The sequence below is a fragment of the Ammospiza caudacuta genome, chromosome 3, assembly GCF_027887145.1.
Source record: "Ammospiza caudacuta isolate bAmmCau1 chromosome 3, bAmmCau1.pri, whole genome shotgun sequence".
Taxonomy (NCBI): Eukaryota; Metazoa; Chordata; class Aves; order Passeriformes; family Passerellidae; genus Ammospiza; species Ammospiza caudacuta.
Genome location: NC_080595.1, coordinates 55,334,717 through 55,583,029, shown reverse-complemented (window position 1 = coordinate 55,583,029; position 248,313 = coordinate 55,334,717). Strand labels below are relative to the sequence as shown.

General features: G+C 38.2%; 4 protein-coding genes across 10 annotated transcripts; 1 reads left to right on the top strand and 3 right to left on the bottom strand.

Moving 5' to 3' along the window:
- Positions 1-25,890: 25,890 nt before the first annotated feature.
- ADGRG6 (adhesion G protein-coupled receptor G6) lies at positions 25,891-136,409 on the bottom strand. Of its 4 annotated transcripts, XM_058801320.1 has the most exons (26): positions 136,288-136,409; positions 130,657-130,757; positions 93,294-93,635; positions 88,020-88,640; positions 83,256-83,324; positions 80,122-80,205; positions 72,883-72,968; positions 71,471-71,523; positions 71,337-71,390; positions 61,844-61,986; positions 61,042-61,156; positions 57,985-58,046; positions 56,388-56,595; positions 55,759-55,924; positions 52,376-52,516; positions 49,200-49,316; positions 48,055-48,100; positions 46,281-46,387; positions 43,493-43,620; positions 41,928-42,196; positions 40,238-40,352; positions 38,919-39,202; positions 34,948-35,049; positions 32,851-33,003; positions 30,814-30,860; positions 25,891-28,767 (listed from the first exon to the last, which is right to left on the bottom strand). In XM_058801320.1, coding segments are annotated over exons 1-25 (3,582 nt in total). In that variant the 5' UTR covers positions 136,290-136,409; the 3' UTR covers positions 25,891-28,767; positions 30,814-30,846. The 4 variants fall into 4 exon arrangements, with proteins under 4 accessions (XP_058657303.1, XP_058657301.1, XP_058657302.1 ...); XM_058801318.1 differs by lacking the exon at positions 30,814-30,860; XM_058801321.1 differs by lacking the exons at positions 25,891-28,767; positions 30,814-30,860 and adding an exon at positions 31,869-32,579.
- Positions 136,410-169,281: 32,872 nt separating this feature from the next.
- VTA1 (vesicle trafficking 1) lies at positions 169,282-210,175 on the bottom strand. 4 transcript variants are annotated; one of them, XM_058801029.1, is made up of 8 exons: positions 210,008-210,175; positions 195,872-195,966; positions 192,775-192,902; positions 192,052-192,127; positions 188,576-188,687; positions 181,883-182,059; positions 180,909-180,989; positions 169,282-173,153 (listed from the first exon to the last, which is right to left on the bottom strand). In XM_058801029.1, the coding sequence occupies exons 1-8, from the start codon at positions 210,114-210,116 to the stop codon at positions 173,008-173,010; spliced, it is 924 nt and encodes a 307-aa protein (XP_058657012.1). In that variant the 5' UTR covers positions 210,117-210,175; the 3' UTR covers positions 169,282-173,007. The 4 variants fall into 4 exon arrangements, with proteins under 4 accessions (XP_058657012.1, XP_058657013.1, XP_058657009.1 ...); XM_058801030.1 differs by having other exon boundaries at positions 181,883-182,056; XM_058801026.1 differs by lacking the exon at positions 210,008-210,175 and adding an exon at positions 198,993-199,190.
- A 4,428-nt stretch (positions 210,176-214,603) lies between these two features.
- GJE1 (gap junction protein epsilon 1) lies at positions 214,604-216,866 on the bottom strand. Its single transcript, XM_058802718.1, has 3 exons — positions 216,759-216,866; positions 215,984-216,166; positions 214,604-215,540 (listed from the first exon to the last, which is right to left on the bottom strand). Exons 1-3 carry the CDS (start codon positions 216,795-216,797, stop codon positions 215,145-215,147), a joined length of 618 nt encoding a protein of 205 aa, XP_058658701.1. The 5' UTR covers positions 216,798-216,866; the 3' UTR covers positions 214,604-215,144.
- Positions 216,867-223,583: 6,717 nt separating this feature from the next.
- Positions 223,584-241,033, top strand: NMBR (neuromedin B receptor). Its single transcript, XM_058802512.1, has 3 exons — positions 223,584-223,999; positions 237,954-238,302; positions 240,632-241,033. The coding sequence occupies exons 1-3, from the start codon at positions 223,584-223,586 to the stop codon at positions 241,031-241,033; spliced, it is 1,167 nt and encodes a 388-aa protein (XP_058658495.1).
- Positions 241,034-248,313: the final 7,280 nt, after the last annotated feature.

Genomic DNA, 248,313 nt, shown 5'->3' with positions numbered 1-248,313 from the left:
CCAAGCTTGTTGTTATTCACCTATTGTCCTTTATTTTTTAGCATCAGCGCTCAGCCTTGACAGAGAGCTTTACAGAGACACTTTGCAGTCAGCTGGAATCCATTGGGCACAAATAATTGCCTTGTGAATGTGTGGCATTTTCTGGCCCCTTTCAGTTCAACACTGTAAATCAGAGCATCTGCACAGTGACCTGCTGTGTGTATTACTGTGGGTCAGGTCAAAATTCTGCATTAGTAGCTTGGTTTTATGCAGTTCTGTTTGCTAGTGCACTTTTTCAACTGGCTATGCAAAGATGGTAAAAACTTACTTTAGCAAGCAATAATGTAGGATGCACTTTCAATAAAAATGAAAGAATTTTTAAATGCAAATATTTTCCCTGGGCATAAAAAAAGAAGGAGCAACCAACTCAGATCAACCCAAAAAAGGCAAACTCAGCAGAAATCCAAACATCACTTTCAGGAAAAAAATCACAGTTACTTTGAAGTGAAGGTTATAACTTTGGTTGCATTTGATAGACAGAATTCTACCACTAGTATCTACATTTATGCAATGAATTTATTGGGAAGCTTGCCTGGAGTAAAGACAACAGAAATGTGTGGCAGGTGAACACAAGAAATTGCTTGAGAACAGTTTGTTTTCTTCCAGCTCAAAACATGTTACTTGGTGCAGTGGCTGTTTAAGACCCACATCAACTGCCCATTGCAGAAATTCTCATCATGTTGAGTAATTTAATGATTTAGGCTGCCAGTCTAACTTATTGCAGATGAGGCAGCAGAAAATGCATTTCTATTTTCTTTTCTCTGACTTAACATTCCACATTTACATCTGCTGGAAGACCAAAGAATCACCTGTTACTTAGATTTCACTTGCTTTTGACAGATATTAAAACCCAGCTGTATTTTCTAATCATCCCTTGGTCTGCATTATGTTATCTCAGGGCAATTTCCACTTCCTTCTGGTGTTGTTTTTTCTTTGGTGTTTTTTTTTTGTTGTTTTACAGTGCTCAGTGAGACACAGCAATCAATAATCTCATGAAAATTGCTCAGGAGATTAAAATGCTAAACAATTTTTCATACACAATCCCCTTCTGGAACAAACATCTTAAACCACAAAATTATCTCTCTGAAGCACCATGCCAGTAGGCTCAGATGGCTTCTCCTAGCATTTACATTTTTTAAAATCTGCAGTAACTCCAGGGAAATCAGAAGAGGCACTTTGCAGTGAGTAGGATTTTACACAGTGAAATTAGACAGGAAGCTCTGGTATCCGGAGATACTCTTTGGTACAGTACACCTGGAGAGGTTCAGCCAGGGGAAGTTCCCACCATCCAGGTTTTTCATTGGCAGTGGCAAGTGTTTTTCTGGAAACCCGTGCTCAGTTTTTTTACATTCTCTTCCACTGAGCCAGCTCGCTCAGAAAGTTGTTTGGAGGGAAATTGCAGCAGTACATGGTTGTTAAATATTATTTTATCACATTTATGTGTCCCATATGGCTTCTATGACTGTGTCATCATTTGATAGTGCTATTGCTGGCTAATAAATAATTTTCATATCACTCCTTACCAGTCTCTTAATTTCTGAGAAGAAAAGAGAGATACGCAAATCCATCGTCTTGAGAGTCTTAGATTTACTAAAGAATTTTCAAAACATCTCCTCCAAATAGACACTGATGTCTTGATACAAACACTTCAAAATACCCCAAAGAAACCAAGATCACCCCAAAACCACTGAATCACACACTTAGTTATTTATCAAATCAATTTTCCTCAAACACATCAGGAATCACACGGCAGATTGTGATATAGAGGACCAAATTCATGGACAGGTAAAGATGTAATATCATACTTTCTAAGTTTGAGGGGATGGATCAAATTTGTTTTTATGGGTCTTTAGGCCTGGTCCTTTTCACTCATTCTGCTAAAACTTTATTTCTCTAGGAAGAAATTTCCTCTAGAAAACTTTCTCTTGTGGCTCATCATTATTTTAAGTAGTTGGTCAAAAGGAGAGGGTTGTTTTTTTTTCCAAATGTGGATTTTTTTCAGCTAGGGAAACTCTGTGGACTTGCAAGTACCTATCTCCATGGCAGAATGCCTGAGGGCCCTGGCACTGCTGGTGATCCCAGTGACACAGGCCCTGGAAATTCTCTTTGCTTTCCCATCAGGTCCAGCTGTGGGACAGCATAATATGATGACTATCATTAGTGTCTTTCTGGAAAGAGATCTTTGGAAGTGAGGTCAAATAAATGTTCTGTGCACAAACACACAAGTGGCTTTTGGTACTGGTAAATTGGTCTGTGTAGTAAAGTGACCATTCAAACTGATAATAACTAAAATTATTCCAAACAGATAAAAATCAATTTACATTATGTGTGAGCTTGCAAACCAGAAAAGGTCCAAGATTTTATTATTTGGCAACTTTGCATCCAATTTTTCAATCTGTCTACAGTCTTTTCAGCAGAGTGGGCATTTCCCTTTCTTTTAACATACTTATGCAACCATAACTCCGAATCGATCCAAAATTGTAATGTCAATGTTCAAAATGTGATAGACATTTGCTCTTGAAGTAGAAAATTACTTATAACTCTTTCTCTCAATTTTTGCAATCAGATATTTGACTCCAGTTCAGACAGTGAGATTCTGTATTGTTTATTCTTTTAATATTGATTAATATATTTCTAGTAGTTTGAAATTTTCAAGTGAAAAGAATTATAGGAAGCTAATATGATGTGAAAATATGATGCAAAAGCAAATATTTATTAATAGCATTTTCCTATTTTAATATTTTAAAAATCCCAGCAGAACCAAATTATTGTACCCTTTTAAATCCTCAGTCTGTTATTTTTCAGTTGAATGAAGTCTTAGCTCTGAGGACCTCTATGACACACTTAAAGCTGAACCAACCTCCTATGCAGTCAGTGGAGGAACATCAACTCTGGATCAGTTTCCAAAAACATTTACTTGGAAAAATACTGAACGCTAAATTCCTCTCTTGTACCTTGGACCCTTTATGTCAGTAGGACATTTCAGAATAAAACTTTATTATTTTTCCAACAGGGTTGGAAATCTATCATGGCCTATACTATAAAGTAGCACCTATGGTTATATTGAACTAAGTAGAAGCTCAAATCATTGACCAGAAAATTACTCATCTTCCTTGACTTCAGTTTAAGAATTATGTAATTTTAAGGATTTTATCTTTAAATTGTCCTTGTTTGAAGGTTACTTTTAAGGATTACTTTGGTGTAGATTTATGAGATTTTTTACTGCATATTAGACCCATTGAATCAGACATATTCCATGGCAAACATAATTTCTAGAAACATCCCCGCCCCTTGCTTTTATTATCCAATTAATGTTAATTAATCAGTAGATTATGAAGGACAATGCATACAAAACCACACTGTTTGCTAGATAAAATTTAATACACAAGTCACTGGAAGATTTCTCTGTTTAGTGGTGATACATATGACAACTAATAATTTAAAAAGACAATATTCTAAAATAGAACATTTTCTTATAGAAACTGGCATGGATTCCTGTGTCTATTGATTCTTTAGACATTTACATAGAAAAGAGTATGTTGAGACAAACCAAGTCTAATTATGATATGACATTTTGTGACACTGTGACACTTCACAGTCAACTAAGATTGTGACTCAGAAATGAATGTTTCTGTGTAACTCAAAGTCTGGCATTCAGGAATTCCAGAGTTGTGCAATCATAAATGGAGATTTAGTTTATGACTGGAGGTACAAATTCCTTTGATTTAGAATTAGTTTTCAATGTGCAATGCCTGGAACTGACAAGCCCACCCTAGGTCAGAGATGTCTTCAACCCATGCTCATTTTAGAACAGAAGTTCCAGGACTATTTATTGAATCAGTAGGTCTTGTACTTTTTTAATCTGAGATACTTCTAATTATTTAAATCATGAAAACCTGCCATTTTATAAAAGCATCATCAAATAAAACAAACTGCAAGTTGTTATTTTCATAAATAATTCTGGTTTCTTATTATGCACTATTTATCATATAACTTATGGCTGTCTAAAGTGGTCCAGATTCTCCAGGCCTAAATAGCATCCAAACAGTTTAAACTTTGGCACATCAGGACTATCTGATTTTAAAGCTTATCCTATCTAAGACATTGCATAGGCTGTTTGAGTGAATGTCTGCATCTTATCTCTGGAAACTTACCAAAAGTTCTGTTTCTGCTTCACTGGAGAAGGCAAGCTGCAGGCTGTAAGCACTCCAGGTCAAGAGATATCCATGCAATTCATACTTCCATATTTCCAACCTCTAACAGCACTGTGCAGGGTCAGTGTCATCTATCCATTTGGTGCAGTGAAGGATTGTTTCTCTCTTTAGCTAAAATCATAGCATTTATTTAATACTTTTGTTTTTGCAATATTTTTGTTTTGTAATTCCTTTAAGAAGGAAAGAAATTACTCTTCATTACATGTGTGCTAAGCCTAGCAATAAAAACGATAACCCAAAATTTCTAACAAGTACCTATCATTATAATGATCATTAGGGTTGCATAGTTATGCACTGATAGCAATAAGTATTTTTGTGGCTTTCCAGGAACTTGCTCCTCATGCAAGTGTTTTGCCATATGTTAGTGCACCATGCTTAGTGATGTCTGGAACAATGAAGCACAGTGCAGTACAATAATAATGCTAAGTTCTCTTACAGATCAACCTCACATTAATTTTAAAAGAAACTTTAGCCATTTAGGGACTGCAGAATTAAGCTAACTATTTAATGAGCTTTGTTCCAAAGTCTGTCCTGATATCATCAGCAATTCTGGTTTATGGTTGAGGATGCAAATAAATACAAAGGAAATATTTTTCCAGAGCCATTAAAAATAGTAAGTAAGAATAAAAAATACAGCTGCGGGGAAATAAGGTGATTTTTTACAAAGTATATTTTATCAGATTTTCTCAGCTTTCATGGTACTGCAATGATCATGAAGTTATATGAATTACTTAAAAATGTCATTTTGAAAGCTAACTTAACTTCAGTAGTACATTGCTTACCAATTTTTTTCCTCATTATAAGGCATTACATTTGCTGCTGTCCATTGCAATGGTAATCATCGCTGCTTGTGATTAAACATATATTGTAAGTAAGTCATTGAAACATAAGCCTTAGGTAAGACATTCTGGAATACTGTAAATATTGTATTAAGTGTATGAATTCACTCTCCAATGCCTTGGTGGACAATTTAAGAAGTGAGGCGGGGAATTTAATTTCATTTATAAAAGTACAAACAATGTGCAAGAAATCGTCATTGTGTTCTCATGACCCAAGTGGTGCTTACATTTTTGTGGGGGATGCAAAAGGAATTAATCAAATGTAAAACCCAGTCAGGATACGAGTGCTGAATAAATATAGACCATGGAAGTGGGGGTATGACATCATTGCTAGTGACATCTTGCATCACAAAAACTGAAGTCTAAATAGGAACAGCAATTTCTCATCTTGCTTTCAGATGACATCAAAGGTCCATGGAAAATTTGTTTTCATGAACATGTTCTTCGCTGATGGCAGTAGTAAAAACATTTCTTTGTCTAGAAAAGGCAAATAAGCATTTTTTTAAAGTACTGAATATCCTTGAGTTTTTTTAATTTAAAACTTCTTCAACATATGCTTTGCATTTTGATGCACTGTAGACTTCAAAATCATTACATCACATCTTTTCATGCTTTCCTTACAGTGCTGTCACACAGCCTTCCCTCCCTGCCCCTTTGCTTGCATCCAACTGCAGCTGAGACCTCAGCTCCAACATCAAGCATGAGGTAAAGCCTTCACTGGGACTCTATGGCCATCATGGAATGTGAAAGATGTTCACAGGACACTTAGTTTGTAAGTGAAAGCCTGAATATTACCTCAGCTCCCTGGCAGTCATTCCATTGGAGTGGATTTTCAGGACAAGGCCTAGAGGAATAGAAGTGACAATTGGTAGGGCAGAGCGAGAAGAAAGCATGGACAAGACTGCTGACAGCAGCAGCAGCAGAGAACATCTCTGTCCCTCCTCATTCCCTGTCAATCCTCAACTCTCTGCACTGAAAATAAACCGGTGGTCATGAGTGGAGCTGCTACTCATGACAGTAGCCAGAGACCAAGAGAAGGCAAATGGAGCAAGGGAACAGATTTGAGAAAAAGAAAAAAGGACAGAGGCAGTGACACATGAACCACTTTGATAGGTTGGATGGAGCGGCTGTGGATCAGATACAGGACCCTCAAACTTCCCAGCCCTGACCAACAGGAAAATAGCTCACATGGAAGCTGAATTCAGATGAAGAAAAATGGTCTTCACCTTGTCCAAGCCAAGAGAACCTTGAAGCACAGCCCCATGTTTCCCATGTGCTTTAACTGCCAAACTGAATTTGCCTGCAGGATACCCATTGCCAGAATTAGCTTTTTGTGGGTCCGTCCCAGGAGACCTGGGGGTTGGGTGCTGGCAAGCTCAATAGACCAAGGCTTTGGGAGCATTGCATTGCCCAGAGGCAGACATTTAGAGGCTGTGGTGGTAACAGGCAAAAGCTAAGAAAATGTAACATGACAGACTGAGCCTCTGCTTTTTCTCTATGTATCTCACCTGTGCTCACTGCTACCTGCAAGTACTTCTTTTCCCAGAGGCAACTGAAAAAGATTTTTAATGGACTGTTTAGCATTTTCCTGCACAAAAATGGAGGTATCCCTGATTTTCTCTTATCTAAATTTTTTACTTTATATTTTTTTATTAACTCTAAAAACACACCATAGAAGAATACAGTAACGTTTAGGATTCTAAGTCACTAAGCAGGGTTTGGTCCTCCAAATCAGCTAAATGCTGTTATGCAGTCTATCCTAACCCTTCCTTTCCCTTCTCCAATGGAGTTTACTTCTCTTTTATGTGCAATGGGTAACAGAAATGGCAAAAATATATCTCCCTCCTGTCTATTTTTCTCATTTTCTTCAAGTTGGGTCCCTCAGTGTTTGAAAATTTTTTTCAGGAGTACAATTTTTCATGATGTATGTTGAACACATAGCAAACGTATCTATAGCCCTAGATTGAACTGTGGGGCATCAAAAAGAAGGATTTACTATCAAAGGGCCTAAAGTTATTATTATTATTGCCATTTTGGTGAAAGAGAAGCTCTGCTTGTGCAAGTGTTTAAATTGACCAAGCAATTACTTTTAATGCCTTTATTCCTGTGCCTCTCTCAAAAGTATTTACTGGAGACTGGTAGTTTCATTTCACTCAAATAAGCACCAATTCCTTCAGGGAAAAGACTGGCTCTAGGCAGATGCTCTGCTTAGCCAACTTCCTTTCTTTGGAGGGAAAAGAAAAAGATGTCAACACAAACACAAGTCTGTGATTGATGAGATGTTTTAGGGCATGGGGGAATATTTCCAAACTTAATATGTTTTTCCCTTTAATGATGAAGAAAATAGGTGGATCCTGAAAGCTTATTTAACTTACATAAACTTACTTATTTGCTGGCCTGCTAAAGACTAGACCTTGGCCAAGGATAAAGCAAACTAAAAAAAATATTTCTTCTGTTGAGTTAGGGATATTTTACTTTTAACTTAGTTTTCAAAAGGCCTTATTTGCATTAGTATAGAGATGGCCTTATAAATATGAAAAAGTGTTTGGGTAAGGAGTCCTTGAACATAGTGCTTTTGGGGTTTTTTTGACTAGTTAGTCTAGCACAAAACTGACAGTTCCTGTGGGCAATGACAGCTCGGAGACTGTTGGTCACCACAACTCACTGGTGCCAGTGACCAAACATCTTGTGTATTTTCTTAGAAAATCAGGTATAATTTTCTAAGAACAACTGAGCACTTTAACCAATCATGAGTGATGGTTTTAGGGGATAGGTCTCTCCTGTTAGACTTGTTTCCTTGTGATTAGTAAGGTTCATTAGAAAATGGATTTGAACCTTGACAGCTGTCACTCATGTCAATTCAGATTTGTATAGATGAATTTATAACCTTGTCATAGAAAATACACATTTTCCCTTACAATTTACATTTGGACAGAAGGAAAAAGGAAAGGATTTTATGTCATCCTAATACTGGTCTTTCTCATGTAGAGAATCCTCTGAAGTCTTTCTCAGAGGACTTTCCCAATTCTTAATAAACTACCTCCTTTTCCACGTATTTGACTTATTTATTTGATCATCCCTTAGGAAAATATTATTTTTAGGAATTTTTTCCATTTGATTTGCTAAAATATTACAGCTGAAAAATTATTGGGGTTTTGCCTAACCTTTTGTGTTTAAAACCTCATTCAAACAGAAATATTTTGGAAGGATCTAAAAATTATTTCTCTACTGTATTTCCTGTCTCGGTTTTGATTTTATCTATGTTCTCTTTTTAATGTTGCAATAATTCTTATAGTACAGTATATTTCATTGGGAAGAAGAAAAAGAATAAAAAATATTTTCTTTGCTCTGCATGTCTAGTGAATGATCTTGATTTTCATCTTTCTCATTTTTATCTCACTTATAGGCCTGTAAGGTTTCTTCTTTTTCATGACAGGAAAGTGTCCTAAAAGGGCACATAAGGGATGCTGCCTTGGCTCATGGCAGTTACAGGAAGGAGAAGGAATGAGGAGGCACCATGCTACCAGGATCACCTGTGATGAGCAGAGCTCCTAATTTGTGCTATAACTCTTAGAACACTGTGGGCAAGTGATCTTTCAGCTGCTGAGTCTGTGCTCCAAACAGTTTCTTTGAGAAAAGGCAAGGTTCAGCTAAAGCCTGAGGATCCCAAAGTGGATGGATTGTCTAAGTCTGAGAGTGCTTGATGTGTGAGACATGACAGGTCACATGCTACTTCCAGTCAAGCCCTGGATCATTGTGTTTGACTTCCGGCTTATTGCCTGGAGTCTCTTTGACTAACAGGAGAATAATTTCCTCATAACCACATGTGCTATCATTGGGAATTGGATTTCCTGTTCTGCCAGTAACACCTTGCAGTCCCACCTTAGAAAAGATTGGTTTTATACTTAAGTGTCTTTTGCCATGCAGAATTGCCCCTTTCTTTTACAGAAGGGTATTCAGCAAAGGCGTCAGAAAATTGCAAAAGTCCTGTCTGTGGGCGTGGTTTCAGTAAACCCCCTTGTAAAATGTAGAGCTCTCCCTAGACACTTCTCTGCAGCCAAAGACTTAAATATTCAAATAAATATATTTAATGACTCGATGGTTCTCTTCTTCACTGGTGTGAATTTTCCTTTACACGCCAGAGAGCTAACAGGAGAGCCAAGTGGCTTGAATCATGATAACCATGTTGCCAGTAAAAGGCAAGCTCTATGTTTTGATTTGCAACAGCACTAAGGAACATACCAGCTGTGAATTATTTCTCCTCCCCAAGTAAAGGGGTTTTCAGGGCAGTAAAAAATAAAGCCAAATTATCGTGGACTGAAGATGATAAGGAAGTTGAGGAAAATATTGAAAAGAGCTGAGCAAAGTCCAGAATGAGCTCCCCTGTGTTGTTCAGAATTATGCATTTTTGTCATTTATAGTAAAGTTACAGGCTGCTCTACACACACCTCTGAGGAAGAGGGAGCAGATGAACCTGAATGAGGACAAAGACTCAGGAAAATCTGCATCCATTCTCCCAACATAGCCAATATTAGATTTTCTAAAGAAGAGTGTGCATGTGGGAGAAAGTTGTGAATTAGCACTCTTAGTTAACTATGGAAAGTCTTAGTTAAAGCATGGAAGCTGGAGCTAGAAAGATCCTGTTAATCCATCTAATTCAGACTTTTTACTCCAGGAGGGCTCTCTGATGATATTTCTAATGACTCATCTAGCCTCACTTAAATTCATATCTATTACTACATAGGCTATTACTTCCTCTTGCTTTTCAGGAATCTTAATCATGGAAAGTGGGAATCCAGGCTTAATTTTTAAGAAATGGAAATTTATTGCATCAGAGTGCATAGTTCAGCTCCAGAAAAATACTCCCTTTTCCTTTGTAATTTAAAAATGAAATGTTTTTTTCCTCCTGCTACTCAAAAGTCTTAATTTTTCAATACTCCATAAAACATGCCTAGATCATGGTTTTTCGGATAGGCTTTTGCATGACTCCTTCAGTACCCAGTTGGCTGTGAGACACCTATGGAGCAGCATCAGTAGCAGACCTCAACGTGCACAGACTTCACTGACGTTACAGATAATGCTGAGGCTGGAATGGCAGCATGCGTAGATTATATAAAGATTTTTAGGAGTGCAATGCTAAATAGCTGGCTCTGCCTGGGGTGCCTTGTAGCCACAAACAAAAAGCAATTAGATTAGAATAGAGAAGGTCATTAAACCATTTTTCTCCTGATGTCATGAGGTAACAGCCATGGAGAGAAGGCTGGCCAGACATGGTGAAGGGCCCAGGGATGGATTGCTGCTGTGCATCCATTGCAGCCAACTGCGTGCTGGGTGATGCTGTCTGTGCATCGAGGCACAGCCTGAAGGAGGGGAGGATCCCAGAAAAAGACATGATGCCTTTTCCTTTCATTGGCTGGAGAATGCCTTAGACATAAACAATAAGAAAGACTGTAAAAGCAGAAAACCCCACATATTTTTCAGGTCAGTCTACTATGCAAATCATAACACAATTTCTTGGAGTTATTTCCATTTCAGGCTTTTGAGTGAAGAGGGACAGAATTTACAGATCACCGTGGCTAGATACTGATGGTGCCATGAATTCTGAAGGATGTCAAACATAACATTACTAAACTATTGCACATGGGAATATTGTGTAGTTTAAACTTTCCACAATACCAAAGAAAGGAAAACTGACAAAGATAACTTCAGTCACTGAAGAGTGATCTTGGAATGTGTAGACAAGTGGGTCTAATTTTTCATTCTGGAAAATTAGTAAATAAGCTCCAAACAGATATTTGATAATAAATACATGATTTTGATAATACATTACAAAAAGGAACAGGCAATATGCATATTATCATGGCAGTTATGCCTCACAGAGCAATTAGAGTCCTTAATAAGCTATATATGTGGATTCATGTAGTATATATGGACTTTCTACAAACTTTCAGCAAGATCATTAGCCAAGTTAAAAACCCTAAAAACTCTTAAAACTCCCTCCAACTAGGAAAGAAGCCCCTTTGGGGGAGATAACTGCTAAAAGATGGAGAATGAAAACTTTTAGCAGTGGAACGAGGTTACTAATGCAGCCCCATGACAGACACATTACTGCAGGCTCTACTGTTAAATACACCCATACAAGATTTGTGAGCACAACAGAGATGGTGAAGCCTGAAGGTGATTTGAGATGCTCAGGGGAAAGATGACAGTAAGAAACTGGAGTGTGATATCACAGTATGGGACAACAGAGGAATAAAATTTAGATTAAATATAATGTAGAGTACTGCCCAGAGAGTATGGGGAGGAGGGGGATACCAGCACTCACTTCCGATATGTCTTGTTTTATATTCTTTTTCCCAAAGTACCTGTACGTATCTTCTGTTGGCCAGACAACAAATGGATGAATAGTCAGTCTGGCATTTTGTTGTGATTAAATTGGGAAGAGATGCAGAATTCATGAAGCTACTTTAAATGTTTTCTGCTTTCTTAATCCCTCTGCACTGGTGAATTTAATCTTAAAATGTTTGAATTCTGGCTACTGTAACAATGGCAATACATATAAGTACAGGCCAATACATATAAATTGTATCTTTCTCACCATGCAATCAAAAAAGCAGAGGAAAGTCAGATATGTTGCAAAGGTAATAAGATTTGGAATAGAAGCATATATAAATACTTTAATGCTTCTGTTTTACATAAGGCAAAAAAAAATAATGGTTGTGAAACATAGGCAAAATATTGTGTTTTGGACAAGAAATTAATTTTAATACTGTCATGGCTAAATCTAGCATAAAATATTATATTTTATTTATGTAAATATAAAGCTTTAACCTTTTCTCTTAGGTTTTTTTTTTCTCACAGTACTCTTTTGTGTTTCTCTAGAGATGCTGTATTGCAGTTATATTTTAGTCCCTTGCTGCTTTAAGAAGTTCCTTTTTGTGCTATTTGAGAAAGATCAAGGTTCTCTGGAGGGAAAGAGTGAAAAACATAATCGTCAGTGCCTTGTTCAGGTTCAGTGTCATGCTGTCAATTTGTAATACACCAAACACCATCTGGTTGTGGCCTTTATGCATCAGCACTGATGGTGAAAGGAGGAGGAGTGTGGGAGGGACTGGCCACTCCAGGGCTCCAGTCCTCCCTCAGGGCTGCCTTCTAGAAAAGTCCCAGCTTTACCTTCCCCTCTGTTGTAGCCCCTGCACAGTGTTTTGTGGAAAGGTGACATCAAAGACCCTCAGACAGGGAATTTCTAGCTTCTCCCTAGACCACACCCCGCACATGAAAAGCCACAGTAGAAGAGATATTGCTTACTCTGGCTGGCAGTACCATGAAGTGACAGTTATCTTCTCTCCCATTTCTTTTATTTTTAGAGGAGATTTTTATTTCTTCTCCATGCTCTTCCCCTAAATGACATCAGTTCTATACTGGAATGTGCTGCACATGTTTGAAAAGCATTATCAGGGGCTGAAGTGCTGCCAACATTTTGCGATCCTTGGGTGGCAGTGAGGGGAACCTGGTCTATTGCTGAAACAGAACCTCTGGAAAGGGACGAAGAATAAACCAGAAAATTGCTTCTGTCTGGTGAATTAGAAGAAAAAAAATCTATGGAAAGAATTCCCCTTCATAAACTGTAAATTTTACTTGTACTCTATTGAGCCCAGATATGCATGTTCTTTCTATTACAGCTCATGAACTCACAACTGGGATTTGGTTTTTATAAAAGAATAAAAGAAGAAGAAAAGATGTAGTGAGCCAGCCCATAAAGCAGTTTTGGACTCTAAAATTATATTAAAATTGGAATTTTTAAACTTATGTAGGAGCATTACTGTGTTAAAATATCTGAAATGAAGTATTTTCAACATAGAAGTTAAACAAAAAGAAACACCAGTAGTTTAGGGCAGGAAATTACAAATTGAAGCACTCAGTTTAAAAGGTATTATGGCTAATGCAAAATAGGGCTTTCACTTAGCACTTCTTTGCTATTCTGGCAACCAGGCAGCAAGAGACAGTTACATTATTTGTGACTATAAAATGCTATGAGCAATAAAGTCATGTTATAGGACCATCAAGCTGAGAAATCAAACCTTGTGAGGAGTTTGCTTATACGACTTAGACTGGCTCCTGCCCCAATAAATGTGATAGAGAAATGAAACCAAGAACAAACTCCCTAAAATGGGGGAAAAGCAGTGCTAAGATCACAAATTATCTTCAGTTCTTCCAATCTTGCATCTAAGCTGGTTTGTTTGATGAGAGAAGAAGGAACAGGTCTGGACTCCAACGAGAAAAGAGCACATGGAGTCCTCAAAATCTTTTGAGAATCGTTGGGTCCAAACAGGGAAACATGAAAGGAGCCACAGCTTTCCCAGGCTGGGATCCAGCATTGTGCCCCCCAACCTTGGCCTCCCAAGTGACCCATAAAAGTAGCAAGTAGAGTGAGACAACCAAAATCAAGGTAGAATTAGTAGAGATAGAAGTGGGTGTGTTTGGACTCCTACAGCTGTGTTGGCTGCCCTGTGTAGGTGCCTATCCGGTCACTGGAGCCTGTGGGGCCAATTTTGACCTAACCTGAGATCTTATGGCACTGCTGTTACACTGCAATCAGTTTGGTGTGTTGCAAGACCACAGTGAGACCCTAAGTTAACTGCTTAAGGGTTTAAGGTTTTGAGAATATTTGCTACAAGTAGCTATAGACACTGGGAAAGACCACTTGCAGGGACAAATATTTTAGCCTGCAGATGCATCAGTTATTGTTCAAGGCAAAGGGTTCAGGCTGAGGAAAAATGTATCTGTTGTTCTTTGCAACAAGTCATACCTTAGTTCTTTAGAATTTATTACAGGACTGGGAAGCAGCATGTGAGATAAATGAAGTGGGAAAGAGATGTATGGGAAGAACCTGTGATTATTAACTGAAACAGTCCAGCATAGACTAATTCTCCCAGTATGACTATACTGATTTATGCCAACTGAAGCTGAGATTGTTTGTTTGCTTGTCTTAATTGCATTTAAAAAGTAAAGCATTCATTTCTAATCCTCATGTTTGCAGAGAAGTGCTTGAAAATGTAAGTGCATCTAATTGTTCAAAGAAGCATAATGCAATTAGAAGACAACCTAGTGGTATTATTATTTAATCTTGTGGTACTTAGAGAAAATTATTCCTATTTTTGACGAGACTATTTTGAGAATTTGATTGGAGTTTTGTATAATGGTAATTTCCCCTCATTTTTGTGGTGAGTCTCTCAAACAGTGTCAAAAAGCAGTAAACATTACTTAAGGTAAGAAATCTTTAGCTTCAAAATTAGGCAAGTTTGACAGAATCAGATCTAGTGAATGCAGTAAGCAAATTATGCTCTGCTTATCTGGAGGAATTGATTGGTTGCACCCTGCACAAGTTCCTAGGAATTGACCCTAGAATTTGCAAATATATTTCTCAGAATTTCACACCAAAATATTTGAAACCTCTTTTGACCTAATGACCAGAAAGAAAAGAACTGAAATGCATGACCGCATTGAAATTTATTGCAAACTTTCAATTCTTTTCAGGAGGAAGTTTATCCAAGCAATTTAAAGTTGTAGAATGTGCTGGTTTGGCCATACTAGAGACTGAATTCTCCATTCACCAGCCATATACAGAGCAAAAAGAAGCATGTACAGTCAACCAAACCTTTCCTTACTTTTATGGCTTGTCTTAAGTGGTATTGTGCCAATGCTCAGTGAGTTACTGCTCTTGCTGCTGAGTCAGACTATTGCAAATGTCTGTTTCCTATGGATGTTTTTTCTGGGCTCCTGTCCTGGTTTCAGCTAGGGTAGAGTTAATTTCTTCTCAGTAGCTGTTACAAAAGCTGTGTTTTGAGTTTGGAATGAGAAGGGTGTTGATAACCACAATTAAGGAAGAGAAGCAATTATTTTCTCATCCTGCTCAAAGAATGTAAACCTAAAGAGGGTGAACTCAGTGAAGAGCTTGGATGTGAGGTGGGGGGCACAGCAGCTTTGCTCTGCACCTCTGTGCATCACGCTGTCATGGGAAGCCCATCTTCTGCACAGAGCGGCCTACCTGGTATGCTAAAACCCCCAGACACTATGCAAATGCAGAAGAACAGTCAGTGAAGTGGCAAAAATTGTTACAGATGATCAATAACATCACAAAGACATCTAAAACTTATTTGTCTAATATTCTTAGAGAATTAAAGAAAAATAAAAAAAGAAGAAAAAGGCTAAAACTGACTCTGAGGTAGTTAGGAACCTTCAAATCACAGCCAGGTGCTCAAGAACTGGGGGACCTTGCAGTTGCAACTGATCATTTCTGCTGCAGCTATTTATTATTCAGTTCCTCCATATGAATTTCTTTTTCCCCTGCTTTTTCTTGAGGATGTTCCAATTTTTCTGAGCCCAACAGTTATCCAACAGGAGGTAGCAGCTAGAGGGTTGACTCCCACCCCTTCCCCCAACACCAAATAGTAGTGCCCCAAGGAATGCCCTACAAGTCAAAATATGTTTTGGGGTGACAAGTTTGAAGAGTGACTTGCAGGTCACACTGCTACAGGAGCTAGGTGGCAGTCCTAGTGCTACGTGGAAATCAGATGCAGGCAGTGGTTTTACAGATGTGTTGGGAATTGAGTTTTGCATGTACAACACTTAAATCCAGTAACTCTGCAGATACTAGGTGAGACAAAATTCATACAAGCACAAAGACATATGAAACCCTAATCAATAGATAAGACTGCTCAAAAAGCTGCCTGAGGTGATGGCAGGAGGCAAAGGTAGCTCTGAGATTGACTACTGCAGCCTTACTTGTCCACTCAAAGGACAGTAAAATTATTATTTTGTATTCAGCCATAGACTCCAGCCTGCAATGCCCTTAGTTGTTGGATCTCTGCACTGAGTTCAGAAAAAACTTCTGCTAGTGCCTTATTTAAATAAATTTTCCCTCTATTAAGCAGGAAAAATTTCCAGAACAGGAAAAATGTGTTATCCTCAGCACTGTTTGCTGTCCAGTGGCACTGCTCACGCACAGAAGGGCTTCTCTGAACTCAGGAGAGCACAGGCTTGAAATCAATGTGGAATAAATAGGGATTTCTGACAAAAAAAAAAAAAAAAGTTGTTTTGATCACTATTTCCCATTGTAGTTTTCTTTTCAGAAGCATAAATATGTAAAAGAGAAACATCTGTCAGTGTCTGTGGGTTTTTGTATATACAGTTTTTGTTTGAAATTAAAAAGAGATGCTGAAGAATTAAAAGTATATAATTTGTTAACATATTCCAGTAAAAAAATTTGAGACCTTTTCAGCATTTTCTCTGGCTTCTTTTTAGTGTCTTTTTTGCCCTATAGCTTACGCACCAATTTTACCTGGATTTGAAGCCAATTATACCAGAGGTGTTTCTCACTTGTTGTGTGACAGATTTCCTAGGAAAAGCTTTGGTCATGAGTTGGGATCTCTTTAGGGTCATGGGTGAATCTTAGTGACTTCTGCCTTGCTTTCTCTCTAATGAGTGTTTTCATGAACTGCTGCATGCAGAAGTTGAACTGGATTTATTGAGCCAAGCATGTGGCAGCCCTTTTCACAGAGATGAACTAAAGCAAGGCAAGATAAAATTCCCATTTTTTCATTTCTGACATTTCTGTGGCTACAGCAGGAAAGCGAGTACAGCCAGACAACCAGCAGCATGGCTTCTGGTGGCAGAGGCTTCCCACATATCACTACTTACTCTGTGGCTGCTTATCACTGACTATTCCTCTACGCTTCTAGACAGGATTTTTTTCCTAACTGTTTCAGTCCCCCAGGCCCGAGGTAACTTATTTTTAATCATCTGCCCATGCCTGAGCACGCCCAGCTCCCCTCAGGCCCGGGCCTGCTCGGTGGGACGCGATGGCCACGCTCGGCCTCCTTCCCATGGGCGGCCTTGTGCCCACAGCTGCAGCTGCCACCAGGGCCAGCTAAGAATAGAGCCCTGCTCCCGAGTCAGCCCCAAGGAGCATGGGGAGCGAGGGATGTGCCGAGGGTCACGGATGGAGCCTGGGGCCGGGATAAAGAGCAGGAGGATCTGAGGGTGCCAGTGGGGCGCTCGGAGAGCAGCGTGTCCTTTTTGCTTTCTGTCTGCCTCCAGGTGCCGGTGCGCTCACCGGGAGATCCACAGCAAGTTTGAGGGCAAGATGAGAGTTGGAATAATGATCTTGCAGAAACTGAGCTCTGCTTAGCGCTGCCGTCAGGAGGAACATTTTGTTTCAGCGGCATAGCAACCACAAGATGAAAAGAGCGAGGAATGAGAGGGAAAGGGGAGATGGTGTCCTGCTCTTTAATGCAGTTTCCTGGTGGGCGAAATCCTGTGCTGCTCTAGGAACGCTCCCACTGAGCAGGTTGAGCTGGGCTCATGGGACTTGGGATTTATTAGCGCTCTATTGCCCTGCTAATGCTGTGACACCTGTCCTTTGCCAAGCCCCATTTGGTCCCAGTGCAGAGTGCAGCAGCTCTCCCAAATCTCCAGTAAGGATTTACACAGTATCCTCAAATCAAGCTACACATGAAATAGCTCTCTTCTCCCTCACTTCCCATTTTTCAGGAGAAAGGTGGCTCAGAGCAGTGCAGTGGCAGGTCCCTTCCTCAGAGGCCGAGTGCCAAGTCCCTCACCAATACAAATTGTCCCAGCAAGATCATGCTCCAGCCTGGACATCTCACTGTAAGTCTGATTAGTGACCCAGTCTGCCTGGTGAAGTGTCACAGGAGCCACCTGCCACCCTCCTGGGATAGCCTTTGGGATCAGATTTGAGATGGCTTTTACATCAGAGTTTCACGTTTTCAAGAGATAAATGACGTAACTTAAGGCTGCTTTTTGCCTTGATTTTTCAGTTTTGGCTCATACCTGAGTCTTTACTATAAATTTGCTATTGGTTTAAGGTATCTGACAGTTTCTTGCAATTGGTGCATTAATCAGGGCAAGTGGAGATGGTTGATTTCAGTAAGCGTACTTGCAGATGTTTTCATATCTCTCAGACAGAGAAGTGCAAGATGTGCTGTTCATTCTCTCTCATGCTGTAACTGATCAGATGCAATTCCCTTTTCTTTACTCAGGATTTTCATCTTAAACTCCACTGCCATAAACTTGGAAGCAGCATTCCATCTGTAGATAAAAGTATGATAAATCCCATATGATAAAGGAGTTCTTTCTTTATTTTTTCTCCCACAAAATGTTCAGGTATTTTTAAACACTACATATATATTATCCAATGGTCTTGTAAGTTGATGTTCTGCCTTTTAAAAATGATAATTTCATTTAAATTCAGAGATAATTTAGCTATAAAGGGTACAAATAGCAAATACTCTTTCCTCATTCAACTACCCTGAAATAATTTATTCTTATGACAAAAATCCTCACAAAGACAAGCAATCCTTTATTGTTTTTTATACCCCAAGTACACCCAGATTCACAGGCACAAGAAGAAGCCATCAGTAGCATGTCACAATTGATAAATCAGTGCATTAAGGTCCTGAGTACAAAGCTCTGCTACAGCAATTCAGAGTGCATCAGCTGAGTGAGGGTTGGCAGCAGGGAGCTCAATTCTTAACTTGTCACAACTGAAAGGGGAAACATTTTGGAGAAAAAGAGGTGGATGAAAAACCTTCACCTTGGCAGCCCTAATGACTCAGGAGGATAGGGCAAACTTCTTAAAAGATCATAACTTCATCCTAAGTCTGAGACTCAAGATTTGTGGAAAGGTCAGTCTGAGCGCTTGAGGAAAGGTCCAATTTTGTGGATATGAGAGGCCAGCCAAGGAGAATACATGTGGTGAAGCATCCACCCATGGCTTTAAGCTTCTGCTACCTCTGCAGTGAAAATATATGCCGTGTATGACTCCAACTTAAAAGCTATCACTGTGCAGCTGAAGGGATCCTGATAAAATGGTAAAGCGGATAATCCATAGTAATTGTTTGTGCATTTTTGTTGCAATAGATGGGCAAGCTCTGGGAAACCACAGCACTAATGCCCCACCCATGGTAGAAACCCCAAAACTGTATAGTGAGGCTGTGCACAATACTGGCTCTGGCTGTACCAACATCTGGGGAAGGTAAGAGGGCACTGATCAACCTGAGTGAAGCTGATGTTCCTCATCCTCTTACATAGTGTGGCTTAAGAAATAAATCGCAAGTGTAGGGCAAAAGAGTTAAAGCATACTGGTCCTGATTTAGCTGATATGAAGAAAACTACTTCTGTGAGTTTCCTACCTCACATGTGGGTGTTGGTTTAGTGGATCCTATCCATCCCAAACTGGACAAATGAAACTGTACAAGACAAACAACCTTTGTTTCCTGAACTCAGGCACTTAGTCATCAATAATTAATTACAGCAGTTAAATGAGCCAAAACACTTCATAAAGCAATATTTTTTTTTGTTTCTCAGTTATTGCATCTGCTGCTTTTCCACATCTACCTTAATATTAAAATGCTTCTCTTGGCATTGTGCCAGCCATGGGAGAAACAAGCTGGTTGAAATAACCACATGCCAATCACAGTTGAGGGGTTGCTCTACACACATTGAAATGTCTGGTTTATGTGAATAAGCTACTGCAGCTCCTATCATCAGGCAGCCAAATCTGTCGTGATTTGTGTGCGCCAAGACAATTCAAGGTTTGTGTGCATAAAAATCCTGTTAGGCAGAGATTGAGATCTAAGGAGGAAGGACTCTCTGCCAAAGGGGGATTTTTTTTCCTGTGGTATGAAAAAAAATAAAATCAAGTAACTTAATTAAATGCCTCAATGTGTGGGGCTGGGTTGATACATTTATTTGCAAATATCCTGGAAAATTATCTGTTAGTTTCTGTGGCTTGACTTTGAGACAATTCAAGCTAGTGTTTTGCTCTTGTGATGAATTGTGTATGTAGTGGTTCAGAAAAAAAAGCAGAGAACAAACACACGGCCCATTTTTCAGACCTGTCTGGGATGTGTACATGTGCTGTATGTGCAGTTTGTGTTGTTCCTTATATCCTTCCCATCCCATTGCCTGCTGACTACCTGCCGAAATGGCTGCTTAAACAGGCTGCTTAAAACTGTTGCTTAAACTGCAGCAGACTCTGTGACTACATGCTCAAGTGTTGGAGAAGTTAATTCTTGCCATCCCTGGCAAAGTCAACCTTTGAGTCAACTCAATAGTTTAAGTCAAACTTCTTTGTGTGAACATTATCCCTGAAGCTTCTTTCTCACCTTCTTTTCTTAACCTAACCAAAGGAAAACACTGAAATGCCTTTTGCAGCATCTTCAGTAATGGATTTATTTCTTTTGACTGGTAAAAAAAGGCCTGTTGATTTTCCTGGCAGAGTCAAAGGAGGTAACAGCTGCCATGCTCACAGAGGCAACTGCATGAATTCATTGCAAAGGTTAAAAAGTAAAACCAATACCTAAAGCCCTGGCACAGATTTAACCTGGTCCATAAAGGTGGCAGTGAGAAGCCCTGGTTTCTAGTGAAAACAGCCCACAGAAGTCTGTACTGGGTATTATTTTAAAGTAAAATGGAACCAGAAAGCTTCTCAGGAGGGTGTCTATTATTCCTCCCTGTTTAAAATCGCTGTCAGAATCAAGCCTGAGATACATACGCCCAAAAACCTAACCCAGAGGTTTACCAACCCACCTCTAAAAGGGACCAGGGCTCAGGGGTGATGTGGCAATGGTGCCTGCACCTGCTCCTCCAGCACATGTGCAAGTCACAGCTGCACCACAGCACCATGCCAGTGCCAGGCTGCTTGAGATCTGGGAGATTTTGCTGTGTGGCCATCTCTGCTTTACCCTACAGAGAGTGTTTCTCTAAGTAAAGGGAGAAGGGCTGTTGCTGCAGTGGGGACAGGCTGGTGACTGGAGAGGTTATTGGCAGTGTGGCAGTGTGATGGGGTCCTTGTTCAGAGGGGTGAAGCTACTTGGTGGATGTTGTTATGGGCAAAAGGTTTGCAGCTAAAAAATTGAGGGGAGTGAATAAGACAGGAGAGAGGGTAGTGATGAATTTATTGTGGGAGCACCTTCCTCCTCAAATGGTGTGCTGTGTTAGTAAAAATAGCTCCATGTAATTAAAGAGGATCATCACAGGGCAGGAGGTTGTCTCTGTGTCACCTGATACTGCTGTCAGTGTTGATGATGGCATCCACATGCGTGGGTTGAGGAAGCCCAGGTTCAGCCTGTTCTTAGCCATCTCCAGTGACAGAGAGTCTTCTCCTGAAAGTCTTCCAGTGCTTCACTAGGACATATCCCTCACCTGTGCCTTGCTCAGGAGGCAATTCTTAGACTGTCTTTGGATTAGTCCCCAAGTGATGTCCAGTCTGATTGCGGTGAGAGGATCTCCTTTGGTGAATATAGGAAACTTCATATACTACATGTGGTAGGATAAAATATGATTGGGGAATTGCTTATTTGCTTTGAACTATAGCTTGCTTCAGTTTAGGGAAAGCAAGAGACAAAGTGAAAAAGACCCATCTTTGAAAGACATTGAAAAATCAATGAAAAATCAATGAAAATAAAAGAGCAGGATGTGTTAAAATCAGCTGGCTGTAACCCAGCAGCAGTATCCAACAGTCACACTCTCAGGGACAGGCTGCTTCTGCCTGTGCTGATCTTTTTCTGGTTGATCTTTTCTGCAATGAAATGTGCATTTTGCTTTTCTGTCAGTTCTGCCCAGCCACATCAGGAGTACCATGACAGACTCACATCACCATACCTCCCTCTAAAACTGGTGCAAAAATCTGGAGGATCTAATCTAGCTAAAATAAACATAAGTTTCTAACCTCTGGTGAAAACTATCACCTAACCGTAGCAAGGAGTAGGGGCTGCTTTGAATGGCAATTTTAAGCCCCAGTCTGCCTGAAGCAATTTTAAGCCTCAGTCCTCCTAACATGTGAGAAGTATTAGCTGCACTGCTTCAAATCTTGCTCCACAGTTACCACCATCTCTAGGCTACACCAAAGAAAGGGTGAAAACAATACTCATGGGTTGAAGTCCATCAAGGCTGCTGGAACTCCAGCCCCTTGATCTGTTCTTCCCACAGAGCTTGGCCTGGGCCTGTGCAAACAGAGAACTCTTCTGAGAGCTCTTTTAGTTGCACTCTGCATGGAAAACCACAGCAACTCAGCCTCTGTAAAGCTTTACAAATGCTATTTTTCCATGCTTGTTCTCCCTTTTGGAGCATCCTCACTGTCCTATACAATTGATTGTGGTTCTGTGACCCAGGCAGATCTTGGTCATAATTCCCAGATTACCCTGCACCTTGGTTAATTCTAGAAAATTATTGTATCTGAGCAATGAGATATTTGCAGCTAGACTGAGAGGAATAGTGACATGTCTGCATTCCTGGGAAGTGAGCATTAGTTGTAGGGAGGACAGAGAAATTTTGGGGAGCTCATGCTGGCTCCTGCCTTGTTTAGAGCTGTGCTCTTGTAAGGACACCAAAAGACGATGCACCAGGAACAGAGCTGTGCTGTAACTCTGAACTTGTGTTACACCACAAGTCTTTGGAGATATGATGGTGTAATGACATCTGTCACACTAATCTGTTCTGCTGTGTACCCCAAGTCCTGACCCTTTGTGGGACTCCCTTCCCACTGCTCCTTCTTCCCACAGCCACAGCAGCCATGCTCCAAAAAAAGGAAGTGAGGCTAGAGCAGGCCATGTCCTTCCCTGCCTTCCCTGCTCCATCTCCCCCAGGCAACTTCTCTCCCCTTAGCTTGGTGCTGGTACAGTGTGCATTCAGAGGGACATGCCAGTGAGAGTCCAGGGACAAGCCAGAATTGCAGATGAGACATTTTAATTTCGACAGGGTGCCATTTTCCAATGGAGCAGCTTTCTGGTCAGCCCTGCCCTATGACAGCATGGCCATGGGGCAGCTGGACAGCTGGCTCTGTAGCCCAGTAGTTCTGCACCTTTCTTGAGCTGACTGGGTAATATGTGCCGTGGGGAAGGAGTATCTGAACAGAGGATCCAGCTGACAGCAGATCTGTTCCTATGTCCTTGATGGAAAAAGTGGTAGGGAGGTATGAATTTATGTGCCACTGTCAACAGAGAGCTGCTGGAGTTTTTTCCTCCCTGGACAATTATGCATACAGTGAATTTCTGAGTCACAGGCTGACATTCCAGAAAATCAAATTGTTTGCCCAATAGTGGAATAAGTACAAGTGTACAAGCCTGAAATGGTGAGCTGATTCTGTTCGCTCAGCTGACAGAAGTGTTGCAATTGCTCGTTCCATTGCATCTCCTCTAAGCAAAAAAGGAGATGTAACAACCAGCGAGAAAGAATTACAGAGAGACTTTGTATTGCTCTTTCCACTAAATATGCCCAAATGCAGGTAGACAGCTCTCTTCCCTTACTTCCCTGAGTGCAGAGTGTTTGCTTTATCTGGTGATGTAACTGATTGCTAAATAATAGACAAACCTGGTATGAACTCTCCTACTTATTTCTGCGCGGGTGCACATATGGAGGAATCTTTCTGCATTTTTCACTGGATTTATAACTAGAAATATGCCACTGCCCTCTGCTGGAAAAGCGGGAGCCAGACAAGAAGAAAAGAAAACCAGAGCAGAATCTTGAGAATGCAAAATATTATTGCATTTACTGCACTTGGTGCTGGAGACACATGAAATGCAGCAGGACAGGGACAGTGGGAGTCTTCCAACCACTAGACAGAGCAGGATCCACTCCCCTACCATGGCTGTCTAATCCCCTCACTTTGGAGGGCTCCCAGACTGGGAAAAACCTGGAAGTGGAAGAAAGCATCAGACCAGAAGGTAGCAGCATTTGCTCTTTCTCCTGCACTTAATGTATGGAATACAGTTCGAATTTTTGAGAACCCCTTTCTATCTAAAGGTATGGTTTTTAAGAACTCCTACCAGCATAGCTGGGATAAAAAGTGCCCAGTTCAGACTATCTGTTACAAGCTAAAGAATCAAACTGCATTTATTTTGTAAGGTAGATCACTCAACACACCTTGAGAGAACTTTGTCACTCAAAGGGCTGTGGTTAAGCACAGATGGTTGTGGTTAAGCAATCCATAAGGACAGTACCAAAATGTGCACTCATATCATGAGTACTAAAACTGTTCCCTAGTGAGAACAACAGCAGAATTGGCTTTGAGTGAGCAGATGCCTCTGGGGAAGGGTTATCCTTCCAGAAAACATTTCCATGGGATTTATTTAGCCATTTCTGGTGTGGTGCTTATCAGTCTGATTTCTCATCCTGAGAAGAATTAGCTTCTTTGTGAACAACAGAAATATTATTCTAGATAAGTCTTCAAGCATGGAAATGCTGGAATTGTTCCCTTGAAGAATCATGAAAGATTTTCAACTTAAAGCTGGAGAATCGAAAACAGTAGTTCACAGTGACAAATGCACCAATAGCGATGGTGGTGTGTCCTACCTACTCCAATGGCCTTGTTCCCATTGTTGGCCAGGGTGACACAACCTGGGCAAGGGGCAAAAAATCATGTGAAAAGTGTAAGATGCAAAGCAGGCCTTGGCAACTACCTTTTCCCTTCTTTCAGTTTCAGTTTCCCTTTCTCTTCTTTTTGTCCCTCTCTTCCTTTCTCTAGCACTACAGTAAATGGTTGTCCCGAGGATGGAAGTGTCGCCATGGTTCCAGGAGCTCTGACAAATAAATGGACCGAGTAACCAAAGCCCAGCTAAGTGGAAGGTGAAAGGGAAAGCCTCCTTAGCACATCAGTAGCTGGAGTGCTGGGCATGAAAGCATGAAAAGTCTGCTCCACAGACTGGTTTGCATGATTGACTTCCCTGGCATTAACTTCCAAAACCCTTTGCCGAAGTCGTTGACCCCTATGTGGGTTTGCATCTTTATATACAGCAAATGCATAAAAAGTTTTTATAATGACTCCATGAATGACACATTGCTGCCCTGTAACTCGGTAGCTGTCCCTGAAGTTACATAGATGTGTCTGATTATAGCTCAGCCTTTCAAAAGTAATAAAATGAAGTGGCATTTTATGTAACTCAATGGGTTACAGTAGGAAGCTGTTAACAGTAGAGGATTAAAATAAAATTGTTCTTGGTATTTAAAAAGTGATGAAATGAGGAGAAAAATAAATCCACCCCCAAATGCTGCAAATCACTCCTTACAAGTTTGGCATCTGCCAAGATTCTACTTGGGAAAAAAAACCTAGGCTCCTTCCCTCAGAGGGTCCTCCCACACTCTTTGAGGCATAAAGCCCAAGGGCAGTGTTCACTGTCCACAGACGCACACAGACAGGCTGTACACAGTGCACCCAGCAGCCTCATTATGAAATTACACTTTTCCCACGGGGTTTTTTACATGCTTTCTAAAAGAGACCTCTTATATCAATCCTTGTATTCTGTGCATTTTCGAGACTTAAATGCAGGGGAGCAGATCTGACACATTTCAGCATATTTCCATCTTCTTTAGAGGTAAGCAAGTAAAGGTAGGCCATTAGTGTGTGACATTTGTTGTTTATACAGTAGTGTGTATTTATCACGTGATTGGCTGAATCAAATTTTTCAGCGGTGATCAAAGTATTATAGGTTGAATGAAAATATTGATAATGAGGGACTACATCCAGCTGCAGAGAAACAAATAGAAAGGAATAACTCCTGAGTTTTAAATTATTCATTTGTATTACTTTAAAATACCAGCCCAGCATATCGTCAGTTGCCATGATTTTCTTTTAATTTCTATGCCATGACTGCCACCGTAAATAAATGAGATTGCATAACTTCCAGGTCATTCACTGAATGTGGCATTGAATAAATTACAAAAGGGAAAGGCATATTCTGCAAAATGTGTTCCCCTGATGAGATGGAGTTAGTCTTGCACATTTATTTCCAACATTTTGGCTAGGCGTGTACCTGTCTCAAGTACTTAAAAAAACCACAAGATTATTTTCCAGAGTTCCACTGTGTAATTTTTGCCATTAAACACTAAAAAGGAAAAATAAAAGTCAACCATTCACTATTAAAAGACTTTAATTATTTGGAACACTAACATAAAAATGTTTACTTGAAAAGGTTTCTTTCCATTTTAGTCCATCTTCAAACCTGTTACACTATATTTCACTGACTAGTATTACAAATTACACTGAAAAGTTTCCTCAAAGTTGCAAAAGGTAGAGCTACAGTAAACTGTTTCACAAGTTACTTAGAAAAAACATATAAGAAATTATTCATTCCCTCTTCTTCTATGATGAAGCAGAAACTTAGCATTAAAGTAACAAGAACAGTCATTATAGTGCTAAGTATATTTGACATATTTAACCTCACAAATAAATAAATATGTACAAGGGAGGTTACAGCATGTCAACTACAAAACAGAAAGCTTTACATTGTAGAATTGAGAGCATTCAAGAGCAGCTAAGTGACACAGACAGTTTATGATTACTACATGGTAGTAAAAAAAGAGAAAAAAATCTTAATTCAGCAACAATACAGGTAGATGTACATTAAACTGATAGGTTACAGCTCAGCTTCATTCAGGATGCTGTGGGTTTTTTATTTATATATTTTTCATCTGTTATAATTTATTGATTCCTCATTTTTTTCAGGAATGTTTGCTTCTCCTTCTCTTTACTTTTGAACATCTTAATCAGGTAGAAATCTCACAGTAAGCTGCTATTACCTACAGTAGTTAAGCAAGTGGGAAGATAAAATATAAGTTCAGTAAATGCTTGTACATAATCTCTCTGTAAATTATTTCAATTATTAAAGATATCTGACAACACTCCTCCCTGTTATTAATTACAGTTTGAGTGAACGGGGCTGACCTCCATTCACACACCACAAATGTATTTGCAGTTATGAGACTGGGGTTTTGCTCAGGTCTGTGTAGTGACAGCGGTGCTCCTGGGTGGGATCCATCGGGACATCCTCCTCCCACCAGGTGTTTGCAGCCAGGGGAAATGTGCCGTTTGTGCGGTCACAGCATTAAATGATCTCTGCACACAAAAGCACGTGCAAAGAGCAGAGAAAGCACAAACCCACGTCCCTCATCACTGAGCATCCACCTGCTTGGCAACCAAAAAATCTCAGCACAACTTTATGCTCTCTGAATGCAAATAATTAAATACGTGGCTAAAAATATTTTGGCTAAAAAAGGGATAATTGAAAAAATTAAAACCTCCATTAGGAGACATTCTCCTCTGAATGCGGTACTTGAAAAAACCCTTTATGTTTCAGCACATGCCTTCAGAAACGTGCGCAGCTACAATTTTTATAAAGCTCGTCATGGGGTGAAACATGGTTCATGATGAGAAATGCCCTTCTGGCACTCAATGTCACTTGCTAATATGTCACACATTTATAGAGAGTAAAACAAGTAAGCATTTTATGCTCTTGTCTGTTCTCTGCACACAGCCCCCAAGCCCCTCAGTGTCGTGGAGACAGCATAGCAATGTGAAATCCCTTAATATTGCCTGAACATTTAAACTCTGTGCATCCAACAACCTCAGTCATGTCATCCAACAGGGCAACAAAGGGATACTGATAGTGTTATGTGCCCAGAAAAATGTTATTTATTTTTGGTAAACGTGTTCCAGGTTATCCTAATGTTGCAATGCCATCTGATGGAGGTGTCTATACATACAGTATATGTGAAGTACAGAGATTGACACTCATGGGTTTACAAAGAATTCATCTTGCATTTAAATATTTAGTCTTAAATTTTAGCACCGTCCATAGCTTTTAGATTGTCTCTGGTATATGCTGTCATATTTACCGTGTGTATTGTTATAAAAAATATGTGTAGAGAGAGTTTTAGGTATATGTTTATATAACTATATATAGTTGAATGCCTTTTTGTTATTTTGTTTTGTGAAAAAAGAACACTAAACACAGACTTGAGATGGAAGACACTGCATTTCATGCATACCAATCAATAAATGCTGAAACACAACTCTGCGTAAACTGTTTTTCTATGTATATGGATACAAATTTGCCTGCATTTACAGCATATGCTGTTTTGGTGAGTAAGGTTTGCATGATCAGGTATATTTAGGCAAAAATGTTTTAAAATAACCCTTTAAGTGGTGGTAGGGTTTTATTCACTTATGAATAAAGAGCACTAGACATTCAAGAAGCAAGAATCTAACAAGTGCCATAGGGAAAATCCATATTTTTCAAAACAAAAAGACCATCATAAAACTTCTCAATAAAAGCTTGCCTGTACTGCATGACATGTCTGCTATTTTCTCCAGGAGTCAAGACTTGCTTCTGTTTGGATTATATTATTTTAAGTTAGGCTTGTGGTTCTTCAGTCTTACAAGATTATAATTAGCTGTCCAGGCATCATGCTGGCTGGTACACATTTAAAAACAGCTCAATACCATGGTAAAAAACTGTCGTTTTCCGCAACAGTAAAAACTTTAAAAAATCAGTCCTTAAGTGGAAGCTGTTTGCAGGAGAACACTATAAACTGGGGAAAAAATAATTTAACAGATCACATTTTATGACATTCAATATTCTCAATTCCAGGCAGACATTTTGTATTCCTTTGATTTAAAAAAACAGCAAATCAGAAACCCAGTTAGAACTTTGTGCTGCGACTAAATGTGTCGGACATAATATTTTTATAGAAGCTGTCGGAGTGAGGATTGCAGTATCCTTTGACTTTGTCTATAACCTGATGGACAGGGATGATTGATGTCTGTTCTCCATCCTCCTGGGCAAAATTTGAAGATGGCTTGTCAAGAAAAACATTCTCTAAGAGGAAGAAAAAGCAACAAGAAGTAGTTAGAGCCTCTTAAGCAAATTCACAGTTCAAAAGATGTGTCACTCCCACATTGATATGCCTTCAATTGCCACTACTGCTGAACTAAATTACTGCCCTAAAATAAGTTTTTGGCTTGAGATTGCTTCTTCTAAATTCTGTTGCGATATCTGGTTTTGTGGGCAGACCTTTCAGGTATCTCTTGAAATTATCCCTCTATTATTTTGCCTAAAGTGTTACTGACTCCTATGACCTTTTAACATATTAATTTACTGCTGATGCTCTGAATCTTACAAACTAAAAATATTTTGATAGCACTGGATCTCCATAAATAGTATCTCCACATAATAAAGTACTGTAGAATGACTGTGAACAGATTTAATTATTTCAACAGTGGATGCTTTGAGCTAGGCACAGAAATAATATAATCTGCGCTGAATGTAGCAGAGGATGTCTTTCCTCCTGAAGCAGATAACCAGAGCCAAAACTTTGTGATTGCCTAGCCTCACCTTATTTTTTCCATAATGTGCAGGCTGAAAACTAAGGAGCAGAGGATGTAAAACAGGGTCTCCCTTCAGAGTCCATGAGCTAGATGTCAAGGGTGAACTGAAGAGGTAAAGAAGCAAGGCAATTCCCAGCCAGACTGGGAAAGTCCGCTTCAGCGGCTCGCATTCCTGCTGTTCAGAGAACGGTCAGTAGGTAGAGCTAACGTAGCGAGAAATGAGAAGGAGAGAGCTTGTCTCTCATTTTCTCAAGCATGCTGTCCTAAGCGAGCTCTCTGTCGTATCTCTTCCACGCAGTGAAGCTGGAATAAATTCCCTGAACCTGGGCAAGATCTGTACCACTGCAAGCCAGCAGTAAGGTGGAGCACCCTGGGAAGAAATGTCTTCTACAAGTGATATTTTTGATGGCTGTTTACAGGACCTCAATGAAGTAATCTCCTAAAATTCCTTGTTAAAGGATCATTTAAGAATTAAGCATACTACTTGAACCATGACTTCATAAAAAACTTTTCTTAGAAATAAACCAACTAGAAATGAAAAGAAAAGTAACCCATTCCTGGAAAAGTCATGATGCCAAGCCATAAAAGAGCACAAAGGAGAAATGGATTGCAGACAGAGAAATCAAAACAGTTTCACTCATTAAAACAGAAACAGGCATGTTGAGGCTTATCAGGATGAATTTTCAAAGCACGCAAGAATGTTCATGAATTACAGTGAGTAACTCCATGTCCAATGGCAAATTTCTGAGTACTGAGAGCCTTTCAAATGTATGCATTTACTAACCAATGGCTTCACATCTAAGTACAGGGTCAAAATCATGTATCCCTGAAGTGTGAGCTGTATGACCAAATTCTCTGCAGAGATCGTCTTAAGTTCTGATTCACTGAAGTGTTACAGAGAATATTTAAGTACTTTCTATAAGTAGTTTGGTTTGGGTCTGTAGACAGCTGAGGCACAAGATGCCGTAGTGACCTCTTTTGTTCACCCATGAGGGTTGATGCATTTTGTATTCAAGCAGCAGTTCATAGGTTGGCTTTCAGGCATATATAATTCATCATTAGGAGTTATTTTGGGTGCTAATGGATATAAAAATCTCAATGTCTAGAAGATTAATCCAGTAATGGCCACAGACCAAATATAAATATATTAAATTTTCTGTAATAACTTTGATAAATACTAAAGAATCTTCTGGAACCCAATCAGATTGGTTTTGCTTTTTAATGTATGCTTTGTGTATGGGTAATTTCAGGATAATCTCCTTTCCCCATACTACTGCTCACAGGCATTAATTTCAGGACATTAATGTCCGTTTTCTAAAATGGTATCCTCTAAATGCTGTGTGCCCCATGCAGAGTGCAGACACCCAGAGTTTGAAGCATGCTTGTCCTTTGATTGAGCATCAGTGGTGCAAGATGTAATAGAAATAAGCAGCATTTCTGATTAGCAAAATCCTCTGTGTCAATGAGGACATCATGCAAGAAGCATCCCTCCACCCTGTTCCAACCATGCATTCAACAAAAGCAATTCTCACTTTACCTGTAATGCTCCACCACTGATGAGGAAAGGGCCTTAGAAGACATTATCTACACCACAAACACATGAATGCTTGTGTCAATTCCAGGGAGCACATTATTACCGTATGTATCAACAAGACTTGCCAAGACATGTAGCTATGGCATTCTTTGCCTGCAATTTAGCTAAGTTGGCAAACTGAGAAGTTCAGCTGTATTAACAATCAGAATCTGAATATTATTTTATATTACTTTTATTATTTTTACACATGAGAAGATATGTCAGTATTTAAAAACCTAGTGTTATCAAAAATTCCCGTGGAGTATCACAATAACGTGTATTTTGGAGAACAAAGTGAAATGTATTAAAATTAAAAAAATAAAAAGAAAACTGTTGTATTCTCTTAATGTCCAAAAATTCTTCATATTAAAAACTTTGATTGCATTAAGAACTGCAATCCTTTTAAGCAATAATTTACGCATGGGATTAAGCTAATAATTTTTGAAGAATATATATGAGCAAGTTTCTTTTAACTTTACTATTTCTTATCTGGAACAGTTTATTTGTTTTGCTTCAAGAACACCTTGCAAAAACTCCAGCACTAAGTCTTCTTAATTGATAGCCACATATTAAAGATGCTGTTTGTGGAAGACTGCTGGCAGAAGTGCTCCTGCAGGGAAGAGATGAATGAACAGGGCAGCTGGGTGCACTGCACACCAAACCTGACCTGGCAGCAGGGACAGGCAGCCCAGGGAGGCAGGCACCAGCCCTGTGCTCTCAGTGCAGTTGTGAATAGCAGTCCTGAGAGCAAGCTCAGGTGCTATCAGTCATCAAGAATTTCTAAGATACTTCTCATTTTTACTGTATTCAAAGCAGATGTACTTTCTGCATGTCCTTGATAAAGTTTTAAGCCCTTAAAATGCCTGATGCACAATCCCTCATGCTAATGGACACACTGAATCTTGGTCAGTGAGAAAACAACAGTGTAATTAATTTTAAAAAAAGGAGTGTTTGTGCCTAACTGGAGCAGGTAATGATCATCAATTAAAATAATAGAAGGTATTTCCAGAAAACTATGCCATGCATCAAGAAAGGTGAGTGTCCCATCGTAAATGAGACATTGGGGGCTTAACAAAAATAATTAATACTTCAGAAATAACATAACTTGCATTCTAATGAAATCATCTGCTTCATATCTGAACATATTTTTCTGATAAATATTTTAAAACAAGTAAACACACCTTCGAGTTAAATATGGTCGCAGATTTTATTTCCACTATATTTATAAAATAGTATTGCATAATAATGCTATGTGACTTTACACAGGACAAAAACATGCAGTCACAAAACCAGAGTAACAAAAAAAATCTGAACTATATAAGTGAATTTCTGAAATATTATCTCAGACACAACCAAACTTGCAAATCATTCCAGCTGCTCTCTTTCTTTGCTCCCTTAAAGTCTTAAGATTAGCACATTTTCACGGTATGAGTGGAATACAGATGATGCCTTTTATTACATATGCCATTGATATCTAAATAAATAAGCAGTAGATACGGCTATTTGCAGAAGGGCAAGACAATGCATACTCTGGGAACACAGTATCCATTTCCGAGTAGGCTCCATTTGTCGTTTTACCCATAAATGTTTTACAGTTAGATGAAAGGAGTTTAACCAAGACAATCAGCTGTGGACTTGAACTCTGAAGACTTGATTCCTATTTCCAGCTGTACTGCCAGCTTTCATGTTACCTTGGGTGAAGAACGCCATCTCTCTGTGCTTTGGCTACCCTGTGTTTACAATAGGATAATAAGCAAAATTTGCTTTCATCAAGCCTATTTCATTTAGTATGGGAACATATTGGAGCTCAGATCTATATATTGGATATATTGCACATTAGGTAATGGTTCTTATTAAAGAGTAACATATATTTAAAAAATACCGGCACTATATGAATTGATGAAATTTTCTCTCTTTTACCTTGGGGTAGAAATGCTTGCTGTGCCTTTAACACAAACCTGTGTGCTCACAGATGCACTGGGTTGCAATGCAAGAACTCACCTGTATGGCTGTTTCGTTTGCAATATGTATTTGTCGTAGATTTTGACTTGGATGTTAGGTAGGTTGAATTGGAGCCAATGGAACTAGAGGATAAGGATTTCCCAAGATTATCGGAACTCTTCTTTATAATATTGGTTGCTGTTTTGCTCCAATCTAAAAATGATTGAGAAGTTTTACATTTAATAACTACCGTAATAAATACCTAATTTTTTCAATTATGATTATTTCAAATATCTGATGCATTTCTTAGTATTGCTTATAACAAATACCCCTTCCTTTTCCTGTTAGGTATCCTCTTTGGTTCTTAAGAATGATAAAAGTATTCCAACTTGATTTACTCTACTAAAACAGTTGAAATTGGTGGCTCTAACATTCTAACAATAGTTTGTCTGTACAGCAGAACTGCAAGTATGACCTGGCTTTCCAGAATGCAGAAGAGCAGAGGAGCTCTGTAGCAGTATAGGGCTTTCCAGACCTGAAGAGCAAAATCCAAAGGTGATAGGATCATTTACAATGATCTTATCATCCGAGGGCTTGATCTGCAGCTGCTGCTGTGGAAGATACTACATACTAACAACTAGCTTGTTGTTTGGCATATTGGTGCACAATTTACATAATAAAGTTTATTCAGTAGTTCACATTTAAAGAATTTGGTCCAAACATTAACACAATAGGCTCCTATGCTGGAACAACTTCTAAAATGAAATTAAATAGCTAATACCATTAAACTGACTGAAGAAAACTAACATTTAAAAACTCACCACAAATATCCCAATACCAGTAGAATAAAAGTAGGTAACTAGTTTTTGTACCATACAATTTTGGTAAGTGCAGGAGGTTTCACAATTTAGTCATCTTGCTGTTATTCACTGTTATTTCACTTCAATTAAATTCACAAAATGAAAGAGAAGTCCAAGCCAAAGACACGTGGGCCATTTTAGTCTTGATTTAAATCAAGTCAAATTATAGTAAATTGTTGCTAGAGTGTTCAGTTTTGCAAGTTCACATTTGATTTCTATTTCACTGTTCTGCCTGAAAACAGTGTCAGGTTCATGGAGATTAAAACCAACCCATGGAGATAAACTGGTTTACGCCAGACATAATGACATCACATTAACCATACCACTGAAATATTCAAATCCTTAATGTTTTTATTTCTACCATATTCATATTTATTTCTACCATATTCACAAGCTGCCCAACAGCAGCACAAAAAAAAAAAAAAGGAAATAATTTGATCTATCTTTGTTTATCAGTTCAGGAGTTACAGGATTAATCACATAGAAACTGAACATATGAAATAAATTGGATGGCTGATCAGAATGAAAATGATTTTCCTAGTTTGTATTAACCCTTTGAAATAATGAATGAAGTTCTCTTACTACAAAATGAAAGTTTACCATAGAAAGCAATGACCTTATGTCACCTTACACCAGCTGTAGATTTGAACACTGGTCCTTGAACAAGAACCATGTGAGAAAGAATTATATGGTCCAAATCACCACATCAGACAGCAAAGGAAGAGCCAGTAGCCTGAACAAAGCAGTCCTATGGCCATCCAAGATGGCCAAAGGTGCAGGAAACTGTAAGTATAGTGGCCCAAGCATTGGACTTCTCATGCGTCCAAACCAACATCTCTCCTTTCACTCTGACTGTTCCAGATGAAGGTGAACTTCATTTCTAGAACCTAATCAGGCTTCTGTTAAGGAAATTTTCTACATTTCTGAGTCTCTAATAGTCTCTGAATTCAGTGGCAAAGGACAGGACAAAAAGGCAAAGATTAAAGCAAAAGAAGTCGTAATATTTCTATGCAACTTTTTAGAATTGTTCGCACATCAGCTTAACCATACACGCAATTCAAAGTCAACATACTTTATTATAGGAGAAAATGAATAAGACTGGGCTTGGAATGACAAAGTTTGAATCTCTGGATTTTTTATGTTTTATTTTATTTTTAGGGTCTGATGGGCCTTCCAAAACCATCACCCATATCTGTGGCTTACCTTGTATGATATTAAAATAACATAGCAAGCTGTTTTCCTGGACTTTTATAGACAAATGCAGCACCTAAGGAGGGGAGCAGTGAACTGCCTTTACCTGAATTGTCTGCCAGTCGGAATCTGCCACAACAGAGATGTCTCCTCCACTGTTTCTGCACATTTTCTTTCATAGCACAATGGAATACAAATATAAACAAACCTGTGACAAAAGAAAATGAACACCAAATGAAGCATGTACTTATAAACAGATTAACTGAAATTTGTAATCAGAAGACAATGAAGTACAAACAAAAAAAAAATCAACTTAATATTTTGTTATTGCTATCCATGCATCATTTAAGAGGTATGGAAATTAACTAAAGTTTTCCCATCTTCTAGTTGCCATGTAAGTATGTGTAAATATACTCTGTATATCAGAATACAGAGATTAGGATGCCTTTTATTGGCATTGCTCTGTGTTCATGTTTTTTTCTTTCCTTTTTATTTTTCTTAGCGGAAAATGATTGAAAGGTCCTTTCTTTGAGGCAAATGACTATTCTGCACCCAACAGGACTGCAAGAGAGAGAGACTGCAAAATAAACACCAACAGTATTATATTAGCAAGGAGATATTTTATCCCCTGGATATGGTTCTCTATGTACAGAACTGTGGGATGTATTCTTTTAAAACCAGACATCTTGTAAATAGCATTTAGGGGTGTCCTAATGTAGTGGGTTGAGTGCTGGCCAAGTGCTGAAAAAGCACACATGGATTTATGTGCATCACATGCACATACTTTAATGATTATGAAAATTAATATGCTCACAAGTTCTGATTAGGAGTCCAGCTTCTTGCTCCCAAAGAAAACTAACAGATTTTCATACTCAATTGTAACAAATGTGTTTAAGAATGTTTTTGTGGAGTTGATTTTTCTCATGAAATTTTAAAGTTTTTATTTTCAAGACAGGAGATAAGCATCCTACCATGTGATAAGGTAGGTCTTAACAGGGCGTATGATATGTTTTCATCACCTACAGATGTACTTTGGAGCTAAATATAGTAGTTGGAAATGCTCCTGAATCTTCTCAGGCTGGCACTGGCTGTGGAATCTTTTGTTGTTCTGTGGCTTAGCCTATTTCTTGTTTTACTTGTACTGTCTGTGAGAGAGCCAACCCGAGGCTGAACACCTGACAGCAAAATGCTATTGCAAGGTTCCTCATGATTTTATCTTAGATGTGAATAAATGCTACATAATGTGTGCAAACATGGTCAAGTAGCTTCCTCTAAAACCATTTCTTTATGATCATCATGACTAGTTCTGAACACTAATGTCTACTATGTTTCAGCTGTCATAACACAATGGCAGGGTATAGCTTGGATTATAATGTTTTGGAGAATCAAATTATCTTGTCTCCTCCAAACTGCTGAGGCCTAATTTTGCAGTAATGCATGTCATTGAATTGGACTTGTATTTGCTTATCAGGCCATGTTGAGACCTCTGGAATCAGTTAACTACAGGTAGGGGCTGGGTCATGAGACACAATATTTCCAAAGTTTTTCAAGAGCTGATGGGGAAAAAAAGGAAAAGCACATTTTAAAAAAGGCATGACCTAATGCATCTCAAATGTGACCTTTCTTGGATTATGGTTACTGTATTAGCATTTGGTAAAATATTTTTCTGCAACCACTATCAGCTCTTATAGGGCTGGTGATATGAAGCTGTTTGTGGCCCAAAGTTCTTCTTAGGGCTTTTACACAGCTTACAAACTTAGTAAATCAATGCTTAATTAAACTGCAGTGAATGTTCTGAATATTTAAAAAGAAAATGCATATTCCATAGTAATGCAAAACAAATGTACTGCATTAAGTACTTTGCCTTTGCCCTGTCTGGGCTTGGTCTCCAGAATTTTTTTCTCTGTATTTCATTATTCATTAAGTTTACAATGTGCTTTTAGTAGTACAGCTTTGGTTTTGGTTCCCAGAGACAAATCAGACTCTAGGCTTGGTTCTAACTTGGCTCTGACTTGAAAGTATTTGGCTTGTCCAGGCATATATATAAAATGAGCAGCCAAAAAAGAAATGTTCCCATATTTTTTACTCTGAGCGTCAAGGAGAGAGCGTCAAGAATTTCCTTTGTAGATGAAACAGCAAAGTACAGTAACACTAACAGTTGCTGCAATTTGCTTTTTCATTGCCAGTGCACAGAAAACTGCTGCTGGAGGCTGCTGGTATGGCTTGAAATACTCATGCAGCTTTCAAAAACATGAGAGAGAACAGATGCATTTACCAACATCTCCATAATTAAGCTGCTAATACTGATGAGAAACTTGCCATATTGAAATGCTTTTTGCTGCTAGGGAATGCTTTCTGATACACATTTGCCCCATTCCATCCCCTTACTGCTACATGAACACTGCACCAGTTATATAGGATGTGAAACATCCTCTTCCTTTATTCTTTAGCTTTGCCTAGCTCTTTCTGACACAGCAATAAGTACCTTCAGAGAGAAGATTTTTATCTCCTATTGCTTGATCTGACGTGCCTGAGCATAGACGGCATCATCATTGCTACCACAATCCATGAAAATCTCATCACTCTTCTTTTTACATTTACTTCTCATCTTTTTCAGTTTCATCTTCTGACTCAGCTGTGTTCCAAATATTCATCTTCCATTAAATAGTGCCATTACCCCACTTAGGAAGTGTTGATCAACCTTGTATGCACTCTGCACATACAAGCTTAATTGATTGCAGTGGAAATTCTGGTTACAGAGAACTTGTTCAATTTGACCCTTGGCAAGATTTTCAGAATTTAAGTCTTTTTTCATGTTCTTCCCATACTTCTGATCTCTCTAGGCCTGTCTGAATTTCTAACACAGACACAATGCTGTAAATACTTCATTAGGCTGCTAGGGGAGTATCAGAATGCGTCCTTTGGAAAAAACAGTCTCTAGTAAGAACACCACATCCAAATATTTTTTGTTATTTTGCTTAGCATTTTAGGTTGAAACTGACCCAAACAAAAACCCACAACATGCTTCTCTTTCCATGAAAGCTCAATAAATCTTTCAGCACAGTAAATGCATCTCAACTGTATCAGATAAAATCGGCACAGAGAGATATTAAGTACTTTTTCCGTAAAGAGAAGATATTTTGCTGACCCTAAGAAAATTTCATTTTTATCTCAATATTTGTGTTGCATAACATGTTTCCTTCAATGACATTCTTGAGTTTGCTTTTTGGGGTTTTCTGGGTTCCCATTCCCCTTCCCCCCAGCAAGTTTAATTTTTATGTCAATATGTATATGGCATAACACATGGGCTTCCAATATCCTCAAGGTTTTCTCTTCATTGCATATTTAGCTGTTCTTTATAGGTGGATAGGGCAAGCACTAGTAGAGAATTTTATGGCAATTGAGACATATGCAAATTTTAGCTCTGAGTTAAATTTTTATAAATATCAGCTATATAATTCTGTAATTTATAACCACATGATTATAATTTACAGCATTTTTCAGAAAGACAAGCTATGCTGGAAAAGTGAAATATTGAAAACTTGAGTAACAGAAAGAAAAATAATCTGACTGTAACAGTCACTGGATTTTTCTTAAGCAAAGAATATCCCATATGTCTCTGCTATCTCTCCACAATGAGACAGGACTGAATTTTATTTTATGAGTTTCTCATGCCTTAATAAAATATTTATGAGTTTCACAGATTCCCTACAGAAATAAAGTAAGGAAAAAGGCTTCCTATATTTGTTATAATCAGTGAAAGGAAATGCTGAAGGTCATATAGCATGTATCTCAACAGAGAACACTACAGAATGTTAGCTAGGGAGAGCTCTATTTATAATATAGCTCATTTTATGGAAGAAGACATTGAAACCATAATTAATTTACATAAGATATTCAAACACCTGTAGCTGATATTGTTATTCCACATAAGGGGAAACTAATGATGGTTAAATATCAAAAGAAAACCTGGAGAGCCTGGGTATGAGTTTCCCTGGTCCAATCACTGGGCATAGCATGCCCCAGAACAGTAATGGATCAAATATTATTCATTCACGGCACAAAAATTCAGCTTACCTTGCAATGAATTGAAAATTGAGAAGAGGTACAGGAAAGCAAGAGTTAAGGGACCCCAGGCAAAAAAGGCAAAGCCCCATGTCATGCCCAGGAGGAAGGTCAGGCTGACCACGCTGCGGAGATTCCTCAGGATCTCTTCCTTGAGGCTCCGGTTGGTTCTCTTCCCATTCCTCCCGCAGATTTGCACCATCACCACGATGAACATGGCAACATTCATTAGAAACATGATTCCAAAGTAGCCGGCACAAGTCACGTAAAAGACAACTTCATTCTTGATCCAGCAGCTGCAAAAAAATTTAAAATAAAATAAAGTAAAATAAAATAAAATAAAGGAGCATTTTTGGTTAATGGAAACTGTCCTTCCATTAATCATACAACTAAAGGAAAATGAGCTGATTTCTGATACCACCGATGCAGAAATATAGTGTAGAATGAAACATTTGTCCATTTTCTGTTTGGAAACAGGATGAAGCCCAGAGGCATCTTAAGTGACTATGGCCTATAGTACTAAAATATGAGAAATCTGAGGGTTGTATCACATTTTAGTTAAAACTAGTTAGAAAAAGTGGGAAATGGTGGGAACTGTAATCCCATCATGAACAAAGTTCAGACTCAGTACACAAAAATTCACTGCTGTCATCTGTGTGAAGCCTTGAGTGCTTTAGAAACAGAATGGGCAAACTTGGATCTTCACTGTCAAAATCTCAAGTTTCTACCACTGGAGCTAAAGAAGAACTTGAACATGACTGTAGAAGAAGCAGGACTTTTGAGGTAGCCATTTGACAGACAGCCATAGGAGAGCTCTAACTAATTCTTCTTGCAGCAAATGGCCTGAAAGCTCAGCATGAAACTATAATAAAATTTAAAAAATTAAAGTTTTATTTATCATAATGAGGCTTTGCCAGGCAAGGAAAAGAGCACTCACATAAAAATTTTGGCATTTGGAGTTATTATCTGGACTTCAAGAGAAGAACATAGAGGACTATTGAACTACATTGGCAAAAGGCTGCTTGATTTACAAAGGAAACTATTTTTATACAAATTCTTTCTTTGGTCTTACCTAGAAAAAATACTTTTCATTTAAGACAAACCAAAACAAGTATTTTTATTTTATTTTCATGAAAAAAACTTTTGCCAGAGGCATGTTTGTTCCTGGCATTGGGTAATGCAGATTTACCTCCAATTTTCATAACAGCCTTCTTCACGTTACAGATCTTAATCATTCAGAGTTTTGCCCCTTTTTGCTTGTTTAATGCACCATTGACTTTTCCAAAGCAACTATAAATGCTAAATTTCAAGAGATCAAAAGAAATACTCACAAGTCATCTCCTCCTTGCCCGCTCGCATCTCTGCCATATAACTGTTTGCCATAAATATGACTTGCATTTCTATTAGCACTTGCTAAAACAATTGCTATCACCAGAGCTGGCAAACCTGTAACACAAGAAAACTCGTGAGCTGTCAAATCTCCTAAACTTTCAAATTCACAGGGCTAAGCTGAATTACTGATATCTCTATCCCTATTACTTTAGTGCACAGCATCCTGAGAAAACTGCACTGAGAAGGTAGAAGGAAATAATTTTCCAAACAGTACAAGTATATAGAACTATCAAAACAATTAACAGGCATTAATGAATAAGCCTTGTAATGTTCTGTAAGGTAGAAGAAGTTTGGTATGTGATAAAGAAAATAAAGTAAAATAATTAACTAAAGTAAAATAATATCCCTTAATTGCCCAAAGTTAAATTTGCAGCTGCACACAGGCTCTCATCATACAGAGAAAAGATTAACAAATTATTGCAAAAATAGGATCTAGTGGAGGAATTTTTTGAGGTATTTTTTTATGCTAATGTGAATTCATAAACTTGCGTAACTGGGGAACACGAACTTAAATCTGTAATTTCTCCACTGTTTCTTTCAACCACATTATATTATCTGCGCCATATTATATACCTTCTACAGCACTATACATATTATATGTGGTCCCTTTGCTTCCGTAAAACAAAATATGTATTTTTTAATAAAAAAGCAGAGGGAGTATTTGGGAAAATGGACAACTACGCAGAAGAAAACTCTGCAGAAAGGTACAGCTCACACAAAAGAAATGCATGTTTCCTGATATGCCTTATTTACATGTCTTATCCTTGCTATAACAGAACAGATTCAAAGGGGAAGAGGTTAATTTGCTTTTCCGACCACTCAGTCCTTGTCCTCTGCTGAGGTTGCCAAAGAGGATGCTAGTTGCCAATGGAAAGACATCAATTATCAGCTGCACTGAGGTCAGTGCTCTAGCCTAAGGTTAATGGCTTTGCATTGTGTTGTATTATTTCAAACACAATATGCGCATTCAGGGAGAAACCACAGATTCCTGATACAGACAAAAATGAAGAATAAAAGTCTTGCTGCCTGAGCCTTGCAGTTATTTTTCAGTATTACTTTTTCCATTTCTGTCCTGCTGTGTACATTGCTTAGGGCAGCCAGGATCTCTTGGTGGTTTAAACGCTGTGCTGAATCTCAGAAAATTTTGGTTGTTTGTCATTCCACAATAGGCTTTGTGCTTGTTGGCAAGAAAATTTAAGCTGGAATTAAAGTTTTTGAAAGTCAATGCAAAATCTCCATAGGCTTTGCAGTAACTGCAAAAGTTTCTGCATTCATTGTGTGACACAGTGCTCCAACTCTGACACAGCACTCACATTTCCCCTCTGCCACTCTGGCCTCTTTGGAAAACAAGACCAGTTTATCTGGTCTCTCCACTCATTCTGGGGCTGGGAGCTGCCCTGGGTGGGGAGTGCCAGGGAGAGTGTATTTACACAGAAGCACACGGGGGAACTCGGTGACAGAGAGGGCTGGCTGCTTGCCGGCACTGCTGCAGGCTGGGGAAGGAAACCACACACTGATATAAATTCTACTCTGTATTCCTGATAGAGAGCTTTTATATAGCAGCATTTACAAAAAGCATTTTATACAGCAGCATCCATCCTATGTAAAGATTGTGTCTATTGAACTCACCCCAGCCAATGATGCAAAACTTCAGTATGTATCGCCGTATGTACGTGTTGAACACCTTCACTAGAGCAATGTACATGTGAACAGCTTCCAGTCCCATCCATGTAAAGGTGGCCAGAAGAAAAAAGTGCAAAAGTGCAGCCACAGCTATGCAGAGGCCATCAATATCAAAGGATGCAATCCAGCCATCGAGCAAAAAAATCAGGTTAAGAAAGAGCAGGGCTGTGCTCAGATTCATCAGGATTTTGGATGGATAATCTCGTCGTAGCTTCCTAATGAGAGAAGCACAGGTGCACATGATTAACTTGCTGCAATTACACAAACTACCTCCTGCAGCTGGGCTTACCCCTTCACAAAGTCAATAAAAGCACAAGGAACCCCTTCCAACTCAGTTTGTGCAATAAGACATTGTGTATTTCTGTGTGGGATTGTTGAAGGTTTCAGCTGCATGTGGTGGGAGTAAGCTACCAGTTCTTTGGGTCCATGATGAGCTAATTAACTGCTGCAATATTTTAACAACTGATTTTTTTATTAAAAAAACCCCAAACCTTTAAACTAAATATAAACCAGTACTTTTTATTGTAAATGAAAACAAAAATAGTATAGCTGACCAGAAGGTCCTCTGTGTTCTATTCATATGTGGCCTTATATGTTAGCTTAGTTTTTGGAATATATTGTCCAGTGGATGTGGTTTTCTGTTTGTTTTCAAATAGTCTCAGGAAGAGCGAAAAACATGTAATTTTTTTAAACTGATCCCCACTGAAATGTGCGTAATAAGGGGCAGCAAACAATTTCTACCAACTTGAACCAGAACACTACACCATAGGTAATGTAATAGGAATGCAATCACTGAAGATATTTAAAACTTGAAAAGTCCCTTCTTCAGCCCCCCTTCCCCCTCCTGTCCCCAGAAAATTATCCTTCTTTAGCAGTTACTATGTCCTGCCCTGTTACTGGCATAATGCTTTCTTTGTGTTGACATGACTTCATTTTCTCTTTTTACTGTTCACAGAACTGTACCACTGCAAAATTTTTGCTTTCTCTTGAGTCACTTTCACACTTCAGCAGGACTTCTGTCGAAATTGTTGTAACAGTTGAAATTTATGTTCATTTTATCTCTTCCCACTTCTGTCTTAAGGGCTATAGAATGTAATTGCTCTAGTTGGAAATTTCTCTTCTTAAATTTGGAAATTGTTATGCTCACATAGGCAAGCTTTGGGGTTTTTTAGTAATAAAAAGCCTGTTTGACAATTTTAGAATAATATCCATCTGTTCAAAATCTAGAGGATTCTGTCTTGCCAGAAGGAACATTTTGATACACATTCCTCTTATTCCTCGGTCTTAGCAGCACAACACATTAGAAACTGGAAGAAAGACTCTGAACTTCTGTCCCCTTGAAAAAGTTTCCACTTTACAACACTGTGACGCTGGTTTTGCAGGTTTGATTTTTTTTCAGCCATGGACTTCCCCTCCTAGGGAAATAAACCACACTAACCACGTAACTAACTTATTTTATTCTGCACATACAGATTCTTCTTTGTGATGTTCTTCACGGAATTAGTACTTACTCGAAGGCAATGTATGTCAGAAGAGTTGCAGCTGAAAATATAGCAGATATTCCACAGCCTATGTAAGTGATAAAGGTCAGGACCTTGGTGTTCTGTGGGTCGATTTGCGTCACGGCTCTCTGCAGGTCCTGTGAGAGAAGGAAGAGACATTGGCCATAGGCAGCATTTCTGCTGCGAGCACAGCACTCTTTCTTGGTAATGGGTCGAGTAAAACTGAAAAAAAGCACTCTGGCAATACCACTGTAACCTTGACACTGGGGTTCATTTTTGCTGCGTGTTCTCGGTCTGCAGTTGTTACACCTCTCACTTCCTTCCCACAGCTCTCCAAAACATTGTGCTGTAAGTATTATAACTTCTGGGAACAGCAGATAGAGCCTGATTCTGATCCTTATAATTCAGTACTAGGAATTGAAATGTCCTTCTCTGGAAAAGTCTCCAGTGTCCAAACTTTTTAATTCTGTTGCTTCTATACAACTCTTTTTCAGAAGATGCAAGATTTAGAAAAATACAGCTTAAAAGTATTCATACTGAAATGTGCAACATTGTAGGGAATTTTTGGCCTTTTTGTTATTTAAAGTCCATAGGAGTCGATGCAACTAATCATGTACAGGTGAAACCAAGGGCAAGCTATTGCATTTTGGATTTAGGGTCTGTTTTGATATAAGAACTACGCTTTTAAATATAATTGGTCAGAAAAGCAGTGATAAAGACAACAGGAAAAAAAATTGGAAATGAAGCAGGATTCTGCTTCACAAAATTCCAGGGATTTTCTTTTTTTTCTGTCTAACTGTAACTGACACATGGTACCCTCTTAGAATGAATGTCAGTGTTATTTCCTTTTTTTAAGAGTGTTCAGATTTATATCACAGTGGAGAAAATGCGTGCAAACACTAAGATATGGTTATGTCAATTCTACAGTCATTTTCATTGCTGTCCCTAGCAAAACTAGCTAGCAAAAAGAAACATTAAATGCTACAAAACTTTGCATGTTTTGTAGGAAGAGGCAGGAGCAGGTTTTTCTTACTATCCATACCAGCCTTATATGACAGTTTATTTATATGTAAGGAGATTGTTTTTTGGAAATAACTTAGTATTTAAATTAAAGTCAGAAAAAATTATTAAAATGGAAAAGCAACTAGAATGGTCAAAACTATGTAAAAATCTATTGGAATGCAGCCCAAATTCAAAGACCTTCTGCCTTATTTCCTACTGCCACTGAAGCATTCAGAGAAGAGAAGGGGCTCATTGAATATATCCTAAAGAAAGCCTTTTCTTAATTCCTTTGGGGATGAAAAGGGGAACAAGACCATCATTTAGCTTGCAAGAAGACACAAAATTTGTGGCTTTTCCATATCTACATCTCAGCATGCTGTGACGAGAGCAGTTCTATTAAGAAGGGTCTGGAAGGCCAAAGCTGAAAAAGTCAGTGTATGTGGCTCCCTTGTGTGGTTTAAGTCCTATTTGACACTGCCACAAGTTACTTCAAACCCCAAATACTTCCACTTAGGAATTATTCCTGCTGATTCCTCCTGGTGACCAGGAGCCAACATATTTTCTGCAGCTATGTTTTACAGGCCAAAGAATGTTAATTTCAGCTGGAAAAAAATGTATCAGCCCATTATTGAGCATAAACATCCACCAAAAGTTCAGAAAAGATAGCACTATTCCATTTTTTTCCTGTTGGGATTTTTTTTTTCTTCTGGAAAACACTTCACAAGTGCGAATTGCTGGAGGCAGCTGAAGGCCGGAGGCTATGCTGCTGAGGCTGAAGTGCCCCCATATGGTTCCCTCTTTCATCTCCTGGACAGACACTGCTCTGCCAGCCACCCTGACTGGAGACTTTGCTTAAGGCTCTGACAGAGTGGGCCACGTGTTCTGTACCAGTGCTCCGTGAGCAGCCTTCTCCCAAGAGAAGGCCTGTAACATAAGGCATCCCCAAAACTGAGTAAAGGCAAGTAAGAAAACAGCCAATATGGATTTACACATTGTGCAAAAGGTGCCACTTCATAGTTTATGACATTAGATAAATCTTGTCAAGTTTGAGAACTAGATTTGCGAGGGACAAGTCAGCCTTTCTATCTAAGGATGAAAGAGAATTATTGTGCTCCCTTGACTTTTCATCCTCATTACTATTTCTGCTGTCTGGAGGATGTTTTTCTTTCCCTGTTTTTCCCTACAATGATTCGTTTTTCTTTTTGTTCTGAAAACAGCATTTCTAACTATTTCTCATGCTTTTTTTTTTTTTTTTTTTTGTCAGATTATACTGTTAAGGGATATGTCAGAGATACCCTAAAACTTAGGACTCATTAAGATCACTTTTTTCTCCTGTCTCTCTAGGAGAAATATTAGTACTGGGCCTTAGTTGTATTAAGTTGGATATTATAATATGTTATTTGTATTTTGGTATCATTCAGAAGTTTTATTCTCAGGTCTTTTGTGGCACAGTATTTTTAAAACATAGAAAAATCTCATGGGTATGTTTTAATTATTTAAAAAATAATATTTAGCTACTTTTAAAGAATTTAATAATGATAATAATAACAACAACAATACTATTCTTCCACTGCTAACTTTATCCGTTATCTCATTCCTGAATCCTTATTGCTAGCTACTTTGTTATGGCAAGATAACTTATGATAATATGGGGGAAATAATGTATTATTTTTATTATAAATTATATGCAAAAGAAAGAACCCAGGTAACAAAAATGTGAGTTGTCTTGCCACCAGATAAAGGCTGTGTTGCTGTTCCTGGGAAAAGTAACATGGTGAGTAGTGAGCTTGCCTACCATTAGCACCCCAAAATGTGTGAGGTGGTTGCATAAGCACACAGTTTCATTTTCATTGGACTCTGCATCCACCTGGCAGCCCGCAGGGTTCCAGCCACCACTGCCACCTGTGGAAATGAAACATGAGAAACTGGTGTCCAACAAACACACGTCAACCTCTCTTTTAGAAGATTTCTCACTTCATCCTGTGCAAATGCAGAACTGCTTTCTCAAATTGAATGAGCCAGCATTAAAAACAACTGCAAGAGAAGCAGATGTCAGATTTCCTAGTTTCTGCAAAGAATCACCCCAGATGAGTGCCCAGAAATGGACTAATGATCAGAAGCAAGAGATGGAGATGTGTAATAAAGGTAGGGAGCTTTTTGGTTGGTGAGTAAGACGTGGGTCGCGCATTAAGACACGCCTTAGTTTTACCCAATAATAAGATGGTTTTAGAACTCCTTTTCCCCCACTGATGTGATGTCTACACCTGCCTGCCTCCCACTCATCTATCCTCAGGCACATGAAGGCTTTTACGGCCCAGGAGCAGAGGGTCCCACCCTTCCTCTCTGCAGCACGTAATGCAGAAGCTCAGAATGGGTAATCCCAATGATCTCTGGTGGCCTTAAAAAAAAACATGAAGTGAGCTATTCCCAACCCACACTCCACATGAAAAGGCCATTCTGAAAAACAAGTAGAAAGATTTTGGTTTTAAAAATTAAATGTTGAAAAGTAAAAAGTGTTTCTTTATTCATTTTTTCCCTGCCAAAATATGAGCTAGTTTTGTGAAATCATTCTTATTCTCTGACTCTTAAAGACATTTTTCTCATGGCTCTTGACAAAATCCAGCCTAATTTGCTCTGTAACTTCAAGACAATCAAACACTACTCAAATTCAAAACATTCTCCAAAAATACTGTGAAGAATACTGTGAAGATGTTCCAAAACCACTTAAAACTATTCTCCACTCAAGTAGACACTGAAAATAGTTTCTTCCCTCTCTGTGTGTTTCTCCTTTAATGTGATTCTTAAGTTCAGCTTCCTAACTAGTTTCTATGATTTTTTGCTCATTTTAACCCTCACGAATTCTTCTCAGTTGCTCTGTCTGTATTTCCTACTTTGAAATACAAATTTGGATGTTAAATTTTATTTCTTGCAAGACTCTGTGTACTGAGCCTCTCCACCCAAAATCCTCAGCTCTGTCTGTTTCATTGTAAGGAAGAGAAACTTCTCAGCAGTGATCTCTAAAACAGAGACATCTGGAAATTCATCCCAGAGGACAACACACACAGGTTTGGCACTAGTGACCATTCTTTGATGAAGAATGTTCTAAAATGTTCCTTTATTAACATGAGTCTCTGTATGTGACCAAAAAAAGCTTATAATCTGTAACAGTCACAATCTTACACCTATATAACCCAGTTCTTAAAAAACTGAACAGTTAAAAGTATGGCTAAGAACCATTCATGTGTCGGAGTAGCATTAGAATTTAATTTGCTCATACAGACAGATCAGAGAAAAACTGCAGATATGGGAAAAATTGGAAGAACTTAATGGAAAAAATGTAAATGTTAAAAAAACATTTACATTAAAAACAAACTTTTTAAAGGAGTATTTAAAGTTTGCTGTTACAAGTAACTTTGTTACCCAGAAGAAATTATACACTTCATTGATGGGACTTTATTGAATCCTGAAAGGATTGATTTAGGAGCAAAATAGCCAATACTGCAACCAATTTTAAGACTCAGACATATTTATCCTCCTCATCAAATAAATTACAGTATTTTCAAACTTACCATTTTTGTTCATATCCCAGAAGACACAGGTAGGTTTAGGATCTTCCTAAGAACAGATGTAAAAGTAGACTTTGTATATCTCTTCAGACATAAATCTCATCATTTAAAACAGATGTTGCAATGCATATATTTTCATTTAATGAGCTGAAGAATCCATATAATTAGACAGTTGAATATTTGCCTAGTGTCAAATTAGAGTTTTTTTCTGCTAGAAAAACAGATTTGTCGAAATTGCAAAATCTAGAGCACTGCTTCTATGTACTGTTCAACAGTTACTTTTGCACATCCTCAGAATAATGAACTTTTCTCATTACTGAAGTTATCCATGAATATGATGTCTTTATATAATCTGAATACTTTTACCTGTTTACTGCCTTAGGGCTTCTCCATGAATCCTCTACATAAAGCTTGAAAATGTACAAATGACTGCTGAACCCATGTGTAGGTTGTTTTGCCTCACCTTAAAATATTCATTATAATGCAATGCAATACGAAGTCAATTCAGCTGTGACAATTACAAACCAGGTTCTCATTACATAAAAAATTTACTTAGGTATTGCATTTTAACATTTTCTTTAATGTTTCAAGTGCTAGTTCCTCTTTTGGATTAGATACTGAGAATGGAGTCAAGCTCACACATTTTCTAACTGGAACAGTATGTGCCAAAAGGCTGCATTTGGTCTGCATTTCCCTAAATTTACTGTAGTGATCTTTTATAAGGGTGTTTCTGTCCATTCCTCTGATGAAAACCACATAACAACAAAATCATTCTGGGAACTATTAACAAAGCAAATAATGTTTGGTCAAAGAATTTAAGTAATCATGAAGTTACAGTGTAATAAATTGTCATGAATATGGTCATTAACAAAGGTTTCACCAACAGTTATTGGCACAAAATTACTTCTGAGGGGCAGAATCAATTGTTTTGCAGATACATGTTAGGTCATGAATGGAGTATGAATGTATGAGGATGGGAGAGATTATTTGTTTCCATGTTGTGCTTGCATGCTTTTGTCCTAGACTTCTTAATTTTGATTTGAGTTTGATCTTACTCAAAATCCATCCATATAAATCAGGTTATAATATTAGCCTTTACCATATATAATCTGCATTCCTCTTCCTCTGAATAATCAGTCTTGTTTTACCTGAATTTTGGTATGCTTGATTGTAACCTTCACATAATCCTGAAGATCCTGAATGGTTAAGTTTCCAATACTGCATGCTACCACGAAACTGGTCAAATTGGCAGGATTTTCTGTATCCTTCAAGAGATTTAAGAAAAATGTAGTAAGTGCTTACATGGCACATAACATAAAAGCCAGAGTACACAGTTTCATTTTTGCAGCGTGCCAGAATAAGTAAGTTGTCAGCATTTCTGTACTTTTGATCACACAATATAAGAATCTTACATTTATAAAATCAAATTATGGGTTAGTCTCATGGAAGCTTTCCTATTTTTCTTGTAGTCATAAAGCACAGGCACAATTACAGACAGAGGTTAGAAGGCAAACAAAATTATAACTCAAACAATGTGGCAGATAACAACCCATGATATGATTAGCTCATTTCCCTAAACAAGGATGAACGAGCTCACTTATCTTATTGTTGACACGGTCCTTTAGTAAAGGCTAAGCTTTTAGTGAATAAAATGTTTTCTGGATATAGTTGCTAAATCACTCTCAATCTTACAATGAATGACTATGAAGTAGTAAATAAATTCAAAGCAATGTTACATACTGAAAAGGATAGCATTTTCTGTAAGGTCTTATTCGATAGGAATTGAAATAGAATTCTGACATTATCACTGACCAGTAGGATTTTTAACCTGCAGCTGACAATTTTCCAGAAGAGGTGGTTTCCTTGGAAACGAATTATTTATTGAAATGGGAGTGCATTAGCAGCGCTATTTTCTTTTGATAGGCTTCTATTGGAACCTGCATATTTACATGCCTGGTTGGAAAGCTTGGTTACTGCCTGTGGCAGATCTTAATTTAAAAAAAGTTTAGTCAAAGAATTTAAGAATTTATTGCCACTCACTTTCCCTCCCAAAATCTGGTCTGCCAAACTCCTGAACCCTTGATTCCTTCCATTTAGGAGTTTTGTTAACATAACAAGACGTCAGGTTTCAGCTCAGCACTGGGCTTGTGAGATCCCACCATTCATGGGAGACACAATAGCTCCTGTTATTATGTGGATATTATCCTGAGAAGAATATTTTATTTCCCAAGAAACATATCCAAGAATTTTCAGACACAGTATTTCAGATTATACTGGTGCTTTGTGGCAAAATTTCCTCAAACCTTAAAAACTGAAGAGGAAAGAAAATGCAAATCTCTAGGCAGTTCTTTAGTATTCAGACAAGAAAAAGTCTCTTGGCTACTACCTAAATTTGAGCATCCAACAAAGTCTATGAAAGTCCTTGGACATATTTCCACAGGTTTCAGTGGATTCTGTCTGTAGCAGATAAGAAAAACGAGACACAGTTGGTCTCTTTAGTGAAGGCAATTTAATGTATTCTTATGTGTGCTTTAAAGTAAAATACAGATTTCTACTTATTTAGCCATAAGGCTGTGTTCAGCTGAAGTTCAACAGTTCAGGTACAGATGTTTACACTGAACACACCTGTGTTTGATGAAGTGAATCCCACCCTGAACAGCTTTTATTTAGCCCTGTAAGTAAGGGAACCATCTATAATGAATTACAAGCCAAAACTTACTGTAATTCTCTCAGTTGCAATACAATAACCCCCCACTTCCAATAGTGCAAAGTATGTTTCACTGTTATGTTGAATTCTTTTAAGGAAGACAACTAATAGCATTCAGATATTTGTAATTGCACATGGAAGAAATATGAAATGCAATACAAATAAAATACTCTTATACTAAGGGATAAAGTTATTTGGTTTGAGATGGCAAATTGAGTTTATTTGTAGGCCTTATTTTAATCCCCTTTTTCTTTAACTTCCTTTATTTTTAGACTTCCTAAAAATGTGAGGATTGCACATTTAAATTCATTGTGTTAAACACATCACCCACGAAGACTTTGAAAAACACATAAAAAATGAAAGGCATTTTAGTTGCAAATTAAGGTGCAATTTTTATGGTTTTTGTTTTTCAATGGCTTATTAAGTACCACTTAGAAACGCATTCTGGCACCATTAAGGGACACATTCTGATTTCATATGATTTTATGCCATTATGACCAGCCTCCATCTGTATTTCTTCTGGGTTTTTTTTATTAAAGATATTCATCCTGTTTTTCTCAAAAGCAGGCTTAAAACGAATACAATTTAAAATAAAAATACTTTGGGGTGTATTTCAGAAGGCAACTGTGGGTCATGGGTATTTTCTTGCCTAGATTATCTGAAGAATCTGGATACACTGCCAATAAAAACGATAATATAGGGACAATACAATACTACGGAGTTCTGCGGATGCACAAGGGCCAAAGGTCACTTGAAATACTGATGGGAAAACAAACTCAAGTCTTCTGAGACACATTCTACAGTTCACCATGAAACAATGTTTCCTTCTTAATTAACTCTTTTTTTTTTTTTTTTTCAAATAGCTGTGGTTTTGGTTTTCTTTTTCCAAGCTGCAAACTCTTCCTAACATTTTTGGCACCTACCATTCAGGCACTATTTACAATTACCATTTGATAAGACACAAAAAATAAAACATCAAATCTACATGAGCATGTTTAGGTTTCAGGTACAAATATTGTTCTCCTTATTCCTATTAAAATATGGTATGCTTATAAGAACACAGGTATGAAAAGAATAGTGTGTGTGTATATACAGATGAACAAAAATTCTCTGGCTCCTAACCATCAGCTTGGGATTCCCAACTGAATATAGAGCAGTCAGCTGGATATGACTGCTAACCAGCTCTTAAAAGGAAAGGAGAGTACTTGGCAGTGTTATATGCCAAATTACCTCCTGACAGAAAAGAACCTGTCTCCACTGAAAATCAAGGAGTTATATTAATGCATTTTAACAGAATTAAAGGCTTTTTTAAAGGCCTTTGCTGCTTTCCTCTGATTTTAAGCAGTTGGGATACAGTTTTCCATAGATTACCCTGAGAAAAGGTTTATTTCACATGTGAGAGGAATTTGCAGTTAAACCACTGACTTCAACTCAACTTGGGCACTTCAACTATTTTGTTGCTCTGAACATAAGACTGTCTTTGGTGCCTACATTTGCTGTCATCTTTTAATTCCTGTAACTCATTAAATGCTGTGAAAGGATTACATTACGGGAAACTTTTAGCAGATGGCTTTGATTCACCCTATCTGTAGTGACTTCAAGCACATTAATGCTTACCTGAAAAAGACCATTTTTATTGAAGAAAGTAAACTGAGCCCTGGATATAACTTCAAACTCATCTTGACTTAAATTCTTCAGTAAACTTGGTGGCAGAACAACAGAAGCGATGGCACTTGTCTGATTCTTGTCAAAATCTATCTGTTAAATAAAAACAACAGGAGAACATCTTCAAACAATAAAGAAACCATATGTTGTCCACAACTGGGTTCACACTCTTAAACAGAAATATCTAGATATGGGATTAGAACCAATCAACACTAAAATTACTTGTGTCTACATTAGAGTTGATGCAATAAATAAACTTTTTAAAGGCTAGGGAGGTTTCCCACTTTTCCAGCATGAGATCAGCCTTCTGCTACAAAAGGATATTAGATAAAACCAGCAAAGAAACAAACTCCTTCACTGCTATAATGATGATTTGGAAACAATGAAATGGTAATTATGACAGTCATAACCATTTTCAGTGGCATTCAGAATAGTTTTCCTCATAGCAAACAATGTTGAGAACTATAAGATATGCTCTGAATCTTTGTTTATTAAATTGTATTAGTTGCCTTGATCTGCACATCTGAAATAATTTTCTTATGAGCTTTTATAGTTTCTCTGGAAAGCAGATTTAAAAACTATTAATGTCAGTTTTCCATATTTATTGTGCTCTGTAACACAAAAAAGACACTGTCTGACATCATATAAATTTAATCTTTATAGACAATGTATCAGAAATCTAAAAGCCCTCTGTAGCCCAGGAATATAACAAGTGAGTAGGAAATAAAAGAGGATGCAACCCTGCATTTTATTAGCAATTCTGTGACTGATGCCTTTCCCACCATGGCCTACTCAAGGTGTGGCACCATATCCATTGAAGGAAGGGGAACAAGCCAGCTCACAGTATAGTAAAGCCAGCTCACTCTATAGTAAAAGCACTTCAGAATTTACTGTGAGATATGGGAACTCCCACTACTGACTCCCCCAGAGGCATCCTGGCCATGTACTTATGCCTCTCATGGACAATTGTGTCATTCTAAAAGCACCATTAGCTAATAGAAAGTTAAAAGTCATAGGCTATTGACAGATTATTCACCCTTGGAAATCAGTAAGAAGTAGTCCACAGACATCTCCTGACAGGGATAAATGCAGTTCAAAACCAGGTTGATTCTGCCACAGTAAACAGAAAGTGTGTACGTGATAAAGATGTCCCATTAGGCACTGTCCGCAAATAGAGTAGAAGAGGCTTCTCCAAAGAAGCATGGATATATTACAGGAACAATTTAATAATATGAATCACCAAAACCTAACTTAGTCAAAGTTTTGGCAAGAAACATAAAGACACAGGGGACTGAAATAGAATCTTTCCAAATTGCCATGGATAAATTTGCTTGGTATCTACTTTAAGAAAAAAATACAAGAAAAAAAATATCTGGAAATATTCTGACATACAGCTTGAAGAGTTTAATGTTCCCTGATGAGCCCAGGATAGATCATCACTACAGTGGTGAAAAACGTGGGCTTTCACAAGGGAATCTCCCTCCAGCAGGGACAGAAAATATCTTTCTGACAGGCATGGAAAATATAAATGGTGCCCACAGCTGCTGCAACTTTTCTGGTAGGAAGGATGCTAAGAATTCTCAATCAGCTGTTGGAAATGTGAAAGTCTGAAAAGAAGCTCATGTTCCAATAGGAACAGTATAAATAATTTGACGAAGTTTGGATTTTATGATTATTTAGACAGTGCTGTAATAAATGATTCCTGGACGAGAAAATTCCTGGATGTCCTCAAGCCACAGATGGTAATTCCTGTTCTATGTATGATCATCTAAAACCTGGCTTCAGAATTTTCCTTTCCTCTTTCCATAAATAAAGGATGAAATCTGCAGGAGAAACATTCCTTTGATAACAAAGAACTATTCAGCTTCACAAACAGCTATTGAGCTTCATTAATATGAGAGCTAAACAAAAGTAGATTTATAATCACCAAAAAATTCTGATAAAATTGATTCAAAGGAATTTTAACTAAAATATCTAGGAATATAGATATGTGAAAACTCAAGTACATTAAATCTATTTTTTATCTATTTAAAAAAGCATTTGAGTTTTGATCCAAAGTTTACATATATGCACAAGTACTAAAGACTATTATATTACTACTACTTCTTCTAGGAAGTAGACATTTTTCTGTCTTCATTCTTTTTTTGATTTTTACAGTAGATCATATTTTATAAAATGATCAGACATTTATTAGGATTGTTGTGTTGCCAGTTTGCAGCAGAAATTTTTTTGTTTCCATACAATACTTATACTCTAGTGATCTATACAGTCTTTAACTGTATATATAATGCCATATTTTGTTGAATTCGGTTTTAGTTCCTCTGGCCCAAATGATAGCAGATCTTTTTCTTTCTGTGTAATATTTTCTGTGTTTTTCTCCAAGTAAGACTCAGTGTACTTGAATGGTTAAGCACCCAGGAAACTGAGATTACATTACCTCGGTCACAGACTTCCCATTTAACTGTAAAATATTAAAATGCCCTGCATTTTTAAAAGCATTTAGGTGTCTTAAGACGTAGTGAAATTTATAAATTTTTGGCACCTCATCACTACTGATTTCAAAACGACCTTTGGAAAATCCTGTTGGTGCTCATGTGCTGCTCAAGCAGTATTTCAAATTTTAACATGTCTATTTTTTTCTATTTGTGGGAAAAAAAGCAAAGAAAAAATATTTTTGAGGTGAGGATAAATATCTTAACTGTAGTATCCTGTCTAGATCTTGTAGCACTGGAGACCTTCCTAAATTTTGTGTGATCTCTGTTCATTTTATTTTTTATGTCTAGGCTGGTAAAGCTCCACATGAATGACTTGAATGCCTCAGATATCCTAAATGGTACAAGCCAATCAACCTATGTGTGGACAACTGGATTAGACTTAGGTTTCTTTTAGCATTTAATATTTAAACTGTACTGGAAGATTGAAGAACTTTTATATCTGCAGAAATAGATACCTATACATAGGTGTCTTATTTTAAAGCTGAAAGACATCAAAAGAGTTGTTAGATATTGTTTAGTGGTCAGTACCACGGATTGTTAAAGGTTATTTTCCTTTTTCACTAGAAAAAAAACCCCACAAAACTAAAAAAAAAGGTCAAGTGTGTTGCGGATTTATAAGCCAAATTACTTTTTATCTGCATAGAATGTGAATTTATCTGTGTTTCCTGTCACTCAAGGAAATACTACATTAATCTGTTATCTGTTTGGATGGTTGTAGGAAAAAGGAAATAGAAAGTAGGGGGAGAACTGGGAGTTGTAAGTGGATTTATAGGAACCACAGTAAACACACTTGGAACAAGAGGCACATTTCATGTTCAAATACAGCTGCTTGTTCTGTACCTGGAAATCAGATGCATTATTCTGTGGACTGACGCTGAAAGCACCACCTTTGAATGAAGTTGAATTTATAGAAGACACTCCAAGTGCGAGATTTCGTGTTGAAATACTCATGGATGGTCCAGCAAAATGGATCTTTAAAGCCAAGGCATCAATAGTTTTTAGAGCTCTAAAAACAGAAATAAAAATTACTCTGAAAACTGAATACAGGAAAAAATCCCACCTATGCTCTGCATGCCCCTCACTTAACAAGATGATCCTCTTGTTACTATGCTTCTATTACCCATCTGTGTATTCACAAAGAGAGTGATGGACTGTAAATTTATGCATGTTTCTTGAAAACAAAAGCTTTTGACTGACAGAAATTGTGTGACTCCATATCACTGGTCCTGAAATAATTTTCCAACAATACCTCTATCTATGCTGTGTCATGTATCAAAAGACTTGTTTTCCATCCAAATACTTTTTCATGCACACTAAAAGAAGCAATATTTGTGTATCTCTTTTGGGAAATTGTTTTTGATGGAAATCAGAAAACTTTTATTTTCTTGTTTGTCTATACATGCAAGAATGAATCCTTACAGTCTTGCAGGTTGCTCTCAAAAGCTTTTCTCAAATGCAGAAATACTTACTCTGAAGATGAGGCTGCCAATACACTGTCTGAACTGGCCAGAATATTGGAAAAAATTGTCACCACGGTAGAACCCAGAGATTCATCAATTTCTTCATCGTTCACAATTTTTTTGAGCTTCTGCACAACATCATTTACTTTGTCTGAGGTCAGCTGCTGCCCTTCACCAGTGAGATTCAGAAGCTGATTGGCAATATCTGCTGCATTTTCTGTGAGCATACAGAGTAAAGCAAAAAGAGAAAACAATGCATTACAGTCCTGAAGTAGTTCAGAAACACAAATTTTTATCATCACTATTGTAAGCTAGGGTATGTTCTATGGTATATGTAATGAACATAGGATTTCATCATTTTGTCAAACTTATAATTTTTTTAAAAAAGTATATAGGATGTGCTAATTACATACTATCCTCATTGGCTATGTCTTTCTTTTCTTTGTTTTGATTTGAGTTTGTAAATCAGAACTATTTTAGAAAGGGGGGACTGAATGAAAAAGAGAGGAATACAATGAATAGTATCTCTTTTTTTTTCCTCCTTATGCTATCCTTTCTTTTTCACTGGGAAAAAGTTTCACTCTTGAAGTGAAACAAACGCATCCAATTTCTCTATTACTGAAAAAAGTGTTCACTCTTTTAAGCTTTCTGAAGAAAGTCTGACCCCCTTGCAAATGCTTCAGTTCTTTCAGAGGATGCTACTCTTACTTGTCAGAGTCCTGTCAAGCACAACACACAAGAAAATTCATTACAAGAATCTCCCTGATAAGGAAATTTTGATAGCATATCCAATGGCAAAACATGTTAAACTGTAATTTCAATGCCACCTGGACAGAAAACTAATATAAACACTAACCTTTAACAACATCAAAACATTTAAGATTTAGTGGAATTTGCAAATAACATTTTGAAAGATCATCCTTTTTAGTTTCTCAACTGTCTGTGGGTTGTTTTTTATAATACATTTTTCTGATATATTTACTTTGGAATGTTCATTTTACATCTTACATGACATGATGTTTTTCACATAATTTGAGTGCAAGTACCCAATTGACTGAGTGAGGCAGCCAGGCTCCCTAGGACACCAAAGAGGCTTCTCCAAGACAGCAATTCAGAACAAGAGCTTACTGTAGGTGCTCTGCATATTATACATATGACTGTATAATTCTCTTCACTAGCTTTGGCACTAAAAAAGGGACCATAACATTGTTGTCCTTTTATTTTATTACTCTTTCATGGCCAAAATGACATAAAAGGGTATTTTAGAAACAGAGAAAAAGTCTGCAAATATCTGATTGTAAGTCCAGTGAAGAGAGCAGGAGTCTTTCCCGGCAGGCATTCAAAATATTTAAAAATTTGTCCTAACTTGAATATCAAATAGAGGCAAGATACAACCTTCCTTTACTCTTGATTAAATTGCCTGAAGAGTTTGATTTAATTCAGTAATTGCTCTCCAGAGCTCTAAATGGGTGAGCTGAATTGAACTTGGGTGCACTTCCCCAGAGTTTAATTATTTACTTTGCACTGATTTTTTGAGAAATATTTTTAAACAACTTAGCATAAAGAGAAAATATATTCTTCCAAAGACCAACACTAATACACCCACCTGTGCAATTTCTAAGATCAGGTTGACCCCAGTAGGATGTATAATTCTGCAGACCCAAATAGCTAAAGAGGGAAAATGAGAAAATTCATATGAAATATCATAACAAAATTACATAAATATTTCATAATTCTTATGTACGTTTCACAGTGGTCCACTCTTCTCAATTCCCAATATTTGTAGCAACATGGCTCCTCGTGAAACACAATATATACACTTGACAGTGAAAGTATATGATTGATTAAAAGATAGTGCTGAGAGAAATCCCAGTTTTTCAGTGGAAATTCTGGCTTTGTGTTTCAGGAAAGACCCAAATATTGACACAAACTATTATGCCTGTATTATGGTCTAGGCATATGCTGTTTCTATAATTTCTCCTTGATATAAATGGCTTTGATCTAGCCCATAGCAAGACATACTGCCTCTCACAAGAACATGCACAGGAGCCACGTGAAGGTATAAATTTATTCCACCAATGAAAACTAGGGTAACTATTGGATTCAGGTTCAAAGTTAGGGGCAGATATACTGATTTCTTTTTTGTGGTTGTTCTTAAAGACTTACCATAACAAAATACAGAATCACAGAATGGGTCAGGTTGGAAAGGACCACAGTGGGTCGGGTCCAACTGCCCAACTCAAGCAGGGTCATCCCAGAGCACACGGCACAGGATTGTGTCCAGACTGTTCTTGAGTAACTCCAGTGAGGGAGACTCCACACCCTCTCTGGGTAATCTATTCTGGTCCTTGGTAACCCACACAATAAATAAGATCTTCCTCACATTCAGGTAGAACTTCCTGTGCATCAGTTTCTGCTCACTGCCCCTTGTCCTATTGCTGGGCACCACTGAACTGAGCCTGGACCCATCCTCTGGGCACCCTCCCTTCAGATACTCAGACATTGGTGAGGTCCCCTCAGTCCTCTCTTCTCAAGGCTGAACAGGCCCAGCTCCCTCAGCCTTTGCCACCCTATAAAAATGGCTCCAAAATTTAAAACACTTATACCTCAGTTTTCTTTAAATACAATCATGCTATCACAGCATGGAAAGAGGAAGGATGGTAAAGGGGAAAAATTTATCCCTTTACTCAGCACATGATAAAATAACATTATTCCTCAGCTGATCACATTTATTGTAACAACACAGGTAATCATCTACTGTGGAATGCAGATGACAAGAAGAGACTTTTAGAAGAGCTTCCTCTTCTCTCCAAACAAACAGTGTTCCATATTGGCAAAAGCTAGCGGAGGCACAGGAAGACACAACACAGGGCAGAACACAGGAATTATTTTTTTTAATGAGAAGTGCCATACACAATCATTTGTAGACCACAAATGAATAATAAAGATAAGCAACACTTGAACAGTAAAGGCCAGAAACCTTAATTTTTAATGATTCTGAGGCTCTGACATAAAAACAACTTGATTTCTGCACTACCCACTGTTCAACAAAAGTTGGTCAGTCAGAATCAGTTCTTGTACAAGATTAGGAGGCTGAGGAAGTGAGTTATTTAAGTATAATGCGGGTTGCTTTCCTGTTTGGCACTGAAACTCAAAGCTGATTCATATCCATATTACCATACTATTTGGAAAAAGTAAGAGATCTGGTCCTCTCAGAACATGTTCCAGATGCAATGTGGGTGGATACAACTAATATATTGCATTTAATAGTAATCTTCCTAAATACTGAAGCAATTAATTAATATTGCATCATCATAACCATGTTTTAGGCACTCAAAGGAGATCAAAGCCATAATGTTTTGGTAATATATTAACAGAAGTAATAATATTCCCCTTTTACAAATAGGAAATGGACATACAGAGTCAAAGTCTTTTGTAGATGTTTGCAAAAAACCCCTTACATTGGAGAAAATTTCTTAAACCTTAAAAACTCAAGTTCAAATCTTTAAGCATAAGATTATCCCCACCTTCAATTTTGACTAACTACTGGCAAAATATTTGTTACACAATTTCTTTTACTTTTCCCCTAATGAGATGGGGTGTTTTGCATTAAACCAAATACACGGATCATCTTCATAGAGTTTTATTCTAATTCTTACACAAGTTAGATAGTAGTGGTGGAGTGGTAGCAAATTTGAAGCTTTGGGTATGGTAACATAAAGGTCACGGCCAAGCGCAAGGTCCTGCATGCGAGTCAGGGCAATCTCAAGCACAATTGGAGACCTGGGAGGAAAAGGGATTAAAAGCAGCCCTGAAGAGAAGGAGTTGGGGATGTTGGTGGAAGATGCAGCCCAGAAAGCCAACCACATCCTGGTTGCATGCAGCTGCATCCATCTCTGGGGCCTGCAAGATAAGAAAACTGTGGACTTGCTGGAGCAAGTCCAAAGGAGGCCCACAAAAAATGATCAGAGGGCTGGAGCACCGCTCCTCTAAAGAACCTGAGAGAGTTGGGGTTGCTCATCCTGGAGAAGAGAAAGCTCTGGGGAGTTTCCAGCACCTAAAGGGGGCTACAAGAGATCTGAACAGGGACTTTTTACAAGAGCATCATAGTGATAGGACAATGGCAAATGGTTTAAAACTGAAAGAGATTAGGTTTCAGCTAGATATTAGAAAGAATTTTTTTTAGTTTTAGGGTGGTGAAGCACTGGCACAGGTTGCCCAGAGAGGTTGTGGAAGCCCCATGCTTGGAAGGGTTCTAGGCAAGAGTGGATGGGGCTCTGAGCAACTTGGTCTAGTAGGAAGTGTCCCTGCCCAAGGCAGGGGGATGATCTTTAGGCTCCCTTCCAACACAAACCCATTCTATGATTCTGTGACTTGAGTAAAACTGTTTCATTCTGTAAGAAGATTTTATTTTTATAGTCCCATTAAACACGTATTAATTGTGGGCCTCAATATGCCCTACAGAAGTGGTAGATGAGTTTTTTTCTTATCAATGAAATAGAAAATATTACTGTACCTCCCTACTCTCTCGCGGTATAGAAAAAATCTTCTTGATATACAATACTAGACAACAGCAGCCATTATATATAACTAAATAATAACTATATATAACCAGAAGGTTGCATCAGAAACAACTCATCTTCTCAGATATTTGAACACCTACCAAGTTCTTGATGCAGTCTGAACTGAGCTCCCGTGGCAAAATGTGAAGTTGGTCACAGTAGGCCTGGTATCTGGCCAAAAATAGTTTGGAGGGTTTTCTTCAGCTAAACATTTTTCTGTAAAAATGAGCATATCAGTGTTAATAATGAATTTCTTCCCCTAATCATCTTCCATTTGTTGTCCACAGCTCATCAACCAGCCTGCAGCACAAAATTGTCTTACAATGAAATGCTTGGTTGTTTGCAATAGAGGGGTGCACAATAGGGAATCATCCCTGCTGCTGCTGCTCAAAGGTAAGACCTGAATGTGTCTGCTGCATCCATGCATCCAGCAGCCTCCACCTCCTCCCTTCCAAAGGAAGGGCAATCTTTGCTAGAAGCTGAATGGGAAGAGATTAGAGCTAAAAGAAGATTGATTAAGGGCAATTGTTGTCAGAAACACAAACACCATTGAGAAGTGGGGATGAGGGGCCTTGGAGGTCCAAAATGTCTCATTTTAGCTCTGGCTGTAATGCATATTTTGTTATCCTCAAACCACCAGAGGAGTTGTCAGGAACCTCCAAGCCTCTTTCAACCAGACAGCAAGACATTGTCTGAAGCAATTTGGACAAGTTTGTTTGCATTAAAAGTGGTATTTTGAGCATGGCTCTTTGAGATTAGTGGAACAATTAGGTTTATAGAGACAATTTAAAATCTGAAACCATCATACTGTTTGGAAATGTGTGATTATTTTAACACAGAAGATGCTTATTTATGAACAAGCAAAAAAAAATTTGTTGTGTAACAAAGCTGAACACTACTCACCCACTGGATCAACATCCACAGTATGAAGTTGATATCCCTCTTCCATGCTTCGATTGTTACTTATGAGCTTCTGTCGGATGTCTTCCTCTTCTAAATTGATGTTGTTGGTAGAATTATAAACCAGAAGAGCCAAAGCACTGAAACTGCAAAGAAAATTATCCAAGTGTTTCAGTCAGGAGAGCAGAGGCCAAATGTGTGGAAATAAAAATATCTGACAAACTCTGGTTTTCTGAGTATGGAACAGTGTCACCAAAATAGTGTTGCTCATTATCTGTAAATTAATATTTAATAATTAATATAGGACCATGAAAAGAAAATATGGCTGGGAAATTTCATCTCCTAGTTACCTTTAAAAAGCACCTCATCAAAAGAGCTAAAAAATGTTCTCAGAAGAGTTCAGAAGATGAAACCATAGAGTTGTAAATTCTAAATGGGCCCTAATTAATTTTAAACATCTGGTTGCTAATGGCTTAGGAACTTAAGAGGTGATTCATCCCACCTCACAAAACTTGTCAGGGTGGGACAAGTCATCCTCCAGAGGATCCACCTCTGGAATACAGAGAAAGACTAGGAGATGAACAAAGAACAGATGCCTAACATTTAAATCTTTTAAGTTTTTTTATGGAGTGAAAAACACCCTGACATACTTCTGAAGCTTTTAGTCATAATTAGGAAAGTCGAGTCCCTCAGATGACTAATCGAAGTTTGAGCACTAACAGTTGTTTCTGTATTGTAGCCCACTGCTACTTTCTTGGACATCAGAAGTAGTTCAAAGTGCCCAAGACTCTTTCCTGTGAACAAAATAAAACAGTCCCCACCCTTGTCCAAAAACATTGCTTTTCTGGAAGAGAAATCATGAACAGCAAACCAGTTCTAGCAGGACACAGGAAATAAGCTCAGAGTGGAAGGCACAGAAATTTCCTCCTGGGACAAAAGGAACTGCTGGAGATGAGAATATGTTGGTACCCAAGAGCATTGCTTGTCTCTGGCTACTAGGAGGTAAGCCTCTAAAGCATGGAACATTGGATGTCCATGGAAGCCAAAATGTGGAAAAAAGGAAAAAGCAAACATGCTTTGGGCTGTCTTCATCTAAACCTTGCCCTTGGATACCCATCAGCCTGAATAAAGACAGACCTTTGGAGCGTGTGAGCTGTTCCTGGCAGCCTGGGGAGCGGTGGCACTGCCAGCACACATACAGTGAGCAGGGCACACACCCATCAGGGTGCTTCCACCCGTGGGCCCCTGTGCCACAAGAAAGCAACAGTGAGCTAAAGGGGCTTGTGGACTATGGGAAGAAGAGTAGCAGAAAAAAATCTGTAGGGGTACTGAAGAGGGCCAGTAGGGTTTTCAGGTAGTCCTTCCTAGACAGACCAGGACTTCAGCTAAAAAAGTCTTTCTGAAAAAGACATCCCCATGATGACAGCTCAGAACTGCACTTTCCAGATGTGTCTAATTTTCTTGACATATTCAGTGCTTTACTGGTTACATGTTGCTGGAGAAGAAAGATAAAAATGTGACCACCTGCAGGCTTGGCTTTCTCCTTTCCCACTGGAAGTATTTTAGCAGAGAAATTCCAGCTATCTCAGGCCAGGTCTCTCCTTCCCTGCTCCCAGAGATACTGAGTTCCTCCTAACATTCCTTTGGTCTCTGTAGGGTGTTTAACATCTATATGGCAAACAGCCTCAGTAGGGTGGATATACATTAGTAGGCTTTTTCTGTATACCTCAGATATGTTACCAGCACAAATTTATTACAGCATTTATTTTTAGCAGAAGTATGGAAATTGCCTACAGGATTGCCAATTCCTTCAGCCCTCAGTAGTTCAGGCCCAGAGTCTCCTGGCATTTAACCATCTTTCCTAAAAGATTCTGGCTTCAGTCATCCATTCCCTTTACTTCAGAAGAGGAAAACTTAATATACTGATGCCACTCCCTACCTCAGCGCTCTGGCTGCAGAACGGACATCCTGAACAGCCACCACTACTGCTTAGCTGCCTGTTTCTTGATTCCCAGCTAACCAAACTGATATTTAGTATCCATACCTGTGAGGAAGGACAATGCCAACAAAAGAGAAGGGATAATGATAGATGAGGTAGAACTGGTTGCAGTTATATTGAAAAATTACAGAGAAAAGTATTGATTGTGAAGCACTGGCAAAAAGAATCCCTTACAATCTGTTGTTTTCTGAGAAACTCCTAAAGCACAGGTCATGTATACTGTATAATAAGAGCCTACTCCATAATATGATGAAAACAATTTCCACAAACTTGTCAGAATGACTCATGCTAGCTTCCCAGACTAAATAAATACCTTTTAACTTGACAGCTGACGCAATATGAAGTTCAGTGCTTCCTTCCACTTTTGTCACACTCAGATCTCAGAAAGAAAACATTATAATGGTGAAGAGCAAATTCTCATTTTGGGAAACAGTATGCCTGCATTCAAATAAATGGCAATGCTGCCATGCTCTGCTGCTGTCCCTGGATTTGCTACATCCAACTTTAAATCTTTTATTGTGTGGCAAATAAAGGCAGATAGATTCTCACAGCAGTAATCAATTACAAATTCCACATCATCTATAGTAACCTGTACTGCCAACCTGTACTGCCTGTTACTGCCATCAATATAATTTTAAAAAATGGACAGTGGTGTAGGTAAACACAACAGGGATTAGTATGTTTCTCTTTTCTTTGACTGAAAAGGTGACAGCTGGAGCAAGCAGGAAAGCTTGGGAAGACCAGTGCCTATCCCACTTTGTCCTGGTCTGTTGAGCTAAGCTGGCTCAGAGAGAGGAATTTACGAAGCTGCATCCTCATCAGAGGCACAGGAGGAGGTGGTGGAGCCTGTGCTGCCATGGCCCGGACCACAAAGCCAGCTTTCTTCTCCGGCAGCGTGACTCAGAGCTATTCCAGGACAGTGTGCCTACACGCGGGCTGTGGTCGCGCTGGTGCGCCCTGTGAGCAGCCCGGAGGAAGGATTAACAAACCACGGAGCCCTGCAGCACAGGCTGCCCTGCACCTGGAGAGATGCAGCTGGTAATTAGCAATGCACATTTCTCCTTTCTGTTGTACTACACAGGCTGAACTAATACTGAATTACTGCTGTTGAACTGTTTCACAAGTCACTATTAATTTCCTTCAGAGTTAGTATAACTTGATTTAAAGAATATAAACAACTATTTTTAAAGAACCAAAATACTTGCGGAATCTTAATTTCCACTAAAAGTCCTGGGAATTTCAGAGCTGACTACCCCGGCATATTTTAAATAGTTTTCAAATGTCAACATTAAATTCTTTGCTAATCTCATGGTTTTGTTTTCTCTGAAGATAAGTGGTGATGGATAGCTATAACTGAAGACTGACCACACAGGTAGGCCTTCAGAGTCGCTTGTGAGGTTTTATTTCATATTTGCGAGGTTTTTTAGATAGAGAAAGGAAATCATGAATTTGACTTTATGTTTTTAGAAGGTTAATTTATTATTTTATAATACTATATTATATTAAAGAATATTATATTAAACTATACTAAATAATACAGAAAGGATATTTACAGAAGGTTAAAAGACAATAATGAAAACTCATGACTCTTTCTAGAGTTTCAACACAGCTTGACTCTGATTGGTTGTTAAGTTAAAACAATTCACATGAAACTAATGAAATAGCCACCTGTTGGATAAACAATCTCCAAATACATTTTAAAGCAACAAAACACAGGCAAAGCAATGAGATAATTATTGTTTTCTTTTTTTATCTGAGCCTTCTCAGCTTCCCAGGAGAGAAATCCCGAGCAAAGGGATTTTTCCAGAAAATATGACAGTAACAGTTTTAACTGCTTCACATTAACTGGACAGACAAAAAAGAGCTGACTGTTCCATAAGTCACTCAGTGAAGGTGCAATACAAAGAGCAGATGAAATGTTAGAAAACTCGCAGAGTAAGACAGAAATAAGTTTGAAAGCAGAGGAAAACTAAAAGAATTCCACAGAAGCATCTGAGTTGCGAATAACCTTTTACTCGAGGTGATTTTGACTGCAACACATTAAAGTGTTTAAAACAGAGAGCAAAAAGATATGACTTAACAGACACATTCAAAGAAATGTCAAGGATGAAGAGTTTCCTTTCCCTGGAGAAGGTGATGTTATAGTTAGAATATAAAATCTGAGACTTCATGACACAAAACTAAAAATTGCAGCTACTTTTTGGACTACTAAAATAAAAGCATCCTAAGCCTTCCTTTTAAGTTAATGACCCTTGTAGCAGAAGAATTTTGCAAGCACCATGGTCACGCCTTGGCTTGTGTCTCTGGGTCTTGCTCCTCCTTGCAGATCTGGTGTGGGAATATAATCAACTACAGCCTTTCAACAGAAAGCACTTTTAATCTGTGATAATTTGGTATGAAGGCTATTCATTACTAGAGAATGTTGCAAAGTCAAACCAGAAAGGACTGGAATCCCTCACATGGAACAGCTGGTCTTTGCTGAAATGGGTTTTTGGCTACACTTGCATTATGTTCTGGAACAATGAAGAAAACCCCCATTCCCTATTCCCCAATACATTGCTTTTCTAAAAATGGCATCTAACAATGTCAGATCCTCACTAAATCTAGTTAAAGTCAGTGGAAAGACAAAATAAGTCATTGGAAGCTGGAAAAGGGCAGGAAGCTTCAGCAGGAGACTAAGAAGGGATCATCCTTCAGTCACTCAAAAGGAAATTCCAAATTCTTGAATCTGTGATGAAGGCTTTCTTCACAGGTCATGGACAAAAGATGCCAACGGGGCACTGTGGAGAAACCTGAGGATTTTCACTTGTTCTTTTTTGATTGGTTTTTCAAACAGAAATATTACATATAATGCACATGTTATGCAGCATTTTGAAATATTTCTCAGCCCAAGTTAAGGCTGTCCCTTACTACCTTCAGTAACACTGAAATTGAAGTTGTGTGGAGTAGAGGAGGGCCAGGTCCAAATCCTTCGTAAAACCTCACCGGTAGAAACCCAGAAAACTTTTGAAATAGGAACAGACATCACAGATTTATTAATTTATAACAAGAATAGCAAAGTTATTTATTTAATAAAAAATAAATTGAAGTAATCTACAAAGAATGTAAAAAGCCCAATACTTTACTTAGGACTAGAAACACAAAAGTTATGCTGTTCTAATGTTGCTACCTCTTGTCTAAAACCATTACACAATCTAATTAACATTTTATCCAAGTGTATTACACTTTCCATTAAGCAAAACAAGACCCAAGACACACAGCATGCAGGGGCCTGAATATGCCTCACTAACATTGGTGGCAAAACTCCACAGACTTCAAAAGAGCAAGAGTGGGCATGGGTAGCTCTGATTAACTGCTTTCCACTCTATTTTTATTTCCAAGACAAGGGATTTCTGTTTAGATTTAGTAGTTTTTACACAGATGGCTACTACTGTGGTTTTTAATTTGGATGAGATGTTTAACAGTGCTAACATTAATAACGTTTCCCATAGAAGGAGCAGCCCAACACTGGAAATAGGCCAAAATGATGACAATCAAGCAGTGATATTGGAACAAGCATAAACTTACTGTATGTTAAGTGGAGAAAAATTCATAAATTAATTAGGGCCTGAATTCTCAAAACTGCTTGCAAAATAGGAGAAGAAAGGAGAAGCAAGGGAGCCGAACTCTTTAATAAAGACCATTTCCCCTACTGTGAGGCAGCCCTATGTAGTCATCTGACAAAACCTAAGATCAGTAGGACTTTTCTGAGAAAACCAGCAGCAGCAGCAGTCACAGGAAGTTTTGACAAAGCTGCAGAGTCATAAAAGGCAAAGAATTAATGAAAGAAACAAACACATTTATAGTTTATCTACAAAATTGGTTCACATGCATAAAATCCACAAATTGGCTTAATTTTCAAAGGTTTGTGCAAAAATAATGGGGACAAAGAAACAGCTATATCCATAGCTCATGCTGAACTCCTGTCTATTTTGAACAGCTGCCCTTTCATTAAGAGGCAGAAATTGTACAACCAGGGGAAAACATGAACATTGACAAAAAGTCAAATATAGCTTTTATAAGACTCTGTCTATTAAAGTTGTTAATAATCTACCAAAGTATTAGCTTGATACATACTGCTGTCATCCAGAGATGTCACGGTATTAGAGGTGCTGATAATAATATGCACTTTTGGACTTAGCACTCTGTCTCTCATCACTGGGTACATAAACGCCTAGCAAGCATGGTGTACTTTGGATTTCTGCAGCTCATACAACATAGCAATGAAAGAGCAACAATCCACTTCAATAATTTTGTTTTGTTTTGCTCTTCTCCTGAATGCAGTAGTTTAAAATATTTTTTTGGAAAACACCTATTTTTAATGTGACAAATTAAGCCAGCTTCCTACCTCCCACTTCCAGCTACTATTTCTTCTGTGAATCATTCTCTCTAACGATTTTTCCTCTCTCATATGCAAGAACACTAGGTGGGGAGAGTGACAGCTGTCCCAGCTTATGGATCTCAGCTCTCTCAGCTTTATGGATCTTCCTTGATGAGGAAGCAGTGTGGTAAATATGTGTGGAGCAAAGCAAAATGCATAGAACAGGCTTGGGGATGCTGGTTTTTTGATTTTGTTTTTTTTTTTTTTTTAACTGCTGTATAAAATACTAATCCAAAAGGAATGCAAAATATATGTGATCTGAATTACAAGAATATGAATTCATGTAAAGAGAGGAAAAACCTTCCCAAAGAACAATTTTAAGAATTATTATACTGCCTTGGAAAAAAAAAGGCTATGATCTTGTAGAAAATTCAGAAAAGAGAAATAAGGCTTAGTGAGTTAAAACTAAAATATTAACTTCTGTAAAATATAAAGTCAAGGCCATAATATTTCTATGTTAAATCTTAAATTTTAACTGTGGAGTGAATTTCTGTTTAGTTGAACATGAAGGTAAATAAAACAAGAAGTACTTAAAAACTAAGGGAAATAGTAGAATGTCTAAGACTGCAACAGACTTATCCTTGACCATCCAAAATGAAAAAATAAGAAAATACTTGGGCAACTTTCCACAGAAACAATTTATAGGAACATTAAATTAATAGTAACTGCATGAAATCACACTGAGTGAGTTACATTCAAGAATTCAGCCATAACATTTCAGTGAATCCCCTAGGCAGCCAGCAATTACCATTACTTCCACCAGGTATTTAGAATTTCTACCCTCTATACTGCTAATCTTCTATACTCACAAGTGTTACCCTAGCATCTTGTAGGATTTCCTAAGAATCCTATTCAGGAAACATCCAAGGAAAGTCTAACAAAGAATCTTGACAAGAATTATCTGTAAGCAGTAGGAAAAAGGTTTGCTTTATGGATCTTCAAAAATTCAACAGATTTCTTCCCCACAAAATTCAGAAACAGATGTGTGAGCCTCAAAGAAGCAAGGAACGGGGAACTAAACCTAGGAACACTGAAGACTACTGGGAAGCTAATCCTTTTCTGTTTCAGAAGGGAGGGATGTACAATCATAGATATATACACAGAAAACCTAAAGATGCTTCAACCAATTTTTTTCAAATGTTTCTTCTGTAAGAGGTAAATGATGCATGAAAATGTATTCAAGACATGAAAGCTATATGAAAAAAGGCAGAAAAATCATGTGTGTATATATTTCTATATATGTGTATGTACATACACAGTGTGTAAAAAGCGTAATTTTTGTAAGTCATGTATCAAGTACCTCACTTACATTTTTAACTATCCTTGCTTTATCCCATCTGCATTTCTAGGTTGAGCAGGATCCTGACTTGTCTTTTTGCTTTGTTTGATTTTGTTTTGTTTTGTTTTGTTAAGAAAACATTCACAGCATGACACTCCTGATTATTTGGAGAACATTAAAATTTGGTGTGACATGACCAGCATTTATACTAAATTATTAAAAATTATGGAAAAATGCCATTTGACCTTGACGCAAAGTGCACTACAGCCCATGAGAAGACCAGTTTCTCATAAGACGAGGCCTTCCTTGGAAAATAACATATTATGAACATGTAATTCCATTGCCTCTGAAATTATATATAATGAACAAAAGAAATAGAGATGGGGTTACTTCCCCATAAGAGTAATACATTATGAGAAGTAATTTAGTGGCATATTCACCGTATGTCAAAAAGGGAGGCAAAGGAAAGGAAAGGGAAAGGGAAAAGGAAATTACTGAAAGAGTTTCTGCCTCTTCAACTGTTTTTTGAGTAGACTAGGGACAATAAAAAACCAGAGGTCAGGATGGTGGGAAGGTGAGACAAGAAGAAACCAGGTGTACAGCTCAGCTGCTAGACTCATAAAAAGATACAGAAATAAGGATGGGGAAAGCTTTACATTCCTCAGCAATCTTGGACTGTTGGTAAGACCCAAGGTGTGGTCTCCGCTTGAAAGGCCTTGCTGGCATAACCATATCATTTAGAAGTGTGAAAAAAAATCCTACCCACATCACTACACCCTACTGTAAATGTAGGTCAAGCAGCAAAATAGCCCGTTCAGAGACTGGGCTTACAGTGTACCAGTTAAAAGGTTTTGCCAATAAAAGCTGTCTTTCTGCTGTGGCTATGTGGGAAGGAGATACTACCTTTCTACAGATCTTTTCATGTCTAGGCAAACTCTTGAAAACTAGAAGCACCACTAACTACTTCCTGATGGTAAATTGGGAATATTGGTCTGATATTAAAATGATATTATCATGGCAGTTCTCAAGAGTCAGCAGTTAAAATTCTTAACAGGAATTTTGCCTACACTTCAAAGACATAGATCCCATACCCACTTATTGCCCCATCCTCAGAAGACTAATTATATTTTGGTTTCCTCTCCTTAATTTGGTCCTAAGATTCCCTCTCTCTCCAGACATCCCTCAGAAATCAGCCTGCTGCTTTCAAAGAAGCCCATAGAGGCCAGATTTTCAGGGGGTTGACCCATCTAACTTTCTCTGGCTGCCTTTGAGGTCGTTCCAACTCCAGCGCCTCCAAGCCCAGCAGTAGTCAGGAAATGAGAGCATATGGTAAATAGTTTAACTCACATCGTTTAGCTTTCAATTCTAGCATGATTTTTCAGTGTTTTCCATCTAGTAAGATGTCTATTAACTCAAGAGTGTCTGGTTCAAGAGAACAAATGCAGAGACAGTGGACAGATACCAGTGTACCAAAGCTTGTTGCTAAGGAAAGCTGGGTATGTAGTACAACTTAAATATCCTGAATCTATTCAGTTTTGTGACAGATGAAACCTGAGTTCTGAACAAATTATCTGTTAGGGTTTAAAGTGTGATAGGTTTAAACCAAAACAAACATGATAACCACTATTAGGTTTCTAAGAACTTTCAGAACACTGAGATTGTCAGCAGTCATGTAGAGACCTGCAGCATCTGCCAAATAATAGGCAACAAATCCAATAATAGACAATAAAGCCTCTTGTAAAGCCTCTTGCAAAAGCAGCTGTTGCCTCTATTGAGAAAATGTCTTTCAAAATATTACCTTTTAATACTTCTTTTTTGTCTTGCTCCCTCTCTTATGGAGGCAGGGTGGATGCTATAAAAGAAACAGACATTAATTAGGGTGGATTAATCCTCCAAAGGAATACAACATGAATATCTTTCTCTTTAATTTACCTGATATTGACCACATACACAGTGTAATTCCAGTTCTGGAAAGTACGGTTCAGCTGAAAAACAGGAAGACATTGATCACATGAATGGCGAGATGTTAATGGGGCTCTTTGTTGCTTAAAGCTGTGTTAGAATTTCACCCTTCAGCCCCTGGAGAAATCCCCTTCAGTTTTGCAAAGCAAAGAAAACACTCACTTTTCAGTGAGGTGACTGTTGTACAACTGGTAGTGAGAGATTTGGCTTTTTTGTGGACAGAAGGAAATTTGTATGAGGTCACGACAGTGAACAGGAGAGTGCACAGGATCCTGACTTTTTCTTTTCTCCCTCTCTTCCACATCTTAAATCCTCAGATACACTTGGAATAGACTAACTGAAAAAGCTATCGGCTAAATTTTCACCTGAAAGCCTTCAAACTTACAATGATCTTCTTTGCAGACCTTTGTACTCTTTATTCTGAGTGTTCAACAGCTGCTCAGTTTTCCTCCAAGAGATACCTTTGCATACTCTTGCACCTTTCTAGTTTCTTTGGCTCAGGCATCTATGTACTTTGCCTGGGTACTGCTGCTAAGGGAACAGCCTTGGAAGGTGTGCATGACTGCAATTCTGTTCTGTAGATTATTTTATATATATATATATATTCTGGTTTATGGGTTCCTTTGCTTCTGATAGCTGAAATCTCCAGGTTTTTTAAATGAAAATAAAAAAAGAATAGTTGTTATATTTCATGATGTTGTTATATTTCATGATATTCACATAAGTAGTTGGCATAAAGGTTTTACAAATTGTGTGAGTGGGACTATGTGAACTGCCAAAAAGGACAGGGAATATCCAGACAAGAAGAACTTCTAGAGGCAACATCAAAAATTCCTCACCCAGAGACAAGCTTATATTTGCTAAAATGGGCTGAAGAACCAGGGACTACTAGAAACCTCAGCAGCTGACCTACGGCAAAAACCTTTTGAAGTAGCAAATGTTAGGATAAATTGGAAAAGTTTATTGCTTCACACAAATCAACACTGCTGGGTGTTTCTATGATTTCTGCCATAATATAGCTTCAAAACAATATTAGCACTTGGGGAGAAAGTTTTTGTCCTGTACAGTGATGTTTGAACCCAAACATGTACCTCTTTTTGTGGACAATTCTGATTTCTCCATACTTTCCAAAATCTCACTTACTACCTACATTTCTTAGGAAGCTAGCTAGTATAGTGCAGACATTTTAAATTAAATCCATAATGCTGAAGAGCCCAAGCTAGACCTGAATTTATTACTGCATAAATAAATAAAAGAAAGATATTCGGAGAACACATGTGAAGCATTTTTTTAGTAGTCTCATTTTTTGTGATTTTCCAATCGATAACAGTGATGGGACAGATTCATATAGGTAATCACATAGGAAAGAAAACTAAACTTACCCATTCTGCAATGACATCATGTACTTTTGACACAGAGTTGGAGTTGGAACTAGAGACAACTATTGATATCCTGTAGAATAGCCCACCTGTCCATTAAAAACAGCATCATAATGTTAGAAACTGAGCAAATTTAGCTTTTGAATAATGAGATTTTAGCTTCACGATTAATATAAAAATTGTGCTGAACCCCAGATACAAGGCCACCTCACACTCTCGTTGGCATTTAATCTCTGAAATGAATTACCCCTGCAGGTCTGGGCCCATTCTCACTAGTCCTGTTGATTTTGACAAGAATTCCCTCCCCCTCCATATTTTCAGAGGCACTTGAAATGTGACATGGAAACTCACAGACAACATACATCTAACCAGTATTTTGCATATGCCTCTAATGTGGTGTGTAAAATCAAGTTCACGACAGTGTCAGGAATTTTAAAAACTATTATATTTAATGAAGTCTGTAAACACAGATAAATTCTGCTCCTAGACATATTGTTATGATATTGTTATGTGTTCCAGAATTGAACCACTGCAGATTGGAGTTTAAATATTGTGAGAGCAAATAAAGCTCATCAATTAAATGTAGCAAGGTAACTGAGGACAGAATTAGGTGTGAGAAGGGATATAGAGCTCTTGTTTCCAAAGCACAGGCTTGCTCTGAAGCCTGGCAATGGCCAGACAGTAGAAGAACCCATATTAGCTTTACAAAACTGGCAGCTGAACAAACCATCTTTCAGTCACAAAATGTGTAACACTTGGCTTGGTGCAATTTTATATTCAGAAAACTGTTTTGAAATGGCACAGTGTAAATATAAATTCTCTTTAAGCTCATGAGTGGGTAGGCAGCATTACAAGATTTCACATCTAATAAATAACATCAATTCATTTCATAGTTATGCTCTGTGTTAAAAGTCTGTACTTTCCACAAGCCTATTTTTTTCATTAAGCTACCAAATATTCTGTAAGCTCTAGCTGGGTGAAAGTTCCCAGGATGTGGGGGAGGTTTAAGAACTTCTGGATCAATTCACTTGCACTTATGTGAATTTGTGGCATTGCTTGGTTTTGGGCTGTTACCAAGGCTGTGGGTCTTGATCACAGACACATGCATTTATATAATCTTATGTAAATCTTAAAGAGACACTACATAGGACAGAGCAGGACATGAAAATAATTATACAGAAATCCCTTTCTGTCTCAGATTGGAAAGGAACTGCTCTATCTTTTGGAAACGAAATAAAAGACCTTTTATTCTAAGTAGAGCAAATGTCATAATTTTACAACTTCATAAATAATTACTGTACAAGAGCTTGAAGTAAAGGCACCTGGAAAAAATTTGACATGAGTATTTTCCAATTTAAGTGTGCATGCATTGGTTACTATTCATGAAATGGTTGGAGAATTGTTCTTTCTTTACAATATGGAATTAATTATATTAATAGTAAGACTGGTAAAAAAATTCCTTTATGATAAAACAGTAAAGAAGATGGTTTACTAGACACTTTCTTTGGTAAGCTATGATTAAATTTTTGATATGAGCAGAATGAACTTTGTTTTGATTTACTTCTTTAACTCTCCTGAGGAGACACACAAATTTGGTGCATAGTTTAATCTGAAAATGTGCTTTAGCTTATTATTACTGCAATGGTGTAAAAAAAAAGGATTAAAAATTATATCTTTGGAAGTAGAAATTTGGACTTTGGGCAAATTGAAAACACTTGCAATGCCTCGATGTCCTTTGTATGTATATATCTCTGTATAAACACATATTCAATTTTAAATCTATAATGCACCTTTTATATGTGCCATACAGATACACACATACAGAAAGTATGCATTAGATACTCTTGTTAAAACTCATATGTAATGATTATCTAATTATAACCTTACTTAGATAATTATGTATAGTGACAAAATCACCTTAATATAGGAATATGCAAAGTATTTTAAAAATCATACACAGTAACTACAAACTAGGCAATAGATTCAAGATCTCCACCAGATGGTGACCCAAAGCACTTTTTAATGAGGCATAAAAAAAAAACAAACAAGAACTAATCTGCATTTTAAAATACTCTCAGGAGACTGCAAAGTAGATAGTAAAAACTAAAACTTATTTATCCCTCTTCAAGTTAAACAGTTGAAATCCCTCCCCAAAATGCTGAATGAAAACAAAAAAAAAAAGCAAAAAAAAAAAAAAAAAAAAAAAAAAAAAAATTGGTGAAAAGTAGCCAAAGAAAACTTGAAAAAAAAGAGAAAAAAATAGCCTGGAAAACAATGCTCCTACACCCACCACCAACTACAAAAATATAATGATCAATCAAATGTCAGTATTTTTAAAAATATTCAAACTCTGAGTTTTGAAAAATCTTCTATTTTTGAAAGTGAAATCCTCAAAAATATGTCAGTAAAAACCATTCATATACTCCCAGAAAACAAATTGTCATTAAATCATATAAAATAGATAGAAACCATTATATTATCCTCACAGTCTCATGAGAGCTGTCTTAAAGAAGTACACAGATATGAGAAATCACACATTAATGACATTTACTACCACTAAGATGTTACAAATTCCCTTCTACTGTAATTATATTATTATTCCAAAACATCTTCATATGCTAAATGGTCCTACATCTAAAGGATGAAAGACAGCTACTTCTACATTCAGTCTACAAACTGAATATCTAATAGATAAGATGATTAGGGGTTTTTCTACATCTAACTTAGCAGCTTGACATACTGTAGTGGAACTCGGGTCGACACAGGCAGCCCAGCTCAGTGAAGAAGTCGCACAAACAAGGCAAAAGGACTGCAGCAGAGCTAGTAAGTTGTTTCAGTGGTGGGTAAGAGGTGCTGTTTTGGCTTGTCCCAGATGGCAAATTGGCCAAGGAATAAACATGGGCTGAAACTGATGACTCATGGTACGTCACAGAAGAAAGTGATGTTTGGATCTGCACGAGAGAGTGATGGATGGCTGCTGCAGCTCTCGTCAGAGTGCCTGTCAAGATGGTCTCTTTGTGCTGAATAAAAACTGTGCTATAGGAAGACGGCAAGGGTATCACATCATTCATTACTGCAGTTCTTGATGACTCCAGAACAGAAGAGAGATTTGCAAGTTGTCCATAATCAGCATTTTCAAAATCCAAGGCATTCGCAGTAATGGGAGATATTGCTTCTCTGTTCTTGCTAAAGGGTCTGTACACCTCCCCCTCTGAATTCCATTCAGAAAGCTCCAGTATGTTTGTTGATGTCAGAACAGGAAAATCCCTTATGTTTTTATCACTGTCAATGATTTCTTGTTCTACTGCCCAGAGAGAGTATCTTGGACTGTCCGCTTGATTTTCAATGGAGTTTTGTCCTAAAACAGTTAGATGATTTCTTGGTGTTTCTGCTGTTGGCAAGTTTAACTCTTCTACATCCCACTGAGGGAGCAAGCTTGGAGAAATTGTGTCAAGATGATTTTGAAAACTTTGTGGGAGTGGAGGTGTGGAATAGGTGTTAGGAGTTACACTGTCTCTGAACTTGGACTCTGAATGAAGAAACTGCCTTAATTCCAAAGACACTGGAAAAAAGTCAGAACTCATTGAACTGATGCTTTTTAAAAAAATACCTGCATCTTTTTGAACTTTACTTCTTGGTTTACCTATGGTATTTGTCATAGCATCATTCTCCAGAAGACTTTGAGACTGCTGTGTTTTGTGCATTCTTGTACTGCTTGTCGAACTCAAAACTCTCCAAGTAACCTGAGTCCCAGATGTACTGATCAAGAAAGGAGCTTGGCTATCCCTTGAACCAGAAGGCTGAGTTCCTGAATGTGTTGGCAAGACAGAAACAGGCTGATGCCTATTGTTTAGGAAAGTCATGTCAGTTTGATCACTTACTATGTCAGTTTGAATTTGCATGTGCACACTATCTGCAGAGTTTTCAAGCACCTGATCAAAAGGGCTTACCTGTGCCCATACAGAGGATTGAATGGAAGGTGCTTCCAGAGAAGGAAAAAGAAAATAAAAATAAAATTCACTGTTGGAAGTCACAGTTAGGTTTGCAAAGCTCATTGTTGACTGCAATTGTGATATTGACCGGCCATTACTTTCTGAAATTCTCTTTGAAATGCCTGGAATAAATGAACTAAACGTTTGTGTTTCCAATGCTGATACATGACTAGAAAAATTAATTTCTTCAGCTCGGTGATCTAAAAATTTAATGGCAGATGTTTGTTGAAAGATATTGTCAGAGTTAGCATATAAATTAATGGACAGCAGTCTCTCTGTTGGGGAAGGAAGCAGTTTATTAAATGAGAGCCAGAAATTTTCTGATGGCTCCTCAGAAAACAATTGAGATGATTCTTCCAAATGGTGGGAAACAGTCCAGAAACTTGCTCTTAAAGAGGGGGATATATCTACATATTTTGTTGGAAAATCCAAGTAATCTGATTCCCAGGAGTCAGCAACTGGATTCATGTTCTCTGGCTCTAATATGGAAAAAACTGATTCTTCATTTTCATTACTACCATGAAATGCATCCAAATTGTTCTGCAATGCTCCATTTCTGAGGGTCTCACTTGGATTTTGAAAGTATAATGAATGCTGTAAATAATGAGACCAGTAATTACTACTCGCTATAAATATGCTGTCACTTTTCAAATATGTGTCAGTCAACAGCTGTTGATAAACAGGCAGGGTTGTTACAACATGCTTAAATACTGAGCTTGTCCAGCCTGGTTCTACTAGAAATGATGAAAATGTTAATAGTTCTCTACTGTGTCCTTGGACTGAATATGTCAGTTGGCTGTCATGCATAAATTTTGTGTATGATTTTTTCATGTTCTGAAAAAAACTTGTTGGTTTGCCCTGTAGAATCTCCACAGAGGTTAAATTTGTAATGCTTCCTGAGTGATAGTCTTTAATGTGAACAGATTTGCTAAACTGAAATTCACTGTTTGCTGATAGAGTAGAAAACATTTTCCTGTCAGCACTTCCTTCTATCATTTCCAGGTAAAAATTTTCAGGTGCCAAGTTTAGCAAATCTAACCTACTTTTTTGGAATAGTGGTTTCTCATCTGTAGGTGGTACAGACAAGCTAGAAAGAAAATGTCTGTCTTCTTGAGTATCAGAGGTGATATGATGATGAAATACAGGCTCATTCCACCACTTCCCAGGCTCCAAGACATTGCCTGTATGCCTGAAATTGTTTGGGTCGCTGTTGGAGGATGAAATCCACAGAGTTTCTTTTTTGTGTTCATAAGCAGTGCTGCTGCTGCTGCTGCTAACAGGAGAGTGGAACGATGGCTCAGAGTCAGAGAGATGGAGCCTACTTGCCAAAGTCTTTGCTAGCTCTGCACTGGGATCTCTGCTGTGAAGAAGAGGAACTGCTGCATTCACAGGCGGCTCTGTAGCTGCATCGGCTGCACCAGAAGTACCACGCAATGGACTTCTAGAATAATTCAAAATATTTTCGTTTGGCAACTGATTCATAACAGTATAATCTAGGTTGATGTTTTCTGTATGAGCAGACAAGGTTTTGTTGCCGTTCTCCTCAGAAGAAGCTGGTGTGGACAAAGCTGGAAGGAACAAGCTGTTGTGTGGGCTTTTTCTCTCCGGGTTATCATCTGCTGAATTTTTACTGAAATGCTGGGGCCTTTGCTTCACTGGCCAAATAATTGGGGTTGAGATAATTCCTATTGTTTTGATCCCTTCTATCTTAGATTCTTGCTGCCTCTGTGGTCGTGAATGGGAAAATTCAGGTGAATTTCTCTTCATTCTGAAGATAACTGTAGCAGGAAGTCTGAATTCCTGCAGGTCTGTGTGTAGCAAGCCACATAGTTAATGGATTAAAAAAAAATATATGTAACTTAACTCTCTGTTCTTGGTCTAAAAATCAGCTTACCAAGAGTGGAAAATGATGCTTGTTAGCTGAGTGAAAATTTAATTTGCTTCTACCTTAAGTGAACTTGGCTTATTTTCCCAGTCTTCCTACTTTTTCTCTGGATTTTCAAAGCTAGACAAAGGACTTAATTGTCAATTTTTTATTCATACTATTAATAAGATTGGGTTCATTCTGTCATTAAAAAAAGCAGAATTAACTGCTCATGGTGAACACTTGTGAGTAGCTCCACAAAAAAGAAGTAAACACTACTTGGAAGAAATTTTCAGTATTTTCTTCTTACTTCTACAGCTTATTAAAACCAAACAGACTGGATTCAGATAAATTCTTTCACATTATGCACTGTACTGCCTGATTGCCAGCGTACAATAAATATCTGCCAAGAGAAAAAATACTTCAAGAGTTTTAAGTCCTGCAGTAACAACTGATGGATTGGGGAAAAAAAACCACCCAACCAAAAAAAAAGCAACCCAAAAACCAAACCACAAACCCCACCCAGATTCAAATTTATTTCTGTGGAGTGCACTGAAAAAATAAATCTTAAAAAAATATACATTTAAGCCTGTGATGAAAATTGGCAAAATCTATCTCTGTGTTTAACAACCAGCTTTAACAAACTAATAAATATTTTAGCAGCACTTCACAAAATGATGCTCAGTCTTTAGGAGACAGTGATATCACAGAATTTGAGAAAGCCTCAAAAGAAATCCTGGCTTTATTCCTGTGCTAATAATAGGTTCATTTACTACCTTATTTCTTCCCTTAATCTTTCTAAATGAAAAGTAAACGATATCTGATACTGTCAACATTTTCCCTAGTAAAGTCCGATCCAGCTCTTCTTTAAGTCAGTGGAAAGATTTCTGTTGACTCAGTGGAAGTGGCTTTGCTCCATAGGAATGGTTCCACTTGGCTCCTGCGCCTGAGGAACAGCGAGGAACTAGTGAGGAGCAGACAATCCGAGCCTACTAGCACCCTGGCTGCACCGGCAGGAGCTGCACAGTGTCTGACAATCTGCAGCCTTGAAAGCCTTCCACAGCACGGTTCTTTTCCGAACCTTTCCAAACATCCCTCTCCCTCCCCTTGTTCTTTGCATCCTTAAGTGCAATGGGTGACACAAAGTTAGTCCCTTTCACAGAAGAGCCAGGTAAACACGAAACAAACAAACACTGAGTTTGGTTCTGTTCTCATTTACATCATTCTGACATGGTCCAGAGATTTAATCCTGAGTTATTCCGTGAAAATGAGATCAGAACTGAGACGTGACCCTTGACATTATGATGGTAGGAAAAACACACCTAAAAATACAACAAATTTGCTTTAGACACAGTACAAGGAAAAATGTAACACAGGATTTCTTACCATTGTTTGGCTTATCGTTTCTATTAGTATCGGGCATGTTAGTGGTGACAGTGGGTGGTGTAGGAGTAGTAGCATTTACAGTAGCTGGTAATAAAGATGAGAAAGAGGTGAACTTGAATGAAATATGAATGTTAATAAGGTAAGACAAAATGGGAACAATGCATGACAATGTAAAATGAAACCATCTACACACAATGCCATAAATGTTAAAAAAACACATTATTTTTTTCTGTACGAAGTGATGAATAGATAAGAACTGAGGCCCCAGTCCTGCAATCCTCACTTGCACTCACTTCAGTGGGAATTTTGCCAGTGTAAATTTTGCAGGATCAGTCCTGCACTCCTTTCATAAACTCAAAATCCTCTCATGAGAGCCTTGGTTGTGTGAAGACCAGAAAATAGGGAAGTTCTAAGATGCATGCACTTAGAATGCTGCTTGTGAAAAGAATCTTTGCCCCTCCTCTGACTGAATATGACAAACAAATGAGAAACTAAAACATTCATGTAAGGATTCAATTAACTCCACTGAACTCAAAACAATGAAGAGAATTGAGATCAGGCTTGGAACAGGTGAAGTAAAATACCTATTTTGAAAGACTTATGTAGAAACTCAGCTTCACTCTTCCCACTGACACCAACAGGAGTCACTCCACAAAATCCTGGAGAACCAGCTGAACACTTTTCAAAATTAGAAGGAAGAGCCAAACCTGCAAATTTCCCCCACGATGGACTCAGAGGGTATATGTGCTAGAAGAATTCAAAGATCATGCCACTAAGTTTTCAAATAATGGTTTGGAAAATAATTTAGTTTTGTTCAGTAACTCCCAGGGAATGCTAATCCATTCACTGATAGATTTTTTTTCCTGAAAACCCTTATTTAAAATCTGAAGGTTGGTATGGTAAAATCTCCCAGTGTTATATGGCTTTGGAAGATTTTGGAAGAATCAACCTAGGAAGTTTAAGCCGTTATATTTTGGACAAGAAATCACATTTTTTTATGTTTTGCTAAGTTGATTTATCTAGCTTTTTGAGTCCAAAAGTCACAAACTTGTCACAGCTTAGGGAGCAGGTTCATGTTCAGGTTTAAAAAAAAAATAGGGAAAGAGAAGGAAAAGCTGGACATTGGAACAAACAGATTCTAACTGGGAAAATGAGCATATGAAGTTACACCTTGAAATATAAAAAAAGCTCTTCCATGAAACTTCAGAGGAATTGTCTGAGGAATAATTTAAAAAGTTTCTTACAGATTGTGTCTTACAGCCAGTGCTGCTAAAGGAGGCATCTAATGAACAAAAATGTTTACTAAGCATAATGGAGAAATCAGTTCTTTCATCAGACATAGCTGACATAACCTGGCATCCACAAACTATTTTAATGTTGTTATTGCACAAGACCAAACAAACAAAGGAATCCAAACTGGCCTCTCAGGTTAGACAAAGTCTGTGGTATTGACAGAAAATAGACAGACATACTTTTATGATTTTCATTATTATGACAATCATTATGATGATGTTGAATGGGATAAATCTGATCTGGCATCTTATTCCAAAGTGACAAACTGAACACAAGGGACACTTTACCAAATACTTTTTAGAGAAGGAAAGAGTATTACCTTCATGAAAATACTCATAATCTTTATTGAAGTCTTTGTTGATGGTCTAGGAAGTTACAAAGGCAAGTTTGAAAGGCAGCATCTTTTATCAGAGGCAATATCTACCAGACAAGTTAATAAAGCTGAGACAAAGGATGAGGTTTTTAGAAAAGCAGGCTTGTTCAGCAGAAAATGTGTCCATTTCTGTAGCCATATTCACTGATGTCATGAAGGATATTTTCTCCCTTCCATACCATACTATTTAATGGAGGAAAACACTCAGAGATCTTCCAAAAGAATGGACAAAGATATTTATACAGCGATACCCTTTACATATAGAAAGACTAATATTGAATAATTGTGGATGCCTCATTTACCCAAACTATTTTAGTTGCAGTATTTGGATTGTACTCTGCTTTGTGAATATGATGCCTGAAAATTCCTGTTTAAAATCTGATCATGGACGTTAATGGCATTTCACTTTCCCCAAGGAGACAAGTACAATATGCTCCAAGAACCTGAACCAAATTACCTCAGGAAAATCTGGGAAAAGTACACTGAAAGCTGACATAGATGTCTTACTGGCTTTCCAAGTAGATCGCATTTCCCCTTTTATTTTTAAGCCAAATCTGATTTATTTTAAAATATTGATTTTGAAAGAGTTCTAAGACTTCTTGTTCTCCTCTTATATTTTATTTTCTCCTGTCTCTTTCTTAGACCATATCTGGAAAGAGGTTAGAAAGCTAGATATTTTTGGTGCAGTTGCTGCTGTAATTAAAGTTTAACATAGCATGCCAACACATTGTAAGGCTGGGGTTCATGAAGGCATCATGGAAATGGGCTAATGTTCTATGGAAATTCAGCATCTGAGCAGAACAGAACAATCCTTGCATGCCCATTGATTCATGTGACATGGAAATCTGTAGGATTCACCTATTCCTTGCATTCAACTGAACTGACTTTAAAAACACATAGTGAATTTTCATATGTGGCCATTTTTACATTATTAATCCATCACTAAGTGATGTAGCATGTGCTTCTTTCTTTAAAAGTTGCTGAATTTTGCAGTCTGATGGCAATTATTTTATACCTGCTAATCTCAAAGTATCTAGCCTCAAAAAAAAAGTCTTATTGAAAAAAAGCCCTGAATAAAAGTTAGTTTCTTTATTTACATCTCGTTTTTTTGTTTTTTTGGTTTTTTTTTCACAGATTTACCTACTACTTATAGTGGTTAATATTTTACTGTGAAAATGTGCAAGAGGAAAAGAGGTAGAGAAAGAAATGAAAGCAGTCAGTTAATTTAGCTTTGAAATAATTGAGACTATTTGGAAAATGTATTATCAAGGGAGTGATCACATTTTTTCCACATATTGTACGAACAGGACACCCACATACTAGGTGAGACTAAAGAATTCCTTTCCTTGCTATTTTTTATTGCCACGCACCCTCTTATAAACAATAATAAAAAAGAAATGGAATAAAACCCCGAGGCAAATCAAGATTTCCCAAAGATGAAACTGTGAAAAGGATCTGGGTTTCTTACCTTGGCAAAGGCTTCCTAGGTTTGCACAACTGGTTGGTTCAATTGAAGAAGAGGGAATTAGGTATGAGCCTTTAAAAGGAGAAATCAAATAATTCAGAAAGGGTTAGTTACTGAGCCTAAAACACATTATATCGCACAGCAACACATTCCTCTTCCTAATTTCTCTCAGTTGCAAAACTGACACTGCCATTTGCCTATAAAACTTACAAGTTTTCAGTATCTGTTGTAGCTCAGGGATCCTTGAAAACCCTGCTGACTCGCAAGTCACTCACGTATCCTCCCGCGGCTTTCTCAGCTTTCACTGAATAACATCACATTAAAGGAATGCAGCTTGTGTGTGCTCTGTGAAATGGGTTTAAGCAAAGGGGTCAGTATGGCCATGGGATTTATGTGATTTTCATAACAACGTGTGCCTTGGAGGAGTGACCACGCTCTGCTGCTGCAGCACAGGCTACCCAGCACACACTTGTGAGTAATCTGCCTGGGACAGACACCAGCCAGATAAAAGGTGATTAAACTTGCTCCTCTGCCCTGGGCAAGGGTGTGATTAATATGCTGGTATGCATGACTTATAAATAGATAATGTTATAAGTCTGTATCTCTACAGAATTATTCATAACAACAAGCATTATTACACTCTGATGATCTGGAGACAAAACCAAGGCACCCAAGAATGGCTACAGAAAAAGAACTGGTGCAACTGCATTAATTACACTTCACATATCTCAGAGGTTCAGCTGCATATACAACTGCCTTTGCACACTGTGTTGAACACAATGAGACCATAGAGCTCTGGCAAAATGTGAACCTACTAGGAGTTTTGCCCTTTTGGCTTTTGCTTTACCACTTCAGAATCATATTGAATCAATGAGGTTCTCTCATGAAACTCATTATCCTTCTGCAAAATTAAATAGCCACCACGCATCAGCTTGTAAAGATAGCTAAGAAAATATTTCCTATGATGCGAGAACAAATGAAGCATGGAGCTTTGACACAGAAATTGTAGCATGACACAGATACCACTACGTGTGTTGCCAATAAATACAGGGTGTAATTAAAACAATAAATATTAAATGATCCTCAACAAATATTAAATTTCACTGAATTTTTTTAGTGGATTAAGAGATAGAGGCAAATTCACTTTCTTGGTACAATTCTTATGAACTCCAGGAAGAATGTTCTAAGTGAGCATACTGCCCCCTTCATGAGGTAGATTTTTCTCCCAGAATAAATTTGTTAATATTAAACAGTCAGTATCAGAACCTATTCTGTTTCACCTCTGTTGTGTAACATGGAAAGATGACCTGGGATTTGGCTGGAAACACTGTGGGTGTTCATATTTGCTTCACTGAGTATTTTAAACAAGACTGTGATTTTATTTGGTGAAACTAAAAAAAAAAATCAAATCCAAATCTACAAAACATTTAAGTCAGAAGACTATTGCATTGATTTTGCATGGCAAGTGTCTGGCAGCAAGGAGGTAGCAGGGGCAGTTCTTTGAGAAGCCTCTCACAGAAGCTTTCCCTATGTCCAGTGGAGCCGATGCCAGCCAGCTCCAAGATGGGTGCGTTGGCCAAGGCTGAGTCTGTAAGCTGCAGTGGTAGTGTCTCTGGAATAATGGATTTTAAAAGGGGGGAAAGTTACTGCACATCAGCAATTGCAGCCAAGAGAGGAGTGAGAATGTGTGAGAGCAAAATCCCACAGACACCAGGGCCAGTGAGGAAGGAGGGGCAGGAGGTGCTCCAGGTGCCTGAGCTCAGATTCCCCTGCAGCCCCTGGTGCAGACCATGGGGAAGCAGCTGTGCCCCTGCAGCCCATGGGGTCCGTGGTAGAGCAGAGACCCACCTGCAGCCACCACATGCTAAAGCAGGTGGATGCCTGAAGGAGGCTGTTACTCCATGGAAAATTGGCCCTGGAGATCACTCCTGGCAGGACCTGTGTACCCATGAAGACAGGAACCCATTCTGGAGCAGATTTGCTGACAAGATTTGTGACCCCAAGAACTTGTATTACAGACACATTGTGTGATACATCTCACTTCAAATGTCTAAAACTCAGTCATCCATATCTGCTAGGCTTTATAGCCAGTGGAGAGGAACAGGCACTCTCACAGCAAAAGAACTTTGACTTCACTGAGATATCTTTTCCAGCATGAGATGCACTGACCTGTGGAATAGCCTTTTTGATTCTACTATTCATAAACAGAACTGAGGGCAATTATCTTAGCCTGAAACATTGGCCAGCTGCCTAAGGCGGACACATCCCACACTGAGTTAAATCTGAGAGCGAAATTAAGGATTCCTTTGGCCTTTGGGAATGAAGAATCCATGAAATGCACATGAAAAGACAAACAATTGCAGGCATGGACAGCTATGTGGCCATGTTACCCTTAAATTGAGTAGATCCTATCCTGCTATAGTTGTAGCCAGTGCAGGCTTCAGAATCAGAACCAGAAGTTGATTAAATGCTCCTCAGTTTGCCGGCACTGAACTCTGAACTGGTGGGCAGTAGCCATACTTCTATCATTACCTAGGTTACTTGTTTTCAAATAAGTCTGGATGCCTAGGGCTGCATATGCATACCTTTACATGCAATTTGCACAAAGGCATGGCAATAAAACCAGAATTCTGTCAAGTCTTATGCAAACACCCCACCACAACTGCACAGCTGTGAAAACATTAGTCTAAGGAATAAACTAATAAAAGGTAAAACTATGAAAAGATTATCTGAAACAATTTGCCCGTGTTTTATACCCCATAAATCTACTTGTAAAAGCTTTGTCTGAGAAACTACAAAAATAATACCCCTTGAAAATGTAAGCACTGCTCAGGCAAAGATATGATGAGATCACTGCTAAATGCTTGGTTTGCTTTTCTTTAAGTTACAGGCCACTTCCTGGTGAAGCATTATTGGAGCTGTGTGAAAAACTCTTTTCTGCATAAATCCTTTCACTGCTGTTAAAAGAAGCCTAATTAGAGTCAGCTCCCCAATGTCAGTGGTTTATTCATGGCTGATAGCCTGACTCATCAACTCTCCTGTTGAAGGCTGATTTTACAAAGAAGGCTTTTACTTGAGAGGAGGAAGGGAAGACAGTTCTAACAATTTCATCTCTGGGATTAGTAATGATCTCTGAAATGGCACTGCACCCAGAATTTTCTTTTAGGAATACTATGGCTCAGGAAAGCCTGCATCACAGAGGGTGATTTCGTGTCAAGGAAAGAAAAAGACTGGCTAGTGAGTCAGTTTTCTCATAGGCTTATTTAGAGGCAACAACAATATTTATATGTAGATATATTTTAAATTACTTGTATAGATACTGGGCCTAAAGCAGGAACATTAATATACTTTTTCTAAAACTATGTTCTGCTGCAGGAAAACTGCTGATAACTCACATCCCAGGGAATAAGGTTGTAGAATAAAAAAAATTCTATCTACAATATCACAGCTGTGATATTATATTTGTGTCTAAGGATTGTACAGTCTTTAGCAGAAACAAGAACAAGACTCCTACTCTAGACAAAATTAAATGATATCACAGCTTTTACAGAGATAAGTTGTTTGGTAAACAACCTATGGTATGGTAGACATCATGGTGTAACAGAGTAAGAAGAGCATGATTTTCTGGGAAGCTATTCAGTTTATACCAATGAAATAGAAACAGCTCTTTTTTGTCAAAAAAACCCCAAAACCAACATTATCCAGAAAAAATGTTTTTGTTCATCACTCATGGTCAGATCAGCCTTTTCTTTGTTCTGGTAGAAAAGCAAAGGTCCCTAGTTGCTTGGGGTTTCATACAGGTGTTGCTTAATTTTTTTTAGCAGTGGCATGTTGAGATCTTTCTGAGTAGTTCTAGCTGTGATTGAGCATCACACGCTTTTTATGAGTACAATAAAGCAAGCAAAGCAGCTTTTTTAGCCACCTTAATCCCTCAGGAGCTACTAGATACAGAAGCTAGAATCCCTTAGTGACGGCAGCTTCTCTTCTAAACTAAGGATTCTCAGAATGCTGACAGATGCTCAGTCGAATATACAAAAAACACTCCAGGACATTTATGTGAATCAAGTGTCTGAGACATAAAATGAGAATAGGTTGGTAAATGTATTGAAATTTATCTTCTGGAGTAATCTCCAGGAAAAAACACCTTCAGTAAGTACCAGTTAAAAAGGACTGATAATATGTCGTCATTAAGAAAAAAATCTTATGATTTTTATCTCTAACTCTTCCTTCCTGTCCATCTCTTCTAATTTAATATTTTATTCTATTTTCCTGTCACCTATGCACTGCTTTTGTCAATGCTTTCGCTGGCTCTGCATATACAGCACGAGGCTAGCATGGGCTCCTCTGACTAATCAAAGGGCCAAAGGGCAGGTACAAAATAATTTAGTAATTAATTAGCTAACATACATTTTTTTCTCCAGAGACCACAGTAATCTTATTTGAGGCTAGTAGGCACTCACCGTTATTCCTCTTTTGTGTGAGCCAATACGGAGTGTTTAGGAAATCTTTGATCTGCAGATCATTTCAAGCAGCAGCTCAATAAACTTAGGGGATTTGTCCTTTGCCTTTAAGGAATCAACTCCATACTCTTTCAAAGCCTCTGTTTGTGGTAAGAGTTGTGCTAAACTCTAATAAAGGTAAGACCTTGCTATTTTTCTTTCATGGGAATGCTCTCATTTTTTTTCCATCTTGGTATGTGGTATATTCAGCACAATACAGAAGAGTAGGGGGGGAATAAGCAAAAAAGTTTTGGCAAGGCATACTCACCACAACTCAAATTGTTTTCTGCTTTCAGCGCTGAAGTTGGAATACTCCAGAATTCATTTTCCCAGTCTACAATGTTCCCTTTCACATCGCAGCTGAGGTTGGCCAGTGTTTGCGCATTCATGGTGAAATTCCAGAGGCGGAAGTTGTAAATGTCCCCATTTAGAGAGCTCACTTCATTGCTGTTAGAGCCCAGCACCAGCCTCCCATTTCCAGGGATAACTTTGTCATAGATCTCTGGACAGTCCACCACATGATAGGTGTTTTTGGCATATATACCTACAGTGCCCGAGAAGCTGTCCCATACAACACACAGCTGTTGAAAGGTTCCTGTGAAAAACTCTGCATTTCGGGGCAGTGCATTCTTAAGGATGCACTGTGTGCCTGAGATGGACAGAAAATGGCCTTTTGTGGTCTTCCCAAAGCTGAAGAGCTCTCTCAACAATGCATCAGTGTAGGAGAAAACCCTCCAGTCGTCATTGTCATCGCTGTTGCCCTTGGTTGCCTCAAAGCACAGTGTAAACTGTCTAAGCTCTGGCACTGAGACGGTCTCTGCCACAGACACAGCATCGATGTCAGGAACCTGGGGAATGATGACTTTCTGATTCCTCAGAGACACGGCAACTAGAACCAAGAGCAGACACGTAAACTATCAAAGAAAAAATTCATCATATAGGAATAAAGGCACACTGGCAGCAGGGGTTAAAGTAACATTCATTAAATCACACATTCATCAGGTCGTTTTTATCACTGTAATACACCAGAAGCACTCACCAAGGGGAATCTGACTTGGGAGTGAACTCAGCTGAAAATATGCAGTGGTCCCTTCAATGTCACAGAGAAGGCTGTGTGACACCCAGCTAACAACCCCCTAAGTTGTGTTAAGAGCAATGTTAGGACATATTACCTACAGACCTCCAAATGTGCTTCAGCTCACTTAATAAAAATTACTTCTCATTCATCTAGTAAGGATGCATTAAGCAATGGAATAAACCAGTTATTAAGCAATGGAATAAACCAGTTATTTGAAAAACACAGTATGACGTGCTTTTAAGATATATTATTTAAATTACTTGTCTGCATTACTGCATTACACCAGTGAAGTTCGAGCCTTTCTTCTTGTAAATATCGCAATAGAAGAAAGGCCCCATTACATTCCTTGGCAAACTGAAGCCATTTGTTGCTGAATTCAGCTAATGGGTATTTCTGCATAGTATTAGGCATCTTCTCATTTTGTCTCCAGCAGCTTTCTGGTCGAATACTGAAATTGTGTGCTCATGAGTATTTCTATGCAAGCTGTTCCCTATTTACTAACAGCTGGGTCAGCAGTTTTGGACTTTGCACAAGTATCTAGAAATTTCTAGTCCTACAGCAATTTATATATTGCTGTTAGAATATTTAGGCAGAATTGCTTTAATTGTTGTTAAGTATGCTCATTTGCATGGGCAAAATAACAACCACTAAATGAGAAAGTATCGCATGACACATACTTTTTCTCCATAAGTACATGAATGAAAATTCTGTTCACTGTATTTCAGAGAGCACTGTTTTTCAAAAGAGAGCGTCAATGTGCTCAGTTTTATTGTCACATTTATGGCAGCACAATTCTTACAGCAAATTTCTCCACAGAAAAGTTTCTGGCTACCAGACGTGCAAAGGTGTCTGGTACAGATTGCAACAGCCCTCGGTTTTATTCTGACTCCTCAGTTCTGCCTCAGACCCATATCTCCTGCAAATGTCTGCTACCTCTTACACATTTTCACAGTGCATATGCTGGAAATGAAACTCTTTCTTGCAGAAGGTGAAAAATAACTGCCACAGTAGTTAATTCCCAGTCTCCTCTGGGATTTATCAGTGATGTCACGACACATACACTAATTACTACACCTATTCTCTTCTCAGATTGAAACAAAACGCTTTCAAACATGAGAGTGAGACCTGAGGGAAGGGTGACTGTCACGTCAAACCCAGGAAAAGACACAGATACATGGTATATAAAGATTCTGTGTTGTCTGAAGTACTGCAAATTCCCTTTGCCAGCTGCTTGCAAAGACTCTGAGCTCCAAACTACCATATTTGGATATACACAAGAACATAATTTGACCAATATATTACATAGTAAAATAACATAAAGCATTGCACATTATCTGCCAACCCAGCAACTACATAATAGGAGGGAAGAGAGAAAAATACTGGGCTTTTATAGTTACTGGATTTACTTCATAGATTTATTTTTCTTCCCAAGGGAAAAAACATGCTGTAACAATTTTATAGATAGAAAATGCGTTCAACTCTCCATTGAAAACAGGGGCATTTTTTTAGCTGGTTAATTATACCGTAAAAGCTCCTTTACGTAACATGGAAAGTGTTCCAGAAGAAGCGTAAGGATTCAAGACTCGAAAAAGAAGAAAGCTTATTCACATGGGCACTATCCAGACCAGGTGGTCAGAAAAGTTATGGACCACCTGGTCACATTTAAACAGTGCAGAAAGAGAAATAAATGGACGGACTTTGCTCCTGTACTGAAGATGTCTACTCCATTTTGCTGAATTCATTGTACAGATTTAACCACTGGCAGCTTCCCCATATACTGAAAAGACAAAACTGACAAGTATTTTGTCCACATGTAGAAAACCGAATCCTGCCATCAATATTAAGAGCAGATCACTTTCCTAGTTGCTGTGGCAGAGTCAGTCATCACACCAATTAATTTAAATGTTAGTATCAGAGAAACTAGTTATTCTCTGAGGAAGAATATACATATATTCTTGGAATACTCATCCAGGTGTTTCAGAATGCTTTCAGAATGATGCTAAATTTTTTCTCTCAGGAAGATCCTGAGATGAGCTCAGCTGTGTAGAGGATGATGTGAATAATGCCAGGGTTGTGGGTTTGATCCCTGTATGGGCCATTCACACCACAGCTGGACTTGACGATTCTTCTGGGTGCCTTCCAACTCAGAGTGTTCTGTGATAACTGGATTACAATGGGTATGGGGGTTTTTGACAAATTCCCTTATAAGGAACATACAAACATCTACCTTACTTGCATCTCACTGTCTCACATCTTATACACCCCTTCACGCATAAGCAAGCCAGGAGTCATTGGCTCCATCTTGCAGGGAACACATGGTCTCCTGCTAGCTGATGGGCTTTTCAGTACAATTTGGTGCTTAAAAGGAGCCTTCTGCTGTTTCTAGCTCCCCAGCTTTCATCTTCCCTGTCTCTGAGGCTGGAAGAAATGTGTCAAACTTTAATGAGGTCTGCAAGCGTCCACATACAAACTATGTTTGGGGGTGTTTTGATACTACCTCAGCAAATTGTACTTTTAATTTGGGCCACTGCAGTCCTGTTTAACTGTATGCTAAATTGCCTTGAGCACCTTTTGGTGACTAACTTCTACTTACTGGTAGAGTTATTACTTACAGTTAAGTGTTACTAGGAAATGATTTACCATGACAGCTCTTCAGCTGGTGTAAATTGAGATAATTCCCCTAAGAATGACATAGCTAGATTGGTTTACTGCAGCTGAGGATATGGCCTGTCCATCTGCTATTGGTGTGTTGCAGGAGGTGGCAGGCAGGAAACAAACATTTGTGTGGGTGGCCAATTTGGTATGTACAACAGGACTCTGGAAAACTCAGTTTGAAACTTAAATAAAACTGAGCAGTCACACAAAACTTGTTCTATTCCCCAACTATTCCCTCCCACAACTCACTCTCTTATGCCTGTCTTTCCCCACATGTATTTTGTCTTGTATACATGCTGCATATTAGGATGTTTGTATCACTAATGTATTTTAAAACTTCATTTCTAGATAGCAAATCGTGTGTCTTAGAATGGCCTTTTACTTTCAAATTTTGCATTACTTTCTGAACTTCAAAGTGGAACAAACTAATTTTATTATTATATATAAAATATCATTTCTTAGAAATGGAAAAAAAATATAACAGCATTCCCCTAGTTCTGGTAAACACAGCTGAGGTCACCATTGCATCTTTTAATTCCAATTGTAACTCATCTCTTACAGTGATACTTAAACATTAAAGCATTAAATATTTTGCATAATCTGACTGCATGTTTTTTTTTATGATCCACTTGATTTTACAACTTCTTACAATACAGCAAGAGTTTTGTTTAATTTTGTTAATTTGTTAAATAGAAAGCCTTTTCCAATAGAAGCCTTTCAGAAAATTTGCTTTGACTTTCATAAGAAAACAGGTGCTCCTACAGTTATTACTACATTATTTTGTCAGCATGAAAGGACCTAAAGATAAGTAGACCCATTTTGTCAGCATGAAAGGACCTAGTAGAGGGAAGTATTTTTAGCTTCCCTGTGATGTTACCTTTTTTCTTTTCAGGACTGCACACAGATTTTGATGACATAATCATGTCTACTTTTGTCTTATGATTCCTGGGATTTACTATCTTAATTATATGAAATGTGTAATAAATATTTTTAAATAATCATGAGGAAGATGTGCTTGTGACTGAAGAGAGAACAAGCAGAACAAACTAATTCACCATAACCTTGAAGTGGAATGAACAGTGAGCCACACATGGGGCCTGGCAGTGACTGTCCTAATGCCCTTCATTACCTCACTGCCCTTTACTGTCTAGTTAATTCTAATTAATGCTCCAACCATAAATTATTTGTACACTTGTCTTCTAGGGAAGAAAGCATGAGTGTCTTTTTAAAACCTTTAAAACCCTTGTTACATATTTAGGGAAGGGAAAGCAAGGTCAAGGAACTGGGATGACAGGTAGCCATTTTGCAATGTCAGCTCATCCCTAGGAGTTTGTTCCAGAGGCTGGATGAACCCTGAGAAGTTCTGCTTTCTGCACAAACTTCTCCCCACTACTGGGAGTTACACTGGGCCACAGGACCAGGCTGATCTTTCTGGCTTAACAAAGTCGCCTCTCATGCCCTCCTTTTAGGTTCCTCTGTCCCTCTGCAGGTGTGCTGACCTGAAAGACACCTGTCCTGCTTCCAAATCCTCCAGCATAATTTGGCAGGGAGAGAACTGTCAGGCCTAAAATCTTTGCATGTGAAAGGTTTTACTAACACACTTCTTGTCGTGTCCTGGAATAAAATATCTTTGATCCACAGAAAAATAAATTAACTAATAAAAGATACAAGATAACCCTGTAAAGTGCAGCCTCACCCATTCATTCTCTTCTTATGGAGGACTTGATTTCTTTGAGAAGTCATTCTAATCCTTACAGGACATTTCCTTATAACATCTATAATGGGATGAAATGCTTTGGACTTACTTACTTCGTACATAGCTGGCATTAAAACCTTTCTTTTGGATACTGAAGTCGCTTTTAAATGACACAATCATTTCATTTCCGGTAGAATTATAGGATAATCCTTTGGCAGTGATGCCACAAAGGTTCATTGGGCTTTCTCCATTGTCTAATGTCAGTGAATCATAAATGCAGCCTGGAGCTTCTTCAATGTCGAAATCAATAAATGTTAGCTGGATGATAAATCCATGAGGCGCTCGGATGATCCACCTGCACGCTTGGCTGTTGGGATAGTCACTGGGGAAGCATGGCGAAGTGAAAACCCCAGAGGGATCAGTCAGCACAGTCCTACAGTCATAGCATCCATGAGCTGACAAGGAAAACAGAGAAAAGCTGGAGGTCAGGCAGAGATGTAACTTAAAAGTAAAGTAACCATCAACACAAGAACTAAATGTATGTCTGTACATAAAAATAGAGGTGGGAGGAAGAAGGGCAGAAAAAGGCCTTGTTTCTAGTGGGGAAAATGTTGGAGGAATAGCATAGGAAAAGCATATTTTATGTAAGAAATCCTATAGCAAAGAAATATAAATTATATTGCTAAACAATAATTTGTACACGTGACATATATATATATATATATTTACCATGCATATTGGCCTGATGAAGGCAAAGTAAAATCAATGTTTTTCAATCCAGAAAGGCAAATAGTAAAACTGCAACTTCTAAAAAGATTACTGGTATCATTCACATTTTTTGGCTGCTGGTCTGAGTGTAGGTCATCCCAACAGCTCTATGACATGCTGTTGTTTCCAGAGAAGTGTCCCTGGAAAGGAGCAGCACAAGAGTTGGGCTGAAGAGCAGCAGAAGCAGCAGTCCCTGAAGGTTAGTCATCTGCATTTCCAGCTGATGCATTCCACATCACCCAGAAGGGTAGCAGTGAGCTACTGGCTTTTGAATCAACAGTAAATTACTGTGTCCTTCCCATGCTGACTCAGCTCCATTGACATACTTGTGGCAGTCAGGCTTTAAGAAATTCTTACCCTATTTGTCATACTCTTTTGCTCACCTGCTGTGTTTACTCATGAGAATTTCAAGCCCAGTTAGTGCCCAGGGTTGCATTTCTTGTTTGGTTAACATTTGCTCGTTTATCATATATTTACTTAGTGTATTATACGATATTATTACCGTGAACTGCCTGCTGCTGAAATCTGTAACAGTTTGCCAAAGCAGCACTGAGAAAAATAGGTGGGAGCTGAATATCACCAAGAGATAACCAAGGAAACTAACTGGCCTATTTATGCTGAATTATTTTGCAAACATTTCATCAAGCCACAACCCCGTGTTAAATCCTACAAGGATGAAAAAACATGAATTATTAGTTGCTCAAACTAAAAACAACCTAAAAAGTTGTTGAGTGTAAATTACATACAGAATAGTTATAAAATAGGAATAAATGCAATTAATTCCCCCAAAGAGCCCTTGATGTTTCTTTCCAGAGAGGGTCCTTGTATTTTTCAGTCACATTTGGCCTGAACAAATGGACCCTGACTCTGTGAGGTTGCATGCCAAAAATGCAGTTTACATCTGCAGTTAGAATTTAGAGGTATATTTTAAAAAGTTTTTATAATTTTTATTTGCAAAGCATGAATTCATATGGCCCCAATGAGGTAAAGAGACTGTCTGGGCTCTCAGAGCCAAATGCAGGCTCGTTACACTAGGAAAGCTCAGTGGGACACTTCTTTGTTCAAGTGAGAAAAAAATGTTTTCTGAAAGATTTACAGGTAGCAGTGGGAAGCAGAGGTGGTCCTGGAATTCAAAAACTTGATCTGCGAAGTACAAACAAAAGCCTACCCATTTTTAATTTCCCTGCAAATCTTTACAGTCAGAGGACTATGCTCACCTGCCCTGCAATCCTGGTATTCCATTTATTAACCAGAGAGGGAATATTTACTTATTAGTGATTATAAATCCTGCAGTTGTACAAACAGATGACAGCTTCATCCCGTGGATTTTGCACAGATAGGTATCAGCTTTCAGGGAAGCACCTTAGACTGACACGAAGAGGGGCAGGAAAGCATGCTGTGTGCCACAAGCCACTGCAGGCAGTCTCCCAGTCCAGGGCAGTGAGCCCCTACAGGGCAGAATCCCTGTAAGAGGGCTCTGGCCAGAGCAGTCTCCAGCTGGAAGGCTCCGTGATCCAGGATCCTGACTGCCAGGATGAGGGCTTACAGGGGCTGGGGATTTGGCAGCACACCTCACTCACTCTCCTTCTCATTCCTGCCAGAGAAACAAATGACACAGAGCTCTCTGGGCAGATGAGAAGTTTCCTTGGGCACTCAGATGGACTTGAAATGAGGGACTAAGGTGTTAAGTGATGTAAATACATACAGGAACATGGGTGTTAATGTACACTGGTTAAAGTACACTTGTGTTAATGTACACTGTTAATGTACACTGGTTAATGTACACTTGTGTTAATGCATACTGGTTGATCCCAGGACACCTAAAGTAATCTTGAGGGCATTATAAGATATTGCCAAACCAGATAAAATATGCAACTTGTCAGTAAAAGTGTATGTCCTTAATTGGTAGAATATTACACTCAGCCTGAGACTGGAAAAGTCAAATTTGTCCATCAGAGAGAACTCTGATGTTCTTTGTGTTTATTAATTCTATTGATCATCTGCAACCAAAACCAGGACTCAGCTTTTGTATTTATCTCTGTCTTTTGAATATTTATCATTGTTACTAGGCTGCGTGAAAAGAAAAAGCCAGTACATATAACAAAAAATACTCTTATCCCCGATGTCACAGTAAATATTAATAATTTAATCTTTGCAGAAATGTATTCTAACTTTATTACATCCATATTGTTTTTTTTATTTTACAGAAAAAAACCAGGTATTTTCCTACCCTAAATTTAGGTAGGAAAACAATTGCTCGAAACTTTGCATGCACAGAAGAAACAGATTTGGTAAGTAAAATGGTTGGGTTTTTGTTTTAAGTGGGTTGGCTCCATTTTGGTATAGTAGCTATTCTGTCCATGACTGCAATTTGAAGGAGAAATATCCTGTTTTCATGCAAATGTCCACAGTAGTAAGTAAAAAGAAAAGAAAACAAACAACAAAACTATATATAAACAGAATGGCTTAAAATGGAACGTTTTGCACAGCTTCTCATGAGACACTTATTTTTCTATAAACATCACCTATTTTACTCATTAAAGAGAAAAATTGCTGTGGCAACGTTAGGCTGTCAGCCAAAGCTGACAGATATTTTGCAATCCCATTGGCCCAGAGCTGTGGAGAATGAATACTTGTTGCAATACACACCACAAACATTTCTAGAAGCAATCCAAGATATTTTATTGATTTTAATGGGAACAAATTTAGCTATGATATTCCTGGTTAGGAACCCCACATATCCATAATCTGCCTGTCAAGTAATTTTCACCACCATAGACCAAAGGAAACTCACTGTCTAAATATAGTTTATACAATAAAAGCCTTTCTCTTTCTCCCCCTCCATTCTTTCCCAAATCAAAATGAACACCCCTTTCAAATAGTGAAATCAAGCACTTAATTTCAACATTTCCTAAAATGAAAGCTTCACTGGGCAATTCATTTGTTTCCATCATAAGAATACACTGGAGTATGGCATCAATGTTTTTTCTGCATCATACTCATACCTCCCATAGTAAAGAATATTGAACTATTTAGTGTGATACTTCAACACAAAACTGAAAAGGGAAATTAACAAATTCCTCTGGAGCTAGTTAGAACTTACACCAAAGTTATCTAAGTGTTTCAAAAATGCTAACTGACTTCAGAAGTGGAATAGACTGTAGGGGAAATGGCTTTTTCCTATCATGGCATAGAGATAATGGGCAAAAATGGAAAAACTTTCCACAGATTTTTGGTTCCTCACAAATGAAATAAAACTACTGATTTTCCTTAACTACTTTGTATTTGTACAGGGTTTTATATGTGCAAAGCACACTAACAATGACTTTAAACTGTAGCTGGGAGAGCACTTTGACAATCTGGCCAACTGTAGAAAATCAAAAAATGAGTATTTAGTGCCCAATGGAAAATTTGGGTGAAAGCAATTTGACCACTTTTAATAAGAACTTATCAGTAAAAGCAGGAATAAAATCCCATTTTCACAATTGCCAATTTTCCTAACCATGAAACCATTCCCTCTCTTCTAGTATTTTCCTGACTATTTTACATATATATCTTTTAACCTGTGTGAGAAATACCCTATCCTAGTCTTTCCTACACCATGCTCAATCATCTGACAACTGCCATAAAACTCAGGGGCTAAGGAAATCATATCAGACTCATTAATGATTGCACCACACAAACAGTCATGTGTACATGCAAACCTCATATCCTATTAAACAAAATTAATTGCCCAGCTTGTTCTGTCCACTGCTTTTGCCTCTTTAGAGTCCCAGCACTGAATTCCACCATATGAACTCATCAAGACAACTGCAAGTACTGATATACACAATTTCAAAAGCGACTTTCATGAGTCATTTTTGGGAAGCTAAAGCCACAGCCAGACACAGAGCTACAATGCCTAACTGTGGATTTGGGAAGGAAACAGTCTTGATGTAGTCTTATCCCATACGTACGTACTTCTCTTTTAAATTTTTTTTCTTGAATGACTAACACATTCCAGCATTTGCCTCCAAAATATGTGCTAATATTCATTCATATTTTTCTCTAATTTCTCCCACTTCTCTCCATTGTCATAGTTTACCCCTAAAACCTGTATTTTGTCCTATTATACTTAGCATTTCTTTCTCAGGCATGAGTTTTGACCTCTACCTCTCCATCTGCTTTTATTTCTCCACTTATCCAGCCTTGGTAAAGTGCTGGACAACAAATTTTGTTCAGCCAAGAATTTTTACAAGAGTGCAAAAGCAATCCAGTTTGGAACACTGTCTATTTCAGCCTTAAAGACCCAAATTTTGTGAAGGTTAGATCAAATGAAAACAAGGTCACTGTGGGGAAAAAAGCCTGTACTTGCAGTTTGTGCATTATCCAGCTTTTTTTTACACTAAGTTACACTTTGCACTGGAACTTTCTTTTCACAGCTGAAACACACAGAGTTTCCCACCTGAGAGGAGTGCAAATGACTCCACATGCTTAGGCAGTAGCACAGGATACCACTGACAACTGGGGTGGGTTGTATTAACACTACCAGTACTTTTTTAAAATACAATAAAGGGTTCCCTCATAAAACAAAATGCTTCTGGATTTCATTCTGGCATAAAATTAAATCTACTTCTCTCTGTGGATTATACAATTTTTATAGGAAAACATCCTGAAATAAACCTATGTAGCTCTGGAATTGAATTTTCAGAAAAAAACCCCAAATATTTTGTGTTAAGTCTAGTCATATTCAAGTGAGCAACAAAATCTCCCCTGCCTGACAGAATTAGGCCAATTCTAAGCCACAGAAAATCTTAGCTAGAGTGCCTAGCACTTTAGACATAAAAAAGCAGTACATAATTAATTATAATTTGCTTTCATGTTGACATCTGGGAACTTTTAAGCACTTTACATATATTTTAAAAGACAGTACTAACAAAGATAGTAATTTGAACTGAGAAAGAACAGGCAGGTGACACAGCAGAGGTACTTCCAAGTGTGTGGTGATGCCCAAAATAAAAGAGAAAATTTACAATCATTTCGTGTCACAGCATAAAAAAACACCTAGTTCGATGAACACTGGGTGGAAAAAAGTTTTCCTTTGTAAGAAGCAATTAATTGTTCAGGGTTTTTTCTATTTCAAGGATATCACAACACAAATATGGCCAAACATTAGGTTAGATGTATTTATGACTGCAAATAGATGGGTGAATGAGGTCAGCAATGGGCACACCTGCAGACAAGCAGAAGGGCCAAACCACCAAGATGTGGGTGGGCTGGAATGGCTACAGAACAAACAAACCCGTGTTATTCCAGCAAGACACAAACACCAAACCAAAAACAGCTATCCTATGGCATAGGCTTGGAGAGTAGCTTATCTTCACCTCAAAAATAATTTTGAATGTAAAGGCAATCTGTAGATCTAGAAAAATGCCCATATGCAAAGTGGGAACATATTAACTGCAAAGAAATGTCCCATTATTCTCTCTGAACATAAAATAATATTCTGCTCTGCTTACTCACATTTAAGCTAGTAATGAGATAAAATCTTTTCAATTTGTTTATGCAAAACAGGTAGCCTAGCACTCTTCTGGAGCCTCTGCAGACCAAACCATGTACTCTGCTCTCTGTGCAACCCACACTTTGATTGAGCTCAGTCTGGGAAAGTTCAAATGAGGAGATGTGGCAGGTTTATTTTTGCTTCTTTATTTACTTTCCGAATTGTAGAAGCTGTATGATCTCTCAAAAAGATTTTTATTCTGCTACACTATGCTGATAAAAATTACTATGGTCCACACCTAACTTAATGTTTGCAGCTACTGTAATTGTCAAATTAAACAGAAAATCCTAATTCTATTTAAACATTCAGATTTTAAAATAAAATAAAGGATTATCTCTGCAATAAACAGAAAGGAAGTAAGACTCTGATGTGTACAAAATTTTGTCCCTTCACAAACAATGTTACCAGGTTGAGGTCTACTGCTTAGAAATATGACTGTGATTGTGTATAAATGCAGATACCCCTGGATTTGTAATCATCATACGGAACAGTATCTACTATAGCATTTCTACAACGTTTCTACAACTTTTCTAAAGTTTCTAAAACATTCCTACAACAGCTCTAAATTTCCAAAAGTTTTGGGCAAATCCTATAACCTCACAGATATGCTTTGAATTTAAGCACGGACTTAAAATTCAGCAACTGTTAAAGTCCTTTTCTGCACAATGGTGTCTTTGAGTTCTGTACTTGAAGCTTTGCAGTCCTGTCTTCAGCCTTGCAGCCCCCTCAAGTCTGAATGGGGGAGCATGACTCCCTGACTGCTCTGTCTGAAAACCACTCGGGAGGCACCGCACAGACCCGAGCAGCGAGGAAGGCTGTGCCATCCTCCCTAGGTCTGACCATTTTCTTTTCCTTTCAATGAAAGGAATAACCACTGGACCAACATTGGTAAACATCCATTCAGGGAGAGAGATCCACTCTCAAACACAGAGCATGCTTATGGAAATGTGGTTTCCATGTAACTAGTAATGTGGATTGAATTTGGTGAGAGAAGGAGGTAGATTTTTTTACACCAAAATGCAATGAAATAGTTCCTTCCAGACTTTGAATTTCCTTACCAAATTACTTTATGCCTAAAGATCAGGAAAGGTAAGGTTTAATTCTATGTTGGCCATGAACTTCCTAAAAATGTCCTTTTATTCCCTGGCTTCCCTACTTAAAAATATAAGCATTATTCCTCTGTGTAGGGCTCAAACTCATCTCACCACCCTTTGTTAGTAGGATGTTACGCTAACTTTCAGCTCTGCAAAGGCATCAGTAGCAGGCTTTGATGCTGGACAGTTTGGGTGTGGAGAAATATATTTCACTTCACCCTTGAGTTTTTTTTACATTTCTCCAAACACTGAACAGTCAAACTGCAGGTCATAAAAATCCCAGGCAGCGTAGTGTGGGTCATCAAAAAATGGAACTTGGTAAAACTTAAATAATTTTTAAAAACTTAAAATTTAAATAATTTTCAAAATGTTTAATTTTTTAAAATATGTTTAATGATTTAAATAATTTTAAAATAATATTTAAAAATAATTTTTAAATAATTTTAAATCTATTTTTTATTATTAATAATAGCTGTAGAATACAAAGAATTCCCAACAGGATAAATATTACAAGTTTTTCTGTGAAATCATTTGCATAGATTCATCAGTAATATAACCAGCATATTTTATAAAATAAAATTTTATAAGCCTTATATGAGTGAAACTTTACATTGTTCTTCTGCAACACATAATCAGATATATTTTGCAGAGCACAAGTACAATAAAGTTGTAGTTAGCAAGAATCTTTTGAATCTGTGTTAGTCTTCATTTGCAAATGTGACTCTTTTGTTTGATTTGTAAGGAATCACTATTTTAAGCACTATTAAAAACTCAGTCCAGACCCTCATTCTGCATCATTCCCATTGCCTCATCTTCAGAGCACTCCTTGTACCCAGCAAGAATTTAAAGCCTCCATATTCCTGACTGGAAATAGCACATAACCCTGGCAGAGTCTTTTGTAATTCAATGAAAGACAAGATTGTGCTCTCACAAAATAATTCAACAATTTGGTTTTGGCCACTGAAGCCAGGAGACAAAGAGTGTACTATGCCCTGGCCAGTCCTATCAACTTGCCTTGCATCATCGTTTGCTGATGCATTATGTCCTGCAATATATGCTTTGAATGGATGAACTGGTTGGCACACCTAGGAATAATAAAATGTAAGGAAAAAAAAAAAATCTCCTTACAGGCTAGTATAGAGACTTATGTGAAAGTGTAATTGTTGTCTATGAATTCACTTATTATTTCTGCTTCCTGTTGCTCTAGCCCATATTGTTTATTAGGTTATTAGCAAATTATATTTGTCATCACATGGAATTAGAACTGATTATTTTCTCTCTTTTGTAAGACAAGAACAAAGCACTTAATGAATGAAATGATATGTGGCAAATTGAAAACTGATAAAAGACAATATTTTCTCTTATGTAACAATGCCAGCCTGTGAAACTCGGACCTGAAAACTATGAAAGCAGGGAACATAAAACTCAGAAAATGCACAGACATTTTCCCAAGTATCTAACAGGATCTCAGAATCCCTCCAGACATAAAATAATTGATGAGACATAACTGTAAGAAATTGTAAACCTCCAGGCTTATGTTTGAAGTTAATCTTAACTAACTACCCAGGAACAGCATTAATAGCTCCACCTTGGTTGTGGACACAGTCCCAGTCTCCTGCCCATATGGCTGCAGCTCAAGGCCAGCCCAGGCCTTCTCCAAACCCTTCCAGGGTACGGCTGAGCAGCCAGCACAGGTCAGAGGCCATTGCCAGCATGCAACCTGGATGCAGCTACCCCAGTTTTTGGAACTGTGTGCACTTGAGACACAGCATGAGCTTGGCTCTGAGGCAGAGAGCAGCCCTGGGCATGTCCCTTTCACTGGAGTAAAAGTGGCCACGGCACTGAGGGAGAGCAGACAAAGCCACGTGAGACCGAGCACAAGGCTCTATCTTGTGTATCTTTCATAGGAGCCAATTGAGAAGTTCTCATTAGTTTTGATGTTCCAACACTACACAGAAATCTGGGAGAAACAGGTGGTATTACATCCTGTTTCTAACATGACAATCAAAATTATCTTTCAGGATACGCTTGAAGTCAGTAGCAGTAATAATGTAACAAAAAAATCAGGAAGAGCAAAGCTTAATTTTCAAATCAGGTTAAGATTAGAAAAGCAGACATGAGAATAGTAAATTACTGACTTGGGAAGCATTTACCATGAACACAGGCAGCAACTAGCTACTACTAAATCCAGGAGCAGGTTTTTCACTAAAACCAGAAATCAGCAGAGCCTGATTTGCACTTCCTCTTGACACAACTGTGTAACATGATCCTACACTGAGATTATGTTATTTATTTTTTTCATAAATAAATATGTAAGCAACAGCTTGGCTTCTAATCTTTTCATTAAGCACACAGATGGACTGGAACTTTACACAGGTTTAAAGAGTATCATTCGTTCATATGCAGGCTGTTGACACTTTGGACAGGACATTTCAGGGAACTGACATCTTGACTTCTCAAGATTAACATCCTATCCAGTCCTCAAAGGAGTCATCCAAGTACTGACATTATCAGTATTTGTTATGTGCTGGATCTCTAAAACTTTATGAAAGTCTTGAAGAGGTAAGAGCTGAAGCTCTGGAGTGGGATGCCCGCACAATACAGAGACTATTAGAGATTCAGTGTGTTTCAAGATGCTCTGTATTGCCCCAGGCCCCATTTTATGCTGGAATTCAGTAGGTATTTATTTCTGTAGGGTTATCATTGCCAGTAAAATGCTCTGACCCCTCTTGATCACTCTAGCACAGATATCCTACTCCCTGACAGCAGCTGACTTTATCACAGCAGTGACTCCAGCAGGTTTTGATTGATCTGGGAAATTGAGGGAACCAGCTACAATAGAAGAAAATACGTTCAGAGCCAGGGTGGGGGCCCTGCACTGCCTGTTTCCCCTTAGTTGTTTGGGTTTGTGCCAATGAAAATGGAAGTGGAAACAAACACACTGACTGGGTAAATCAGCCCTGACCCATATGAGTGGAGTTCACAGTGTAGACAAAGTTATGGATTTCCCCCAGAGGGAGGGGGTAATGTGAAAATCCTGTGTTACACCCATTGTAACTTAAGAATATTTTCATTGGCATTCCTGTGATAATCTTATAAAAATAACAGAATTGACTTGCTAGTTTTGGCTTGAGCTGGACATTTTTTTCCACAGAGTAGCAGAAGTTTGGGACAAAGAAAGGTATTGACAGTTCAGTTTATATATGCTGGTTTAAAAGGCATTAACTAGTAAGTATACAGGTGAGTGCATTAAGCACATAAGCTAGCATACATGTAAGTAAAAGGAAAATTAAGTCAGGGAAGGAATAGGCTAGGAACAAGTGAGAGGTATTTTGGGAGGTTGCTGCATGTAACCTAATGTTTTTCAATCTGGGATCCACATATCACACTCCATCACAAAACGTACTAAGATTTACAGGAGGAATGGTGATCAAGAATGTTGTACTTTTGTCTGCTCCAGCCAGATGATCTGGCTGCTGGCTCCTAGCTGCTCTGCTGCTGCATTGCTACGATGAGGATCACATCCTCAGCTGGAGTAAAGCACTGGGTGCAGTTAGATCTAATACCAGGCTGCGCAAACTGAAGAGCTGTATGGCTAAATACATTCTCAGGTACCACTTGTGCAAAAACATCACACTTCTCTGGGAAGTAGTTAAAAAATTGAGTGGAAAAACAGCTGACAATCTTTTAGTGAGCAAGAGTGGTTTGTAGGAGCTTGAATTCCCACCAAACTGCACAGACATGGGTTAAAATAAGGTTACAACTAGGCACAGGTGATCTTGGTAAACTCCGGTCATACAGATGCACGCATTTCTTTTACACATACACTGGAAACAGACTAAAGAAGTTGTTAGGATTAAATTCTTGGGTAACAGAATATTCTGTGCAGTGAAAGTAGAAAATACTGCATTTACACCGAGTGCTTTACCCAGCAAATCCAACACACCCAATATCCAAAGCAGTTTCCATTTGATCCATGATACATTCAAAATGTTTTATTATTTATAAGAGGATAGGTCAATTGCAGAGTTTTCTTTCTGAGGCTTCAGTGATGGAATGTCTTTTCTGGCTGCTACTATCAGTATTTTGAATAGTCATCTTTTTTAAGTCTTATGAAGACCTCTAGAAAATATATGGTAGTAGGGTTATTGTATGGTTTGTCAATTATATTCTTCAAGCTTTGTCTGCTTACAGGTCAAATTTTGTGTCCAGATTTTTAAAATAAGTTTTTTACCTATTCCAGAAAATCTGGTATTGGTTACATGGATCTCTTTCAGTAGATGTTGAAACTACATTTTGCTGTTGTTTAACAAATTATAGAAACTATGAAAAATTACTTTACACTGGAATTCACTATTATAATAAAATACCAAGGCATTCTAGACATACTGGGAAACACCAACTCAAAACTGATTTCATACAGAGTCTGAAAGACTTTAAGCATTTTATTACTGTCCTCTCTGTGAATTTTCAAAGTAACTATTTCGGTATTATTTGGGCTACTTATATTTCAGTACTTTAGTGTTTTCTGGGTCCTTTTATAAAGTTATTAAAAATAGATACTATTGGTGATATATTTGTCTCATCTGATCTGCAAGATGTAGCAATCTAAGTCAAAAACTTCGGGATTTTTTTAACATTACAAATTTATAAAGAGTTTTTCCTATTACACACAGAAATATTCTGTTCTACTCCATCATAGAAAATCAGCCATTCTTTCACACTCCACAGACAATAATATTCCAAGTTAACACAATGAGTTCTGCCCAGACCAAACTGAAAAGATATCCCGAATAAGGATATCAGATATTTTCTTGTACACTTTCAATGGAAGTGTGAGGAGACTGGAAAAGGTTAGAGCCTCTTTGTTAAGCCAAGATTTCAACTTTTCTACTTCATTTAGGGAGTTTCTGGAAGTTAGTCCAGCTACACAAGTAAAAGTGAGATCAGAATTTACCTCTCAGTATTTTTCATTGATGAGAACAGAATAATGCCATGTACAATATGGCAGACTAATATCTATTGTGGTAGGGAAGCGTGTGCATTTTGGACATTTAATGCTACTCTGATATCTCTAATGCTGTTTTTTTCTCTATATTCTCAAGCAAGCCATTCATTATAATTTTGAATAATTTCAGTTATACAGCATCTAAAGCTGCTTTCTTATCATATTGTTTTTATCAGATGTAAAGATGGAAGGGATTGGCATACCTAAGTCAAAACAGTAATTCCTTCAGTGATGTATTATTAGTTTCCACCCCTGGTATGTTGGTGTATTTCTCTTCACATAACAGTTGAAAAGAAAACTTTGTGAACACAGACTGCAAAGTCTTGTGCTGACCAGCCAAGTGTCTCCTTACTGCTTCCATTAAGCTTACAGTGACTGATCTTTGTGTGACTATACCTGAACCTTTTATTTTTCATCAGTCTGGGCTATGTGATTTATTTTTCTAACCTCCATCCAGTACTGCAACTGCTCTAGACACTGAACTCCCACTGCAATCAATCAAAAATTCTCCCCACACATTCCAGCGCTTTTTCCAACACTAAAGCCTTTTTCTACAAGTTCCCTAAAGAAAAATATTCCACGGATGAATGGACTTCAAAATTTGGAATTTGATTCTGATCAAACTGCATACATTTAACTCCTTGAGTATGGATACTATGTGCCTCATCTCCCTTTTTGCATCTTGCTTCTTTACTGAAAGAAACCCCCAAATTTACAGGGATCAGATCAGAAAGAAATTATTAACTGTGTCCTTTTTTTTTCAACTATTACTGCTTATCACATAAAACCTGAAAATATTTTCTCCTTAATCAAGAAAAACTACAATAAGCTTGACTAAGTTTGACTTTAAAATCTCTCTGCTAGTTCCTAAAATGCTTTGTCTTGTTTTTAGTATTTGTCTTAAAGAAGAGGTTTACAGCTATTGGTGTGATGTTTTTTAAACATGTCTACAAAAATGTTAAACTGGTCTCTGTGTTAAAAACATGTACAGCACTTAGTTACACAATACTCTACAGCTTCAATCTCAAATACCATGAGAAATCAATTCTTAACTGAAAGAGGAATTCTGAAAATAGACTTCTTGTTTGTTTGGGGAAACTTCTTGTTTCACCAAATCAAAATCAGCAAGTTATTCAGCTTAATATAAGACCAGGAGTGTTTTCTTAGTCTTAAGAAAACTTGCTTCATGGGAAGGAATTTATTTTCTGTAATGGTTCTGCAGTCATCAGCATTATTTGAAAACAACATCCAAAGCACTGGCCATTTAATGGAAACTGCAGTTTTACAATTGACTTGCTCTGCAATTTCTGAAACCAAACCAAGCCAATCAAGCAAAGGAAACTTCTTTCATGAATCTGTTATTTACATATAAAGCAGACAGGAAAAAGGTATTTTGTTAGCTCTGGAGACACTGTTTAAGGAGGTTTTAAAAGATTAGGAAGTATAATGACAGGTGCACAGTGTTCCTTAAAATGAGACGGGAAGTGAGTATGAGAAAATTTTATGGCATCATCCTTCTATAACACTAAGTGAACAAACTGTTCTCTCTTAAAAATGACTATACACTCACATTTACAACCAAGTATTGTCCCTTCACTTGACCTTTAACACATTGTACTGCATTAATTGCCTTAACTATTCAATAAAGTAAGCCAAGTACTGGGTAGCTTCCATATTCCTTCTGTGTGAGGTTATTTTTTAAAATATTTTCCCAAAATATTTAAACTCTGCTGTTGTTTTGTGTTAACAAAGCTCTGAAGTTCAAGCAAGCCAACAAGCAAGCCAACTTAACATCCTCACTGTGCAACTTTTCAGCTGATCTCTCTAACAAAACCTACCTCCACACACACCAGCAACTGTGGTACTCTCCTTAACACCATTTCCAACACCACTTAATATTACATTTCAACTGTTTTTAAGGAAAGCCTATTTCAAAGCCACAATGAAAAAGATACCTTCTTATTTAGAGTTGGAGTCCATTTATCAATTTTCTGTCTCTGCACCCTAAATATGAACTAATAACAATATGAAAATAATTTGATTATCTAGACAGATTATCTGGACACCTCTGAGAATTGAAGCCCACTTTGACTGCAAGTTTTCTATTGCTGAAATTCTCAAACCCACAAAGATTTACTCCTTCAGGATAATAAGCCCTGGGTCTTCCAGTGATGAAGCCTGGCAGAGATCAAAACTAAACTGGACCTAATAAAAGGAGTAAATATGGAAGAGACACTAATCAAATTCAAATATTGAAAATCTGACTCTGAAGTCCCAAGAGACCTTAGAATTCCCACTGCTTTCACATTACTTACCTTTTACTATAGTTTTTAAGCACAATTACTCTGATTCTGCAGATACTGAAAATTTTAACATTCACAATACCGTAGTTTTTGAGCTATCATTTGAACAAACAATGTTGCAAGCCCAAAGATGGAAACATAACAGCACGGAGAGTATAAGCCTACTTCTCTTAAAGAGGGTGGGGGTTTTGTCTCCTGAATGTACATTTACTTGGCAATAACAGTCAATAACAAAAGTAAGGAGCAAATAGTTAAAAGTGAGTATTGACCAGAGGTTGATTATTATGAAGAGTTAACTGAAAGGTTTGGAGGGAGAATCAGAGAGAAATATCTCAGTGTTACAGAACAAAGTGATTAACAGAAAAGCAATTTGCCATGTGTGACAATAAAAATGCAGCAAAATATAAAGCATATGCCCATTGCTTTATATGCAATTTTGCTACCAGTATGACTCTTCAAAATGCACCAAGTAGAGCTGCAAGGTGTTTAACTCACCTCCTGCGAGAACAGAATAAAGCAGTGTTCTTGGGGTTCTCTTTTTTATTATTTTTTTTCCTAATTTTGCCTACACACTTGCTGTGTAAACAATTAAACTGCAAACTGTAAACTTGAGTTCATAAATGAACCCATCCATGACTTCTATCTCCGCTCTTTCAGTGTTTATCTCAGTGACCACTTCCCTGTATTGAAGATTTACTTCTGGGGCTATTGAAGCAGATCAGTGCAGTGTTCACAAGTGGTCTGAGAGTGGTGGGAACAGTGGCTATCTCCCACATCTGCATCCTATCAGACTGTCAAGTAGAAAGTTACCATGAACACCATTCACTGTTGTTCACCCAGACATTTTAGATATTTTATCAGAAGTGAAGAGGAACACTTAAAAATAGGAACTAGGGGCAATTAGTTTAGAAGTTCTGAAGAAGCAGGTTTGTTTAAACATATTAAACAAATAACATATCAAATACATCTATTTTAGTTCAACATTTAATGCTTAATAAAAGCTTTTTTCCTTTCATCATCCTTGGCCAGACCATCTAGTTATAGGCTTCATTCAAAACTCAACAGAAATGCTCTCACAGCAGGATTTGGATCACAGCCTTTAGACTCAAACATGAAAACCAATAATTGACAATAACAAAACCTCATCAAGTGACCTGAATGCTGGTACTACATAGTTTCTGTCAGAGAAACAAATTACCTACCTTAGGATCCTGACACACAAAGTTCAACAGAAATATAAAAGTTCCTTCAAGTGAACACCTAAAGCATGGGTTTAGCAAGTTTTATATGGAAAGCATACTACCTATGAGTGACTACAATATCTGACCAGAAAACAGCAGAAACAGAGGGGAGAAAGCTGTGTTTAGTCCTCTGCATTAATAAACCTACAGTGTTGGTTTTGAATTATTATTGAAGGTGGTACCTACCAGGCATACACAATGAAGAAAAAACCTGCAGAAACAAGAAATAATCTGAAAAATTGTTCCAACATCAGTGTCCCGTGTCCCTCTAACATATATTTGAATGCAGGAAGTAATAAAAACTGTAAGACAATGAAGCAGATCACAGTATTTTTATAGAGGGAAAGAAAAACATTAGTGCAAGGCTTCTTTTGGGCAGCGTGTTACCTTTATAGAGATAGTGTCAGAAAAGGCCAGACGTGGTCTAAAAACATATAACTGTTGTTTGGTGAGTTTTGGCTCTAACACAGAGTCCCAAAAGGAAAACTACAGACACTGAAAAGACTGCAGCAAAACACCACTCTACTTGCTAAGTCATTGTATCGTGGTACTCACAGAATAATGGATCAGAAAAAAAGCAGACAAAAGCGGACTTTATTCCCTAGTAGGGAAAGAAGTGAGGACTGTATCTGACTCTCCCTGCCTCCTAACAGTGTTTCCTTCTGAATATGATATACTATGTCCTGATAGGAATTAGGAAGAAGCAGATTAATGCTGCACTGTGTAGGTTGGAACCTGCTTTATAGACCTGCTTAAACACAGCTCAGCATACTTAACAAGTTGGTAAGTGTTCCTTGCCATACCATGAGGGTTTTTTTGCAGGGCATATTTTACTTATGGAAGCAAGAGAAGAATGAGTCACGAGTGATTTCATAACAGCTCTGCAGAAATTAGTCCAATGCCATGGCTGTAGGAGAACTAAGCTGGACAGACTGTCAAAGCACAGAGGAACAAGGAGAAAGAGTCAAAAACCACGAGCAAGAAGCACAGAGTAAAAAGGATAAAGCCTGTATAAACAGGAAATAAAGGAAGTCTTGCATTTCAACCTGACCATGGTGTCTAATTGCTATGGATAAGAAAAACTGAAAAATTCCTTTCACACTATGTACGTGTATAACCAAATAGTCATTTTACTCTACAGTCATGTTCATCTAAATCCACCTTGCTATTGTTCTGTAATAGCATTATTTCTTCCACAAAAGCCAGTGACTAAGCCCAGAACTATGGCAGACTCCCATGGTAACAATGGCAGAATTTTTAGGCAGGTCATCTGACTTTGGTCAGGAGTTCAGTCAATAAAACTTATTATTGCTCTCTTCAGGGTTTTTCTATTTAAGGACTCTCAGCTGTTGGGTCAATTAAGCTACAGTCAATATAAAGAGCTCCTTAGGGAGAGGATTCCTTCTTATTCTCATTTTCAGTTGACCCTAGAGCCGAGGTCTGCAAAACTGCTGGTCTAGAGTTAAAACTTTATTGTACCTACTTCCTTAAGAGACAGGCTATTCCAGATCTTCTAGCTCTTGTGAAATCTATTAATTCTATTTTAGTAGCTGTGTGGTTGGTACTAGCATCAATCATTGCAAGTTTTTCAGCAAAAGTTGCTGAGCAGTGCGTGCAAACCAACAGGGAACTCTTCAGTATGGCTCAGGATGGTTTCAGTACAGCTCTCCCACAGGGTGCATGGAAAAGCTGAAAAATGTTTTAATACCTGCAAGTGTTAAGTCTAATATGAATCTTATACCTGGTCAGCTGAGCCAGACATTAATTTGGTGCAGCAAAGAAAAACTGAAAAAACTAAAAAAATGATAGGTGTAATCAGCCTTCTGAAAAAAGTAGTAGAAAAAATATTCTGCAAAGTAATTTCTGATAAGTGTCAAAACATTTGATTGTTATTGCCTTTAAAACTTTCAGAAAACGTTTTTTTTAAATACTGAAGAAAATTCAAAACAATTATTTAAAATTTTGATTTTCATTTGATTCAAAATTTTGATTTTCACAGCAATTTTTTTCTCCATCATTAAAACAGTTAAGCCAATATTTTTATCCTGTTCCTTTTCTTTAAAATTAATACACCTTCAAGTTTCAACAAAAACAATTTTTTTTTGGGAGAAAAATCAATCTTATTTAATAACAGCAACTCAATTCCTCATCCAAATAGCTTTCCAGTAACTCTGACATCTTCTTAGTAGTTTTCTTAAGTGTTATTATGCAGCACATTCTGCGGTGAGACAGAGTGCTGGAGATCCATTTGTAGTATGAAAAGCTTTTGGGTGTGCTAGACAGCTCTCCTGCGACTCCCATGACTGCTGGCTTTTCTCCATCCAGGCAGTTCGGATCACCTCCTGTAGTCAGACTCAAAACTATTCAGCCAGAACAGCCAAAACAGGCTCTGACAGTATGCAGGACTAACAGCAATTACAACATTTTGTAGCATGTGGTAATTGAGTCATTATGATCAGGCTGCAACAACTACATGAAGGAAAAGTTCTTATAATAGCTCTGATGGTAACTGCTTGCATATTTCCTTCAGTCTGGACCAGTTATGAAAGCTGCAGAGCAGAGCTTAATGGTTGGCTGGAATGCATTCCTTCCGACAGAACCACTCTGGTACCTGTGACCTGCGTGTCTGCGAGGCCACATAAACAAAAAGGTGATGTCAGCCTGGTCTAAACACCTCTGAAACTGTGGTTACTGTTCCACCACTGAAGATACTACACTGCACTACTGAGTAGCAATGGTGGCAGTCTTACAACTCTTTTCAGAACGTCTTGTATGTCTGCTCCAGCCTGAACTCTAAACATAACTACAATGTAGCGCCAGCAGCAATTTTAAGCAGTTTTTAGTTGTGGAAATGGCAGAGGATTGTTTGTAAGTAATCAGGCAACTCCTAGATTCTTCACCAACTATGACTTGCAAACATTTGCCAGAAGTGCTTTCATTTATAACTAGACAGAGAATTGCACCTTTTCTTTCAAGCTTCCTGACTCTACACAAGTGTGACCTCTGAGGCAGCTGACAAAACAAATGCAAAATAATAACAGAGGCAAAAATATAAATAATTCAGCCTAAAAGAGCTCATCATACAAAACCTTCCAAGTAGGATAAATCAACAAAAATAAATACCACCATGCTTACATCCAAACCTTATCAATAGGGAAGAATGGTCTTACTTTGCCTGTCTACAGAAAAAGGGTTGTGAGGAAGGCGCTTCAGCAAAGTATATGGGAAGAGCGGGTTGAGTGATACAGGCATGATGCAGAGTTATCACCAGAGCTCTGGAACGTCAGCCTTGCAGTACCGACTGCTTGTAGCACTACAAGGTGATAAAAGTGTGAACCATACATTCACATCCCTTACCTAATGGCAGCAAGGCAACCCTACACCTTATGTAGCAGGACTGCAGTAGGTCTGCTACCCACAGCAGAATTCTGCTCAAAGCAACTCTCTGCTCTGCCTGAAGATCATCCTTCTTCAAGGTGTGTATCCCCACCAGTAACCAAAGGTCCAGTTTCACTTCAAAAGACAAAGCTGCAGCTATAATGGGAAATCACCTTATTCTGGTTGTAATCTGTGACTCTTAGCACAGATGCAATGTGAAATGTTATTATTTCATGAAAAATTATGACAATAAAAAATCCCATTTCCAGTCTACAAATATTTAACTTCACTTTGTCTCATAGGTAAATCTCCTCTAAGTCAATTTTGGTTTTCCCTGCCCATGAAAATGTTGCTACTTCATTTACAAGCAACAAGCTGCCCTGTTTTGAGAAAGCAATTACTTTACAGGAAGTAATAGCATCAGAAGTTTCTTGCCATTTGGATTGCTAAAAAACCAAAACTAGCACAACAGTGTTATCTTCTGCTTAGGGCTGACATCTGCATGGTCTTTCAAACAGAGGGGGTCTAAAAACCTCGGTGTCAGAACCAGCTGATCGCTGAACTGCCCACCAATAAGAAATAATCTATCCTTATATACAAGGATATGAGGAAGTCCTTTTAGGACTTTTAGGGAGAGGTAGGACATTATTCCTATGGCTACCAGCTCTGTACTGTGCAGAATAACAGGCTTGTTCCCTCATTTGTGAGAAAGAACTTATAGCATAAATAGTGGATTGCAGACTATCTTGGTTCCTTCTGCATCACAGTTTCTTTCTGTCTCTTCTCCATTTCAGAAGAAAGAAGAAATTAATCCATTCCTTCTGCAGTGATTACACTTTTCTCCCCTTCACAGTCTGAGGGAAAAACAGTCATTTGACACTTTCAACAGAGATTGAGAGGGTGGTCTAGCTATTCGTTGCAACTCAAAAGGTTGTTTAGCTAGTGATCACAGTTGTGAGGGATTATCACTCCAGTGAGCTGCTCGAAGCTTTCATTACATTTTAACAGAGGACCTGAAGTACCACTCAGTCCTTTCCACTGCTTGTCAACATGATCAAACACATGTTATTATTTTCGAGCCCATTTTTACCAGATGCAGTCTTAGTCTAGAGCACTGCAACAGGAGTGTTATTACAAGTCATACATCCTAAAGATTTGCTAATAATGTTAACACCTGTACAGTTTGCTGGTAACAGGCAGTCAAGTAAAACCAGCTTACCACAATTTTTCCCTCTGACCAGACCAGTGCCTTGGCTACCACAAAGGAGCTGTGGTACAAAAAATGCTAGAATTAGTGGACACCTGGATAAATAAAATCTATTTGGGGAGTCAACATGACTTCTGTAAAGTGAAATTTTGTCTTATAAACTTCTTGGAGCTATCTGCAGGCTTCAGTTGTGCTATGTGGTCTAATATAACCCCGTTGACATATTTCCCTTGGATATCCAGAAAATTTCTGGCAAAGACTTTCACCATAAGCTTTAAGAGCCATTAAGGAGGCATTGTATAAAAAGCAAAGTTTTGGCACGGACAAGTAACTGGCTAAGAAGTAGGGCACTGGTGCAAACTGGAAGGTGTAAAAACATAAAAAAAAATCACCAGCAGAGTCCCACAGCAGTCTTTGCTGGAATCTACACTAATTAGTGTATCCAGAAAGTATCTGGAAAAGCAGTAGAGGAGTACAGACAAAGTTTGCTGATGATGGAAAGCTGCTCCAGACAGTAGATACCTTGAAGGCAAGCTGTAAAGAAGAGAAAAAGGAGTCTCCTGTAAGACAGAGGGACTAGGCAATAAAATGACAAATAAAATTCAACATAGATAAGCATGATAGTGCCCTGAGTGCACTAAAAGCCCTTAATTGGCTTTCAGTTCTTGCTGAACACATGCTGTAGGTGTATCTGTCTCTGGCCTTTGTCTCTGGCTGCTCCTAACAGGACTCTCTGGATGCAGCCTGGACTTGCTTCAGGACCTCAGCCTGTCTATTAACCCAGCCCAGACATGGTGAGACTGCATCCAGCCAGTGAGGACCCTGTCTGTGCTGGGTTAGCCTGGCTTCCAGATCCTCCTCCACCATGGAGGAGGACCCACTGCTCCCAGCCAGGTGACAGCCCAGGGCACATGTGGATGTCCCAGCCTGGGTTTAGTGAAGCTGTTGAGCCACAGGAAGAGGATGCATGGGTGTGGGCTCTGGGTGGAGATGGCCAGGGCAAAAGAGGGAGTATTCAGCTACTCTCAAGCTGGGAAAGAGGCAATGTGATGGAGAACAGACAAAGATCTACAAAAGGTCTGTAGGTGACAGGGAAAAGAGAGATAAGGAGTACCTGCTCACTGTCATCACTTAGTGACCCTTTGTAATAGAAGGTTCAAAGGAGAACAAGGTGGTCCTCCATACAGCAGGAAATGGACACTTGGCACTCCCTGCCTGAGGACAGCTGTGGATGGGTGAGTTCAAAGGGAGGGGGCAACTAGCTGGCAGAAATGCATTGCAGACCAAACAAGCAAGCCACGCCAGCCTCAGTTAGATCTGCATTCCCAAAATGGAAGGAGTTGGAAACTGGGAGTTTTGAGGAAAAGTATCAAGTACACAGGCTTTGCTTTAACTCCTCTATTCCAGATGCCCAGGTATGAACACTGGGCTGGTTTGACCCCATCTTAAAGTAACAGACCCACATCTCTTCCAAGGGCAGATGGGTATCAAAACTTGTCCAGAGTTATAGGAAAAAACTGATTTCATACAATCTGTAATCTGAAAACTGACAAAGTTATTAGACATTTCATAATTTCTAGAAGACTCATTTGTCTTACAACTAGCTACATGTCTGGAGAGTAAGAAAAACAACCTCAGCTCTAAAGGAAATCTTTTTTCAATCTGCTGTCTTAAGGATTAGGATCCTTGTTCTTTTTGAGGATGTTGGCACCAATGTCACTAAGGAAGCAGGGGGTGCTTGGCACTGCATGCCAGTTCCAGTCTTTCATCTAACAGACTATCTTAACATCAAAGATATCCTACCCTTTACTAACTGTATTTCTTTATTTATTTTAATTATTGCTGAAGAAGTAGGAATCTCTCCACAAAGCTCTGGGCACCCTGCCATTAACACTGATACACAGAAAGATTGTATGCATTTCAGAGAACCCCATTTCCTAGAAAAATGCCACCTCCCCTCAAACCTCGGTCCACACTGAACTGCTCATCCAGACTAAAACACTCCCCAGGTGCTCCTTCAGAAACTAACACTGCAGAAGTAAAAGCCTTAACATCTTTTCCCTAGATAGATATTCTCTTGTCACTCTTGTACTAAAGAGTAACATTGAATCCTCTATTCCTAATGCCAAGTGGTTTTTTTTCCTATTTCCAACAGGACAACTCAAACCAATCACCAATAATCTAAAATTACATTGCCTTAAAAACAAACACAAAAAGCAAACAAGCAAGTTAACCCCCCTCTGCCGCAAACCCAAACCAAACTGCACCCATGTACCACCCTAGAAAAAATACCATGGAAGATTAAGAAATCATATTTTTTAAGTGTGTAACCAATTCCCCTGAAGTTATATATAGAATACAAAAATAAAGTGAAAAAAAAAATCTTTCGGGTGATAGAAGCATGATGGAGATACAACAATAAAATATCTCTCTGTTCCTATTTTCCTTTTTTATTATGAAATACTGTGTTACCTAGGTTGTACCGAACCAGGTTGCAGTTGTTTTAACAAGGCTGCAGTAAATAATTAAAAGAAAAAGGAAGTTCTAGACCTAAGCAAATTGCTTCACAGGGAAATAGTTTGATTACTCCAATCACTGTCATCTTCAGCTTCCTTAAAATGTCACAAAAATATAGTGGAGAACACCTTGATTAAGTGGGAATGCATGAAACAAGAAAAATAAGTAAGTTACATTTTGTTAAGAGGACTTTCTGCTCTTCATATGGGATACATTAGAATTCTAACTAAAGTATCTCTAAGACTAATTATAGTTTTATCTACATATACACAGACATCTCAACAATATAAACCCCTCCCAGAAACAGACACCATTAGGGTTGCACAATCAAGGACAACTGAAGTTAGGAAATGCCAGAGTTAACCTTCCTCTGGCCCTTGTGCACAGATAATTGAAAAAAAATCTTCAATTACATAATCACATACTACTGTTTTTGCAGGATCTCATTCAGTGCACAGGAAGGACAAACCCCATGAAATAAGCAACTTTGCAGTATCCTGCTTTACTTCTGTTCTTCGATGTGTTACCCTCAACCTTGAAGCGATTCCAGTTCTCTCCAGAGGCATTATCACTGACTTCCTCATGAGCTCTTCTGTGGTGTTCATTAATGCAACATCTGAACCTTTCTCCAACGGTTATTTTATTAACAAAACTTACAATATGGCTGTGATGGAAGAAGTATTCTTAAACTCATTTTACAGAAGTATATCTGGGGAATATCAAGTTCAGAAAAATCTTCTGATGTTAGGTGTTTCAGACAGGCAAGATCTAACTTACTTGTGATTTGCAGCATTTTATAGATGTTAATATAGTCAAAGACAGTTCCTATCCACCTCAGCTGCAATCAGAGATGCAAATCATTCTATAGGTGTAAATTAGTGACAGAAACTGAGACACATTAAAGATAGGCACGATATTCATTTGCGGAGCCACCCATAATAGAAAATAGTGACAGACTTCAGTTTTCTAGCACAGCCTTCAGCCACTCTTGCCATGAGATCTTTTTGCAATCCAGTTCCTCATTCAGTGTATGTATTTTACCTCTGGCCACACTTTAGACAAAGACCTCAAAAACCATATTAGTTTTTTTTTACCTCCTGGCATATCTACTTTGTACAAAACTGATGGCCTGACACAAAAAGCAGGTGGCTTTGTAATACACTCTGCATGATCACCATGGATGTGAAAATGGAAAAATCCATAGGCAAGCTGAATTCTTCAAGTCTGTTGTTTCCTAATTACAGGGTTGACAACTTTCTAGACTTAGTATTTTCTTTTATCTATTTTCTTACTAACGTTTTATTCTATTATTTACAATAAGTCAAATTTGAAAACTACAATTTTGTGACAATCAAAGGAAACCTTCCCTGCTGGTCTACCACACAGGTTTCTGACATATCAACTAAACTAGCAACTGTTGATTCTACATTATAATTCTCTATTTCACTAGCTGAATCCCAAGCTTTTCCTCACCTCCACATAAGACAGGAAATTACTGCAAAATAAAAATACATTAATGTCTTACTCTTTGTCAGAATTGGTGTGATTAAAAGGTTGCATTACTTTAAAGCAGTAACAGACAAGTAAGAGCCATTTAATAGCATGTGGCATTTCAGAAATAAACATACTGTGTCATAATTAGAAAAGATAGATTACAAGGATATGTCATTACCCACCTATAATTGGGAGCCTGGATATTTACTCAAACCTCTCTTATTGCTGCTGATAAAGAGTTGCTCACAATGAAAGCCATTATTCATTCAAGTCTCATAAGATATATTTTTCCATGACCAAAGCAGCCTATACTCAATAACATAATTTACTTAAAGTGTGTACAAAGTCTTTGTGCTCTGTGGCTGGATTTACAAATCTGTCAGCGCACACAGGAGATCCACCTGCCCAATCCAAACAAACATAATACCATGTTTCTGTATGGACATTTGTCCTTAAACTTATACAAAATGTTAGTTCAATATGTGCTTCTGTTAAAGTTTAAGTTGTATCATAAACATAATGTTCTAGGATAATTTTATAAGTAATTTTTATAATTTATAGTAATTGCATATTTTAAAGTAACATCAAAGAATAAGTAGCTTTATTTACAGCAGTACACAAGCACAGGCTGATGCTACCTCCAGACTATGTATCTCCAGCAGTGATAATGCCAATTACTACTTATTTACTTAAGAAAGCTCGTCTTACATGGAGAAAAGTAATAAAATACCACCATTATTATTATTTCATATTTATCTTATGACTTTAGGTGGGCAATCCTCTTTGAGTTATATTTGCATTATAGCTTTAAAAATAGAACAGGCAAATTGTCAATCTTACTGAAGGCTTCATATGTGTAATACATAGCATAACCCCAAGAAAGGTCCATAAGGGAATGTATTTCCCAGATCATTGTTTAGACTGGGCATATTGGTCTTTGGTGGGTTTCATAATTGTTGACAAATTGGTAAGTACAGCCCATCAGTGGTAGATAGCAGCGCAGAATACCTCCCTGCTTCCCAAGGAACTGGTTCCTGGATGTATACAGCACCTCGGCCATACAAAGTCTACTTGCACAGCATTTGACTGTCATTTTTGTTACCATCAGTATTTGCAGGCACACTTCTCTCTTTACACACCGACACCATAATTACTATCAGGAATGATATAAGAGGGATAAACAGGGACTGTTGTGAGGGCCAGAATAAAAAACTGAACCACAAACATGAAGAGAATTAAATTATGACAAAGTATAAAGAACAAATTGCAAGTACCACAGAAGAGCTTCCTGGCAAGAAAAAAAAAAAAAAGGTTTAATCAACCGCTATTAAGTAATTTATGTTTGTGACTCACATTGGTCACATTTTGATGACCAGATTCTAGTTTAAGACCTTTTTGTTATTACAGTATATGACATTATTTTTCCATTCTGCTGTCCTTGTATCATTTCTTATATAGAATTCTGCAAAGGGAAACTAATCAAAATCTAATGTGAAATACCACAAATTGCTTGTAGACTTGATTTTCCTTTTTTTTTAAAGTTTGGCTTCATCCCTGCTAATAAAAGATGTTTCTTTGGATTTTCACGTATTTCAAGTGAATAAACACAGTAGCTGATTAAGATAAGAGGCATTGTAGACCTCACCCTGAAGATTAAAACTCTGGCCAGGCTGAGCTGTCTTCTCACTAGAAACATATGCAATAAAGTAAAATAAGGGGAAAGCTGAAAAAATCATGCCACTATAACCAAAAGCAATTCACTTCAAAAGGGAAAACAAAGCTTTCTTCTGTGCATTAGGATTAAACACCAGAGTGGATGTCTGGATTCTTATGATATTTTAACTGACTCTGACAGTTACTGAACAATCCCCAGTCTGATGTATTAAACCTAGCTGAAAAAGAGAGTGATAGAATGTAAAAATGCTGGCTTCTCCTTTGCTCAGTTTTTGACAGTGCTGAGAATATTCAATACTGAATCTCATAGAATCTGAGGTGCTCTGACTCCCACAAATGGTACCATGTCCCCAAAAAACCAGGAACATTGATGGAAGAAAAAGTCTTTCAGTATCAATCCTTCCAGAAGAGTTTGTGCATCTGAATTTTTTTCTGGAGCTCAAGTAAATTCTTAAGTACCAAGAAAGGATTCACATGACATGGGGATTACACAGACAAAAAACAGAATACAAAACCCTCTTCCATTTCACTGGGTGAGATCACAGTAATCTGCAGACAAAACCCACAAGTTACAACATATAATCATTGCCAAGTGTACACAGCAACTTTTCTTTCCTTCTTTAAGCCTTTTTCCTTTCTGAACACTGAACAGCAATGCAGCACCATGCAAATGAAACCTTTTAAAGCCATGGGGCAGAACTTTGGCTTCCTCTGACAGAGGAGCACTGCTTGGCCAAGACACCAACTTCCACATAGTTTCTGTTTGGATATTTGGGGAGGGGTTTTCCAAAGGGCTCCACAGTGATGTAACTCTGCTCTTATTCAGGGATAGTCAAACCTGCACAGACTTTAGTGGGACCCAGTAAAATGAATGTCACACAATCCATGGAGGAACCACCAGAACATATACAGCTGAACATCCACTTAAGAATTTCCTTATATTTTAGTCCAGAAGTTGTATAAAAACTATTTGAAGATTAAAACAGATTTGTCTCAATTTCCCCACTCCTAAGCATAAAAAAGCACAGCACAGACTTTCTATGAAATTATGTCATTCTTTTCTCAATCATATTACTAGTAAGTTATTTTCCTTTACTTTCTTGAAAAGAATATTGTTTAAGAAAAATTATGCTTTTAAGAGAACATGGCAAAATTTTTAAATTAATGCTGTAATTTTCTCCTTCAGATTCAGAATACTTATTATACCAGAGAAATTATTAGTATGATAAGGGAAGATAAATGTTTTGAAAACAATAGCTTTAAAAACTGGACTCTTCTCAGCTACATTTCTGGCATCTGCTACATTCCATTGCTATGATGTGCTATTCAGAATAGATTTATGCAGCCAAGCATTTTTTTCCTAACATCTCAAGTTCAGCTATTGATTCTATGATTAAATGGCCAGTAATTAAATTTTGTTAAGCTCCAAAAAAAGGAACAACTGCAAATACTTTTGTTAAAGGCAATAGCCAAAGGAGTCAGTAAGCACAGGAGTTGTGTAAAACAGAATACTTGTATCACATACATCAACACTGCCAATAAATAAGGAAACCCACCCAAAAGTAAAGACAACTATACCAGATATTATTTGCAGGTAACTTCTAAGTTACTAGATCTTGGCCAGAGATTTAGAAACTTACTGTTTGTTATTACTCACATGAAAAATATGTGTATATTTTATTAGAGAGAGGGTGTGTGTGCACAGAAAGATGTTTGCCTTTTTAATCCTCAGTCGTATCTTTTGATTGCCATGTGCTACTGGAAGGAGAAATTTATCTTTCTACCCATGCTACTTCTGCCTTTTCGAGTTCCCCAGAGACCTTTCCAGGAATGAAGAAGTGTTAAATGCAATTCATTTGTATAGTAGTGAAATAATCACTCAACAGTGGAGCAGTTCCTCATATGCAGAGACAGAGAAAGGGAAGGCTTGACTGGTGGCATCTCTGACATACAATGCCTTTGCCAGTTCCAATGGCAAGATTTTAGCAGAAGCATAGCCAATTCAAAATATGGTCAAAATACTAGACATCACAGAAATAGTAAATGGCCAAAATCTGACTGGTCAAAAACAAAAAAAAAAATACACTTTATAAACCAGTTATAAAATAAACTATCACCAGAGCAGCTAGTGCACATCTGATGTACCAGGCTTACCCATGTGAGAGAGGGGGCACATTATTGGTATTGCTCTGCTTCCTTTAAGTCCCTTTATCAGTCAAACATTGTTTTTTTAAACTCCACAACTTCTAATCCACTGTACAAATGATGCAGTTTTTCAGCACCAGCATTTTGCCCTTTTATTTTTGTGTGTATATTACATACATACATGAAATATAATGGTTCTTTAAACCAAAGTAAAAGCCCAATATAAGTTAACACCACTTGGGTGATTTGTTATTCAAAATATTGGATGGGTGGGCACCCATACCAGAATAAAATCTGTTATTTTAGATTTCATTGCAAAAGACTGTTCCTTTCTGTACTTTTAACAACTCATCAGACAAGTGATTTCAGGATTCTCTGTACACTTTCAGTTTCTATAAAGTGCAGTATAATATGTAACTATCATACTTTGGATAGGGAAGATATTTAGACAGAATCAGAAGAAAAAAAAATTAAAATTTAAACCTGTTTATTTTCCTGTAAATTCAAGACAATGAGAAAAAACAGTTGCCCTCACACTTAAAAAAAAGGCACAGAGGACTGGGTCACTTGTACAAATGCCTCTGTGATAACTTCAACCATGAGGTCTTTCTCTCCACCTAAAAAGCAAGTTCTGATTAAAAAATGCCTTGACTTTCATAGTATTGATTTGTCACTGCACAGTTCTTAATTAAGAGAGCTCTGAGAAGTCAGAGCATGCATCTGAACAAAACAAACTCTGTTCGAGGCAGGGAGTTGCAGCTTTCTGTCTGACACCCGCTAAGAAGCATATTCATGAGTGAAAAAAGATGGAATTAGAAAAAAATCTGATTGCATTGTAGCCTTTCAAAAATTACATTAGCTGTGTGACAATCTTTTCATGGATCTACCCTGTGTTCATGGATCTACCCTGCAAGCTCTTGCAGATATTTAGCTCTGGAAAAAAACTGTACTGGGAGACTGTTGGCCTGCTTTGGGGAAATCCAAAAGAAAAATGGTTTCAAAATAGGAATTTTCTGTCACTCTTTGAGTAAATTATTTTACAATACACACTTTTTCAGTCTAGAAGAACTTGTCAAACATTAATGTCTTTGAAAATATGCCATGCCGACACTTCCATACAATATTAACTGTCTTAACATCTTAATTAATACAGCAGTAGTTTTAGAGGATTATGCAATCTGAGTGACCACTGTAGTGGCCTCTATTGTCAAAATTGACTATTTGCTGCATTGGAATTTGATCGAGCCAGTAAATAACTGAAAAGATGTTCAGAAATTACTGAAAAGGAAATTTACAGAATGGGAATTGGTAAATATCTTTGGGAGCTGAAATCTTGGGAACAATTACCAAAATCATTTCCAACTAACAAATTGAAAACAGTTACCATACTGTTCAAGCAGCTGTAGCCCCAGAGGGGGTTTATTTTTCCAGGGGGAAAAATAAACCAAAAAACTCCACAAAACCTACAACATGAAAGATCATAAAAGAAGAGCACAAGTTCATAGTGGTACCAAAAATGTAGGAGTGGAGATGGGTTTAAAGTGGAAAGTGGCTTGATCTTTTCAGAGACAGCAATTAAAATAGACTTCTGTGAAAGACATCTGGAGGCCAGACTGCATAGGCAGACTTTTAACTCTGAATTATACACTTAATTTTCCTGCACTGCAGCAAGAGTTAGAGCTTAGTCTGTCATTTACAGGAACTGGGCAGACCAGCAAGCACTGAACCCAGACAAAACAAGAGGGGTTTCTGGAAACCCTCCCTTCCCTTGATATGCATGCTCATAGAATTATAGATGTTCTCATGGCTTTATTAAAATAAATTATATTGTCATATCTAGGGCAGGACAAGTAGTTTTGGTTCAATGTATCACAGCAAGGGATGTACTTCTCTGATGTAACTTATCATTATTACTTTAATATTTTTGTTAACTTTGTAGAAAATGTTAAGTCTATAGCTAAAACACTTTTTTTCCTCCCACAGCAGAGATATTTTTCTCTTCCACGATGAGAGAAAGAAATTCAGACTTAGTACATGAGAATAATTTAATCAGATGTTTTTCATACACAGTCACAATTCCCTCACTTTTTTTTCAGATTCTTGAAAAATAAACATCATATATGTTTTTCTTCATTTTAGTATTGTATATCTTTCTCAGACATCTCTGTATTGTGGTTGTGTGCAAATGCAAATTTGAATATTTCTTTATCAGAAAGTGATAACTGAGGCCTTGCTCTAGTTAGCATTACATGTTACACCTTGTGGAAAAAGCTTAAGCAATCCCACTAAGTAAACAAATACTATGCTCTAGCAAAAATAATCATGGACATTAAAATAGGCATCTAAAATCTGCAAGATCAGCCCTTCTGATTAATTGAGAAATGCTGACTTTACAGTGGTAATTACTCACTTCTAAAAGTCCATTAGGATATTAAATCAACCAATTTAATTACACAGTATTAATTGTGATACCTATTGAAATGCACATCACACAATTGCTAGACTTGTATGTTAGGAACTTCTACCTGGAAAACTTCTATTTCTAGTTAGCACCTTCACTTCACGATACAATGCTTCTCACATTAGTAATCCACAGGAGAAAAAAAGTGGCACTCACAAAGATTCAGTTTTTTAATAAGACAGAAACACATCTTGTTCTAAAGTTTTCGTTCACTTTATTGAGAGCAAGTGACAAATACCATAAAAATATTTTTTTCACATAATAACCCCTATCAGGGCAGGCTTTTGTAAAGCACAGTCCAGATGGCCACAAGTCATCCTGAGCCTATTTTTGGAGATACTGCTAAGGTAGGTACTTTTATTATGTGTTGTGATGAACAGTATTGACAAATATTCGAGCTTGTCTTGGTTATGATTTTTAATTTCTAACAGTGAACAGAGAAAATGAAGCAAAAATAATTTATAAACAGATTCTAAAATACTGTAGGTTGTAAAGATTGGATCTTCTGTGACAGGTTGCTCCTTCTTTGAAGGTATAGTGTTTACAGAGAGGTACATTATTTAGCCTTTGTTCCAATGAAGGAGTGATGAGACCCTGTACAATGAGGTCGTAGTCAGCTTAGAAATGACTGAGCACATTCCATATCAGAGGAGGGGGAAAAATCACTGTGCTTTTAAGGCAGTATCGTCTTGGTTAATGCAAAGAGGTTGAAACATTTAAGGAAAGGAAAAGAATTATCAACACCATCAAAAGATTATAGCTAAAAAAAGTAAACAGAAGTAATGAAAGGCAGGTTCCTGTGAAATTCATTTCAATAGTAATTTACTTTTATATTAACAAACTGTCAACTAGGGGAAATACAAGAAAGACAACTAGCAACTTTTTCTCTGCAAGATTTGTATGAATAGAAATTCTAAACACGTCTCAAGCCAGCAAAAATTTAGATATTAAACAGAACATAAAAGAGATAGCTTATTATATGTTTTGTTTAAGCTAAATTAAAATATATGAAAAAACCCTGACAGAGAAAGAGGAAAGAATAAAAAAAACCTTGGAGCAGTTCATTAAATACATAGATTCCTTCTGACTAATCTCTCAATTACTCATGATTTATGTATGCCTCTGTAAGGAAAGACTGCCAGACTGAATATTTTTTCCAAACTTTTAAAATTTCCTGATGTTTTCCATAACTTTGAGAAGTAAGAATTTCCATGCCTGAGTCAGGGACAGAACTATCGGTCACATTTACCCTGCTCAGCAATAAATGCACACCCACTCCCATCCCTGGGATGCCATGAGAGGAGTTTGACAAAGCACCAGTAACAACTTTATCAAACCACCCCCTGCTGTACGTGAGGATTGGACTGCATTACTGCCTTGCCACTTGGGCTCTTGCTCTGCACATGGTAAGGAGGAAGATAAGGGAATGTGCTGACAACCATTTCATCGTTTGCCCAGGGATGGGATCTTTGGCCCCTGTCTGGGGTAGGCAGCTTGAGATCTGTGGTGAAAAGACCACACTTCTGTGGGATCTCAGCACCTCAGGATGGAGGTGCAGAGAGGCCGAGACCACCCTTGGGGGGCTCGGGAATCCTGGAATGTTGCCAGAAGTGTCTGGTGGCAGGATTTTGATCCTACACAGGAGATGAGACCTGTATGAAGGCTGGGAGGAATTCACTGGGTGAATGGTGAAGGGATAAGTTAGTTAAAGTGTAAAACACAGGGTTTAGGATTTTGGTACAGGGGGGTCTAAAGAAGTAAGATGGAGGAATTGGGGCGTGTCCTGTCCTTCTTCTTCTTCTTCTTCTTGGCCTCCATCTTCTGTGGTGGTGGTGGCACTTTGGGATTGGTCATTACTAAAAGTGCACCGGTTAATAAGGGTAGAAGGTATTGGGGAGAAATGATAAATATTGTACACGTAACTTCGAGTATAAAGATAAGTGACCGCCCCGGGGGCTCGCAGTGTGCCCATGGCTGACTTGCTGTGCAGACCTCTGTCGGGCTGAAAGAAAATCTTTTAGATAAACAATTAATAAACACCAAGACCGAGACAAGATCAGAAGTCTCTCCTCGTCCTTTGAAGCGTCGGCTCTCCAAGGCCATCCCTGGGCCTTTCCAGGCCACCAGAACAGCAACACAGAAAACCTTACACACTTCCTGACTTGGCTGTGCCAGATAAAGCCCAATCCATTTTCATGGTGTCACCAACTCTTGCTGCTAGCGCTGGTGGCATGAGCAATACTTCCCACCATTCTGACTTCCCATCTCTCATTAGGCTTCTGGACCCACAGATTCACCCTGAAATCCTCCCATAAAAAAGGGAGGACTTGATTCCCTCCTTTACCTACGCAGGCACAATTAAGGACCATAACAGACAAAGATGATCTTATATTGAGGATCATCATCAGACGTGGGTGAAGGACCTGCCTTCAGATTTTTTTTTTCTTGATGAATTAAATACAGAAATTTTTCTTTGAATCACCACTAAAATTTAGATTCCAGGGGCTGTAACAGAATTGAAATTTACACTTTGGTGACCTGCTGAGAATTGATTAAACTGCTCTGAGGACATGGAAATGAGACACCAGTGTACTTTACTGATGGATGACCAAAGGACAAAGGTTCATTTTGGCATTAGCTACAGCCACAGTAATTTTGTGGTAACATCAGCATGGGGCATAATGCAGAAATAGTGTAGTAAGAATTATAGATGTCCTCATGGCTTTATTAAAATAAATTTTTCCACATTCTGAATAAAATTAATTATGGCTGCAGAGCAGTCAAAACTTAAAATATTTATTGACTCTTATAAGTCAATATATATATATATTGACTATAAGTCTACTAATGACATAAGAAGGTGAAAACTCTTATGAGGATATTGCTATCTCCTCAAATGTTCAAGTGTTGAAAACTCTGGAATTCCAGTGCTGACAAGACACTCAATAACTAGACTGGAAAATAATTATGCAAACTGCAATCTGCATTTAAGATCACTGAGAAAACTCCAGTTCTGCTCCTGAGTTACCATAGAGAGCGCAGACAACTCCAAAAGACAGCACAATATTGAAACAATAGACATTTTATTATGACAGCAGAAAAGAAAAAAAGCAAGGGGGGAATAAACTGAACGTTTTTGTGAGGTTACACACACCTGAAGCAACTGATTTTCCTTACCATACTGAACTGCTGCTTCTTTATGTCAGATAAATTGAAGCCATTGTGGCAGGACTAACAGCAAAACAATTTTTTAGACACAGCAAAAGCACTGTCATATTCCAAGATGTGCACTTTCCAATGGGTCTTCTCATTTCCCAGATTTTTAACCAAAAGAGATTCTACAGGACAATGATTCAGAAGGAACTATAGATATTAGGGAAGTTTGGAAATTTTATAATGTATTTCTCAGCCCCAGGGAAAGAGGACTGTAGATTTAAGCCCTTTCTGGTAGATATTACTATACATTTCCAGGGATTGGGATTTCCCAGTCTTTCTTGACATCTATTTCACTGCTATCTAAACCTTTTGATGAGATGTCCTCCCCTCATTTATCTTCTTGTAATTTAAGCCCATTTCTTTTTGCCTTTTCAACTTGAAAAGATCAGTCTATCCCTTCCCACTGCACCTACCTCCTGAAATACTCTCAGTTCTTATGCATTCCCTCTTTTGTCTATTAAAGACCAAAAAATCTTAGTTCTTTCTGTTTGCCTTCATTAGTTACATTTTCTAGAACTTTGTTCACTCCATTTGTTCTCTCCTGGGCTCTCTGAAATGAATGAAATGTAAAAAGGAACAAAAAGTTAGGAATATCCGAGTCTCCTATAAAAGCAGATGTAACTTTGTTTAAATTTGTTTTTTAAAATTCTGTTTAAAACACCCCCATTCCAACATCTGAGCTGCCATGCAGCCCTTTCACTGGAAGACAGGCAAGCTGTTTACAAGGGAGGTGAGACATACACTCATCACAGGGAAACTGAGGCACAGCTAAATGACCCACATAAGACTATCAGGGGCATCTACCTCAGACAGGAATGGAACCATGACAAGTTACTAACTGAGCTGTGCAGTAACTTCGCCCTGACCCACAACACATAACCTGAAGCCAGTGTGCCCAGACTTTAGGGCTGCCGAGTTCTTAACTAAAGTACATGCTATATTTTTATCATTATTTTTGTGTTAATAATTTCTTTCTGTTTCAAGTGTCACAATCCATCCATTGATTCTTTTGAGGTACTGGACCTATTGCACCTGCTTGTCAGTACCTTACCAATCTGTGGCTGAATATTCTTTCCACAGACCATCTCACTCCTGTTCTAAGTTTTCTGCTGTGTAATCCCTCTCCTAAGCTTTGTTTCTGAAAGCATGCCCAGCATTGTAGTTTTCCTCAAACTAAACTATAAAATTATTACTTTTGCATTTTCCATGTCACAGTGTGACTGATATCTTTATCCTTATGAATAGCTCCTGAAATAATCCATAAAACCTGGACCTGATGATCTTAATCCCTTGCTTGTATGTAACCTCCTCTGGGCAAAGCTTAATAAGCACCAATAGCTTTCTAAGCTTACAGCTCACTAGAGAATCTGGATGAATGTCAGGCTTTTATGAGATTTCTACTGTAAATTCAGTCAAGCTTAAGCTGCCAGAGAGATTATGAATACCATATGAATCCACAGCCAAAGTGACCAATACCTTTTAAGAACACGAAATAAAAAATGCAGGAGCAGCAGCGTTTCCTGCTTTGTCTGTCTTGCTCTATTAGAAAAGGCAGATGAAAAGATTCCATTTTGCAGCATAACCTATGCTTTAACATCAACATAAAAAGAAATACAAACCCCGAGGGTCTACAGGCAAGTACTGTCAAATGACAGGTTCCTGTAAAGGTAAATGTCTCGTTTTCATTTCAGTTGAGTACTGAGAACAGACTGCCCATCATCTCTTTCACTACTGAGCCGCAAACATCTTTCTATTAAACCCGGGCATTTCCAGTGTACCTTATTTATCTACTTATTATTCAGACTGACAGGGAAATATTTTTTCCATTTATTGACAGTTTTGAAGATTTCAAATCTATTCCTGTGGAGGCAACAAAGGAAAAGCCCCCACAGGGATGCACTTGAGACTGGAACACTTTGGCTGCTTTTACAGTCCAATGGCACCAATCATTTTATTGCTGAGGAGGTTAGCCAGGGACATATATGATTTTATAGAAGTGTATCCTGGAGTTTGGCACAGGGCTTTTGACCTTACTTGTTCAGCAGCAGCACAGCTAGCCATGGTGCAATTAGCTGACTGCAGGGTCGGTTTGTGGTTGGCTTTCTCTGTCCTCACAGCACTGACTGGGACCTTCTGGCTCACAGGGTGTAGGTTTCTGTGTCACCTACACTTTCAGTTATCAATTATTTGTTATGAAGAGGGATTAGCAAAGGATAACAATTTTGGCATCCTAGTGTTCTAGTCACCAGGTAACAGCACACAGCACACGTAAATTAGAGGAGGTTTTGCTGATTTACTTTGTGCAAAGAATGGCAGCAGCATGGCCCAAGATCAAGTATGGACCAGGAACACGAAGACACAAAATCCATCCGTCAATGGAACCACAGGTGAGAGCAGATCCTAAATGCATTTCTGGCTACAGTTTAATGGAAATAGAAAACACCTATTAAAATGATATGAATATGGAAAGTGCTACTGCACACTGACAACATTGGTTTTTCTCTAAAAAAATTGTAGGTTTAAAAATTAAAAAAAGCATTTTTTAAAAAGGAAAAACATTACCAAAGAAGTTAGAAACCCTTTCTATATATAAACAATCTTTTTTTCCAATGGCAAGCCTGTCAAAGCAAAACTATCCATCTGATACAGAATTAGCTGGGCACCACAAGCTGCTCCAAAATTTTCATATGCTCCAGAATAAACTCCAGACATCTTTTTTCCAGCAAAGCAGCTGGATCTCCTAAAATACTTTGCACTTCAGTGGTTAGGACAAGACATTTACTGAATGAAATCTCTCATTCATGTGTTTAAAGAAAACAGTCAAAATGTTACATTATGCTGTGCTGAAGTGTCACCACAGATCAAGATGATGTAAAGTTTAAACTGATGGTTCTTTACAGTGTGCAGTTATCTTACATATAACTTGCATATAATTTGCTGAAGAACGTTTCTATTATTTGAATCATAAAAGCTTTTAAAAATAATGAGCACACTCCAGGTATTTTACCACTTTGAACTACAGGGAAGGGTTATTAAATGCACAATCTGCAGGCACAAACATTACTGTGGAAAATGGAAGAACTACATGATTACCCACAGAATTTCAACAACCAGAAGAAATTCATAAGAGGCAGGCATTAACAACGTAAACACAAAGAAAGAGCAAAATTAAAGAATTCAAAGAAGAAATTCAAAGGAAAAAAATAGTGACAATTAAAAACAGCACAACTGTAAAAATGGCAAAAATAAAATTCAGCAGTAGCAGAACACAGGACCCTAGCTATAAAATCACAAATAATGATCATAATGCATCACTTTCATCAAAGTGTTATATTGTACAGAATTCAGCCATACATAAGCATAATCCTTGGTCATTAAAACTTTGGCTCCTGGATCATTTATTTATACAAGAAGATAAATTGCTGACTTACCTGCTTGCTGCATGCATATAATATATGTGGTAAACAAGCAGAGACAGTGATGCAGCTTCCATTTCCAGTGATAGCACCACATTTCACTTCCATGAGACATCCTGTGGGAAAAAAGAAAAGCAACCAAGAATTCAGGGAGTTTTACAAGACAAGAAAATGAGGAAGACTCTGTTGTTAGTCAAACTAGTAGCCTGCAGTAAATAAAGTAGTGAAAATTATGGATGGCCCCAGTATTGCTTAAATGGAGACAAAAGTCTGCTAAAAAGGGTCAGAAATTATGTTGTCTGGTTCTCAGCAGACAGCAAAATGGAAGACTGGTCAGCCTTGGGCTTCTAAGCAGATAGATGTGGGTGGTATTTCAGTGAAAAAAAACAAGAAGCACAGTCTGAAAAAGTTAAGTTAGAGGTTTTTTTGAAATATGAAATTTTACACATATAAACACATTTATTTTTTTAATTATACATCATAAATATATATTTATTATTAACTAAATAAAGACAGTAGATTATAATTTGCCTCTACCCTTAACAAAGCTTTCCATTTTTCAGTTGTAGTGTTTTGACAGCTATGATATCTTCTGCTGACAACTTTTATGAAAATCCTGAAACTTTCCTTGCCAAAATCTAGGAGCTCACCTATGCTGCCAGAGGAGTCAGGGACATACTGATTATTTCATAAAATAAATGCAGTTATAGAAAAGTCTCTACCAGTTATAGCTTGAAGTTAAAGTTTCCTTTCCCTTGCAGGCTAGAGGATATTTAACGGCTAAACCAAAATGCTTCCTCCACTGTGGGCAAAAAAGGAAGCAAAACTCTTAATAAACTTCTTCATACCTTTAACCATGCACCCAAAATGAATGGTGCTCCACTACATTCACGTCTCATTTTATTCAACAAGTTAGCAGCAAGCAAAAGGAAGTAACAAGTAACGAAATACAACATGCATTATTTTGAATAATTCCTTCCTCTCCCATTTGGTGATGATAACTGGCTTTTGTTCAGTAAGATATTATCTCCCTCTACTGAGGTAAATAAGGACAAAACTCTTCCTTCTTCTCCATAGATATTGCTGTGAACCCACCAGTAAAAGCTGGGGGCAGATATAAAACCATTTCCAGTGTAAGCTTCTGTTTATTCCCCAAGTGGAAACCACTGCAAAGGAACAAGTAATATTTCAGCTTTAAAAGTAGTAATTCATCAAAGCACTCCTGTGGGCTAGATGCCAATGGGCCCAGGTAAATGACACTTCAGCAGACTGCTGCAATCAGTTAGGCTTCCCTTGAGTGCAGTGCTACACAGCACAGGTATCTGGTTACAAAAGAAGTTAAGTTCTTTGTGGGTAGTTGTATCAAATTAGGAATCTGAAGCAGATTTATTTTTTCTGAGATACTGCAAAGTCACACTTGACAAGTGTTGAAGGCAAGCTCAGAAAACATGGGGCTCCGAAATACAAGAATCTCTTTGATGAAGCCAGACATACAAAACTGGATTATCAAACAATAGAATTATTGTCCTTCCAGTTAGTGATCCAAAAATCCCTATTAAAATCTCAACAGTAGAAAGCTGAGGTTTTGGAGCTGTTACTTTCCAATGTATATAATTCATAAATCCACAATAACTTTAATATTAATTTAGAAAATTGAATTTGAACAGAAGTCCTTTGAAGACATGAGCACAGTTACACACACACCCAAACACATACGGCATACATATATACTCACAGAGTGGGGGAATGGAAATGTTGGGGCTAACAGCATGACACACCAGAGATACAAAAGAATTTTCCTGTGCCCACAGAAGAGTTTGCAGATGAGATACATGGCATCCTGCTGCTTAATCTACCAATGCAAACTTGTAGAAGTGGTTGCATTACTGGTTTTTGTTGCTGGTTTGTTTTGAGCGAGCACATTAAACAGTTATTAGACTAGGAAACAAACAATTATTTATTAATTCAGAATAATTTTGTGTTAAATTACATGAAACTGATAAATTGTCTTTATCATCACTTTTGATATCACTGTGAGCTCAGCCAAAGATTTTGCTCATTTAATAATGGGAGAATCCAAAACAACACATTTGAGATACTCAGGGAAAAACAACATGACAAGTTTCTGCTGCTTAGGTCTGGTGTGAATGAAATTCTATGTTAGTCTGAAAGAGGTATTTAATCTGGCCAATTTCTATCTGTTACTGTTTACTTGCATTGTGGTAATGCTTACAAGCCAGTACTCCGTGGTACTCGAGAATGATAATTTATAGTCTGTTTCCTCACCCTCACCCATGTAAAAAGTGCTAGTCAAGAAAGATTTCAAGAACATGGATAAGCAACAACAGAGCAGAGCATAAATAAGTGCAAACTATAAGGCAGAAAGGAGTAGCTATAAAGACTTTCCCCCAGAGTAAAAAGCTAGATAACTACATAACTGCTATTAAAAATACACAATTCTCCACCAAAATAAATAAAACAAATATATAAAAAAGAGCAAACTATCTCCTCCACTTCTCCACTCTCCATTGAAGGACAAAACAATTCTCTTTATACCACATTGTCTCAGTTGACAAGAAAAAGGTTTATCAAACTCCGACAAGAATGAACACAGAAGCACACACTACCAAAACACCCCACTAATGTGGGCACCATGAGTCAGAGCTGTTTCTTTTGGAGAGGATTGCTGAAAAACTGTTTTACAAAGCATAACCACTAGCTGAGTGCTATAAATTAGTGAGGAAATCGGTTAGTTATGTGTTCCTAGGATCTTGCAGAGCCAAAAAGTCAAAATTCAGAAAGCTGACTTCTCACAGCCTTACACTGTGATGTGTAACACTCCTGTTCACACAAGAAAGAAGTTGTCAGGGATGGAAGTCAGATAATTGCCAACAAAAGGGCTTCTTCCCCAACAAAATCAATCCCTGATATTTTTATAATTTGACATTTCGGACAATAACTGATAAATATTTCCGAGGCTTTAAAAAAACACAGATATTATTCACCTCTTAGTAGCCACCATATTTATTTTAAGGTTCTTTTTCTTGGTTACTAGTGTTAATCAACATCTAGAAGCGAATACAAACAGCATATGAATAATTCAATAGAAAAATCTGCAAACAATAACTCAATAATATTCAATAGAAAAAAATCAGCAAGTTCTGAGCTTGTTTATAGCTCATCAAGGAACGATATGGTCCCCTGACAGCACTGATTTGATGACCCAAGAGACCTCTTTGGTCTTGTGTTATTTTAAATAGTATTAAAAAGATGTGTTCTGTCATTTAATATTCATTAACAGCACAGGGGATGGATATCAGAATAGCAATGTAGCAAAACACACCAGGAATTTAGGTAAGCAAAGAGATGGACCCTGCAACAAAGAGATGGATCTGTAACAAAGATCTCAGACATGGAGACATGGATTATTTCAGTCTTTGTCTTTGGTTACATAAAAATTGCTGAACACTGCTCATAGTGAGTTTTCTTCTGTATTTTGTATCAGTTTAAATGAAAAAGCCCTGTTCTGTCCCCAGCTGGTAACACACTAGCAGCTCTGAAGAAATCACTCTAGATTGTCGCAGAACCAAAACATTTCACCCAACATATTTGGGAATTATTAGGACACCTATGGTAGGAGTACATCTACTACAGATGGATATAGTCTAGAAACAGGAATCCCTCTCAACTTTTTGGGTTTTTTTGAGGGTTTTGGCCTTCTGCAGAGTCTGATTTTTCTAAAGTCTGAAGTACTAATTTTTCTGTGGACTTGCATTTCCCAGTGCAATGTGTGACATGGCCATCTATGCACTCCAGCTACCAGTTCAGTCCAGTCTAGTCCACAGCTACTTTCATTTCCTATAACATAGGGAGACAATGAGCTTATTCACAATTCATTTCAGAAGAGCAAAATAGACATGTAAATTATCTAAACCATAAATGGATAGTAACTTGACACAGTTCAGGATGGAATTACTGGGAGTTTTGCTACATCCAACTACTAAATCTTATTCTACAGGCCAGCAGCCAGCTAGCAGACAAAACAGCATTCCCTTTTAGGGAATATACAGCTCTGCAGGACAACATACACAAAATGTGAATAATGCTGGAGTATTTAATTTGTAGACTGTACCAACCCAAAACACGCAATACAAATTGGAATACACCATCTTCTGTGTTCAAAACTTTGTCAAAATTCCCTGGAGTAGGATGTGAATTCTGCCTCAGGCACGCTGACATGACTTTTTTTTGGTCTTTGACATGTCTAAAGCTATTAAGGAAAAACATTGCTGACACTTTAAAATTAAAAGAAAGATAACATCAATTTCACAATTTTTTTCTCACACACATTGTAAACAAAAATATTTTCATTTTAATCACTCCCAAGTAGAACTTCAAGTGAAAGATGATTGTAACTCACAGTTTAGTTCCCCAAGATTAATAGAGAAGTTGATTTTAACTCTGAAACCATCACTTTAAACTGTAGTACATTAATGTCTTGAAAGATTAATTACACAATACCCCTTAAAACTTTCATTTTGTTAAGCACTACTAGTTCCTAATTATTCTTACAGCCAGCTTTGAAAACACCCTCATGCTCATCAAAAGAGATGAAAAAAAAAATAAGACGCTGCCTTTTAATTTAAACAGTATCAGCCCTATCAGATCCATCTAAGTCCCTTGACTTTTCTTTCAAAGGGAACTTTTCCCAGTTGCAGGCAACAAATCTGCTGGTTGTTTCCAACCCGGTAGCACCGCAACACTAAATCTTCAGGCACTCCCGATTTGTGCCTTAACTTGACGGCTCTGTGTGAGAGCCCCCTGCCCTTTTCACTTGTACCGATTGTACAGGACCTCGCTCCTGGCTGTGAACGCACCGGCGGAACGCCGAGCCCCAAACCTCAGCACCTCGCCTTACCTTCGGCGAGGCACGGGCAGCAAAGGAGAAATACCCCGGGGAAGGCGGCCGGAGGCCAGGGCAGTGTCCGGCCGGGGCTGGTGCGGTCCGGCAGGAGGGGGAGCCCCGGCCCGCCCCTCGCCCCCGCTCCGTGCGCTGCCCCCGCTCCGTGCGCTGCCGAGAGTCGCGGCGCGGATGCGAACGCTTTGTGAAGCCCGCCCTGCCCTCCCTCTCCCTTCCCCTACTTTTTCCCTACTTGTGCTGGCACCTCACCTGGAGGGCTGCCTGGGGTGCCAGGGCTCCTCGACGTGAGCGGCCGCGGCCCCGAGCCGAGAGGCCGGGGCCGGGAGGATGCGGAGGCACCGCCGCTCAGGGCAGGCGGCCAGCGGGGCCAAGTGTTTCGCTACTCGCCCGCAAGCACGGGGAAATCCACCAGAGCGGTCCCAAGGACGGGGTTAGGGCGCCCTGGAAAGGCAGCGGCCGCCGACGGACACGGAGCCCGGACGGGGCAGAGCCCTGCCAGCCCTGCCCTCCGAGCTGCCGGCTTGAAACTTCCCCGCTTCCCCATTCCTTCAGCCCTACCTACCTGCACTAGGGCTCAGCCCTGACATTACTCACCACCTGCCCGTGGGTGGTGGGAAGCCCTGCCGAGCCGCCCGGGGCTCCCGGCCCCGCGATGCAGCCCCGCTCCCCCAGCGCCCCGGGCGGCAGCCGCAGCCCTCGCCCCAGAGCCCGGAGAAGGGACTTACATGGTGACATTACGGGGCGGCTCTGCTCCGGCTCTCAGCAAGCATCCCCCCGCGCTGCCGCTCGCTCTGCCTCTGCCCCGCTCCCTCGCCGGCTCCTTGCAAAGGTCATCGCTCGTTGCCCACCTCTCTTCCACGCCCGCGCCGATCCGCTCCTCCTCCGCCGCGATGCTTCTCCCACCCCGCGCCGCGGCGGGACCTGCCTCTCTCTTTGCACAAGTCAGAGAAACTTCGGCGCGGAGCGAGGCCGCCCCGCCCGCCGCCCGCGCCCCGCGGTCAGGTGGCGGCCCCGGCGCGGCCCCGCGCCTGGCCCGGCCCACCGCACTCCGGGGGCAGGACGGGCCCGGGAGCCGCCGCCGCCGGGGCCCCGGGCAGCCCTCCGAGGAGCTCTGGGGACAGGGATGCCCACCCCCGCCCGGGAAAGGCGCTCCCCCGGCGGCACCTCACGGCGCCTTCCGGCTGACCCGGCTCACTGGTGAGGGGCTAGGCCAGGCTGTGCGGCCCCCAGGCAGCCCTCAGGAGATGATAGCCGCAGGCACAAAGCCGCCCGCGAAGGACATGGGCCTCCTCTGGGATGATTCCATACTGGGGACGCTGTCCTTGCCGGTCGCAGCGCCCTGAGCGTGTAGCAGCACCTCGCAGCAGCCCGGTGGCAGCCGGGCCCTGGGGACAAGCACACGCTGCATACCCACCACACTGAGGACTGCAGAGGGAAGTGCACATCAGCCCACCTGCTCGCCTTAAGAAAATAAACCTGTCCCACTGTGTCCTAGAGGTGCTGGCACAAACTCCGAGGCACTTAAAGTGCGTCAGTTTCCTTTGAAGCACCGAACACACCAGGGACACGAGATGGGTGGGTGGAGGTGGCGCGGCTCTGACCCACTTTAAAGCGTGTGAGGCGGTGTGCTGCACCCACAGAATGCTAGCCCACACCTCAGTCCTGGATAGCGCTTTTGGAGGATGTAGTTTGCACCATTTGCTAATGATCCTGAGTTCCTTTGCTCAATTAAAATCTGTGGGACGTGGGACTGCACTACAGGTAGGTAGGGAAGCATTGAAATGATAGCAAGAGAGAAACAAAAGGCCATGAGAGAAATCCAAAATTTTCACGTACTCCATGGTTCTGAGCAGGCAGGATTAGGAAGGATGGGGAAATAAAAGACCTGGCACAGTGAATCATTCAATGAAGTTATCAGCATGCAATGACAGTTAAAAGCAAACAGTCCCCATTAAAAAAAAAAAAAAGAAAGAAAACATCAATAAATTTTTCATGAACTTTATACTGAACAATAATATTCACTTATTCTGGTCAATTTTTATTCTCTGTCCTTAAAACAAATCTATAGGCTTGTTTTCATTGTAAATTCCTGGCACTGAACATGGGCACAAGAACTGCTGGGACTGGGTTAGCCAAATCCACATGGGCAATAGTGCAGGCTTGGACAATGTTAACCTACGAGTTCTTGCTGCTGGGTTTATTGTACACCTGCAGATTATTGCATTTACCTTCTGTGAACAGCAAAGTCTGTGCTTCTAGAATGCACAGGACTCGCTGAACATGAGCTCACTATCTCCTGGGCATATTGAACCCACCTGGTATGAGATGTACACAGTAAATGAAGAGCATCTGGAAGAAATCAATCTGCCATTCATGCCCAGATTAGTGATACATGTGTAATGTTTATCTGCTGTCGTTGGAAACTTATATCTTCCTTTCCTACTTGGAAGGCCTTAGAGGTGACTGCAATTCCAGAACCTGGCAGTCAAGCTAAAAAATAAAAGGATAAAAAGGAAAAAAAAGGAAAAAAAGAAAGAAATCATGGGATTTTCCCCCATCATATTTTTGCTCAGCTATTTCTTGGTTAATTCTCCTGTTCTGGTTTTGCTGTCAAACACTTTTGCAAACACCAGTCTGCTTACCCCACCACAGCAGGAGCACTGCTGCTTCTGGATCCCAAACTGAACTCTGCCCAGCAAGAAATGCCTGTGATGTCCAGTGGGGATAATGTGCAGTGCAGATTTTCTGGACAATGAAGTAGCACGTTTCTGAAGACAGTCTCAGAGCTGCACAGCAGTGAAGGGAACCCGATCACTAATGAGAAAATGCTGATCATTATCTGGCAGCAGCTCACTGTGCCACATCTGCCTTTAATCAGTAGTGAAACAACTTGGCATGGTGTGGGTTGGAGAGGGCTGCATTTCTGGCTGCTGCTTAGCAAGAGTGAGAGTTTCTGTGTAGATCACAGTGATTTTAAGATCTGTGTCTCAGCATGAGAAACCACAGGCTACATTACAACACTCAACTCAGGTTAACATTGCAGGCTGTCTTTTGCACAATGTGATTAAGAGGGAAAAAATTACAGAAGTCTGGGAAGCAGTGCTATAACCAGAAGGGTTCTTTATATTGATATCTAGTGAGCAGCGCCCGCAGAAAGTCAAGCAGCTCTTTGTATTCTTTTCTTACCCCATCTGTAGTCACAATGTTGCTTTCCATTTATTTTTATTACACCTCAAGCAAGTGGGGTCTGAATATTCCTAGGTACAGGGGTAGCATATTCTTCAAATATTGCTGAGTGTTTCATGAATATTCTGAGATGATTAGTGAAATATTTTGCATGAGTTTATAGGCCCTGATTTTTATGGTTTTGTTCATATGTTTCTATAAACTTACTAGGCTAGTGTGATTTCCTGATATTTTGTGCAACTTTGCATCGACTCATTTAAATATAAGAATGTTAAAGAATGCTTCGTGAAATAATAGTATTATATTATATTTTATATCTGGATATTTCATTTTAATATTTGAGACACGTGATTTGTCAATGAACTTTTGTTTTGAAAGTCTCTTCTATATTATAACAATTGCATTTAGGAAAATCTGTGTTCATTTTCTAGAGAAGGGCAAATACTGAAACTTTATTGCCTGTAACAGTGTAAAAGCGAAAACAACCTGAAACAATAAAAAGGAAGCTGAAAATATTAGTGCATTAAAAGTGCTATAAGCTCATGAAGAAGATTCAAGATCATATGCATTCTCAAACATTCCAAGGGAAAATAAAAAATTGGATTTGCATTCTGCAACTGTTCCTGGCTTTCTCTCTGGTCATTCTCATATCTTGAAGAAAAAGGTTACAGCTGAGTCCAAAAGTTTAAAGGTGAGCTCCCAAATGCTGGTTTTGAGGATAGAGGTTTGGGCATCAGTATATAAAAGGTGAAGCAGCAGAATTGATGTGAATTGTTGGTAACAACAGTTCACATCAATTAAAGGATTCAAGAATTCACATCAATCCAAGAATTACTTCAGACTTTTGATGTATAGCTCTGTTTCATGCTGCTTTTACATAAACTGATCTCATAAATTACATAATCTCTCTTGCAGCTTTTCCTTTCTGAGAATCGTTTGTCCCTCTAAAGACAACTTAACTAGCTCCCAGATTTCCCAGCACCAATCAGCCTTGTTTGCCCCTTCCTGGGCCACAGCTGTATCCACTTTTCACAGTCCAGAGGACAATCTGACCAGACCTGGCTTTTCTACTTTCAGAAAGTCTCTAAGCAGATCATGTTTCCTTAATTTCCCTTATCTGAGAGAGTAAGGGCCTTACCTTTCTGTTTTATGTGTAAATGCGTCGTAAAGAGGATCAGGAGTGTCTTTTTCTTTATTTAGTTGGCGATTTTTTGTTTTGTTTTGTTTTGTTTTATTTTGTTTGGTTTTGTTTTTCTTTTCTTTTCTGGAGAGATGTTTTCCCTTCCAGTTTAAAGTGCCATCCAGAGAGGGCTCATTCCCATGAGTAAGATGCTGAAAAGGTGTCAAGTCAGTTTTCACTGTGGGCCTTAATGCAGTGGTTTCACCTGAGTGCTGGGCCTGGACAGCTGGGTGCTGGGTGAGTGACCATGTTTTAGAGGCTGCTAACCCAGTAGGTAGGGGGAAATAGCACACAAGTTCTATGCTTAACCAAGTACCAAGCCAGAATGATTTCCAAGAACTTGGGAGGCAAGGGAATTGTGAGGAACATATTGATTCATGTTCTTAAGCGGTGAAACTGCCTGTAAATTACTGCACTGACCTATATGTTCTTGAATTTAAGTATTTGCCTCTTGAAAACAAGCATAAAGTGAATTGTAACTCTAATGTATTTCTACAGTGCATGTGCAGGATTTCAGGGGTAACATACACTCGTATGTTTATCTCATTTGGTGCTTTCTCTTTGTGCTTTCATGTGCATAAAACTTAGGCTACGAAATATTTCCTGTCAGGGAGGTTACCACCAGCTAAAATGCTGTACTTTGTGCCAGATGAGATGTCTTTGATGAAGTGCTGAGAGCATGGCATATACAGTGCCTGCACACATTGCACTCCATAAAATTCTGTAAAGTCTGTGACCTCAAACAAAGAAAGAGACAGATCAGGCAGCAAATTAATTTGGACGGTTTTCACGAAGCATTTCATGTCTTTGATCACTGTCTTGTTTTCTGAGCCCATTTCAACTCCTTATTTTTGATCAAGCACTCCAGGGGTCCTGAACCTTAGCCTGCTGGGGCATGCTGCCACTGGTGTTTTTCCACACATTTCTGATCTGTGTGGGTGGGAGGATGCTGGAGGTCCCAGCTTCCTGAACTTTCATTTCTATAAAGGGGAAGAGGAACCGCATAACATTTTTGTAGCTTCAGATGAATGAACTTGGGAGTGGTGCTCACTTTGCATGGTGATGCACTCTCACTATAAAGAACTCTGTAGGATGACATTATCAGTAAAGAGGAATCTGCAGCCTGAATCTGAGCTGGTGTCTGGTGTTCAAACAGGAAGATAAATGTGGAAGAAAGAGCTTGTAGAATAAGAGGAGAATCTGTCATTTGAGTGTGATACATGCAAGAAGAATCTGTCATTTGAGTGTGATACAAAGCAGAGGGCGTAGAGGCTCAGTAGTGAAAAGAAGAGCTTCAACAAGAGATAAATCATCTTTGCCAAGTACACTTTGAACTTAATAGACAACAACCAACAAAAAAAAAATTATAAAATTATTTACCTATCAATTATTTTGTCTAAAAATGTGCCTCTGTGGCTACAAGTAATTTCTGTGCTGAGTTCATCACGTCCTAAACTGCCTCATCTCCTCAGCAGATCAACTCTGAAATTAGATCTATTTAGAAAAGGTAACACTGATAGCTAGGGTCTCTCCCAGAGTACTGGGAAGAAACACACTGATTATTTTGTACAAGACTATTTTCCCACCAAGATCTACAACCTACCAAGAGTGTACAACCTACTCATGAATGAACAAATACTTGGCTGGAATAAATAGTCATCGCTGAAAGATTCTAAAATGGCACCAAATTTAAATTTTTCTCCACATACGTTACTTCACAAATAGCCAAATTCTAAGGAGCAACAGGTTTCAGCTGAGCAGGCTATATTTTTATGGTACCAGCTGACTTGATTCATCTCTAATTCTAGATTCTTGATCTTTTTTTCAGTCATGCCTTGGCCAGTTTGGAGGAGTTAAAAAAACAGCCAGTCTTCACCTATTTTGAGAACCCAACTTTTCCTTTTATACAACTTCTGGGCAGGATTTCTCACTTCCGTTTTCTGTCCAGATGTTAAATGTTTGGAGCAACTGGAAGAAAAGCTGACCTCATGGTATTTCCATCAGGTTCCACTAGTGGAACAACTGGAAACCTCATGAGGAAAGCCCTTCTCTAAGTGTTCAGACTAGTTTTGCAGGCTCAAGAGCTTAGGAAACTTTGGATAAGTTTTCAGCAAGTATCAAAATATTTGGATGCTTATCAAAACTGAAGCCAGAGGGAACTGCACGAAATTCATTCATCACTCTTTATAATAATATCCCAAGAAAAAAATCATAGGATCACATAGAAATTGAAATAATTGCATGTAAATCATAAGCAATTAATTATTTCCCGTGTCATAAAAAATAATATACTTCCATGCAGAATGGAAATTAGATGCTAAACGCAACATTTGAATTAAAAGAAGATTACAAAGAGCTGAGTTGTAGGGTGAAAGCAGAAAACATTAAATCTTTCTAGCTTTTAAGAAAATTAAAGAAAAAATGAGCTAGTTGATTAATTAGCTATCCACAGCTCTTTTGAAACTTTTCACTGTGTTCAGGCTGAAACCGCAGGAATTTCACACCAATGTTTTAAAACACTACTGCGAAGTTGTTTTTTTTTTTTTTTTGAGATATGATTAAAAGTCCTTGCAATTCCAGTTTCCAATGAATTATACAGAAAACCCAATCAAACAAAACTACCCAATATTTTTTCAGAAGTATGTGAAAATTTGACCTGCCTTCAGAACTTAAATTCCATCTCCTGTGCATATGCATTATGATAAGTAACAGAAGCATGTACTATCTGTTCTGCAAGACAAGGAAATGAGACAGTTTCTTGAGCCTGAAGAACATGGTGGAGTGATACAGGTAACACTTTGTCTGACAGACTTCAGCTCCTCAAACTAAATAATTAGGAATTCTTTAAAAGCTGAACTAAGTAGGACAGACTCCAGTGTGAATTTGGAGTAGTGATTAAATCAATGCTATGGACTTACAGGCCCCAGTCAGTTTGAGAACAGTTAATTGAAATTAAAAAGTGTTTTCCATTAAAAGAATGATCTGAGAAAACCGTCCAGACCCTGAACTTTTCAATGTACATTTTGAATTACCCTCGCCATTATATCTGAATGGTTGATTATACAGTACCCTTGACTGAATACATGAATTTACTGTAATGTTCCAAAAAGGGAACTGACAGACAGAGAGATTAAGGGCAAAATTACAGAAAAGTACCCCCATAATAACTGTCCAGCCTAAAAGTCTTTGGGTAATATTTTCCCTTGTGGTTTTTTTGCTATATTTATAACATTTCTGAAATTTTTAAAATGCATTCCTGTAGAGCTCAGTCTTCCTCATAGTAAAAATTAATAGGGAGGTGGAAGTGCATCAGTAATGATTTTTTTTCAATCTAAAACACTATGGCAGCAGTAGGAACAAGTTCTTCATATCTTCCTTAAAATGTTTTTTCTCTGCTTTCAGCTCCTTTCTCATGTGTTGTTCCCCTTTTCTCGCTGGTTGCAGGTATTGCATGCAATGAAGAGGCATCTCAAATTCTAAAAATAATTGAGATTCTTGTAGGTGCATGTATAGACTCCTATCAGTGCGCACAGCTGGAACCTGGAGGAGGCTGTGGTGAGAACTGAAAAGTTGTATCACAATATATATTGTTATATGGCTACTTAACCATGTCCAGCTCACTGAGCTCCAATTGAAACTGGATCACCCACCTCCAGAACCTCCAGTTAAGCCACCATATCTTACTTCAAGTTGACCGGACACAAATACAACATTCTGCAACTACAGGAGAAAGCAGATAATCTGAAACAGGTTATAATTTATTTACTCAAAGGAATACCACTGAGATGTGCCCAAAGTCACTAGGTTAATGTTTATTTTTCTAAACCCAAACATGAATTTTTCCATATGATGATGTAGGAATCCACACCTCTGCTGACCTCCTGGCTATTTCTTCTTTGTGTCTTCTCTTTTCCTTTCTCAAGCAGAATATAATTGAAAACAAAGGTAAGAAGAGTCAATGAAAAAGCCCTGAAAAGCAAAGGCACAACCTCATTAGGAGAGTGCTACTGGAATAGGAGTATGTTTTTGTGATTGTGGGGGATGAGAGCTATCAATGGTTCCACAGACCAGCTGCAAAACAGGGAAAGGAAATCAGCAGTGGAAAAACAGACCCCAAAGCCTTATGGGCAGCTTTTATCCAGAATTGTCATGGAAGACCTATTCCAGCATCTGAACATGTTCAATTCATTGTGAAAATTGAGCTAGACACATGGTTTTTATTTATTTCTTCTTAAACACAGCTGTAAGTCTCATCATGGAAATGAGACTTCATCTATTTGTACTGCAATGTCAACGTTCAGTCCCCTGAATTTTTCATTTAGTAAGGGGTAATTAAGACTATGTTTGTAGCCTGTTCTTTTTACTTGCCATAACCCAAGTCACACTTAATTTTCTTTTAAAAATATTTTAAATCCTGTGTGAAATTTTATGCATTTTGTTCTGTTTTTACTGTATAGTAAGACATAGTAAAACATCATACAGTATAGTCTCAGCAACACAATTAATGTAATATTATAGTGCTGTTTCTATGGGGCATGTGTTAGGTGGTTATATGAATACTTTTTTCTTTAATTTAAGGGAGAATGCATGAGAAAAAGGTTGAGGTTCATGAGGAACATGTTTCTCATATTCCTATTTCTTCATGAGGAATAAATAAGTCCTGGAAAATTTTGTGGGGAAGGGGAAAGAAATAAAGAATGTCTACTTCCCTAACTCAAAGTTAGGGCTTGACAAGTCACAGGAAAATTATACAAACAGAAAAGAACATATTTTCCATTTAAACCTGTGTGAAATGTTGGTGCTTTATTCTTACAACTATAATTTTTTTCGAGCCCTCTTTCCCCCTTCTTTCTTTTCCACCCTGCTTCCCCTCTTCCCTGCTCCTTCTCCCTGCACCTTTCCTCTACAAATAGTTGGTCTTCAATTAGAGATTCCAAAATAAATGTTATTCAACTTCACCATATATTAAGACCTATTTAAATGAAAAAATATGACATAGCTTTTAAATTATCAAAAATCTGTATTTTGCATGTGTTTTGAAAAATAGTAAGATTAATATGAGTTTGAGAGAAAAAAACCCTGAAAACACAAACTCTAAGCTTGTATTACCTAGGTATATTCAGTCATTTCCCTGAATTGTACTGAAACTTTCCAAACATCAGAGAAAGAACAAACTGTATTCCAGAACAGTCAGTCAAAGCCTCGATGTGAAAAAAAAAAAAAAAAAAAAAAAAAAACGAAAGAAAAGAAAAGAAAAATAAAAGAAAACAACTTAACTCTAACTTTTTCTTATTTTTTAAGTGTTGTTTGGGAAATATGAACCAGTCCTAGCCTCAGCAGAGGTGTCTCCTGTACTCTTTTCCTGGAACCTGAGAACTGTTTACTTCCCTAACCATTGGCAGTATTAGGGATTATATGGACATACAAAAGAACCCTGCAGGCTGCAGCCCTGACTGCCAGGAGGAGTTTCAGGTGCAGCTGGCAGTGTGACCCTCCCCACACCACAGCCCTCTCCCAGCACTGAGGTTAGGAAGGCCCAGGACAGCCCTCACCAGTGAAACAAATGCAGACAGAGATGGAGGCTTTCCCAGAGCAAACTCCAGCCTGTGGAAGAAATCACCTGTTACTTACTGAAGCGAGGAGCCAGCTTTGCCCACAGACCAGGACACCAGAGGAGAGGACAAATCCCACAGCACAGGAACTGGGGATGTGTCAGCATTCCTGTGACTGCTTCGTATTTCAGATGTAACGTCTAGCTAATCATGAGAGCTGCTATTTCTTACATGCTCCGCATCTTATATTATACCACTCATTAGAGTTATTGGACTTAAAAGGTAAAAAAGAAATGAGCAAAATGTCTCTTAATAATATTAATTACTGATTACTTATATACATTTGTAATCTCTGAAATCTATTACAAGGAACAGTTTGACAGAGAGAAACCATTACATATAATGTAAATATAGGTACAAGTATAAATATTCAAGATTCACAAAGATAAAGGTGTTTGAACATCATTCCCATTTAACTTTCTTATTTTGCTATTTTAAATTATTTTCATTAGAAGTAATCAATCATGAGAATGCAGAGGGTTAAAGAACAAATTCAAAAGACATGCCTTGTATGAAACTATCTGTACTTACTTTAATAATCTTTTTTGGATAAGTCACAAAGATTAATTAAAAAACATACAGTAATTCTTTTGAAGTTCACCATTTTCATTATGATGTTGAAATGTCTTCCTGCAGCTAACCTTTGTCTAATGTATCCTGAAGGTACTTATTTATTTTTTCAAATGGAAAAGGAAATTCAGGCAGTTGGATGTTAGTGCTGCTTATTAATTTCACAATACTAGTATAGACAGTAATTTATTAATCTAGAGGTATTTGGTGAACCAGTTTGAGTTAATGACTCAGCAGCTCAAATATGTCCCTAAAGCAATGACCTCATATACAGGTTCTTTTATGTCCTCAGTTGCTGGAGTCCAGCTCTCAATGACTTGGTTTTACCATCATCACGTCATAGCTTGAAACATCTGCCTTGGGATCTCTAATGTCCCAGTGGAGAGGTGCATGGGACTGCAGTAAGTGCCAGCCTTTTTCCTATGGGAAGCATACACCACTCACCTCAGGGACAAGAGACGTTAGCCCTATGACTGGGAAAGCACCAGTGTCTGCCCCAAACTCCTTCTATGACAAGGTCTGCAGCGCTGGAATCCCACTTTCAAATAACTCCCTTAGGATTTAAAGTAGTGTGCTAGAAATATCAATGCATTAGAAGAGTTATTCTGTGTATCACTACATGATCCTACCATAAAAGACTGCATTCAGATATTGAGAGTGGGTGTTCCTCTGGGTGCTGCCCTTCCTCTCTTCTTGTGAAACGTGCTTCCTCCCTGCCCCCTCTCTGCCCTTCCCCACGCCTTTTCAGAGGATGAAAAAGGAAGTTGCACTACATCCACAGACCACACAGAGGCTTCCCAATCATCCTTCTACCCCCTAAGCATGCAGCACTCCACCTCCACCTTCTGCTTGCTCAGCAATAGGCAACTGGTTCCACCCTGCGCTGGAATTTCCCACAGCATCTTAGCAATTAAGGCACATGTAAACAGAGGAGTGCAAACCCCTAACCACTACTGAGGAAAAAGGGTGAGTGTATGAGGTGGCACAAGAAAAACATCTGAGGGTGACAAGACACAGAAAATCTCAGGAGGTAGGAATTTCAGAGACAAGGTGCAGGGAAAATGGTAGAAGCGCTGCAAGTGAATTGGTGGAAGAAGACTGGATGGATAAAACAAATAGGTACAGAAGAAGCACAGGCAGGGCCACGTAATGGAGAGACGATATGTGGAAATACAGCTACAGGGTAATAAAAGGCAAGGGACATGGCACTGAGAAGAGGATGGAAGATGATTGAAGGAGGCACAGAAGGAAAATGATAAATTAAACTGGAAAACCATCAAAACTTGAAAAATATGAAAAAAGCATTACGTTTACTAAAATTAAAATTATGAGATCAAAATAAAATGGGTGCAAAAAAGATATGCAAAAACTTGGTCTTGAAGTTCATACACTACATGCAAGTATTTTTGGAAATATTTTAACAATATAACTGTAAATGCACTTTTCAGACCACTGTTCTTCAGTATGACACATGTTATGTGAGAATGTGTGTGTAGAGATAATGTCCAGTATAGTAACTATTGTAAAGATGAACTATCCAAATCATTAAAAGCCATGAATTTACAATCATTACATCCTTCCTTAATTTCTCATTCCTTTCTTTTTTTATGAACTTGAATACAGACATCCATTAAGCTTATGAGAAAAATGAAGCTGAATTTGCAGCAGTCTGCCTGGACTGGCTCCCAACACCTCCCAACACCACTCAGTTCAATAGTCAGCAAGACCTTAAATGGGGCTTTTTGTGGAGTTTCCATAGATAGCCAGCTCAGATTCAGAAAGGTCTGAACACCCCAAATTCATATGAAGTCAGTAAGAAGAGCATCTATTTTAGTTGCTCTCCATATTTTCCCTCTTTATCTTGTATCTGAAGAACTCCCTCTGTCATTAAAAACAATCTCCAGACAAAAAACTGAGGTTGGGATTTTTTTCCTGAGTTGTAATAACTAAATAACTTTGTATTATTGACATAGACATTTCAAAAGACAAGAAGAATCATTATGATGTCTCCAGTGATGGTTATTGATGACAGGCTCTTGAAGCTGTAACATTGTTCTTAATTTTTTTACTCTCATAAAGTAATTTATCTATTGGGGATTTTTTTTCTGGCAGCTGTTACTACTTAAGCTTCTGAAAGCACAGCTAAAAGAGCATAATAGAACCTTAAGATGTCATCAGCTTAGCTGTAACGTTGGATCTCAGGACAGGTTAGTGATCTCAAACAGTACTTATATTGCAATCAGCAATGGAAATAATTTGAAACTGCTCTGCCTACACAAGCAGAATGATTCCCCCTGAGGTTAAGGGAAAGGTTCCCACTGACTTCAACAGGCTTTGGATTAAGCTGTGAATAAGGATCTGAGCAGGGTAAATACTGGTGACAGAATCTGGGGCTCTGCCAGATAAACACAGAAAGAGATGGGGAATTTCAGAATGCTTTGTTCCTGGAAGAGAGGAGACTTTCTACCCTTTGGTTTTTAGCTCTAATTATCCCCCATCCAAAAAAAGGTCAGGAGAAAAGAAACAGAAGGAAAGAATGATTTTTTTTTTTGCTCTCAAATGTTCAACAGAATGTGAGTACACTTGCGAGAAATGTTTTGTTTTAAACACTCTTCACTAAGAGTGACAACAATCAAAATATAGGAAGGTATGATCTAGTCAGTGGTGTTAGAACCCATGGACAATTCTGATAAATAAGGTTTGGGTTAAATGTCAGAGTGTACACAGGAGAATTCCATTCCCCATCAGCATCTAGTTTGTACTTGTTTGGAAATATTCTGACAATAAGTACCGGGACAACCTCTTCAATACAATATGCAATGTTACCCCTCCCTTTTATTCAGCTTGGGAATATTAAGGGCCAAGGAATATCCCTTTACTGAATGTTCCATTTAAATGAGATTATAGTAAGACACCCTTCTAAAAGCTGATATTGTGTGGGGACACAGAAAAAAAATTTCCAATTTATATTGACTAGTGTTTCTCTTAATTTTCCACTGGTTCCATATTTTTGAATAATCTAAGTGTTAATGTTTTCTGAATCATACTAGACTTAAAAATTGTTACAAAGAGGGGGCCAGCGCCTTGAAAGGAATTTCTATACCAGACCAGAATGAAACACACTGATTTATTTTCAAAAACATGGAGATGTGGCACTTAGGGACATGGTCTAGTCATGGGCATGGCAGTGCTGGTTTAACAGCCAGACTTGATCTTAGAGATCTTTTCCAACCAAAATGATTTTTATGATTCTATAGGCTGGCTATGTATTGAAACCATCATATTAGGCACTCCAAGCTCTTAAATGTTGTATTCTTTAGACCATCACTGAATTTTTGTCTTCAACCATTTTCTGCTCAAGCCAATTTGCAGTAAAAACCAGCAAATGTGGGCACTGTGTTAAATTTAAATTTATTATATAAATGTGACATACTGGTGTTTTTAAGAAATAAAAAATAGATAATTTTTGCCAGAAAAACAGGTTTCAACAAAAATTGGTACAGGGAAGCAAGTTCTTACAGACTGTGAATTTTTGGTGCAGAGGAAGGCATTTGTCCTTTTCTGAGCCAGAAAGCACATCCATCTTTCCCAGTGTCAGCAAATACGTGCAATTTACACATTACTGTCTAAGCTTCTGAAAAAAATGTGGCCCTTGAGGCTTTCTTCTTCAGAAAATACAGTAAAGCTTCCCACTAACCTTTTCTTTTTCTTTTTTTTTTTTTTTTTTTAATTTGGTGGGAATAACTTAAAAGCAGATAGCAAGTACAATTAGAAAATCCCTTGACTGTAATCCATTTGCCACATCCCAAGCCCAGACTTAGCAGGAAAATAACTTGGTAATACAGTAGGGTTGCCTTATAATGGCATGCCTAAAAACAGTCTCTACAATTAGATTATTAAAGAATGGGGCCAAATTCAGTTCAATTTTAGTTAATAATGCAAAAGTTGTTGCAGGTAAGTTGGATGCAAGTTTTTGTATTCTACTTGATGAAATGAGCCCTGATGACACTGAAGGTTCTCTGATTTGGGTTTCTTTTAGCACGGATTAGGTTTTTACTTTAAATGCATAGTAGATTTGAATGCCTGAGCTTTTGGGTTTATTTTCTCTTGAGGCAATAACTCCTTGGCAACTCACCAAGCCTTTTCTACTTGCTTTGCATAAGAAACAGCAAGACCGTATGAGTATTGTATGTGTGTGTGTATAGGATATATGTGAATATATTTTGGTCATAAAACACATTTTCTCTGAAGAGAAACTCCTTTGTACTAACTACTCACACAAATATATATGTATGTGTGTATTGATTAATAACTAATAATAACTACTTAATCCTTTGTCTGCATAGGGACTGAAAGAAACTGAGAACTCAGATGCACATTCTAAAAGTAGTGCTCTATTCTGATAATAATGAGGAAAAACAATCATCTTGTTAATGTGTGTTGCTCAAGTAAAATATTACCTTAATAAAGGAGTTAAGAATCCACTTGTGTCTGTAAAGATATAAATGCATTCTAGTTTATTATTTTAGTTCTAGCTTATGATGGAATTACTAATTTAAATTACAGATGTAATAAAAACGAGTCTTGCGCAGCCCAGTCAATAATATCACCAAGACAACTGTTAAGGTACAGAATCCGAGTGAGAGCAATACTGTCTAACCAATAATCTATGTTCCCTCAGTTAATGCTTTATCTATGTATCTTTCCTTGTATTTCAAGATGCCTGAACCATGGAAAATGTAGCCTTTTAATCATTCTTCTCACAGCCATGAAGCACTAAAATTTCAAAACTGTCTTCTGGTTGATGGATGCAGGACTTGCTCCCCACCATGTTGATACCCAACAATGAAAGAAATGGTCTGGAAAAATTTTGATACCCACAGTATGGTCTTATCTCCAACCCTCCTCTTGACAAAACCTCTTCCTCCCGTGACCCTCACTGCGCTGTGGAGACTCCAGTCCTGCAGCCTCCTTACGCCCCAATTTACAGCACTCTTCCCTGCAGTGCCTAGGGCAACGAAACCTTATATCCTCTTTTTTTTCCCCATTCTGCTCTCCTCTTTGTGGGAGCAAATGATTTCCCATACTGTTGTTTCTTTTTTTTTCCCCCAGACCCCAGCATCTCTTTTCCTTCACACACTTTCTGTCCCAGCCTGCCTCCCTGCCTCCTCAGACTCCACAGGTAGACCTGTTAAATGCAGAAGGCAAGCTGGCAGAAAGAAAGGTAGCTGGCAGAACTTAACATATCTGTGGGCTGTTCTTAGAGAGAGCTATATTAATCTGGTTTATTAAACCCACATTGACAACCCTTCATTCTGGCTCTGAAATCTGTGGGGTAACTTATTTCACAGCAATGCAAGGGAGCACTCAGCATCCATACTCAGACATTTAAGAGCAGTAGTTGCTAGAGGAAGAAGGAACAGAGGAAAAAATAGAAGGGGATGTTACCTGGGACACGGCTGGAGATGCACTCTTGGGAGGAGGGGCTCCAACAATGAAGGAGTTATGGCTTTGAAGGATTTTAGCTATGGAAAACCCATGTCAGAGCAGGGACATCCCAGAGGGACTCACAGTGGGGCAGAGGACAGCAAGTGGAGTAGAGAAAAAAGAGTAAACAAGGAGTGTCAGAAAGTAATCATTATTCACCAATGCCAGTTTCATGCAGTACCTCCTTGTGGAGTCTGGGACAGTATCAGGTGGTGAAAATAAGGAAAATTGAAACAGGAAGAGTAGAGAAATGGTATTTGACCAAAGGTGAACATAGGAAAGGGGAAGAAAAATCAATTGTTAAATCAATTATTAGACACTTATTTTAACAAGCAATAAAAAAAATAAAATTGAATGACTGAATGGTTTGAGTCAGAAGAGACCTTAAAGAGTGTGTAGTTCCAACCCCATTGCAATGGGTAGGAACACCTTTCACTAGATCAAGTTGCTCAGAACCCCATCCAGCTTGGCCTTGAATGCTTATAGGGATGGGACATCCATATCTTCTCTGGGCAACCTGGCCCAGTGCCTCACCACTCTTACGGTAAAAAATTTCTTCCAAATATCTAACTTAAATCTACCTGCTTTCACTTTAAAGCCATCACACCTTATCCTATGCTCTTGTAAAACTCTCCAGCTGTCTTGTAGCTCCCTTTAAGTATTTGAAGGTTTCTGTAAGGTCTCCATAGAGCCTTCTCCAGTAAATCAGCAATCAACAATCAACTGTCTCAACTCTCGCAGAGTGTCTTCATAGGAGAGGTGCTCCATCTCCTTGACTATCTTCATTATCCTCCTTGGACTTGTGTCAACAGGTCCACGTCCTGCTTGTGCTGAGGGCCCCAGAGCTGACGCAGCCCTGCAGGTGGGGTCTCACCAGAGCAGAGCAGAGGAGCAGAATCCCCTCCCTCACCCTGCTGCCCACACTGCTTTGGATGCAGCCCAGGAGACAATTGGTTTTCTGGACTGCAAGTGCACATTGCCAGGTCACATTGAGCTTCCCATCCACCAACAAAGACCCTCTCAGAGCAGCTTTCAATCTGGCACTGTTTTGTCTGAGACAGATTTGGAGTCCCCTTGTTTTATTTATACGCCACTGTAAGCATTTTCTTCCATCTTACCCTTCTACTTATCATATGAAAGAATGCTCCTCCCTATTTCAAAATAAGCCCAAGAATTTTAAAAAAAGTTTCAGGTACAACTGTGACCTTAACTAAATCTACTAAATAGAAATTCCAGCAGTGACTAAATCACTGCTGATTTTGTTAATTGTGTGCATGCCACTGATAAATGTTGAATTTCAAAACACAGACAAAATCTTATTCCATGCAAGCTGAGGCTTATTTTCATGAAAAGCCAGTTACATTTATATGTACATACAAATAAAAGCATCTAAACCCAAATTCCTATTATGCAACTGGAATGATCATGTTTATTGGCCATTTTTCAAAATAATGAGAAGCATTTTTATCCAGTATGGCACTTTAATATAGGATGGTGAAATGTGAAGTGAATAATTAAATTCAGTACTAAAGAATTTGACACATAACTCTTGTCATACCCTGTTATGAGCTTTAAGATAGGAAAATGCAATTTCCTGGTGCAAACACTTATTTTAAGCTTAATCTAATCAGAATGATCGTAAACCAGTGATTCACAAGTTCTGTGTGTACACCCTTATTATGATATTGTTCTTAGTCACAGAGTTTATTTTTCTTAGAGTCACATAGTTCCTTTTATTCCAGGAGAAACTATTATAAAGTGGTTGATAGTCCATGGTTTGCCAGTATTTTTTCAGAAGATCCTTTCAGTAGCTAAGGGGAGTTTATGTTGTCTGCACAGAAATAAGTGACTAGATTTCCCTCAAATGGCCAGCAAATGATTGAAGGAAAACCTACTTGTAATGGTTGTCATGACCATTTATAATATTTTTTTCAGTTTCTCATCCACTTCTACTCTTTCCTTTAAAGAATTACCAAAAAAGAGACTAGACCACAACTTAATTCAACCACAGCAAGCAAAGGATGGAAACAGACCCCACACAATAGCTGTAGTTCCTTTCTCTCTTAAGAATGATACTGGCATCTACACAAAGAAAATTTGATGAGGAGAAGGAATCTGGCATTCATTTTTGGAAAGTATAATAGTACGTCTACGGAGAAAATAACATATCCATCTCCACAATGGCTTTGGCAGTCATCCTTTGGTCTCAATTTCCTATTACACAGTTTCAAAATTCAAGGTACAAATGCTCTGTCTCCCTCTTTCAATGTCCCTTCCCCTCTCCCCATCTAAACAGTGAATGAAGTCTCAGCTTCAAGAACTCTATTCCCTAAAAGAAGTTATGCATTGTTCAGACTGAGCACTTCTGGCTTCTTTCCCCTCACTGCTCCTAGGAATCTGAATGGTTTTCTGAGCTGCTTTGTCATGACCAAACCCACTTGTTTTCATGTTAGCACAGCACCAGCTCACTTTGATGCCAGGTGTGTTTTCATCCTATCCTTCATGGAATTATATCCACCTTTCTGACTAGAGTCTGCTGCTGCAATGACATGAGGCAGGGGTTGCAACTGGGCTTAACTCTTCATCTTATCTCTCTTTCTGATACTGAATCTCAAATCCTTCAGTTGGAATGCATATTGCTTAATCTTTCTCTCTACCAAATACCTTTGAAACCTGTTGGTTGTAGGTTCTTCACTGCATGCAGCAGTCCTACCACATTTACTGAAAGCTGCATGGGACATAGCTGTTGGATTCCATGATGGGGATCTCAGGACAGTCCAAACTTTCATGGTGGATCTGGGAATGAGTGTATTGAATGTCCCAATAATACCTTCTACCCATAGTGGCATTTGCAAACACAATCTACAACCTGATGACTCTGAAGACAGGTTGTTGGATCTTGTAGATAAATTAGAAAAAGAATAAAGCATTTGAAAATCCTTTGCCCTTGCTAAGGTTGCTTGCTTTGAGCAATGGTGCAGTCTTCAATTTCTTCCTCCAGGTTTTCAGGCCTGAGATAGCCTGGACAAGACAAGAAGCTAAGATGCTCCCTTTTCTGCCTTCCAGCCACAGCCCCCTCAAGAAACCCCACGGCACAAAGCACTCTTGGGAAATCAGAGCATCTTTCTTTTATATATGCATCTCTATGATCAGAAATTCAGATTTTTTTTATTTTTTATTTTTTTTATTTTCAGTATTTGAAAGCATTAATGGGACACTGTCTTTACTCTCCACAGGTCTTTCCAGGGGAATGGGATGGCAGGCATGTGCATACAATCTTCCACTCTGTGGTTTAAGAAATTAGAGCTATTTCTTTTCAATGAAAGTCTGTATTGCCCTTCCTTCTAGGCTAAACTATTGGTATTGTCTTTCTCTTGAGATTAATTTTCTTGACTGTTGCTCCAGTCTAGGTGACTTGCAGAAGAGCTTCTAGAACTTTTGGGCTTCCTTTCAAAATTTTTTACTTTGTCAGATGACAAATTAGCACATGGGAACAGAAAATGTACTTGACTTTATCCTGTCAGTGTAAGAAATTATGTTTGTGTTTTCTCTGTTGTGTGCCAAGATTCTGCCTTCTATCTGGATGTATATGTCAGCAGGACCCAAAGTTTACAACACAACCCTCTTCTTAGTATGGGCAACAGAATGCATTTGTACGTGGAATGGATGTGCATTTCCATCTCGTCTTTTACCAGCCACATCAGCAAGAACTCTCCCTCCAACTTTAACTGGAAATAAATCAATTTATATATATTATTTATATATTTAAATCAATTTATATATGGATATAGCAGAGAAATATCTCAGGTTTCCATCATGCAAAATAAGAGCCTGTTAATAATCAGGTTTCCTGCTGAAGGATGGTGGAACCAACATGCAAACACTTAGAGACCACATTTTCCTGCTGAGCAGACATAACTCTAATAAAATGTGTGAAATACAGCAAGGATGAGATGACAAGGTTTGTCTTTGAGGCCTCTTTGAGGACTATAAACTCATAACACAAATTGTTTTCTCAGGAATAACTGTAAATACCACTGAAAGACAAGGTGAGAATATGCCAGAATAAACCTAATTGTTTTTGATAGATACTTCCAGACTGTTTCCTCTCTGCTGTGTTGTACTTCCAGCAGATTTCTGGTAAGTTGAAGTCTTCAACTACCCCTCTGTACATAAAATGCAATCAAAGATTGCCAATACATCACTGTTCAGAATTAGAATTTAAGATTTTAATTCTCCCCTAAAATGCCCAAAATGTGATGGGCCATTTTTTATTTACTGACATTACAGAGTCATGTGGAATAATTAATAAACTGCACTTCATTAGTTAAGCATCAAGCTCCTAAGGGTGACAGTATCTAACGTTGCAATAGATTCAAATATATTTGTCAAATACAACTTTTTCAAGTAAGTAGCTATCATTTTCTGTCCATGTTTGGACCCTTCCCTGACTTACTTTCTCCCTATTGCTCCAAGTCAATCCTTCTGGATTTGGTGTTCTTTTCTCTATTGCACATGAGAATTTTTCCACTATTTGGAATGCCTGGTGCAGTCTATTTCATAGATGCATGTACTGCTTGGCTTCCATTAGAAATATAATTTATGGAGGAGAGAGCAATATTTAATTATGTTATTGATTTCATTGCACTCCACAGGACACATAGGATCCATGTGCACATTTTGGTTTCCATTTAGTTCTTTGTTTCATTGTAAAAGACATTTATTTTGGCTAGATGCAACTATCAATCTATACCAGTTCATTTATTTGGTAGCTGCAAATTTAAAATACTACACAGTATTATTCATTAAGATTTGATGGAAAAAAAAAAAAAAAGAGGGAAATTAAATATAAGGATGATTCCAGAGATAAAGAATACTCAAAGGAAGAAAAGAAAAAGAAAAAAAGGTTGTTCCATGTTGTCAACTGAGACAACAGGTGTATCATACACCTGCAAATGCTGAAATAGTGTACGTCCACCTGGAGGGAAGGCTCCCTCCAGATGCTAGTAAAAAAGCCTATTGATGCTCCTAAAAGGTTATTGGTGTAACTGCTTCCATAGTTTTGCCAAAACCAGTAATCATATGGATAGAACACTAAGGTGTCACTGAATGTTATTATCTAATACTCTCTCAACTACACACATCAGCTACTGGATTACTGGATTTGATGTAGCAATTAGTCAATAAAACCCAGAGCCTGGACAATAGATACAGTTTAATATTGGGAGGAACAGTGTATGTAAAGCAAGGATACTTGAAAAGAAGGCTGTGCTATTGTCTCTGGTTAACAAGGCTATGATTGTTAGAGCCCTCAGCACCAAGATTTAATTAAATGAATACAAACAGGCACTCCCACAATAGGAAGAGGCTTAAGGAGCAGCATAGAGGCAGTTTTAAGGAAGGACTTATTTTTCTTGCCTAATTTACTATTTCCAGTTATTGTTTACAAATCTTTCATGTCAGAGCACGGCCATTAATGAAAGTATTTGTGTTTACTGCTTTTTACAGTTTCCTCTGAAACTAACGTTATTAATCTTCTCTAGAACTAATAACTATAGCACTAATGCCCTGGTTTTAAAGAGATGGCTGCACTCTAGACAAAGCCAGTTTAAACTCAATTTTAGTTCCAAGGACAGCAAATAAAGGCTAACAGTGCAACTGAGAAAATCAGGTTATACTGAAAAGTAAAGCATGTCTTAACAAGTATTGCTGAGAAGTGTTACACCTAGCAGAAATATGGGCAGGCTGATTTGTTTGGTTGGTTTGTTCTGTTGGGGTTTTTATTTTGGTAAAATCTTCTATCTTCCCCATTTCTTCAGGCAACAGTCAAATTATTATTCAAATTATTATTAATTAAAATCCACCTTTTCTCACTTAAAAAAAAGAAAATAAAAATCTTTCGCACTAGAATTAATTACGTTCTATGCCTAACAGGTATTTCAGGCACCTCTTTCACACTGGATACCGCTTCAGCAAAATTTCCAGATTCAAACTTCATTCCAGGCATATTACCTGGAACTGAAGAATAGAAATGTACTTTCAGAAGTTTCACCTTTCTCAGATAAAGCTAGCTGTGACAGATATATGTTTCTACCTCTATATAGAGATGCAAATGAGACGGCAGTGAGGAAAATACAGTGCAGCTTGAGATGGGAATACATTGAGTGAAATTTGCTACATTGGCTCACTTGGCTTCAGTGATTCTGTGTGGAATTTTGACTGCACTGTGTTTGAAAATTGTGTTTGCATTTAGCTATAGTGTATCTATATGATAAAGAAATTACATTTAGTATAATTATTGGTTTAGCACAATACACAGTATTGAAACACAAAAGCTCATAAATTCTCTTCTTCCTTCAAGATACAGCTCTTTTAAAAGTACCTTATCTGAAGTGCAGGAAAATTCACAGGAAAATTTTACTTTTAAAATGCCTAATATAAAAACCCCCACTTGTTACATTTCTGCTAGAGAGATCTACCACAGAAGAATATCTGATACAGACTACTTCTCTACATATGATTTGTTAAAAATGTTTTTGCACACACTCTTTGAAAAACAGGAAACATTTGGGCAGCTAAATTGGATTTGGTATGGTTCCAAAGGTGCTTCAGTGCACATTAGTTTCAAAATTGAACAATTATTGTATAGCAGTAAAAATGCCATTTTGATCTGAGGGGAAAAAACAGAGCATGATCAGTGACTAAATTCCTTTGCTAGTAGAAAATGCAGATTTAGTGTAACTGAAATAATATTCCTAAAATAAGCTTTTCTTCAGTAAAGAGCATCACCAAAATGCTTAAAGGAGTAATTGAGGACACTGTTCCTTCACAGTTCAGAGAAACCTGTTCAATTTAATGATTTAAGCTAATCTGACTACTTAAAGAGAAACACACAGACACCAGTATTTTCATAAACCCTGGTCGAGGAAGCCCCACAAATGACTTGCTGTGACCACTTGCAGTACTGCTGGCAGCGCGGCACCCCCACACTGGCTGCTGCTGCACTACTAACACACATAACCCCAGGCCAGGAGGGATAACCAGCCATGCTGGAACCCAAGCTGCCAAAGCTGTATGTTAGAAGGATTCAAGTAACTCAGACCATGGCTACTTTTGCTGCAATAACGCCCCTTACTTGAAGCTAAACAGCCTTCAAAACACGCCCTTGCTTTGCGCATGGAAACAAGGAGCTCTCTTCTGGCTTTATCAGTTGGTCTAAATATTTGGGATTTCAACAGCATGGGGAGTGGGAAAATGATATTTACACTACCCACCTTTAAGCACTTAATGTACTTCCTTCCCCCTCCTTGTCTCCAGTGTCTGGCAGGTTTACATTTGCCGCAGCTATAGAACCTCTGTCTCCTCTGGGAACAGAACACCAGAAACGGCGTATCGCCTCTAGCTTTGTGATAAGTGGCAAGGAAACAGGATGTAAATTCACATGACAAGTACTCACTTAATAATTTTTCATAAATGATAGTCCTATTATATTTGATACTAAACAGGGAAAATATGTGTACAAACAGAGCCATTAATCTACTTCAAGTCATCTGTAGAGAAATACTGTAAGGATCAGGTTCTCATTTACTTAATTGATTTTTATTGTCTACATGCTTGTGCAAGATTATGGTGTAAGATGACATCAACACTTCTGGTGAAACAACCAAAGAGGGATATCAGAGAATATCACTATGCAAGGAATTTATCTACAAAAAGCTACCAGTGTCACCAAAACTATCACTGAGATAAGGAAGGTTAATATCAAACCTGGAGGGTACTTTTGGAATGGACAATGTTTGATCAGTAACTATAAAGATGCCAGAGTTTAGAAATACATTTCTTTCCCTAAATTCTACACACTTTTAATTCCAGTTCTCATAGACCACCATAGATGAGGCTTCCTCATGTTTTCCTAAGAACTGCAGGGGTACATGAGATTTGGTCCACAGAACAACCTGGGCAGACAGGTAATTTAAACTGAACTGGAATCTGCCTGGTATTTTGCAAACAGAGAAGCCTAAATAGTACATACCACGGAAACCCAAATGTTTTGCTTCTCTGTGGACATTTTAGAATGGATTGTGACGATTCTAAAGTTTTATTCTATATTGTATGACACTTTCATATATGCAAAAATTAACTCTTACTACTTGGATATAGGAAGAGGTGGAGATATGAACACTGACAAAAATGAGTCTTTAATTCTTGGTGAAAACGTGCCATAAATTCCATACTGTGTTCCATCACATTATGGCCTTACAATTTATCCTTTTCTTACACATGTAGTAAGTTTAATACAGTCTGACCTTATAACATGTCACTAAAGCTAATTCTCTCCAGTGCAATTAGTCATTAAATTCTCTAGTCATGGAAGAGAGAAATGCAGGACAATTAAAACTCCCACTTCTTTGGTGTGCTTTAAAGTAACTACTAAACTACCTGTTGTCATTCTCAGATTATGTTTTGTTGTATCTGTCCAGATACACCAAAATGTTCCTATTACACTCATTTACTTGTTTACATACTCTTTATTTTTCACTGTGATAATTTCCACTGTGTATGGTAGCACACAGCCTTATTTTGTATCATTGTGTTCAGCCAGGCCCAAAGCACATCTAAAATTCAAAACACAAGCATAGCCACAGTATGAAATTAGAAGAACAAACACTAATGAAGAGTTGGTTTAGGCTTTGAGAAATAACCATATTCATGTCATTCCAGGCATTGATTGCTTTGTCTCTAATGCAGTTGTGTCAGGTTTAATAAAAAAAAAAAAAGAGAGATATATAAAGCAACCTTTTAACTGGACACAAATCTCACGCTATGGTTGTTGCTCTAATGGTAAGGACATAGTTTAGTGATGGACAGTGCTGGGTTAATGATTCTATGGTCTATTATTCTCTTCCTCAAAGAGAATCAAATGCCATGTGGAACAAGCTATGTGTGTTCTGTATAGTCCCTGAGAAATTATGAGGTTTTAGATATGTTTCTGTAAGGTTTAGTACCCATGACAGGTTATGGAAAGCAGAATTTACCCAGATATCCTGCCCTCAAATAACTTGGAGTGAATATATTGTTCCCAGTTTATTTCCCTTCTTCACCACTGACATAATTTGTGCCTAAATTACTGCTTTAGTATACTGCAGAATCAAAGGTCCTGCATTTATATAAAACATATTAGAACATAATATTTGTTCATGCTTGGTGATTCCTCTTTTTTGGAGACACATTAACATAATCTTTTGTACACCAAAGCCATGTTCCTATGGCAATACAGTAAAATATACTAGAACTTCACCATTAATAAATTTTATGATTAATCAATTGTATCAGGTGAACCAAGAAGCACTTGATTGTTGAACCTTTTATGAATTTGGTTCCCCTCAACAAAAACTTTTCTTGAAACTTACCAGTTTCATTAAGCTTGTGCTGCAGAAAATAGAAAACATGCTTAATAGATGAAGGGTCAGAAAATGAATGAGAATTTGCCAGCAAAATAAAATAAACATTTTAAGTATTATAATATGGATCTATCACAGAAACAAAATAAAGGGTAGATTTTTTCTTTTCTCCCCTTTGGCGCTAGTTCCATGTTAGTGACCATTTGTAAAGTAATCACATAAAAACGCACAGCTCTCCCTTTAGAAGTTCAGATCCTTTATGAAGGCAGGAAAGTCACAGCTCTGTCTGATCCTCTTCTCTGCATGCCTCCTAGTTTTGCCAAGGAAGCAGTACAGAATAACTGTTGACTCCAAATCGGCAAGGGTAGGAAGTCTAATTAGTCTGCAAAGGGATGGCCATTCCTTTGTAGTTTGACACTGGATACATTTCAACACATTTGTACACTCCCATTTTTAAAAAAGGGAGCTTTGTAAAATTCTGGCATGCTTACATCCTGTTTCTTTTGCAATGCATCATACTGTGGCCAGAAGTGCTGCTATTGTATATCCATCAGAGCAACTTCCAAGATTAAACTAATACGTACTCAAATCTTATTTTCTTTTCAAACAGCACTCTAGTTTGAAAGAAATTAGTCCAAACTAAAGACAAAAAAAGACCAACAAAAACCAAACCAAAAATCCCAAAACATAAAAGCAGCACATCTGTTGGATAGATAAATCCTCTAGAAAGCAGGCTGCAGTTATGTAGGGTAATAACAGCCAGAGCTATGCAAAGCTCAGTGATGCTGCTTGACACAATGGCCTGCTTTCAACTTCCTCCTTGGTTAATGGGGGTTTGTAACCTCAGGTTTTGCTGTCCAAGAATCTTCTAAAAGAAAGCAGAACCCAACCAAAATGGCATCTGCACTGCAAAATACCAATTCTTGCCCTTTCCCCCTAAACTAGTCTTGGTTCACTGGAGTGTCATTTTGGCAAATCTAGTCAAGTTTCACATCCCAAACTGTAATTAGAGAAAATAAACAATGACATGTCCTGTTAAGAAATAATATTCTCAAAATTGTAGTGGAAGGAACAACTGAAAAAAAAGTATTGGCCAACATGGAATAAGGTTATATTAAAAAAATCATATGCAGTGCCACAATTTTCTCTTTGCAGTTTATAAATTGCCTGTTTTGTATAAGATGCCCAAGAAAAATACAGTAAAAGGAAAAAAAGAAAAATCACCTTTGGTTAGTCTGCTGACTTTTAAGCACTCCAGCAAGAGCTAGGCTGCTTTGAGTAAGAATGCCAACCGGAAACAAAAAGTGAGAAGTTGTGGAAACCTGTATCCGATGAGAATAAAAATGGCAATTCTGGAGCATGCTAATGTCATGGCACAAGCAGAACACTGCACTCTCCACAAGTGCCCAAATAAGTTTATGTCAGCCCCTATCAATTGCAACTTCCAAGCAAACCTCAGAAATGGCAAATATGGGTACAGGTACAAACATGACAGAGAAAAACCTTTTTAATATATACAGTTATTTTGATACCATGTGCTACATAGATACCAAATCCTGATATTGTAAAGGAAATGGATAAAATCATGACAATCATTGACATTTGGTCTTTCTAGACTTTGAACCTGTCTTAAAAGATTTGGAAGCACAGTTTTATATCTACAGTCTTCCCAACAAATTGTCTTGAAACTCTGAACTGATATTTAAGAGTATGTTTTTATCATCTTTGCTTCCACTTAAGCCAATCCAGACAGAAGTCCTCCAGCATCCCTAAATTATATCTTCCCTGCCCCATCCCCATCCTTTTCCTCTCTTCTCTTTTACATGCTCTGCAATCATGCCACAAAAGAACATCTCTCCTCCATGAACCCACCATTCCTGTAGCAGTTACAGGGGTTCAAAGAAATCACGCTTGCAGCAACTCATAAACCAGCACACATTTGACTGTGCTCCACCTAGAGAGAACAAAGCCAGTTATTCACCAGCCAACTCACACAATTGCTACAACTCACTGTTATTAAAAATCCCCTACTGACAACTCTAAAGTACCTGCCATTCCTGTTGCACATTGTAGGGGTAGGATTTGGTTGCTTTCGAATTGTTTATGACTTGTTCATGACACATAGCAACAAACACCCTGGCTACATGCATGGAACAGTAATTGAAAGCAGTCAGATAGTGGTAAATAGAATAGGAAGAATAAATTTTATTGCACATAAATACTCATATTGCATAATCTTCTCTGCAGAGAAGTCCCCATAATTATGGAAAGTCCTAATTTTGTCCCTATGGAAGTGCTAATTTCATAATTTAAGTCAAAGATCCCTATGGCTCTAGCTTTCTCCTCCCATATGCAGAAAATTTGACACCCAGACCCTAAATTAGATATGATAGAATCAGATATTACTAAAAGAGGGACCAATGTTCATACACTGAACTTTATTAGTTTTCTTTTTTTTTAGTAGATTGGACTAAATAATTTTCTTCTCTCCCTGCCTATTTTGATGACACTAATCAAAATCTGTGGTGCCGGGGAAGGGAATCTCTGAAGAAATACTTATTTGCCTTTAACAGCTGAATGCTTGCAACAAATTCCCGCGCGATCATTGACTTGTTTGTGAATGCCATAACACAGGTTATGAACCTGCATTTGATGGCAAGTGTAGCATTTAACGAAAAGCCAGATAGAAATGGATGTACTATGTTTGAATGTTTACGAAGCAAGTAACAAATTTGCATGAACACTTTCTAAATTTTTTACTTTGCCCCTATCTAAAAATACAATTTTAAGTACAACAGTAATTAGTTGAGCACATTAACTTAGTAAAAACTGAATAAAAAGGTATGTGCAAATCTCTCATTGTGGACAATCAAATAAATCAATGGTGTAATCCACTATGAAAATTATTTGAAGAATGAGTGAATTGTGTTGATATAGTTTCCCCTCCCACTTCCAGCCCCTCTTTTAGTCTACTACTGTGAGGCTTCAAATACATAAAATTTAAGTTTCAGTTACCCCTTGACAGAGAGAAATATTAATTACATTGAAAATTCTAATTTCTTTTACACTTACAAGAATGAAGCATATATTCCCACACAGAATAAAACCAGAAGCTCACAGTATTGAAATAAACATACATGTCTCCGCAAACACTTACAGCAATAAAGATGTAGGCAGGTACTTTTTCTACATTTGTTTTATTTTAGAATGCAAGCTAATTTTTCCTTTCTTCCGTCCACTTCTGTGTGGAAATTCTTGTGTGAGATGTGCTTTCCATATAAAGCCCTTTTACTGGAAACAGCCAGAGCATAGCTGGAAAAAAGGATGACTATGAGTAGTCCCCCTAAATTTTCTATCATTTCATATTTTGCATGTACTTTAAGTTTGCAATTTACATTGCATCTTCATGAACATGAAGATGTGAAAAACTGCTGTGGTTGTTTTAGTAATGACATATGATGAGCCTGTGCTTCTGTTAGCAAGTCTAACAGGGGAATGGGAGTCTCGTGGGAGGAGTTCTAGCAGACAAAGAAAAAACTGTTTCATATTTTCAAACATATCTGAGGTTACCAGGTGTCAAACACTGGAGATAAATGGCATCCAAAATGATGTTACGTTAAAGTCACAACACACAGAAAATAAACAATTTGAATTACACTCAACAAAACCATCAGATTTAGTATTTTTTAGAGTGAAGTCCTCTAGTGACAAGAAGTGTCAAGCAGCTCTCCTTATCAAAATGACCACTTCACTATACAAATGCTAAAGATTCCTCATGGCATGATAAATTTTCTTCAGGAATCAGGATGCACAGAGAGTAGACATTAATGCATGTGCTCTGGTAATCTCCTGGGAAGCCAAGGAATCACATGAAATTTGCTTTATGCCAAATCCCAGAAGAAATTACTTAGTGAGTCTTCAAATGTTACCAAGTGTTTGACAGGTCCTACTATAAACAAAGCCCCTCAGTTCAGCAGTAGACATGGTATACACTGTGTTTGGTCACATGAACAAAATAAGCCTCTTCTGCACTCTTCTGTACTTTTTGTCAAAGTTCCTGGTTTTCTGAGTATTTTGAACCTAGCCACCCAGTGAGACCCGGTCAGCAGGACCTTTGCTTTGGAGTGATGATGAAGGAACCTACCAAGACACAGGCTGATAAAGCATACTACCCTTGCAAAGCACTTTTGCCACTTGATGCCAAATTTTTGAGCAACTACTTTAAATTTAAGTCTTAATAGAGAGTTTTAGAAAAATGGCTGAAAAAAAAAGTCAGTATAAAAATTATGAGATTAGAACCTCCACTCTGGACAGCTATCAGCATACCACACTTGGATCCATTAATGCCATTGCTATTGTTCTTGTATTTTACTCAACAGCAAGCAAAGCTTTCGGAACACAGCAAACACTTATAAACATGAGCACTCTTACTGCCTTACTAAGACCATTCAAATGGATGGAGTTACTCAGGCAAGTAAGTGTAGGATGAAGGACAGTTGTGTGTGGTTTCTGTTACCAAAAGCTGTTGAGCTGAAGTGCAGCAGTTATGAGTACCTGCATGCCTGTTCTACAAACACAGATTTAGTATTGACACTGAATAAAGTATTTTTCCCAAGACTGTGCAGATACACTTGATTAACTTCAGCACAAAAGAAATACTACTGTTTTTTACAACAGAGATTTCAGCATGGGCTCATTCCTGCAAAGCTGAATTCACACCAAGAAATATGGATTCTATCTTGAGCAGTGCAATTTCTTGACAATATGCTATACATATCAATCTTTGAAAAGCTTTAAATGCCTTTCATACTGAAATTGAAAGGGTGTTTGCATTGAGAAGGATACTAACTGTGGGTATTCTTTCACAGTCACAAGCAAACGCACATGAGGTATTGAATTAATACAATCACTAAATATCTCTTCATTCTACCCCACACTGTTATTCACAAAAATGCTTATAATGTATTGTAGCAAACATTAGGCCTAATACAGATAAAATTATGTGGAAAACATTTTCCCACTGGAAAACATTGGGAGAAATCAGGTCATCATGATGTCTCAAGTTCTGCAATATCTTTTTCAAAAGTAACACCTCCAGGTATTTTGGAAGATGGAGCATTACTCAGGGTTTAGCTAAAGCCAGAAAAACCTTCCCAGAAGCCCTTGACAAATCAAAATTTTAACTCTAGAATCATTTCAGTCTTGCAATCCAATTCACAAATTTATCAAGATGTCTTAAATGTTTCATCATTAATACCTTAAGAAAGCCATTCTGTACCCATGGTTAGTATTTTTCCAATAAATAAGATTTGCATCATCTCAGTAGCCCTTCTTTGCATCTCGTACTGGTAATGATCAGAATCAAACTAGGAAGTGACAATGTACTTTTTGTACTGATACAACCTCATCCAATGCATACTAAATGCACATTATGAACAACATTGTTTCTGTTTCCAGTATCTCAATTTTTATTAAAAAACACCATCTTGTTAGAATCTAAGTGAATTGTGTTCGCAGTTTCAGTGAATGTTGTGTTTTCAGTTTCACTCCATTCTAATCCCTCAGTTAAAATCACAGGATTTTCCCAGTTCTCTGCAGGTCTTGTAACCCTTCCCAACTTCATCTCATCCACAAATTACATCTGACTTAGATGGTGAGCTCAACCTAAGTCACTGATACAGGGTGAAACAGGATGTGTCCCTGGGCTGATGTCTCTCCATTTCCATTCTGAAAATAATATAGAATTTATCAAATCTCTTTTTCCACCAGCTTTAATCTGGTTTTCAATTCTCATCTTAATCTATTTCTATTCAAGTATTTTTAGAGTCTTATGTCAAGCATTATTTCATTTTAAGTAAATTAAATTAATTGCATTCATTTTCTAAAAACTCCAAGTCCCAAACGACTTGGGATGAAGGGAAGAATGAAAGGGCAAGGAGGAAATATGCTATATGCTACCATACCCATATTTGTACTTCCAAGGCTTTTGTTCACCATTTGAAGTAATATCTTGCTTAGTCTTGTGGTTAGAATAGCAGGTCTAAAGTGGATCACAGTTTTTTTTATTTTTTAATACAATTACCTAATTCTATTCAAGATTCTTATTGCTGCATTTATACTTATTTCAGTATTGTAGAAGGAGGTTAATTTGGACCTCTGATAAATTCAGTATTTAAAGATTTGCATTAGATGCTACTACTTTATTTATTCCTGTCATTTACAACTACAATGTTTCTATATCTCAAATCTTCTAATTTCTGCCCATTGTTCCCTAAATTATCCTAACAAGTATTTTTCTGTTTCTTCATGTAGTGGGTTGACCTTGGCAGCACATCAGGTGCCCACCAAGCTACTCTATCACTCCCCTTCCCAGTGGGACAGGGGAGAGAAAACAAGATGGAAAACAACTAGTGGGTCAAGATAAGGCAAAAAAACCCAAAAAACCCAACCCAGAACAAAACAACAGCAACAAACCCCCCCCCCCCCCAAAAAACAAAACAAAACAAAAAACCCCCAAAAAACAAAAAACCAACCAAAAAACCACCTTCTCTGCCTCACCTACAAATTCTATTTATTTGGGGAACTTACAATGATCAGCCCTTGTCTTCTCATTACTTGTCAGAATTACAAAAATCCTGACTATATTAATAAGTGTTAAATCTAAATAATCCCATTTTATAGATAGGCTAATTGAGGCAAACGAAAGTTTACAATTGCATCAACTACTTAGCTAGAGATCTCCAAATTTCTACAGATTACTTTGTTGGGCTTTGACTTGTGAAATAGCTCTGAGTAGTTAATTTCCATATATCTTTCTTTAGATATTGTAGTCATACTGCTGCCAAAGAGACTCTGAAGCTCTTCAAAGAATGGAAGTACAATGACTACCTCTTTCTTTACAGCACATACCAGCTAAAACCCAGACCAGATAATCTTTGCAAATTACTCAAGAATGCCTAAACATGCAGGCTATCACTCAGACTTAGCATTGTATTAAACTACAGCAAACTCAGCATTGTATTAAACTACAGCAACCTCCTCCCAGCTATGGGAACACCACAGATTGAACACAGACACTGAAAATGGGGAGGGCAAATCAAAACAGGAAGGAAAGCACAAAATCAGTAGATAGCATTTTAAGGCAAACAGACCTCTGTAGTTTTTTGCAGATACTAGGCAATAACTTACGCAATCTCCCAAGTTCTCCAAAAGGGCAAAAAAAATCAATTTTAATTACTTAATAGATATGCCATATTTAATAAGCATAGATTGTTAGGATGAGAGGATCTACTCTCCATTTTCAGAATGCTATCAACTTGCATTTTTGTGGCTTCCCTTTTATAGCTTAACATTCTGCTATTTTGTCAACTAGGTTAACTTCCTCCTGTGCTGTAACTCACATTTGCTCCAGACTGAATTAAAAAAAAGTTATGGTTTTTTTCCCCTGTCATTCTAGTGCTCCTTTCCACCTCTTCTATCCCCCTGTAATCTTCTGCCTTGAGAGCCAACATTTTTTCTCATCACTTTCAAGGTTCTAAAGAAATTAGACAACTTCATTTCAGTCATTGTCCTGTTCCCATTCCATATGGGATTTTAAGTATCTCTTCTGCAATCACTTCTGTGCCTGCTCTCATTCTGCAGAATGCAATTCCTTTTTCTCCACTGGCATATGCCTTCCCTCTTTCAAGTTTGTTTTCAATGCTCTTATAAATAAGTTTCCTATTCTGAGATCATTTAGGGCATTACAATAGTGTCTATAATCAGACTGTTCCAATACTCTTGTAAGCCATGGAGAGCTCTGCTGGCAGCACTAAATACTCTTTTCTTGATTGATAGTGAAATATCTAATGGAAATTCATGTTTTGTCCAGTTCTCTTGTTACTAGAGCTGTGCACTGAAAGGTGATGATGCAGTAAGAAAAAAGTATTGCTCCTTTTCCCAACAAACTTGGTTAAAATTCTAATGTTTAAAAATAGATACTGAGGTGTTTGTGAAAAACGGTTGCTGTCAGTACCAGGATGCTCTGGTGGTTTAGAAACTTGGCATAAAAATCTAGGTTTTCCTAGCCCAGATATCCTGGCTCAGGCTCTAATTCCATAAACCGCACGACAAAGGATACTGTAAAAGTATGCAAGAATTACACTTTATATAAGCATGGGCACTTTCCAATCTCAACCAAAACATTAGCACAAAGACTTTACAATAACAGAAACGACATTTGATATTTTGTAAATTTAACTTCCTCTGAATTTGTGTTCTCATTCTTTTTGTATTGGGCTCGTATTTTACAGCTGACACGAAAAAGAAGAAAACCAAAGATCATTCATTGGGAATACCACATAATTAAATGCTAACTTTTGGCCCTATGCTAGTATACATCTAAAACCTCACATTAAGAACAAAATTTGTCAGCAGTATCTACATATTTGTATCTGACATTTTCCCAATACTTGTAAACAAGGTAATGATTGTTTTTGTGAAAGGCATTCCTATAGCTCACCATTGAATTTACATGCATTATATTGTACATGCACTGATATGTCTCCACACAAACCACCTCCAACCCCCAATTCTGCTTCAGGCAAGAAGTTTCTCTGCTGTTAGTTTCTCATAGGTCAGTATTATACAGTCTCAAATATTACTGTTACAATCACACTCTGGAATGTGATCATACTTAAGCTTATGCTTCCTAAACTTCACTTACAAAGGACACTCTTAAATATTCCACCTGAAATTACTTCAAAAATTTGAGAGCACTGCTTCCAGTATTAGTAAATCTGACTAATTTGAAAAAATTTTCACTGTTTCATAAAGGATGACCTCCTCTGCAATGCACTTTTTAAATACTTCTGTAGGAATCCTGAAGTATAATATGGAACTTTCCCTGGAGAGAAATGAAAATACAAAGAACTGCAAAAACATAAAGCCTTTTAAGTAACAAACACTGAATAGAGGTTGACTAAAATTCTAGCTTACATAAGTAGCAAAACTGAACGTGGTATACCTGATAAAAATCTGACAGAGGTCTCCTCCTCCCTTCTTAAGCAAGACTTAGAAGACTGAGAACTCACAATCCAAAGAATGGCCAACAAGTATGTAGGTGGCAGTCAGACTGAAAAGGAGAGTTGTTAACTGCAGCATGGAACAAAATCAGTACTCTATTCAATACTGAACTGGTGTGGGGAAGCAGTTGAGAGAAGCTGTGTTGATACTTTATCACTCAGAATGCCTGTAAAATGAATCGGTCAACACTTAAAAACTCACACTACATTTAACAATGGGGCCATAAATTTCAGTGTCTGTCACAAATTCCAATTTGGAATAGTTATGGCCTATGTACTTACATTCTCCTGACATTTTCAAATATGTACACTGTTTGAACTGTTCTGCAACAGTGGTTTGTATTTTTGGGCTATCTCCTGTATTTAAAGCGGTCCCAGAGGCTATACTTAATGGAATGGAAATGCTTTATATTTTATATGCGTTTATATTTTAAATGCGTTATAATTTACTTTATATTTTAAATGCGTTATAATTTACTTTAGGCATCAGTTTAGATGATAAATATTCAGTCTGTTACACCAAAAATTAGCAGCTTAAAGATGGGGTTTAAAACATGGTTTTATGAGCTGTTACAAAACTTCTCAGTTAAGAATAAATTATTACAGCAAAATCATTTTATGGAAAATAAATTCAATAGGTTATGTCAGGTACTGTGGTCTGAAGGTTGGTATTAGGATATGTTCCATTTTACATGAAATTTTATATAGTAAATCTTTTAACACTAATTTATTTTCAGAAAGAATGTCTTGCTAGCTTCTCTAAGAAATTCTTAAACTTTGTACTACCATTTTCATCTCCATTCCCCTCAAAAACATTTACTTTAATTTCTTTCTAGGTGGAAGAAAGATAGCAAATGTGCAAAGGATTATTCAAACAAATTGCTCGATTCAAACTAATTGTTTGATTATTCAAACAAATTGCTTTTACATTGCTTATCACTTTTTTACTGATGATTCCCTGGTTTCATAGAGGAACCAAAATGTACAATATAATCATGGCCAACAGAAAATATTTTATACACTTTGGGAAATACTTAAATTTTTCATTTTCAAGCATAGTTATGTATTCCATTTCAATTACAAAAAAACTCCAATAACTTTAATTCAAAAGCCTCAAAGTTCTTTTTATTATTTTATAAATAGAAATAGGAAAACGGATTTTTTTCCTACAACTTCTGGGGACTGAAGCCAGTTTTAAAAAACAGTAGTATGATCCTGAAATGAAAGAAACTTCTGACTATTTTATAGCAATGCTACATATACTTTATAGCAATGCTACAGTGTAAACCAATAACTATATATGCAGAAGACTTGGCAGTAATTGTTTGACACTGAAGTGAGAGATCTATCTTGCATGAAACACTGTACAAAATAGTCTTACTGCTCAGATCTGTACAGCATTATTGTCAAAAAAGTTTCAGATAGTTTTATTCTAAATTTCCCCAAATGATTAAAATCTAACCCAAGTCACTGTCCAGATTAGCATGCTATACCATATCAGAAAGCAACACAAAATACACCACACTTTATCTTTTAAGTCTCAATCAACTAAAGTGCTTAAGCATACATTTTTAAATTTCATATTACCCATGTGAAATCTGCTGTCAAAGACACTACACACTTTAAGGGATTCCACCAGCTAAACTTTAATGCATGCTTATGTTTAATTTTCTTTTCCTTTCTTTTTGCTTTGAATATAAGACTCATTTTAGTCACTCCAAAGCAGTGCAGCTATAAATAACATGGATTTGATCCAGCAGCTTGGAAACACAGAGAGATCAGATAAGATAAAATGTCATTAAAATTATTACATATATCAGACATGCTTTACGGTGTACTCAATTATTATGTCACGCCAGTTAAAATACAGTGTATTCTTTCCTTAAAACAGCATGGGGGATTTTTAACAATCAAGAGCTCTAAAATTGCAGTGGCAGACCTCATAAAGACTCAAAATTCAGTTTCCAAGATATTTTAATTAAATCCCAAGTCCAAAAGTCTTCACAACAAAGCAGACAGGAAAAATATTAGTTGGAAATACAAAGCTCTATGACACTAATACCAGAGACAAACCTATGAGCTTATTCCCAGCCTCTTAAAAAAATGGAACAGTTTTGTTCTTTCAGTAAGTCTTCCTGAAAGTTCAAATTATTTAGAATCTCTGCCTCCAGTTCTGGGATCATTGTTGATAAACATTAGTATTTTTTCTTAATTACCCATACAGATATATAAAATTTTAAGTGTTCACACAGAAGGAGCAAGAACCAATAATCAAGAATACATGTAGTAGTCCATACACCTGTGGGGGATTAAATTGGAACACCATCAAAATCACTCCCTCTGAAGTATCAAGAGATGTTTTTTCCAGAACATTTTCAAATGAAATACAAATGTCCTCAAAACTCCCTCAACCTAGACTTAAGTCTCAGATAATACAAATAGTGAAATAATTTACGTATCAAAAAGTCCTTCCCAGTGTGGACCTGTCAGCCTTCTCACATTCAGCCTCGCATTTCAGGAGGAAAGCACTAATCTTAGTTATCATTTTAAAGCTATTATACCTATTAAATAATTGTTTGCAATAATAAAACAGGTGTAAGAATTTTAACAAAACATCCTAATTCTCAAGTTTTTTACAGTGAGCATTTTCCAATTCTGATAATCCGAATATTGCAAAATGAATTCTAACTCGAGTGCTGTTCACAGTACTTTCGTTAATATTTTGCATACATCAAGCCACTGCATTCATGTTTCAAGCTCTACTGTCTTTAAAATGAAAACAGAGATTCCTACTGTACCATTAATTGCTAATCTGACACTGAAACAGTGGTTTCATAGTCATGAGTGATGGGATTGAGAATTTCTGTGTAACTCCACTTCCCTAATAGGTACAGCAATAAACTGTTAGTTCTTTAGGCGAAAGACATGAATCTGTTGGATTAAAGCTTCATTCTCTGCCTGTAATGAGTAACTTGAGGGCCTTCTGTAGATTTTGCACAGCAGTGCTCACATCTTCATACTGCAACGCACTGCCGGCATATTTGCAATATTTTTGAGCTCTGGCAAAGTCCTCTGGAGTCAAGCGGACTTCTCCTGCAAAAACATAAGTATTACAAAGTTACTACAAAGGAAATGTGACTTAAGCTTCCTTTCTTATATTTTTTATGTTTTACTGGTGTTTGTGGTAATATTATGAAAACCAGGCTAATATTTGTGGTAGTATTATAAAGACCAAGCTACAGCATTTCTTCTGTTCTGTTCTCTTTTCTTTCCATTCATATAAAGCTTAACTTCTTTGCTATTGAAAAATGTGAGGACCTTTCTAAACACTGGTATTTGCATGACCCAGTGCCTTTCAAAAGTAAGCCAATACCTTTGAGAAAGATCTGCTCTTCATTTAAGACAGCAAAGGAGAGCTTTTATATGACATTAAGTTAGCTGTAATCATGTTACAACCTGCAAGAAACAAGGACAGTGCTTTTTGTGTTTACAGCATAATTACTCTGCTTTCTTCAGAAATAATACATAGTTAGAAACTGTTCCTTCTCAACTGGAATAACTTCTCAGAATGTAGAAGAATTTCTCACTGGCATGTTTTCACATATGCTATGTTTCAGTTTTTCCAAATAATTTTTGTTTCCAATTTTATGTAAGATGACTGAAAACAAGATTGATGCCATGAAATGTGCCCATTTTTGCAACACTGGAGAACACTAGCAAAAAATATTCCCATAATATAGTATAAAACCATAGTAAGTTACTTCTTAATCAGAGTTCTCTTGAAGTAAGTTAAGACTTTAGGAATTCTGTTGTGCTCACATGCATTCAGTCTTGGAGAAGACATAGTAGGGACTTAAGCCCTAAATGGCAGAAGATTTTATATGTGAATAGATCACTGATGAGGGTGTAAAACAAAGCATAACTGTGTTACTGTACCTCCTTCCACCCACAAATTCACTGTGAGTTTTAAGGCTAATTCCATGCCACTCCAATAATGGACAAAAGTATATATATCCAAATACGGACAAATTATAAAATCTTTACTCAGGTTCTTTCAAAACAACTTGTAAATGATAGATTTTTATCTATCTATGATTTTATGGGTACAGATAAATAATTATATAAACCACTAAATATTACGCATATATTTAAAACCTTTCCACACAGTATGGTATAGATTTCACAGATTAAGAGAGAATGTGCTTTTAAATGCATCATACATTTTACATAAAGTTTAGTTAAACAAAGATTTAGCTCTCCAAGTACATTTTACTCTTAAGCAACATACTTAAAGCCATTTTTATGGCACAATTTCCATTAGCTGAATCCTTTCCTTCAAAATAGAAGTGTTGTTAGCAATACTGTGAGAATGTTTACTAAAGAATCTCTATTCTTATCAAAAAATGTCTATTATATTTGCTTTTCCTTGCCCCAGTCTTACTATTTAAGTACAGCTTTTGAACAAATAAAACAGAAAACCTGGGAACATTAAAAATTAGACTGGTCTGCTGATTTTTTAACAACCCTACCCAAATAAAATCTGAAAGGTAAGCACACTGAAGATTAATTTTATCAATTTTTAAAATATACTCTAGAACTCCACTTATTTCTCTTTCAATAAATAAATATAACCATTAAGGGACATAAAGACTTGGTGGGCTCATTATGATTGCAATGTATATTAATTTCATGCTTAGTAAGGGAAGTCACATTAAATCTCTTAAAATACATACACATGGGAGTAAATCTTTGCGAGGGAATACATAAACACAGGCACACATTTAAGGTATTCTGTAACCTCAGGAAAGTCACAGACTAAAAAGCAGCTGGGGTCAATCCGCAACCATATTTCTGAAGATCTTTAAGAAATTAAAAAGACCAAGTTTCCCTCAAAGTAGCTTTATGCTATGATGCCAAAAGAAACTACAAAATCATTCTTTAAAAACTGGCCAGGGCATCAGTCCAGTATTCAAATAATTTATTGGAAGCAAGCCTAAATTCACCCGTCTAATCTTATTTTTACAGTATGAGCTCTATTAATGTTTTGCTGGCATAAAGCCTTATTTATTATGAAATCTACCTCAGATGCTATTATGACACAACTTGAGGGAAAAAAATTAAAAGTTTTAAATTTATAAACCAAAGTTTATAGAGTAAGAGGGTTGGTCTTTTGATGTGCTTCCTACTGAAGTCGACACCTCACAATGGAAAAGCAAAATAGAAACAAACCAGCTCTGTGTTCTGAAGTTTTACAAATAATGTAAAACTTAACTGCAATGACTGTACTTACATCAAAGGTATAACCACAAAAGTTAGTAACCTACTTCAATTTACATATTCAAGCAGTTTTGGAGGAAATGCCCTGGGGGTCCTGGTGGACACAGATCTGCCCATGAGCCAATGATCCACCCTTGTGCTGGACAGTGACAATGGCATCCTGTCCTGCATTAGGAAGAGCACTGTAAGCAGGTGAATGGAAGTGATCCTGCCCCTTTCCGCCACATCCTGAGCGCCATGTCCAGTTCTGGGTTCCTCAGCACTAGAGAGATAGACTGACATCCTGGAAACAGTCCAGCAAAGGGCAACAAAGATGACTAAGGGAATGGAGCATGAGAACCGCCCAAGAAAGCTGGGATTGTTCAGCCTAGAGAAGAGAGGGCTCATCTTATATCAAGTACATATACACCTGAAGGGAGAGTATTAAAAGCACAGGGACAGGCTTTTTTAGTGATGCCTAGTGACAAGACCAGAGGCTAAAACACAGGAGGGTCCTATCTGAACATCAGGAAACAGCTTTTACTCTGAGGGTGACCAAGGTCTGGGACAGGCTGCCCAGCGAGGTTGTGCTGTCTGTCTCTGGGGAGATTCAAAACCTATTTTTAGAACTAGCAGTGACATTTTTTCTCAAACTTCTTCAGTGCAGGAAATTAAACCAGAGGGAGGGTGCATGAGCAGGGGGAGACAAAAAGGATATGGTCCTGAGTGACTGGTTTTACATGACCTGTGGAAACCTAGGGCACCGGGAATATTTCCCTGTCTGCTCTGGGGTGCCCTGACCCCAGGAGAACACTGACTTTGACCCTCATTCATGGAGAAAGTTCCTAACTCCAGAATAGACTAGAATCCACTAGAGTGTGAAGTAGATTGTAGAGAGCAGTGTAGATGTATCATTTCGGTGGGAAATTCAAGCTTTGGGATTTTTAGTATGTAGTGGATGGAAGCAAGATGGAGCGTCATCCTGAGCTTCTTCTTCATGCTTCTTCCTCCTTCTTCATGGGTTTGGGTGGCATTTTATAATTGGGTGGAAAAGTTTGCATTGCGGGCTTTTGGGGATCAGTTATTGGGTTAAAAGAGAAATAATCTAGGTGTCAGTTCTTAATTGGATAGTTTAGTTTTAAAAGACCTTGTAATGATAGATTGTAGCCATTTTTGCAGTGCTTGTCCAGTGCACTGAGCCTTGTGTGGACAGTGTGCAAAACTCTAGATAAGATAACAATAAACAAGAACCTGAACACCGAAAAGATCCAGTGCATCTCTCTTTCCTGACACAAGATCACTCCAAGAGGGTCTTCCCCGACAGGAGAACCCCCTGGGAGGGCCCAGCCAGAGTCCCAGAAGTTGGGGAATCAGCAACAGGTACCCCGACAATGACCCTTCCTTGAGCAGAAGGATTGGACTGACCAGACCACCTCCTGAAGTCCTTTCCAACTTCACGTATCCAGTGATTTTTGGCTCTAAAAAAGCCCAACAACACCGAGATACAAAAGGTATACTGTATTTATTCTGAAACAAACTTGCTTCCTGTGTTAATCTGAAATTATTAGGACTGTAGTTATATTACTGAAACATGACAGGAATATGGAATCTGTAACAAGCATGGTTCTCTTAGTTTAAGAGAAACACAAAGTGAAACTGATTTGACTAGAGCTGCTGAAATCATTTTGAGGAAAAAAAAAGTTTTAGAAAGAAAGTAATGTGCATTTTACATAAATACATCTGTTTCTCCCTGGTATCCTTTTCTATCCTTCAGATGTTTTTCCTTTTTACGACGCCCATATATAAGGCAGATGATTTAAGAACATTTCAATCATACAAATTGGTACATAAAAACAGTGATGGAAAAGGTAACAAGTGGTTTTTGAAACAAGATACTCTTTTTTTCCCATTAAATCACTTGGAATATTTGAAATATAAGTACTCAAGGATTTCTTTTTAAGATCATGAAAACACACTCAATGTCAAATTATTATTTCTACTTTGTGTGTAGAATATCAAACATTATACACACAACTACAATGGACAAATGCCTTCTTTATACTATGTCACCTGTGGAAGGGACCATATGGCAACATAAGATCTTACAAAATCTGTGTAGCACAACTATGAATGCCTTTAGTGTTAGTAAAATCTAGGGGTAATAAATTTTTCAAGACAACTACACCAAAGAAGTGCACACACACATACACGAAGCTGCTGGATAATTCTACATTCTGTTGTCAGACACATTAGCCCACGCTTAAATGAAAAAGCTTTGACACTTTCAAAAGCCAGTGTTAAACTCTGAAACCTCTTCCCACAGGACAGGACAACAACTGAAAGATTTATGCTAACTAAAAATCAAAGAACACTATGCCTTTAACTTAATCTTTCTTTGATAAAATATTCTACTCCTCTCCACCAAAAGTTTTTCTCCTGTAACAGCTTTAATCAAATGACTTCTCCCATGTTACAGAAAGCAAAGAAAATATATAATTTATCTTTAAAATATACATTTGATCTTACTACAAGAAAGAGTCATGCAGGAATATGTGGAATATCCTGTTTGGCTATGCCTATACTACCACATTCAACACTGCCAAGGAAGGCGTCTCAGCACTCAAACTCGACTGTCTGCAGCATCAAACTGCTGGAACAGATTCCAGTATGGTTTTGGCCCATGAAAACTAGCACTTTCCCAAACAATTCCTGGGCATGACTTGTGGTCAGAGCAAGCTACAGATCATTCAATATGAGCAGTCTTAACAAGCTACCTTGTTTAGGTTTAGAAGTTTAATAATATGCATGTGAGAGGTTCTGTGCCAGCTGCTCTCCATGCCAAATATCTGCAAGCCTGTGTAATTTGTTAGCATGGACACAGACATCGTGTCTAAGTCATGGAACAAATGTACCTTGCACTGTGCTAGCTCTGTGGGTCTGTTGGATGGAGGGCAACACTGATCCCTCCTTCTCATGCAAAAGAAGCCTCAGTTCCACAGGAATGGTACACACCTCAATATGCAGCAAGGATCTAGCCCAGATATGTATATTGCACCTCAGGAACTGGAGAGAGCTCGTGGGTCCCACAGTTTTGTACATCCATTAACACATACAGGCATTTCTCAATCTACTGATGGGTTAGAGAACAAGGCCACTGTTGGCATAGAAAGGACTCCTCAGCAGCATGAGAAGAATGCACAAGACCATGACAGGCAAGGACAAACACTTTCCATTCCTCTCAAGCTTCTTAACTCCACGCATGCAAAGAAAACTATCAGTGTACCCCTGCTGACACATCCCCTATGCTCTCTGAGACTCCTGCATAACTGACAGTGTGTTTTCTAAGCTTTCAAACCAAGAACCTGTATGACCTTTATAATTTCTTTCATTTCTTGCCTGCAATTTTGTAGCACTCCCTCAAAAGAATGTGAGACTTTGAGCTGTTACAAGACCCAAACTTGTAGTGGCACCACAGAGATGTGCAGAGGAGGAACACAGGCATGCAAATACACAGGTTAGATCAAGTTAAGAGATTTATCATGGTGCTTAGCAGGGGTCTTAATCTTTGAATTACACAACATTACTTATTACGCATTCTCATAAACACACTTAATTCCTTCTTATTTATGTACTTATTAAACCAGGTTATCTCAGGTAGGTGGTAAAAGGGAGCAATGCAATCATACTATTCAGATATGAATAATGGAATGTCTTCAACTTAATTAAAAAATTATGTTTCAATCAAAATTATGACATTTTTGACAACCAGAAACAAACATTCAAACCAAGAAACAATGATGACTAAAATTTTTAGAGTAGTTACCAAAAAACCTGGTACAATGACTGTCTAGAAGATCATGATAAGTTAGTTAAACATGAAAGCTTTGCTTCTAAACATCACAAAATTTTCCTTCCAGCTAGCAGTCACTATAGCAAGCCTTAAGTAAAGCTTTGAACCATTTCAGTTGAGGAGCTACCAAAATCCCCACAGCAGTCCCCAAAACTCAAAAACTATCACCAAGTTTAAATGTTACCGCTACAGGTCTGAGGTGTTGTTTTCAATGAAATGAGTTACTGCCACATGAGACATCAGTGCCAGCTCAGCTGGCCAGAGCATGCTGCTAATAATGCCAAGGTTGTGGGTTTGAGCCTTGTATAGGCCATTCACTTCAGAGTTGGACTCAATCCTTCTGGGCCCCTTCCAGCTCAGACTAAGCTGTGATTCTGTGATTACAGTAATATGTCAGAAAAACTGTAGCACCTACAGTACCTTTTGCTCTTCAGGAGAATACTGAAGATCAGTATGTCTCTATCAAATTTTGCTATTTTTATTTCTTCTGTAAAAATGGCTTTCTAATATATTAGAATGGAAATATCCTTAAATACTCTTTACGCCAGCAGATTAAAAACAAGTTGAACAATGAATTCCTACTATAGCATTTGATTGAAGCAAAAATGCTTTTTCTGAACAGCTATTTTAACACAGTCTTCAATAGCATAATAAAGTAACTAAATATCTCTAAGTTATAAAATACAAGAATATACTTATCTAAACTTTGTAGTCATAACAGGCAATGTTTTACTGTGGTTAGTACTAGAACTTAACATAGCAATTACATATAATATTGTATACTAATGAGAGTATATTCTGATGAGGATAAACTGTAGGCCTCCTAGACCTCCTCCTCATTCAACATCCACATTATATTGCCAAAAAAAATCTGATTATTACAAACAGATGCAATTTATGGAGGTTTTTTACACTCTTTTCTCTTTTCCATGGACAGAAAAATTCTTAGAAAAGAATTTAACACAGTTAACTCTGTGTCCATATGTACTCATGTACCATATGTACATGAGTGTTCAACTGAAAATCTAGGATGATTCCAGCTTTACTGTCAGTTACTACTCTTCCACAAGCCATGATTTCCCCAGGTTAGCCCTTATGTGTACACTTCAAAGCATGGGATATGCAAGCAGATATAAAATACATATGATATAGGTTATCAGTGATTTCAACATCAAAGACAAATGACATCCTGGAAGATAAAAGCCTTGATTAAATGGTACATCAAAATAACATCCTTAGCAGTACCTTACAAATTGATTGTTTCATTTAGCACAAGTGCTACTTCCAGTCAGGAAGCACACACTATTTTTCTGCACAAAACTGCAACTTGAATGTTTTATTAATTATTTTCTGAAATTAATAAGTAACTTACATGCTGTAGACCCTGTAGAATAAATTTTAAGTAAAGGGAATGTATATTACAAAAAATACAATTTGGCAAGGCTATTGGAAATATAGGCTTTGTAAAGCATATTAGAACCTCACCTGAGAAGCAACATAAATAATAAAAATCCTTATGCAATGCTAGCTCCTTAATTCAAAGCAGTCAGACAGACAACACTATATTGTAACAGCTTTCAGAAACTACTAAAATCTTAGCACACAATGCTTAGACTTTGTCCACTCTCTTTAAAATTCTGGAATAGCGTTCAGATAATAGTGACAATATTTCTCAAACTTCTTTCTTCAGTGCAGGGGAGACAGAGAGGACACATACAACAATACAAATGCCACAAGCTTACCTGCAGACTGAGCACTGTAAAGGGAAGGATCAACCAGAGGAATATTCTGTGGAGCAGGCTGAATGGTGTTACTTGTCACTCCTGCAAATCAATGCAAAAAAAGGACTTTGATTATTTTTACTTATTGACTTTAAAACTAAGCAAAAAATCAGAACAGATATACCTTACGATTTTCAAATTAAGCAGCTGATAGCATACGAATTCTGAAACTGTAAGAAATAATTTAAATGCTTTCACTTTGAATATTATTGTTTTACAAAATAAAACAGAAAAATGTACAGACTGTAATCCATTTCGCCAGTACAGGATTTCAAAGAAATTTAATTTCAGGCATTAAAAAAGTAAGAAAATACTAGTCCAAGAGACAGTGGTTACCTTGAAGTATTGAGGAAAACCTGCTAAATAAAAGTGTGAGTAAACTTTTATATTTGAAACTTAAATTTTACATTCTAATACCAGAGGCAGTCTATATTATTATACTTTTAAAGACCTGTGCCAGTCACCTCACATTTGCCAGTATCTCCTTCCTAATTCCTTTGAAAACAATTAATGAGGATAAAAAAAGCTAGCTACATTTAAAAGGGAAATAATGGTGCTAGAAGAAGAAACAGTACTTTATGCTGTGAAGCGTTCTTGTACCTGCGTTCCCATTTTAGGTACACTCATTTCTTTTGATCGAAAACTGTATTTTTGCAATATGTCCAGAACATACCAGACTAGCATCAAGTTATTTCTGCAACATCTGCTGTCTAGGAACATATATGTATTCTGTAAAAGTGCTCCAAACTATGATTTACATATTTCAAGAAAATATTAAAAAATATTTCCAGTAGTATTTTTACGATTTTAGCCTGGGAAGATGCTTTTGCCCCATAATAATTTATTATTGTACTTTCTATGTGATGGACTAGAATTTGGGGAAAAATTCATCTCCCACTGAAGGCTTGGATTTCTCAGGTGTGATTTGGAGATACCTGTGTTATGAGGTACTTCAGCTGGAGTGTTGGCAGGTGCATGGGCACCTGGTGGTATATGTATGCCAGTGTAATTACTAGTTGGTATGTTGTTAGCTTCATATGTAGATGACGATGATGATGGAGCTGTTCCACTATGGACAGAAGATGACCCCGCTTCTTCCCTCTCAGCATCTGCTAAAACGATACAAAATAGGAATTACTGCAACTACTATGTATAAATACTTTAAATCTTTGGCTTTCCTTAACACCTCCTTTCAAATTTTTATTGCTAAAAAAATTGCCACCACAGAGTGGGACATAAAACATCAACCCAAACCACACAGGGTTGATTTGAAGAGGTAAAATGCAACATGCCATACAACAAAGATCTAGACACTCACATACTTTCAAAGATCTCTTCTCCTCAACTTGAAGAATCGTTTCCTTACTTGTCTGAATATAAGCTATCTGTCTCATTAGAACAATTTGTTATATCTTTGTATTCTGCATCCATAGAAGTGGAACAAGTTATTACAAATAGGCAGTAATCTACATTTTAACATATACATGAACCAGAATATGGAAAAACGTATTTGCCTTACAAACTCTTCATAAAAGACTAGACAGTGCCAATTCTTTTACCCAAATCAAACCACAAATAAATAAGAACCAAAAGGAACTTTGGGAAAGTAATACCAAACAAGAAACTAAATGCAGCTTAGCCAAGTCATAATTGCATCTAGAACAGTTAGAGTACATAATGATCTGCAAGAATAAGGCTCAATATATCCCATAGCATGTACAAAGACATACATATTTTTCAATCTAGTTATGTTCTTAAGGTTCTGATCTACTTTATTTAATACTGATTTAAAGGGTAAGGATCCAGTCAATTCAGAATAAATGGTTGATTCCTGCTCCTTCATTTGAATTAAGTTCAATTAAAAAAACCATGATTTTCATTTTACTGTGTATGCATTCACCTGTATCAATTATGTCAGATGGAACAAGCAGTTTTGGGAATTGCTTATTTAACAGCCAGTGCTTGAAAGGGAACAAAGAAATAAGGGAGGGAAAAACTTGTATGTCTGTAGAGCTAGCAAAAGAGATCCACATTGATCTTCAGCTACACAAGACTATGAGTTAGGCAAACACTTCTGCTGCTTAATAATTAAATGGTCTGCTATTAAAAATATTACTATTATAAATATCTGAATTGTTTCCTATGTAAGTCCTTCTACCTCCCAGAAAAAAATTCACATGCTATCTTTAGGAAAAATGTTTAAATACCTTCTAATTTACAATACAATTTACTAATAAAAAGGTTATAGAGCGGAGTAAAATAAAGTATTGTTATTAGAGCATTTTTAGTGGACTTTAATAAATACACTCTGGTTTATGGCACAATTTTTAACACATGCAAATGAACACCTGACAATTTTCTGGAAGACAAAAAATATCTTAAGGTGTCAGATTTTTTTTTGCTATATTTTTTGTTAGTAACTCATACTGCAATATTGTGTGCCTAACGTGTGGAAATAAAATTAAATGTCTGAAACTGGCGAAAAGAAGATGAGATTCAAGAGTAAAGGTTGCATATGCTATCTTTTAAATAACAATGTAATGATAGGAAACTATTGTTTGAATGCTGTATTTTTCACTGGTTTTGGTGTCAACTAAAGAAATACAAAACATTTCAGAAAAAATAATGAACAAAACCAGAGGCTTACTTTACATAAAATGAATGAAATAGTTACACACAACACTCACCAGGCCTTCTGAAGGTGAGGCTGCCAAACATTACTTGCAACAGTGTTACCAATTATGGCTACAATTTGCCCAAGCTGTAAATAAAGTTGGAGTTTCCAAGCTGAGTGTCTGCTGGAAGCTAGGATTTTGGGAAAGCTGCAGTAAAAACTACTAAGCAACTGCTGAGCAAGAGGCAGTGAGAGAAAACATGTTTTCACTGTGCTTACTATCTCAGCTATGAGAAATTACCTGTAAATTCATGCCCTTATTTAAACTGTAAATGCATTTATTCCTTTATTCTGCCCCTTGCAGCTTCCTGTTGCCCTAATCTGGTTCTTGAGGCACATTCTGATTTCCTTCTCTGTACTAGGATTACATATCCCATATCTGCAGCCCGTGGCCACATACTTGTGTCCCTTTTGCAGTGCCCCAGTTTTCTCTCCAAGCCATTCCCAGTTTCAGCTTCCAACTTCCTCACTGCACAGTTCAGGGTCTCTACTCGCTCCTGAAACAGTGCAATGCTGTGGCCAACACTGGCCACAGAGGACATGAACTCAAAGGGTTAAAGTCCAGCAATGTTAAAAACAACCAGAAAAAGTGTTAGAAGTACTAACCACTAGTAATAACAGTGCCTTCAAGAGGCAAATTCACAAATGAGCAATCCACTTTTTCATCAGGTTTATGTATCAAAAGATTAAGCTCAACTGTTTGATTTACTCATTATGCAACTAGATACTGTTAAAACTGTATTAAACATAAAAGTAGTTTTGTTTAAGTTAACTCTCCTAAGTCTTTAAAGTGCCCAAATATCATAAAAGCATTGTAACTATTCTTTCAGCAAAGTAAATATTTAAAATATTCTTCATCAAAACTAAAGTATTAGAAACATTTTAAGATACCCACTCTCCGTATTTGTGAATAGTTTTTAACAGTAGTGCCAGATAGAAGTATTTCAGGTTGCTATAAAAGAACATTTAAGTCAACAGAGGTTTTAAATTCTATGGTTAGAATGTCCAAAACATAACTGAAAAAAAGTATCTTTTCCAGGGAATGAAAAAGAATGCTACAAAATTAGAAAATTATTTCCTCATGCAGCAGTAATAACCTAGAATTCAAAGTTCCTTACAATTAAAAAAATTCCTTAAAAATGCTGAAACTAGGCTGTGAAACAGTGACACAATTGTTTTACATTTCATTTCAGCTCCAGGTGAGTTTTTTGTCTTGGAACCTCATCAGCTTTTGTGCTTGAATCCCAGCATAAAGAATTCATGAGCTCTTTAAATTTTCTGCAGAGCTACAGTATACCCAGACCACCTGTCTGTGTTTTTAAAAATTATTTATTTACTGAAGGCAAGATTTTGTGAAATCATCAGTGCAGCCCCACAACAGCCGTCCAAAGATACTTTTACATAAACAGAGGATTCTCAAGGTTTAATGGCATTCCCTTTTCTAGTGTAAGCAAGCATCAAGCATGACTTAATTTCAGCAGCTCAGTGCACTAAAATATAAAATTAGCAAATTTTTTTTAAGGAGTCTAAATTCCTCCAGTTCTCTGGACTCCTGTTTTTCATGAGTTCAGAGAATTATAATAAATATAAAATTTTTTCTTTGTCTCATTTTGCTGAGTTGTTTCTCTTTTGCTTGAGATGTTGCCAAAAGATTCACAATGTAAGGTTCTATTTGAACTGCTTTTAAAAAACAAACCAATCATGTATTTTTTTCCACAACATTGAGAAAAGAACTCAAAAATCCATCAACTTTTCCCACACTGCTCTTATTACAGTTTTCTGAAATTCTGAAATGGAAATGTAGCCTACATATTATATTGCAATAAAGGTGCTAAATTGAATGTATTTACTATGGCTATAGTATGGCTATTTAGGAACTTTTTTCTATTTCCATTTTTTTTTTCCATTAGTGTAAAACCTTGCTGGATGACCTAGGGGTAATGCTAAGTAACCTTTATGTGTATTCTAGGACTTGTATTCCAACTGCATTAATAAATTAAGCATGTCTTTTAAGGTTTCCATGGTGGCATCCTGACAAAAGCATCCATAAATCCAACAGCAGAACTGCATAAAGCATGCCTATGTACTGTAAAAACATCTCCAAGAGTTACAGTATGGTTTTCAAGAATCACAAAAAAAACCCCCACTTTGGAAAAAAATGGTAATTTGTCAAGCTACAGAGACCTAGTTTCACTCTGTTTAAACAGACTTTTTCCACATGCGAGGGGAGGAAGAAAATGAGCAAGCAGAAAGGAATGGGGAAGGTCCAGTCATACACTCAAACAATACTGCTTTTCTTCTTATGATGCAAAAAGAGGAACTGAAACTCTTTTGTACTGATTCTTCTCATAAAAATTAATTTGCATAAAATTTTTGTCTTATGTGAGACATTATGGACACCTACATCATGGAGCTAAATATAAAAAAGAAACACTAATATGTATTTTTCATATAATTTCTTAGAAAATTAGGAATGGGAGAAATAATCTCTCTACATGAAATACAATTCAACAACAAAATAAACAAACAAAAACCGTATTGTCAAGTTACAGATCTTGCAGGCTCCCTGTCAAAAAGGGTGTTAAAATTTTGATTTGCTCAACATTTGTGTCCCTTTTAACATGCATGTAGACACAACCTAGTAATGAAAGCAAAAGTCTTCACCAATTCCCATTACCACCTGTAATGAACTGCAACATATACCAAGGATTTGAGGAAAGCCTAAATTCTGCTTTCCTTCCTACAACAGTTTCTTTTGTAGCCTTGAGCAAGTCAGTTACTTCTGTGCATTAATAAAAATTAATAAAGAGCCTATTTGTTACTCTATTGAGAAATAATTAGCTTCTACAAGTTGCACACATGGATTTTTAGCAAAAGTTTTGTAATGTTTACTTAGAAATTCTATTTTTGCACTTATTTAAAATTCATAGTTCACTTCACATACCACACTATGAGCCAGACCACTAAAAGAGCACTTATTTAAAGGTGAAAATATTTAACTGAACTATTCATTGCATTCAATATAACAAGAGATTTTTCTCTCACATGTTGCATTCTCCAGTAAATCATTACTCTGCTGTAATTTGACAAAGATGAAGTGATGTTTGCAGTTGGAGTTGCATCGTAAGTATCTCTGGCTACAGATGCATGGACAGCTAAGGAAACTGCCTTGGAAAATATTGTATGTTGAAGAAGAAATGAGTTTGCTAATGCTTCACTTCAAATACAGCTGTGCCTACATTGGAGCACATTTCAGTGGGTAAGATACCCATGCCAGTGTTTAAGTCTGTAGGGTGCCTTTAGGTTAGGAAAACATAGTAACAAGAACAAACAAGTAGCTTGGATATAAAACTATCATACTCGGTATTTGTTCACAAATATTTGAATTTACTTATGTTGCAGTGTTCCTGGAGCACTAATATATAAATAGTATTTTATCCAGGAAATTGCAAATAAATTATATTTGGCACCCAGGCTCTTAGACACTATAAAGATAATAACAAACTGAAATAGATGTTTGGTACACATTCTCCTTAAAAAAAATCATGATCATATCCTTTTTTTTCTTTAATGTAACACTGTCTGGGACATATAAATGACAATGTGGAGATGCATCAAAATGTGAGATTATATGATGAAAAGACTGAGAACCAGAGAAGAAACTAGTTTTAATGTTTTGACATGTTTAAAACAAAGTACTAAGTAGAAAATTACAAGCTTACTCATAACTTATTAAAAACAATATTTATATTACTTTATATTAATTTATATTTCATATGTGTGCACAAGTATTAGTACACTGGTCATCTATATTTATATACACAATCAGAAAACTTTATGTAGCCACCCCTATAAGGTGGCTCTACAGGTCAGATAGATACTCTACAAGGTAGATCTTTCCCTTTTGCACTGTAGATTTGTTTATTGACTCATTTAATTTGGAAAAATTTGTATTACTAAATCTAAGCTTAAGAGATAAATAAGCATCAATTTAATTGACAAGCCATAAAGTCTCAAGTGCCAGCTCAGAAGAAAATTACAAACTATTTGATGGTCTCAGTTGCTCCATTAGGTATGTGAAGAATGATATACAGAGGTTGTCATTGTGCAGAATTAGTCTGTTTTAATTTGCATAGTGAAAATATCCATTCCAATTCATCTTATCTCATAAAAGATCACCCTTTGAGATTTGTATTCAATCTGCATTGAGGAGAAAAGTAAAGAAACTGGTCACTACCAAAACCAATGAAACTGATCACTATCTAAAGCAAAACAACTTGTTCTGACACACATTCAGTTTGGTTAAGTGGATGTCCTTGGAAATCATCTCCTTAACTGTTAGATAAAGTGGGAACCTCAAGGAATCCTGTACAGGGAGCTCAGGTAGCCAGGAAGCAAGGAAAGGAGGATGAATGAGAAACAGGCAGAAATCCAACTCAGTAAGAGTAGACCATAAACCTGTTTTGAAACTGACATTTTTACACAGGGAGGAAGGAGTTGTCTCACAACTCCCATCTCACAACAGGTCTTTGCTTTGAAGTTGAATTCACTTGCCATCAGTCCACTTATAACTTCTACTTAACTTCTGAGAGGGGATAAACTGGCAAAGGGATCACAACTTTACAGAACAGATTTAAAAGAGGAACTGTGGTTAATGTTAAAGAAATGTATGGTTCTGGCCCAAAGCTGACAATACCTTCTTAGAGAGTAGCTGTATTCAAAATAATAATCTCCACAACAAGGAAAAGAATATTTTATTAAATAAGTCAATCACACAGTGAGGTCCAATAAAAATAACAGCAGGAGAAGCTGAAAAGAAGGCAGCTCATTGTGAATGGAACATCAAGCTGGGAAGCTGTGCTTCCTGAGGGGTGCTCCCTGAAGAACTGTGCATACCACCAGTTCACCTTAGCACAGCCTTCCTCTCTCTTAAAAAGAAAAGGGAAACACGTACCAAAACTCTCTCCCTCCATTCCAATGGGGCCAGGCTGAGGAGTCTCTCCATTCTTTAAGCAGTTGTGAATGTAGGCTGCTTTCCACCTGGCGTACTTCCTGTGCTGGGCGTTCTGGGGGAGGGAAAAGGCCAGCCATTTTAACCACTCACTTCTGCAAATCAATGCATTCAAAACAGAAATACAAACATCTTTTCCACTTTCTCTGCTGTCATTTGATACCCTTTTAAAGATAAACATGTAAAAATTATTAGGTGAATTACAAAAAATAATAAAAATAACAGCTTTAACAAGATCTCAGCATGAAAGGAAAATGTGGAGATCTTCAATTAGCGCAGCATATCAGGAAAAGGAAATAAATGATACCAAGAAAAACTAGTATGAAAGACATAGTACTGGGTAGTAATTACTAACATGAAATAATGAAGAAAGCTTCCTATCTCCATAAACTTTGATGATTATTTACTTTAGATTTAAATACTTGAAACTTTAAATGCTACCACTGAGTATCAGAAATATGGAATTTCTTCTAATTATATTATTTAAAAATTTAAAATTTAATGTAAAAGCATTAACACAAAAAGGCTGATGTAACTGCAGATTAATGTGATTTGTTTGCAATATTATCTGACATTAAGATTTTCCATTTTGTTTTTTAAAATATACTTCACTGTTCCTAAGTACAACTTTAAGCATGTCAAAACATGAAAGGAAGATTGGCCACTTTGTATCTCCTGGGCAGTTACAATAGTGTTTAATCCAGGAAGAGCTGTCAATTGATGCAAGAAATATTAAACTGATTATGCAAATCAACTGTTTTGCCAACAGTTGCATGGGAAACAACCAGTTCTGACAGTTATGAGGTAACATAAATCAAGGATCAAGGTGAATATAAACATTAGAAATGTGGAAGGATGAGTGGAATAATTTGCCCAAATGAACAATGCAGGCTGGGAAACCACAGTTCACACCAACCCCAAAAATTTAAAAATTAAATTTTTATTTTAAAAAATTAAAAATTAATTTGAAAATTAAATCCAAAGTTTCTAAGAAATTAATAAACTGAAATGCAATACTGTACTTCACAAAGCCTATTGCACTGTCATCTAGAACAGGGTAGAGAGACACAATACAAAAGGTATCTCCAGCAAGCTCCCTTGCTCATATTTAATACATTGTATCACCCAGGATGCTTACACAACCCAAGAGAAAGATCTGGTCTTCATTTTTGAAAACAAGATGTTCTCCAGAAAAAAGCCTATTCTGATGACGTATTTATTAAAATGCATTCACGCTACCTCCAAAAGGTAAATTGCAATTGGAAAACATGGCTTTCTGTTAAACTTTGTTTTAATAATCATTTCTGGTCAGTCAGTGTTACAGAATAATTCCTTCATTTTTAACAAACACTCTAGAAGCCACAAAATACAGAAAACACATACCCAGAGTATGCTACTTTTAGAAAAGATTATTATGCAATATTTAAGAGCCTGTACATCTCTCCCCTATTCTAATATGGTGATTATTTATTGACAAAGTGTGAAGATGCAGCTGTATCAGGTGTCCATCCCAGGTGCTGGCAACTCAGCACGGCAGGCGGGGTGTCTGTGAGGACAGGCCAGGGCTGCCCCACGCTGGACAAAACAGCCCCAGTGCCCCCACCTCGGGACACAGCCGAGGCCCTCGGCCATCTGGTGGTGCCCTTGGGAGAGCATATTGAAGGACAGCCCAAGCACCCCCAACCCTGGCACCAAGATGATGGATGGAGAGAGGAGAATGGAACCAAGTGTTTGATGTCTGTCCTGCATCCCGACTGCAAAGCTTATCGTTCCAGAACTGAGAAGTGAAATGCTGTTGGTTTGGTCTGTTTTTAACACGCACTGCTGTCCCCTTTCAAAAAGATGCCCTAGTGAATGAACGCTACTCCTGAGGTAAATGAAAAGAACGCTGCTATTGCAGAGCTTCCTACTGCTCTGATCTAAGCTGTGTCTTGTAAAACCAAATCTTCCAGAAAATCCTTCTGCCTAGTTCTAACATGGAGATACAGAACAACCACTCTTCATCTGTGACAGAATCCATTCCTATTACCCAATAATCAATCACTTCCCATTTAAAAACATACATATTATGCTCAACACCCATTTTCTGATTCTAGGTGTTGAATATCTGCTTTCTGTGCCTTATGCTATTGCTTTAAAAGCCTTTTAATAGTTGATAGTCCACATATGAAGGTGATTTCAACTATCCATTGAAAAGACAGGCCGGTGGTCTGAATACAGATGTCATGTTCTATAAGCAGGTGTCAGGCTGAATTTAACTCAGGCTGAAAAAAACTTCTGCAGAAGTCTAAGACAGTCAAGTCATACTTCTCCCATCATCCCTTTACATGAGAATGGATAAATAAACTGTTGAAATGTAATGATACTACACAGAGGAGCAAATATTTTCTATATTTCTTGTACACTCTCTTTTACCATCGGTATTCACCAATTAAACAAAATGAGAGAATTCTGCTTCTTTCCAATTACAAAGCATTTCGGTCCTTTCAGCATCAACAACAAAAAAACCCCAAGACACAACAGAAAATGTACCACTGCTAGCATTCTACACTGACATTTGTAACAATTTCTTCCATCTTCAAAGCAGGATTGCGTCAGGTACTCTGAGGAGTCAACTGATCAGTGCACTGTCCTGTGCACTGGATTCCTACAGACTAGGATGGGTTTTTTTCAGTCCAATTCAATGTGCAAATATGCATTCACTCTCTGGCTCTAGGAAATGTTATTACTGGATCTAGTAAAGGATGTCAGGGCACAGGGCAGACAGTTTTAAGAGAACACATCCAAAAGCAAACTTATGTGTGCCTCTCAATAAGATGAGTATTTTGATAGAGTCTCAGGCTACGGAAGATGGAGAATCTCACAAGAACTCTTCACCAAGCATTTCTCTTGGGTAAGACCTATCTTTAGTATCTACACCTACATCCTATAGTATTCCAGAAGTGCATCCCTATTAAGACCATGCCTTACCGTCTTTCCAATATTTACAAATGAAAGTAGCCACAACAACTGCATTTTAAACTGAGCAAGTACAACTACACTTTAGGCACACTTACCAGATTGGGGATTTACGTACAGGATGCAAAGCCTGTGAATTTCAAACAGGACATGGAAAAAAGTAAAGGTGGACAAAGCTAGGAGCCTTGCATCATTTTTCCCCCATAAGCATTGCCACTTGCTCAATGTAAAAAGCAGACTTTGAGTTTCTAATTGATACTTGTCATGAAGCATCTTCTAACAGATGTCTAGTATTTCTATGTAAATCTACAATTTATTTGAAATACTTTGCATGATTCATTATGGCTTTCTAACAAGTATTTGGCTGCATTGTTATTTGAAATTCATATTCACGACATATAAAAGCAATGTCTGTGCTTGGAAAAGCAATCAGATAATACACTCATACGCCTGACACTTACCTCTTCAGAGAGCTCCCCAAATACTGTTAGAACATCTATCAGGAGACTTGCAGTATAAAAGGACTTTATCATGTTTCTGCAAAAAAGAAAGCATTTTGCTAACTTGGCAATGTCACTCTCTCAGAATCACATTTTACACATTGTAATCTTAGATCATACTGGCTTATTTCAAGCCAAACATTGTTTTTTTTCTCTTTTAATCTGATGTTACAGAAGCTGCTTCACAGCATTTAAATCTACCAATACTGATTAGTCTCCTAACTACTATGCAGAAAATATTCAGCATTTTTAAAAACTGGTTACGTGTTCTGAACTTAGTTTCTTGCTTGGAATTTGTAGGACACCAGAAATCCTGTATTAGCTTAGAAAAATACATGAACATGCCGTAGTAATTGCTGTAAACCAAAACACATAATGGATCATCACAACTATTCTACTATCACTGGTCAATAGAAACTATAACATGCTTGATAAAATAAAGCACAATATTAGCCTGTGGTTTTAGAAGGCATGCCAGTGGGTAAGCAACTCTTTAAGGAGCATAAGGAGGAGGATACCAGTTAATGTGTGATGCTAGAGAGCTATAAATAGTAACAAAGTGAGTTTTCCAGAAGAGAAAAGAATGTACTAAATCTCAATTCTTGCTTCCACTCAAATTAAAGAGTCTGGATATTCACATTCCCTGACCAGTATCTTCAGATAAGAAAAAAGATTTTCACCTACTTATGAAATTGCCCAGCTCTGTCTTCATTGTCTGCATACAAAAACATTTTCAAGGCATAATTCTCCACATGAGCAGAGCCAACAATTTCCTGAGTAATTGCTTCATTATCACCAAATTGCTTTTTCATCTGAAAAATGTTGGAAAAATACATTAATTACTTTATTAGACTGTAGCAATTCTGCAAACACAAAAAGAACCTGCCGATTTACACAAGGTCAAGTATAATTTAAAAAGAAACAACTTACACTTTGTTTTACAAATCTGCAGCTTCTAACATAACAAATGCTAAAAGCAGCATGTGAAAGAGAACGCACACTCTTGGGGAGAGAGAAATATTATGAATAAGTAGCTCTGAATCTTCAGTCACAAAATGCTTAGAAAAACCATCAACACCCCAACATCTTCTCCACCAAGGTTAAAAATAAACACAGCTACAATGCTGTGAAGGAACAGCAACAGATATTTTTCCCCTCAGCATCTTAAAAACCCAGCACTGAAGCTTGTGTCAAGATTCAACACAGTTCAACTGGTAAAGTAATGCATGCTTTATAAAGGTGCTGTAGATCAGAGTCGTCACGTATCTCTCCTCTTGTGAGGTTATTTCACTGCAGTTCATTACATCTTTCAAAGTGTCTGAGCCCTACCTTGACCTGCCTGGTGACCTATGGATTTACTGGAATTTTCAGTGTAAGCACCGTATTTCAATTGAAAGAACTCTTTTCAAAGATGTTAGAGTACCAGAATCCTCAGGTTTCCTAATAAAAATCAGTAAAGCAAACAACCCTCTAACAGTTACAACAGGTGGATTTACAGCTTCTGAATAGGCTTACTGTTTGCACATAAGGAAATCTCAGGTTATCCTTAGAGAACAAAAACAGGAACACTGCATGATACTAACCTGAAGCCTTTATTTTGCCAAAAGATTTAAAAACAATCTCTGAATGGAAGTTATTTTTCACTGTGCGTGCGAAGAAAATTTTAATCATGCAGGCAGTATTTCCATATTTTTTAGATTGCTGCCAACTTTTCTAAGACATAGAATGTTGCCAGAAATGTTACTTCATTTCAGTAGTTAAATATAAGCTTTCCAAATAGAATTTTAAATTTAAATGCTTTACTCAAACTACACTATGTACTTTTCAAACAGTATTTGTTTTACAAAGTGTAATTTTCTTGTAAAAGTACCAAAATTCATGTGTTAAAATGAAACATTCAAGACACTGAAGCTAACTCAGGAAAAACCTGTTTGTATACACATATATTTCTCCAACCTATCTGTATACCTAAACCTCAGAAAAGAACTGATTACTATACTTGATCTGATGCTCAATTACTTCAAACACACAACTGACACTTACATACACTTCTAAAAGTACTAAAGTTAACCAAGCTGTTTACTTCTGAAATTATGCTTCACACAATATAGCAGTACTGGTGTTTTAAACATTGATACAAAATTTCAACCTAAAACTCAATGCATTTAGGCTTAATCTTAAAAAAAATTAAACCGCACCCCTCTGCGCCCCCTGGTGGTTATGGGCAGACTCAAAACAGCAGTTCCTAAATTACAGCAGGAGCTTTCCCACAAGCCCCAATTTCCTAGCCCCAAAACTACTCTATTAGACTTGACCAGGAGTGCTCTCTCCATCCTTCACCCACCTGGATACACAGAAGAATATTCAATACCTTTGCATAAGTTGTCACCCAGACAATCTTACCAGTAACCAAAAGCTGAAACTATAGATTTTTTGATGCTTTTTCACTCTTTTCAATTTTGAAACAGAAGGGGTAACTGAATGCTGCAGATAAACTGCTGCAGTACCACAAGTAACCCAGGAAATCCCAACATTTCTTAGGAAATGAACAGCAAAATCCTTTTGAGTGTTAATCTCACTTCTGCTATCTCTTTCTCCCTTTGATCACAAACCCCAGTCCTATCAAAGATGCCAAAATCTGATTAAATAACACACCAAGAAATCACTGTACACTGAATTTTCCATTGCAAAAAATCAGTGATAAAAAAGCAAAAAGTACAAGTTATGAAAAAAAAGACAAATGGCTCATGTTTCAATTTTTTTCTGAAAAATCACAGAATGGTTTGAATTGGAAAGGACCTGAAGGGTCATCTAGTTCCAACTCCCCTGCTGTGAGCAGGGATGCCATTCAATAGAAGAGGTTCCTCAGGACTTATCCAACCTGGCCTTGAATACTTCAGTGGGCAAGCGATCTTTCATAAGTGAAGGCTGTTCCTTCAATCTAGTTCCACACAATCTCTTCAGGCACTGCTGGACTTTGGATGGAATCACCAGTACTGAACAAAAAAAGAACTGCTGCTTCATTTTTCAACGCCACTTTTTGCTTCCAAATGAGCACTTAGAATCAACAAACTTCTTCCTTTGAGAACACTGAAAACTACAGGGTATGAACATAAACAACTCCGGGAACTTAAACTGACCATCTGTACCACAACTTTACCTTTCTTAAACTCTCTTCTACTTAAGGCTTTCAATTAGTATCAGGTCCACTTAGAAGAGCATGGCATAGCTATCCCTTACTCACACAGAATAGACTTGTGTTTACAAGATTTTAAAAAATAAAATCTCCTATCTCTAACATAGGATACAATCAGAAGTATCGTTATCTTTTAAACAGTATTTTTAAAAACTCCCTGGATACAACAGTTCAGGTTAGAGATTTCAAAAGCATCCCAGGACTAGGCTATAAACTCCTACAGCAGTGAAAATAACTGTACAGACTTCAAGGAATCAAAGGTAAATGAATTTTAAAAAGTCTTCTAGAACACCTGCATTGACTTCCTAATGAATTAAGATTTGTCATGAGAACATGTATAAATAAATCATTTTAATTTATGCTGTCTACACAAAATCTTATGGCAAAATTCCAATTACGTTAGTGCATGCATACGCACATAGAGCTTTATCTCCTTCCAATCCTTCTGCAATTTATTACACACAACTGAAGTTCATGCAGTATGCTTGCATGCAGAATAGCTGCAGAGACACTATTTCCAGAAATTTGAATAAAAATTAATTAATATTATGATAATTTTTGAGGAAAGCAATAAATTCTACTTACAGCTTCCAACTGATCCATAAGTTTGGATAAAAATTTACGGCATTCTGGCGTTTTACTGTCAATCTTCATCCCGGTCTGCATTGCATACAAACGACCTTGAAATGATACAAAAACACACAAAAAACACTGCAAGTCATTATCTGAAGCAGAACTCTTAAGCCAACAATGCAATGCCCCCCAATATACATGAAGGTCAAACTCATCATTTAACCATATACTGACTCCAGAAGGAGTGAGCAGTGACAGCAAAATGTAAGGTTAGGCCTTGCAGAGATACTAGGAGATAGTTTGGGGAGATTTACACTTTATTTTCCCCCAATGAATATTCCTACTCATTTTAAACTGATGTTTGTACCACTGTTATGCAATATCAAGTGCTTTTACAAACTACCACAACCTCACTTGCAACTCACCCAAACAGGAACTTTAAAGTGATTTGAGAGAGTGTACGGATATAAATGGAACTTCATGTAGCAGGAGCCAATTATCCTTAAAAGCCTTGAGCAAATGGTACTAAGTACCTACTAACTCCATGCATATGCATACATAGCATCAAACACTGATCTTTACACAAACCTGATCCTTACATCAGGCAGGACAGACTTTATCAATCTTCCCCTCCAAATAGAGTTGCCAGGTTTTAGTAAGATCTTGAAGATGAATGATTAATATCTTCTGATTAATAATTATCTTTTTACTACCAAAAACCTGTAAGTTTTAGATTTGCACATGGCAGAACTTTATAGGCTTCATAAAACTGTGAGCTAACACGAGTAAGCATTATTTGCTACGATTAACACACATGGAGAAGGGAAAATAGCCAGAAACATTCAGTAATCAAATGCAGAACATTTCCCGCAAAAAAAAAATATTCCTCTCTCACTTCTGACTCTCAAGGGAGTCCTACAAAACACTTTCAAATGCAGAGTTTAAGAATCAAAAGCTGTAACTCCACCAAATATTGTCATGAGGTAGTTATTATGGAATACCCCATGTCCCTCTTGCAAGCAATCCTAACTCGTCTCACAGCTTTAGCATCTTGCTCCTCCCAAGCACCTCTTCATACACTAGAGAGAATCTTTTCCCTTCAAATTACCTCAGTAAACATGAATATAACAAAATTGCTATCACATTGCACTTATCCTGATGTTTGCCGCAGAAGAAAACATTTTATACTCACAAGCTTGTCTGCCTTTTCCACCTATTAGCAATTTGTCTGATAAAATTCAATATCTTTCTACAAAACTTAGATTCTGCTAGTGAGTGCCATAATTTAACTAAGTTTTCTTGGATTTTTAAAGTAGTATTTCCTATTTTATATACAACTGAGTGTTCAAACCAGACTAAGCATACATTCCTAATTTGGGACTGCAAAGCTCACTTATTTTTCAATGATAAAGCTGTTGGGTTGCCTATTCATTTAAAGACACTACCCCTGAATAATAAAATACTTGTGCTCTCCAGTGCCTCTCTGTTTTTACTATTACAATGTATAGAACGATCTAGCATCTTCGTATTCAAGTTTTCAGTAAAGAACAACCAAGTGAAAGTCTTGAACAAAACTAAAGAAATTACTAAAAACTTAAGAACAACTACAATACTTAAATATAACAAATGGAAGAATTTCTATGTGGGTTTCATCAAGTGGCAACATTACTATTAAGCTAATTACTGATAAGGGTACTCTTAAATCCGCCTTATTTATCTTCAGGATGCTGACATGTTAATGTTAAACATTACAAAACTAGCACATGTAAGGCTGAAATTAGATTTCAAAGACAGTCAAACACAGAGAGAGACAGAATTGCATCTAAGGCACTAAAATTAATATTAAAAGCAGTCATCAATTAAAATACCACCATCACATGACAAGGAGTTAATTTGCAGTCTTCAATTAAATTGATTTTTAAGTACATACTTGATTGTAAGCTCCCCTGAACCCATTTCATGGTATAATTTAACAATATAAAACTTAAGAATTAACGTAAGGTTGCTAAACCTATGAAGCATCTAGATCAGGTATTTCTTTTTGATGAATGCCAAGATTAGATATTTTCAGAGGCAAATAAATTAATTTTAGACTGATATGCATTAGAGTGACAAATTCAAAATATATTTGTTCATTACAGGATATAGATTTACCCTACTTGCTGAAGTATGCATCTTCAGATCTCGTCCATAATTCATTTATATAACATAAATAGAACATAAAAAGAACTTTGTTTCCATATAAATGGATCTTAAAAACGTCTTTAGCCTTGATCAGTTTAAAAATGAAAAGATCATCTACATTGTAACTGTTACTCTTGTGTTACCTGTATGTAGGTTTTTCCACTCTCATTCCAAATACACCCATTTAAATTGCAAAAGCCAGATAATTTTTCCTTCACTATATTCACTAATATCCCAAGGGTTGTATTTACTTGACTGAGACATCTGTATGCTCTGTATAAAGTCCTGAAAAAACAGCCTTCTCCCCTCTTAGGATTTCAACAGCTGAGAAAGACTTTAAGACTCCTTCAGGCACTCCAATGAACAAATGCAGAACAACTCTTGAACACACAAAAATAACATGCCAGAGAACAATAGTTACAGAAACAAGAAAAACGTTTTTCTTGTCCATACATAAATTTACACTGTGGGTGACACCAAGTAATCTTGCCCACTAACACCTTCCTCCTAACAAGATTCTAGGACCAAGGTACCCAAGGCTCCTAGGTTGTTAAAAATCCAAGTACTATTATCCAAAGCACAGACTGTCAAGAAAGAGTGAAGGTGCTCTTGCAGAAGCATCTCTAAGATGACAGGAACAGAGACATCCTAGAGACAGACTATTGATGTCACCTGAGGTAAGATTAAATGTGTTCACCTGTCACAGCAATTACACTTCTGTGCCACACAACTGACCACAGTAGAAAGTTACCACATGCAGCCATCAAGTCCCAATTTGTACCACTGCCTATAGAAATTAAGATTTCCTGAAAGATCTCATGAACTAGCAAAAGGTGAAAGCACACTTAAGTTACCCTAACACGAGAATTTACTGTGATCTTTTTGAAGTCTGGAATTTTTGCATAGTCACTTCTTCACATAGATTTATACGTTTGAAAGAAGGACTAACCTGTCCACAGACAGGCCTCTGATGAGGCCATCATTGAGATAAAGGCAAAAGCTACTCCTTTTTTGTCAGGCAAGTGGTGATCAAGAAAGAGCAGGATATCTGTGAAAACAACTATTGGCAGAGCATCACTACCTAGTAGCATGCAGAGCCAAGAGGTAGTCTTGGCTTGATGCTATTGATAAAACACTGATAAAACCTGATTGCAATGAAAGATGACACAACCTTCACATCAGGAAATGCAAAACAGACACAACCAGTCAAAATCTCCACAAACATCAGTTTCAGTTGATGAACTGAAGAAACAGAAGAAAAGTACACTCTACCAGTTTGAATCTCATCAGTGACACACAGAATGTTGATAAGTGTGTTTAGGTACACTTACTGCTTTACTCAGTGCTGCTCTAGTCAAAAGTAAAACTTTGGGATTGAAAACCTCTACCATTAAACTTACCGAACAAACAGAAGGTGAAATAGTTGAAAAACTGAATGAACTAGAGATTTCTAGGAAAAAAAAAAAAACAAAATAGGAAGAGGAAGAAATAAATTTGTATTTATCTTGAAAGACAATACTGAAATAAATATAATAACCTTTCAATGTTTTAAAATTTTAGTTTTGAAATTATCTGTATGAAAAGCAATATGGGAGTGAATCTGAAAGCAGTAAGCAATCCTTTGCCTTACTGCTGACAACAGGAAAAAGCATCTACTAGTTATACTTTTTCCATTTTTGAGTATTACTATATCATATTCATAAGGAAAAGAAATTAATTTATTTCCAAATGCAAGTTTTTTCACATTTGTGTCTTCTGTTGTCCTCTCTGCTCCAATTTTGAAATGTCCCATGTATTTTACAAGAAGGCTACCTGTAAGACTGTGCTGGTTTTGACACTACTACCTTTGCCAGTTAAGGTGTTCTCTTGCGTATCTTTTGTGTGTGCTTGATCACACAAGTATTACTTATTGTAAAAACACATGTTTTTACAACTGAAAAATATGCTTTCACCTAGTGAAGTAAATCTATTGTCCTTCTCCTGCCTAACTTGCAGCAAACAGACAAATGCACCTCAATACTAAATTTTCGGCAGCAAGAGCAAAACATACCTTTCCTTTGTTAATATAATCAGACAAATTTTAAACTAGCAATTAATGGTCAAAGAACTCTCCTCCACATTTACACTGACAAGTAATCTCAGTAGCAATAACTCATGAGTGAGAGGTCAAAAGTTTACCACCTCCAGGATCTCCACTTAGAAAGTCAACAGTGACATGAGTTCAGTTGCCCCTTTTCCCACATCCAAAAGAAAACAAATTATTTACATTCCATTAAATACAGCTGTTCTGATTTCTGTAATATTGCAAAAGCTATGGACAGTATTATTACTATGTTTGCTAAGTCACAAAACTTTTGCTTCAATGGAAGTGGTTCAATTTCTAATAGGTGGAAAGTAATCTCCAGAACAGTATAGATGCCACAAAAGAAATCCTCACAGTGCTATGTATTACAAATGCATTGTTTTACCTTATAGAATACGACACTTGAAAGGCCATTTTACATCAAAATCATTTTGGTTTTCTCTTCAGAACTTCTCTAAAAATTGAACAAAATGTTTAAAATTCATGTCCCTAATGACCAGTGACACACTCTTAAAGCTAAAGAACTTGACTTAGAGGAGGCATTTGTTTAAGAACTTCTAATAAAAGAAAATCCTCTGTGAACAGCCAAGCTTCTAAAAATGTTGATGTAAATGAAAACTAAAACCATACAATGTAGCTGCAAAAATTTTAAAGTTTCAAAGCCTAAATGTATGTGAAGAATGTAGACAATCTTGGAATTAAGTGACCTGTATGTTTTATCTCTCTTCACTATTTATGATTAAGATCTGGAATATCTGGGATCAAACACATGAATGAACTTATTCCTCCTTTTTGTTTTATGCACTCAGTTTTATAATAGATACAACTGTTTTCTGCCCCTCTCTATTCAAACTAAGTAGCAAAAAAGACTTTTATGTGGCCAACAAAGTAGTACTGTATGTGCAGAAATTAAAGTACTAAGGAGGTAAAGGAGGCTAGAGAGAACTAATGTTTAAATATTAAATAACATCAGAAGTAGAGCTAAAGTCACTTGTAATTTCACATACAAAGACACAACTGTTTTGCCAATTATTAACTAAGAGAGTTTGCTCAGAGTTTGCAGACAGGACATTTATCTTCAAATTCATAAAGACTTGGCAAGTAATCATTCTCACAAAAATGTTTTGCCAAGACAACTACAAAATATACATCTTGATTTGCTGCCCTTAATCTTTGTTCAGTAAATACTAAGTGTGGGTGTGCTGGCAGGAATTATACAGTGAGCTTTACAGAAACTTCTCTGCCTTTATTTATGTCATGTAATACCATGTTATTTTTCCTTTACTAATACACAGCACAATTTCAGAGCAAGTATTTTGTCTCTAGTATGTGCCAGACATTCATTCCTCATACACAGTAAGTTACTCCAGATTTATGTTTGGATAACAACTGAAACTCCCCTCACTCCCATTTTAAACTAAATTTGTGCCAAGTGAAAAATACTGGAGAACAAAAGTTCCAGCCAGCAAGCAAGCACAATAGGTTTATTCTCTATCTTCTGAATTCTGTCCTACAACCCATCTTTCTTTATCCTGGCCTAACAGGATCAAAAGATTATACTTCTTTTTTCCTGTGTGTATTTAATTCTCTAGCATAGAAAATAAATTAATAGCAACTGAAGTGATTTTGACATTTGATAGTAAGAAACGGACATAAAATAGTAACAAATAACATTGCAATAAATTTTAGTGATATTTTGATTCTGATTAAGGGATGAAAGCTTTACCAGGCCATAATTTATCACTCATTCATATTCTACATCCCTTTGTCAAACCACTGACAGAAAAACGTTTGTTAAATGCTTGGTACAGGAATCCAACAGCTGGAATACAAATGTGGGAAGCAAAGGGCACAAAGACATTAAATCGGATTCTACTCAAATCCAAAACTACTGGAAACATTTTCACATAAAAATGCTCTTGTTCTCATAAACATTAGTGTGTCGTATTTCAATCATGTAATTTCTGCATGCAGATAATAAATATATTTTTACATGGCTAAGTCCAAGCTGCCTGAATTCAAGGACTTTTACAAATAGATTTAACATACTGACAAACAAACTTGGAAGGTCTTCACTGTCTCTTCATTATATGATGCCAAAGGAAACTTGCAAAAGACAAGACATTAGACGAGCAGCATCAACTGAAAATCTAAAACATTCCAGAGAAACCAAATTACTTTCAAATACTTATTTTCAAGTAAAATTAACTTAGGGAAACCTGTAAAAAAATATATATATAATGCAAAAGTGTAGGAAATGAAGATTAAAAAAAATATAATTAAGAAACTCAAGAGAAGATGGCATCATGACCCTCTTGCCTCCCAGATTCTTTCACAGTATTCTAAATCTTACTGAAGAAAATGAGTGGGTAACAGTATAGTATGTTACATGCCAGACAAATTTTATTAAGCCAAAATGATCTCAAATGCCTCTTAAAACTCCTGAAAGTAAGGACTCAAGCAAGTCCCCTTACAATTCATTTTAATAATAGAATATTACAGACAAGCTAAATAGGCAAGACAAAATTTCCAAAGACAAACGTGACTGGTAACTATTAAGGTTAGATGACAAAACAAATAACAAATACCTACTAGGAATCTCAGGAAAAAATTGTATTTCACATTACCACACTTCTGTCTGGTTTAAGGACTTATTTTGGTCTTGTAAAATTTGAGTAAGAGTTATATGTACAATTCATAAACTTCTTAGCTTTCCTACAATATTTAAACTACGCATATTTTTAAAAGCTGGTCTCTACAGTTAAATAAAGAAAATAAAGCAATTCCAAATAAAACAGAAAAGCTACATTAAACATAGGATTTATAGCAATTGAGATCTCTAGAATGCAAAAAGAGTAGAAGGCAGCTACTCTGGATTAGTTGCGGTCAAGTCACGAGGATAAAACAGCTTTTAGTGATTAGAGCACAAATGTGAAACACCATTTTGTTTAGTTTAAACTGGAAGAAGCCTATGCCATGTGTTTGAACTACTCTGTGAGGTGAACCAAAGCACCCTAGATGACCAGGAGATAAGCTTCCAAAGCGCACTCCTGACCTTATTGGCTACCAGCACCCACAGCTGAATTAGGAGAAGCGTTGCCAGCAGCCGAGGCGAGTGATCTTTCCACTCTACTCAGCACTGCTGCGCCACACCTGCAGCCCTGGGCTCCCAGTACCAGACATGGGAAGGGCCACAAGGCTGACGAAAGGCTAGGGATGTGTCACACCAGGAGAGGCAGAGCTCACATTGTTTAACTCTTGAAAAGCAAAGAGGGTCTTAGCACTGTGGCTAAATATCTGACAAGAGGAGGGGATCAGTGGGGAGTGAAGACAAAGCCAGACCCTTCTCAGTGGTGTCCAGTAGACAGGATGAGAGGCAATGGGCTCAAAATGAAATACAAGAAAGCCCATTTAAACATAAGAAAAATCTTCTACTGTCTGGGTAATCACACACTGGAACAGGTTGCTCCCAACAGTAGAGTCACCATCCCTGGGGATGTTCAAAAACTGCCTGCAGAGAGTCCCGACCAACCTGCCCCAGTGATTATGCTCTGAGAAAGGCATTGCACAAGGTGATGTACAAAGGCCTTCAACCTCAACAGTCTTGTGATTCTGCAAATCAGAATGTTGATGTTGATGCACCCCTCCTTCAAAGGCAGCAGCATATCTCAGGCAGAAAAAGACAGTTGTTAATTCTGCTTCCAGAGAAGCAGAGTAAAAAAAGATATACAGAAAAAAAATTGAATTATATGACGGAAAAATGCAGCTTAGTATATTTACACTATACAAGTGAAGTTTAGGAGTTTAACACAAATACATGTAACTCAGAAAAGGTTTCAATCTCTGAAGCACACTTGTTCTATACGTTCTCATTCTCTGTTAGAACAGATTGTTTTAACATATTACCTACATAATCAAAGCAAAGCCCAAAATACTACACAACAGTTAATCTCATCCTAATTTTTGCCACTACCCACAGTTTGCTTTAAGGATTGTGGAGTTTATACAATTATCTTTGTTATTTCCACCACTTTTTTAGTTTTTCTGTCTCCGCAGACAAAGCAGTTTTAAAAGCACAGTCTTCCCCAGTTACAAATCTTTGAAATAATCAGAGCAAACAAACAGACTGAAAAGAGAAAAAAAAAAAATAGAAAGCAAGGGGAAAAGTTTAAATTGAGAAAAAGTTTTAGCTTCTACTCCTAGCAGAATCAAGACTCACAGTACACTATGAAACTGGTATTTACTTAAATATCTGACTTACACATACTAGCTTACCCTGAGTAAAGAACAGATTAAATCTATTTTTCTGTATGCCAGCTCTAATAAAAGACTTTAAAACATTTGTTGTATTAGTAGCCCACAAAACAGATCTCTGCCACCAGCAATATGAGAATATGGAAAATGTACTTTTACAAATGGACTAAATCTGAATATTTAAACTGGAAAGCTCAGGGATTTGATCATATTAGATACAGAATTCTACAAGCACATTTTTTTATGCATTTGAATTCCACAATGTCCCAGTAGAAATGAGGTTACTAATACTAAGCATGTGCTGAATCTCTCCAAATACAGCAAATACCACTTACTTTTAATTTTATTAAGACTTCCTAATTACATGCATCTTCTAAATTAATCATTCAGAATGCACCAAGATACAATAATAAGTTGAATAATTTAAAAGCTCAATTAAAATATTTGACCATTATTAGTAATTCCTATTAAGAAGGACTAATTGGATAGGTAAAGGATAAGAATTGGTAAAAAATAATGGTACTTCAGTTGCAAAATTGCACAGTAACTATATTTCCCAAATTCTTAGTCTGGCCATGAACTTCACAGTCCTTTTTTTGTAACAGTAATACTAAAAATCTCTTATAATTTGTATACAGAGAGAAGCTTGTTTCACAGGTGTCTGACTACACTTGAAAGTGACAAGTCAGTCACATTTAACAGATGGACATTTCTGTTAAAAGCTGAATGACTTTTGGTTCAAGAGGTTGGCAACTAGTGGAATAAAAGTTGTCTCTTGCTTTTCTCTCTTGCTTGATCTCACAAAATCACAATTATTAATACAAGAGTCTGGAAGCATTTCTCTGATGCTTTTCCATCTCAAGAATTAAAAACTGAAGATTTTTTTCATGCCTCTTTTATATAGATCATATCTACTGACCTTACATTATTTTTTTCTGATGTTTAGTAGACTGTAAAGCAAAAATCACCACACTTTGCTTTTTGAAAGTTACTAGAAACATAATTTCTCACATGAATTCATTGATTATCCAAACACTGTTCATGAAACATCAGTCCTTTTCTGGCAACTCACTAGCATTCTCTCAAGACTTTAGAATTAGAACATGAATGTTCAGTAAATACAGACTACCATATATTTCTGCAAAGAGATTAACAATGCAACTGGAAGGCTGAAACAACAGCCATTAATGAAAATCTTGCTCTTAACTCCAAACTTTAAGTTTTTGGAAGATACAGTTACCTCTAAAACCTTGCAATTTGTAAAAAAACCTGACAAAACAACTCATCAGTCCAACTGCTTATGCCACAGTTGGAGACAAGATTTTTTCAGTTATTACAGGCCAGAGATTTTTTTTTATCAGAGCCTGCCTCCTTGTGTCTGCAAAATAACATCTCAAAGTAGTCAAACAGTTAGACTCAAATAAGTTTTTTTAACATAAAATTTATTTTATTGACTACCCATTACATATGTGCCCTTTGCTAGGCAACCAATGTAGCATACTTTTCAGGTATTCCACTATACCTGCTAAATAAACTGACCTTTACTGAACCTGGGATAGCTACATAGTTAATGACAATGATTAACAAATAACACAAAAATGAAAAAAGTATCATATGTGGAGGAAACCATTTTAAAATAAAGTGGTAGATTACCAGAGTGCTGGACACTTACGTTAACCATTAAGTGTCTAATCTCTTTAAAAGGAGAATTATTTTGTGAGATCATGTCCTACTAAAAATTTCTAAAAAATAAACCTGATTTCTTTATTTCTCTACAGCCTGTGTTCTAGGTAGAAGAAATGTTACAACCATGTGAATTTATGGTTGCACACTGGCAGGAAAAAATATTTTAATTACTTCAATCAATTACATCCATCTACTAATAATAGATAGGGCTAAAAGGTAACAGTATACACACAGCATATAAAGCTACGGATCATAATCTGCTTTGAATCTGAATACCTAAAAAAAGAAAATTAAGAATGAAGGTTTTGTAAGGATTACACGGGATTACCAGCAACAAACCAGTTTTTAAATTTTTGCAATGTGGAAGCACCACAACAAGAAGTGTTGTGTTAGAGTGTACAAGAACATCCATGTTCAACATTTTACTTTTCATGTGGAAAATTATGTGGCAGTTGAAAAAGACAAATAATCCCTGCTGTAGCTATTTATATTGTGTAAAACAGATTAATGTTAATTAAATTACAGTTTCTGTAAATCAACATATGTCAGCAATACCAAAAAAGCAGGAGTCCTGCCTTTGCCCCCAGCCAGTGTGTCTTGTTCTTTTTCTTTGTTTGTGTGGGAACACAGCTGTTTAGGCAGCAGTGAATTGGCCTGGCTGAAAAATAGCTTATTATTGTCTTTCATCATACAATTACACCAACATTTGCTTCTAAAGCAGTCCAGGGTTGGGAAGGAGAAGCTAGAGAAAGACTACAGCATTTTCTTTAGGTGGCATTCTGATTTATGCTAGCTTACTGCTCAAAATGAATTACAACACAAGAGAAAAAAAAAAAGTCAAATAAATTATGTAATTGTCACATAAATTTCCAGCTTTAAGAGTGCACCTACAGCACCTATGATGAGAGACAAAAACATTAACAAGAGCAGTAAGGAGTTTTTCGGAAACTTTTACTGCTAAGCTATAGAAAGCAGTATTTTATGTTGCAAACACATCTTGCTAGAGTCCACTTGCATCCGATCCTCAAATTAATTTGCATTATTGTTGTTAATAACAGATTACACAGCTCTTATTATTAGACATATAAAAATGCAATTTAACTAAAATTAATATAAATTAAAACCTAGCATACATATGCCCATACTACAAACTACTGTGCCATGGCAAGATTAATAATATTGTGACTGAAGCTTTTTTCTGGGTATGACCCACTTATGGCAACATTCCAAAGCTACAAACACATCACTGTTCAGACTGATGGTTACATCCACTAGCTAACCAATGATCCTGCTCACAGAGTGGCTGCGTAAACAGCTCTGTGATGGAACGCGGCCTTTCAACAGCACAGGGTGCGCTCTGCTGTGCCTCACCAGCCCCTGCTCTGGGACACGCAGGGTGCCAGGCACAGCCCACAGCAGCTCCCGGGACACACAGGGTGCCAGGCACAGCCCACAGCAGCTCCCGGGACACACAGGGTGCCAGGCACAGCCCACAGCAGCTCCAGGGACACACAGGGTGCCAGGCACAGCCCACAGCAGCTCCAGGGACACACAGGGTGCCAGGCACAGCCCACAGCAGCTCCCGGGACACACAGGGTGCCAGGCACAGCCCACAGCAGCTCCCGGGACACACAGGGTGCCAGGCACAGCCCACAGCAGCTCCCGGGACACACAGGGTGCCAGGCACAGCCCACAGCAGCTCCCGGGACACACAGGGTGCCAGGCACAGCCCACAGCAGCTCCCGGGACACACAGGGTGCCAGGCATGCGCCTGCAGATGAGGCTGGTGGGGAGAGAACACCACATACATCTAGCACACACAGAGTTTTCCTCACTCTATTCCTTGCACACAATACATTACATAAAATGTATAGAGCTCCTCTGAAACTCATTTCACAGGCTCCACAGAGATGCTCACTTTTTTCAGTGAAGCATCTAATGAGAAGCATTACCTTAACCCTACATAAATCCACATGCCTTTCAAAACATTATCTGAAAGGAATCCTGAAATCTTTCTGTATCCCCTGCTCTACACTTCTAAAAATCTATCTTTTTAGCAAGGCTTTTACTATTCATAGCATGCTAGGAGTATATACAATACATGTTTTTGACAGTAGCAATATTAATAATTAAAACTTTGGGATTCCATGTAATTATGCCAAACCCCTGATGTTAAAAATTAATGTTTCATAAATCTTACTTTTGCTTCAAAGCCAGAACTAAATGAAGAAAAAAACCCAACTATGGGGCACGAGTACTGCCTTTTCTGCAATCCAGACAAACTCATCTACCATGGGAGGAAGTGTCATCAGTGGAACACTGGTGAAAACACATTCTTCTCCTTCGTGTATTTAAAAAAACAAAGGATCTGAGCAAGACCTAACTTGAAAAAGAGGCCTCAGTGCTTTTTACTTTACGTAATACTGCAATGAAACAGATACCTCTAGAATACAGTCTTTGCTATATTCAGTAATGAACCAGATGTGTTGAAGTACTCAGATGAAAAAAATAAAATTTTCAGACTACTTAGGACAGACAAGGCAAATGATTTACAGAAAATAGTAATTATGCAACACAGGCTTTTTTTTTCCTTCTACACTAAGATGTAAGTTACAGAATGCAAAACACAAAGAAAAGTAGAGATTCTACACTAAAGTATTTCTGGTTTAAAATAGACTTGTATTTTATCACCTACACTAATGCACGTCTTTTTCTTGTACAGCCAGACAGTGTGCTACATCTGGCAGAAAAATCCAAAGAAATAAAGAAAAACAAACAAAAAATCCCCCAGTGCAACCTGACCTAGCTGCTGCTTCCTACCACACAGTGTCACTTGTTCTCTGTTTTTCCAGCAAATAAAGAGTGAGTACCAGTGAGAACATCCAGTATTCTAGTAGGTGGCTGCCTCACTTTCCTGGCTGCACTTTTCCATGTTATCACACTATTCCTGTGTAACACATAAAAGGCAAAATTATTCTTCTGTCACTCAGATGAGCTATCTGAAACCTGAATTTCACTAACTCTTCTTCTAAATTAAGATCACCTTACAAAGAAAAACTACCAGTTCTACATCTATTTTTTATTTCATTTTTCTCGAAGACAAGCCAAGTAAATCCCTGGAATGACCTCCTATCTCAATAAAAATACCAACACTGTGATGACCCATCTTCCTTCCCTTTAAGGGTGGGCTGTCAACAACATAAACATTCATTTCTGGTGATCTGCTAGTGTTAGGCCCTTTACCAGTGTGGCTTAACTGTAACAGGAATTTAAGACTAACAGCACGCTTGTATTTCCTAATTCACTATACAAAGTCTTTTAGGAAGGCTCACAGTCCATGCTGACAACCATTAGCTTAGAAGCCATATCAACTTGAAAAATCTACATATTAATTTGCAAATTTTACAGTAAGGTTTTGCTGCGCTCATTTCAGTGAAAGAAGCAGAAAAAGAGCAAATCTCCCTTTGAGAACTCCGAGAAAGCGACAAAGCCTCACAGAAGAGAAAATGAAAACTTCTATCAGCACTAAAGATTCTCAAACTCAAAATACTTATTCAGAGTTACACAGGACCGAAGGGAGGTCTTTTCAGGAGAACGAAAACTCTGAAAACTTCTTGAATTGTATTTTTTGCCGTGCTTAACAGGACTGTCCCATCAGGACCGCTTGACACGGTGTCGCACAAGCCGGCGGCGGGGCTGCCGGGACGCGCTCCGGCCGCCGAGGGGCTGGAGCTCCGCAAGCACGGAGCGGGGGAGAGGCGGGCGCGGCTGCCGCGACCACCCCGCACCGCCCAGAGGTGGGGCTTCCCCCGGCCCGCGTCTCCGCGCATCCCGCGGGCCGCCCGCCCGCCCGGGCAGGGGAGGAGCGCTCCGCCCGGTGCAGCGGCGGCCGGGCCGGGCCGGGCCCGGCGGGACGGCGCCGCGGCCGCCTCCTCACTCACAGTAGTACGCCACCACGGGCTCGCGCTTGTCCAGCTCCTGCGCGGTCCGCAGATGGTGCTGGATGCTCTTGAGCTGTGGCGGCAGCGGGGGCAGCGCCGGGGCCGCCATGGCGCGGGGGGCGGCGGAGGCGGCGGCCGCGCTCGGCTCTCGCTCCCGGGGCTGGCGCGCGCCGCTTCCGCTTCCGGCTCGGGCGCCGCGGGCGGGCGGGCGGGCGGGCGGCGGCGCGCGGGGAGCGCCCCCTGCGGGCCAGGAGGGGGCGGGCGGGGCTGTCCGTCCGTCTGTCCGTCCATCCATCCGTCCGTCCGTCCGTCCACCACTCCACCACTCCACCACTCCACCCATTCATCCACCACTCCACCCATTCATTCGTCCGTCCTTCCGCCTGTGGGGCCCTACAGCGTAAAACGCCCCCTGCGTGGCCCCTTGGTGCTTGAAACGCGTCCCACAGCAGCCGTGAGGAAGGGCTGGGGACTTGGGGGCGGTCGGGGCTGCTCCCCGGCGCAGCCGGCCTGGCTCCGGCTGCCCAGGGCTGAGCAGTGCCCCCTCCCCGTCCCTTCTGCCTCCCTCCCTTTGGCAGGTTAGCCCAGAGAGCTGTGAACACCTGGCCTGTGCAGGTGCACCTGCAAGTAAAATCCCTTCTCAGACTGAAACTTCTCCTCCTTGGGCTGCCCCAAGGCTTGCTAAGGTCCGTGAGGCCCTTGGGGGCTGAGGTGTGCCTGTTCTTCCGGGCCTCCCCCCTTCATCCCCAAAAACTGTTGTCTGCAAAAATCGCATTAGTTACCCGGTATGCAACAAGTCAATAAATACACATTCGAGAAAGATATTGATTATTCATTTCAGAGTTGTACGAGCCTGGGTGTTTGGGGCTATTCCATAAATCAAGCGCCCCAACTATCAGCACTTTGCTATTTATACATTTCAGCACTTTGCTATTTATACATTTTAGCAAACAAGGGCTGCTTTGTTTTTTAATAAGAGAACAATAGTTCTCTTATTTAGTTTTCTGTATTCTGTTAGTTAATGATTCTCTTGCTTCTTCTGCTAATTGATGACCATGTTTATTCTTTCTTGTTTGAGTCACTGGGTTTCTTGGGTCACTTATCCATGAGCTGGTGGTGAGGATTTCCCCCTGCCAGAATTGCGTTTTACCCAGTTGTAGCTGATTGCAGCACAGTAGCTGAGTGGCCTTATTAGTTTTTCTTTATTTTGTGAGTTCTGCCAAATGGCCCTGTGGCTTGTAAATTCTGCATTCCTTGTGTCAACTACCAGTGGGCATCCTTCTTCCCGAGCTTTGTTAACCTCCCCCACGGTCTGAGATGGATGAAGGATGTCAAGCTCTAAACCTAACAAACAAAGTAAACCTGGTAAACAAGACATTTCTACTACCAAGTAATTTGTTTTTCTAACACTTGGACATCAGTTGAGCTTGCTTGTTAGCTGCTGTCTGTTTTCACAGATTAAATCTCCCTTGTTGATTAAGCTTGAAAGTATTTGAAGATTAAACATCAAAGAAAATTCCTCCTTAAGAAAATTTAACATATTCTCCATTTTGTAATACTACCATGGCCTGACTAATAGGACTGGGCTGCTTCTTGGTGGCTATCAGAAAGTCTGTCAGCTCTGGAGCATGCATCTCAGAGGATCGCCACTTCCCAGATAACTTTTTCTCAGAAGAACTGCCAGGGATTTCTAGTTTTGCAGAGAGGGGATAAGAACAGCATGAGAAATGTGAACTGTTGAAGCAAAATTGTTTTAAATTAATCTCTCAAGTTATTGCAATATAAATTTAGTGTCTCTATACTTCATTCTGATGGCATAGTTAAAACTATTTTTGCACTTCTATTAGGTAGCCCTTTTGCCAAACCTTGATCTCAAAGTGTGTGTTTGCAAAGGAAGGGAATGTCAGTGCTCCAGGGCATGAAGAAGGGTGCATGCTGGAGGGGCACAGGGTAGGAGAGGTGGTTGCATTGTCTCATTGCTGGCATGGGAGTGTGCCAGAAAGGGAACAGAAGGGAAATGATGTCTGAACAGAAGAGAGGAATCCATGAAAGCAGAGAACAAGGAGTGGTTACAGGACTGGGATGCCGTGGTGTTGTACTAGAGCCTGGCTGGCCCAGAGCAGCTATACCTTTGATGTAAATGCAATCACGTCACAATTACGGCTCTTTGTTAAGTGAGAACTGAAATGGTCATGATGTCTGACTAGAGACAAAACTGACTGCAAACACATGAGCTGGGGATTGCTTTGAATGCTATCTGTGAAAATTAGGTGGCTAGAGTATGGTGGAAAACAATGAAAAAGTCAAAGAAGCACTTACAGTGTGAACCTGATGTAAGCAACAAAAATGCTTCCTCAGTGTTCTGGGAGACAGGACTTCATGTTCACTATGTAAAGAAATGGAATTAAATCAAAGAATCCCCAGCTGTATTATAAATTCCTTTCTTAATGGCAAAAACAGAAAAAAAGGCTTCATGATCGTCTCAAATACTTGCTAAGCCTTTGAGCAAAAATCAGCTCAACACTGAGAAATGCATGAAGGCATATCAATCTCAGAGGGAGTAAGGGTGGAAGGAAGCTGATAGAAAACATTGTAAATGAGAATCAAAGTGGTGGGAGTTTGGAAGACTAAGCAAAAGAAAAGTTTATAGACACTTGAGAATACAATGAGTGCCAGGAAAACAAATGGCAAATATAGGAAAGAGAAGTGTTGACATCCATGGGGAAATGATTTCTTTACATGGATATAATATCTCCATCAGTGTGTTCCAGAAACTAATGGCAGAATGAAGCACAGAAAAACATTTGCACTAAAAGGCAATAATGCACTTTTTTTTTTTAAATTAAGGACTGAGGAATTTGACAATTTTAATTCCACAGGAAATACAGAAAAAAACCCGGTGTATCTGATTTGGAAGAAGGGAAATTTTTAATATGTTCCAGAATGTGACCAGAAAGAAAAAGGCCATGGTGGTCAGTAACCCAGCTCCTAAATCACTCTAGGCATCCTCAGACAGTCCCATGCTAGTACTTGTTCTTCAAGGCTCTTGATGCTAACAAGGACTTAAAAAACTCCTGAGGGCTTGGGGGTTTTGGCACTCTTCTGACCCTTCTGAAGTGTTTGGAAATTTACAGAAAAACAACAAGCAATGACATATTGAACACCAGGGAAAATACTGACAAGGTTGTGATTAAGTTATTTTATTATTATACAAATAACTGATGAAGTGGGATTCCAAGTGTACCGTTGGTAACAACTGTTCCTAGCACATGAAAGTACATTCTTTTTCTTAATAGTTCTATATACTGTATGTTTTTCTAAATATTTTTTTTTTACCTGAGATTACAATTTTCAATTGGAAAGAATAATTCCAGATGGATATTGACATATACAGTGAAAAATTAGACATGTATCAACCAAAGAACATGGCATATTATGTAAACAAGAAGTTAGCACAGTGATTTTTATTTCACTTGCAATGCTTGCAAATATCAAATAACTAATTTAATATTGCATAAATCTGATAGCTTTGACTGGACATTTCTTAAAGACAACATAAAACTTATTTCCATAGGGAAAAATAATATTAATGCTTTAATATAGCACATGTATTGAAATATGTAGTTTTGTTCTTGATCAGCATATTTAAAAAACCACACATCTAGCTGTAGCCCACTTTGTTTCAGACAACTCAGATTCAATCAAATCCAAGACACCTAAAACTTGCTATTCCATTTATTTAGCAGGTTTACTTTTGTGGGTGAGAATTACAAGGCTATGATAATTCAGCTGTGCTGAATCATATTTGGACTAATTAACTAACAATTGGTGGTAAAGCAGTTGGTAAGATTTTTTCCAGAATTTTCTAAATATTTCTGAAATTACCCAGATTCTGTTATCAGGATCTCAGTTTTTTATGTTTGAAAAACAGATGGAAAATTGTTGATTGTTGTTATAGCTATTTGTAGATATTTTATACGGGAAACTACCTCCTCCTTTCTTTCTGATTCTGAAATCTGTTTTCTTTCCTTTATCTCACTTCAGCACAAGGAAATCACTTCTAAATTTAATATGTTTATTGAACCTTAAGAAGAAGCTGTTGCACACAAAACCATCTGATGCCTATAAAAAGTTTAAGACCTAACCTAACCCAATACACTTACTGCATAGAATAATTTTAATATGCAGAGTTCTTTTTCACTGTTATTCTAGCAGCTTTAGTCAGAGCAAGAAAAAGTTAGATCTGACACAAACATCAGAAAATTCTATGGGCCCAATTCTGCAGTCACACACAAGCAAAACACATTGAAATCAAATAATGATTTGGCCTAGGAAAGGCTTTTCTCTAAGATTCTGTTTTGACACTTTGAAGCTGCTTATGCAAAATTGTTAAAAAGCCCTTTTCCTCCTTCAAAATGTGATCATACTATATTGGTAAAAACCTTCTACACGGTAAGCCAAAACATAATGAGGCATTGCAGTCAGCACAAAGAATACCATGCTACTCTTTCACTTTTAAAAGGAGATTCTGAGCCAGCAGGTGACAGTAGCTGAGCCTCTGCAAAGTAAGCTGGTATCCATGGATATGTTGTCACCACAGCCTAACCAGGAGCCTCTGCCCCTGGGGGCTGAGTTGCAGGTTGCATCTCAGTGGCACTTCTTGGGAAGATGCTTGAATACTTTCTGGTACCCAGAGAGTATCCATTATTATTGTTCAATTCTCAAGCCATAAGAACATGTAAAAAATTTGCAATAATTTTTCCTAGAAGGGCAATGACCTTATTAACTCAGATAGCATGTGTTCAGAAAAGCTGTGAATAGAAGAATAAATAACCATCTCCTCACACACAGGCACTCCTCTGGAGGCCGAACTACCATAGGTGGCAGGTCATGAAAATATATTGCTCTTGGAGATCTTAGTGCCTTTGACCTTGACTTGGAAACAAATATCATTCTCATAGTGTGCAAGTTTTTAGATGAGGAGTTTATGTCAAGTGGCTATTCTGCCTCGGTAATCATGAGAGTGGTTCTCTTCTGCAGCACTGCATAGAGGACAGGAGATGATTTTCTGCTGTGGTTTGAAACCATTGTTACAAAACTGCAGGTGGACAGAGCAGTAAATGAGTGCAAGCTGACATCACTGAGTTTTTAAGATACCTAGCCTTCTACATGAGATTTCAAAAATTTCAGCAACACACAAGATCACTGTAATCACAGTAAATGTGTACATTGCAATAAGAAAGATTGTCTTTTCAAAGTGCTCTGGCACCATGCACCGGGTAATGTTAAACTTTTTATCAAGTGCTCCCACATCACACATGTAGATTGCGTTCACTTTGAAACCAAAGAGCTGAATCTGAAGCCAAAAAGCCACAACTTCAAGGACAATCCTTAAGAAAACAGAGAAGATATAAAAACCAGTGTATGATGACTTTTGGAGAATATCTTCCTGTTTGATGCTCTTACAAGCAGCATAAAGGTGAAAAAAGGCTCCAGGTACCAGTACAATCACCAGCTGTAATGCCCAGAATACCTAAAATGCAGCAGAAATGTACCTGTCAGATCATTTACAACTGCTTTGGAACAGCTAAAACACATGCATCTTGGAACATTTTGCAAGTCTGTATTTAATATATATGGAATGTAGAAAAGCTTAGATGACAATAAAGGTAAAAAACAGTTAGGTTTTGGTTTGAAAAGTTTAGTTGGGTTCTGAAACATTAGTATTATTTTGAAGGACAGGAAACACAGCTCCATATTTAGTTACAGCTAAAGGGATAGTAAGAGGAAATTATTAATGAAAAAAGCTAGTGATAATTAGCCTAGTCAGTTAGTACTTATATGGAAAAATCATGCTTTAATTTTTGCAGTTAATTTGCTTTACATTGGATTTTTACCATAAAAAAAAAAAAAAAAAAAAAAAAAAACAAAAAAAAACAAAAAAAAACCAAAAAAAAACCAGAAAATGATAATTACCTGAGGAGTTATAGGTCTGAACTGGTTGTAACAGAAAAGATTAACCTCTCTCTTGTCTGGGTCACAGCTGAAATGCAAGGCCTCATTTCCATAAACAGCAAAGCCCAAAACACCAAGGAAAAACATTCGAATTGAGCCAAAAAAAAGAGTGTGGAATTGTCCAATTACTGTTGGCGGCCTGAGCTGCAAATCAGAGGGTTCATTGAACATAAAAAACAAAAATGAACAGTGTTATTGTTGGAGGTCTAGTTGCTCTTTTTCATGAAACAGAATATTTATTTTATTCTACTTGTTTTAAAGGAGACAGTTTGCCTATGAAGGGTGCAGTAGCTCTCTAACAAAATAATGTTCTTACAGCACTTTATTGTTCCTTCTAACTTTATATAAACGTTAATTTGTCTAGCACTTGCCAGTTCATTTGTTTCACTGCCTTTATCAGTATTCCGCTGCTGCAGAAGGCGCCAGACGGAGCTAAGCGCTTCGACCCAAAGGCTATTCGTTTTGCTGTTGTACTGATTCATTCACATGATGTCAGGTGATGGCAAAGCACGGACCGCCGTGCCACCATCAAACCTAACCATGCTTAGAACCATCCTTATTCCCGCAAATTAAAGTCCACTTTCCCCAAAGGGGCGACTGTCAGCCCGTTCCGGCCGCCTGCCCCGCCGAGCCCGGGCCGGGAGCGCAGGCGGGCGGGCGGCCCCTCGGGCCCGTGCGCGCTTTGGGGCCGGATCCCCGGCTCCGGTGGCGCCAGGGGCGCGCCCCGCGTACTCACACATCCCTCCGAGAAGCTCCGGATGTAGTTGGGGGACATGGCTGGGGAAGGTGCCCTGTGTGGGCGGCGGCGGCCGGAGCCGGAGCCCTCCCTGCCCCTGGCCCCGACCCCGGCCCCGGCTCGCTCCGCCCTTTGTCCCCGGGCGGGCCCCCGCGCTCGGGCCGGCAGCGGGCGCAGCAAAAGCGGGGCCGGCCGGCGCCCGCCGATAATCCCCGGGCAGCACCGTCAGCAGCGCCGGCCGCCACCGCCGCCCGCCGCGCACCTGCCCCTGTCCCTGCCCCTGTCCCTGCCCCTGTCCCTGCCCGTGCCCCTGCTCCTGCCACTGCCGCTGCCGCTGCCCCTGCCCCTGTCCCTGTCCCTGTCCCTGTCCCTGTCTCTGCTCCTGCCCCTGTCCCTGTCCCTGTCCCTGTCCCTGTCCCTGTCTCTGCTCCTGCCCCTGCCCCTGCCCCTGTCGCTGCCCCTGTCCCTGTCCCTGCCCCTGTCCCTGTCCCTGCCCCTGCCCCTGTCTCTGCTCCTGCCCCTGTCCCTGTCCCTGTCCCTGTCCCTGTCCCTGTCTCTGCTCCTGCCCCTGTCGCTGCCCCTGCCCTTATCCCTGTCCCTGCCGCTGCTCCTGCCCCTGTCGCTGCCGCTGCCCCTATCCCTGTCTCTGCTCCTGCCCCTGCCGCTGCTCCTGCCCCTATCCCTGCCCCTGCTCCTGCCCCGCCGGTTTTTCACCGCCGCGCCGGGGTACCCGCTGTAGCTAGTACGGCCCCGGAGCCGCTCCCTGCCCCGGCCTCCATCCTCGTCCCGGCTGCCGCCGGCGGGAAGAGCCGGGACCCTGCTAGCCGGAGCATCTAGAGCTTATCAACTTTATGACTAAATCCAATAGAAAAGGATGCTGCAGGACTTGGAAGCTGCCGATCCACGATTCTGAATTCAAAGAACCAGAAATTGAATGAAAACAAATAGTATTACCCACTTCAAAGTGGCTACAAATAACTTAATGGCAATAATTGCTACTAATAGTTTGCCAGCGTACTCAGTATGTGGAGTTGGAGCAGCTCCAGAAGAGCTGTGCATGCGAGTCCGTGCATGAGCCAGGCACTCCTGCTGGTAATCTGCTGCTAGGAAGTACTTCAACTCAGTAGTTTGAACCCAGTGGGAGTTCTGTGGGAAGATGGAGAGTGGAAGGATGGAGATGGGAAACCAGTAAAGGGGAAATGCTAATTTGTCATTCACTCAGTGGTATGCAGTAGTTTATTTGGCGTGCGTGGGAAGGTGAAATCAGGTCACCAAATCCAGTGAGGGGCAGTTACTCTTTTGCCTCTAAACTCAAAAGAGAGCTTCCCTTGTAACTGGCTGCAGCATAACTTCAAGCTGATGTATCAAAAAGCTTTGTTCCCTCTGTCATGTATGCTCATAGGCATGGAAACATAGGCAGAAGAGGGGAAGTGATGGAAATTGGTGTTTATTTTATTTATGGATTGAGCTCTTGCATCTCTAAGAGGTATCTCAATGACCCTATTAATGATATGGTTGAAATAACTGTTGCAAGACATCAGAACACATTTTGTAAAGGGAACCTGCCCTGCATCTACTGAAAGAAGGTGAAAAGTGCTCCAATAAGTGCATGTTATTTACTGCAGCTGCTAGTTCAGGCAGTTAATTAAATGTCTGTCTCATGGAATACTGTAGAGGTGCTGTATCGGTAGCACCCAGACTGGGTTTCCAAACGTTTTTAATGCAATCTGCTGCTCTGCTGCATAGAGAGAACGCTGAGGTTTGTGTATATCAAATGAACTAAAAGCAATAATGTCTCTCAGTGGTGTGTGATCTGCAGTAAAGTACTGTGGTTCTCAGCGTGGTGACTGACCTTGACCAAAATGCAGTGATTTTGGTTACAGTGAATAGTTTTTCAATACATATGGAACTTAATTATCGTCCAAATGCAATTCTAGTGCTCCCACAATACTATGAAATGACTAAATTAGTTCAGCATGTTTAATGTCAATAATATTTCAGTAATTTAATTATTTTAAAATGTGAAATGCCTATTGAAAATCTGCTGTTGAATGTACCTCAAAAAGTAGTTATGTATGTATTTAGTAGGATCTCTTAAAATAGAAATGTTTAAAAACACCATCGAAAAACTCAACAACTAGTTTCTAAATGGAGATAGATCTTTCAAAGCTTTTTGTCATGCTTGGTAGAGTAGAGATTATTTGCACATTAATTCATGAATGTGAACCCATAAAGTTTGGTCAGCATTTGATTCCTGTATAAATAGAAACAATATTTCAGAACACCTTTTAGGTAAAAATCTGCATGATACAAATGTTACTTTGTATCTTTTTTATTTTTAGGTGAGAATCATATGATTACTTACCTGACTGGATTGTCTAATACAAGACAATCAACAATCTACCTCAGTAACAATATAGAAACTTGAATCTCTGTCATGTGGTAAAGATGCTGAAAGAAGACTTAGCTGGCAATGCTCTGATTTTTTTATAGGAACACATAAGGAATACAGCTGCACTGAAATATAAAAAACAAATTAATTCTGGAGAGGTTGTCAGATAAACCCAATACAAACCCCATGGGTGTCTGCAGTAAGACCCCACTGAGTGTGATGAATGGGCCCACTATAAAATTGTCACTTTCTTTGAAGTGGCTCCAGTGTCATGTGAGCTCAAGCACAGGAATCCCATTATCTTCGCACTAGGAGGAACTAATAGCAATGTTTTTCTTTTGTCATGTGTGTTCAATAATGTGCTTCTGAACACCACATTAGGAAGATAATTTAGGATGGAAGTAGAGTAAGCTGGCATTGTGCAGTCCTTTTGAGTGCAGAGGGAACTCAAGCCATTCCTTGATACTTCCTTGACAGAAAATCATTATTTGTTTTGAATGTGTAGGAGCAGCTGTCTGTTAGTTCTCTATCATGGACAATGGGATGGAAGATGTTGATATCACATTTGTTTCTGAGTGAGTATGAAGCCTGGATCTTGACTCCAGTTGGGAGCTCAGTGGTGTGCTCTTTAACCTTTTAATGAGTTGAAGTCCTACTGAATGAATACAGTAAAGTAAATGGAATGTAAATGCATGCATAAAGCTACAGTTGTGCTCAGAGGGATGACCTGTATGTTTAACATTAAGCACCCAATTAATTAATTTATTAATGTGGTTAAAAGTAATGGCACCTGTTACCCTCATGCCATAAATAAAACCAGCACCATGAAAATGGTACAAAAAATTGAATTGATATCAATAAGATAAGGTTTTGTTTCCCAAAATAGAACTTGCATGAATATTGGAGAAAGCCACTCCTGCTTGCTTTCCAGCTTTGTCTAGTACTGGAAGAACATGAACTTCCATTTTGGTTTGCAGAGTTCCCTCCATCAAAATAAGAAATCTTCTTTTGAAATAACAAGAAAAAAACCTGTGAGTTACTTTAGGTTATTGTACTTTTGACTGCCTGGAAGAAGTCACTCTCTGCTACAATGCATGCCCACTTTCCAGCTGGATCTACTGGTGTAATGAGTGATATTACAAAATTTATGGAAGGTTTGGTTCCTAATGCTAGGTGTTTAAATTCAGGTAGTATTTGTTCCTTGGTTGTTGCTTTGTTCTTTTTAAAACTTGACTGACAATCAGGCCTTCAAACATGATCACTTCTAGGGCTCCATTTGAATCTGGTTTTTATTTAATGTGCAAGTACACATACTTATTTAAAGGCTACTTACTGCAGGTAGTTTTGGTGGCAGATATGCTTGGCTCTTCACGGGACTACACATGTTGTGATGTGCAAACCCGGAACTAGCCCTAGAATTATCAAGTGCCTTGAGCTGCCTAAACGTGTGAAAAGAGTGTTTTTTCCTGTCAGACCCACTTCTCGGTAGAGGGCGTTTGTGAGGTGTGTGGAGCTCCTCATTCCTACATGAACTGATTATGAATTCCTACACTTGGGAATTACTGATGAAGTTTTCCCTCTCACATTTCCAAGTTGTTGTGGTTTCTCCCCCGTGGTGTTGCACTCCATCTGTGGTGATGCGATTCTGATTGTGCCTGTGCAGTTTCTTTCCCACTGGGGAGATTCACCTGTGGCACTGTCTCCCTCACTCTTGTGCCAAGTACTGTGTCAGAGCTCCAAAATTAAATTGTCTCTTGGCTGTAATCTGAAACGACATCTAGGCATGGGTGGACTCTTGTTTGAAATGAGAATGATGAACAGTTTGTATGTGGAGATCTGAATTCTGACTGGTTTATGTCAGGGTCTGTGGATCTTCCCCACACACGCCTTTTTATCTCTGCAGGAAATTATATTCATACTGGTTGAATATGATAGCTGGTTGAATTATATTCATACTGCAGTAGAAGCATTATCTGACTGTCTGTCTTCCCTGAGCTGGAGCCACTCACTTTCTTCAAAGCTTATTTCCTTGCTGTTAGAGTTCTAAAAAACATGGAGTAGATAGAATCAAGTACTGATAAAAATCAGGAATATGTTTCCACTGAAAATGTTTCTGATTCTTCAACCTTAGGAATTCTATCCTGTGGACTAAAGGACAGATAAAATTAACTAGGATAGAAGAAATTCTCCTGGAAGGCAGCAGTAGGAGTGGTAGTGTTGTGAAACAAAAAGCAAGGGGTCTCACCTCTCTCCATGCAAACTGCACCAAGTTTATAACAATAGAAGTTTCTAAAGGCTTCTTTTGTTGATATTCATGCAAAAAGACTCAACTTCCTCTTGTCCCAAGAAAATCAGTGTTAAAGAAAAGTTGAATTTAAACTATTCTCCCAATGGGAATCATATTGTCTGTTGATATATAAACCCATTTTCAAACAAATTAGCAAAAGGACCATACTCCCAGTGTTAAACTCACAGAGTTAAAGACTTATGTTGGATCCAGCCAATGGGAACCAAAAAGAGGGATTTGGAGTGTTAACAGAAACATGACTATAGTTGATCTTAGAAAATTTCGCATGTGTTCAACAAAATAGAGGGTCACAGTGATTTTTATGTATATGTAAGCCATCAGTAAGGCTGCCTCAGAGGGAGCATAGCTGAATTTAAAACTGTGTGGAAAGAACTTGATCAGTTACAAGAATCACCTCCAGAGGAGCTCCGTGATGTTTCTGATGAGCTGCTTGGTGGTAAAGGTGAAGCATCTAGCCTGATCCTTTCTGAGGCCTAGCACTGGTTGGGTTCAAACAAATTACTCATTTATATGAATCAGTAATTTACGCAACTTTAACACATTTATATATTCAGGGACATGAGAAGAGTCACAATGATCAATGAATAGATACATAGAAGTGTAACTTTAAAGAAACATTCCTTAATTCTTTAATTCTTTTTTTTATATAATCTTAGTAAAACTTTATTTAAGAAGAAATCACTGATTTAATTCCTATACTAGACAGCATGCCATGGACAGGCCATGCACATCTGACATGCTTTGCTTCTGATATATCAGTGCTCAGATTCTCCATAAACCTGTCATAAACTCATAGAGCTTCAAGAGAACTACTGTAGTAATATGAACAAGCTAGTTCTCTACAAGCTCATGAATCCTCTCTTTTGAGAAAAAGAAATAAAGAAATTGGTCTGCAGAGCATGTTACTGGACAATGCTCGTATTCTTCTACCTAAAAATTTTATCTTGGAAAATTCAGTCCAATGGGTCTGCCTGTCTTCCAGCATATTTACTTGACTACCTACATTCATGGCTTCTGCTGGAAACAAATGGAGCTGTTTGGAAAGCCTGTACATATGCAGACACTCGGAAGTAAAAGACATTACCTCACTGAGAATCAAGAAGCATTAGAGACAAATTCTGCTCTTCAAAGAGGCAAACAAAATTCACTCTCCATTTGCAGAGTAAGTAATAGATAAAATACTTCACCTATCCCCCTTTCCATAGTCAAGACCACTGTGAAATGCAGCTTCACAAATCAAACCTTAAAACTTTAAACACAGCTGATGCCTTTGAGTAAGATCTATGCACACCCCACAGCTGGACGTCAGGAATAAAATCTCTTCTTTCTCACGCCCCTTGCTCCCTGCCACCCTGCGCTTCAAAGCACCGTGGTTTCACCTGAGTAAGACGCTGGAAGACGAGTTTCCGGAGGCGATCCTGCGTTCATGTCCGACGTGTCGGGCAGCTCTCCGGTTTGCCGGGCAGAGCCTGGCGAGGGCTGCTTCGCGGTGGGCAGCGGCGGGGAGAGCGGCTTCCCTCTCCGCTCACCACGTCGTGCCCATCGCGCTCAGCCGCTGGGGCCCGCGGGACGGCGGCGGCTCCGGGATCCGCCTCTGCCTCCCCCGCAAGATCCCCCTCGGCGGCGCGGGGCTGGGGCGAGGGCGGGGCGGGGCGGCCCCTCGCCCTACCAGGTATAAGCCGGGGCTGCCGAGTGAGTGGGGAGAGGGTTCGATCTGCGCCTCGGCCCCGGCAGCACCGGCGGCGCCGGACAGCGCTGGCGGCTCGGCGGGGGCGGCGCGGCGGCCGGAGCTCGCATTGGCAGCGGCGGCGCACCGAGGGCGCGGGCAGGGGGCGGCTGTCCCGACGGCGTCCTCTGCCCCCAGGCTCAGGATCTCCTGTCCACCGGGAGACGCTCGTCCGAAGAGCCGAGGGACAGCGTACGGGAGTTTTTATTTCCCTCCCCGGCCACTGCTCCGGCGGACATTCCTCTGCATTTCTTAAGGGAGAAAACTCGCCAGAGAAGGGGTAGGAGGAAAGGCAGTAGAGGAGGGGGAGAAAGTTGATTGACTCGCAGAGAGGTGAAGTTTGCTGTGGCTCCCGCTGCACTTTGCACTGGAGACCTTCAGTCCGCGCGAAGCTGTAGGATGGAGCCAGAGCCCCCGCCCGAGCTCACAGCAATGCCTTTCGCGGAGAATGGGAGCGTGCGCCTGGTGCCCGACACAGCCCTGCTGTCCCCGGGGAGAGGCACGGCCGTGTTCATCATCCGCTGCGTGATCCCTTCGCTTTACCTGCTCATCATCACTGTCGGCTTGCTGGGCAACATCACCCTCATGAAGATCTTCATTTCCAACAGCGCCATGCGAAGTGTGCCCAACATCTTCATCTCCAGCCTCGCTGCTGGTGATCTGCTCCTGCTAGTGACCTGTGTGCCCGTGGATGCCTCCCGGTATTTCTCTGAAGAGTGGCTCTTTGGAGAAGTGGGCTGCAAGCTCATCCCTGTCATCCAGCTGACCTCTGTTGGTGTCTCTGTCTTCACCCTCACTGCCCTCAGTGCTGACAGGTAGGAAAGCTGGGCTGCCTCTTCAGCTCTCTGCAACTTGGGCTAAGGCTGATGAAAGGTAAAGAACCTGTCTAGATAAGGCATCCCTGGTTTGCAATCCCCTCATTCCAACCTGTGAGGTGCTTCTTCTTCTCTAGGTAGTACTAATTGAAGTTAAAGAATATCTGGAAATGGCTGTGCCTGGCCCCCAGCTTCCAGGGTGTCAGGTGCAAGAATTGAGTTTAGCCCTGTCTTCTGCATCTCTAGGATGGTCCTGTAGCAGTCCATATATTGCAATTTTATTCATTAGAGTAAAGTTTTAGATGCCAGATATTACCCTTGCCAAGTCAGTGTTGTGTCTATGGGCAGTGAGTGATTTAAACCAAGTTAGGCACAAATGTATTTTTAATCAATTTGTTTCTTTCTGCTGAGAAGCTATACTCATGTGTGCCTGTATGTGTGTCTGTGCCTTAGTAGAAGAGCAGGTTACCAGAGGTGACTGCCAGAGGTAGCTTAGCTTCTTGGAATTCAGGGACCCCAAATTGCTCTGTTTTAAATGTCAATCTTAAACCTTTGTTGAAACTATTCTTATTGTCTTCTGAACTTTTAGAAAAGAAGGAAAATAAATTAAAAAGGAAATACCCCCAAACAAATTAGAAAGTGACACTTTTATCTCCAGTACTTGTCAAATTAGGAAAAAACAAACAGCTGGATCCCCAGTTTTTCCTCCCAATTACTGTGAATGGGTACTTAAGGAATTTATAGCAACTGAGTGACTGTAGAACTATGCTTCAGGCTCTGAAAGACAAAATCTTGCAGTGTAATTGCAAACTTAAATGATATGAAATGATCTTTATTTTTTATCTGAGCAATTTTTTTGGGCCAGAAATGAAAATGTTTAATTCCTTCTCCATAAATATTCATCAATTTTCTTTTGTGGGGTTTTCAACTGAGCCACTGCATTATATTGGTGCATGATGTGAAGAGCTGAGTTTAGAAATACATCTTCACAATTAATGTTTAGGATGTTAATGTTTAAAACTTTTAATCCTTTATTTTCTGTTGATTTTTTTTTTTTTTAGCTAATTTAATCCATTGTTTGATTTCACTTGAGGATAGTTTTCAGTGAACATTCATTTCAGTTATGTTTGAATCAGGTCCTAACATATTTGTCTATAAAAACTGTAACTTGTGAAAATGGGTTATGGTTTTGAAGAAGAGATTGCAAAACATATCTTAAAGTGAACACCTGTAGGTCTATGATTATCTCAGTTAAATAGTATTTCAAAAATCTCTCCTAACACATCCAAGGAAACCCTGCAGTTCTCTTTCTGCTCTATTTCCACTCCTTAATATCTTGTGGTGTATATCTTGTTTGAAAAGGGAAGAAGTTAGTGGAGATCATTTCTCTAGAGAAATGTAACATGAGGGAATGCTGGTGATTTAATGTTTAAGGATTCATTAATTTGCTTTTTATATAGCTTTGGAACATTCACTGTTTGATTTTTTCCAGATAATTTTATATCCCTTTTTATATCAGGAAAGAGTCAAGAATTTATAATACTGACTCTGTTTATGCTTAATGCATCTAGAATTGCACATACTAAAAAACAGTCACCGTTTGAGTGCTGAGACCAAATAAGCTCATAATAAATACATTTCTCCAGCATTTTGGACCCCACAGTATATGTCAATGTCAGAAATGGTTATACTAGGAATTTACAACATTTCTTTAACTTTTGGAGTTTTATTTTAGGTCACTGAGAACAAAAAACTTTTATTTTCCAGTCAGAAGATCTTCCACTGACTTCAGAGACCAGTGTCCTAGGGCCCAGGAAACTGCTGAGTGAAGCTGGCTGAGCTTTCAGCTGTGTCTGGGTTGGAGTCAAATCTACACTTTGTACAACACTTGGTACAACACTTGTGTTGGACTAGAGGGGAGGCACTGGTGGGGAGGGGTTTCTGTGACACCAATCTATAGCCAGATTCTAATGTGTGTAGTCACTAGATCAGTTGTGGGTGATTATGCTGGCAGATCAGAAGTGTTGGCAGCATCCTGCGCACAAGAGGTGCTGAGGAGGTGAGGCCTGGCTGTGGGCAGTGTTTTCTCCAGATATGTGAATCTAGGGTAGGATGTTAGCAGTTTGTAAGCAGTGATGCCACCAAGAAGGCTCCATTACAATCCAGTATTTGGTCTGGTGCACAGTGTCTTCTTAGTGGCCTCTTCTTTCACAGATAATGTTCAAAATACATTTTAATTAAAGCCCTTTGTGCTTTTTGCTCCTTGTAACCATGAGACTGTATAGAATGCCAGAGACTGACTATACTACAGAACAGATTTAGGAATGCTTAGGATTCTTTGGAGCATGCTTGTGTAAATTAGGATGAGGGAGGTTGTTTTGGTTTCCACAGTCAAATTAATACTTATTGTTTATGTGGAAATTTGGCATAATGATTTCCTTGTGTGTGATACATTTAACAGAAATAGCTACAGAAGCTACAAACTCTGAATGACTGTTGCCAACAAACCGAAGGAAGAAAAATTACATATGACTACTGTTAGTTTAGTAAAAGTAGTAGTATATAGTTGCATATGTATATATTTTGTAAAGCTGCTTGATTTCATACAAATTGTTTTTGTTATGGAAGTCCTTCTCAGCAGCAGTAATGCTTTCAGTGTGACAAACACACACCTTTTATTTGGAAGCTTCATTATCTTGTATTGAGGTTATTTGAGTTTTAATTTGGGGTTTTTTATGTGTGTGTACAAATGTAGTATGTGATTTTTAACACTTTCCAGACTTCCATGCAAGATGGGATTTAGCAGCATATCTGCCTGAGGTTGCCCATCCCCATCACAGGAATAGCAGCTGGTTCTTCCCAGCCCTGAGCTCCTGGAGGTGTGGCTGCCAGCTGTGGGGAGAGGTGCCCTGCTGCAGCCCCACACTGTTGGGGCAGAGAGGGATGCAGGTCAGTGGTGCAGGTGGGGATGGTGGCAGCAGAGATGATGCAGTGGTGGCACTGGTGGTACAGGGTTTTGGTGTCAGAGCAGGATGCAGTCTCCCTCTCCTACGGGATGGAGAAGGCAGCACAGATTTGCTGTTGAGCCAGCTGTCCCTTCTCACTGCCATGCAGGATATGTAGGGACAGCAATGCTGTCCTCATGGCCTCTGAGTTTCCTCTATTGTGCAGAAACCAGACCACCTCTACAGACCTTTATATTTCTCTTGTTTATAAAACCAAAGGAAAAAGAGAGGGTGGGCAACAGAAAGAGAAAACTTAATAGACTGGATGACAAATGAGGAGGAGGAAGAGGGCTGAAAGACAAAAATGTACCAAAAAAAAGAAGGGGGCTAAGGGGAGTGTAGGATAGAACACTCCCAATAGCATTCAGCACACCCTAAAAGTGCTCAGAGCTGGTGCACAGTAACCAGGGATGCACTTCCTAAAGATGTGGTGGGACAAGAATTGACAAATGGGGCCTTGATGAGCTTGTTTCTCCAGGGCCCATGGACTGCAGTTTTGGCAAGGGCTAATGGTTGTTGATGAGAACGTCTCAGGACTTGGTGTGGTCTTTGATAAGGAGGATAAAAGTAAAGAAGTGAGAAAAGTTTGCCAGAGGGACTGCAGCGTGGCACACATAAAGAAAATATGTGCCAGCATCTCCTCACTGCCAAAAGGACAGAAGCCAGGGATGAGCCTGACTTGAACCATCCAATGACTTCCTTACTGCTGCACAAAATGTTTTTCAAATTTGTGTTCATGATGGACCATACATTTAGCTCAGAAGGCAAACCAGGCCCCTAGGGATCCTTATCTTATTCTCAGGGAGAGGGCTCTTGCTGTTTTGTGCATGGGAAGGAATCTAGGTAGGGTAAGAACTTAAGCAGGGCAGTTTGGAAAGGTGTTTCCAGGATGCTTTTCCGAGTTAGAGGTCTGGATGACATTTTAACCTTGGTGTGGACAGCTCTGGGTGCAGTGAATTAAGACTGGGTGCTACAATGTGCACCTCTGGCGTTACTGCTTTATTGTGTGGTACCCACAAAATGCCAAGGCATCTGCAGTGAATAGCCTTTGGAGGAATAAACAGCAGCCCCTGCAACCAGCTTTAATTTGTCCCACACAGTCTTTTCTTTTCTCTTTAGCTGTCATTTATGCCTCATTTTTAAGTGATCTGTAAAAATAGGATTAAATTTAATTCTGTTTCTTTTCCTACACGGAATTTTATTTCTAATGAAAAATTTAAATATATTAGATCTAATGCAGTTCTGCTGCACTCTAATGGAGACAGCAAAGCTGAACTCACCCTACTACACTTGGAATAGCATTGTATTTTCTTTCTTCTTAAGTAATGCAACATAGACACCTTTGATGAGACAAATAAGTGATTAACATGTAGCAGTTTGAAAATTTAAATTCATACTTAAGTAGCTGAATATAGTGCCTGAGATACTTAAAATGTATTGTATAGATTTTCATAGCTAAACTATTTGTTCCGTTCCATCTATTTTTTTCTTTATATTTGTTTTGTTTTAGATTTGGGAGACTGCACTCTGTATCTAAAAAAAATAAAAAATATTTTTTGCAAATTTGCATTCTGTGCTGACTTCTGATGACATCTGATAGCAAAATCTGGTTTGGTTCAGTTTGCTAGTCTATAATCTCATTTTCTTTGGGAACTTTGGAAATATTCTGAAGTGTGGAAAGCTGCGCTACTACCTTCTGCCACACACCTTCTTTGGTTTTTTCATTAGTAATATCACTTTAATGAAAACTTCTTTTTACTTTTCTCACACTTTATTTTTAGTTTCTTCTTTTATTATGGCAGATGCTGATTCAGGCTGAAATACAGTGATTGAAAAATATAAACCCCTCATTTCTTATTACATGTAGTGAAGCAGGTGAAGCAGGACAGTGGACGTGATTTCCTTTTGAGGTCTAATAGCTGATAGTCAGGAACTAAGGACTCCTTATGAATAAAATAATATTGAATGACATATTGAAAATTACTTCTAATTAATCAAATAAAAAAAATAATCAAAGGTAAAATGAAAGATTATAAATGGAAAAACTATGCCTTAGCACTATACAGTAGATGGGAAAACAAAAATATATGGACCAAGTAGAACTATGATATTCTATAAATATTTATTTAGATACCGTAATACTTGAGGTAAATGTATTGAATGAATGAATGAGCGAAGTACATTAAAATAAATGATGGTCCAGATGTTTCTCTCACTGTACGCTATAGCAGTATGGTTATAATTATGCAATAACAGGCAATGCAAAAGAAATTTAAGACAGGTTTGGCAAGCTTTGTCTGTCACCTTTTTTAAACTTTCCTTTTAGTTCATGTATGCAAATTGACTCTCAAAATAAAGCTTCCCAGAAAACCTTTGTCAAATGAGACAATGAGGCCTGTCCCCACCCAATAATTTTCCAATTAATTTATATCTATCTTATGCAGATAAAAGGACTACAATATAAAATATTCAAGAAAAAAAGAGAGATAGCAGAACCTCCACCTCCCCAACATGTTTAGATCTAACATGTTTAGATCTAGAGATTGCAGAAAGAATTTTATGTCTGGAGTAGATTAAGGAGTTAACTATTATAGTGTAATATTGTCCAAACCAGGCAATTCAAATCAGCTGTTGGAGAAGTTCCTCTTGTGACTGTCTTTGCTCAGCTAAAAATGATTTCTCAGCAAATAACATTTTCCTGCCAAGTTAGGCACTACTGTTTCTCAAACTTCATATGGACACATGCATCTGTTAAACTCCTGCCTTTGTGCATGTCCTGTGTGTACTCTCCAGCCCATAGAGAAACAGCTCAGGTTGAGGATGGTGAAGTGAGAAATGGCTGTGGTGTTTATCCCGATCAGTGATCAATGCAGTGCCTGTGTTGAGCTGGCAGAAGCCACTTTGTTTTAACTATTGCAAATGCTGGTGTTTGGATTGCCTTTTGTAGGCTGCAACCTAAACAGGGGGAAACAGCTCCAAAACCATCCCTCCTGTTTCCTGCTTCTTTGAGCCATTCAGTAAAAGTCTGTGTCTGTGACACACAAAATAGCTGCTAAACAGCAGATCCAGCCCAATTCCTAACAAGCATGTATATCACCATCCATTTCTGTTATTTGTTTGCTCTTCAGCATAATGTGGTACACTATTCCCTTATCTATTACGCTGCAATGGGTTAATACGAATTGGAATGCTGTAATTCTCAAGTCAGTATTTAGCAGATCCTCAGAAATGATGTCAAAGATCAAGTATGCTCTACCAAAGCTTTGTCTAGGGAAAAGATTTCACATGATAAGTTTGTTAGAGAATAAATAATACATCTCTGCAGTGTGATGGAACTCTTCAGTATCTTAAATTATCAAGAAATAATGTAATTGAATCTTCATTTTAAGTTGTTTAATTACAGAAAAACTTGTGCATTTATGATATGAATTCTGCTGCAGAACCAGACTATATATTTCCGGTGCTAAATTATTTTATGGGTTTTTATCTGTATTAATGAAACAGGGTATATGTAGTCACAATCCCAGGTCTAAACATGCAACTTCTAAACCATGCTGAGACTCAGTGTAATTTGACAGTGTAATTACAAATAGCAAATAAGTTCTTCGTTAAATTTGTAGAAATAAGAGGAAACCTACTTTGGTGTCCATTGAAGAGAAGTGTATTTTGGACCTAAGTTGACACAACTTTTCAGGTGTCAGAGAAGATAACCACAAGATAAACAGCCCACAAAATCTTTTCATGTAGATTTGTGTATTTCCAAGTTTGCATGAGCATATATCAAAATGAAATTGTGGTGTGTGTATGAACATGAGAGAAGGGGTTATTCTGATATGATGTAATTATATCTCATATAACTTTATCTTTTCCTTCACACAATTATTCCAAATGTTGTTTCATTTTTTCCAGCTGCTTTTCATAGTGTTTTTTAAGAATAGTTTCATACTTGTGTTTTGGCTCCAAGTTTGTTTGATTAAATGTATTTTAAGGATTGCTACATTAACTTTTCCCTCTATAATGTTTTTATATTCCTTTCCTTTTTACCATGTTGTGTACTTCTGTATTTTCCATCTACACTGATTACAGGGCAGCCCAAGATCAGAAGTTGCAAATAAACTTGCACTGGAAATGTGTTTAAAAGGGAGAGAGTAGAGCTTTTAGATTATACTACTGGAGCAAGTAGATGAATTTGCTAACTTTTGAATTTAGAAATTAGATATTTAGGGTCTATATTCTCAAATGGGAAAATCTAAGTCTGTTCTAGGTATATTAATAAAGATTTGGTTATTTAATTCTTCCTGGCTTGTAACATTTCTAAAAATCATCTGACCATGTTATGTTCTCCACAACAGTGTGTTATCTGCTGTGGCCTAGATTATAACCGAATTAATCACTGAAATGGGAGAAATTGTTTTGTAACAACAAAAAATTTATAAAGGTAAAATGGCACTAAGCATATTTTACACGTGGCATTTCTTCTTGCAGACACTCTAGTTTCTGTAGTTGATATTTTTCTTGACCTTCTGATCCAGCAATGATGATTTTATGAGATCTTATTCAAGTATGTATAGATATTTTTGCTGAGAGACATGCAGGAAGCATGTAGTAAATATGCAGACAAGCATGCAACTCTCTCTTATCAGTCTAAAGGTTGGGGTATCGATGGCATTTGGATCAAACTCATTTGGAGAAATGGATTCTTCTTTTCTCCAAGTTCTTTGACCCTTCAGGATTGAGACTAAACACTGGAAGAATTAAGCAAGGTTAGTTGTGGTTTTCTAAGCTTTTTTAACAGGAGAAAAGAGAACTAGGGGACAAAGCCAAAAAGTACATAAGCTTGTCCAGGCTGCGCATTGCAAGGCCTAATATCTAGCCTGGATACTGACTTTCCCCTCATCCCATCCACCCCTCCTGAGCAGAATCCAAATCCAGAATTCCAAATTAGTGTTGGAATGAGATAAAGAGTCAAGAAAGATGATAGAAGCCAAGAAACTATACATGCTGAACTTCCTTATACTTCCCCCTGGGAAATAGTATGTAGAGTTGTTTGTGTGATGCAGCAGGCTAAGAATAAAGTTCTCTCCTCACAGGTGAAATGTTAATTTTGAGTCTAGCAGCCTGGGCAATGGCTCCCAGACACCCTGCTTGCATGAATGGCCCCATTTTGTTCCCGGAGAGGCACGTGCCAGAGCTGCCTTTGCAGTGGCAGTTTTGTGAAGGGTGATGACTTTGGTGTGCCCCAGCCATTATTTAAACATAACTTTGAGATCAGGCCCCTCAACTTGGCTGTGCTTAGTTTCAGGATTGTAAATGAAGCTTAGGTGCAAACAGAGTAGGTGCAATCCAGGGAGCTCCTGGAATGAACAGCAGGGGAAATACAACTGCTTGCTTATTTTAAAAGTCAAGAATGGGCACAGTGGGTTGGGATGGGCCAGCCATTGTGTAAGGCTGCTGGATGATGTTTTCAGGCATCTGAAAGTGTGTGGGTTTTTTTTTTTAATGCATATACTTATGTCTGTGTATATCTATCTATATATGCACAAACCCATATTAAACAGTGCTAGGGCATGGGACTGAGGACTGGTAGTCAGACACTTGTCAAACTGGTTTTCTAGAGGTCCATGATGTGGTTTTGACCTGGGTCAATCAGTATTCTCTAAACAATTTCTAGGCATGATTCAGGATTGAACACAAGCCCAGTGGCCATTACCAACAGAAGTGTAAACTTCCTAATTTGTTTGGATGTGGTGGTCTTGTACTGGGCAATTAGAGAGATTAATTAAATAGTCATGGATGTTTGGCCTCCAGGCCTAAAAATAGACTGTGGCACTGTTTAGTTTGCTCATATAGATGTAGCATCTTTATTAGATTTGGTTCTCCTCTCTCCTCTCCTCCTTTTCACAGTAGAAACTTAGAGAAACTGCAACTCTAATGGAGACCTATTAGTCTGTCTTAAGATATGTTAAAATGTGTTCATCAGTGACTTGAAATTATCAAACTTAAATATAAATTTACTGGAAGTGCTGACATATATGAACTTTTCTGAATAATAGCTGGTGAAACAACTTACTAATATTATTTTTAGGAACAGAATTGAACAAATTAATTATGGTACTTTTAACTCGTGATTTTAACTAGTGCAGGTATCAATGACTGGCTTTAGAGAAGTAGAAGTAAAGTCCAGAATGCTGGCATTGCAAGATTTGCACAAGATTGTAGGAAGCATAGTTAGCTAATATGAGGCAAATCGCAAGTAGCAGAAGTAGAAAAGAAGAAAAAATGAAATGGAAAGAGAACACTTATCCTCTGAAACACTGGGTGGACAGGGCAGGTAATACACGTCATGCAGAAAAGAACCCTTCCACCATCCTGGGAAACTTCTGGTTTGATTCTTTTCAGGGTGGAGAAACCATCAACAAGAGTTGAACCATTATTGATAGTTTTTGGCTCAACGGAGTGTATTTTTACAGAGTGGAAAACTTTTTCCACTTAGGAAAATCTTAAGATTTTTCCCCTGAGAAACACAGAACACATGTCATTGACATTGATTTTAAGTGTGTTTGCACATGGTCTTCTAGTCTGCATTTCAAATACTGTTTATTGTATTCACTATCAGACCTCAGAGATGCTCATTCCTGAGTAAATGAAATTCTTTGCTCTCAAGAGATAAGCACAGAAAAATATTGATATTACCTGGAAAAAAAAAAAGAGAAATGTACTTTACATTGCAAGAATTTACAAGAATAAAATAGAGCAATGCACATCTCAATTCCCGTGATAAAATGATACCACAATGTTTTCAGCTAGATAAATTGTTGTGCTCTTAATGATTCAGCTGGAGTTGGGCCAATAGAACTGCCCATACAAGGAAAAGGGCTTTGGAACATCCAAAATTTCATTTTACTGTAGAGTGGACTGCAACTGGACATGATATGAGTATTTTTAACAAATACTGATTGCACAACCAGGTTTCCTTTTTGGATATATTTATAAGCTGTTATGTTGTTAAAATTTTTGTGTTTGAAAGCACCATGCAGGGACACAATAAAAGACTAACATATGAATGGTTTTGATAAATTACTCTAGTTTGCAGGAAATGCAGTACAATGACACAACAACATCACTTTAAAAAGCTTATTTATAATGAGGCAAATAGTACCCACCCCTCCAGCTCCAGGATTAAAATGAAAATTGAAGTAATGTAAAACTTCCCTGCCTGGCCTCTGACACTTCATTATATTTATTTTCATTGTGATGTCATGTAGGAAATTAGGTGATAATTTAGGGTCCTATTTGTGGTAGGTACTATATAAACAGCAAGAAGAAGAAAGTCCTTGACCTGAGGGGCTTTTTTAAAAGTACAAGAGACCATGCAGAATCAAAAGGGCAAGGAGATATTGAGGCTAATCAAGTTAGAATGGTAGGCTATTTTCCAGTGGCTGCCTAGGTATTGACTATTTATTGTGGGGTTTTCTTTTTAGGTTTTTTTAAGGTCATCACAAAAAAGTACTCTAGAAGAAGAGGTAGGAAAGCAAAGGAAGGACAGAATAGGTCTATTAAAGGAGCACCTTCTGTTAAACCAGCTGTGTGGGAGGGAAACAGCATTGTGGATGCAGCAGAAACAGGAGTAGAGCTTTCCATTCCAATTTGGAGCTGAGAAATACCTTTTAGAAAGTCTTTGAAAACAAAGGTCAGGAGAAATAGATAAAATAGATTGGAGTTTAGAAGGCAGCAAAATGTTATATCTCTGGAGAAAGAGGATATTAGTTCATTAATTTATTTTGGGATTGTGTAGAAGGGAGGAGATTGGGTTTTTTGTATAGTTTTTTTTTGCCATTTTAAAGCAATCTGCTGAAGGAGAGTGGGCAAGTTTGTGCTTGTATCTGTTGGCAGAAACCACAGCTCCAAAGGCAGGAAGAGTTTCCTGAGTTGGGGTCCCTTTGTCAGCAGTGATAATGATAGAGGATATAGGGAGACAGAATTTACTTGATGGCTTTTAATTAAAACCAAATGCATATTTATAATTATTTCCTGGACTTCATGGCAGCCTATAATTTGCTCTTTTTCATCAGTGAAATAAAAGAAAAGATGAATTTACTTACTAATTTGACTAATTTGCACTGTTAGTCTAATTTGCTGACATTGTTTTTATTGATGGAAAGGATGCTCTTTGCAATTTGAATGGTTGCTGGTATGTTCTTGCTTTACACTGGTTTTATACAAAGGAAGAGGTTGGGTTTTCACTTTGGGAACACTTCTCATTCCACTCAGTTTACATTTCATTTTATCTGTGACCTGTTTCTTTTCACTCTATAGCTTTTTAGAGATATAAACAAGATGACAAGATGTTTTTGTAAAACACAGTGCATTTTTCTTAACGCTGAGTACTGTGAAGGGCTGAGACCTAGGAAGAGTGCCACCTTGTAGCCACTAAAGTAGCAAGTTGAATGAAAGGAGGGATTTGTTTTGCACTAAACTCATCTGTTTTGTGAAAAAGGGCGCTCTGCTTCAATGCCTTTCCACTCGAAGTAAGTTATGGCTCAGGAAAAAGCATACTATTTGCTGAAACAGCAATATATGCCAAGGTACAAATATATGTCACATCTTCTGCTAATGTAAAGACTTCTGAAAAATTCTTCCATTTAGAGATTAACTAGGCCCATTTGCTGCTAAAAGAATTATTTGTGATGTGGTCATTTACTTGGGTCATAGGACTGTGGTCAAAATATTTTGAAGCAGTGAAATGGAAAAGGAGAGGAAAAAAAATCTGTACAACAAAACATTTTTTTTATCCAATGTCCTCCCCCTACCCCAAAATCCCCAACTGGCTCTTCCCTAAGAACACGAACTTTTTAAAAAATGAGCAGATGTAAGGACTTGACATCATCTCAGAAACAGAGGGTCTGTCTTTATGTAATGAAATAAAGGCAGACAGCAATAGGAAGCAATTATTGAATAATAAGGTCACAGTTTGTGCTGAGGAATATTCATGCTTTGTGCAGAAGCTTCTGTCCTTCCTATGGCAATATAAAGGCTTTCTTTACACCTTGGTGTCCAGGGAGTTTCTCACTGCGTGTTAGCAGAAATGGTAACTATAAATTAATGGAGACAGTTTGCTGAATTTTGTTTTCTACTCCATGATAGGGGTGAAAATACAGTAAAAATTCTCTCTGAATTTAGAGAGGATATGAACATTAGTAGCCATTATTTTTAATTATTTAATGATCATATGATTTATCACAAACCTGAGAAGGAGAACCCCAAGGCACATTTTGACTGACATATTCTGTGAAGGAAAGGTTTCCTTGGGTACTGTTGCAGTGCTTTACTCTAGATGTTTTCAGGGCACAGCCAGTTGCAAACAGCAGCTTAAGGTGTTGAAGAGCTATGAACTACCTGTCAGGACCTGCAAATTGGCCCTGAGGGGTGTTTGGGATCACAGCTCCATTTTTCAGCATTCCCTTCAGCAACCAAGTCATATTTGGGTATAAACTAATCCTTGGTAAGTATTTAGTCACTTGCTCATCCCCATATGTATTTATACATCTATAGGCATGTGCATCTATCTACATACATGGATATGGAATTTTATCACAAAGTAGAGGCGTCTAACTTACTGTTCTCCTTAATCTAAGCTCATTGTGTAGCTAGCAGAGAAAAAACCCAAGCACCCTAGAGGGTGATTTAATATACCTAAAATCTGAAACACTCTTTAAAAGTGATTCATACTTCTTCACAGACTACAAACACTCGAGGATGAGCAAAGTTATGTACCTGGAGTATGAACCTCTACTGACTCTCCTTATCCTGTTAAACTTTTCCTTGAATATTAAAGAAGAATAATTTTTCCATTTCTCAAAACTTTTGCTCTTTCAGAAGGAATCACAGCCATCCCAAATCAAATTGAAAGAAAAAACAGGAAAATTAATGCAGTTAAGAAAAATCCCCTGAACTTCCATATTGCCACAGCTTAGACAAAATGAAATGTTTTGTTTAACCTTTGTTTAAGATTTAGGTTTTAATAAAAATATTGAAGCATAATTTACTTACATTTAAAAAAATTAAATAAATTTAAAATTTAAGTAGAGCTTTAAGGCATCCTTGAAATATTTTTCTCAAATTCTATTTGTCCTTATAACAATTACATTTTCTTGTGGAAAGTTTGACTTCGCATCGCCTCCTGGAATGATTTTTTAAAATAAAAGAATTCCTGACCAAAGTCTACTTCTACTAATTTATTTTATTTTGCTCTAGAGTGATATTTCCATTCTCTGCAATTATTCCTTTTTCCATTGCAGACGCTATGAAATTATCAGTTCCACAAAGGTTTATATGCAATCATACGTTATGAGACAGTTTTCCAAAATGCAGTGTAGAGCAGCAGCTTCCAGCTATTGATGTGGAAATGTTTACTTTATGTAGGAGTTTATACTTTCTGCACAGGCCATTGGGAGTCATAAATGCCTGACTTTATGAAGATGCATATATTCCTCTGAGGGGGGCTGGGAGTATCCTAGAGTGGGAAAGTTGTGGCGGCAGCCAGAGAGCCCTGGGCTTCAGGAGCCAGGGAAAGAAGGAAGGAAACACAAAGTGTGCATGTGCTGGTACATGTGGAATATCGAAGTAGGATGACTTGTGGATATTTGAATATTTGAAGAAGGAAAGGGTAGAGCCATGGCTGATTCTTCACTTCCACCACACTGGCACAGAATGGGCACCTACAGACACAGGTTGTATCCAGGTGTCCTTCTGCCTCCTCTGATGAGTGTATACAAAAACAAAGGTGGAGATTTAGAGAATGCGAGTCAAAGAAAGATTAAAAGCCCCTTGACATTTCAAATTAGGAAAAAATATGACATTGTTTTAATCAAAGATATGAAGGAAGCTTGTAGATTGCATGTTGAATTTGAATACCTTTTAATTTGTATCTGCATTTTGGTCAATTTCAGGTACAAAGCAATTGTAAATCCCATGGACATCCAGACCTCCAGTGCAGTGCTGTGGACTTGTCTCAAAGCCACTGCCATCTGGGTAATCTCCATGCTCCTGGCAGTTCCTGAAGCAGTGTTCTCTGAACTGGCTCACATCAATGACACCGATAATGCCACCTTCACAGCATGCATACCATACCCCATGACAGACGACATGCACCCAAAGATCCATTCTGTGCTGCTTTTCCTTGTGTATTTCCTTGTCCCTCTTGTAATTATCAGTATCTACTACTATCATATTGCAAAGAGTTTAATAAAAAGTGCTCACAACATCCCTGGGGAACACAGTGAGCATTCCAAAAGACAGGTAAGCAATTTGCTTTTTACATCCTGGTAAAAGACTTGTGTGCTGTATACACTTATGAATGAAAGTGAAGGAATTATAACATCCAAGCTGTTGGATTTTGCAGAGCATTAGTTCAGTTTCCACATGAAATAAGGCAAGGATTTTCTCAAGATTTTCCTTGTTTTCATGACTACTCAATATTAAGCCCAGTATGTAAATGAATATGAACAAGGAAAATTATAAATTCAGTGCCATGAATGCTCATTCCTAACAGCAAATGAGATTGGTATATATGTTTGTATGTGCTGTTACTGTAACCATTACTTGTATTCTTACTGAGGAATGATGTTTTTGTAGTTAATGATGGTGGCTTCACCCACCTCTATTGGCAGTCATTTTAGGAAAGTAATCTTACATTAATGTTTTGAGAATTGTCCCTTTTTGTGCTTGGAAATGAGAAAACTGACATAGGCAGGGAAACCTTTACTTAGGGGATCTAAGATTCTTTTCAGATTAAGGAGTGCTGGAAACATGAACAGAGAGCATTAACTGATTTTTTTTTTACTTGGATACAATACTGAACTCGCACTTTTCTAATATCTTTTCTGTTAGAGATGCTATAAAACTCCTGGTATAGATTCTGTATATCTTTGAGACAAACCATTTTAAAATGCTAGGCAAAGCCTATCTTCCCCGTGAGGCACAGGGAGCAACAAGACAGTAACATTAGCAGGAATACACATATGTACAAACAGCAGCTTTTGCAGTGAAAGTGCCTCAGCTGCTTTGCAAAAGCATTAGTACTGATAGAGAAAAATAATTATGCCAATTTAAACAGTTTTGAATTGTTTTCTCTGCCAGTAATTTAGAAAACTACTTTCATACTCTCAGAAATTTCTTTGCATGCACACATTCTTTTCAAAAGACTACATTCCTTTACGTCCTTTTTGAGCAACATTTCATTTCTACTCTAGTCTGTTTCTTGTCAAAAGTGCATATATATTAGCACTTCATGTATTATTTTATTTTCCTGTGAAATATAGAGAGCCTTTTGGCTGAACCCTCTGGATGGAACCAATATTTAATTTATACCATATTTCTGAATTCACATGTATTTTCAAAGTAGGAACACATTTTTTCATTCTACTTAGTTTTTTTTTTTCTCTTTGTTAATCTATGAGGCTCTGAAGAATAGAAAATTCTGGTGGACTTACATATCTCCCAGAAAGAGAAAATAAATTCCGGCCATTGCTATCAGCTCATGTTTCTTTAAACCAAGTGTGATATTCACACTACACTTCTGCACCTTTTAGTCTGCTCTAGCAATCTGTCTGAGTGCAAATGCTACCAAATTTGAATGTTAGAGTTTTCCCAGCTATTTTGATTTCCCCAGTTTTTTGTTTTGATAGACCCAAGAAAACAATTTAAAGATTAATTTCACAGGTTTTGAAAAAATGTTAGAATAAATTCACTTGTTTGTTTTTTTCCTTTTTTTTTTCCCAGAAAATTGAGCAGAGTAGAAAACTTTCCTTCCTCTGCAAAACTTTCATACCTGATATACACAACAAATCTTTTAGGAGGAATATGGGGAAACTTTCTGATTCTCTCTGGAGCCTTCTACCTGGCCAGTTTATCTCCCTCTCTCAGTTTGGAACTTCTGTGTAGGCTCTTATTGTGCCCTCTTTTCAGCCATTCTCAGTATCTAGAATGTAATCTGTTATGCCCTAGCACTGCAATTAAGGTACATTTTGTGATTTTATTGCAATTAATGGAACCTTTCACCTTACCCTGGAATTAAGATGCTTTAGATGGCGTAATACAATTTTGGTGGTTTCCCCAGGAGAGAGGTGCAAGCTGAGACCCTCAGTGAAAACCAAAGGGATATAAGTATCACTGTGTAGCTAACACCCTAGTCATGTCGATCTAAGGATACCTCTAGATTTTGAAGCCAGAACCTATTTCTGAATAGCTTCCTAACTAAAACTTAAGTTTCAAGCCAAGCTCTGAGATCTCATAAGAAAAGGTTACGTTTCGCAACACCCTGTGGTGCATGCTTACAGACTAAAAGCCAGTGCTTCCTGGGGTCATGAATCATCCTTGCTGTGTGTATCATATAGAAAGAGCAACCTTCTCTAACTGCAAACAGCTGAGTTGACTGAGAGTTAACTGAAAGAGGAAAAGGAAATGAGATAGCAAAAGTAATTCAGCCCCTGAAGGAAGAATTTTTGCAGGCCTTACTCATGACAATTGCTGAAGCTAATATAGCAAAATGCTACATATTTTAATGAAACCTGTTATGTGGGATAGCTCTGTGTGTTGTTGTTCATTTGGGTTCTCTTCATCTTTTTAGATGGAAACTCGGAAGCGTCTGGCAAAAATTGTTTTAGTTTTTGTTGGCTTCTTTGCTATCTGCTGGTTTCCCAACCACGTGCTATACATGTACAGATCCTTTAATTACAATAAGATTGATCCATCGATGGGACATATGGTTGTTACCTTAGTGGCCCGAGTGCTAAGCTTCTGCAACTCTTGTGTCAACCCATTTGCACTGTATTTTCTCAGTGAGAGTTTTAGAAGACATTTCAACAACCAGCTCTGCTGCAGGAAGAAAGCTCAGAAAGAGAGATCTGCCAGCTACTTGTGCAACTCTTCTGCCATTCAAATGACTTCCCTGAAAAGCAATACCAGGAACACAGTGACTACCATGACACAACTGAATGGGCACAACTTGAAACAAGAAATGTCATTATGATCTAATGAGTGTGATTTTTGACTGTGAAACAAATCTGAATTTTTCCTTTGCAGCTTGTAAGTAACTTTTGGCTCTTGTTCTCAGACAGTCCTCAGAAGAGAGGCTCTGTTAAATTCTGGCCAATATGAGGTTATTTCACACCATCTGACTCTTAGAAGTGAAGAGTATGTTTTATTGAGAAAACAAAACTGACTGACATAATATTGTACTTTAAAAGAGATGCTGATATATGTTTTACATAAAAGAAAGCAGTGTATCTGATCAAACATTGCTTTAAAAAGTATAGATTTTCTGATATCAAAATATGTATTTTTATCTGAATATTGATCCAGGCTCATGTATTGCTTTAATAGAGTTTGCATGACTTTAGCTCTGTTGTGTGTGTGCTAGCTTTGCTGATTACGACTGTTAGGCATTTTGGATTCCATTAAACTTTTATTTTTAATTTATTTTTTTCTTTAATCAGCTCACATTGCGACACAGGTAGTCAAATTGACACAATGACTGAAGCTTATTGCCACTATTTGTACAAGGCTGTTCATATAAAAGTTTGAAGAAGGGTCAAAGCTGAATCCCGCCTTATACAGTGGGATAGAAACTGACAAATAATCATTCCCAAGCCAGGCGAGAGGTTAGCATTCATGTCTGAGCTCCAGAGAGAAGGTGCTCACAGTGCCTTTCTTAGAAGGGGCAGTAATTTGCAGACAAAGGCACCTCGTGGAAGTAATTTTTTTATGGTCAGTTCGTGAGCCAAATGTAATTTTAAGTGTGTTTTTCTTTACAGTTGGGTGGAACTGCTCCAGCACAGATCTGTCGCTGTCACAACACTGTATCCTGTTCTTCTGCAGTGACTTCTCTAAGGTGAATTCTAGAGAGCACACTAGAAATTTAGACTGGACTTTGGAATTAGTTACTAGTCTTATAATTTCAAAAGCTGAAGTGCTAATGCAGTGTATCCATTCATTTTTCCCTTTGTCCTTAATAATACATTTGCACTTATTTAGTTCTGTTTGTGACTCTGTGAACCATCTGAAGTTCAAAATTTCTTTTGCAATTCTCTTTTTTCAAGACTAGCTATATCCCTACCCAAATTTTTAAAGCAATGAGAACTTATACTGATGTAAACTGTAAGTGTTCTAGCTAATTATCTAGGAAAAAAATTTCCCCAGCTGTAACCACTCAACAGGGAAAGTAACAGATTGAAGTTCTTAATGTCAACCAGCAAGGTCTAGCTGGTGAGACCTATAGGAGGATGTAATGCACTTAAAGTTGTGTGTTGCATTCAAATGAGAAAACTTACTAAGTTCAGTTTAGACTGGCTCCCTATGGCCTACCCGAGCTGGTTGCAGTTGCCCTGTGGCTTCAGTGGCTCCTTAGAAGTCTTTATACAAAGAAGATTACTAACATGAATTCTAAATCTATGTGGAATGGTTTAGAAAGTTGTTGTTTTGTCATAGTTTAGGAATGGAATTCCCCAATTTAGTGTTCCCACTGAAACACTCCAAACCATGTGCTGCTGTCTCACTCCACAATTTCCTCTGCCCTGCAGTGGGGCCTAGAGGAGAAATTGGAGGCACAAAAGGTACATATCAAGGGTTAAGATGATAACAATTTACTAGAAACAGCAATGAAATAAGCAACAAACAGTAGCAACAATAATATTAGTAACAGAGTGTTATTAAAATTAATAACAAGAAGTGAAGGATTCATATGCAATCACTTACCACAGGGAACCTGGCTCTTCCTGGACCACTCACTTCACCATTGGCCTGATTGGAAGGAGCCCATCCCTCCCCTGCTCCCTGCTTTGGCATGAGGTGGTATAGCGTAACCCCGAGGTCCTGGTCGTGTCCCTCCTGGCAACTGCAGAAATGAACCCTTTTCTGGCTGGAACCAGGACACATCCATAACCGCCTAACACTGCCTCATCCTTCTTTTTCTACATTTTACCTCTTCTCTTTCTTCTTGCCTTCTGAGAACATGCCCACCTGTTCTCAGAAGTACTTTTTAATTTTATATCACTAGTTCTTCCTGGATGCCAGACAAAGTTTTGGATCCTGCTCTTCTGATCAGTCTCAAGTCCTTTTCACTCACAAATATTTTACACCTGCAAAGCACTAATGCTTAAAGTCTTCCTTTGTCAATTCTTGGTGTTTATCATTGACTGTGATCAACTTTTCTGTTTATTTCTGCTGGGGATTTTGTGGTTCCTTGCTCCTCATTTTGTTTGATAATCTTTCTACACTGCATAGCCTTTTACAGAACTTCTAAATCCATTGTTGTTTTTATTTCCAAAGTGAATTTTTCTGATGTGAACATTACCAGATGATACAGGTGCTCTACTGGAAAAGTAGTAATTAATTTGTAGTAGATTTGATGTTTCTGTTTGATTCATGCTCTCCCCCCCCCAATGTCTTAAATTGCTGAGTGTGGTATGGACAGCATGAACCAGCTTTTTGGCACAATGGAAAGCTACAGTCTGTTCCTTTTTGTTGAGAGGGGAAGGTGTTCAGAGGTAGACTATAACTCCTTGTTGTCAGGAAATCAGCACGGTTTTGCTTCATTATATCCCAGACCTAATATGCAAATTCTGTTTCAAGTAAGTAAACTAAATTTTATATAGCTCCTTTCAAACTCTTGTAGCATGGCATGGGGGAATGAGTTAATCTGTCTGGAGATTTACTAGGAGTGTTGCTAACCCACTGTGCACATTTTGGAAGTGTCTGTTATTGGTTTTTTGTACATGTTGTATATAAGCTGCATGTATAAAGCTATTTTCAGACAACTCTGCTTGCTAACAATTAAAATGATAGTAGAATGCATTTTATGAAGTATTTTCTTCTAACTGTAGTCAAAGGAACAAAGAAAATCTGCAAATAAGATCATGTCAGCTTTTCATATACCGCATTGAGATCTATGCCAAAATAGTTGTTAAAATGCCATCTGATTTTTTTTTCATGTTATAAAAATATTCTTATTTCAGGAACATCAGTTCTTTTCTATCTTCCTCTCCTGAGTCTTGAGATGGCTTCTTTCAAAAATATTTTTGCAACGATTGAGAAAACTACCATTCTTTCTTAGTCTTTGAAAAATGAGAGAATAGAGGTAATTACTGTTTCATTGGTGTAAGACATTTATTTTTTGTAGACTAGAGCTAGTACAATGTAAGTCTGATAGCATCTTCTCACTTCACCCTGTCAATACTAGAAGTATAACATACACTGCTGAATCCTGAAATGTCAGTATGGTTAAATTCTCAACCAGCCTGAGAGATCTCATTTAGCATTACACTGTGATGTGATAATTATCTTCAACAAAGGCGCTTCACTTTGAGTACAGGGACAGATTTTTGCAACATACCTGCCCCATAGATATTTTTCTTAACTCAGTCAAGACAGACTCACAGAAACTATGGCCCAGGAATTAGCAGGGCTGATTGAGAGGTATTAAACCATGCTCAGAGGTGGAAAAAGATAAGACCAGGCTACTAGAGATCAGTCTGGGGGTAGTAGGCTTGTGACGAGGGCAAAACCATTACCCCAGCTGAGGTGCATCTCCACCAATGCACGCAGTATGAGCAGCAAGCACAATAAGCTGGGAGTCATCGTACAACAGGAAAGTATTTGCTGTCATGGAAATATAGTGGGATTACTCTCATGACTGGAGCGCTGCGATGGATAACTATAAGCCCTTTAGAAGGGAAAGCAGGAGAGGTGGTGGGATGTGCCTGTGGACAAGGATCAGGAGGAAGGAAGCAGGGTGGACAACAGGGTGGTGGGAGTCTGGTTTATTCCACCCATCCAGGATGAACAGACAGAGGAGGCATTCTACAAGCAGCTGGCTGAAGTCTCATGATTGCTGACCCTTGTATTCATGGGTGACTTCAACTTGCCAGATGTCTTCTGGAAACACAACACAGCAAGGAGAAAACAATCTAGGAAGTTCCTGGAGTGTATGGAAGACAATTTCCTAACGCAACTGGTAAATAAACCTACCAGAGAAGGTGTCCTGCTAGACCTGTTTTTTTGTGAACACAGAAGGACTGGTGGGCGATTTTGTAGTCAGTGGTTATCTTGGACACAGTGGCCAGGAAATCGTAGAGTTTCAGTAATGGGTCAAATAAGGAGAGGTACCAGCAGGACTTCCACCTTGGAAGAGAGGTTGGAAGAGCAGACTTTGGCCTGCTTAGAACACTGATTGACAGAGTCCCTTTAGTGGTCAGTTCAGTAGTCAGTTCAGAAGAGTAAAGGAGTTTAGAAAGGCTGGATGTGATTTAGAAAGGAATTGTTAAATATTTAGGACTAGGCTGCCCCCAACTGTAGAAAGACAAGTCATCAGGGAAAAATACCAGCCTGATTAAACAGAGAACTTGGGCTGGAATTTTGGGGAAAAAAAGAGAATCTATCATCTCTCAAAGAAGGGTCAGGCAATTTGTGGAGACTATAAGGATATTACAAGGTTGTATAGGGAGAAGATTAGAAAAGCCAGAATAGAATTTGTATTTTATGAGATGTGAAAGTCTGGAGGTACACTCAAAGCAAAGGGTAGATGATCTCAATATAATCAACATGATCTAAAACCACTGCCAATTCTAAAATTATGAAGTACTTTTACTTTTGAGCATCCCAATGTCTGCAACTAAATGGTGCTGAGGCCCCATCAGCTTTACCTGTCTGAGAGCAGATTTAATTAACCTCTGTAATGGTGCACACATTTCAGAAAAGCACAGCATAGCTTTGGGTGGGCTTGTGAGTCTACAGCAGCTTTTTCAATCTGATTCTGTGGCTGTGAAGAATGGAACTGTAAGCAGCAGAGGAGGTAACTACCTGTAGAAGAGAATGCCAGCAATGGCAAATATTATAGCTTTCACTGTGCACCAGCCTCTGTTAAATAATTTTCCTGTCTACACGCAGTTTGATTGCTTTTCCTCTGATGGCAAAAGCTGATGTGTTCCACAAATTTCATTATTGCCACTTTCATACAGATATAGGTCAAATAAAACACATGGACTATAGTAGATTTCCATACAGTGAAGGAATGATTGTGTTCTGACAGTGTTCTAAACCGTCTTTGTTCCCCCAGGAGTGATATGAGCATCATTATAACCTCTTGATCCAGGTATAGTCCTACCAGAGGGGATGTTACTGAATCTGCTGGTAACCAATGCCAGTGAGATAGCTCGGGATATCGAGATTGGAGGTAGTTTGGGCCACAGTGGTGGAGTTTGCTCTCTTTAGGAACATGGGTGAAATAAGGAGTAAGGTTAGACTCCTGAACTTTACGAAAGAAAAATTTCAGCTTTTCAAGGCGATAGTCAGCAGGATGCCTGGAATAGTGCCCTCAGGGACAATGGGCTAGGTGGAACAGAGCTGGTATATTTTTAAGGATGACTACAGAGTGCAATTAGTTAGCAATCCCCAGGAGTAAGAAATAGGGCAAGGGAGGCAAGGGATAAGCATGGCTGAGTTGGGAAGTGCTTGTCAAACTACAGGGAAAGAAGCACATACATAGATGGTATAAATAACAACAGGTAACCTTTGAAGAGTGTAGAGATGAAGTTTTCTTGTGTAGGGAGGGGATGAGAAAGGCCAAGGTGAAGCTGTAACTGAACTTGACAAGGAACACAAAAATGACAGGAAGATCTGCTACAGGTATATTAACCAGAAAAAAGAAGTCAAAGAAGGTGTACTGCCCCTTATAAACTGGTAGCAACAGATGAGGAGGCTGAGGTACCCAACAACTTCTTTGCCTGAGTCTTCAATGGCGCCTCTCTTCCTGCACATCTCAAGAGAGCAAGATGAGGACTGGGGGAGTGAAGCAAAGATCACTGTAGGTAAAGATCAGTTCATGACCACCTGAGGAGCTTGAATGTAAGTCAATGGGATCTGAAGAGACACATCCCAGAGTCCTGAGGGAATTGACTGATGTAGTCACTTTCCTACGTTTGTTTGAAAAGATGTTTCCTTTTCAAAGGTCTTGTTTCCTAAGATGTTTGAAAAATTATGGCGGTTATGTAAAGTCCCAGGAGTAAAAGGGAAAAAGCCTGCAAGAAATATGGAGAGACACTATTTACCAGGTCATATGGTGACAAAAGAGAATGGGATCAAACTGAAAGAAAGCTGTGAGACACCAGAAAAGGTTTCCCAGAGAGGTTGTGGATATCCTATCCCCGGAATTGTTCAAGAACAGGTTGGATAGAGCTCTGAACAACCTGGTTTAGTGAAAGGTGTCCCTGTCCATGGCAGGATGATTGAACTAGATGATCTTTAAGGTCCCTTCCATGATTTTATGATATTTGGTTGCTCTAGTAGTCTGGCTCAGCTGCAGATCAGAGCACAGACAAAGGCTAAAATCAGTGGTGTGTCTATTTTGAGACATTATTGATATCATTACTTCTAGGACCACAAACTCTTCCACTCCACGGGACTTCTCTTTATGCACTGCACAGTGAAGGACATAAACATAGTAAGGATCACTGAAAATCCAGTATTTACTTATTTTGGAGATCTTTGCTTTGCCACTTGAAAATTGACCTTTTACTGTGGTTTTTTTGAATGCTTTGTGTGCTGTTTACAGAGAAGAGCAGTTTTATGGGTTTAGCCTTTATTGAAAAAAAGCATCTGCATCACCCTGGCAGTTCATATCATAAAAAGTCAGGCTGCATTTTCCAGTGTACTGACCAGTACTAGCAACAGGCTCAAAAATACATTTCAATTAAACATCAAAGCTTCAAATCAGCTTATACCTGGAAAGGATTTAGCGGCAGCTGACCAGAAAATCAGCTAATTAAGATGTATTTTGGAATAATATTATTAAAACCTGAGCAGATGCAAACTCCCAGTTTGAGTCTTTTGCCCGCAAGTGCAATAGAGAACAGAGACTACGTGCAGAGAGGAGGAAATGATCCTTTTACACAGTATGCATGAGAAAACCAGCATGATGATGATCACACCCTGTGAGACTCCCAAATAGGCAAGCACGTGCTAGAAATTTAACCAATTTATGAACTGGTCTTCAAAGATGTTTTATGATTATTTTATAATGAGAGTAGCAGCCTAAATTGGGCTAAAAAAAAAATGGACCGCAGTTTTTGGTAGTTTTTAATAGTACATAATCAAGCACTGAATTGAAGACATTTAGATAATGGAACGAGGTCCAGAGAAGAGCAACAGAGCTGGTGAAGGGCCTGGAGCACAAATCTTATGAGAAGATTTGTGCTCCAGGCCCAAATCTGGAGCTGAAGGAACTGAAGGTCCTTTAGCCTGGAGAAAAGGACTCTC

Excerpts from the sequence above, each read along its gene's own strand:
- GJE1 (XM_058802718.1), bottom strand. The coding sequence starts at position 216,797 with ATGTCCCCCAACTACATCCGGAGCTTCTCGGAGGGATGT. Across the intron at positions 216,167-216,758 it reads GGAGCTTCTCGGAGGGATGT|CTCAGGCCGCCAACAGTAAT; the intron begins GTGAGTACGCGG and ends TCTGATTTGCAG. Across the intron at positions 215,541-215,983 it reads TCAGACCTATAACTCCTCAG|GTATTCTGGGCATTACAGCT; the intron begins GTAATTATCATT and ends GCTGCATTTTAG.
- VTA1 (XM_058801026.1), bottom strand. The coding sequence starts at position 199,134 with ATGCTACTAGGTAGTGATGCTCTGCCAATAGTTGTTTTCACAGATATC. Across the intron at positions 195,967-198,992 it reads AGAGGCCTGTCTGTGGACAG|GTCGTTTGTATGCAATGCAG; the intron begins GTTAGTCCTTCT and ends TATCATTTCAAG. Across the intron at positions 173,154-180,908 it reads TTACAGTGCTCAGTCTGCAG|GAGAAGTCCGCTTGACTCCA; the intron begins GTAAGCTTGTGG and ends ATGTTTTTGCAG.
- ADGRG6 (XM_058801318.1), bottom strand. Across the intron at positions 58,047-61,041 it reads CAGACTGCATCAAGAACTTG|CTATTTGGGTCTGCAGAATT; the intron begins GTAGGTGTTCAA and ends TTCCCTCTTTAG. Across the intron at positions 48,101-49,199 it reads TCAAGCATACCAAAATTCAG|GAAGATCCTAAACCTACCTG; the intron begins GTAAAACAAGAC and ends ATCTGTTCTTAG.
- NMBR (XM_058802512.1), top strand. The coding sequence starts at position 223,584 with ATGGAGCCAGAGCCCCCGCCCGAGCTCACAGCAATGCCTTTCGCGGAG. Across the intron at positions 224,000-237,953 it reads ACTGCCCTCAGTGCTGACAG|GTACAAAGCAATTGTAAATC; the intron begins GTAGGAAAGCTG and ends GGTCAATTTCAG. Across the intron at positions 238,303-240,631 it reads GTGAGCATTCCAAAAGACAG|ATGGAAACTCGGAAGCGTCT; the intron begins GTAAGCAATTTG and ends TCATCTTTTTAG.